Source organism: Corvus cornix, chromosome 17, assembly GCF_000738735.6.
Source record: "Corvus cornix cornix isolate S_Up_H32 chromosome 17, ASM73873v5, whole genome shotgun sequence".
NCBI classification, from domain to species: Eukaryota; Metazoa; Chordata; class Aves; order Passeriformes; family Corvidae; genus Corvus; species Corvus cornix.
In genome coordinates this window covers 2,571,823-2,819,733 of record NC_046346.1, presented here as the reverse complement: position 1 = coordinate 2,819,733, position 247,911 = coordinate 2,571,823, and the positions used below count along the sequence as shown (strand labels likewise).

The window sequence follows — 247,911 nt, the reverse complement described above, 5'->3', positions numbered from 1 at the left end:
CCTCCTGAACCTCGCACCAGGCCTGAGATGGGTGGGACCCGCCACCCTCCCGCCTCACCGGGGCACCTTTTGGCAGCTCCCACTGCAGCCACCTCTCATTCCCCCTCAAAGGGGGACACTGGGGACCCCCACAGCGCCAGGGACCTGTGCCAAGCAGGGCAGGGCTGGTGGCCATCTCCTCAAGAGGGGCCATGTTGACGTTGACCACCAGTGGAGCACCTTCTGGGGTATTTGTGACCCACTGAAATTTGGGTTACAAGACTGTGCTCAGTCAGGTTATTGTCACCCCTGTCACACCGTGCCTGTGCTGGGAAAGAGAGAGGTGCATGGTTTGGGCCACTAAACCTGCAGGACATCACCTGACAAAGGTGCTCTCTTCAGAGCCAGGCAGCAGAGAAGCGTGGAAACAATTGCCCTGGATGCCCTAATTTTCAAACCCATTCTGGTGCAAAACTGATTGGATTTCAAATTTAATCTCTGTGTGTGTGTGACCTCAGTTCTGGGCGACCAAAGCAGGAACAATACAGTTTTTAATGGGATTTTGGTACTTCAATCCAGGCTGAAAACAGAGGCATCTTGGAGCACAAGGGCTGTGGCAGTGGCAATTATTTTTCAACTCTCCAGACCCCACAGCAGCCTGTGGGTTCTGCTGGCACGGATTTAGGGCCACGTGCCACCTGGGGCTCCCCTGGAGCAGAGCCGTGTCCCCAGCTCGTGCCGGCAGCTCCTGCGCAGGCTCACGGGGAGCACGGAATTACTCCCACCCTGATTCAGCAGAGCAGTGCTCTGGGCAAATCCCCCGGGAGCTGCGAAATATTCCTGTGTTTATTTATATAAATGCATGGCTAAAGAAAGCCCCCTCTTGTTTTCCTTGGCAGAAAGGGTTTTAGAGGCTGCCCATCATCCTCCCCAGCACCAGGTGATGGTGCACCCCGTGTGTGAGCGTCCCCAGTGCGCAGGCATTCCCAGCTCAGGGAATCTGTGAGCACAGCTGTCCAGGGCAACCTCCCCGAGGCAAAAACGTGTGCCTGGGTGCTCACATGAGCTGCAGGGAGGCTCAATCTCCCCCTTTTCCTCTCAGTGGTGGGGTTTAAGCAGCAGCTCCCTGTGGAAAGGCACAGGGGTCACACAGATGGCGTGTGCCACCTGTGGGATGAGGGATCTCAGCTGCAGGGCTGAGAGCTCTCCTCACCATCAGCACACACACAGGCTCAGCCCTGCAATGCACAACAGCTCCAGAACTCTCCCCAAAACTCTGCACCCAAATTTTATCAGCCTCAACAAGCCCTGCCTGGCCCTGTGCCATCTGTCCTGGGATGGATGCAGGTCACAGGGCACAACGGGGACATCACCCGCCCGCACCTCTGGGCACACACAGAGCCAGGCACGGAGTGGGACCACAGGAGAGCCGCGGGAGTGAAATGGGATGTGTGGAAAACGCTTCCTGTTTACCCAGGGTTTGGAGCCCTGAGCAGCGGCTGCTGCAGCGGGAAGCGGTCAGCAGGGGCCAGATGAATGGAGGGGTCTAAATCTGAAATTGTGACGCTTCATTTTGTCCTCCCAGGGAAGTCGGTGCTGGGGGAAAACCTGGGAGGCAGCCAAGGCTCAGTTATGGTGCGAGAGGGAGGGAAGGAGGGAGGGAGCCAGAGGGTGTTGGTGCCACACACCCGGCCATGCCAGCTGTGCCCACACCTCTGCCTGCACCTCATGTTGTCCCCAAAACCTCCTGCTGGCATCTCCACTGAGGCTGCAGCGCCCTGGCAGCTCCCCAGCCCACCCCAAGGTGACCTCCTGTGCAGCCCATGGTGGCAGCGGGACCCCCCAGAGCAGAGCAGCCACTCTCTTTGTGTGGGTCTCTCGTTCCTCCTGGAAGTCTCCACTTCTGCAATAAAGACATTTTCCAAGGCCTCCCTAAGGCCTCCTCTCCCTCCCGTTGTTACAAATAGCTGCTCGTTAACAGCAAAAGCTAATTGCTAGCAAACTGCTAATTAGATATTTGACATCACATTGCACAAGGAGTTGGTCCTAATCCCTTTTTACAGCCGGGGATGCAGGTGTGGGTGCTTCAGCAGCGTCTTGGGGCAGCTCTGGTAGGACCCAATGTGGGCAGCTCCTGCAGGACCAAGGCGGGCAGAGTGACACACAGCCCTTGGGGGGCTTCATCTGAGCCAGACTAAGGGCTCAACCTCCCCTCTCACCCCTGACACAGAGTTCAAGGAAAGCCTGAGAAGAGAAGGGGAGAAAGTGAGGGAGACAGGGAGCAGAGATTTAATATTGTGCGAGTTGGTGTCTTGAACACGGGCAGCAAAGGCTGGGGGAGGAACTCTCCCGCTCTGCAGCACTGGGACCCCGGGGTCCCCAAGGTGGGGATGTGGCCGTGCCTTGCTGCTGCTGCTGCTGTGATTGCAGGGAGGACAGAGGTGGGAAAAAGCCCAGAGCCTCCCTTTGGCTAAGCCAGCACAGTAAAGGGCTCCGTTATCTGCCCTTTGGGGCCAGATAAGGTTTCAGTGCTGTCCTGGGGGAGCTGCTTGTATCGCTCACAGATACTCCCCTGGCTGCTGAGAGGATTCAGGCACTCAGAAAATATTTGAGCAAGGCTCAATCTTCGAGGAACCCGTGTGCAATGGAAAGACACACAGGACGGGTCAGCTCTGCACTGCAGGGGTTCGGTGTCTCAGCCTGTAGAACGGCCTGCAAAACTCTCCTGTTGCAAATCCCTGTGTAGAAAAATTATCACAGACTGAAACAGGCACCTGGGTTTGTTGCTGGGCTGGGAATCCTGCCAATTCCCCCCAATTTCCCTGAGGTGTGCGGAGATGTGGTCCTTGCACACCCCTGGTGTCGGCCTTGGAGCCAGCTCCCACCACCGCAGAAAGATGGGAAAAGGTTTTCCACTGCAAAAATTACACTCTGTTAATCCAGCTGCCCCTTTCTTGCACCAGGGACATCTCTGTGGATGCATTCACAATCATTCTTTTATTTTTACTTTGACAACAGCGTCCAAATCCTAAATGCAGAGTCTTGCTCTCAGCAAAGATCCAAAACGCGCATTTTGAATTCTCTGCCGAAAGTAACACCAAATGATCAATCAGGTAATGACTCCCACAGACCTGCCCTTTATTTCATGAAATCCCAGACTGATTTGGGTTGGAAAGGAGCTTAAAGAAAATCCAATTCCACCCTCTGCCATGGGCAGGGACACCTTCCACTGTCCCAGGTGGCTCCAAGCCCCGTCCAACCTGGCCTTGGACACTGCCAGGGATCCAGGGGCAGCCACAGCTGCTCTGGGCACCCTGTGCCAGGGCCTGCCCACCCTCACAGGGAACAATTCCTTCCCAATATCTAATCAAAATCTCCCCTTTAAAGCTTTAAAGCTTAAAGTTTAAAGCTATTTCTCCTTATCCTGTCACTCCATGTCCTTGTAAAGACGACTTCTGGGCTATTCCATCCTCAGCAGAGCCCTGAGGGCTGAGCCCTCCTCCTCCTCTTCCCTGCCTGCAGCCAGCAATCTGTCTCCCAGCAGCTCTTAACTGGTCACTGTGGACAACAAAAATGGACATTTTAAATCTTCCCAGTGGCAGGACAAAACACCTGCAACTGATTAAAATTTTCTACCTCGAAAAAAACGCTGTGCATGGGAAAAAAATGCACTCCAAGGGCTGGTTCTGATCTCGTTGCGTGGGACAACGTCCAGAGGAGGTCTCCATGGGGAAGACCTGAAGGATGGACAGGACGTTGCACTAATGGTGTTCCACAGAAATGATCCAGCCAAATAACACCCGGCTGAATAGAGCTCCGTGTCCTTTCTGTGAGATTAACAAGGCGTGTAAGAGATAAGTGTCTCCCATTAGTGGATTTAATACCTTGGCTTAAAAGTCCTACCCAGGAAACTTTCATGGCTTTTCTGCTGACTTCGCTGGATTTCAGCAGCGTAACAGAGAAGTGGAATTCAGCCTAAAAGCCAGACAGTGAATGCAGAAGTCAGGGCTTAGGAAAAAGATTCAAAAAAAAAAGAAAGAACTGTTGATATTTCTCCTCTCTGACACGTCGCAGTCTATCAAAATGGCCACTGCCTCTATTTTGTTTAATCACTTATCTCCATGGAGGGAAGAGGAAATTCCCAAGAACGCACGGTCGTTAAAAATATTAGCCAGGGCCTGGTGATTATTTTTGGTAGCTAAAAACTTCCTGGCTGAGGGGTCTGGGTTTGCATTGGACTCGAGTAAATGTTTTAGGATAACTTTCATAAATACCCATTATACTCAAACCAGTGGGCAGTTTACAATTCAACTGGGAAGGGCGGGGACATGTTTCTCTTTCTTTTGTTCTGCCGGCCGCATGCTAAAGTGCATAGATCCACACTGAATTAGCATTTAGCTATTTTCTTGTGTCCTTAAATAAAGGACCAGTTCACACAGTCCAAAATCTCTGTTTCCTTTCGGGCAGGAAAAAGGAAGTGAATGCGAGGGGCAGATTTGGAGTTTGCTTGCGAGAACAATTGAGCTCCCATCCAGAGGGGAAGGGGATCTGCGTCAAGAGGAATTCACTTTTTTCTCTCTCTTTTTTTTTTTTTTTCTTCCCCCCTCCCCTCTGGAAGGGAAGAGAAAAATGACCTTTCGTTTAAAAGCCTGAAAGAATAAAGGTCTGAGCCTTCAGAGCTGCCTGCACAAATATAGTCATAAAGGCTTTTTCCTGACAAAGGGCTCCCGGGGCCGCTCGCGCCGTCCTTCAGCCACTGCGGACGCGGCTCCGGCTGCTCCCCTCTTACTTATCCCAGGTGAAGGGCGGCACCCAAACCTGTCAGCAGTTCCTGCCCACCAGAGACAGTCCCTGGGTGTTTCTGAAAAATATCTGCCGTTTTTCTCCTGGTCCCTCCCCAGCACTGCCCAGGCTGGTGGGGCGGATGAGACTCGGTGGATGGGATTTAGAGGATCCCCTTGCCTTGCTCCCCCAAAATCTCATTTATAGCTGTGTGTGCAAGCAGGCAGGGCGTTGACTCGGCCTGTTACGTGGCCAGCACCTCACACTGGCCCCATTTTGGTCCCTTTACAAACCCTTCTCCCAGCTTCTCTGGGAAGAGGATGTGCACTGAGGTCTCAGGAGCTTGACTAAGTGTCAAAACATTATCTGTGTGGTCTCATCTGTGTGGTCTCACCCAAACCATCTCAGTCCTCAACACTACTCTCCATTTAGTGGGCCTTAAATATCCACAGAGTATTTGTCTCTGCATTTCTTTCTCCCCCCCATTCAAGCCACATTTCCAAGACAAGCTTCCAGAGCTGGAGAACACGGAGGTTGAGCCTTGTGAGGATATTTGAGCATCTCCAAGGGAGTTAAGCACTTCAGGATGAAGGTGAGTACCACAGGCTGGGACTCCCCCATGGTTCCCAGCTCTTGTCAGAGCAATCCTGGGAAAAGAGGGACTCATCACCCTTCCCTCCTTTCTACACATCAGGCAGACCTGTGCCAAACCCCAGGCACAAACCTGCCTGAGGGGTTTCTGCCCCCAGCCAGAGCCCAGGCCAGCAGCTCCCATCCTGCATCCTGCAGCCAGAGCATCACTTCCCTCCAGGCCTGCAGGTAATGCCCAGGCCCCTGAGGGAGCACAGGGGATCCAGCTCCACTTTGGGTTCCCACACACTCACACGAGCTCCTCGGAGCAGTTTTCCTCCCATCCAAGGAAAATATTTGCTCGGAGCGTGAAGCCGCGGCTGGGCAGCGTCAGCAGCAAATGTCAGCGAGTGTTGGCAGGAGAGAAACTAATCAGACAAAGTGGGCCAAATTTCTCCCGGGACGAGCTGCTCTGTGATCACTGCAGGAAGGACGGATGTGGCCTCGTGGTTAAATCGATCACTTTGTGCTCTCTCTTTGCCTCTCTCCTGGCTTTATCTCAGCAGCTTTGCCGCCTACCCAGGGGCTCAGCGGAGCTGGTGACCCTCCTGACGGCACATCACAGACACATCCCAGCTGAGCTGGGATGAAATCACCTCTCAGTGCTAAAGCTGTGGGTCTCCAAATATATTTTGGCAGGTTTCCACTTTTCTTCTCCGAAGCTGTCCGTCCTCAGTGAGTGCAGCTGGAGGGATGCCCCCACCAGCACTCGGAGGGACAAACCAGAGCCAACAGAGACCCAGAGGGACAAACACAATCGGTCCCAAAGGGGTAAGGCATCACTTCTGCTAAGGTCAGACGTCTGCAGAGCCTGGCACTGGGCAAGGGTGCATCTGGCAGCGCTGGGATGACTCAGTGTCTGAGGAAATGGTGTCACCTCCAGCCCCGTGCAGCAGCTACGCTCCCTCACCCTGTTTCCAGCTCCGCACACGGTTTTACCCTTTACTACCAAAACTTCCTGACCAACCTCCCCCCCCCAGCTGAAGCTTGAGTGAGCTTTCAGGTCCTTCTTATGGGTCTGTTACATCAAGGGAGCCCAGCTGGGAGCCCATCCCCACATCCAGCCCGGGATGGGAGCAGAATAGCAGCGGGAGAGGTGTGTGGAGAAAGGGAGGATTACACCAAACTCGTGGCAACTTGCCAGCCCCGTGGATTTCTGTCCTTATTCCTGTTCCTCTTGAGCTCCCAGCATGGAGTGTGCACAGACTGCACCTCCCACCTCGGTGCATAAAGGTAATTCATTAACCTGCAAAAATGAGGAGCCTAAACTTTCCCCCAGTCCCCGTGACAGCAGCAGCTCCCCGCGGTGCTGCCGGGCTGGGGACAGGCTCCGGGGCCGTGCCAGCCGGGCAGGACATGTGCACACAGCTCCTCAGGAATGCACCCTCCCAGCAGGAGCTGCAGAGCAGCAGTGGAAAGGCACAAAGTCCAGGAGAGCCCAGCTGGGTGTGTGGGGCTGGGTACCACGAGGGGTTTTGTTCCTCTCAGGCTTTAGCAGAGTCGCGGCGCTGGGTTTGGGATTCCAGGCCAGGCTCGGGGGACAAGCCCTGCAGTGGTGGGACCAGGCAGGCTCTTCCCGAGGTGGGACAGATTGTGACAGGGTTCTGAGTGCTTGTGCAAGGCCAGGGATAGTGGCAGAGATGGAACCCCGAGCCCCCCATCACCTGCGGGGCTGCCAAGTTCCGTGGGGGGCTGGAATAGGCTCATTCCCTCCCCAGCCCTTGATGTGCCCACCAGAAGCAGCAGAACCAGTCCCAAAAAGGGCTGAGCAGACATTGGGATTTCTGCCCCAAGTGTCCCCTGAGTGCCTCAACAAAGAGGATAAACTTGTCTAGAAGAAACCCTGGGAATGACCCAACTTTAATTTACAGCAGAAGATCACTCTCCTCCTGCTCCGGGAGGATGCAGGGCTCAGGGATGCTGCTGCAGGCTGTGCTAGCCCAGTGGGGAGCCTTCAGCTGTTTTATTCATGGAAATCCAGGCTGCAGAGCAGCCCTGGAGCTGCTGCTTCCCTGGCAGCAGCCCAGAGAGGGTCTGCGCTCCGAGGAAACGGGCAGGGCAGCACCAATGTCCCTGCAGGAGTGATAACATCTGGATCAGCCCGAGAAACGGAGCCATTGGAGCGGGACCTCATCACGTGCCCACTTCCTCCTGCTGCACAAAGGAGCAGTTCAGGTCGGATCATCTTATTTTTCATAAACACACCAGGTTCTTAATGCTGGATTTGCAGGACAGCGCTGCTGGGACACGGCTTTGAGCTCAGAGCTTAAACCTGAGCTTTGCTGAGATGAGTCCCAGATACAAAGCCAGCAGCACTCAGCAGGTTCTGTAGGAGCACAAAAATGGGTTGGATCAGGATTCCTGTGGCACCCAGTGAGCGAAATCACTGGCCTGTTTCTTCTGAATTCCTTTTCTTTTCTTTTCTTTTTTTTTTTTTTGACTCTGTTTTGATTTTGATTTATTTTTCTATCGTAGGAAGCAGCTCAGAGATTGGTTGTGACATATCCCGGGCTAATTCTCTGGAAAGCCTGTTTTCCAAAGGAAACATTTGCCATCTTACTCCCAGCTCTGATTTGCCTGTCCCTGCTTGAGCTTGTTCTGCAACGTTAACAGGAAAGTTTCTTTGCACGGAGCCAATCGTGCCCGAGTGATTTTGTTCAAGGGATAAAAAGCACATTCACTCTGTGTTGGAGATGACATTTATTTGGCGGGTGAGTTGGAGAGCTCGGTGGGCAGAGAGAAAAAACATCCTCGTGAGGAGCTCTTTCAAAAGAAAAGAAACAAGAATCCAGGAGAGATAAGAAAGCGAGCGTTTGCAGAATCTGGGAAAGCCTCGTGCAGAGGGACGGAGACAAAGCACGAGAATGCACTTTATTTGTGACAGGCTTTCCATCCTGGGCAGCCAAACAGGACATCCTGCTTCAGTTCTCCTTCCTCTCTTTAATTAGAGTTGTGTTCAGGACACTGCCATTAATGTCATCTCAGCATTTCCATGACAAAGCCCTGTTTTTGCTGGACTTTAGGAACTTGGCCCTAGAAAAGTCTGTTATTAGTGCAGAACTGTTCAGCTCAGAGGCTGGGGCAGGTCTGCAGCCAGCTGCTGTGACATTTCCATCACAGGGAGCTGCCACCAGCTCGGAGAGAGGTGGTTCCATCCAGGATGTGGGAGCAGTGAAAGAAATCAGAGCCCATCTCTGGGGCAGTGGGATTAGGGGTGTTTGTGCCCCAGGAGTGCCTCCATTTCAGATCTGAATCCTGGCACCTCTCTGGCATCTAAAAGTCACTGAAAACCCACCACCCACATTTTCAAATCTGTGAGTGGCTGTGGAAGCCTCTGTGGCTGCAAATAATCAAAAAAGAATCTGAAAAGAAAAGCGGATTCTCCAGCAATGGTGTTTTCACTGCCTGAGAACAGGGCCTGGCTACAGCCCTCCAAAAAGGAGCCCCCTGAAATCCCTGCCAAAGGAGCTCAAACACCAACCTGGCTGACAAGGGAGCTGCAAAACCCCCGTGCTTGAAAGAAGCTGAAATGCACCTTAAACACCAGGACAGCCTGGCAGAGCTCCATCAGCTCTGCTGATAAACCAGATTCCTGTCGTGCTTGTTGTGCTGTATAAACTCCTTCCTTCGGGTCTCCACGGCAGGACCTGGGGTTTGTGCACAGCTCTGAGCACATGGGCAGGAGAAATCCTCATTGCCATCCCACTGAGAGCACTGTGACACCAGACTGTGCACCCCTGAGCAGGAACAAGCCAGAGCTCAGTCCAGCCAACGCCTCTGGGGCTGGTTTTGGCTCGAGAAGTGCTAAATATTATTAGCACAAAGAAAACCACTTTTATTTTTTTTTCACGGTGGAAAATCTAGTCCTTCCAACCGAAAATATTGGTGCAATTCTTCCACCCCTGGAGGGAGGGCAAACAGATTCCTTTGTTCCTGGTGCAGTCCCAGGTGCATTGCTGGCATCCAGAGCGGGGCAGGCTCTGGAAGAAGCTGTAAAGCAACACTTCACCACAGGACACTCCAAAGCAGACAGGGTTAAGCCAAACATCCTTTCACTGCTCCTCTTTCACTTCCCATTCGAGGGGAGAGCACACAATGGCCCTGCACCCTGAGCTAGAGCTGTGCTGGGGGATCCCCTCCCTGCAGTGGGGCTGCATCTTCTCCTGGCTCCCTGCACGGCCAGGCTGCTGTGCCCCCTGCCCCAGGCTCCCACGGCCACCACGTGCAATTCCCTGCCTTTTCCCACCCCTGCTGCCACCCCACAGCTTCCCTCACTAGCTGAGGAGCCAAATCAGAGGAATTATCCGATTCAAACGGACTAACAGAGTGAGGAAATGGTGGAAAGAGGCTGGTTTGGGGTTCCCCAAGCTGTTTGAAGCTGTCTCCCCAGTTTCCCACCTGCTGGAACAAACTGGTTTGGGTACAAGGCACTGATGCCACCCCATGGGAGAAGCCCACGTGGCTGCTGGGCTTTGGCTGAGGAAATTTAGGATGTGCTGGCACAACTCTCCCTCAGCGGTGCCCGCCGATGCTGGGCACCCCCGGGGAAGAGCTCTGGGCTCCATCCCCCTGGCCGGGCCGCAGCGGGGCGGGGCAGGGCAGGAAGGGCCCGGCGGAGATGAGGAGATGAGTGTTTCCTGCCCCTCCGCAGCGACACAGAGCAGCGCTGTCACTCGGCGGCCCCCGCGAGTGCGGCAGCAAGATAACTCCAGACGCAGCCACCATCACTTCCCCCCTTTGTCCCTGGCTTTTTTCAGGCCTTCCTGAGCACAAACGTCCCATCTCCAAAGGAATGTCACTGCTGCTGGCCGCCCACGGGATGCCGAGCGGCCGCGCTGCCCACGGCGCCGCAGGATCCGCGGGGATGTGGGTGCTCCAGCGCCCCGGGGTGCGGAGCGATCGGCAGCCCTGGGCTGGGAGCTGTCATGGGAGGACATGCAAGGCATCCCGACATGGAATTGAACGGCCACGTCCCCCAGTTTCCTGGCCTGAGTCACTCCCGAGTGCAGGAGATGAAAGGCTGTCGGGATATCACGGAAAGCAACCCACTCAGGAACTCAGGGCAGCCCCAGAGCCAGCAGACCCAGTGTTCCACACGCTCCTCAGGCTGTCTGGGACGGCACAGTTCCCCTCCAGCCTCACTAGATGGCCGAGCCCATCCTGGAAGGTGCTCACAGGACATTTCATGGCTGTGACAGTCCCTGCTCCTTGCCTGTCCCTATGTGGTACCCACTGAGCCAGCCAGGGGTAACCCCCAGGCACTGCTGTCCCTGGCACAAGCCCCACAAGAACCCTTCTGATCTGACAGCAGGGAGCACTTCCACCCCTTGAATTAGGCTGTATTTTTCCCCAGGTCCCTTCTCAAAAGAGGGCTCTGGGTTTGGCTCTTTGGGTGCTGTCCCCCCGATGTTTTCACCCCCACAGCAGTGTGGGGCAAGGGGGGGGCTTGCCAGGAACAAGGGGGAGATGTGGCAGCCCCAGAGAGGGCCCTTGGACAGCACAGCACCAGTGTCCCCAAAGCCAAGGCTGGAATGCAGTGAGGCTGTTTCGTTATCTCCTCCCCTGCCTCTCAAGGACAGAATAATCTAACGGCTGTAGAAACACATTTTTCACCAAGGGATTCTTCATTAGTGCTTGTTTCCTCTCCCAGACCATTTCCTGGAAGCAGTTTGTGCTGACAGGGGTGGGCAGGAGCAGCCACGGGATGCAGGAGCTGCATGAGTGCGTGAGGGAGCACACACATTCCTGCCACGCTCCGTGGCCCAGGGTTACACCTGGACACTCTGCAGTGCTGCTGGCCACCAGCTTTCCATGCCTGGAATCACAGGCAGGCAGAGATAGGGCAAGGGGGAATGGTGTCAAACTAAAACAGGAGAGATTTGGGTTAAATATGAGGAAGAAATTCTTTCCTGTGAGGGAGGGCAGGCCCTGGCACTGGTTGCCCATCCCTGGAAGTGTCCAAGGCCAGGTTGGACGGGGTTTGGAGCAACCTGGGATAGTGGAAAGTGTCCCTGCCCATGGCAAGGGGTGGAATGGATGAGATTTAAGGTTCTTCCAACCCAAACCATTCTGGGATTCTGTGATTGTCAGCACCTTGCAGACAGGTCCTGGTGTTCCCAGCCCAGATCCCCCTGGTGTCAGCAGGACGTGGATGGCCCATGGCTCCTGCTATTAAACCTCCTGCACGGGTGTTTATGGATCAGCCATAAATATTTGCTCTGGGCTGCAGTTTTCCCAGGAAAGGTTTCAGCCCACAAGCAATTCCTCCCCAAGCCAGTCCTTCCCTGGCTGTTTACTTTTGGAGTTCCTCCGAGTTAAACACAGCTTTATTCCTAGAACAACTGGAATGCAATATCTACTACCTCCATCAATTATATCGAACCAATTATGGATCTTGCAGCAGCCAAACAACCAAAAAATGATCCTGTAACAAAAAAAAAAAAATGATCAGACACCAAACTGCAGCCAGGGAGGGAGGGAGGGAGGGAGTTGGCAGGGGGAGGAAAAGGATATGGTGCTTCTGGGAGCCGCGGCCGTTTGAAGGCTGCGAAGGGAAGCAGGCCAGAGGGTTATCCAATCTCTCGGAGCAGACATTTCCGCCTGGCACGCCCCAGCAGCACAGTCCCTCCGCTTCATTAATAAATCACCGATCCCGCCCGCTGCGGCTGCCCCGGGGAGGAAACGGGAGCCGGGGCGAGCGGGGCCGGGAGCGGGGTGCGGGTGCGTGTGCCCGTGTGTGCACATGGGGAGGGTGCAGGTCACAACCAGGAGCCCCTAAAGGTCCTGCACAGCCCTTTCCAGCTCACCTGGATCTGGCACAAGAAGCTGCAGTCCCCATGAGCCAGAACAAGCACTTGTGATACAACGTGGAGATGGACAGAACCCTTCCTTACCAACTGTCCATTCCCCCTTCCCAGCTGCCTCTCTCTCTTTACAGAAATCCCGAGTTTCCAAGGGCTCCCAGGCTCTCCAGGACACTCTTTCAGCCCCAAACACTGCAAGCAGCGTTGTTTCCCCGGGAACACAAGCGAGGTTTATTCAAGGGCCGCTCGGCATTTTTGGCGGATGTTTTTGGGCAGATTTTTGCAGGTATTTGAGCACAGGTAACACGGGCTGTCCTGCTGGATCCAGCCATCACGGCAGCATCCTAACCCATTCCCTGGTGGCATCCAGAGTGCCCTGACCCCCGTGGAGATGGATGGAGGGAAGTCAGGGGTGAGGCACACCCCGTGTCACCCTAGAGCTACAGCGGGAAGGACACGGACACGCAGCGTGTGGCTGCTCGAGCCTCCAGCAGGGTGATCCCCGGCCCCACACCTCCCTGCCACGTGAAACGCTAAATAACACGAATTCCTGCCACCAGCGCTTCCTGTTTTCCTACTACAACGGCTCACGCTTCCCCGCAGTTCTTGACCCCTGGGACTGTGCTGGAAAGGATGCGAAATCCCTCTCCCGCAGCCCGAGGCTGGGCTTGGGGCTGCCCCGGGAGCGCTGAGCCCGCGGCCGCTCTGTCTGTCTGTCCGTCCGTGTGTCCATCTGTGCAGACACAATGGTCACACGGTGCCCCCTGAGCCGGCACAGCTGCCAGCAGCCTCAGGGGACAGCATCTGATAGCTCGGGAGGGAAAGCAGAGCCACGGAACAAAGCAAAGCCCAGCAAAGCCGAGTCTTTGATTCCAACCCTTTTTTTTCCCTCTCCGAGCAAGGAAATACAGTTGTTTTCCCACTTGCACTTCCCCCAAATTGCAGGTTGATCTGTCACAGCCGGAGCCAGGTTGATCAAAGCTCGAGGGTTTTGCTTTCCCTGCACAGCTGGAAAGACACTCTCAAAATCCCTTCCTAGCACTTACTCCCCCACGGCACAGGCTGGGCTTCCCAAAACGCCAAGCAGAGGAAGGTGGGGTTTCTGTGAGAGCAGAAACTGCTGCCCCAGGCCGTGCAGACCATCACGGACACACACATTGAAGGAAATGGCCCAGCCAGGGCAAGTTGGTGCCTTTCAGAGTCACCACCTCTCATCCCTGCTGGGAAATGATGCTGCTCCAACTTTTCAGTATTCCGAAGTGTAAAGTAAATGCTGATCGACCCAGAACACGATGGGTGTTTCACTCTCCTTTTCTTGGGGTGACATGACATTTCAGCTCTTCAGTTTTGTTTCATTTTTCTGTTGTGGGAGAGTCAGGAGTCAGAAATCCCTCGACAAACAAACCCAGGTCTCCCCCAGCAGCTTCAGCACAGGAAACTCCACACACAGACATTACTGCAGTGGGGACAATAAACATGAGCAGGGCTTTGGGGAGATGGGAAAGACAAGGACAGTGGGTGCCAGTTCAGCCAGTGTCGGGCAGATCCAACATTTGTGACCTTTCTTGCAAAAAGGAGCTGTAATAACCACTTATTTTGAGGCTTTGCAAGTGGAGACCTTTTCACCCACCAGTGCTAGGCCAGACCACCCAGCAGCACCAGGCTGTCCCTCAGGGACATCATCAAAAGCTCTGCAAAAAAGGGTCAGCTCCCAGAAAACAGACGTGAGGACACAGTGCCACACAATGCTCCATCAGCCCTCTGAGCCATCCTCTGGCCACACATGGCCGAGCCCTTTGCACAGGTCAGGGAGCTCATCCCAGCCCTGCTCCCACTGTGCAATCACAGGCAGATAAAAGTCTCCCCCTCCCAGCTCAGGGCTCCAGTTTCACCGCACTTAATCCTGGAGCCAGTTTGACATTGCGGCTCCGGGCTGATTGCGTGACCCAGTTGTGAGACAGCGAGGCCCCGCTGAGCTCAGAAATGTTAAATACATTGTAATTGGACCCCTGGTGCCTCCACTTTTCCTCCGATGAAGAGGCCCTGGTAAGTGAACTTTCCAGAGCATTCCCGGCGTGGCAGCGTGGCCCCGGAGCGCAGCTGATTCTCGATCCAGCACGGACACACTGGGAAGCTCTTCCCCATCTGTGGGGTGGTCTGGGCTGGCCACATCAACTGCAAAGAGAAGGAAACCCAATCCACCCGTTCCTGGTTTATCCCAGAAGGAAACGGGAGTGGGGCTAGATAAGGAGTGAACTCCCCAGGGAAGGGAGGGGAGAGCTGTGCACTCCCTGTTCCAACTTCTGCTCTTTACTTTGCTGCACCTTTAATACCCAATCACCCCCACGACGCTGCCAGTGGGCAGGGTGAAGGGATGCCAGGGAGCCTGCAATGACACCCAGCTCTGCCCTGGTGCGGGCAGGAGCGAGCTGCCAACGTGGATCAGCTGGCTGCTCTTGCATCTCCCCACTCCTTGTCCATCCTGGGGCATTGGGGACAGCAGCAAGTTGGGAACACATCAGCCCTGATGTGCTTGAGGGGCAGCACGGGCACTTGTCCCCACTGTCACCTCTCTCTGCCGTTGCCAGGTGAGGCTGGAGGCTCCTTGAGTCCCCGTGGCCATGGGGCAATGCTACCAGGTGCTATTTTGGTATAAAAAGCAGCACTTCCCCCAGCTTTAAAACACTTCCCTTCTCTGCCAATGCAGGTGAGTGCTCCTCTCGCAGCTGCTGTCCTCTCCAGAGGGGATTTGAAGGCCATGGTCACAAAATCAGCAAACTGGGGCAAAGGGCTCTGCCAGACACACAGGCAAAGGAAACAGATGCGAGGGGAGCTCTGTGACAGCTGTACTTTGCTACCAAACACTCCGAAACCTTGTGAGGACAAACCCAGCAGGAGTGTGAAACTTCTTCTCCACCTCTTGGGGACTTTAAAAAAAAGCCACTTCGTTCTCCTGAAGTTTCCAGACTCACAGGTCACAGCCAGGGGAGAAAGTGCCAGACAGAAGCTGCTCCCTGGGGTGTTGGGGCAGAGATGGGGGCACAGCAAGTCCAGTGGGAAATGGGGAGTACCCACATGGGAAGCAGGCAAGCTCCAGTCCTGTTCCCATGGCTGTTGTGGGCTGGACCTCAGATTTAGTAGTAGGAAGAGTTTTGATGCTCCCAAAAACCCTTGGCATGGCACACAGAGGCATTTCAGGGGAGGGAGATGCTCTCTTGGTTTGCCTCCCTTTGAAGTAAAAGCCCCGGGAAAGGCAGGAACGCTTCCAAAAGCACTTAATTAATCCAACTTGTCACATTAACGACATCAAAACAGCAACTGCAGCAGAGTCTGGGGCTCATCTCACACCCACCCAGCCAAGAGGCTGCAGAGCTTCCCCAGAGCTCGGGCAGGATGCAGAGGGCTCAGGGCACCTCGATGGCACTGGTGCAGCACTGGGACAGCGGGACCAGGTCCCCACGGACCGTGCTCAGAGCCCACTTGGAGCACAGACTGAGCAGAGCCCCCGGAGTGTTCTCTGCTGTGCTGCACCCTCCAGCTGGGAGGTTTGGTCCCTGCTTCAGCGTTTCTGCATCCATGAATGTGTGTGAGCCTTTTCCCAGGTCAGGGATGAGGGTGCCTGTCATGGTAACTGTCCCACTGGGCACAGGGGTGGCTGTCCCTGAGTGGGGCTGAACCCCCTGCCCTGACACCCCAGCCCCCAAACTCTCACTGCCTTCCCCCCAGTGCCTGACCCCAGCTGATAACCTTGGGAAGCTCCCTCTGACCTGGAGGAGCTGGGAAAGGGAAAGATGTTGACTTTTAACCTCCTGCTGTGCTTCATCCTCCTCCTGAAGGGGCTGAGCTCCCCCCTGCTGCCTCCTCCCCATCCTGAACCCATCCATCTCCCTGCTGCCAGAGGGGCCACAGGAGCTGGAGGCCTCCAGGTCTTCCCACGATCCCACCTTAGAATGGGGAGGAAAGAGCTTCACTTCCAGCCACAACCTCACGTGCAGCCACAGTTCCCTCCTGTCCCTTCACCCCTCACCTCAGGGCAGCAGGACCCCGGCAGCAGCTCCCAGGCCAGGCTCAGGGGGACCTGGGGGGCAGAGAAATTTTGACAGGGCTGCTCAGTGGTTAAACCCCAGACTTTGGCCAAGTCCCCAAGTAAGACAGACCTGACCCCTTCCCCTCACAGCCTGGCTAAAAGGAGCCCCACGCCCAGCCAGGACCTGGTGATAAACTCAGGGCTTTGATGCGGAGGGGAAAGGGAGACGTCCCATGCAAGCCCTTATCTCCCTTTTCTTCTGTCCCTGCTGTGAACCAGAGGTGTGGGAAAACCCTTTCCCAAGGGCACCCCTGGAACGGAGGGGCTGGGCAGAGCCCGGGTACCCCAAGAGCCACGGGAGGAGGGGGCTGTGGGTGCAGCCCAAGGCACGATGCGACACCGAGCGCCACCCGCCTGTCACACCCGGCCAGGCACGTCCCCAGGGCCAGGCAGCAGCTCAGACACGGAGCTGGGACACACGGGCTGATCAGAGGAGACTCCGAGCGACTCTGTCCCTCTGCCTCCTTCTGCCCTCCTCTGGCGTCCGTGGGAGGTTTTCCTGGGATCATTCTCCTCGGCTGCTCCGGCTAAATCCCGTTTGCTCAGGTGGAGGCAGAGCTGTGCCGAAGCCCCCAGCGTGGCAGGGGTAACTATCTTGTGCTCCAGGAGCTGCCCTCATTATCTGTTATTAATACTGGACGGAGCATCCCCTGCCCCAAAGACAACCCAGTCCCCAGGGCTGGCACTGCCAGGACTCCTCGGGAGTTGTGCAAAAGGGTTTGGGACGAAATATACGGCATGAGGCGAGGAGGAGGAGGAGGAGGAGGAGGCCAAGAGTCGGGAAAGCGTTCCTTGGGAAGAGCCGGAGCTGCCTGTCCTCGCTCCCGGCTTAGGAAGGGGAAGCACACCCCGCTGTGGCTGCTCCTGCACTTGGAAAGGCATCCGAGAGCTCTCTGATGGGGATCTCCCATCCCAGCTCCCGGTGCTTTCCCCCAAGGGGTCACCAGGATTTCCCAGCTGGGAAACCCCGAGGAGAGGGAATGTTGGGGCTGGGAGCTGCACCTCGCACGGCACCGCTCTCCGAAGGGAGAGGCAGCAGGGAGGAAAGGGGGAGCTGCTTCTAGGAGGATTTTTTCCTCCTTCACCCTGTCCGCTTCAGAGAGGTGAAAACTCAGGAAAGGGGGAGTGCTCTTGTGCAAAAAAATCCGTACATCCCACTGCTGGATAGCGCAGGCTCTCCAGGGAATGTCCTTCTGCTGGGTCCCCACCTCGGGGGGACACACAGCAACATCTGGGATGCAGCAGGGAGAGCACTGGGGGGGCAGAAGCTTTTTTTTTTTTTTTTTTTGCCTTTTGTTTAAGCGTCAAAACCACATTTCAGGAAACTTTAGATGAGAAAATTATAATACAAAGCAAGGAGCAGCAGCATCTCCGGGCGACAGGAAGGTGGAGTGGGAGAGCCACGCTAGCGGGAGCTGAGCGGTGTAAGAGCAGAGGTTTCTTTGGTTTCACAAATCAGAGGCTCAAAGTCGGCAAATGTGTGAAGCTGTCTGCTGGCGTGGGTCAAACTGAGGCAGCAGCTTCACAGGGAAAGAGGAGGCAGGATGGATGCAATAAAAACACTGAAATGCTTTGCACCAAGGCTTGCCAGTAACAAGTTTAATTCTGGAGCTGCTAAATGTTTTGTCTCATCGTCCTCAGATCCAAAACGTGCTTTTGGTGAGCAGCATTTTCCCTGAGAAATTGCTCCCAGCCTCAAACGAAAGAGAAAAAGCCTTTAAAGGATATTGAATGGCCCCCAAGAAAGAAAGGAAGGTTTTAATTTCGTGTGGAACAGAGCATTTGCACAACGAACCAGAAAAGGAAACATGGCAGAGATTCTCCCTTTGGGTCTGAGCCTGTCTGACTTTGTCCTTGTGGTTTTCGGTTCAGCTGCAGAGCAGAAACCTCCGTTTCCCCCCGTTTTTCTCTCTGAGCCCTCAAGAATAGCCTTGCCATGGCCACGGGCGTGGGAACCGAGCCTGGCAGTGCCCGTGACTCACCCGCTTCGGGTGCTGCTGGTTGAAATCCCTCCCCAAACCCCCGCTCTCAGCCGAGGCTGCTGCTCTTCCAGGCTCAGCCATGTGTTTCTGTTTACTCGCTGTGTGTGCCAGCAGAGCCTCGGCGTCCACACACATCATGTTTGCATATAAGCTGCAAATTTGAGTTTGATTTGGTGGGCTGGAGCCCCGGGGGCCTCTTGGATGCCTTTGAAAGAGTCGCTGGGTCTGAAAGGTCTCCAGTGCGTGGGGATGTGTGGTCCAGGAGAGGTGCTGAGAGGGGGAGTGTGGGAAGAAGAGCGGGAGGAAAGAGAAAGGAAAAGGAGATGAAAAGGATGGGGATAATGGAGGGATTCCAGAGAGGAGAGGGATGGCACCCAGCACCCAGCCAGCGCCCAGGTCACAGCACACACACAGCCCCATCTTCCCGCATAATTCCCAGGGGATGTGCCGGGATCTCAGCATCCCCAGCCCGACAGCAAACCTCCCTCCCTCGAGGCAGCAGAGACAGAGCCACCTCTGGCCATGCAAGCCCCGCAGTGACCTCCTGGTCTGGTCTTCCCCTGCAATCTGGTGGTGGTTTTGCAGAGCCCATCCCTGTCCCCCCCACGCTCCCCCCACACCCGGGGGCCGCCGTGCCCTCGCATCCTCCAGCACTCCCGTCTGAAACACCCAGCAGGAGGCTGGGAACGTTTGGCTGCTCTCCCAAGGAGATTTTCCTTCATAAAACACAAGGCAGGCGGGGGCTTTTCACAAGCACTGGGCACGGCTGAATCCCTTTTCTCGGCAGCCAGCGGGAGGAAAATGGAAGGGGGACAAGAGACGGGACGGCCACTGCCTTTGTTCAGTTTTCGAGGCAGAAAGAGGATGGGATGGGGGGTTTAAAGATATAATGATGGGCCTGAATGTGCTGCAGGAGCAGCTTGGAGTGGGGAGGCTTCAGGCTGCCACGGCAGGGGACAGGCGAGGTTTGGTTGTCGTTGCCAGTGGCTCACGGGACAGGGGTGAGCCCCTCATGCTGGGCATCCAAAGGGTTTGGATCTTCCTCTGGGCTCGTCCTGTTGCACTCAGGGTGGTGTCCAGCGGGGACAGACTGCCTGGGAAGCGTCCAAAAGGGACATGGTGAACAGGGTGATGCTGGTTAACCATGCTCCTTGAGGCCTTTCCAACCTTAACAGTTCTATTATTAAATTAATTAATAACCCAACACTGGTTTGCACTTCGGGGCTTATGCACTGCCTCACCCTGAAAGAATGAGGAAAGGGGACCCCAATCCTGCACCTGCACCTGGCTCTGGCTTTGTCCCCCCAACCCTGAGGCGCTGGGGATGGTGGGGACAGGGACAAGGACCGGGCCAGGGCCACCACCGCCCTGGGGACCCGCTGGGGAAGCCCATCCGTGTGTCACTAGATGGCGGCTCCACCTCAGGAATGGCCACAGGGGCATGGCGGGGGGCAGCCCGGGGTGTCCTGTCCCCCCGTGGGGGCCCAGCACAGCCCCCCATGTCCCCCTGCCACCTGTGTCCCCACAGGACCAGTGGAAGCCACCACGGCCATGCAGGAGGGGTTTCTTACTCTGCTTGCTGCAGCCTCACCTTACAGCACCATTCCTGCTGGTCAGGGCCTCAAGTTGCACCAGAGGAGGTTTAGATTGGATCTTAGGAAAAATTTCTTCACTGGATGTGGGATTCCCTCTATCCAGCTCTTTCTCGCAGGGCTGCTCCTGAGCCACAGCTCAGCCTGACCATGGCTGAGGTCAAAGAACTGCGTCCCTCCCATTCCCCCTCAAGGAAACCCAGATGGAGACATGGAAAAGATCTCATCTCATGCCTAGACCACCCCAGGCTGGAGGCTGTGAACCTCCCGTGGTGGTCTAAAACACCCTGCAGCACAAGAGAGAAAGCCCCTGGGCCCCCAGGCCTGGGCAGATGCAGGCAGGGAGGGTGGATGTGCATCCCACTGGGGCACAGTCCGGGATCATCATCCATGCAAAATCATCGGGGATTCCCTGGGAGGTACAAAAGCCTCAAAAATGGAAAGCAAACACCTCTCCCAGCAGCACACATCCCCCCACCCAGCTCCTGTGCTGCCCCTTGGTCAGCCCCATGCCGTGGTGCTCCCATTCCCAGTATGGCCAGTTCCCTCCAGCACTGGGGCCCGTCTCTGGACAGACCTGCAGCTTTAAGGCACAGCCAGGCTGGAGCAGGTTCCCCTTCCCAGCCTCTGGTGCCCTGCCAGAGTCAACTTATCTGAGAGTAATTAGTGTGGTTATCAAGGGAAGAGGTGGATTAATGTGGGAAAGTCATTGATGAAGGCAGAGAAGGGCAGATGCTTTCCTGGAGTCCCCAATCAATACAGACCTTGGAGCATGAATGAGGGCTTCAAAGAAAAGCATCAGTGAACAACTGAATGCTTGTAGCTCCCGGATGGCTGCTCTGCCTGGAGCAAGGAGTGAAACACGGCCCAGGTCACCCGCACACTGTGCCAATTATCCCTCCTTGTGCCTCAGGAGGAGCCTCTGCCCACCGGGTGCCCGTGCAAGGGAGGAGGATGATGCTGAGGCGGGGTGGAGATGGGTACCGAGGATGTGGAGGTGGCTGGGAATCTGTTGAAATCCAAATTCCGGTCCCCTCTCGGCCCTGTGGGTCTGCCCCACACCTTCCCTTCCCGGCAGGGTGAGGGGACACCGGCAGCACTGCTGGTGACCGCCAGGGCTCTCTGGGACAGCCACAGCCTGGAACGTGTCCCATGCATGACAGTGAGCAAGAGAAAATTATCCTCACAACCCCAGGTCCTCTCTCAGAGCCGGAGCAGCTCCCAGCACCTCCGTGCCCTGCCCCGTGCCCTGCCCCGTGCCACGCAGCGGTGCCAGAGGGCCGTGCTGCCTGTCACCGTGTGCCCCTGGCCTTGCCAGCATCCGCTCCCCCTGCTCCATTCTGCTTTTGCTTCATTGTGCAATGCACAGATACAAAGTGGGTCAGGAAGAGCCGGGAGGAGCTGCTGCGAGGGGAGGGAGTGACGGAGCTGCAAGGCCACAGGCTGCGCTGCAGCCCCTCAGGGACATGCTCTGCTGACCAGTGACACCAGTCTGGTGGCCACCACGGCTCCTGAGCGCCGCCACTCCTGGATGCGAGGCACACGCGGGCATGTCCCCATGCCCAAAGCTGGTCCCCTCCAAGGCAAAGCCTTGCCAATCCCCAAGGTGCAGAGAGGTTTTGTTAGTGTTTCAGGGGAAACTGAGTCACGGAATGGGAAGCAGCTTGCCCAGAGTCACCAGCCTTGGCAGTGCCCGCCAGTGGATGGGTGCTGAGCCACATGGGCGGCTCCTGGCACATGGGCCATTTATTGCCCGTGGTCCTTAGTGCAGAAAGGTCCGGCCACACGTGGCCGGCGGAGCCGGGTCCCCGTGTCCCAGATCCCGGTCACAGGAGCATGGCTGAGGTGTGAGAGGGGACAGCAGAGCTGTCCTTGTCCCCGGTGCCAGCAGGACAGCGCTGCCCACGCAGGGCTCGCCGTGTCCCGGTTCCCTCCGTGCCACCCGCCTGCAGAGCGCCCAGGGCTTTACTCGAAAGCCAAGCGGGGCGGGACAGCTCTGCAGAGAGGGAGAAAAACCAAAACAAATCGGAGCATGTTTTTTTTTTGCGCTCCCAGCCCAGCTCCCAGCCCCTCCTCTGTCATCGCCGCTGGAATGTGTCTCCAAATTCCTCGCTGCCTCGCTGCGTGCTGCTGCCGGCTTTGCCTCTGATTGTTTGCAGCGATTGCGCTTTTCCCACACTCCAGATCATGGCTCGGGATCGCCGTGGCTCTGTGCCGGCTCCGCATCACCCCCAGCACAATGTGCGAGCGCAGGCCGGGGCGAAGCGCAGCTCCGGGAGCCGGCGGGCGCTGTGGGCGCTGCGTGACTCTGCCCTGAGTCACACCTGAGTCACACCTGAGTCACCTCGGCCCCTCCGATCCCAGCTCAGCACCTGCAGCCAGCGCAAGGTCGGCCGGCAGCCGCCTCCTGCCCCTCGGCCCCGGCTCGGGCACGGCTGCGGGGCTCGCTCGGGCTTGACCAAGCAGGGTGGGAGGTAGAGAGAAGGGGCTGCTGCCCTTTGGCGGATTCCTGATGGGATGATTCCTTCCGCCTCCGTCGCCATTTCAGCGAGGTCACAATTTTAGGTGCTCCTCTTCCCTGGTGTGCACGCTGCAAACATTGGGATTTCTTCTCTTTGGGAGCACTTTCCCGTCTGGACTTTGCTCTCTGCAGCCCTCGGAGAGGCGGGAGGGTGGGTGCAGGGGCATGTTTGCCTCCTGTGCTTTGTTTTTCCTGGCTGGGGCCGCATCCCCGTGCCCGGTGTCACTTCCCTGTTCCATGTACTCAGGGCAGCTGCCATTTCCATCGGTCTGGACACTCTCAGGAGATCCCCGAGCTCCAGTGCTGGGACATCCCAGCAGCAGGATGGCCCCAAAACGGCTGAGACCAGCTGTGCTCACACAGATCCCGTGTCCATCCCAACTCTGAATCCACCTACTCTCAGCATGGCATCAGCACCTGGCAGCCACTTCTCCTTCCAACACCCCAAAACTCCCTTATCGGCATCCTAGGCTGGGGGAGAAGTCCTGAGGAGAGGTGTTATCTCCTGCAGACACACAGGAGGAGGTCAGGAAACACCTGTCAGTCAGTGGCCAGGCCTGACAGGCTGAATCCAGGATTCCAAAGCCCAGGCAGCCTCGGTTCACTCCCATTAATGGACTGCGTTCTACAGGGACTCCATAAAGCAGTTAATCCTTATCTGCAATGTAAAAAAGGATAAACTGCACGCGATTAAGACCATATTGTGTAAGGCAGCCAGCTCCAGCAGAACGGCCTCAGAGCCCTGCAGCTCCTCTGAGGAACCCGCACGTGATCCCAGGTCCCTCGAGTCCCTCCTGGGACTTTCCAGGGGTCACCCACAGCCCTGAGCACCCTCCAGGCTTCTGTCTCCCAGCCCAGCTCTAATCTCAGCCTCAAGACTCTGAGCATGAATAAATTCACCTGTTATTTGCAAACAATTCACCCACAAGTACTCGACAAACAAAAACCTGTAATTAAGCAAATAACGAGAACCTTCTCCCCCATGATACAGCGCTGCAGACTGGCTTCTGTTTGAATTGTTTTATTGCAGAGGTTTTAAATCACTCTTTTTATTTGAGAAGAGGTAAAAGCTAAACATAAATTTAAAAAAAATCGGGGAAAGGAGCTGGATGGGCACTTGCCAGGGCTCTATCGCTGCTTTTCCCATAGGAAACCCCCCTAAATCTGCTGAGAACGGGACACCCACAGCATCGCCTCCTGCTCTGCTGCTATCGCAAACCAAACACAGGGGAAGGTGAATGTAAACAGTTTCTTCAGCCCGATCACATTAACACCCTCCGTTAAAGCTGGGCCCTAATTGCTCCTGGAGCAGGAGGTGGCACAGTCCCCGGGGGGACAAGGACTCCTGGCCGCTCCCTACCCCCCCCGGCAGCACCGCACCCTGTGGATGAGGGGTGGGGCAGGATCCCACCTGAGAGAAGCCTCCAGGGAGTGATTTCCCACCCTGCACCCCCAGTTTGGGGACAGGGAAGAGCCTCTGCAGACTTTTCCTGGAGCAGCTCTGCAGAACAGCCTCTTCCCCCTCAGTTCTCCAGTCCTGACTCTTCTCTTTTCCTTGGGCGCCTTGATTCCTTCTGGGGCACCAGCCAGTCGGGAGCCCCTCCTCTCCAGCCCCTGCTGCCATCCCAAACCACCAGGACTCCACATTCCCCTGCTGCTGAGCACGGACAAACTCACTGCATGTGCTGGCACGTGTGGCTCCAGCCCAGCGTCGCTGTCACCCCCGGGCAATCCTTATCACGTTTTCCCAGTCGCTCCCTCCTTCCCCACACAATAAAGGTCAGGGTGCAGAGAGACATTTGGGTTCTTGCCATCAAAAGAGCCTGGTTTGGGTTGTTTTTTTAAAGTTTTTCCTTCTTCCTGCCCATCAAATCCCAGCTCCCCATATCCAAGGCTGACACGGTGTGAGGATGCTGGGATGGGGCAGCCCTGAGCCAGCTCTGCCCTGCATGGATGGAATCTAGCTCACTTCCACCCAGGAGAGGTGGGAAATGACCAAACTGGGAATTTAATGTAATCAACAAACATTTGCAGCTTTGCCTAATTTTTTTTTTTTTTTTTTTACTGCCTAGACAGGGTTTTGTTTTTAAAGGCTCAGTTTTTTCCAAGGGTGGGAAAACCTGCCCCAGAGTGAACCCGCTGGGATAGCCAAGCCCAGGGGAGCAAGAGAGTTCTGGTAATTTTGAAATAAAACTATCTTCTTCTGTCAGAAAAACAAGTCCTAGGCTGGCCAAAGACAAATATTCTGAGTGTTTGCTTTTAACTCTTTCCGTGCCAGCCAGCTGGAGCTTCTCATTTTACAGCCGCTCCTCACCTTGCACCACTCCCTGGAGGGGGGTGCCAAGTTTTTGATGAATAAAATAACACATTTTAATGCCTGGCTTTGTGAAGAGAAGCTTTCTCTAGCCGTGTGGGTTTTGCAGAAGCCAAAGTAGCTTCCTCCTGTCCTCAGGGCCCCCTCAGCCACGCCAGCAGCCCTCAAACCACCCCCACCCCGTGCCCAGCACTGCTCTGCCTGTGTAGGAGAGTGAGGGGCCAAATCCTACTGTGACACAGGAGTGACAACCTCAGAGCTGTTTGCTGCCGGTTTCGTGCATGTAGGCGGTGGAATAAGAGGTCAGAGAGGCACTCTGGGTGTCACTGCTGGTGTCACCTCAGAGACACTGCGTGGGGAGCTCAGCCTTATTAGACAGCGGAGCACCCACACATGAGAAACCGTCCGAGTGATGAGTGCGGAGGAAACCAGCCGGGTTTCCTGTCTTGCCTCGGTTGCTCCTGGTGCTGCCTCGTGCCCTGAGCCCCCGTTGAGCCCCAGCTCCAGCCATGCCAGCCCCTGTGCAGTGTGGCACCGCGATCCCACAGGCCCGGGGCAGCTCTGCCATCCCACCGCGGTGCCCATGGCTCTGCAGCTCCATCAGGAATTGCTGCAGCGTCACATAAAGCTTTGCTGAGCTCTGTTTTTCCCCCTGTTGGTATAAGAATGTTTCTGGCCAGTGCCCAGGGCCAGGTTGTCTGTGAAAATGGGGATCCATCTGGCAGGCACCTGGCCTGACCTGAAGCTGCCAGGATGGAGTCACAAGATTCCCTGGGAACTGAGGGATGGGACATCTCCTTGGCTTGGGCATAACCAGAGGTGAGAAGGATCAGATTCTTAGGTCTTGTGGCCCTGGGGACACTGACCACCATGCTGTCATCACCAAAATGCTGGTGGCACATGGCCCAGGCAGGGAACAGCTGCTGGCACACAGCACTTGCCAGAGCTCAGAGGAAGGATCTCGGGAGTTTGTGCTGGAAGCCACGGGCAGCTGGAGCCGGGAGCACTGGGGCTGGGAGGATGTGGAGAAGGGTGGCTGGGCTTTCAAATCCATTGGTTCACAGAGAAGCCGGCAAGGGAGGGGCAAGGAGCAGCCTGTCTTGTAATTGTAATTGCGTTAATTACCCCGGCTGGCTCCGAGCAGGATCCCACACTGATGCAGGTGCCTCATCATCCCCTACCCAGCATCTGTGCCACCGTCCCCATCATCCCAGCAGAGCATCCCGGCAGGCCTGGGCCATGCTCTGCTCCAAAGGTGGCTCCCAACCAGCGTCCCCATCCCTGTCAGACACCCAGGGGCACATCTGGGGTCACCCTGAGCGTGCAGCCCTTGACACAATGACTTTTGGGAGAGGCGCTGAGGGGTCACCACTGGTTCCTTGCAGGCTGTTGGGAGGGCAGGGCAGGGATCCCAGTGATGCTCAGGGGTGTCACCAGGGTCCCTGGCTCCCGTCAATCATTCAGGACAGTGCTGCTGTGCTCTGCAGGAGCAGGCAGGGTGGTGTGTGTGGGATCTGGCCCTGGGGCGCTCGCTCAGCCCGTGCCCAAGTGACGCAATGGAAAGCAGCAAGCAGGAGCGTGCCTTGCCCCTACTTGCAGCTCTTCCAGCTCTAGGGCTCGATGCTGGAGATAAATGCCTCGATGGGACGGCAGGACAAGTTCCAACACTGCTTCCCAGTGTCTGCTGCCAGCTTCGGAGCGTGAGAAAATACCAGGCAGGGAGGGAAGGATCAGCATCGCACGGATGTTTGGAGATGATTGATATTTTTATGGTGAAGTTGGGATTTTTGGGTTCCTCCATCCCCTCCACGTGGCAGGTTCCTGGGCTCGGGCTTGCATGCACGTGTTGGGCACTGTGCTGCCCAGGGGCTCTCAGGGACATGCCAAGGGCTGGGCTGCACCCTGAATCCTCTCCTGGGCACCCACAGCTGGGTGCAGGCACCCGCTGAGGCCCTGCACAGCAGCCCTGTCCCCACGCCACGCCAGTGTCCCTCAGGCTGGTTAGGATGGACCCTCAAAACCAGTGAGTTTGAAAATAAATCAAGCAAGGAGACAAAAGCACAAGTCTACAGTGAGCGTCCATCCACCTCCACAGCCAGGGACCCCCTGGGTGTCTGTCCTGAGTGTCCATCCATCTCCAAAGACAGGGGTTCCCAGGAGCTCCCTGCCCATGGTGCAGCCAGCTCCAGGGACCGGCCATGGCAGAGGGCTCTGGTTAAAAAAGCAGCAGGAAGAACTTGTTGCTTCTCAAGCAGGCAGTGAAAAACCCTCTCACCTCAGCCCCCAAAGCCGTGGGGATCAGAGGGTCCCCAGGGTGGCCTCACTCCCCCCACTTGTTTTGGCTGTTTGCATTTACCCCAGCTCCAGCACTGCCTGAGAGACTGAATTCTCCTGGCCAGCTGGGAAGGACCAGACTCTTCTCAAGATGTTCTAGGACGTGGCACTCCTGTCCTTCCACCAGCGCTGCCTTTGTGGCACTGGGAAGAAGGAAAGCAGCGCAGGGAACGCAGGTTGTGGGACATGTCCGGGCATAAACCACCTCCTGCCGCAGACACGGAGCCACCGCGTGCTCCAGGGATGCTGCCTCTGTGCAGGGATCTGATGTGGGCAGGAGCTCCAGGACACATCCCCAGGAGGGCCCTGTGCCCATCTGGATCCCGCTGGAGAGGGGAGACCGCAGAAAGCAAGCTCAGCTCTCTGGGAAAGCTCCCTGCCTACATCCCTTGGGGTCGTGCAGAGGAATTCAGCCTGATTATCATTAGAATAAAGGCCAAAGGAGCCCAGCTCGCCCTGGCTCCCTGCTCTCAGGTTCCCACCATGGATCCAGCTTAGGGATCTGCTCTGGGATGCAGCTGGGAGTCCTGCCTTGTTCAGGAGCTTGCTGTGGGGCAGGCAGGGCTGGTTTGAAATAGCAGGAGATGGGCCATGCTTCCAGCAATCCCATTTTATCAGCTGCCAGGCCCTCCAAAATCAGCCACACTCCTGCTCTCTGTTACCTGCCTGATCATCAGCACATGAAATTCAGGAAGGGGGAGATGTTAAAAGGCACGTGCTCCACAAGGATGCAGTCTTGACCCTCCTGGAGCATCTTGTCAGTGCTTCCACTGGGACGTGGGTCAGGAGCAGATGAGGCTGGCTGGAGGGAGTCGCTCCTTCCCAGACCTACGTGCCTTCCCTAAGTGAGGCTGCAATTGCGAAACGGGAGTTTTTCCTGAATAAAGATGAGGCTTAGCCACAGAATTGAACTAAAAAGACATAGTCTGCTTCAAAATGAATGTCCAGAGCAGCTGCTCCGGGCAAGGAGAGCGTTTGCAAAGGCACTCCGAACCCAGCAGTGCCCCCGGCGATCCTCCCGCACCACCTGTGGACGCTCCAGAAAAGGGGGAGGCAAATCCGCCTGGGTAACTGGGTGTTCTATCAATTAACTCGGAACCTGCTCGTGGTTTCTATCATTATTTATGTCTGAGTGTGCAAAAACAACCACCACGCACCTTGGAAGCCGGGCACGGGCTTTCTGCCTCGGGCGCTCCCAGTAAACGCCGCGTTTCCGACGGCTCCCGGGGGTTTGCTCTCGCCTCCTTATCGGAGCCGGGACGCGTGTGGTTTTTTGATCCGGAATTGTGGCCCCGGGCGCTCCACCTGCCGGCTCCCCCCGGCCGCTCCCCGCGGAGGAGGAGGCTCCGCACCGTGGGATCCTCATCCTCCGGAGCAGCAGCCGGGGAAGCAGCTGTGCCCGGGCAGGTCCCCGCAGCAGGCAGAGCTTGGCTCCCCCAGGCACTGGGATGTGCTGCTCCGTGGCCATGAGCTCACCCCAGCCACTCGTCCCAGCTCACTCCTTTCCTCTTCTCCCTAAAGGAATGGGGCTCCTGCCTGCAGGTGTGGAGAGGAGCCTGAATTGGGGGGTTCAGGGTCTAGTCCCTCAAACACCTGCACAGCCACGCTTTAACCCTGCTCTGATCCCTCTCCAGCCCTTGGGCTGTTTCCTTGCAGGTCCAAAAGGTTTCCATGAGCATTATGACCCTGCAAAGACCTGCAACGGGGCTGGAGCACAAGAAGTGTTTATACCCAGCCTTTAAACCAGTGATTTTCGTGGAACTGATCTGCAGGTACAGGATTGCAGCAGCCTGTCCACATCCCCGTGTCAGTGATGCTGTCAGGGCTGGAGGGCTTGGAATGTCCCCCCTGTCCCTGTCACCGCTGAGCTGGCCCAGGTTGGGGGCATCCATCAGGCAGCACCTGATATGGGCACACCTGGAAAGTCTCAGCCAGCTGTGCCAGGACGAGCAGAGGGGATGCTGAGAGCTGCCCTCAGGTATTGCCCCTGCTCTGCTCCCTGAACAGAGCTCGATGCTGCCCCAGCTGAAACGGGGCTGGGGCTGAGGTGCCCAAGCCGGGGCGATGCCTTGGAACAAAAGGTTGGGAGTTGAATATTGCACCAGGAAAACAGCTGGCTGGAAACCTGCCACCGTTCCTAAATAAATAAGGGACGAGCCCTGACAAGTCCAGCTCACAGCTCTGATGACACAACCGTTCTTCCTCGTGCCCTTTAAAAAGCGGGAGTGCGGACAGGGAGCATCCTCCCTCCTCCAGAGCCAGGGACTGTGCCAGGCAGGCAGCTGCTGCACTGGCCAGGGACAATGGCTCTTTCCCAGGGACCATGGCTCATCCTGGCAAAGCCACAACTCTTGTGGCCCATTCCCTTGGCACTGCCCCTTTGCCCATCCCACATCCCCTATGCTGGGCACCGCAAGGTGGGAAGTAGTGGCCCTAGCCTGGGGAATACCTGTCCTAACACCATCAGGGAAGCCCAGGAGAGGAGGAAATCTGGTCTCCAGAGCATGCTTAAACCCTGTGAGTGGTGACTGGCAGCTGTCAATCAACAAATGACACAAAGGGGGTTGGGAATGGCAATTTGGGTGCATCTGGCCTCCAAGGGGAGCCCAGGCCAAACATCTGCCTGCCAGGCTACTGATAAAAAATGGTATTTTCATAAAACTGAGATTTGGGGGGAGGGTGCGTGGGGGGTGACATTTCCAATAAAACTCTTCTCTAGTGCCGGAACAGCAATCATTTTTATCACTTTTTGGCAGCCAACCAGATTTACAACGGCCTTTCACTGAAGAAACAGAGCTTCTGTTTGTTTTCAGGGCATCCACATTCCCAGGGTTTGACAGAAATGATTATTTTCCCCCCTTTTCCTCCAAATGTTGACACAAGAGTGAAACGCTGCCTTTGCTGCCAGGTCGCCAGCCAGGCTGAGAAAGGGAAATGAGCTTGGCCAGAGGAGAGTCCAGGCCATGGCCCTGGGATGCTCCACCCGGCCAAGGTTGCTCTGAGCTCAGAGCAGCTGCTCTGGCCCCGCTGTACCAGAACTCATCTCTTGGCACCTGGGCCAGGGCATGGGGGGGACGAGCCACTGGGGGCTCGTGTGACACTGTCCCCACACCAAGGCTGAGTCCAGCTGTGGGACAGGTGCTGGTGGGAGGCCACGGGCTGGCCAGACACGTCCCTGCACATCTGCCTGTGTCTGGGAGCTGCACCAGCCTCCCCATCTCCTGCCCACAGCCGGGTGTTTGCATCCCTGGGGATGGGGGAAGCAAATCCCAGTGGCCATTGGCTTCCCCTGCTCCTGCTGGTGCTGTGCATGGAGATCCCAGAGCCAGGCATGGATAAACCTGCAGTCTGGCAGTGCAGGGCTGATGGCTGGTCCCCATGGGACTGTGGGTTGCACCTCGGCTCTCGGGGATAGTGTTTGCAGACCCAGGTCCGAGCACTGGGGAGCTCCCAGCCCTCTGCCCACCATGGCAAAGCCCCGGCACTTGGGAAGCTGGAGGCACCCTTCCTCTGGGAAACACCAGTGCCAGATTCCCAGGGAACATGAAACAAAGCAAATCCAGTCCAAGACACGCATCTCCGAGCTCTGTAGCTGGAGGGCACCGGGGGGAGCTCAGGGGGGAACAGGCTGCGGGGAATCAAAACTCCTTTTTGCAGCCAAGTGCGCGTTTTCCCAAATCCTTTGCAGCGCTTGCATCAGAGGCTGCAATTACCCAGACTTGCCCTCTCCGTCTGCGCGAGGCTGCCGTGCTGGATGCTGCCCCACACTTTGAAGCCGCTCTTCTTCTTCACAGCCGGGTGAAGGTTCATTAACCCTTTGGGGATGAGCAGGGAGACCTCCACCATCTCCTGGATGGTCAGCAGTGAGAGCACCTGCAGCTCCGAGCTCGGCCTCCATCGCCACGGCCTCGAGCTGAGGTGCTGCACATCGGTGCCAAACACCGGGTCCTGCCACAGCTGTGCCTGGCAGGGCCATCCCGCCGTGCTCCTGCCCCGCTGCTGGGTGGGGACATCAGCCCAGCGAGGGCGCAGCCGGCATCCTGCAGAGCTCCTGCTCCCGCTGCAAATGGTGACCAGCGGCGCGGCCGGGGCCGGCGAGTGCGCCCGGACGTGTCAGCAGATGGCAATGTTTCTGTGCTCTGCTTATCTCTGCTGGTGGCTGCTTTTCAGCCCACAGCCCACTGCCAAACCCCGGCGGGAGCAGCAGGACCCTCCCATGGGGTCCAACCATCACCCAACCCAGAAAACCCAGAGCATCGAGGCCCAATGATGCAAACACCTCCAGCGCCCTGCTAGCAGGATCCGCCAGCCCTTCTCCTCTGTTCATGCCCAGGACGTGGTCATCTCATCCTCTCTGTCGTGGTGTTGCTGTTTCTGGTCGCAGCCCTGGCCAGGAAGGGCAGAGGCACTGACAAAAATAGCCAGCAAACTCTTCAATGAAGCTTTTTCAGATGCTTGGGTGTGGTGTGACTTTTGGGCAAGACATCAGGGGTTGGTTTTTCCCATCCAGCACTGCTCCCCTGCACTGGCTGGGCTCGGCTTGGCTGCTCCAGGAGTTTGGGAGCACTAAGGGAAGCAGGCAGAGGCTGGGAACAGAGGGGGAGGTGGAAAAAGTCTGTTCCGGTGGTTAAATGTCAGCCAAAACATCCCTGTGGGGAGCTCTGCAATGCAAGGTGTGAAGGGCAGCAGGTCACAGCTCGGGGCTCTCTGTCCTCAGCCTCCTCCGGCCACAGCCCTCCCTGCGCGGTGCCGCCGGTGCCTGACCCAGCCCAGCCCAGCCCAGCCCGCCTCGCTCGCAGCGGCAGATTTCGATTTCCCAGACTTCCTCTTTCGGGTGAGATTTATGAAGGTCTCATCACAGCAATTAGGAACCGGGAATGACCCAGCGAGGCTGCCCCAGGGGGTAAAAATAGCCCTGGGTAGTGACTCATGGGCTGCGGTGCGCGGAGCCTGGAGGCCGTGGTCACGCTCCCGGCTGGGGACTCTGCCACCGCCCTGTGTCACCCTCTGCGCCCTCCTGTCCTGCAGATGTGTTTCCCACACTGACGAGCCGTGCGGGGGCGTTCCAGAGGCATCCAGGTGTGTGGAGTGGGGACAGTTTGCATGGTGGGCTGCTCCGGGCATGACCCAGCTCCCCGGAGCTGATGTCCCACTGCAGCTCTCCATGTGCCACATCGCTGTGTCCACGTCCTGGCAGAGCCTGGCCAGGGGTGCCCATGGATGGGGGCTGCCTTCCAAGGAGCCTCACACCATGGCACCACGGCAGCAGGCATCTGGGAGAAGCCAGGTTGGACACTGGGAACATTTAGGGATTACATTTTACCTCCTGATGCGAACACCTGCACCCAGCAGCCCTGTCCCTCCCTGCCTGCAGGCTGGGACTGGAGGGGGGCCAGACCCTTCGTGTGAGCACTTCATGTCCCTGCCACATCCCCGTGCTGTTCCCTCTCCCTGTCTGATCCCATCAGGCACCAACCTCTGCTGAAGCAGAGCCCCGAGCAGCCGGGCACACTCAGCTCAGCCGAGCAGAAGTGTCTGTTGAGGGTGGGTGTTACCGCGGGGTAATTGTGCTTCCTCCCTGCCAGCTAAAAATAGGTGGCAGAGCTCAAAGAACAAGGTGCTGGGTGCACCTCAGCAAGCGCAGGGCATGGGGAAGCAGGATCTGGGTAGATGTTGCAAGAACATCTTCATTCAATGCACCTTATGTACTCTCCAGTTTCGGGACTCCCTTTTGTTTTCGCAGCAGATTTGCACTTGAAAAGCCTCTGTCAAATTTGCATGCACAAACATGTAGCCAGGCCATAAACAGGAATGGTGCCCTCTGCTTCCCAGAGCCATTCCAATGCCTGTTGCACACCCACGGAGCAGCACCAGGCTCTCGAGCTGGCCCAGAGCAGTCAGTGAGGGCTCTTTGGCACATCCGCTGCCAGCACTGTGTGCTGAACCCACATCCCATCACGGGGCAGACAGAGCTGCCCTGTCTGGTGATTAATGACCCTCTGCTGAGATTCCCCAGAAGGAAACAAGCATCTTCGCATTGGAAGGAGCTCATTTCCAACGACATGGCCCTGACAGCTCACGCCCTCCATCGCAAAAGGGGCTTTGACCATGAGCTCCCACTCTGCAGGCTGACTTTGCCTTCCCGACTTGGGAAAAGCAGCAGTGCCAGTCCCTCCAGCCCTGCGGTGCCCTGGGACTGCTCTGGAACCGGCGCACATCGTCCTGGAGCAGAGCAGAGCAGATTCCTGGCTCAGCCCTTCGCTCCTTTGATGGCAGCCGCCCTCCCGCCCAGCGAGCTGTTCCCTCGCGTGGCGACACGTCCCCAGCCGAGCCACCCAGCACACGCAGCAGCGGTGCCAACTCGTCTTTACAGCCGAATCCTCGACGGCTTAAGGGAGCTGTGTGGTCCGAGCATCACTGCAACGCTGCCCCGCAGGAGCTCGCTCCCAGCACACGAGGCTGCACGGGGCGAGCGCTGCCGTGCCAGGGCCCACGGGGAGCAGGGCTGCTTGGGCTGGAGATGCTGAAAGGAATCAGTTTTAGGGCCCTGGGCCCGGCCAGGGTGTCCCCACATGCATGGTTTGCAGCCTGGAGTTGGTTTTGCATCATCCCAGCGCCATGCCAGAGCAGGAACAGGGGAAACCACAACCGTGGCCGGACTCAAACCATCCCACTGCCTCAGCTGGCACCCTTGGGGCTGGCCACATCCATGCAAGTCCTCTTGGTCAAGCACAGAGAGCTGGCCTAAGCTGGAGAGGGTTCGTGCCAAGAGCTGATCCTCTCCCATTCACCACTGGAAGGGTTATCAGGACAGGAGTGAAATCTGGAGCGCGGCCGAGGTGGGAGAGGTGTGGGAACGCAGACAAGGCAGGGTTATTTCCCCTGCACTGCGGAGAAGAGAGGCAGGAAAGACACACAAATAGACATAATTGAGGCTAAATGTCTTAGGTTTTTGAATCAACATGCACCACTGAGAGCACAATCAAAGGCTCTTTAGTAATTTATTGACTTACCCTGAAGTAAAATTATCTGCGTGTATTTATCACACCCACACCCACCCCCACCCCTTCCTATTAGGTAACTGAGTCCTTCCAGAGCGCTCAGCTCCCCAGTGCCGCACGGCGGGGGGAGGAGGATGGGATGTGGGACAGGGAATTCTGTGCAGGAACCAGCCTCACACCAGCCAGGTGCACATCAGCACCCACGAGGTGCACGTTTGCTGCAGGTCGGTGGGCACGGCCACATCCTGCTGCTCTGGAATTCAGATCACAGCCAAACACAGCTCCAGAGACATCCCCAGCAGGGTCGGTGGTTCTCCCTGCGGGCATGGGGCACAGGGAGAGTCCTTGGCTGGCTCAGCAGCACCGTGTCATCCATCACACCTCCCTGCCCAGCTCAGCAGCACAGAGGCTCCCTCAGAGTGCAGGGAGATGGCACAAAGATGGTTTTGCACTCACCACCCCACTGCATCCCAGCTCCCTGTCCTGGTGCTTGCTCCTTGTGGGAGTGATTCACCTCCCTGTCCACACCCAGCTGAGCCCAGGCAAACTCAGGGCAGGGTTGTCCCTTCCTGCCTCCAGACCAGGCCATCTCAGCCTCGTCTTTCCAGGCAGAAAGGGGAAGGTGGCAGTGGCAGGCGCAGCCACCGGGCCCCGAGGTCAGGCTCAGTTTCAAAAGGCACGTGCAGGTTCTCTGTGCTTGCAAAACTTCCCCGTCCCTCCTCTTACGAAAGACCCTCAGCTTGCAAAAGAGCAGGGCCTTGGGAACACGCGAGAAAATAAACAAATGGTAAAGAAAAGCCACGCTTAAGGCATCTGGCTCTGACTTCCCCACCATACCAGCAGCTCAGGCAGCTCATGCCTCAGTTTCCCCTTCAGCTGGGGAAGCAGCCCGTGCCACAAGGCTCAGGCTGTGGCCATGCTCCCAGTCCTGCTCCCATTCTGGCACCCAGCCCTGGCCCAGGGGCTCAGAAAAACTCTCCCTCCCCACCCCACAGTGGAGATCCAGAACACTGATTTTGATTACTGACAAATGAGGCAGCAGACGGTGGAGGAGGAGGCCAATCCTGACCCTGCATCCCTGGAAAGCACCGATTACAGCTGTGGGACACACGCTTCCAAAATGGGTCCAGCTCCCACAGAAGGGGAGATGAATCACCAGGAGATGAGTCTTGTCCAGTGGGAAACCTCAGCGCCAGGCACAGCCCTCCCACAGGGCATCACCACACCCCGGGGTGCTTATGGGGGGGCAAAACACAACTGGGGCGGGGCAGAAGCAGTTTTATATCCCAAGGATTCATCCCTGGGCACCAGTGGGGGGTAGAGCCAAGCCAGAGGGATGCTCCAAAGGAGAAGAGGCCGTGCAGGCTCCAGCTGCTTCCAAGCACGGGGAGAGGTGCAGGGTCCAGCCTGACTCATAAATGAGGGGGGACCACACACATCAAAGCCCCCAGGCTGGGAATTGGGGCGTTTTCTCTCTGCTTTGCCCCAGCCCTATCACCCAAAACCAGCATGGGAAACTGTGAGTGTGACAAAGATAGTGCCCAAGGGGAGATATCAGCTCTGCTTCCTGCACCACGTGCAGCCCTCCACCCACCCCAGAGCCCCTCCGACCCACAGCTCACCCACCCTGGCACCAATTAGCCTGATTAATACCAGAACTTCGTGTAGTGATAGAGCCAGAGAGCCCCAGCCTGCTGGAGAAAAGTCTGGTCCGTTCATGGTTGGGGGATGCTTCTCCCAGGGCCGTGTCAGCCCCAAAAAGGAGGAGAGCTGCTACATTTTGACTGCAGGCAACCCTCGAGGCTGGCCCTGGATGGACAGGGGCTGTCAGCCAGCACCGTGACACAGCTGGGACAGGCCTCAGGCTTCTCTCCAAACCATCTTTGGATGTGCCCATGTGGCCTCAAACCTCTGCCAGACACCCAGTGCAGGTGCCTGATGTCCTGATGGGGAGAGAGTTTGACCCCAAAACCCCAAAATCTCACATTTCTGAGCAGAGGGATGCCTGAATCCCTCTGCTGTGCCCACACCCAGGAGAGAGAAGAGCCGTGTGGTGGGCGTGAGAGCGCACAGGTGAGTGTGCAAGGCCAGGTGAGCGTGCACACCTCGGGACACCACTGGCAGCAGGCAGGAGGTCAGAACCCTGGGTCAAGCCCTTCCCTGTGCAGGCTGTGAAGCTGAGGAGCCGGGAAGGGGCAGCGACGGATGCTGGGTGGTCCCCAGAGACAAACCCAGCCTTGGGAACAGCCGCCAGCAGCTCGGCTCGCGCTGCCGTGAGTTATGGACACCTCGGCACGCCGCTCCCCGCGGCAGAAGGCGCTGCTTGGGTTCAGCCCCCTCAGCTGCCTCCCCAAGCCTCCCCGGGGATGGCAGCCCTGGGAACCAGCACGGGGGGAGTTCAGCAATGCCGGGATGGGACCCTCAGCCGCTGCTCCGCCCTGGCAGCAGCACTTGCACAGCCTGAGGTGAGCACAGCACCCGGGCCGTGCTGCTGAGCCATCCCGGAGCTGCTCGTGCTCCCACCGCAGCCCTGCAGCTGGGAAAGGGCAATCTGTCCCATGAAACCATCAGCCTTTCCCTTTTTACCGGGAAAACCTCTGGGAAGATGTCATTATTGAAGTCACCAGAGTGCTGGGCTCAGCTGGGGGGAGATGTGGGGTGAGATGACAACGGAGCTGCACGAGGACTCCCAAAACTCTGGCAGCAGAAAGCCAAAACTCTGACAGAGAAAGGCACAGCCCCATCCCCACATGTGGGATTGGACCCAGAGTGAAGGATTCATCCCTACCCCAGGGCCAAGGTGTCCCATCGGGGTTTGCTCGCCCAGTCCCACAGGTCTGAGCATGGATGTCCCTGTGCTGGCTCACAGCAGGATAAATCCTGGCCCTGGAGCAGTGAGGAGCCCTGCTCGAGGCAGCTGGGGACAATCCCTGGGCGAGGAAGATGTGTGGGAGCAGGAAAACACAAGGCAGGGAAATGTGGCAGCACTGGGAAAAGTCAGCGCTTTTTTTTCTTTTTTTTTTTCTTTTATTATTGTTGGGGGTTTTTTGTTCTTCTCTCTTTTCTTTTTTTTTTTTTTTCGGAAGGTGCCTGGGAAAGGAAGCGATTGTTTGGAGCAGATCTTGATGGCTCCAGGCCCCTCGTTGCGGAGATAACCAGGCGCAGCCCCTCCGCCGTGGCGAGCCCCAGCCCAGCCCCGGTGGGAAATGTCCCTCTGCAGCTGGGCAGCTGCCGGGGGGGCAGGCGGCTCCGGCACCAAAACCCACCCCCCACACCACCCTCGGACTCGGGGAGGGGGTGCTTGGGGTCCCCCAGCAGTGCCACCCCCACAGCCGCAGCTCTGGGCCGTGTCCCCCCCTCGGTGCTGTGTGTTTGAGGCTATTTTGGGGGTAAGCAGGAATTAGGCAGCTTTAGCTCCTTTCTGATGTTGCTGCCAAAAATCTTGGCTAAGCATATGTAATTAGGGACTCCGTCATTCCTGGAGCTGTAACCCCCCTGCCCGGCGCTGATTTGCAATATCCACGTCTCAAACACCACGGGCCTGGCCCTCTCCTTCGCTTCCCACCGTCTCTCACGGCTCGAGCTGGAGATTAGGAAACAAGAGAGGGGTTTGGGGCCTCGCTGTCAGCCAGGAGATAGAGCCGGGTTTGCTCTGAGGAGGGAATTATTCTGGGTATGAATTATGTCATTTTCCTCTCCGGAAACGGCGCATGCTCCCGGGTGTCACAGCTGGCGGGGCGGAGGGGGAGGCTCCTTGCCCAGCACGTCCCAGCTCCCCGACCTCTCCGGGTCCCCAAACAGCGAGGAGAACAACGGGAGCAGCCAGAGGGGGAAGGAAAATGAGCAAAAGGGGCTCCTTTTCCCTGTCCCCTCCCATCCCAGCTGCCTGCCACCCGGCAAGGATGCGGCCGCAGTTGTGCCGGGGCCGTGCTGGCCCCCGCGGGCTCAGCTGTGCACGGAGCAGGGGAGATGTGGGGCGGATCAAAGGCCCCCGAGCCCCTCTCCCACCCCCCCCCGGGAGCCCCCGCCGGGGTCCGGGCTCTGCGGCTCGTGGGGCATCCCAAGAATCAGAGCAAATGGTGGGGGGCTGCGTCCCCCTGCCCTTGGAGGGGCGGTTAAAGATAGAAATGAGGGGAAAGAACTCCTGGATGGGACGGGAGCAAAACTGAGCTGGGCCAGGTTGGGGTGCAGCACCCCACACCCTCGGAGCACCCCACAAACCCCACTGGGCGCTGCTGAGGAGTAACCAGCAGCCCTCAGCGCCTCTCCTCATGGCAGCCCTCGGAGTTGTGGTGAAAGGGAGCATTTAGGGCCATGCTGGCACCCTTGGCAGGCGCCGGGGCGCACGGCCGGCCCAGCTGCTGCTGCTGGCGCCAGAGCCGGCGGCGCAGGCCGGGGGCAGGTGGACGGCTGGCTCGGCCCCTCGCTCCCCACAAAGGCTCCCCTTTCTTCGAGGCAGCATCGGATCTGAATGAATCCGCCTGATTTATCTGGCGTCGTTTCCTCAAACGGTTTTTCCCCCGCGAGCGTGTCCGTGCTGCCGCTCCCCCTCCTGCCGCTGGCACGGCCCTGGTGCTCCTGGAGCAGCAGTGGGTGAGGGTCCCTCCGGAGCACACGGCTCTGGGGGATCCCCCTGGGGAAGGGGACACCTGAGCATTTTTGGGAGAGGCCAAGGGGTTTGCCAGGGCCCAGGGAAGATGCCTGGGCAGCGTGTGGGCAAGGAGTGAACTGCTGGTGGGATTTGCTGCAGAGGCTCACGTTTACGCCAAAGTGCTTCAAATACACACCATGACCTCCCCACATCCCTCCTGAGCGCTGGGCAGGCAGAGGGAGAAGCACAGCAAAGCCCTGCTCCATCCCAGTGGGATGTCACCCTGCCCATCCAGCACCCTGACCCCAGCAGCACCCAGGGGCCTGGGGTTCTGCAGGAGAGAACATTCAGACATGAAAAGGGCTCTACTCTTTTCATTCCTGGTGTTATTCCAGCACAATATCAATTAAAACCCGCTCTGTCTGAGGATGCAAATGCTGCCTGGCGTGCCGGTGCAGACCAAGGGAGTCACCCCATCTCTGTTGGTGAGGGCCCAGATCTGCTCATTTCACTATCTCACCCCGTCGGAAACCTTAATTAAGCGCTGCCTTTGATGTGGGTGTGCTCCTGCACCCCGTGCAGCTCCTGCTGGGGCGTGCAAGCCTCCCCCAGCATCCACCCACTCCTCCTGCTCAGGGGAGCACCCCACACCCACAGATCCTGGGGGTGGTGGGTGGAAAAACCCCCCGGAGTCAGGGGGTCCCTGCTCCCACAGAAACACCATGACATGGCACCACACATGGGGCAGGCGTGGCAAAACTGGACCTGAGTTAGGAAAATCTTCATCAGCTGTTGAGGGCTGGGGACTGGAGGCTGGTTGGAGGTGCCTTTTCCTTCCAGGGTTTTCCACTTGAGTAGACATCCACCCAGCCAGCCACGCATGGCTGCATGTCTGTGCTTAAAAACTTTTTTAAAAAAGAGAAATATCAACCCCAAGAAGACGCCAGGGCTCGGGGTTGCTGTTTGCACACCCTGGTGACAGATAAAAGGCTATCCACGCTTATCAGAGACGCCTTCCCCCAGCATCCCCCCAGACCTGGTGACTTTTGCCGGCGCAGCCCCCTCCTCCTGCTCGGGACACGCTGCCTGCGGGGGGGTCTCCAGCCGGGGAGAGCAGCGGGGCGGGTGCCTGACAGCTCACAGATGGGGCAGAGCAGCAAAGTAGGACAGCTTGGGGAGGCAGCTCTGCCTCCCCGGCCCCATTGTCCCCTTTTCTTCGGCGAGCCCCAGCGCGGGAGGACGCTCGGGGCTCAGCATCACGCCGGCGGGTTTCCATGGCATTTCCCTGCCAACCTCAGCCAGCGCCTGCCCCATTCCCGGCCCCTCCGTGCCTGCTGCTGCCTGAGCCCCGCGTGCTCGGCACGGCCGAGCCTCCCTCCCTCCCTCCCTCCAGCCTTTTCCCCCGAGCTGGAGGATGAGCAGCCGTTGGGGATGGAAGCTGCGGGCAGGAATTCATTGACCTGGCAGCAGCTGCTCCCAAGGATGTGTTTCACCTGCCTGGTGAAATCTGGGACTTTCCTGCCTGGCTAACGTGGGCCAAGCACAGGATCAGCTCGTTTGCTGCTAATTTGCTATTTTGTTCCTGCTGCTACGGCAAATATTTGTGTGTGGTATGTGTGGAGAAGTTCCTCCTTTGTTCCGCAGCCTCTCCCTCTGCCAGTCCCTGCAGCAAAGGCAGTCTGGGCTGACTGTTGATGTAAAGTGGTTTGGCAAGGAAGATCCTGTCTCTCCCCAAAATCTCCATCGGTGATGGGCTCGGGATGGCACCAGGCTCCACTTCCCACCTCTCCCCCTCCGCACAGACCGAGGGAAGAGGGGCTGAGCAGGGAAGTGAAAAGTCTGTTCTGTAGGAATTCACAGCCAAGGAGCAGAGCCAGAGGAGCTCCTGCTTCCCAATGCATGGGAACAAACTGTTCAAAGACTCCATTCTGGAACACTTGATGACCTGAGAAACCCCCAAATCCCAGCTCAGGGCACCTGGGCTGGCTGGAAAGACTGCCCTGTCCCAAGGACCTGTCCGTCCTGCAGCCAGCGTGCTGGAGCAAAAGATTTCCTCATGGAAAATCAGGGACTTTTATTGGATGCTGAGCTGCCCCACAGCTCCTGGGATCACCCCCAGCCACAGACGGTGTCTGCTCTGGTGCAGGGAGGGGTCAGAGGGATGGCAGGGGTGGCTGGGAGCATTTACACACCCTGGTCCACCCTGTGCTCCTCACAGAGCTCAAACGAGGGCAAGCACCACGCCAAATCTAGCCCTGAAGACAGAAACCGAAATTCATTTGCTTTGTTAATTACCTAATTACCCTGGAGATAAACAACAGAGAGCATCTCGGGGGCCTTTCAGTCTGTTGGATGTGGGATCCCTCTGGCCTCCGAGCCCCCCATGGCACGGCAGATCGATTTTGGGGTGCCTTGTGCAAGGGGCACTGCTGCTGAGCTGGGCAACAGCTCAACTCCCACCCGCCAGAGCCAGGAAAGGAATTTGGCCTCCAGGGCCATGTGAATTGGGATTTCTCCTCGCTGCTGTAGCCAGGTTTCCTTCACGTCTGTGAGCTTTGCAAACACCCACATCCCCGGTGTGGGGCCGTGGGGTGTGGGACATGTGGGTCCAAGGAGTTCAGGATGAGCCGCCCCAGCTCCACAGGTGCTTCCACATCCACCTGCCACCCCATCCCGCGGTGCTGAGACAAGGGCGGCTGCTTCCCGCACCCTCCCGCTGCCGGGATGTGCCTGGGCAAATCCCCGTCGCCTCGATGCAGCCACCCAAAACTCGCTGTGCTGGAGTTCAAATGTGCAGGGATGTCCTGGGGCGCACGCAGAGGGGACTGTGCCGACACGTCGCCCACGCGTGGGGTCCTCGTGCCTCCGTCGGAGCACTACAAACCCTCTGGAGCTGGGAAGGAAGGATCCCAGCTGGGCTAATCCCAGCCACCCCTCACCCCAGCATGGCCAGGCCTCTCCATCCTGCCGAACCCCCCCGTGCTGCCCGTGGAGGTGCGTGGGCAGGGGGTGTTCGGTGCCGGAGGTCCCCGAGCCGGCCGAGCCCCGCGTTTCCGCAGCCGGGCTGGTTTCATGGAGCAGGCAGGATTCCAGCTGGGGCCCGGCCAAAACCAACCCATTCGTTACAGTCCGATCTCAGACTGGGCTTTACAGCACCCGCGGTCCCGGGGCGGAGGGGAAGGTGCCCAAACGCACAGCTCCTGCCCTCCCCAGCCTGTGTCCCTCCAGAACCGGCTCCGGGGGCCGCGGTGTCAGAGCTCTGGTGGGAGAACAGAGGGTGGGGCTGCACTGATTTAGCCATGGGAGACGATTTCCTGCTCCCAACGGCCAGGCTGCTCCCAGGAAAGCCTCGCGGTGGAGGCACAGCGGGCGTTCCTGCTCCCGTGGGGATCCTCAGGAGCCAAACTCCAGGCCGGTGTGGTGGCAGGGAGAGCGCAGGAAACGCTCAGGCTGGGACTGGGGGGGATGAGGAATAGGGAAAGACATCTCAAACCCTCGCTCCACTGGGATCCTTACGCTTAACACGAAACATCTTTGGCACAAACGTGCCGGTTGCTCAAGCGACTCCCCGGCCCTGAGGAGGCTCCGGGGGGCCGGCGGCGAGCCGGGGGCGTGCAGGAAGCCGGCTTGAATTACCCCAACGGCCTCTCCAGAGCCAACGCTTTGGAAAGACTCTCCGGAGCCTGGGAAGGGTCCCTGCCAGCTTTGACCTCACGTCGGTGACGCCTTGGAGCCCAAACCCTCTCCGCGTTTGGGGTGTCCGCGCTGCAGCCCGCCCGGCGCGGGGTGAGGATGCGGTGCCGGGAGCAGCGGAACCGGCGGCCGCGGAGGCACGAGCAGCTCCCGGCTCGCTGCCCCGGGGCTGGGATGGCTCCAGCTGGAACGCGAGCAGCCCGGCGCCCCGTGGCCCGGCCGGCGTGCGGGCAGCCAGCCCCGGGCAGGGAGCGCGCTCGGGCCGGGGGCAGCGGGCGGCACCGCCGGACACAGCGGTGGCACTGGGGACAGAGGCACCAGAGCCGCAGCTGCCGTCCCGCAGAGCGGGGCTGCTGGAACAGCTCAGCTGCCCCGGTTTTCCTTGCCGCGGCTTGGGGTTTTGTGGGTGGAAAGGCAAGAAGCGGCCCCCAAAAGTTTGATTTCCTCCGCTGCCCCCCCCCGCGCTTCTCGCAGCAGCGCGAGTTGAATTTAATGTTGTTAGTCAGGCAGTGCCTGGCTGGCTGTGCCGCTCTGCAAGCTGATGGGGAAACCAATTGAGGGCAAAATTGCTGCAAACAATTGTCCTTTTGTCCCTTTCCCTGGGGTCTGTCTGCCAAGGTTAGTGGAGCTGAATAAAACTCACTTGAGCTGCAACTCACACAACATACCAAGGGCTCCTTTCGGGGCTCGGCGGGGCGAGAGGAGGGGGACAGCCGAGCAAGGGAGGATGGGGAGCAGGAGGGAATGGAGAGGGGAGGACGCTGCGCTGGGCACTGGGATGTGGAGGTGGGACAGGGAGGATCCTCCTGGCCCCAGCAGTCCATTGCCAACCATCAGCGGTGGCTGAGCCGCTGGAACTGGGGCTGCACCGGTACCAATCCGTGACTCTGCTCACCCCTCAGCACCCCAAAACCAGCCAGTGCTGCCTGCCTGGGGAGCCGGGAGGACCACAGCTCCTCTCCCTATCCCCCCTGCCCAATGCCAACCCCAAAGCAGTTTGGCCAGTCCCTCCTCACCCCTCCGTGCCCATGGGCAAACCCCTGTAAAACACACGGAAACCGATGCCTCCTCCAAATAAATAATAGCACACTTGTTTGATTTCCTGAGCACAATAATTAAAAGCCCGGGGGCAGCAGGCATTGTCTGAGCACCCCTGGGACCCAGCTCCCTCAGCTGACTCTTTATATTTCTCCGGTTATTCTTTGCGTCCTTTTTTTTCTTTTTTAGCTTCTCCGTTGGCGAATGAAAAATAAAAGCACTTTTTTTCCATCAATCTGGCTTTGTTACTGGAAGCTGATGCCTGAAAAGAACTTCTGTGGGGTTTTTTTCATAAGTAGCGAGCACTTCTGTTCTCGCTGCCCAAACATGTATGTGTTTTCCCATGGGGATGCCCCTGGCTTCCTCTCCCCCCACTCCTCCAGGTTTGTCCCAGGAGATTTCTTGCATTATTTGTGTGATGTTTTAGAGTCGCTTTTCCCTTTCCCTGCCATGGCACTTGTCTTTAGGTATTTCCTCACCTCAGGTGGTGCAGCAAGGCCCTGGTGGGACCAGCAGGCTCGAGGTGATGGGCTGCTGAACTCCTGGGCTGGCACATCTGTCCCAGCCCCACACCAGGGAAAAGATGGCATCTCCAGGAGAAGAGGCTCAGCCTCACCAGCACCTGACACAATTCTTGGTGCTCCTCTGCTCTGATACGGAGACCTTTCAGTCAGAGGGGCTGTGGGTGATGCAGCCTGCAGCCACTGCCAGACTGTGGTGGGAAGCTGCAACGTGCAAGAAAAATAAAGCAAAACGACACCAAAGAGGGACCGGCTGCTTCCCTATTATCATTCCTGGGTTTGTTTGCAAAGCTGCACTGGGCAAAATCCAATTTCTGGGACTGTCTGGGAGCTGGTTTTCTAGGAACCAGCTGTGGGAAGGACGAGGGATGGGCAGGCTGGTGGCGGCTGTGCTGCCGTGACAGGAGCGTTTCCCTGCCAGCACAGGGCAGGTTTCAGTTCCTCCTGGGATCGTCTGCTCAGAGCAGAGCGGGGCTGCTCCCCACCTGTCTGTGCTGGCAGCCCCAGGAAGGGCACATTCCCACCCCTGGGCTGGGGTCCCACGGGGCGCAGGGGATGAGCAGGAGAGGGAAGAGGGGCTGCTCCAGCTGCTGGGATGAGCATTCCCACAGGTGACAGCACTCTGGGTAGTTTTATTCTCCCCCTGGAGGCCCCGATTTGCTGATGGATGAGAAATCTCTCGCCTGCCTGTGAACAGCAGCTGGGACAACTGCCCCCAAGTCAGTGCTTCCAGCACTCCAGCACAATCCGTGTGGACACAGCTCCGGCCCAGCCACCCCTGGGACACCCCATTTGTACTGAAACATGAGCCAGAGGAGACCAAGCCTTTGTGCCAGAACTGTGCACACCCCATTACCCCCCAAAATCCTGTGGCATCCCCAGGAGAAACCCCCAAGAGGGACATCAGGAAGGGTCCCATTGCCTGGCCACCACCTCGGAAATATTTTGCCTTTCCATTTTTAACTTTGCTGGTGAGGAAAACCAAGAAACACCCCCAAAGGAGCTGCGGGGAGGGGGAAATGCCAGAAGATGAATCAGCCAAACCCAGGCACCGCAGTTTGCAGCCAGGAGTGCTGGGAAGAGCTCAGCATGTGCTGCACCAACATGGCAATTTGGTTCATCTGCCAGGAAAACATCCTCAAACACCAGCTGAGTGATGGTTAACCAGGTACTGGGTTTGGTGCTTGGTCTGGTGAGCTGGAAACCAGAGAGGCAAAGCAATACCCAACAGAGGTCTGCCAGCACTGCCCACAGAGCTGTGCTCCCACCAGCCCAGATGCAATTCCGACCCAGAGTGGTTTTAGTTTACAGTTGTGAAAAAAAAAAAAAAAAGAAGTAAAGCCCAAACCATTCTTTTTATCCTTTTTTGGCAAGTTTTGTTCTGCAAACCCTCTGAGTTCTGTAGTATTGTTGTCTCTTTCCAACCCAGAGCCTGCCTGGTGATTCGAACCATCAATGAAAGCTGCTGCCCCGGCCACAGCAAAATGAGGCGCTTTCAGCAGCCTGAACGTGTCGTTGGGAAGTTGCCATCAAACGCTGGTTAAAAAAACACAGCAGAAAAAAACCCCCCAAAACAAAGGCAAGAGTACAAACAGACAGGGCTTGGGATCAGACCGAAGGCAGGGGAAAAAAAAGGAGTTATGAACTATATTTACTCTGCCCAAGATCCTGCGCTGCCTTCGCTTCTGTGTGTGGTTATTTATTCACCAAGGGCCAAATCGCAGGAAGCGCTCGGAGCCGGCGGCTCCTGGCAAGTCACTGGAGCTGCTGCAGCTGCCACGGCAATCCTGCCTCCCACACCCCTCAGGGACCTTCTCCCAGCAGTCCTGACTCCTGCATCCTCAGGGACCCTCTCCCAGCAACTCTCTCTCCCTCATCCCTCAGGGACCTTCTCCCGGCACTGCCCAACACCGGCATCCTGGCCAGAGCGTGCGGCATTCCCGGAGGCTGCAGTGGTTCCCCCGCTTCCAGGTGGTGGTTCCCAGCTTTTCCAGGTGGTGGTTTCCAGCTTTTCCAGGTGGTTTTTGAGCATCACAAGCTGCCACCACCAGCAGCGTCTCAGCAGAGCAGGCTGAGCATTGGTTAAGTGGAAGCTGCTCCGACACGGTACCGGGAGCCCAAATTTCACGTGTCTGACCAGAGGAGCTGGGGAGGGACTGGTTGGGCACCCAAAACTGAGTCTGGTCCACTTGAGATTTGCAAGGCAAGTGCAGACGGGCTCAGACCCATGCCAGCGTGGCCAGGCTGCTCAAAAGCAAAATGGCAGCAAAGGCTGAGGGCTGCCTCCACATCACTTTTACTTTTGTTACTTCATTTTTCCACTGAAATGCCTCCTACTGGGCCATGGGAGTTTCCTAGGGAGCCCCAGGTGGATCCCTGACCTCACTCTCACCCCTGTCAGGGGCAGCAGGTGGGGAATGACTTGAAATGCAAAATCTCCCTTGTTTTCAGACGCTTTTAACACCTCCACCAGGCCGGCAGTGAAAGCGTGGGCAGCCCTGCCGAGCAGCTCACACCCAAGTGTGCAGCCCTGTGCCAGCCCCAGCACCACCAGCAGCCCCAGATCCAGGCACTGGGACCAGTCACAGGCTGCAGGAAGGTTCCCCTTTGACTCCCTGCTGCTTTCCAGGAGCAGCAGCCTCAGTGAGGGGTTTCTGCTCCCGCGGCTGTCAGGGCTCAGCATTCCCACGTGTCTCCACGCAGGGTTATTTTTCTAACATTTTTCTTTTTTTCCACTCATCCGGTACGGTTGTTGTGACACTGCAGTCAGCAAATATCATTGAGCAGTAGGAAACGTGAGGTTTTACTGCTTCAGTGAGATTCGGCTGATTAAAAGAGGAAGAGAGAAACCCTCTCAGAGAGGGTGTGAAGCCCTCGTGTGCCACCCCGGATCTCCCAGCACCCTTTCTCTGCTCAGACCCCAAAATCTGGGTCTGCTCCAGCTGCAGCCACACTTGGGGTGGGGGGGGCTGTGGGGTCACCCACAAACATGCCAGGGCATCACTGCCTGCCTGGCACCCCAGCCCCGGGGTGGAAAGCAGGGGGGGACCCCCTCGCTGCCGCAGGACATGAGTTGGGTGCTGCTCCCAAATTCTGCATAAACCCCATGGGCTTGCTCTCGCTGGTGCTGGTGGCCATGGCCAGCACAGCTCCTTTATCTGATGGGACATTTCGAGGGAACAATGTCCCCCACGGCAGAGCTGGGGCGAACAATGGGCGCGGGGCGGCGGGGCGGCCGGGCTGAGGGACCCCGGGCGCCCCGGCCCGCAGGAAATCCTTTTATTTTTCACTTGTGCACTGAAACAAACACAAGCTCCTGTTTATTTCCTGGTCGATTGTATTTTGGAGGATGGAGGTGGCTTCCCCACGCCGGCGGTTTAACTCCTCCCGCGCCGGCTGTGACTGCCCCCCTCCCCAGCGAGGTTTTACCTTTTTGGTGGCCACGAGCGGGACCCCGCTTCCCCCGCCCCCGCTAATTTATGTTTAATTTGAAAACCTGGGGGTCATAAATAACACGTGCTGGCGTGGGAAGTCTGGGAAGCGGGAAGCCAGCCCGTCCCCTCCCCTGGCCGAGGCTGGGGAGTCTGGAGCTGCTGCTGGAGGAGTGATGCAACATCCCTGAGGCTGCTGCACACCAGCCACGATCCCATGGGATGTCCCACTCTGAAGCAGGAGGGAAACGGGGTGCCTCTGGCTCAGCTGGGCAGCTCTGTCCCTCCTCTGTCCAGCCCTCTGTACCCCTCCATGCCACCCCCCAGCCCAGACAGCCACCGTCCCTCGGGCCCGGGGCTGGCATTGCCCCTCAGCCCCGGCTGCCAAGTCCTCTCCTGCGAGGGAGAGGCTCCCACGGCGAGGCCGAAGGTTTGCCGACCTCAGGCTTTTCTCACAGCTTCCCCATCACATCCTCCCCGGCTCCCACGTCTGCCGTTCACAGGCGCTGCTCTCTTGGCTCCCGGCCCCGGGGCCTGTGCCTGGGTGGAAACAGCATCCAGATGGAGCTATTTTTTCACATTTTTGGGGGGGAGGGGAGGAAGGTTTGGGAAAAAGCTGCTGGGACCAGGAAAGCAGAGGGAAGGAGCGGATTTGAAAGGAGTCTGGTTAGCTCGGCCCCGTTTCTGCAGGGAATGGAGGGCTTGGCAGGGAAACTGAGGCACAGAGCATCCCACCAGGGCAGTGTCCTGGCTGACAGTGAACTCTTAACTCCTGCCCCAGGAATTGAACCCCTTAACTCCTGCCCTGAGTGCAATTAGGGGGACAGCACAATCCAGATCCCACTTCCATCAGCGGGAGCAGCTGCCCTGACAGGGAGTTTGGTGCCACAGGCAGAACCAGAACTCATCCCTCGCTCATCCAGAGTCTGGAGGGGGAGGAGAAGCCCCTCCAGCTTTAAATCGCATCCATAGAAAACTTTTGAAACCCCACCATTGTGCGAGAGGATAAACATTTATTGAATATTTCCTGTTTGGCACAAATTCTCTGTGAGTCCTCTGCAGCTTTTTTCTTCTCGGGTCTTTAAATGAGAATTATTTGAGTTGAATGTGAAGGAAAAGTATCCCCCGAGCACGGAGCCCCTGGGAGCAGGGAACGAAGGGAAGCCCACGTGTGTGCCATGCCTGCTTGCTGTTAGCTATTAATTTCTGTCTCCTGAGGTCTGACATGAGCAATGCATTATGCAAAGGTTGTGGGAATATTTCAGACGCTGCATCCCGGGAGAACTACAATTTCAGTTTTACAGGGTTTGGGGTATTTTTTTCCCCCCCTGTTTCTTTCAAATGTGTTATTTCACTGAGATGGAGCAGTGGTTATGGCTTATGCAGCGAAGGGAAGGACAAGCTGGGTCTGGCTGGGGTGGTCAAGGGATCACTGCCTGGCCTCGTGTGTCCACAGAGCCCTCTGAGATGGTCACCCACCGGCTGGAGGAGCAGCACTCAGATCCCACTTGCATATTTGGGTGCAGGAAAAACGTGTGGGGCTGGAGAGGGGCCAGAATTAGGGCTGGAAGTGGTGATGTGAGCCACAGGCAGCCGGTGCCGAGGCAGCAGCCAGGGTGGGAGGCTGGTGGTGTATCGGGGTTGGTAGCACCAGGGAACACACTGGGGTTTGGGCCAACACTTGGCATACCCCAGCCTGGGAAAAGCCTTGCAAAACATGAGCTTTTCCAGCAGATAATGGTCTTGCAACAGGCACCAGCCGCTGGGAATCTTCTGCTCACCACCACTTTCTTGGGATGTGCCACTACAGAGCCTCTGGGCTGGAGCTGGAGAAGGCAGGGGCACACAGAGCCACCCTATCCTGTGCCACTGGGAGCCCAGAGGCAGAGGGGAGGCTCACATTGAGATGAAGCTCAACAGGGCTTGGTCTGAAGGCAGTCTAATTCTGGCCCAGGCACAATCCAAAGGGATTTATTTTTAGGCTCTGGGCTATCGCTGCTTTGGGCAATTGACTGGAAAATGTATATTTAGCTTCTTTGGTGATATGCTTAGAAAAATAAGCTCCTGTCACTGCCGTGGGTGATTTGTGCCAGCCCTGCCCTTGCCAGTGCCGGGAGGCATCGCCCACCTCACAGCTGGAGCCTCCAGCTCCGGATCTGTTGGACAGCACAGAGTTGGGAGCTGGATTCCCGGCTTCCTTCTTTGTTTCCCAGAAAGATCTTGCCACCCATCCCGCAGACTTTGCCCTCACCGTGCAAAGGCAGATGTTGGGAGCACTCTCCGTGCCTCCCACATGCCCACGCCGTGGGTTATCCCACCCGGCATCCCAGCTGGGCCCAGCACCGTCCCCACGGCAGGGACACAGTCACGTAGGTGCCGCTGGTGGGACCGCTTTGTGCTGTGCCTGTGGGAAGTGCCAGGGCCTCTCCAGTGTGGAAGCCATGCACAAATGCACAGGAGGGAGAAGGTGTTTCCTCCCTGAAACAGGTGAGAGCCAGAAGGGCAGCACTTCCAGAGCCTCTCACACTATAAATACACCACACACACAGGAACCCAGGGCTATTATTGCCTGCAGGAAGCCGGGATGAGAAGGAGAGCATCCCTCCCTCCCCAGCACGTTGCTGGCAGCGGGACGTGCCCAGAGCCAGGACTGCCTCTGGCAGAGGGTGCAGGGTCCCTGTTCCAGGCTGCCTCAAGTGTCTCATCTGTGGGTGATGGGAATGGCTGGGACAGAGCCTGTGGTGGGTAACCCCAGAGCCACTGGGGCCCCTCATGTCCCCCTCTGGCTGGGCAGCTAATGGAATAGATGTGTTGCCTTCTCCAGGACTGAAAGCAGCTCCACATCCCACGCAGACATCCCGCTCCCCTTGCACATGGGAAACACCAGCACTGGATGAGGCCTGGGAAGCCCAGCCAGCATGGGAGGCATCGCTGGGGCTGCCTCCTCCTCTGATCAGGTCTCAGACAGCTCTCTCCATCCACACTCCTCTGTCCTGACTGCCTCTTTGCTCAGCTGTGTCTTGGCTGGCATCACTTCCCTGGAAGAAGCCAAAGGCACAAATTGCACGGAACCAGCGATGGCAAATCCCCAGCAGCAGCGTCACTAATTGCACAGATGTTATCACCCCCCCAGCAGTGCCTGTCTGTCTCTGCATCCTCCTCTCACCTCTAGAAACTGGGACCCAGAAATGTTTCTTGGTGCAGAAAAACTTAAAGCAGAGTCCTGTCTCTGCCAGATACTTGCTCTTTACCTACCTGCGTGTGTGTTGCACATCTGTGCCTGTGGGTTTGAGAGTGTTTGTGTGCATAGAAAGCACATTTTGCAACAGACAAATGGGAATGAAATATTTCAAGAATGTCTCTTAAATCAAGTAATCTTGGGGAATTTGACAGCCAAGGTCACCAATGACTTTTGGTTCTTGTTTGCTCAGTGTGGAGCCAGGGCTGGGCTCTGCCCAGGCAGGGCCCCATGACTGAGGGGGGTGTCTGGTCCCCCGCACCCTGAGGAAAAGCTGTGTGTCTTGAGATCTATGTCCAAGAGCAGGAATAGCTTCAGGACGTGGCTGGAACCCAGAGCTTCCACCTCAGGAGGAACCTGCTGGGGAGTGCCTCTCCTCCGAGTCCTGGCGTGACCTGCTGGGGCACGCTCCGGCTCCGGCATTCACCAAGAGAAAAGAAGCAGGAAGAAAAAAAAGTCAGCTCCTCGTGATGCAGCCCCATAATTACCTGTTATTCTCATATCGAGGTAATTAACAATTAGGCAGCTGTCTGAATCACATGCAGAGGAACAATCATTTCGTTATTAATGGATTCTATTTAACAGGTCCTATTTTCCCAGATGTTTTTTTTCCTTCCTTGTGCTCTCATGAATTATCCTCGCAATTAAACCTGCACCAGAAAGAGGGAGGAGTAGTCCTAATATTTACTGAACCTTGCAAAGCATCACATTTCTCAGCTTATGAACCTGTCACAAGTCATCGGGGGGCTCTGGCGGTGATGGGGAGCCCGTAACCCAACACCCTGCGCTGTCACCTGCGCAGCCCCGCTGGCTCTGCCCTGCTGCTGCTGGGAGCTCTTTCATTTCACTGCAGATAAAAGCCATTATTTACAGTCAGTTACATATTTCCGTTGGCAAACCTCCTCCCTCAAGAGCAGGTTTGAAAACATCCCGCTCAGCAAACCGAAGCCAACCCAGTCTCACACGGGGGAATGATCCCCCCGTGCCCACCCGGTGCCCCGTGGGGCTGTGCTGGGTATCACCCGTGGATGGTTGTGGTTTGGGGGGCAGGGACAGCCGGACTGGGCCCCTCACCCTCGTGTTCCCTTTGCAGGAGGAGCCCTGGGCTCTCCCCATGGAGTGCTGTGGGTGGGATGAGCTCCCCTTTCCTGAGCACCATTCAATGCTCCCACATGGCTGTGCCTGTGCAGAGAGACACATTAATGTTTTAATTTAAATAATGTTTTCATTTAAACCCCCTGAACACTTAGCACAGCCCAGGTCTGACCCTTGGAATCATCTCCCGTGGGTGCAGAGGTGGTTTTGGCCACACTGCCCAGGACTCTGCAGGGACAGGGACCCACTGGGCTGTGTGGGGGACCTTGGGTGGGCAGCAGGGATGAGGTGGAGGGCGGCAGGCACATGGGGGATAATCCCTCTCCAGGGAAAATTTAATTTTTATTTTCTCACCTTTTCAATTTGTCTCATGCCCCAAAGCAGGAGGGTTTGATTCCCTCCCAGACCCCTGAGTCTGGGGTATCTTTGGAGAGGGGATTTTTTTGAGTTGTTTCCTCGGTTTGTGACTGTGGACCAGTCCAGCTCTGGAGTTTGTGTTTTCAAAAGACAGCCAAGGCTCTGCCCTTGCAACCACCCTGCACAGGGCCAGGCACCTGCTCCGCTCCCATTTGTTTTTTCCAGGCATGGAGTTAGGGATTTCACTGAAAAACAGGAACTTTGCTGGACAGCAGCTGCTCCGAGGTGGTGAATCAGCTCGTCCCGCTGACGCCCAGCAGAGCCGTGCCAGCGCCGCACTCCCACGTCCAGTGCCCACATGGCTGGGGTCCCGATGTGGCAGCAGTGTCCCCAGCAGTGTCCAGGGAGCTGGCCAGTGGCTGTGACCACCCGCGTGGCAGCAGTGAGGGGTCTCTGGCTGCTGCCCCGGCCCCGCCACCTGCGCAGAGGTCAGCGGCCACGGCCAGGCGCGGACAGCTAATGCCTTTTGTCCCAGCCTGACTTTTCGCCTCCCAGCAGGATTAGGATGGGATGACAGGGCAACGAGGCCCCTAATCCCATTAGGGATCCTGGTGCAGCCCTGTCGGGCAGCCCTGGGAACCAGCCTCGGCACCGGGGAAGCAGCCTGCGAGGAAGCAGCCTGCAACACTCTGTGCTGCCACCATCCCACTCAGCCCCATCTCCACCAGTTTTCCCAAATCTGCTTTGCTCACAACACTTGAGCACACTGCCCTGGTATGCACGGGCAGCAAGAGGCACATGGGCATCCACAACCCCTGCAGCCCCCGCTGGCCGGGTTCAGCCCCCCACAGCATTTGGAGCAGGTGGTCCCAAGCCCTTTTGGCCCATTTGGCCCATTTGGCTCATCTGGCTCATTTCTCCACGGGGTCACAGCTGAGCGGGCAGCAAACCTTCTCCCGCCTGGAGAGAGAGTTGTTTTTCTCCCCCGACAGTTGCGAGGAGCCGTGTTTGTCTTTCTGTCCCTTCCTGTTTACTCGCTGCCATCAGGACACGCTTTGATGTGTTTATGCTGCTGGACGTCCGTGGGAGCATCGTCCTGCGGGCGCCTGCAGCTCCCTGCTCCATGGGGCAGGGCCGTGGCTCCATCCAGGCCTTGGCAGAACCCACAGGGGCACGGCTCGGCGAGGTGCTGGAGCAGGACACCACCACCCTGAGCTGCGTCTGTGCTCCAAAGTCCAGGCGACAGCACCAGCCCAGCCCAGCCGTGCCAGCAGCAGACGTGACTCCAAAGGCGCAGAATCCTGCCAGGAGCGGGGAGCTGCTGGTGCTGGAGGTCCCACCAGGCAGCATCGCATTGTCCCCGTGTGTTGGGGCAGGGGGTCGGTCCCATCCATCCGGTGGGTCCGCAGGTGTGTGTGGTTTCCCTCTTGCACTCCCCGCTTCCTCCCTGGCTGGGAGTCTCCCCGCCCTGTGCGGGAGCTGCTGCATTTGAAAGGTCACCGGGCTTTGAAGTTGGCGGCTGCGGGCGGCAGAGGAGGGATCACACCTTGCTGGCATCTCCCGGCGGGCCGGTTCCCAGCCCGGCACCCTCGCCGGCCCGTGCCGCAGGCAGAGGCGCTGCCGGGGGTGGAACGGCACACGGCCCGGCCCGTGTCACCGGCCCGTGTCACCGGCCCGTGTCACCGGCCCGTGCCCGCACCGTGCCACGGCAGCAGCGACACCGTCCTTGTACATGGGGGAGCAACCAGAGCCCCCACCCCGCTGAGAGAGGCAGCAGCCCTCGCCAAACAGGAGTGACCTCTCCCCATGAAGGGGAGACAAAGGATTGTGGCATCAGAGGGATTTGCTAAATTTATTTTTCAGCCGAAAGCTAAAGAAAAAACAGTTGATCCAGGAAAGCCAGTAGATGTAATCGTTGTGAACTTCAGCAGAGCTTTCGATAGCCACTCTCAGAGTGTGGTGTACAGGCTCGGGAACTGAACTCCACGATCCTGATGGGTCCCTTCCAACTCAGCATAGTCTGTGATTCTGTCAAAACCCACAGTGGTTTTCTGGGAAAGAAATCACTCACGTAGAACTGCCCATGAGCAGAGGTCAGGGAATGGGCTCTGGGCTCCTCCAAACCCTTTGGAACCAGCTGTGGCACCACCAAAGCCCCCAAGCGCAGCCAGTGCTGTGGGAGCCGCTGCACACAGGGCAGGGGATCCCCATGCCCCAGCACAGGGGGTGCACTGAGCACGACAAGGGGTTCCTGGAGCTCCTGGGTGCACCAAAATGGTTTTCAGGGGTCCTCCCTCCCTGCCGGGCATGGAGCCTGCTGTGATGGGACGCCCTGTGACAGCACAGGCGGCTCCGGTGCCCTGCGGCCGCTGCCCTCCGAGCGGAAACGGCATCTTTGAGCCGATTTCTCCTGGTTCCCGTCTTCGTGTGCCTGGCTTTGATTCGCGGCCGAGCCCTGTGATAATGTGGCTGCCTGGGAAGGAAGGGAGTAGAAGGAACTGGCTATTATGTTTGGCCCCTCTCCAGGAGGTGTTTTTGCTGGGAGGCACCAAGGTCAGAGCTGGGTGGGAAGCGTTCCCCAACAGCAGCTCTCACACATGTGCCCAGCCATGGCAGGGAGGGACAAAGGAGCCACCCCACCACCCCAGCGGGGGGCTGCTATCCCGGGTGCAACAGCCCAACACACCCTGCATCGGTGCAGAAGATGTGTGGTCCTCCCTGTGTGTGTTTTGGGGAGGAAAAGGCTGCTTTGGAGCTGTTCTGGAAAGTGAACCATCTCCCAGTCTTCCCGTTTCCATGTGGAAGGAAAGAGGGGGCGGTGGGTGGGAGCGCCCGTGAATGGAGCATCAGCAAAGGCTGGGGTGCAGAAAGTCCTTTTTTACTCTCTTTTTGTAATCGCTTAAGAATTTCAGCTGGCTTCATCCCGGCAGAGGAGTCCCAAATCCCAGAGCTGTGAGAACAGAGCTGGCACTGAACTGCCTCTGAAACTCCCTGCTGGTATCAGTGGCATCCCGGGACCCTGCAACCCAGCCCCTCCGGGCCAGCACAGCGAGAAGGGGCACGCCCAGATCTCCGGGAGTGATGCCTCTCAGAAAACCTGCCCGAAACCTGAGCGGGGCGAGTGTCCACACGGCATGACGTTTTTCTTGAGCGTGTGCCCTGGGAGAGGCAAATCCCAGCAGCACGGATGAAACTGTGGGGATGCCAGCGTGACTTGGACGAGGTCGGCACTGCACAGCGGTCCAGAAATCCAGTATCAGGTTCATGCCTGGGCTTGTGCACAGAGAATCACGCTTGGGTTTTCACTGCTGTGAGCGATGGTTTTCGATTATTTAATGGAGATATCAGAGGAGATTTGATCCTGGCCCCTCCACACACTCTGGTGAGCAATTTGGTTGCTGAGGTGATGAAAAGTGCCTCAGCAGGAAAAGGAGGAATGGAGAAAAAGCAAAGGAATGGATGGCTTTGAAAGAAGATACACATGAAACACAAGTATGTCCCACATGTCCCCAGGGCTGGGACAAAGCTAGGCTGGGGTCTGCACTTCCAGAGAGTCGGGGTCACTCCCTGCATCTCCTCTGTGGGTGCAGAGCTGCCCCCATCACCGAGCTGGGTGTCTGTGACACCCTGAGGAATCCCCCTGGCGAGGGACAGGAGAGGGACACGCAGGGTCTGCAGCACCAGGGTGCAGACAAAGGCACAAACAGGAATAGAGGCACCAGGGACATGCACCAAAGGAGAGGGAGAACTGCATTTCCAACTGCACTGTGGGTTGGGACGGGCCTGGAGACAAGCACATTGTCACTTGCAGCTCCATAAACCCCACCAGGCTCTGTTTACACAACAGAGAATGTTTCAGTTGTTTTATGGAGGTGGATAGGAACAGCACAGAGACCAGCAAGGCCAGGGCCGGGCCAAGTGACGCCTGTCCAGCACCTGCTCGCCCCTCACAGCCCATAAAGACATTTTATTTTAAACGTGACACAGATTTTATAGCGCAATTTCGCAGCAGCACCTTTCACCCAGGTACAAACCGCGCGGGCAAAGCTGCTCCTCGGGGACGTCTTCTGGCCTGTCACTAATCCCTGGCTGAGAGCTCCTGAGCTGACTTTACTCTCTGAGAAATGATGGCCGGGAGCAACCCTGCAATTAAAACCAGTTTCAGCAGCCCGGGAGGAGGAAAATGCCGCAGGTGCCAAGCCTGGTGCAGCAGCTGTGCCAGGGCAGGGACACACATGGCACCAACCTCTGCCCATGGCAGCGAGGGCTCACTGTCCTTTGTCCCATCCCAGCCCTGGATGTCCTGGTGGGACCAAATCCCACTGCACTGCCAGGAGGAAAGTCATCCTCCATGGGCACACGCTGCCAGAGCACCGTGGCAGAGGGATGGCACGATTGGTGTGATTTACCCTGTGACTCTCCAGGCACAATCCTCCACTCAGCTATTTAAGAAAAATAAGATTTTAAAAAAAAATCAGGATTTAGACCATTCTTGCAAATCCAGCCTCTTTTCTCTGGTGCCCCAGAGAATCGTAGCTTAATCCCATTATGGAGCAGCTTTGGGATAGTTTTACCTCGCAGACTCCATGACCAGGGCATTTTTATCTGCTCAGACTTTCCAGGATGCTCTACCTGCTTTGATTCACGCTTAATTACTAAAAATTAGCTTTTTTCAGAGCATGAGGGAGGGTGGGGGTGCATGTACCAGCATGAGGAGGGCTAACCCTCCGTGGTGCTCCCAAATCCAGGAGGCAGAGCAGTGCCAAGCCAAGCACGGTGGGGAAAGCAGGAGAGATCCAGTTTGATGTCTGCCTTATCAGTCTTATTTTTATTGCGCTGAAGGTATAAGAGCAAAATATTGATTGTGATGATAAAGAGATGAAAGTGTCAAGAAGGAATAGGCACACAAGTTACTCAGGCGATTGGAAGCCGCGTTGGTTGTATTTAACAGGCATTTGCCATTAAAAAAAAACGCCTGTTTTTATTTAAATAGCCTCGGGCAAATTTCTCACTAAACCAACTTTCCCACGCCAGCCCAGTGCTCTAACTCTGGTTTTTGGCAAATTTTTTCCTGAGCTGTCAAGGCAAAATATATATAAGAATGCTGGTCTCACTTAGGTTTTTTTCCAGCCCCTGGAGACATGAAAATAATTTACAGATGTGCATTACCTGTTTATATTTGTATTAAGTTTTGCTTAACGGACATAATTTTCTTAGCTTGCAGTAACAAAAAAATATTCCCAGAGTTTCACTCATTTAATTTTAACTTATTAAAACTTTTAAACATGTGTGGAGGTTTCATGTTTTTAAATCACTAATCACATGGACAGTTGCCAAGGTTTCTATTAAAGCCTTTTACAAACACTATTTTTAAAAGGACCTAAAATCCCATTATTTTTAACCCCTGAAGGCCACTCAAAATAAAAAGTTTCTTTGGATTTATGTCTTATTCACCTCTTATTACAAAAAGATTTATGCTGAGAGCTGCCTTCTGCCTTCCTCCCTTTTTTACTTTTGCGGGCAGGAGTCTCAGGAGGAGGCGTCTGGGAGAAGGAAACTTGAGGAGGTTCCCCACGAGGATCCTGCAGCAGATCCCCTGTACCAGGGGAAGGATGGAACCAGATTAAAGCGGGAATCTCGCAGCAGCGCCTGGCTGGAGGAGCCATCCCCGTGTCGAGACTTTCGTGGGAAACCGCAGAGGACCCTTTTAGCTCCCTCCCAGCAAAACCTTTTCCCCGAGCAGAGCCTCAGAGCTGCGGGGTCACAGAGCCCCCGGGTGACGGCAATAAATAGATGGATTTGACCTTCTGTGCTCGGGGGACGAGGCGACGCGGCTGCGCGGCCGCACGCCCGGCTCTGTCTGTGTTTATCCGCGGCCGTGTCCGCGGACACCGCACAGACCCTTCCAGCCACGGAGCAAATCCACGGCCAGGGCTCACTCCTGGCTTCCCACGTGCCCTTTCAGTCCAGCACCTCCAGCACAGCCTGGCACACGCGGTTATCTGGTGTATCCAGCAGCCGGTCCTGTCACCGCATCCCGCCACGCTGCACATCCTTCAGCATCACCACCTCTCCATCCCCAGCTGGCACAGGCGCGGCACCCTGGCAGCCCCGTGTCCCCAGGCACACCCATGATGGTCCAGAGGGGCAGGGGACTCTCCCAAGTGTCAGGGATCAAGTCCCAGAGCGCAGCTGAGCTGAACGCACGGTGCTCTCTGCACATGGAGAACAAGCCCGGGCAAAGCTTCGGCCGGTATTTCCAGGCAGGTAGAGCTGGGATGCTCCCTGCTCCATGGGCTCTGACGGTGAGGGGGAAAGGGGGCACATGGAGAAAGAGCACAAAGTCTCCATCTCCAAGGAGAACCTCAGGCTGTCCTCGTACCTCCAGATGAGGTTGGGGATGGTGACAAGGTCGTGATGGCACAGCTGGGGTCCCATCCCACTGCCCAGTTGTTTTCACCCTGTGTCTGCAGGGAGGATGGAACAGGCAGGGCCCATGTTCTGGAATTGTTCAAGGCTGGAGCTACCAGTGGCACCTGGACCCCAAGTGGCACCGTGCTCCACACAGAGCCCTGGCTCCCCAGCCCCGATCAGGGCACTGCTTTAGAGCCCAGAGTGGGGAAGGCAGGAGGAGCAGGGAAGGAGGGAGCCACGGGAGCGAGGTACCGCTGCAGGGCTCACGCCTTTGATCTGGTGAGCAGACCCTGCCCTTCAGTTTGTTTAATTGTTTCACACTTGCTCTGGAAATAGTTTACAACAGGAAGCAGTGGGATAATAGCAGGGCTGGCATGGGATGGGATGAGCCCAGGGGCTGGTGGAGAGGTACCCTGTGATGAGAGACACAGATGACCACAGTGTCACCTCCTTCCCATTAACCCATTGCTGACTCTCCTTCCTCTTCCTCTTTCCCAAGCTTGCAGCCAACGGCCGGCAGCCATCCCTCCATGTGCCCGTGTTTGGGAGCTGTAAAAGAGCCATCCAGTAGCCTCCAACAGCTCAGAGGGGCTCAGGGTGAGACACAGGAGTCCAATGGGATTTAGGTACCCATATCCCTGGGACAGTTGGTACCCCAAATTCTCCACGCTCAGAGTCTTTGCTCCCCGCTTTTGCAGGCACTGCGGCCTCGCTGAGCAGGGCTGGCCCCCCAAAACCCCATGAGGAAGCATCATTTTTAAGCACCCTCACATGGGCTGTTCCCATCAGTGGTGTTCTGTGGGTACACCCCTGAGCACCCCCCTGCAGCCACAGCTTGCAGGAGACACCCACAAACACCAGATTAAGGGCTTCAACCTGTCCTGGGCTCAGGGCCTGGATGGATTTCAGGCGGGGCATTGCCACACTCTGGGACAGCTTGGTTTTCCAGGCTTGACTGTGGCACAGTGACAGCTGGAGCAGGAGCGGGGCTCTGGTGACATGGGATGAGGGCACAGGGACCCCCTGGCATGGCTGCTCTAACGGGACACCTGTACACACGTGGGGGTTGTGGGGCTGCCTCTGGGTTTGGCTTCCTTGCTTCTCCCAGTGTGTTTGTTTATTTGTGGATGTGGTGCACGGGGCTGGCCAGGCTCTGCCTGTGAGTTCATGAGTTCACAGCACAAAACAAACAACGTCCGACCCAGCTCTGCGCATGCTGCCGGCACCGACGGGGGAGCTGGGTGGGAAACGGCTCAGTGTACCTGTGCACATCTGAGTCCTGCTGGCAGTCAGAAAGGGGATCCCACACTGAGCTTCCCTGGGCCCACTGTGACCCCCAGGGGATGGTCAGTCCCTGTCCTGGTACCCCAGTACAACCACCCCATTCCCGTGTGTCCCGTGGTTTGTGTGCCCCGGGTCCTTGCACGGACACAGCGTGAGTCAGGCTGGGCCTGGGGCCTCCTGTGGTCACTCAGTGGGCACTGTGGCCCCAGGGGCCGTGCAGGGACTGGGGGGGCTGTACTGGGGAAGCTATGCAGGAGCTGCACTGGGACCATGGGGGAGCTACACTGGGATCATGCAGGCTGTGCATGGCGGGGCTGCACTAAAGTTGGGGTGGGGGCTGAACCGAGGGTGTCTAGAGCTGCACTGGGGAAATTTGGGGCTTCTTGTGGGGGGCTGCATGGAGGTGTCCAGACCTGTGCTGGGGCTCTGCAGCGGCTGCATGTGAGAGCTGTGCTGGAGCTGCACTGGGGATGGGGGCCTGCACTGCGGGATTTGGGGGACTGCAGGGGGGAGGCTGCACCGAGGGTGTGCGATGGCTGCACGGAGAGAAGGAGCTGCACCCGCTGCATCCGTGTCTGCATGTGGGGAGCTGCACCGGGGGTGTCCGGTGGCTGCACGGAGGGAAGCGGCTGCCCCGGGGCTGCCCGTGGGTGCTGTGCGGACCCCGCAACCCCACTCGCGCCCCACTCAGGGACCCTCTGTGGCGGGAAGGGGGTTCCCGGCGGCGGCCCCCCGGGCTGGGCAGGGAGGAGCGTCTCGCCCGTCCCTTCCCATCCCCTCCCGTCCCGTGGCGCCCGGCCCGCCCCGCACCGTCCCGTCCCGCCCCCCGCCGCCCGGCCCGGCCCGCCGGGGCTGAGCAGCCGCGGGAGGCGCCGCGTTCGGAGTCGCTGCGCTCGGGCGCGCTGTGTTTGGGGCTCCCGGCGGGGCGGCGCGGACCCGCACAGGCACCGGCACCGGCTCGGCTCGGCTCGGCCGAGGCCCCGCGGATCTATGCGGCTGTGAGCGGCGGGAGCAGAGCGGGATGGAGCGGCTCCTGGCGCCCGGCCTCCTGGTGCTCCTGCTGCCCGCCCTGACGCGAGGTGAGGGCCGCCGCCGCGGGCCCCGCACCGGCCGCCCCGCAGGAAGTTTGCCGGGAGCGGGGCCGGGCGCGGCGGGCACCGGAGCCCAGCGGGGCGCGGCGGGCACTGGAGCCCAGCGCCGTCGGGGGGGTCCGGGCCGGGAGGTTCCCGTGGGAACCGGGACTCGGCTCCTGCGGCGGGACCGGAGCGCGGCGCCCTCGGGGGGGGGGGTCCGGGCGCGGAGTCCTCGTGGGAACCGGGGCTCGGTGCCGCGGGATGCGCGGGGATTGAGCTCGGCTCTTGAGGGAGGACCGGAGCTCGTCGCCGCCGGGAGAACCGGGGCCGGAACCGTGTAGGGAGAGCGGGACTGAGCCCCGCGGAGGTGGCCGGAACTCGGTGGAGCCGGGGCCGGAACGGCGCGGGGGAGCGCGGCTGAGCCCCGCGGGGGTGGCCGGGGCTCGGTGCCCCGAAGGAGGCGCTCGGGGCCGCCGGGAACCGGAGCTCGGTGCCGGGGGCTGCCGCGGGGAGCGGCGCTCGCTGCCGTCGGGGGGAGCGGAGCTCGGTGCCGGGGGAGCCGGGGCTCGGCCCGGCCGGGGGCGCGCAGGGCGGCCGCGCTCCTGCTGCTGTTCTGCGACAGCTTTTGACCGTTTTGCAAATTTTTCTCGGTTTCCTGTTTCTTGAAAGTCGGGGCCCCGCGGGGGCCCCCCTCCGGGGCGGGTCCGGGTGCTTCGGAGCAAAGCGCTGCGCGACCGTCGGGGGCAGCGGGTCGGGGCACCAGAAAAGAGCCCCAAAAGTGGCCGGGGGTGCAGGACGCAGTGGGGGGCACCCCATCCCGGGGGGTCGGGACCCTGCAATGCCCCCCTGCCCCGAGGCCGAGCTAGCAGCCTCCTCCGGAGAGCCCTGAGAGGATTTTGGGGAGCGAAGGCATGGGGGCTGCTCCCACAACAGAGCTGGGAGCCCTCCGAGGCGAAGTTTGCAGAAAGTTGTGCCCAGCCGGAGCGGTCCCCAGCACCCCACTCCATCTGCCGTGGAACAGGGAGCCCCGGCGGGGTGTCCCCGGGGTGCGTGGGCTCGGCACCCATCCAGGGCAGGATCTGGGTTGTGGCGGTGGCGGAGCGAAGCTGCAGTCGCTCGATGTGAAACTGCCCCGGCTGCACACGCGTGTCGCAGAACCAGTTACCGTGAAGAGCGAGCGGGCAGAGAAGGGGAAGAGCGAGCCGAGGTGGAAATCGGAAGCGATTCTGGTACTTTCAGCGAGTTGCTGTGGTAACTCTGCAGAATTTGGCTCTGAGGGCTAGACAATGAAACCTTTACTCATAGCAAGTTATGACGGGCGACTCATTTCGTGACCGAGCTCGTGGTAACTAATGGGCTCCGGGGTGGATGTTTTTTCCCAAATGGCGTTTGTCAATCAAGGGCCTGATCTGGGGTTTCTCTCTGTCAGTCCTCCTGCTGGAGGAGCAGGCACAGCCTACCCTCAAACCCACCCTGGGTTTATTTTTAGGTGAGCCTCTCAGCGCAGGGGCCACGCAGTCCCTGCCCCCTCCGTCACCCTGCGGGTGAGGGCTGCCGGGTGCTGCACGCCCACCTCACCAGGCCGTGCAGTCACAGGGGGTCTGGGGGTCTCAACAAGACTGTCCCCAGCGTGGGAGACACCAGGGGATGCAGCCCCCCACTGCCAGCAGGGCCCTGAGCTGTGGCTAATGCTGTCCCTCTGTTTGCAGGTTTACGGTGCTCGCAGCTTGCCGAATCCTGCCTCAACGGGGGCAAGTGTGAAACTTCTCCCAACGGGACGGAGGTGTGCCAGTAAGTATGGAGCAGCCAGAGGATTTTCATCTCCCCCGACCAAAGTTATTGACATGCATGTTGACTTTGCTTTGAAGGCTCTGGATTTAATAGGGCAAGATGCATTTTCTTTCCTTGAGTGGCAAGAATAACCTGCTTGTGTAGGAGTCACCGCGAGTTTGGCAGGATCGGGCTTTGTTCCTGGCTGGGTGGAAAAACATGGGCAAAGGGCCATGTTTTGTTGGTGTTAGCCTATGCAGACTGCCCTGCTGATGGAGCAGGAGGTAGGGCCAGCCCGCGGCGCTCCTTGGACCGTCGGGCAGGGAGGGAGGTTGTCTGTCTGTCTGTCTTCCAGCTACTCCCTCCTGGCCCCGAAGCGTTGCCTTTCAGTCCTTTGCACACTGGGGTGACCAGTACACCTCCAATAAACGCTCAGGAGAGATTCCATGGCATGGCTCTGGCTGCTGGAGCTGCCCCAGTGGTGTCCGTGGGCCGACGAGGCATCTCCAGGAGAGCAGGGCACCTCCTCCTGCAGCCCTGCCAGTGCTGGTGCCAAGCTGTGGTCTAGCCTGGCGTTCCTGGTGGGACCTGGCACCCAGGCTGGGGCTTTCTCCAAGCTGATTGTGGGGAAACGGATGTGTAAAGCATTGGGACTCTTTGAAGGACCAACCGACCCACCGCAGCGATGGCCGATTCACTCCAGGCTCCCAGGGAACAATAACCAAGAGAAATGAATAAGACTCCAGCTCCCCTTTTAAAAGTATTCCGTAAAAGAAATGTGAATGGGCAAGGCTCTGTTTTCCGGCCAGATTTCCCCTCTGCCTGTTGAACACGGCCTGAGCTGCGAGCAGGCGGGGAGACGTTCCCACCCACCCCAAATTTCCAAATAGGAAGTCCTCGGCGGAGGAACCTGAAGGCATTTCCAATCCCAACCTGTTGAATGGCAGTTTCCCTTGACAATGTGAGTTGCTTTTTTGCAAATCCGCCTGGGTGCCGTTACTCTGCCCAGTAGCCGGGCACCTCCCGCCCCCTTCTCCAAGCTGAGTCCCCCAACCCTTTGGTGCAAATAAATCAGCAAATCAATCAGGCACATGAGCAATTTAATGGACAAAGGCTGGGTCCCTTTGTGAGGCACTAATGAATGCACGCCACTTTTTTTTGCACAGAAGCCCTTACCAACGCTTGACGCTCTAAATCTTGTTTTCTTTCATTCAAAGAGCGACAGCTGGGATTCGGTCGAAATTCGGCAGCTATTGTTAAGGGAGGCAGATTAATGCTGTGTGACTAATCATGTATGGCTTCCCAGAATGCCCAACCCTCCACCCCCTCCCCAACCTTACACCCCTCCTTTTCCTTGTGGTCATTCTTTCCTTTTTTTCTTAAGTCTCTGCAACTCCTGATTTACATTTCATGTGCAGATGGTGATGGAATCTAATTAGATCTGATGTGTGCGAGCTCTATTTGGAGAAGCCTCCAAAGTAGGCTTGGGGTGGGTTGGTTTTTTTTTTTTTTTGAGAGAAAAAGTTAACTTTAAAGAACTTCTTGGTTGCTGGCTGTGAATAACCACTTCTCTCTTGGCTGCAGATGCTTCGTGAGTGTGAGTTACTTTTGCAGGAGCACAAGGTGTGTGCTCTGGGTGTGTTAAAGCTCTTGTCCCATGTGGGGCGATGGGGGCAGATATTGGAGGTACAGCCAGACTGAAGGAGGTGCAACTTCCCAAGTTACCTGATAGCAACTCGCAAGATCCTGGTTTCTCACTTTGTTTGAATATCTCTTGACAAGGAGTTTTGCTTCCAAGCTTCTTAAACAAAGCAGAGCCAAGAGCACAAGATAGCAGACGCAGAAAAGCTTGGCACTGCCCTTTGGCGCCTGCGTGAAATGCACCATTTTGGCTGCTGGCCACATCTCTGCTCGGCCTGGCACTTAACAAAGTTTGGCCATAAAGCCCCTTTGTGCTGCCCCCACAAATCCAATTAGAAAGTGGAGTGAAATAAATAGCGTACGAGGGGAACGCTGCTCCAGAGGACGAGTGTCCCGGCGCTTGTGGCGGGAGAGAGCTCGTTGGGTTACGTGGAGCCGACTCTGATAACTCCAACCCCAGGTTATCAGCCCTGTTACGGAAAGGGAACCGCCAGTGCGAGACCAGGAGCTTTCTCTGCCTTTTATTATTTTACAGAGATAGTTTGTAAAGCTCCAGGTGCCTTATCTTGCTTGTCCCTTTGCCAGGCAGTGCAGAGCACGCAGGGCTTTAATTGAATGGAGGGGACCGAGCATTGGATTGGAAGGCTTGAGACAGAAGCACCCTAATTAAGCTCCTCTGGAGCTGCTTTCCATCTTGGAAGGGTTGTCCGGGTCTTCCAGCGCAGGAGGAGCAGCAGCAGAGTTTCGTGGGTCTTGCACAGACCCCAGCTGAAGGCACTGGGTGTTTTTGTCCCAGAGCTGGAGCTTTAAGAGGTCCAGTGTGGAGCTGGTGGCTGCTGCGGGGCTTGGCTTGAGGCTCCTTGGTGCTGGGGAGCTGTGGCATTCCAGAAAAGACACTCTCCTTGGACTAAGGCATTTTCCCAGACTAAATGAGAAGGTTTTTCCAAGAGGTCGTTTTGACTTCTAGTGATAGCCCCTAATTAGACTGTTGGATAACTCTAGTTTTGACTGGCATCCCTGCAAATGAGCTGGGCTGATTTTAGCTCCCTGTGCCATGTGACATTTATTCCCAGGACCTCCCTTGCTCCGCTAGTTAAAAGCAGATGGCAATGAAAGAGGGCTGAGCTTCCAGCCCTTCTCCACCAGCCTCTCACCATTAAAGCCAGAGGAGCTGTGCCTGGGTTCTCCTCTCGCTCAGAGGAGCAGAAGAGACGGCGGAGGGAAAGAATAAGTTAAATTAATCACCGGGCTTGTGCTGAAAAGGGGGAAAAGTCGGTTTGCTAAAGTACTTCCTCTGTTTATGAATCAGCGCAGCGTTGTCGTTCAGCCAGGGCAATGGCTCCTGAGCTGGTGCCTGTTGCCACCACCAGCTTCCATGGGCAGCTGGCCAGAAACATGGGAAGAAGCATTCTGAGGGGGACCATAGCGGGAAGAGGTGATTATTTTAGCTCAAAACTCTTTCAGGAGACAACCAGGAAGGCAGAGGAGTGATGTGAGCCCCGCAAGTTTCTGTGCCCTTCAAGTTATTCAACTGCTCAGTCATTGTTATCTCATTGTAAAGGGCGGAAGTTTCCTTCTGGTTTGGTTTTTCTCATGTGCTTTAACCCAATGTTATTTCCATGAAATAATAACAAAGAAAAAATGCAGTCTCGGTGCTGGAGAGGAAGAGGGTGGAGTGTTGAACAATCAACCAGAGGAAGCTCTTAAAGAAGTAGACGAGCAGTGATTCAGCCATGTTGAGAACTCTTGTTGGCTCTTTCGAGTCTGATCTCATTCTCGGAAAGAACAAGGTGGAAATGGGTAAGAGGGGAGATTAAAAATACCAAAGTGTCACCTGTTGCGGATTCCAGTGGAAGAGAAACTGAAGCCCAGCTGCTGAGGTCATTGGGACAGCAGTGAGGGTTTTAGATCTTGTTTAAAAGGATCTATTTGTATCTTTGCTCTCTGTCTCGATGGTTGTCAGTTGTCTCAGGTGGTCCCACTCACTCCTGCTCTCTGGCCTTGGGACTGTTTCACTTGGGCTGAGGTTTTTTGCTTGGTTTTTCTCATGGCTTGGGTACCTGTGGTGGCCAGAGGGTTGTCCTGTGTGACCAGCATGGGATATGTTTGAGAGGAGATTTCTCAGTAGGTGCCTCAGCAGCACCCACAGCACAGAGGTGAGCAGGAGAGATGGGGTGATGCAGAGGGGATCAGAATTCACAGTGGTCTTCATCACCTGAGATTATGGGGCTGTTCCCCACCAGGTGCTCGAAGCTGTGTGCTCACAGAACGGTTTGGGTTGGAAAGGACCTTTAAAAGTCATGCAGGGGCATCTTCAGTTTTCACGGTCTCGTGGTGTGAAGCAGCGCACAGGGCTCTGCTCCCTGGGACTGGAGGTCACTCGCTTCGTGGTATGGGGTATGTTTAATTCCACCAAAATCTCAGCACCTGACTCGCTGTCTTCCTTCCTGCTGGCAGCCACAACACGTCCATTTGTTCCAGCTGATGCCTCACACCTGGCCTCGCCTCCCAGGCTGTAATGGTTTATTGTATGTAGCATGAGGGTGACACATATAAGTCACTGCAAGACCAGGCTATTCACCAATTAAGGGCTCGGACAACATAATCAGGAGGCAGTTAGCAAGTTTTAAAATAACATTGTTTGGAAATTAACCTGCTTTTTCCAGGCCTGGAGGTGTGGTGACCCTCGTTTTGCTCGTGTTGGTTGGTGTCCCAAGTGGTAGCGGCGTGTGTACATGAGTGGAATGTGAAATTTATAGAGCATCAGTGTGTTTAACGAGGGAGTAGCCTCGAGGTGCACTTAGGGAGAGCTGGTGAGCTCTGGATCTGGATGGAGACTTCTCTGTGGTTAACGTGCTGCCAGGTGAAGGTTTTGCACCATGTGTTGGGGCTGCAGAGTGGAAGAGCCTCTGGGGTAGAACTTAAACCCCCTTGGGAAAGCAAACCTGCGGTGGGGTCTTGGTTGAGTCCTGTCTTCTTCCCAGTAGCCAAAAAGAGTGTTCAGGGTTCCCTGCTCCACTCAGGGCTGTGTGCAGCCATCCTTGAGGACTTGCCAGGCTCCTGCTGCTGCCTGTGGTGGGGCAGCACCGAGGGGCACTTGGGCTGCCCACTCACCACTCCCCAAGCTGGGCTATTCCTGCAGCTCTTTGCTTTGTGTTCAGGGTTAGAAGGGCCAGCACTCTGGAGAAGGGATGGTTTGGGGTGCTTCCAATTTCTTCCCAAATGCTGTTTTCATCTCATGACGTGCCCATGGCACAGGGAGCTCAGCCCTGAAGGATGGTGCTGCATCCACCCATCGCAGCAGCTGTGCCCAAATCCCATCAGTCCCTGACGCTGCCTTGCTGCATGGTGCCCTCATGAGCCCGGATTTGCTGCAGCCAGAGTTCTGAAATGAGCACAGAAATGCTGCTCTGGTGTCAAGGCGGAATGTTGCAGTTTTGATCCTTGGGTATCTGAATGTGGAGGCACCCAGGAGCAGAGAGGTGTGAGGGTCAGGCTCTGCTGGCTGGACTTCATAGCACAGCTCCCGTGTGTGATGTTGGGAAGGCTTTGCAGCAGCTGCTGGTCCCACTGACACCAGACCATGGCAGCTCCCCAGGACAGTTAGAGATGCCCACCTGGGAACTCCCCAGTGTTTAACACCAGGGTCTTGCTGGTAGAGCAGCTCAGTGCTGCTTCCAGCTGAGCCTCTGGCTGGGTGTGGTGGTGCCTGTTCTCACCTGGACACCCACATCTGGACTCTGCCTTCCTCTAGTGCATGCCTGGTGGGTCACATGCTCTCCTGTCACCTCCTCGTGCTGGCAGGTGCCCCATGGGCAGGGTCTGTGGTTCAGGACAGTGTTGGGGTTTCCACATATCTCAGGCAATTTGCTGTTGGTTAATTGAGTGATCATGGAACTGTGGAATAGTTTAGGTTGGAAGGGACCTTAAAGATCTGGTGCCATGGGCAGGGACACCTTCCACTAGCCCAGGTTGCTCCAAACCCTGTCCAACCTGGCCTTGAACACTTCCAGGGATGGGGCAGCCACAGCTGCTCTGGGCAACCCGATGATGCTGGAGGTTCCCATTGGTAAATGCAGTGCTTGGTGTGAGAGATGCAGGAATAAAACCTCTGTGAGGCGTTGGGGATGGGGGAGAGGTGTTTGGCTGGGCCATATGGGGAGCTCTGCCCCCAAAAAGAATATTTTCACGTGGAAGGAACATACAATGATCACTGAGTGCAGCTAACGGGGCAGCACTCGTGCCCACCACCTCACTGCAGCGGGGCTCATGCCATGCTTAAAGCCAGCCATACCCAGAATCAGTTCTGTTGGGAATCACAGAACGCTCTGAGCTGGAAAGGACCCACAAGGATCCTTGAGTCCAACTCCTGGCCCCGCACAGAACAAGCCCAAAATCCCAGCATGTGCCATGGGAGCAGGATGCTGGTGAGAAGCGAGCTCGGGGTGTGCCTCCCTCGCACAGCAGTAATTAATGTCTGCTTTAAGCTCTCACCCGTCACGTCCTCCCCTTCCCCCCATGGCAGCCTGGAGTTAATATTGGAAAAGCCAGTTAAACAGTTAATGTTTAGGCCATGGTTATTAGGCCCTTGCACATTTCCAGCAAAGGGAGCCGAGGTGCATTTTAATGGGAAACTTTCATGCTCAGTCAAGTTGCAAAAATTTATTTGCACCCAAGTCATTTTCTCTTAACAAGTTTTCACCCTAATTCCCTTCCCCAAAACCTGAATTTAATGGTATTTATATGGGAAGTGGATTTATTAAGTTTTAATGATGCTATAACATTGCCCTTATTTAATAGAAGGGGCACCCTGCAGGCAAGGGGCCTGGTGGTGGTGGGCTGGGAGGGCTGGGTGCCAGAGGGGCACCCAGGCCTGGGGGAACCTGTTGCTTTGGGCTTGATTTGAGGTCAGTGGCTGAGAGTGGCAGTGCCAGGTTTGCTTCTACGCTCTGGGCTGAGCATGATCTGCTGTCAGGACTGAGCTTCGCATCCTGCTGCCGATTCCTCCTCATCCTCCGTGGCTCCTGGTGTGATGTGACACTACCTGTGCCTGTCACACTTGTCCCCCAGAGGAGCATGGCAAGGAGCCTTTGGCACTGTGGTATTTGGCTTTGTCAGCTGCTCTGTCCCATGTCAGTGGTGTGAGGGGGACCCCAAGGGCCACACAGTCCCTGCTGGCATCGCTGCCTGGGGATTGAGCATTTGTGAGTGTCCACGGGTTTGTTTTAAGGAATTTTCTGCTGTCAATGAGCAGCTGCGAAGATGAGCGTATCCCCAGCACTCCTGCCCCTCTGGAGCATCCCTGCTTGGGGGGAACAGGATGAGACCCTCCCAAAGGCACTCATGGGTGGCTAACCCATGGGATGGCTCCTCTGGAGCAGGTGGAGGAATGTGGCTGTCCGCTGGGATGTGCAGCACCGGTGGCTCCCGCGGCGGCCGCAGCTTTGGGGCGGGCTGGGAGAGTGACCCCGCGGGGGAGCAGCCCGGGAGGAGGGGGAGCCTGTCCTCGGCCCCCAGCCCCTATTAAAATGTTAGACACAGACCTCCAAGTCAAAAGGCAGGGCGACAGACGGCCCTTTCACAGGGCCTGCTGCTCCCCACAAAAGGGGGGTTTCCAGGGGAGGGGGGCAGGAATGCGGGCTGCGGCCGGAGGGCAGAGCCGCCACCATTGTCCCGCTCCCTCGGCGAGGGCGTCATGTTGACACAGGGATTTCTGCCGGCAAAAGGTGTCGGAGGCAGAGGCTTCCCTCCCTCTCTCGCCGTTTCCTTGGTTAAACTCAGCAGCAAGAGAAATCCCGGGATACAGATCCCGGGGAGCTGATACCCGTCTGCTCTCGGGTGTTTTACGTCCCTCAGCACATGGTTTCCAAGTGGGCAAGAGTTTTGTTGGTCTTGTAAAGGGAGACCAGCAGCTTCATGGCTGTGGGGCCGAGGGGAGCTGGAGCCATCCCTGTCTGGCCATTGCCACCTTTGGCCATTCCCCATCCCACCGAAACCTCCCCAGCAGGAATTGCTCTGGCTTTCGGTTGGCTTTGTGCCACGGGGCACCCGTGTGCTCTGCAAAACCCCCCTCTCCTCCTTGTTTATAAATATCAGGGCTAAATTTAGCTTGTTTAAACTTTTGGTGGCTGTTCAGATCCTAATCGTAGGTTTTATGTTCAGGATTAGACGAGTGGGATGGTGGGGTCACGAGTGGGAGTTTTCCATATTTGGCTCTGGGGCAGCGCGGTGTTTAGCCAAAACTTGGTTTGAGGGGGAAAGGGGAAAAAAGAAAGAGTCCATCATCACTTAGTGAGATGGTGACACTGGGGCTGTGTGTGTGCCAGAGCTCTGAGAGCACAGCAGAGTGAATTCAACCTGCATGGGCAGCAAGTGCTGGGTCCAGAGCAGGGCAAAACCGGCATTTACCCAAAAGAGGTGGGGAGGGAAGAGTGACCTCAGGCACCAGCAGTGCCGGGCTGGCGGGCAGCCTGTGGAGATAGAAACTCCTTATGTCCCCCCAGTTCTGACTTTTTCTTCTGCTGGCTTAAAGAATAAAACATTATGAAAGGGGAAAAGTCTAGAAAAGAGGAATCAGAGCAGGGAGCAGTTGCAGGGAGTGTTCTGAGATGCCACAGGGGTCGGGTGCCATTCCAGTGTCTGCTGGGCACTGTGGGTGCCTTTTGGGGGACCTGCCCAAGGAAAGTCAGGCGGGTGGGTGATGGGACCATGTGCCAGCCTCAGCCCAGGCTGTGTTCCCTGGGGATCCTCTGCTGGAAGCACATCCTTCATGGTCACCCCATAAATGGGCTCCTGCAAGAGAAGGAGCAGGGGCCGGGATGAGCGGAGTGAGCCGGGCTCCCACAAACAATGGGGCCGTGCCGCTTTACACCAGCAGAGGATATAAAAAACATCGACTGGGGAAAACAAATATTTCATAGCAGCCATTGTTGAGGGTGGGAATGAAGCGAGTTTTGTCTTGGGCTCTTCCTTCGACATCTTTCATGTTTGTTTGTGAATGAAGCTCCATTGAGAGGCAGCTCCTTCCCAGGTAGCCAGTTACCACCCGTGAATAGCCTGGCCACTCTGCCTAGTAATGGGATTATATTGTTTTTCATTACAATGGGACCTTTGATTCCCAAACCGTCCTGACTAATGTCTGCTTAAGAAACAAAGCCATTTTTTTTCCATCATAGGAGAAACAGGGCTCTAGCATGTTTTTTCCCCACTCCTGTCCACGGGTATATCCAGCTTTGGGAATTCCTTTAGTTTCTCTCCAGATGAAAGTCTGGATCTTAAAATCTCAATTAGATGACTTGGGCTAGGTCAAAAATGAAATGGAACAAGAAAAAAAAAAAACACATCAAAGACTTGGGATTGAAGTTTGCTTTTTTAATTAAACAAGAATGGAGATCTGCTCTTGCTTTATTAACCTGATGTCACTTAGAGTAACCTGCTGCTTTGCCAACCACCTCCCTGTGTGAAACTCTGCTTTTTTCCCAGGCTGGTGTCCCAGGGTGTTTAATAAAGCAGGACCTGGATGAGACTTCTTAAAAAACCACGACTTAGGTCTTGTGCTGGGTTTTGGTACTGGGAGCTCCGTCGTGGCTGCTGGAGGTTTCTGTGGGGCTGTGCTGGCGCCGGGGCAGCTTTAGGGTGCATCACCCAGTCGGGGTGCCCCACATGGGTGAGGGCAGCTGGGCAGCTCTGCCTTCACGCCTTGGCTCCCCTGGGAGCTGTGGTGAAGCCTTTGGTTTCTTAACAGCCACATGTGCCAGAAACCACCGAGTGAAGCTGCAGGTGAGGTGTGGTGAGCCCAGCCATGCCCGCTGCCAGAGGGGGCTCAAGCAGCCCCCCAGCCCATGGCTGCCAGGGAACAGGGAGCATGTGCCCCAGGGAGGTCAGGGCAGCATCCAAAAGTGTTCTTTGTCTCCCTGCACTCATTTCCTTCTGCAGGCTCCTGGTGATGCCAGGCAAGGAGGTGGGGGCAGAGAGCAGGGTGCTGAGCTCTGATTTCCCAGCTGGATCGTTTTCCAGACCCCCCTGCCTTCCCCTGGTTCCAGAGTGTGCTTCTGTGTCGGCAGGATGTTTCCAAGGCAGGAAGCCATCCTGGAGACCATATGCACCTGTTGCTCCATGCACCACGGGAGGGATTCTTGGGGAGGCAGTGGAATAAGAATGAATGGAGTAAGACGGAGTAAAGAAGCAGGTATCTTCTCTCAGCGACATGGAGACATATCCCCAAGCACCGGCCTTTTCTCTGGTCAGACGGGAGCCAGGGGAGATCAGTGTTCCCTGGGCTGGCAGTGAGCAAACGTGTCTTACGGGGAAGGGTGTGACTTCAGGAGAAAGCTGGGGTGTTGCTCCCAGGCTGTGCCAGGCAGGGAGCCACTGGCACAACTGGAAAGGTGACTCTTGTGCGTGGCTGCCTGATGGAAAGCAGGCTCCCTACTGCCCGGGCTCTGCAGCTGCTGGGGTGAGGAGAAGGTGTGGGGCAGGGGGTTGTGGTTCCTGCTGTCAGCCCGGGCATGACGGTTGCCCCCAGAGGTGTGGGGACAGCGGGGCAGGGCCGTGTCAGCACTCTGCACCTGGGAGCAGCCTGCAGTGGCTGTGGGCTGTTGTGCAGCTAAGGGAGGCTCTCCTGCGGGTTGTTTCTCCTGCCCTCAGCTGTTGCCAGCAAACATGTGAAATCTGAGTGTCCTGCTCACGTTCGGCCACTTGCTTCGCTCCAGGGGTCCCGACCACGCTGGCACAGCCATCCGCAGGTCATGCAGCACATTTGCTGCTGCACAGGGCTCTGGGGGTGTGATGGTCCCCTGGGGGGACCCTCTGCATCGCTCAAGGTCACAGCTGTGCTCCTGAACCTTCTCTGTGCTGGGATGGCTCTGCCTGAGACTCTGGGGCTCATCTGAGGTGGCTGTTCCGAGGCACAGGTACCGCAGAGCAGAGAATAGCATCCCCCAGCCCAGCCTGTTGGGGTGGGGGCTGCTCCCCATGGTGGGAGACCCTACACCCAGCACCAAGGAGTGTCCTGGTCCCATTAGTCTCAAGTGCCCCCAAAATGGTGCTCGAGTAAAGACCTGAGCCTGCCCTGCTCAGCTTTCCCACGCTGCTTGTACCTTGGGGAAAACAACCACAGCCGTTTATGCTTCCAGCAGCTGAGGGTGAGGAAGAGGTTAGGTGATAGCAGAGCAGATAAGAGGCAGCCTGGATGTGGGGCCAGGGACCGGGATGGGGCTCCCCACCAGCCCCCTGTCCCCTCCTGCTGTGTGGGGCTGCCCCCTGAACCTCCCCCTCCGTGGGATGGGCGTGGGGGACAGCCTGTGCATGTGCTCCAGTTTACACCTGGTTTCCATTTTGCTTGTTGGCTTTTTTGGTACATCTTAAGCCCAGAGTGGGTTTTACCTCCAGCCCTGCCACGACTTCGGGGTCCCTTAGGAAGACGCGCTGGGGCCAGGCAGGAGAGCAGTGGGTGGTGTGAGCTGTGGGGTGATGCAGGCTGAGCCCCCACATCCAGGGCATCCCTGTGCACCTCTGAAACCCCCTGTCCCCAGGCTGTGCTTGTGCAGGGCTGTGCATCCCAAATTTGAACAAAGCCCCCGTGCCGCCATGCGGGAGCCGTGCCGGGGCGGGCTGGGCTGCGGGAGCGCCTGGGTGTCATCTGTGCTGGCCCTGGCAGATGGCAGCTTAGTGCAGAAAGGAAAACATTAGTCTTGGGTCAGAGGTCACAGAAACATCTGCCTCGGGATGCTTTCAGTGCCCGCATTGCTGCGGAGGGACAAAACCTGTTGCTGGTGGGTTGAAGGAGAAGCCTCGCGCGCCGCGAGCGGGGACGGGGCGAACAAAGGGCTGGCAGCGCCAGAGCCACACATGGAGAGCACCCAGAGCAGAAACCACAGGCTGGGGGGGCTGGGATGGGCACCCCAACTCTGCCAGCACTGCTGGTGGGTCCAGGAGGTGCTGGAAGCTGTGGCAGCCCAGCGAGCAGAGGTGTAGAGCAGAGCTGAGGCAGCAGCGCTCGTAGGCTCTGAGGCTCCTGCAGCTCATTCATGCTTTTGATTATCTGACCTGCTGAGCTCTGCTGGAGCCTCGCTGGAGTAGCTGCAGCGTTGGGCCACTGGTTGTGACTCCTTAAGGATGTGCAGCAGACACAACAAATGCACGTGCCCGTGCTGAGCAGATCCTGATTTGGCCCAGGCTCGGTGCTGGGAGCAGAGTGGGAATTTGGGGCCGCTGTTGCTGTTCCCAGGCTGTCCCCGGGGACTGCTGTCTGACCTTGGACAAGGCCTTCTCCGTCACCCTTCACACTGGCCATGAATCATGCAGATTTATGGGCCGGCAGCTCTGTGCATTATTAATCGTGTCCCCCCTCACCACAGTTTGCACTCGGATGCTCATTCCGAGGGGGAAGACACATCCCAGCCTGGTGCTGTGGGAATCCAGCTCCCAGCCTCTGCCTGACCCCCCGAAACAAAAAAAGCCACCGGGATGGCCGGCAGCCCCAGACACCCAGGGGGTGTAAATCAGCGTGTTCACCCCTGCAAGGAGCATCCTCATCCACAGGGATGGGGACTGACTGCTGTCCCCTGTCCTGCCTGGTGCTTCGGTCACAGCCTGGTCCCTTGGTGGAGTGGAACATGCCCCAGAAGTGTAGAGGGGTGAGGTTGTCTGCTGGAATGGTGCTGAGAGAGGGAGCACTGTGTGTTGGAGCAGGGCTGGGCCATCACAGGGATCGGGACTGGGATCAGGATGGGGATGCCGTCACCCTCCCTCAGTAGCCAAAATGGAGCATTTGGTGCGTCCTCAGCAGGTTAATGAGTCAACGGAAACAATGAGGGAGACACACCGGTATTTTTAGCCATTCCTGCCTGGTTTGGGAACGGGGTGCTCCTCACGCCTGGAGCTGGGGGTGTGTCCACAGTGGCCTCTCCGGGGCTTTCACAGAGGCTCCTCAGGACCCCGGGCAGCTTGGCCACATTTCACCGCCTCAAAGCCGCTTTCTAATGGCCCTCCTGAGCTGTTTTGATCCTGCAGCACCCGCCCTGTCCTCTGCCAACACATATATCTGTAATTAAAGCCGAGCTTTCATGTCTCCTATGCTAATTTCCATGAGCTGCTTGGGGTTTGGTTTGGGTAGCCCTGGCTTGGGAAATGCCAAAGGAAAAACCACAGGGTGATCTTCACCTGGCTGAGCCTGCGGGGACGTCGCATCCTCCACGTCTGCTCACCTGGAATCCCTGATGCCACCTCATGTTTTTTATAGAAAATAAAGCTCAGCTCCCTGGGCTGAGCTTTAGGAGAGGTTTTTAGTCCCTGGAGAAATGATGAGGTTATAGGACATCTGGGAGTTAAACTTAGCTCTGCTGAATCCAGCCTTTCCAGACCTGGAAAAGTGGAACAATAACTACAACTAGGATCACCCTGATTCTTCACCTGGTTTTTGATCTCTTGCTTTGCATGCGAGACTTGTCTCCAGGCTTTCCTCTGCAGCCAGGACTCTGAATCTGCTGAGGTCACTGGGCTTTGAAATGCAGCTCCAATCTCTGTCTGTGAGTGAGCTCTGGGACCCGTGAGGGGAGGGGACGGTGGAATTCATCCCGTGGCTCCATCCACAGCCAGGAACGTGCTCTTCCCTGCTTGTCTCAGACCTGCTATTGCAGAGAGGGCAGGAACAGCCTCGTTCTGTGCGGAAGCATCTACAGAAGGTGCAGGGGCGGTGTGGAGGCTGCCAGGTGTGAGGGAGGAGGATGTCCTGGGCACTGCCTTGGGAAAAGAAACCAAGATGATTTAGAAACCATGGAAAGATTTGAGAGGCTCCCCATGCTGGGAGCTGGTGTGTGCAGCGGGTGGGTGAGGGTGAGAGTTGCTGGGCACATACAGAGGGTCTGTGCTGCACAGCCCCACGTGGCATGGTAGAAACTCCTCCATGGGTTAGAGCAGTGACTGCTGGAGTGTAAGGGTTCCTGTGCTGTATTGCTTTTTTCCCAAAGATTTGCTGGGAACACCCCTTTCTGGGAAGAGAAATGTGGAGCCTGAGCGTACTCTGGTCCCAGTGGCCCACATGTGCCCATCCCAGCCCTTCCAAGCTGAACCTTTCCCTGCCATCTGCTGCACCCTCCTCACTTCTGGAGCTGATTGTGGCCATAAATCGGCTCTTAACACAAACAAATAGAAATTAATTTTAAAATAGTCTACCAACGCTGTGAAACTTGAGGGACTTCCTGAAGCACAAGCCTGGAAAGCACCTGAGCAGCCCAGCCAGGCATGAGGCAGTCCCCAACCCAGGCACTGCCAGTGATCCCAACCCGCCCTGTGCCTTCAGGCAGGGGCTTCCCTGTCCCTCAGGCTTCTTCTTCCCATCACTAATTAACCTCCTGGCTAATAACCATGCCCAGATTCAGGCTAGGATTTGCTTTGGTTTCCCGTCTGTGTGCTCAAACCCCCACTTGCCTGCGCTGGAATTGGAAACGGTCCGAAAACTAATTGGGTGGGAGGGCGTTGGGCTGTGTGCCCCTCTCCCCGACCTCGCGGTGCAGGAACCCCAGTTCCAGAGAGTCCTACTGGCCTCCTGCCCTGGCCTTGGGATGCCGAGCATCCCCTCCTGCTCCCCCAGCACCGCGTCCCTCTCCCATGGTGGCACCAGCGCGCCGTGGCAGCTCCCACCGCGCTTCCCGGCGCTCTTTGTCCAGCACCAACTTTTTTCTTTTCTTTTTTTTCCTTTCCTCATCCCCCTTCTTTTTTTTCCGCCTTTCCCTCCCCTTGGAGCCTCCCGTGACGCTGCCCTGTCCTCCAGCCTCCGCGGGAACGCGGGGGGATTGTTTTAAGGCAAGAAAAGCGTGTGCGGTGCGGGGAGGCGCGCACGGGGGGTTTTGCCAGATGACTGCGCAGCCGAGCGGCGTGCCTGTGCCTGCGCCCGTCCCCGCGCCTGTGCCTGCGCCCGGCCCCGCACAAAGAGCCCTTCTCAGGCAGCCCCAACCTCCGCATTCCCCCGCGCAGCCACCCAGAAGCGCCGTCGCCCCGCGGCCGCGGCGCCCGGGGCTCGGAGCCGCCGGCGAGCCGGGCACCGTCCGCGGGCGCCGGCAGCTGCTGTGCCTCATTAGGATGCACACCTGCTCCCCGCCGCCCTTTGTGTGCCGAGCAGATGCCCTGATTTATTATTATACACATTTTCTTTTTCATTTGGCCTGGATAATGCCGTCTCATTAACTCAAAATGTCTCCGAATCCTGACAAATTCTCACACAATCCCCAACAATGAAATCAGAATTGGGTTAAAAAAAAAAAAAAAGAAGAAAAAAAGAAAAAAAAGAAAAAAGTAGGGGAAGAGGAGGAGAGGGGGAGCGGGGCTGAAACGTGGTCTTGCCGCCGGCAAAGCGCGGTGGCTCCGGGCTGGAGCGGCCGAGGGTGGGGTTTGTTGGTTGTGCTTCACTGGAGGAGCCCCATGATCTTGTTTCGGGGGTTGTAGGTGACTGCTGTGCTCTGCAGTATTCCCTGGGACCTCCCCTGCTCACCCCCTCGCCATGGGAGCCTTGGAGGCCGTGCAGGAGGCTCGGGAATGCAATGTCCCACCAGATCCAATGGCAACAGGTGTGAGCTCGTGGTGCCCTGAGCCCGACCTGCCACAGCACCGTGGGGACCACAGTCCCCCAGTGCCCAGGTGCCATTGCCTTCCCCACCCGTCACCTCCAGCTCCTGGCCGTGCAGGATCCCAGATTTATTTCTGCTCTCAAGGCCTCTGGTAGAAACCCGTGAGCTGAGCGTGGTGCACCCTGTGGTGGCATTGCCATCGTGGTGTGGGACAGCAGCGTGCCAGCACCACCTCACTCCTCCCATGCCCTACTCACCATGACTGCTCAGCACAGCCCAGCCAGCACAGAACATCCCCTTTGGAAGAGCTGTAATGTGAGCAGAGAGGGCTGGGGACAAAACCTGTGGTGGCATCGTGTGTTGCAGGCGGGATACAAGAGATGCCACGCGGGAGCGTTCGTGCCTCACCCCTGGGATTTTTTGGTATCAGGTGCACAGCTTTGCTCTGTCCTTACCTTGCCCCCTCTGCAAGGTCCTGCCAGCCACACATCCTGCCTGGGCCCACCAGGATGGCTGGTGGGATTTGCCCTCGGGGCATATTGCCAGCCCCAGTCCTGCTCCAGCCCAGGTGGCCAATGGTGACAGATGGTGAAGCCAGTGGTGGCATCGGGGGTTCTTTTCTCAGGGCCCCCACGCAGAGGGATGCAGCAGCCAGGGCCACTCACCCTCCTTGTGCAGGGTTTGGCTTTGGGGAAGCTCTCAGCTGACTGTGAGGAGCAGGAGCATGTCCCACCTGTTGCCAACCGATGCTGAGCCCCTGCTTAATTTGCGTTTGAGTGATTTAGGATGGAGGGAGGATAAAAATCCCCCTGGTGAAGCAGAGACCCCAGCATGGGCAGGGACGGGCAGGGAGAGGGGCTGTCCCCATGCTGCCTGGCCCCATGGATTTGGCGTGGGTATGGGGATGCTCCTCTTGTCCCCACCATGTGTCCCTTGTGCCTTGGTTTCCTCTTCAGCAGGGAGGGGAGGGAGAAGACTCTCCCTGCGATGAGACGCAGGATGTCAGCGCCGCGGCTGCGGTTGTGCAAGTCGGCGCAGGCCCCTCCATGGGGGACGCCTTTGTTCCCAGCACCTCTTTCATCTTCCTCTTCCCAGCCCGGCGCAGCCAGGGCAGAGCCTCGCCACTGCCAAACCCGACGTGCCGGGCAGCGGCGCGGGGCTGGGCCGGTCCTCGGGGCCGTCCCACTGACGGTGTGTCTCACCCCTGCCAGGTGTAGCGGTGCCTACGTGGGCGAGCGGTGCCAGCTGCCCAACCCCTGCCTGAGCTCCCCCTGCAAGAACGCCGGCACCTGCACCGCGGTGGTGCGCGGCAGCACCGTGGATTACACCTGCGCCTGCCGCCTGGGCTTCACCGACGAGCTGTGCCTGACGCCCCGCAACAACGTCTGCCTCAGCAACCCCTGCCGCAACGGCGGCACCTGCGACCTGCTGACGCTCAGCGAGTACAAGTGCCGCTGCCCGCCCGGCTGGTCAGGTGAGGGGTGGCACCTGCGGACACGGCCGGGGCGGGAAGGATGGCCTGCGACAGGGGTTAGCCCTGTGGGTGGACAGCTGCCTCTCATTTTGGGCTCAGAGAGGTGGGGAGGGTGGGCTACAAACCTGAGTTTGGGTGGGTCCCAGCTGGGGGAACTGTGATCTTCCTGCACAGTGAGGTTTGAGGTGGGGGAATTAGTTACCACCAGCCCCAGATCCAGGTCTGCACCGCGGTGTAGATCACTGCCAGCAAGAGCTGAGCTGCTGTTTGCATCCTCACCCTCCCTCCCTGCCCTCCCCAGGCAAAACCTGCCAGCAGGCCGACCCCTGCGCCTCCAACCCCTGCGCCAACGGGGGCCAGTGCGTGCCCTTCGAAGCCCACTACATCTGCCGCTGCACCGCCGGCTTCCACGGCGCCAACTGCAAGCAGGACGTCAACGAGTGCAACATCTCCCCACCCGTCTGCAAGAACGGGGGCAGCTGCACCAACGAGGTGGGCACCTACCAGTGCTCCTGCAAGCCGGCCTACACCGGGCAGAACTGCGAGCACCTCTACGTGCCCTGCAACCCCTCGCCCTGCCAGAACGGGGGCACCTGCCGCCAGATCGGAGACACCACCTACGACTGCACCTGCCTGCCAGGTAGGGAGGGAAAGGGATGGGGGGACCCTCTTGCAGCACCTTAGTCCACCCTAAATGAGTAGTGGCCGAATTTCCTGCAAGCTGCGGCTGTGGGAGGGAGAAAACCCTCTGGTTGTGGGCTCGTTGTGTCACGTGCTTTTGGGAAGATGTTGGGCAGCGATGCCCGAGGAGGAGAGTTCATCTGGGGGCTTTATATACTTTGTGCTTCACCAAAATAGCTCTTCCAAAACAAGAAGGCCCCTGTGCGGATGCTCATATTCCAGAATAAGAGTGCCTTTTTCCGCTTTAGCTTAATCTACTTCCAGAATGGAATAATTAGCCCGGAATAGCTATTTTGGAAAGTTTCCGAGTGCTAATGGAGCTGGGGAAGGAAGACCCTCTCCGTGCTCGCTGCTGCTCCCTCCGGCAGGCTCTGGAGGAGCCCAGCAGGATTGCAGTCTCTGGCATGGAGGGCTCCTTGTGGGGGCTGTCCTGGGAGCTCAGCACTCTGGAAAGGATCTTGGCACCCTGGAAAGGATCTTGGCACCCTGGAAAGGAGCTTGGCACCCTGCAAGCCCTCGAGAGGAACAGCAGCTGTGACAAGGCCCCCTGACCCCACCAAGCCCTTTCACTTCTGCCCTCGGAGAGTGGGTCTGCAGCGCAGTCAGGGCAGGGGGAGGAAGGGACTGAGCAGCTCCACGCTCCGCCCATCCCTGGGTCAGCTGGAGAAATGAAACCATGGAGTTTCAGCCCAGAGCCACACTCAGACCAGGTTGTGTTTGCTGGGATGAGCGCTGCTCCTCACCCGAGCCAGGCACACTGGCCAGCTGTGGCAGATGTGGAGGGGATGCCCCCGCCCTGTCCCTGGGAAGGAAGCTGTGGGCAGCACTGCGCTGCCTGAGGAGTCCCTTGTGGGATTGGTTTGATCCTCTGGTCACCCATAGCCCAGCAGTGGCCAGGGCAGGATGAAGGTTGGGTGGCTTCTCTGCTCTGCACCCTGGGCAGGGCTGGGCATTGCCATGGGGAGCTCCAGCCTCCCTCCCTGTAGCTCCTGCCCCATCTCTGCTGCAGACGTGGCATCAGGGTGGGGATGGGGTCTCCCAGATGGCACAGACCCCCACATCCTGCTGGCAGCCAGCCCACCTTAGGGGAAGATAAGTGATCCCTGCGAGCAGTGTGGGGGATCTTGTCTTGATGCCTGACACAGGTTCAGAGGTTCCATCCCCTTCCCAAAGCTTTTGGTTGCAGTAACTCAGGAATCCCATTAGCCATCCAGAACAGATCCCTGCAGCATCTCCTGCCTCACCTCCACCCCTGCGCACCCGGGCTGGAGCAAAGCTCCTGTCCTTAGGGACAGTGAGGTGTGGGGCTGAGCGGGCGAGCAGTGCCAGGAAGGAAGCCTTTCCTTGCAGGATGAGCTCCCGGCGGCGATGCTCCGTTGGAGCAGCTCCGAGCCCTGTCCCGCCGGAGCGGCGCTGCCGCAGGGACGGGCAGGTGGAGGTGGCAGCAGGAGCTGGGCTGGCCCTGCCCTGCCGTTCTGCTGACAAGGCACTTTCCCTGAGCAGCCCAAGCGTCAGGCACGGCGGGGTGAGGCACGGCCCTGGGGGAGATCCCTGCTCCCGGCAGGATCAGTGCTGTCACGCCCAGTTGCGGCTCCGTGGGCCGCTTCCAGGAGATTTGCATCATGCAAGAGCTGGTTCACCTCCCGTGGGGTGGCACAGCCCCTGCTCCGGGGAACAGGGGGTCCCTCAGCACCTCCTCTGTCCCACACGGTGCAGGAGCTGCACCAGCAGCAGAGGCAGAGGGACGGGGGGGCTGTTCCTCATGATAAGGGGGTGATTGATATGCTGGTATGTGGCACAGCAAACCTGGAACAATGTCCCCTTTTCATTCCCAGAGAGGCCTGGCCCTACCGGGTTTCTTCAAGTTAAACTAATCTTGGCTGTTTTATCGTGCCATCGCTGCAGAACGTAACCCTGAGTTTAAAGTAATTGCCATACTAATTACTCATTTGGATGGTTCAAAATGAGTTAATCCTGGTATCTAGGACATTGCGAGTTATTGCTGCTCAGGTTCAGCCCAGCTGCTAAAAAGTGAGGTGCAAATCAATGTTATCTGGTCTGGACTCCTACCAGCAATCATAAAAAGCTGTGGCTGCTCCCCATGTGATGGGGCTGGGGAGAGGAAAACAGGGAGAGAGCGAGGGGAAAGCTCCCAGATGGGCCAGGGTCTGGGGTCCCACAGAGGATGAGTCTGGGCACCTGGTCCTTACCTGTGGAGGTGACATTTTGAGCTATCTGTGCAGGGAACAGCCTGGTCTGGAGCTGCAGAATGCCCTGGAGAATTTGGGGGAGCTGCAGATGGACACTGGCACTGTGGGCTGGCATTGCCATCCCAAACCCCAAGCACCTGGGTCAGGAGCTTTGGGGGTTGTAGAGTAAATGCAGCTTTTAACACAAATGTCAGCCAGAGGTGGCTTGGCAGATGTCCTGAGAAGGGCCTGGCTGCTTTCTTCCTGCTGGAGAGGCTGGGGGTGGCAGGGTTTCCATGCTATCAGCTGGAGGTGATAACAAACCCAAGCAGGAGGTGGGCTGGGATGAGCCCAGCGCCCTGTGGGATGGTGGCTTGCCCTGGCAGGGACTTGGATCCCCCTCAGAGGCGAGCGCTGCTGCTGAGGCTCTTTACAAGTGAAATTAAAGCCGATGATTCAGCACTGAGTGCCACAAGCCTTTGTGGGAGCAGCCCTGCTTTGTTCCCACTGGTGTGGAGTCAGATCCTCCACTGCTTGGGGCAAGTGTCTCCAGAGCTGGAGGCTCTGGCACCAGGGACACCCTGCCCTGTGCAGAGGAAGCTGCTGCCTGCCAGGCTCCAGCAGAGGCAGAGTAGGGATGAAGATGAAACCAGGCTTCAAAGCCAGCCTGGCACACACTCAACACCTGATAGCAAACACCCTGCTGGTGGTGGGGGGTGGCAAGGGACAAGGTGGTGACACAGCCAGTGGGTGAGTTGGCATCACGGCTGATGTCTCGTCTGTGCAGGGTTCACGGGTCAGAACTGTGAGGAGAACATCAATGACTGTCCGGGCAACAACTGCAAGAATGGGGGCACCTGTGTGGATGGCGTCAACACCTACAACTGCCAGTGCCCACCGGAGTGGACAGGTAATGCCGGCAGTGAGGGTGGCACAGGGCTGGGCTGGGAGCACGGGTCCTGCCCAGGGGGATGGTGGGCACAGTGTGGGCAGAGCTGTCCTGCTTCACACCGGGAGTGGGTCAGTGCCAGTTTCATGCAGGTGCCCTGTCCCCTGGCAGGTCAGTACTGCACTGAGGACGTGGACGAGTGCCAGCTGATGCCCAACGCCTGCCAGAACGGTGGCACCTGCCACAACAACCACGGCGGCTACAACTGTGTCTGTGTCAACGGCTGGACGGGCGAGGACTGCAGCGAGAACATCGATGACTGCGCCATGGCCGCCTGCTTCCACGGGGCCACCTGCCACGACCGGGTGGCCTCCTTCTACTGCGAGTGCCCCCACGGCCGCACAGGTGAGGCCCTGTCCCACCTTGTCCCCTGCCCTGCATGTCCCCTGGCTCCTTGCTGCGGTCTTGGTCCGTAATGACTCGTGTGCCCATCGTCCTTGACATGCACCTTTTGCTGCCCAGGTCTGCTGTGCCACCTGGACGACGCCTGCATCAGCAACCCCTGCAACGAGGGCTCCAACTGCGACACCAACCCCGTCAATGGCAAAGCCATCTGCACGTGTCCTTCGGGGTACATGGGGCCAGCCTGCAACCAGGACGTGGACGAGTGTTCGCTGGGTGAGCTCACACAGAGTGACAGCAGCGCGGCTGGGGAAGGCTCTGGCACAGCCAGGAGCGAGTCCTGAGAGCTGTTCTTGTGTGTTACAGGAGCCAACCCATGTGAGCACGCAGGGAAGTGCATCAACACTCAAGGGTCCTTCCAGTGCCAGTGTCTGCAGGGCTACTCGGGCCCTCGCTGTGAGATCGATGTCAATGAGTGCCTCTCCAACCCCTGCCAGAATGATGCCACCTGCCTGGACCAGATCGGGGAGTTCCAGTGCATCTGCATGCCCGGTGCGTGGGCAGCCCTGTGGACCCAGCCTTAGAGCTGGGGGTGGGTGATGGGAGGGCTTTGGGTGCCCCTCAGCTTCAGCTCAGTGCGGGGTTGGGTGAGCAGCTCCTGTGTGCCTGGGGACAGCACCGGAAAGAGAGAATTCAGTAAAGGCTGTGTAGTGGGGGGACAAGAAGTGAGAGTTGGGCACTATCGGCCCTTCCCTGGATTCCTCCTCTTGCCAATCTTGCTGGCTTGGATCGAGCCAAAGCCTGTTGATCCAAGATGGACAACCATGGAGCATCTTGTGCATCAGATCCCACCATGTGTAGAACATCTCCTGAGCTGCCTTTTAAAGATGGGGGGACCAGCTGTAACGCACCTGTCGTGTGGTTGTGCCAGCCCTGTGCCATGGTGCTGACGGTGCTGGGTCTCTCGGCAGGGTACGAGGGGGTTTACTGCGAGATCAACACGGACGAGTGTGCCAGCAGCCCCTGCCTGCACAATGGCAATTGCCTTGACAAGATCAACGAGTTCCACTGCGAGTGCCCCACTGGTACGTGGCATCCATCCCACCACCAGCATCCATCCACTGCCACTGTGGTGGAAACAAAGCCAGGAATGGGCTCCTTAAATTTCATAGCCCTCCGGAATGGGCAGAGTGTAGCAAGCACCTCTTGGTGCTTCGGAGGAGGCTTCTCCAATTGCAATGAGGGGCTGAGCCCCGTGCAGGCATTGCTGCTCCAGCTCCGGCCCATGGGAGAGGGGAAGGAGGATTAAACCCCACGGCTTTGCACTTGAAAAGGCCCCTCTTTGGGAAGGAGGGCTGGGGGCTGGGGGGGCCGCACCAGCGGCTTTGAATGCGGTGTCAAAGTCACGGGGTGGAGCAGAGAATGGGGAGACGGTTAATCTGTGAAAGGAGGTTTTGAAGTTCAGAGACTTTGCTCCTCTAGAGATGTAAATAAGATGCTCTCAATGGTGGGTCGCAGCCCCGCATTCAGGGCCCCCAGCAGCCGTCCCCATGGAAACCCGGCGCCCCAGCCGGGATGCGGGGGGCCAGCGGGAGCGGGGCGGGGGGGCCCGGCGGGAGCTGCCCGGCAGCAGGGAGGGGAGCCTGGCGGGTCCGGCCGTGCTCAGGGACGTGACTTCTCCCTCCATTCCAGGCTTCAACGGGCACCTGTGCCAGTTTGACATTGACGAGTGTGCCAGCACCCCCTGCAAGAATGGTGCCAAGTGCGTGGATGGCCCCAACACCTACAGCTGCGAGTGCACCGAAGGTGAGGGGATCCTGCGTCCTGGCGGGCTGGGGGGGTCCTGCCCCGTGATGTGCCATAAAACCACATTGACGAATCACTTAGTGCCCACCTCTCCAAGCACCTGCTGTGGCAGGTGTCCCCAAACCGTCCGTCAGTGGGGTCGGTCCCTGCTGATGTGATTCCTATGGAGCAGAATGTCCCTTTCCCAGGTGTTGGCAGAGCAAGTCGGGCTCTGCAGCCTGCTGGTGCCGGAGCCAGGTGTATGGAGCCTGGCACTCCTTAGGTGTGGCCCCGCAGCAGCCGTCCCACCGTGCTCCCGCCTGCTGGGGCGGCAGTGAGGGGGAAGGCAGGAAGGAAGGAATAAAGCTGCCTCTATGGGGACGCAAGGTGCAGGGCCGTGGGGGCTCGCCGACCGAAACCCAAGGAGCAGTTGCACAAAATGATGACTTGAGCCCTGGTGGCAAACAGTGGCTCTTTTGTGGAGCAGCTCCCGCCAGAAATCTTCCAGCTGAATGGCCTCTAATTAGTGTCTTGCTAATGCCAAGCCCCGATGAAAAGCTGCTATGTGGGCTTGGCGGGGTCTAGTCAAAGCTGTACTTTGTCCTCGGCTCTCCACCCCCAAACCCGGCGGGGAGGGAGCCGGCCAGGAGAATAGGAGCTGCCGGGGGGGTTATTATTCGGGGGTGCTTGCGGCCGGCCCCCCCCGTGCACTCCGGGACGAGCCGCGGGCGAGCGCGGGGCCCCGCTCCAGAGCCGAGGCAGCTTTAATGCAGGTCATTGTACACCCCGGCACAAAGCCCCCGGGCTGGGGTCTGACCAGCCCCTCTGCCAGCACATCGGGGTGCTCCCTGCCTGGATCCCACTCCTGGGGGTCCCAGGGCTCACGGTGGGGCAGGTAAAGCCACCCCAGTGCAGTGCCTCACACCTGGACAGGATGGGAAGGAGTGTCCCTCATCACCACCTCGTGTCCCCCATCCCCACCTCGTGTCCCCCATCCTCACCCTGTGTCCCTCCTGCTGGTGGCAGGTTTCACGGGCACCCACTGTGAGATCGACATCGATGAGTGTGACCCTGACCCGTGCCACTACGGGACCTGCAAGGACAGCATCGCCTCCTTCACCTGCCTCTGCCAGCCCGGCTACACGGGCCACCGCTGCGACATCAACATCAACGAGTGCCAGAGCCAGCCCTGCAAAAACGGGGGGACCTGCCAGGACAGGAACAACGCCTACAACTGCATTTGCCTCAAAGGGACCACGGGTGAGCAGGAGGGAGCTCTCGGAGTTCCGTGCGGCTTGGCAGTGCCGGTGCAGTATCCTGCTCCCATCCTCATCCTGGGGCAGGTTGGCCCTGGGCCACCGCCAGCAGCTGCCCTGGTGCTGGGGCGGCCCTGGGGCATCCTGGGTGAGGGCGAGTTCTCCCGGTTTGGTGCTCAGCTCTGGCAGGAACCGCGCCCCAGCCGGGAGCTGCCCATGGCAGAGGCGCTTTGTTGTGGGGCAGCGGTGGCAGTCAGTGCCAGCGGGCTTCATTTTACTGCTTTGACGGGACTGGGGACGCCCTAACAACACCCCTCTCCTCTTGGGGACCCCCTAACAACACCCCTCTCCTCCCCAGGCCCCAACTGCGAGATCAACCTGGACGACTGTGCCAGCAACCCCTGTGACTACGGCAAGTGTATCGACAAGATCAATGGCTACGAGTGCACCTGCGAGCCGGGGTATACAGGTGAGAGCAGGGCCTCACACCCTGGGGACCTGCAGCTGCTGGTGCCTCACAAAACCAGGACGAGGGTGCAATAAGGAGGGGGGATGCTGCCATTCTGCTTGTAGGAGGTTTTACACCCTCCAGCGCTCCAGCTTGTTCAGGAGGGCGACCCTGGCTCGGTCTGAAATCAAAGGGGTGTCTGGTGCTGCGAATTCGACTCCCGCTGCACCCACTCCCATGGGTATCAGGTTGCTGCCTTGTCCAACTGGTTTGTTTGATGGCTGCTGGAAATGGTGGAGGGCTTTGATGGGAGCAGCCCCCACCGCTCGCACAGCCCCTTGTCCTTGGGCCCGCCGGGAGCCGAAATAAAGCCTGGCTTTGTCGGCCGTGGCAGGTAGGGTTACAGGCTGAAACCTCCTCCCTTCAGTATTCCCTCCTGGACCAAAGCAGCCCAGGGCACGGCCTCTTCCCAGTCACGTTTAATGAAGGCAGGCAGGCGATGCAGGGTGTGAAGTCACCCTGCCTGCAGGGCAGCCCGCTCCTCTGCAGCCGGCACACGTGTGGCCCGAGATTCGAGCCTCCAGCAGACGTTCCCTGGGTGGCTGGAGGGGGAATTGCCTGGTGGGTGCTCTCCCCATGCCATGCCGCCCATTCTTACAGGGTAACTGTTCTTGCTCCCCCTTTCCCAGGGCGCATGTGCAACATCAACATCGATGAGTGTGCCAGCAACCCCTGCCACAACGGGGGCACGTGCAAGGATGGCATCAACGGCTTCACCTGCCTCTGCCCCGAGGGCTTCCACGACCCCAAGTGCCTGTCCGAAGTGAACGAGTGCAACAGCAACCCCTGCATCCATGGGAAATGCCACGATGGATTGAATGGGTAGGCTGGAGGGTGCAGGGGCTGCTGGGGGGCTGCAGGGAACAAAGGGTCCCCAACAAAGTCTGGGTTAGAGGAGAGCGAGCATCACCCTTGAGTTGGTGCTTGTCCGTGCTCTGGGCCAGTGCCATGGGATATTCCCTGGAAGGGACAGGATTTACTGGATAAATGATGGCTGGTGTAGCCTAGAGGACCAGGTCGGACTAGATCTTTATGCCCCAATTTTTCCCCAAAGCTACAAGTGTGACTGTGACCCTGGCTGGAGTGGGACAAACTGTGACATTAACAACAATGAGTGTGAATCCAATCCCTGCATGAACGGTGGCACCTGCAAGGACATGACCAGTGGCTACATCTGCACCTGCAGGGAGGGCTTCAGCGGTAAGTGGGGGGTTAGATTGGGTGTTCTGGAAAATTTCTTCCTGGAAATGGTGGTCAGGCACTGGAAAAAGCTGCCCAGGGAAGTGGTGGAGTCACCATGACTGGAAGTGTTTGAAAGGGGTGTGGATGTGGCATTTGGGGATGTGGTTTAGTGAGGAACATGGTGATGCTGGGTTAATGGTTGGACTTGATGATCTTAGAGGGCTTTTCCAGCATCATCAAGTCTGTGATTCTGTGATTCTAAGGGTGCAGGCAGGGATGCTGCCATGTTCCCCCCATACCAAGGCCTAGGGGGGAGCTGTGGGTGGGTGCTCCCATGACGGGCTGGAGGCTTCACTTTGGGGACGGTGGAGCCCCAGGTGTGGCTGGAAGCTGTGGCAGTGCAGCCAGCCCAGAGACCTTCAGCAGAGTTCAGGGCTGGCGCTGAGTACAGGAGCCTTTCCCGGGGCGATGGGTGTGCTGTTGTCATTGTCACCATGTCCCCACTGTACCCTCAGCCCCCTTCCACCAGCACACCTCCATCACAGCCTCTTTTATTTATTTTTTCTTGACACAGGCCCCAACTGCCAGACCAATATCAATGAATGCGCTTCCAACCCCTGCCTGAACCAGGGCACGTGCATCGATGATGTCGCTGGCTACACCTGCAACTGCCTCCTGCCCTACACAGGTGAGAGGAGTGCCCTGTGCCCCACCACGGCTCTGGGGAGTTTCTTCTTCACCTGTGACACCAAACTGGTCCCCAGCACACGCAGTGAGCTGGCACTCGGCGTGAAGGCTTGCCTCACACTGCCCTGACGAGGGGCTGCCCACAGCCATGGCTCCACCTCTCCACAGCGCAGCTGGAGGAAATTTGCAGGAGCTTTGGGAAGCTGCCAGCCACAGCTTCCTCCCTTCCTCCTCTTCCTCCTCTTCCTCCTCCTCCTGGAGGGTACCAGGGCGGTGGCTCGGGGGCAGCAGCACCCAGGGCCGCCCCACTCACACCCCACCGTTCCCCAGCCATGATGCCCGTGCTGGAAAAGGCGATCCAAGGCCGAGGGGCCGGGGATTCTGCTGAGCCAATTCCTGTTTGCCGGCCCTGCGCTTCCGCTCGCGCAGCCGAGCACAATTGCAGGAAGCCATGAGCAGTTTCCTGCCCTCACCGGTGGCCATAGAAACCCCTGGGGGGACGGGGACTGGGCAGGCAGGGAGGGGAAGGCTCTGGAAAATAGCAAAGGCCAGTTCAGGAGATATTGGCTGACAGGGAAGATAAGGGTTTGGAGGGAACGTGTCCCTTGGCTGGACGTAAACAGGAAAAGCAGCGGAGAGGGAAGGGGGGAGGGAGTGCAAGGGGGGAAAGACACCCCAAGCAGCACTTCCCTGCCAAAGGAAGTGTGCAATGCTTTAATGCAGCCCAGATAGCCAGGGCTTAAAAGTTTGTGGGGATCTGGGGTCATGGGTGACCAGGAGTGGAGGAGACAGCCCCAGCTAGGCTGCCCTGGGGTGGTGGGGAAGTCCAGAGCCTTCCCCAGTCTGGCAGCAGCCCGGGGCAGGGGATAACAGGGTCTTGGGCTGCCTGTCATTTTGGAGGGTGTCAGCGGGTGCTTGTACCTGTGCAGGAGCCACCTGTGAGGACGTGCTGGCCCCCTGTGCTGGCAGCCCCTGCAAGAACGGCGGCGAGTGCCAGGAGTCAGAGGACTACAAGAGCTTCTCCTGCAGTTGCCCCCCTGGCTGGCAAGGTATGGGCATGGCCCTTTTGGGGGTTAGAACCCCCCGCTCCCCTCAGGGAGGGAAAGGCAGGGGGAGGAAGCCAGGCCTGTGAGAGGGTCCTGACCTGCCCCGTGGCTCAGCTGGGTGGACAGGATGTGACCATTGCCTGCATCCCTTGGTTCCTGCCCTGGTGCAAGCGGTGCCCAAGATGTCATTGTCACTCCCAGGGCTTTCACCAGCACCCCCAGCCCACACAATCCCTATCCTGCTCTGTCCCCAGGTCAGACCTGTGAGATCGACATCAATGAGTGTGTGAAGAGCCCCTGCCGGAATGGGGCTACGTGCCAGAACACCAACGGGAGCTACCGCTGCGCCTGCCGGACCGGCTTCTCCGGCCGCAACTGCGACACCGACATCGACGACTGCAAGCCCAGTAAGAGCAGGGGCTGCCCCCAGACTGCACCCAGCCCAGCCCTGAGCCTCGTGGCCTTTCCTGGGGCTGGGATTCTCCTCCCCATGCATGGCCCAGCCCCGGCTGCCTTTGTGGCCTGGGCAGTGCTGCAAGCCCTGTTGTGGGGATAATGTGTACCATGGGTTCTCCTTGTGTCCAGTCTCCTGGTGGGGTTGGTCTGGCTTCTGCCCAGTCCCTGGGCTCAGTCCCATTCTTCCACATGGCCAGGGAATGTGTATGGGGACAGTGCTGTGGGGCAATCCCCATCACATCTTCACATGCACGTCCCTCCTCTCCAGATCCGTGCCACAACGGTGGCTCCTGCTCTGATGGCATTGGCACGTTCTTCTGCGAGTGCCTGGCTGGTTTCCGTGGGCCCAAGTGCGAGGAGGACATCAATGAGTGCGCCAGCAACCCCTGCAAGAACGGGGCCAACTGCACCGACTGCGTCAACAGCTACACCTGCACCTGCCCCTCCGGCTTCAGCGGCATCCACTGCGAGAACAACACCCCTGACTGCACGGAGAGGTACAGTCCTGCCAGCTGGGACAAGGGGCTGAGGTCCCTGTGCTGCCCCATAGCCCTGGGTTGGTGTGTGGGGCCTTTGGCATGGAGCGCGAGCAGCGGTGACTCACTGGGGTGCGATGTCTGTGTCCCCAGCTCCTGCTTCAACGGTGGCACCTGCGTGGATGGCATCAACACCTTCACCTGCGTCTGCCTGCCCGGCTTCACAGGCAGCTACTGTGAGCACAACATCAATGAGTGTGACTCCAAGCCGTGCCTGAACGGGGGCACATGTCAGGACAGCTACGGGACGTACAAGTGCACCTGTCCCCAGGGATACACCGGGCTCAACTGCCAGGTACGGGAAGCTTGGCTGGATGCTGTTGTGGGGATCTGGGGGTCACTGCAGTCTCCACTCCTGCAGAAGCCCTGCTGTGTTCTGACCCTCATCTCTTGCTCTGCTCTCCCAGAACCTGGTGCGTTGGTGCGACTCCTCTCCCTGCAAAAATGGGGGCAAGTGCTGGCAGACCAGCAACCTGTACCACTGCGAGTGCAACAGCGGCTGGACAGGGCTCTACTGCGATGTCCCCAGTGTGTCCTGCGAGGTGGCTGCTAAGCAGCAAGGTAAGGCCCTGCCATGTGTACAGGGCCAGGCTGGGGGCCCCAGGTGTCCCCTGTGCTGTGCACTGAGCAGTGATGTAGCCAGTTCTCTTGGTGGGGATCTTTGGCACAGAGTGATCTCAGGGATTGCTCTAGCAATGCACCCCAAGGCTGTGATTGCCTGTGGGATGTGTGGTGGTCAGGACATGGCCCTGTGATGTGTGGGTGTCGCCGAGGTCCCTGCATCTCACTCTGCTCTCCCTGACAGGTATCGATGTAGCACATCTCTGCAGGAACTCAGGGCTCTGTGTAGACACTGGCAACACCCATTTCTGCCGCTGCCAAGCCGGCTACACCGGCAGCTACTGCGAGGAGCAGGTGGACGAGTGCTCCCCCAACCCCTGCCAGAATGGAGCCACCTGCACAGACTACCTGGGAGGCTACTCCTGCGAGGTGGGTGCCTGGGGGGCAGGTAAAAAAGCCCCAGTTACTGCCTTTCTGCTGCCCAAGATGCTGCCCTTGGGCATGATGCCCCTTTACCAAGTTGGAGACTGGGGTGCTGGCTGTGCTCCTGCAGCCATGTGGGAATGGAGGGAACCTCTCTGATATTTCTCCTCTTTCCTCCTTGCAGTGTGTGGCTGGTTATCATGGAGTTAACTGCTCAGAGGAGATCAATGAGTGCTTGTCCCACCCGTGCCAGAATGGAGGAACCTGCATCGATCTCATCAATACGTACAAATGCTCCTGCCCCAGAGGAACTCAAGGTAAATTAATTCCCCAGGCTGGGGCATTACTGGGCTGAGTGCAGATATCCTTGGATTCTGCTCATTAGCTGCTCGGGCTGGCAACAGCAAATGCAGCGGGCGAGGTTTGTGTTTGCTCACGGGCTTAGCCATCAAGGCCACGCGGCCTTGGCCACGTGGTGCCATGTCCCTCCTGCCCGAGAGGTGGCTCAGGCTGCCACTGACGTGGTCAGGCTCAGCCCCTTGGCAGGGAAGGCTCACACAAGGGAGCAGCGGGCCCCCCGATACTGTTTGATGAGCTGTGTGGGTTGTTCCCCCATCTCTCTAGGGGTGCACTGTGAGATCAATGTGGATGACTGCAGCCCTTTCTTTGATCCTGTCACCCTGGGGCCCAAGTGCTTTAACAATGGCAAGTGCAAGGATCGGGTAGGTGGCTACAGCTGCATCTGCCCCCCTGGCTTTGTAGGGGAGCGCTGCGAGGGAGATGTCAACGAGTGCCTGTCCAACCCCTGCGACGCCCGCGGCACCCAGAACTGCGTGCAGCGGGTCAACGACTACAAATGCGAGTGCCGACCTGGCTATGCGGGTGAGCACTGCATCCCCTCTGCTCCCAGCCTGCAGCCCCTCCAGGCATCCCTGCACGCCTTCCTCTGCTCCTCACACGCTCCTCTCCCTCGCAGGCCGTCGCTGTGACACCGTGGTGGATGGCTGCAAAGGCAAACCCTGCAGGAATGGGGGGACCTGTGCTGTTGCCAGCAACACTGGCCGTGGCTTCATCTGCAAGTGCCCCCCGGTAGGTGCCTGCTCCTCTCCAGCTCTGGGCAAGGAATGTTGCATGGGCACAAGGGGTGGTCAAGAGGCCAGTTTAGCCCCCGAGGCTTCCCAAGCTGGGATAGGCATGGATGAGAGGATGCTTTGCTGTGGGTGCATCCATAAATGTGCACCCTCCACGCTTGCAAGGATGCTGGAATAGAGTTAAGGAGAAGATGGCTCAGGCCTGAAGGTAGAACAGGCTGAATGTTATTTGCACCACACAAAGTGAAGCAGGCAGCTATGGAAAAGAGCTCCCTTCACTTTGAGGGGATGCTCTGACAGGCTTTACATTCAAGATTATTCTTGCCCATCGCCAGTTTTAGAGGGTGAGTTTTAGTTTCCCAAAACACACGTGTGTTAACGCTGCTTGTAGGACAGCATCAGCGATTCTGACTCCCTCCTTGCTGTGCCCTCCCCAGGGATTCGTGGGTGCCACCTGCGAGAACGACTCCCGCACCTGTGGGAACCTGCACTGCCTGAACGGTGGCACCTGCATCTCCATCCACAAGAGCTCCAAGTGCATGTGCACGCCGGCCTTCACGGGCCCCGAATGCCAGTACCCAGCCAGCAGCCCCTGCACCTCCAACCCCTGCTACAACGGGGGCACCTGCGAGTTCTTCAGCGACGCCTCGCCCTACTACCGCTGCAACTGCCCCGCCAACTTCAACGGCCTCAACTGCCACATCCTCGACTTCGACTTCCAGGGTGGCATCGGGCAGGACATCATCCCCCCCAAAATCGAGGAGAAGTGCGAGATCGCCGTGTGCGCGGGGTACGCCGGCAACAAGATCTGTGATGGGAAATGCAACAACCACGCCTGCGGCTGGGACGGGGGCGACTGCTCCCTCAACTTCAACGATCCCTGGAAGAACTGCTCCCAGTCTCTGCAGTGCTGGAAGTATTTCAACGATGGCAAGTGTGACTCTCAGTGCAATAATGCTGGCTGCCTCTACGATGGGTTTGACTGCCAGAAATACGAGGGGCAGTGCAAGTAAGTGGCTTCTTTAAAACCTTCTTGTTTTAAAGCCCGTGACCTCTGTGGTGACTCTCTGGTCCTTCTGATTGCATCTGGTAAAACTCCTAGACTCAGGCCTGCTGTTCACTTCCAGCATTCTGTTCTGCTGCCTGTGGGGCTGCAACTCAAGCAACCACATCTCCCTGTGGTCCTTCTGAGTTTATATCCACTTGGAAGCTCTCTGAGCTTGACGCTCTGCAGATGGCTTCCCTGTCCTTGCTTGTATCACTCCATAGAAGTGAATTCTCCAACTCACAGCAGTAACACAGTCAGTTTCAAGGCAGGGAGACCCCAGATGGAAGAGCAGCCAGGAAACATGATGATGTTAACATCCAAGCATTTCCCAAACATTGTCTTTGGCAACAGCAGGAACTTAGTCCCAGATTCCTGGACCAACTCGGGTCTTAGTAACTATTCTGTGTCCCCATGCCTTCTCTGAGTCACAGTAATTTGTCCCTTTTTCTTCTATAATTTAACAGCTGCTCTCTCTCACCTGCAGAGGTGAATGCTGCAGGAAACAGCTGCTTTCTACTTAAACTGGTTTAGTGTCTGTCAGGGTGAAGAATATTTATACAAAAGAGGGATCCCTGTGGACCCACCACTGTTTTTGTCAGCAGATAGGTGTTATTTGCAGTACTTGGTCTCATTCTTTCTTCTGCCTTTCTTCTTCCTCCTCCCTCCAGCCCTCTGTATGACCAGTACTGCAAAGATCACTTCTCGGATGGTCACTGTGACCAGGGTTGCAACAATTTTGAGTGTGAGTGGGATGGTCTGGACTGTGCAAACAACATGCCAGAGAAGCTGGCAGATGGCACGCTGGTGGTGGTGGTCCTCATCACCCCTGAGAACCTGAAGAACAACTCCTTCAACTTCCTGCGGGAGCTGAGCCGTGTCCTGCACACCAACGTGGTCTTCAAGAAGAACCCCAAGGGGGAATATATGATCTTCCCATACTATGGCAATGAGGAGGAACTGAAAAAACATTACATCAAGAGGTCCACAGAGGACTGGTCAGATATGTCCAGTGCTGTCATCAACAAAGTGAAGAGCAGTCTCTACTCCAGGGCTGGCAGGAGGCAGAAGAGGGAGCTCGATCAGATGGACATCAGAGGGTAAGAGGGTTCCATTTTCTCTGAGCAGCACTCTGAGTTTGCTTTCTGTGTTGATAATAGTAACATGCTAGGAAGGGAAGGATGTAGGCCAGATAACTGTATTTAGATGTTGCTTTCTGTGCGAACAGAAACCGGATTTTGCTCTCATGTGGGAAAATGGAGTGATCATTCAGGAATCCCGGGTACAATGCTGCGCCGACTCTCACGATTGAAGGAGTCCTGTGCATTGTTGGGAGCCGGGGCTGGGCTGGGTGGGACCTGGAAGCAGAGGTTGGCCTGACCGACTGTCTGACTTCAGGAAGTCATTAAGTTAAGCCTCATTTTCTCCCTGGGAAATGCTTTCTAGAGCTTTGTTGTAAAACTCAGTTACTGCAATCTGTGTTTGGAGATCTTCGGTGTAAACATACACATCTAACCTGCTCCCTCTCCATGGACTCAATCAAAAACCACCGAAGGCAAAGGAGTTAGAGCAGTGAAAATGATGTGAGAAGATCTGAAGGCTCCCAAGCAGCATTATTTAAGATACTGTAGTGTCTGGGTAATTTTCAAACATTGTGAAACAGAGCCTCCCATCCATTCCTGTAGATAAAGAGCTGGATTTTACTGCATTCACTGAGGCAAATCCAACAGACCATGAGTGCGAGCTGCAGGCTTTGGGCCACAGGGAAGCAAGGAAATGGGTTCCCACCTTCTAATTCCCACTGATGGGAGTTAAAGAGGGCAGGGAGACGGGGCTCACCCGTGTCCTCGGTGTGGTCATCGCTCCCTGTTCCTTATTGACTCTTCTCTCTCACAGATCCATCGTCTACTTGGAAATTGATAACCGCCAGTGCATCCAGTCATCTTCCCAGTGCTTCCAGAGTGCCACCGATGTGGCAGCATTCCTGGGAGCCTTGGCCTCCCTCGGCAACCTGAACATACCCTACAAAATAGAAGCTGTTAAAAGTACGTACAGCTGGTCAGCCGGGGAGGAGAGACAGCCAAAACTTTCCAGCCTTCCCCAAGTTTAGTTATCTGTCAATTGGCTGCATCTGAACACAGTCTGGTTTTAATAACCTCACTTTTTTTTTTTCTTCTCCCTTAAGTCTTTTCTTTAAAAAATTGGAAACACACTTTATTATTTTTGCTTATTCCAGGTTTTATTTCAAAATCATTATCACTCTAAAAGTTATTAAAAAAAGAAAAGAAAAAGAAAACCCAAGCAGCTCCAATCAATCAGTGACATGCAAGGAGTTGAAGTTTGTATCTTGAAAATCCCCCCTAAATCCTTTTGTCTTAACAGCTCAATGCAAGCGCAATGATTTGAAGTTTGCTAATCCTTTTCCTTAAAGGAGAAAAAAGTGAAGCTGTCTCCTGGTGCAGGCTGCCTTGTGCAGCCGAGAATTTGCCGATAGTTTGCAATTCTGATTAATAGCGTATAAAATGACCTTATTTTGGGGAGGGGGGGTTGGAGGGGGGGGGCTGATTTAGATCAGACTTAGGTACCTCTATTAACTAATTTTCCTTCATTTCCACTCTGTCCCTGGTTTGCTATGCAGCTTAATGTCTCAGCATCTCTTTGTGCCCCACTGTTTTGTAGGTGAAACAGCGGAGCCCACGAAGAACTCCCAGCTGTATCCTATGTACGTGGTGGTGGCTGCGCTGGTCTTGCTCGCCTTCATCGGACTGGGAGTGCTGGTGTCTCGCAAGCGGCGCAGGGAGCATGGGCAGCTTTGGTTCCCAGAGGGCTTCAAAGTGACGGAGTCGAGCAAGAAGAAGCGCCGGGAACCCCTCGGGGAGGATTCTGTTGGACTGAAGTGAGTAATTTGCTTGCTAACGCCATAAACACGGCGCAGCAGGGCTGCTCAGGGCTCTCCTGAGAGAGCCCGTCGGAGTTTTGTTCTCCAGTGCGTCGTATTGGTGTGGCAGGGAGGAGAAAAATCAGGGGTCTTAAAGTTCTGCATGGGGGAAAAAAGCGGTGTTCCATCTTTGTAATCTGTTTGCACTTGGTAAAAAATGAAATGCAGCCTGAGGGGAACCTCCTGGAAATTGGTTGATTCTTCTTTCAGTTTGTGTACGTACATGGACACAGTCCATCAAGGTTTCTGCAGAGGAGATAACTTTTTGTATGGCTTTATTTTTAAAGACCCCTCAAAAATGCTTCGGACGGCACGCTGATGGATGACAACCAGAATGAGTGGGGCGATGAGGAGACCTTGGACACCAAGAAGTTCAGGGTAAGCCCTCTGCCACATTCCCTCCCTATGCTGCAGGCAGTCACTCCTGGGTTTGTCACAAAAGGAGCAGAGGGATGCTCAGGGGCCCCTCATTGCTGCTCCCAGCTCCTTTGCAAACCTGCCTGTGACAAGCACATACCTTGGAGCCTCTCAGGGCTTCCCAGACTGGAGCTCAGCCCAAGGTGCTTTTCTGGGAGCTCATTCCCTGCTGTTTCCTCAGTTCGAGGAGCAGGCAATGCTGCCGGACACAGATGACCAGACAGATCACAGGCAGTGGACACAGCAGCACCTGGACGCCGCTGACCTGCGCATTTCCTCCATGGCTCCTACCCCTCCACAGGGGGAAATTGATGCTGACTGCATGGATGTCAACGTCAGAGGGCCGGGTAAGGACCCCTTGCACTTCTGCACTGGCTGTCAGCTCATGTCAAAGCCTCCCTCAGCCCCTGCAGGGAGCAGCCCCATGGCCCTACCTGTCCCTTGTTGGAACAGAGTCACTGCTACAAATTCTGCACCACAGGGTTGCTGTTGTGTGTGATCTAGAGAGAGACTGTCCCATTTTGCTTTCCATGAGAGCTCTTTTGTTCAGTCACTGAGATGGAAATTACAGAAGTACCTATTAAATCACCCAGGTTCTCTCTCGTGCTCCTATATTCCTCTCCTCCCACCCAACTGTACATTTCACATTCTTTTCAGGTCTTTAACAATGGTTAATAGGTTTTTAAATTCTTACAAACACTTGGTCTTCCCCATGTCTGTGGAACTGTGCTCTGAAATAATGAAGGTATTTACCACACTCGGTTTGCTTTGAGCAGCCTTCCTTACAAACTGCACCTTACGTGGTGCATGTGCAAACGAGCAGATGAAATAGGGAAAGCACTGAGTGGCAAGATACCACTAAGGAATTTCAGATCCATATCAGAGGAAGGATATTCGTGTTTGATGTTCAGAACTAGTCAGGAACTCAGTCTTGGTGCACCCAGGAGAATAAGCATCTATCACAGACAGAGCGTCTGGCTGAGCCTCCTGCATTACAGAGGGTAAAAAGCCTTTTTTCCCCGGGCTCCCCTGTGCTTTCAGACGGCTTCACCCCCCTCATGATCGCCTCGTGCAGTGGAGGAGGGCTGGAGACCGGCAACAGCGAGGAGGAGGACGATGCTCCCGCCGTCATCTCGGACTTCATCTACCAGGGCGCCAGTCTGCACAACCAGACTGACCGCACCGGCGAGACCGCCCTGCACCTGGCCGCCAGGTACTCCCGCTCGGACGCTGCCAAGCGCCTGCTGGAGGCCAGTGCTGATGCCAACATCCAGGACAACATGGGCCGGACACCCCTGCACGCCGCCGTCTCTGCCGATGCCCAAGGAGTCTTCCAGGTGATTGATGCTTTGGCCGCCAGTTTCGGGGTTTTCGGGGGGAAATAGTGGTGCCACGTGAAGAGCCTTATCACAGGGTCTCCTGCTCACCTGGGCAAGGTGTGGGGTCACAGTGTTAAAAAATGAAGCCCTTGTTGTCTTGGGGCACAGCAAAGCAGCAACCCCACGGCAGCACCCCTGGACTGGGAGCAGAACTGGAGAGATGAACCTTTGGAAAGGGCATTGCAGGTCCGGAGGCCTGGATACCTGGAGTGCCTTGCTGTCTGCCCCTCCTAACGTTTGTGTTCCCTCTGCTTTGGCCCTTCTCGTGGCAGATCCTGATTAGGAACAGGGCAACAGACCTGGATGCCCGAATGCATGACGGGACCACTCCCCTGATCCTGGCCGCTCGCTTGGCTGTGGAGGGGATGCTGGATGACCTCATCAACTGCCACGCTGACGTCAACGCCGTGGATGATTTAGGTACTGAGGCAGCTAAAACAGCCCAGACATGGGACAAAAGGGATGCTTGCTGCTTATCTTAGCACTCACCGATGTGTGTTGTATTTCATGGTTTTCCTCTCCAGGCAAGTCAGCCCTGCACTGGGCAGCTGCTGTGAATAACGTGGAAGCTGCAATGGTCCTCCTGAAGAATGGTGCCAATAAGGACATGCAGAATAATAAGGTAATATCTCCTAGGCTGAAATATGCAAGGGAAGAACCATTATGGGAGTCTGTTAAAGAGTAATTTCTGGCTAAAATACAAATGCCTGGCACTGAGTCTGATTTGATTGTTCTGCTGTGAATGAAGTTGTTGGATTTAGCTCAAAGGAGCACTGTGGGATTTGGCTGTAGGGGTGATGTTGAGGGGCTGTGCAGTGCTTGGTGGGCAGTTTGGTACAGTGTCTTTGTGGCCACCTCCAGCATGTTCTGGGTCACTTGGGGGTTCCTGGTTTGATATCAGTACAAGGAGATGACTCAGCAGGGTAGGAAAAAGCAGGAGCAAACCCTCACCAGAGGAGAGATGAGGACAGACCATCTCTGCCACCCAACAACATGAAGTTGGGCATGGAGCTCAGGGCAGTGCTAGCCAGGAGAATCCATGAACTCAACCCTAACCAAACATTGCTGGCTTTCCAGGAGGAGACTCCACTGTTCCTGGCAGCCAGAGAAGGGAGCTACGAAACCGCCAAGGTCCTGCTGGACCATTTTGCCAACCGGGACATCACGGACCACATGGACCGCCTGCCGCGGGACATCGCCCAGGAGCGCATGCACCACGACATCGTCCGGCTGCTGGACGAGTACAACCTGGTGCGGAGCCCTCCCCTGCACAACGGCCCCCTGGGGGCACCCACCCTGTCCCCCCCGCTCTGCTCCCCCAACAGCTACATCGGCAACCTCAAACCCACCGTGCAGGGCAAGAAGGCCAGGAAGCCGAGCACCAAGGGGCTGAGCTGCAATGGCAAGGATGCCAAAGACCTCAAAGCCCGGAGGAAAAAGTCCCAAGACGGAAAAGGGTGTCTGCTTGACAACTCCAGCGTGTTGTCTCCAGTGGACTCCCTGGAGTCGCCCCACGGGTACCTCTCAGACGTGGCCTCTCCCCCACTGATGACCCCTCCGTTCCAGCAGTCCCCTTCCATGCCTCTGAACCACCTGCCAGGCATGCCCGATGCCCACCTGAGCATCAACCACCTCAACATGGCGGGCAAGCAGGATATGGCCATGGGCAACTCCAGCAGGATGGGCTTCGATTCGGTGCCGCCGCGCCTGTCCCACCTGCCGGTGTCCAGCCCCAGCACGGTGATGAGCAGTGGCCCCATGAGCTTCTCGGTGGGCGGCGGAGCCGGGCTGAACGGGCAGTGTGACTGGCTCAGCAGGCTGCAGAACGGGATGGTGCAGAGCCAGTACAACCCCCTGCGAGGCAACCTGCAGCCCGGGGCGCACCAGCAGCCCCAGAACCTGCAGCACGGCATGATGACCTCCCTGCACAACGGGCTGCCCACCACCAGCTTGTCGCAGATGATGAGCTACCAGGCCATGCCCAGCACCCGGCTGGCGTCCCAGCCCCACCTGATGCAGAGCCAGCAGCTCCAGCAGATGCAGCAGCAGCAGCAGCTCCAGCAGCCCAACCTGCAGCCGCAGCAGCAGCAGCCGCAGCAGCCCCAGCAGCCGCCGCCGCAGCCGCAGCAGCAGCAGCAGCACCACAACCCCGGCTCCAACGGGAGCGGCCACATGGGCCAGAATTTCCTCGGTACGGAGCTGAGCCAGCCCGACCTGCAGCCGGTGAGCAGCAGCGCCATGGCCGTGCACACCATCCTGCCGCAGGATTCCCAGCTGCTGCCCACCTCCCTGCCGTCCTCCCTCGCCCAGCCCATGACCACCACGCAGTTCCTGACCCCACCTTCCCAGCACAGTTATTCCTCCCCCTTGGACAACACCCCCAGCCACCAGCTCCAGGTGCCCGACCACCCTTTCCTCACACCGTCTCCGGAGTCGCCGGACCAGTGGTCCAGCTCCTCTCCTCACTCCAATGTGTCCGACTGGTCCGAGGGCATCTCCAGCCCTCCCACGAGTATGCAGTCACAGATGGGACACATCCCCGAGGCCTTCAAGTGAAGGAAGGTGTTTTAGAGACTCTCACTGGGAGCCAGAAGCTCGAGGGAGATCTTTTTTTTTTAAAAGTACACTGGATGCTTTTATTAAAGGATCCTTTTTAAATATGTTTTTATAAAAAAGAAAAAAGAAAAGAAAAAGACAAATTAATTCCTTTTTTTTTTTTTTTTTTTTTAGTATTTATTTATGTACTTTTTATTTTACATGAGAACACTGCCTTTTTATTTATATGTTCTATTGTTAAGAACTCAATGTGGGACACCAGTTGTGTTTGGAGAAATCAACAAATTAGGTTTTTATAGGACGTTCTCTTTTGTTTGGGGGGGTTCATTGTGTTTGATTTGAGAGGAAATGTTTATGTAAAGCTATAAGCGACGATTTGTGATTCTGAAATGCCATTAATTTATTTTTTTTCTCTTTCAACTCAGAAAGAGAGGTGAGAAAGAAGAGGGGAAGGAAAAATTGACTAAAAATACCACTCCTTAAGGGGAAAAAAATTAAGTATGGACAAATTTTTTTAATGTACTTTAAAATGTTTCCTTTGCTATTATATGAGAGGACATTTTATGGTACCATTCACGAATCTTTGTTTAAATTTCAGTATTATATAGTTGTACATTTGCCTTGATAATAGAAATTTTTGTTCTCTCTTGTTTTTATATATATAAAAATATATATATTTAAATGATTTTTATGATCTTAAAAAAAAAAAAAAGAAAATCAGGATTATAGACCTCTAAGAACAGTTTCTAAGCTAAAAAAACCCAACTACAAAACATGAATACTGTCCCCCATCAAAAAGAAGTATATTTGCCAAACTTCCAAGAGAGCAAGCCCATAACTATGGAGTATATACACAAAGGAGACTTAATTTTACTTTGAATATCTTTACTGTTTTTTTTAATTTTGTTTTGTTTTCGTGTTTGCCTTTGAGTAACTGTTTAAGAAATAAATGCCAATATAAACTTTGTAAACCACATCCTTATTTTAAGGATGGCCTGCCTATTTTTAAAAGAAGGTGTGTCTGGTGGTGCAGACACCCTGAGTGAGATTACAAAGCATTATCACACTGCCACCCCCACGTGCTCGCCCGGCCCCAGCTCCTCTGGCAGAGCCCTCACTGGGTGCCCAGTGGGATGTGCTGCTGGTTTTGGTGGGAGGCTGGACTGGCCAAACTGGAGGGCGAAGGGCCAGCACAGCTGTGCTGTGAGACGTTAACATTTTGTTCTGTGACGTTAGCCTGGAGTGATGCATCTTTTTTTACACTGATGTGCACTCTTTCTGTGTATCATGTAAAATACAGTATAAGCCTGTGGCAGATTTAATGTTTGTAAATATCTTTTGTTTGTTTGTTTTCAAGAAAAGGTGGATTTTGTTTCAAAAATCTAAATGAGCGAGTCTTAAATATATCATAAATATATCACCTTATAGAGGTGTTGGAATATCACTCACTCGGGTGCAAAAGCAAGCAGACACCCTAAGACTAGATAATGTGTATGGGACAGGCAGATAGAGAGCAGTTAATCAAGAAAACCTAAGAAAAGGGTTCCTTTTCCTCATTCCTTTCTATTAGAACACCAAATAAAATGGATCTTTCTCAAGGCACAGCGCCTTGCTGAGCACTCATCTTAGTTAACATTTCAGACCATTGTTATCGTGACACGCCTAATATGAGTGATAAAAACATCACGTGGTGTTGAATCTTCCTATGTTTTATAAACTAGAGTGTAGTTTAAGAAAAGATATCTTCTGTAATAAAGTTATGTACATGCAAAGTTGTAGTTTGCAAAAATGATGTATTTTTTTTGGTTAACTGATTTGCAATAAATGATGCTTCTGGGCATCTAGATTTTACTAAAACTGGAACTTGGTGTTTTTCTTATGGGTCAGTTGAATTCTGGATTTGACACCTGCCGTCTTTCAGGGCTGCTTCTTGCACACAGGGCTGGAGCTTCCCCAACATCTTGTTCTCTGTGTAAAAACTCAGAGAAGAGCTTTGGACAATGAAAATTTCTCTTTAATTTCTGCTAAACTCACTGACTTGAGACACCTGAGCAAGGCAGGAGGAGCTCTGCCCAGGTAGCTCTTTACCTGCTGTGGGTGCTCTGATATCCTCAGACCATCGGGTCAAGATCTAAATGGAAAAATTGTTTTAAAGAATGTCCCTCGCATCTTCAAAAAAAACAGGAACAGCAGCACCAGAGGGACAGTTTTACTTGTGTCACTCCACCATCCAGAAATGTTTGCTGTCCTTGCTGTACAATTAAATTACCTTAAAGATTTTTAAGGTAATTTAATTTAATTTAATTTCACTGAATTCTTTCTCTACCCCACAGGGACTCTGTAGTGCAAATGCAGCTGCAAAGTCCCCAAATAACTGGATATAAATAGCGGAGCCATTGACCTCCTCCCAAATCACATAAGCCTGGAATGCTGGTATTTTCCACTCCGTGGCTGGGGAGGGAGAGAGGTTGTGTGTGCACGGGGCTGGGATCCAGCCCCAGACAGATCCAGGGCCACCAAACACTTGCTGTACGACTGGTCAGCAACTGGTGCCATGACAGTGGCATTTTATGTGCCACCCACAGCAGCAAAACTCACCTTCAGAGGTCAGGGAGGTGACATTGCAGGAAAGGGAACATCAACCCCCATGGAAAGGGGTATTTTAGCAGAGAACAAACCCCTCCCCCCCCGTAAAATGTGTCACCAGCGAGGATCTCAACACCCAGAGGGACATGCTGGAGATGGGCTTCCCAGGATGTGTCTTCCCCCGCCTGTGTCTGCTGCATCCCATCTGGGGTGCACTAAATGGAGTGTGTCTGCCTCCAGCGTGACTCACACATGAGCTGCTCATGAATCCCACACAGCCCAGACTTCCAGGCTTCTCCCACACATTCCCATCCCAGCACAAGCCCAGCATGGCTCCAGTGCTGCCAGTGGGGCTGGCAGAGGCTCATCCCAAAGCGAGGAGACATTAAAAGATCCTCTCCTGCCCGGTCCAGTGTACTACAGCCAAGTCACTCATGGGCAAGGCGGAAATTTGGCCTGGAATAGATTAAAAAAAGGGTTTACGAGGACATGGAAAACAATGTGACATTGCAAGAGGCAACACATGTGGCTCGTTTAACAAGAGGGGCTGAAAAGCATGGGATTTTCCATGAGGAATGGGCAGAGGGACAGCACAAGGAAAGAGGGGGTTAAATACCATGGAAAGAAGCAAACTAAGAGATATTAATTAATTGGCCACAAGGTCATTTGAACTAGAAGTCAGTTAAGGTTTTCTAAGTAGCAGAGGAGTAAGGATGCAAAAATTTAGGTTTTAAGTGTTTAGCCCCAAGTGATTTATGTTTATGAGGCATCCGGTGACCAACAAACTCGTGGGTACATGAGATGATTGTCGTGTCACAGATCCAGCTGGGATTGAGGCAAAGTTAAATAAGAGACAAGAGAAATTACCCTAGTTTCAAACTCTTCTTTCACACTTAAGGCTTTCCCACCAACTCCCTGTCCAGAAGGATTTGTCTTCCCACACCAACCAACCCACGTTGTCCCACCACAAGCTCATCTTCACCTCATGTGGGTAAAGGAATTTTTGAGAGCTGAATTTCAAGCTCTCCCACCACCAGAGGATGCTGAGGACTGAATAGATGATGGCAAGCACTGTTTTAGCATTCCAGGTGAAAAAGGCTGAGAAGCACTAAAATCACATCCCACGCCGAGGGAAGGGTTCAGGAGTGTTTGCGTGAAACAAGATTAGCTACTGCCATGGCAGGTATGTTGGTGCTCTGAGGAATCCCTGCACCTGAACTATTTGTTTACATGCTGGAGGGCTTGTTTTTTTTGGTTTTTTTTCACTCTTTGTTTTCATTATTCCTGCTCAATTAGATGGGACATTTAGAAACTGCTACTCTGTATTGCTTCTCCCTCCGGGCTGTTGGTGTTTGCTCAGAAAGTTGCTCGCAGCTGCTCCAGCCCTGACTGAGGAATTGTTGCTGCAGCTGAAATCAGCCCCTGAAGAATGTACAAAAGGAGCCAAATTCATCTCGGGTTTAGCCTCGCTCAAAGCACACAGGGTTAATGTGGCTGGGGTAGTCTGAATAATCACAGCAACTGAATGCGTAAATAAATAAAACTCGGCTTGTCCAGTTGGGCAACAAGATGCCAAATACGGGTAAGGGATACAGAAAATCTCTCTTAGCCATTTTCCCTGTTTCTAAACTCAAAGAATGATCCTTTTCATAGCACCCTCGCGGGGTAAGGTTGTGTTTCTGGTTGTGTGCAACCTGAAGACTGAATAAATGACCAGAAAAAGGTCAGTATGGTTTGTCTTGTGTCCCAGGTGAGCTGAGGAAGAGAGAAGCTGTGGCTGCCCCATCCCTGAGTGTCCAAGGCCAGGTTGGACAGGGCTTGGAGCAACCTGGGATAGTGGAAGGTGTTGCTGCCCATGGCAGAGGGTCAGAATTCGATGATTTTTAAGGTCCCTTCCAAACCAAACCATTCTGTGATTCTATGAAGGAGGAGAGGACACGCGCTGTCCTCACTGGCAAAGGTTTTCACTTATAATGGGTCCCTCAAGTCCAGAGCTACTGCTGAGCCCAGCAAATCAGCTAGAAAACTTCAGGGTAAAAAGGGACTGAATGCTTTAATGTGGCAATTCTTTTTAATTACTTATTTGTCAGAACAGCAAAGGTGAGATCCCATTGTTGGTGTTTGCATTGTGTACCCGTGTATGAGAGGGTTAAATAAACATAAATATCTAACTGTAGATACAGATGTGAGCTATTGATGGTATTTAGCACACAAAAAGCCAATCAGGCTAATTAAAACCATGTTTCCTCAGATTACACCTGTTGGGGGAAATACCAAGGGAGAACCAGGGCTTTATCTGCAACTCATGCCTGGGCAGGGAAATTGTATTTGACAAGCTGGTTTATAAGAATGTTCCTACAAAAGAGGGAGATGAAAGGCACTTAAAAATCACAGCGCTGCCTCTGGTTCCCACACCAGCATCAAAGTGCTGCTTCCCCTGCTTGGACGGGGGCTTTGAGGATATTCCCCTGCTTTAATGATCAAGCGTGCAGGAACAGCTCTTGCACCGATAATGACCCTTGATTAAGATGTTTGTTTAGGTCGTTGTATTTTCCTCTCCAAGGCTTGTTGTTGGGTGCAGGGTGTGACAGTATCAGCACGGGGGCCGCGCTGGTGGGTGACAGACATTCTTCTGCTGCTGGCTTAAAAAGCTTCGTGTTTGTGTAAAATAGAGCCGCACCTCAGAGAGACACGAAGCTGATGAAGGATCTGGAGCACCAGGAGTGGCTGAAGGAGCTGGGAGGGCTCAGCCCTGGAGGAAAGGAGGCTCAGGAGGGATCTTCTCCTTCTTCCCATCTCCCTGACAGGAGGATGGACACAGGTGAGGTTCAGGCTGTGCTCCCAGGGAGCAAGGGACAGGATGAGAGGAAACGGCCTCGAGTTGTGCCAGGGGAGGTTTAGATTGGCTATCTGGGAGAAGTTCATCGCGGAAACGGTGGTTAAGCGTTGGAGCAGTGCTGGAATCACCATCCCTGGAGCGGTCAAAGAGCCACGTGGAGGTGGCACTTGGGGACGGGGTTTAGTGGTGAACACGGTACTCGGTGACCTTAGAGGGCTTTTTCAGACTTAAGGATTCTGGGATTCGTTTCTGATCATGATACTTTCGGACACGTGCACCGCAGCCTCCTCTAGTTAATGTACCTTTACTAATTAAGCCCCCAGGGACGTGCAGGACAGGACCTCGCTTTGCAGCGAGTCACAGCTTGTCTCTGTGAGGCAGAATCTCATTTCCTTCTTTGTCTAGCATCACGAATTTCTCAGTTCCAGCAGCCCGAGGGAGCCCCTGACCCGCCCCGCGATGGGCAGCGGCTCCCCCGGGACCGGGCACCGGACCGGCGGAACTCTGTCCCGCCCTGGCGGCCGCCCGCGCCACTGCACCCGCACCGGGACACCCGAGGGGACCGGGACCGCAACGGGACCCGCAACGGGGACACGCTCCACCGCACCCCGGCCTAGAAGCGAGACCGTGTCGGCACCGGGACGAGGCGCCCCGACCGGGCCTCGAACCCGTGACATGGAGCCGCCCAGCCGGGCCTCGAACCCGCAACTCGTCCCGCCCCCCGTTTCTCTGCACTGAACAGCAACACAGCCGGGTGCGCGCGCCGCCGTGACGTCATCGCGCGCCGCGCCGTGACACGTCGGCGGCGGCGGAACCCCGAGCCGGATGTGCCAAGATGGGCGGGCGGCGGCCGATGCCGGGGTCGTGAGGGGCGGCGGGGGCTGCTGAGGGGCCTCGCCGGCGGGGGCTGCCAGGTACCGCGAGGCGCGCCCGGAGGGAGGGCCGCGGGTCCCGAGTGGGCTGCGTGAGGAGCGCCGGGCCTAAGGTGCGGGCCCCGGTGTCTCCGGTGCCAACCCCGCCGTGCCTCCGGGTGGGCCTCGGGGCTGTCGCAGCGCAAGGAGCCGGCGGGTCCCGCAGCCCTGGGCTCGGCGCCCCGCCCCGGTTGGAGCGGGTTGTGGTGCCGCAAAGAGGGGCGAAGGCGCTGCCGCAGTCGCGGGGCTGCGCTGCCCGGGGGTTTTCCCGCAGGATTTGGGTTGCTCTGTTTGGAGTGGGGCGGTGGGACAGGGACATTCTGCGGGGGTCCGAAGGTTATTGCGTGGGGTGCGGGAGGGAGAAAGTACCGTCTGATGTTGGCTATCACGTATTCCCTTTGACAGCAGCAGCGCTGGTCCCAGGTCAGGGCTGTTTTTCCGAGCTGTCAGGTGCCACAGGTCTCTGCAACTGGTGCTGACTCAGGAGTGCGGCTGCCTGAAAGCGTCGGGAGCTGCTGGGGTAAAGAACTGGTAGTCGGGCTCCTTTCAAAATAAACGGGAGTGCTCTGTGCTGCTTTTGTGCTTTTGATTCTCAAAGAGCTGTTTTCATGGAGTCACAGACTGGTTTGGGTTGGAAAGGACCTTCAAGATCATCTCATTCCACTGTCCCAGGTTGCTCCAAGCCCTGTCCAGCCTGACCTTGGGCACTGCCAGGGATCCAGGGGCAGCCACAGCTTCTCTGGGTACCCTGTGCCAGGGCCTGCCCACCCTCACAGAGAAGGATTTCTTCCTGAGCTCATTAAACCTGCCCTATGCCAGTTTAAAGCTGTTCCCCCTTGTCCTGTTGGCTACGTTTTAACAGAATAACATTTGTAACTCTGGTTGCTGTAGGAAAAGCCCGGTAGGAATCTGTCAGGAGCATGAATGATGCAGAACGTGTTCAATCTGTCACCCACACGTGTGCAGATGCGCAGCTGTCTGCGTAAGATAAAATTGAAAAAGTAGTTGCTGATTTTAAAGCTGCAAATCTCTTTTTCCAGCTGTTCCTGTATTTGAGATTGCAGTGGGGTTTTGTCACTTTGTTCTCATTAGGAATCTGTGTATGTGAACATGTTATTTATCATTTGGTTCATGTGTGAGGATGAGAGTTAATATTAGTCCTCTGTAACCTGCTTTGGGGGCATAGTTATTCTGTTTAAGAGTAATTTATTTAGATAGGATTAAATTAATAACTAAGTCCCATCAAAGAAATTATTTCTTTATAGATGAAGCTATAGAGCTCATTAGGTGAAATTATTTTTATGGCCTTGTCTAGAGCATTTTAATCTTTTTTTCCTCGTTGGCAATGTTTTCTTGGTATGCCTGGAAACACCTTCTGCAATTGTTACTCCTGGTGACTCATGTTTAGCAGGCTGCTCTGCTTTATTAATTAAAAAACCGGCTGAAAGTTAAGAATTTCCAAACTAGATAAAACAGAGATGGATTGCTCTTAACTTGTGTAGTTATTTCTAAATTCCTTAAAATCAGCATTTCCGTTAATCCTGGATGAGGCACAAGAGAGGGTCAGTAGCACTGAGTTATCTTCTGTTTAAATTACCTGACATGGGCACGTTCATTTTATTTGGACTCAGTTCCTCAAATCTTGCTTGCTTTTACTACTGTGTGCAGTCTGTTAATATTAACTTTGCTTCTGAGGAAGCTGATCCCTTGTGTTGAACCTCTGTTATGCACCATCAAAGATCCTGTTAGAGGAATGGCAGGTTCTGCCTTAAAGTAGGACTTTACACTTATTTTAATTAGCTAATTACTGGTACCGGCTGTTACAAAAATATGGCAAAGTATTAGGATTTTTTTAATGAGACACTGCAAGGAGTAAAGCCCACATTAGACATTTGGAAGTGGGTATTTAAGTTGGCTTTTGTGCTCAGCTGTATTTCAGAAACAACTTTTCCATGAAAAACAGAACTATTTAGTAGATACCAATATTTTGTTCAGTGAAGTTTGTGCTTTCCAGGACATAACTGCCTTGGCAGATGGTTTCATTAGCTTTTTTCCTCCCCAGTCCAAAGTACGTTGCATAAACCCAGGAGTTTATTTGGAGGGGAGAGAGGAGTTTTTAAAGTCTGCTTAATACAACAAAGAACACAATGAAAAAGGAATGGGGATGCCCAGAACAGCCAGAGGTTCCTTAAGCACGTGGAAATTGGGATGGGTGTTTAGGCAGGGTTTCCTGGAAACATGGTTGGCAGCAAGGTTGGTAAGCATGGCCAGCTGGAAAACCTTCACCTCAGGATTGTAACAGGCAAAAAGATTGCAAAGTCCTAAAACCTTTTTGTAAGCATTCCTTGATGGAATTCAGCAGCTGTGCTTTAAAAAGAATGGTGAAGGCACTTGCAAGTACTGCATGAAACTGATGGAGCTCTAATGCTTCTGTTGAAATCTGTTTTGTGTTGTCCTTCCCATCTTAATAAAACACAGGTTTATGGAGTCTTAACTGAAGATGTGGCTATGGAGTATATGGATATAGGGAAGAAATTGAGAGTCTGTATTGACTCTGAAAGAGGGACCTGGGTTATACACAGGGCTGTTGGAGAGAGTTTTCCTTAGGAGAAGTTGTACTGATGTCCAGTAAAGTCTGTGTGTTGTGGTACTGTCAGTGTGCTTTTTATTGGAATTTTTAGGTATAAATATTTATGAAATACATGTAGTATTTTTGATAACTAGAAACTAGAAGTTTGTCCTGATTACAAACATCTGACTTTTCTGGCTTCCCATTTTATTACTCGTGCTGATAAGATGCTGAATCTTAGAAGAACTCCAAATAAGAATTGTACAGCTTTTTTCTTTCATAAACAGAAGTGCATCTGGTATGGAACCATTGCTGTGGTTACTTCACTCTGCATATTATAAACAATATTTGTTGTGTACTATGAGAAAACAGGATTATCACATATTGCTAAGGCTTCACTGGGCTCCACTGGACGAGTATTGATGAATTCCTCTGGTTTTGTCAGCCTCCATCCTCCCCAGATTGTTAAGTGGTGATAAAATTGAAAAAGACACCCTGATGAATTTATTGAACTTCCTGTGTACCAGATTCCTCACTGGTATTGTTTGGAGTTGGAGTTGGATTACTTCCGAGCGTGTCCTTTCCACCCTGAAACGCAGCTGTAACCCTGATACTGTGCCAAAGTCCCGCTGGTGTTAAAGTGAGAATGGTCATTGATAGGTGGGGGTAGCTGATTGTTTTTCTATCCTTAAATTGAGTTTTGCAGTGCAGCATTCATCTAGAAGAGACGATATTTGTGATGAAGATCCAATTGTCTTTCTCAAAATAAATAACAATACTGTACCACACAGTGTTTTCTTAGTTAAACCAAAAGTGGACTGTTGAGGGTGATAACATCTGATGAATTCCTTCTTGGGATGCTTCTCATTTTACCTGTGAAAAGGTCCATTCACATGGAGTGCCAGTGCATCAGGGCTGAAAATCATCTCTAACAGAATTAGAGTTGGATAATGACTTCTCAACTCTTCGTAATTAAACTGAGCAGGACATGGTGCTGCAGGCTCTGTTCTAGGCTGGTTGCTGTCCTCTCCGTGATGCATATTTCTGGGAAATGTAACAGTGGGATACCATTGGAGGCTTTGACACTAGTACAGGTCTGAACTGTGTTTAATTAGTCTTACTTGGATATATTTGTTAGTAGAATTGTTAAATAATGTGCATCGATGCCACACAGCCTTACACTTCATTAATGCCGGACTTGGATTTAGAAATTTAATGGAGTGTGTCAGTTTCTTATGTGTTCTGAGGAGAAGGGAGATACTTTCCACTTCAAATTGTTCGACTGATTTTGTTTCTAAAATAAAAGTTGCTTAAGCGCTGCATATATGATGAGAAAGGGAACTGACTTGTACCTGTGTTGTCTCAGCAGGGCAGAAGACAATATCTCTCTACTGCCTCCAGGGCCGATTTATCACCGTGTGACCCTGCCAGAGGGCCGCCATGCAGCAGCCACCGCAGGCTGTCCCAGCGGGAGCGGCTCCTCCTCCTCCCGCCAGCGTGGCTCGGAACATGTACTGGAGGAACAGCCCGCTCAGCAAACGGGCAAACGCCGCAGCTGCCCCGGTGCAGCCCGTGACAGACCCGTTTGCCTTTGGCAGGCAAACCCCACAGGGCTTCCCTCTAGATAATCCATCCAAGGGCAACGCACTGGCGTTCCCACAGCCAGCCCTCGTGCATCCGCTGCCCTCCCGTGCCGGGGACAATCCTCATGGACCACACATGTCTCTGTCAGCTCCTGTGTCTCAAGCAGGGATAAGCACCAGTTCCTTTTCTAATGTTCCAGTTCCTTCTCCGTCCCCGGGGTATGTTATAAATAGTGCTGCAGAAGGGCATCCCAACGCCGATCTCGGACTCCGTGGGCCTGCAGTGCCGTTGCATTATAACCCAGGAGCAGCAGTGGAAAATTCTTTCAGTGTGCATCCTGGAATGGTGGCTGCAGCAAACAAACCTGGAGCTAGACAGGATGTTGGCAGAGATCCAAATGATGCACCTTCAGGACCCAATGCAGCAGCATTCTTCCCACCACCTCCCCAGCAGCCTGGGTCCCAGTGGAGGCCTGTCCCAGGGAATCTGCAGTCTCCAGTTCGGAATTTTGTGCCCTATCCTGAGCCATCTCCTCAGTCTGACGTTCATAACGTTTCTCAGCCTTCTGTCAGCACTTCTCACCCTCCTCCACACACAAATGTCCCGCAGGGTCCTGGACACCAAGGTATTCCACAAAACATCATGCAAGCGCCTTTATCCGCTGGTTGTGAAAAGAATGGGAAAAATGGCCCTGCAAACAGCAGTCATCACATGAACAGCATCCAGCCTGGAAATGTGTTTAGGCAGAACACAGAAATGACTAACCCTTGGTTAAGCCAACCTTACCAGGAACAGTTTTACCCACAGCCACCTTTGCAAGACTCTGGTTTTGTCCTTCCCACAGCTCAGGAAAACAACCCCAAAAACCAGTCTCCAGCTATGTCTGAAACATCAAATAGGTCTATTCCCACCGATCGAGATCCAGGAACTCTCTCCATGTTTTTCAAAGGGGATGAAGCAGAAAATGAAGAAATACTTTCATCTGAAAAAAATTACGTAATGGAGAAAACAGAGTTTGATGCCTGTCAGCCAAATTTGGCCTCCCTGTATCACCAGCCTGTGCATCCTCAGCAGGGGGCAACCAATGTTCTCTCTCAGGCACAGCTCAGTACAGGTTCAGCTGGTGAGATGGTACAGAAAGGAATGGATGTTCAGTACTTCCCTAAAATTGCCAGTCATCAGGAGGCACAGGCTGCTAAGCACTCTCTGTTTGCTGGTGATGACGAGGCACAGATAGGTGACACAGCTGCTGGGTCCCAGTACGAAAATGTGGAGAACCTGGAGTGCATTCAGAATCAGGAAGTGCTGCCAAGTGAACCACAGAACATCAGTGCTTCATCCCCTGCTGCTGGTCCTGATCCGTACAGGTACGGATCCTTCCCGGGTCAGATGCTTCCCAAGAACGCTGTTGTGAGCCATGCTGAAGGAGGACCAAACTTGGAGGCACCTGATTCCTTACCTCATCCTGTCCGACCAGACAGTGTCTCTTCCAACTACAGCAACATTAGCCACAGGAGCACTTCCAGCTCAGCACGGCCCCCAGAGCAAGTCGGTACATTTATCCAGCAGGAAATTGGGAAGCCTGATGAGGAATCCTCTGCCAGCTTCTTCAAACAGATTGACTCCTCTCCTCTGGGAGGTGATTCAGGTGAGCTAAACCTGAGCAAGAACTACCATGGCAATCTATCCCAGCCTCCCACTCCAAGTCCTCCTAAGCCTACAGGAGTGTTTCAGACAAGTGCAAATAGTTCTTTTGAACCTGTGAGGTCCCATGGAGTTGGTATAAAACCTGCAGAGATTGACCAAGCAAAGATGGTGGTTGAATTAAGAGAGAACCACTCAAACCAAAAGAATATCAAGAAGAACACAGCTGTGCCTGCTGCATCCCCTGGCAATCTTGAACAGCCACCAGATAATCTGGAAACAATTTACATGCCTCAGGTACACCCAGGGCCTCTTGCAGGCACTGGGGAAGCTGGAAATACGCTGCACTCTGGACCTGTTGTGGAAAATATACAATCAGTATCTGAGAGACGGTCCTCAACCAGAGCTCAGGGAGCAGTTAAGAAGTGTGATAGCCCAGCAACAACTTTATGGGCTCACAATGAGTTACCAAATTTTGGGGGAAATGTCCTTCTAGCTCCTGCTGCTCCTGCGGTGTATGTACCTGCCAAACAGACTGTGGAAGTCATTCAGCCACCAGAAGAAGGCCTGTCTAATCAGCAGCCATGCAAACCAGGGACTATTGCTGTGCAGCATTCCCAGGATGGAAATATAACTTTTGAAAATCTTGAGAATCCTCCCAAAATGGGAGAAGAGGAGGCACTTCAGTCTCAGGCAAGTTCTGGTTATGCAAGTTTATTGTCTTCTCCACCTACAGAGTCTTTGCAAAATCAACCTATTCTGATTGCTCAGCCTAATCAAAGCTATAACTTGGCTCAGCCAATTAATTTTTCTATTTCTCTATCTAATCAGCTAAGCAACAATGAAAACAATCAGCCAATGAAGGACTCTGGAGTTGGGGACAAGCCTGCAATGGGTCCCCAAACTTCACATGCTGGTGGGGAAAACGTGCCGTTACCTGTGATGCAAGTTGGATCTCTCTTAGTTAATTCACTTCCAAGTACTAATCTGTTAAAACATAATTTATTACAAAGTCCTGTTAATTCTTCTGATGCTTCTTCTAATCAGCCTGCAAACTTGCTAATGAAAACTCCTCTTAATTTGACTCCAGAAGGGCAAAAGAATGTTAATATGGAAGGCCTCGTTCCTGAATTTGCTAGCAAGCCAGGGTCTAACTCCTCTGTTTCTCCTGGGACAAATCTTCCCAGTGGAAGTGCAAGTGGACTAGTCCCCCCCGTTAATTCCATAGCACAGGCTAATAATTCTGCAAGTCAATCAAGTAGCAAAGAAGCTGCTGGAGTGCTCGACTTCACAGTGTCACGGACGTTGGAGAAAAGCAGCACAAGTAATTCTGTGCAGGTGCACAGTCAGTCACCCTCTGGTGCTCCAGTCCAACAGGCGGCCGGTGGCACTGGTCAGGTGCGTCCCGAGGTGCCTGACAAACAACATTTCTATCAACAGGTGACAAAAGATGTACAGCACCAGGCTGTATCAGACAGAGCTGCACAGGGAGCGCTGCCACCCCAACCACAAATGCAAGCAGCTCAAATGCAGCCACCAACATCTGGGCAGTCCTCAGTTCCTCCAGACTCCCAGATTTCCAAAGGGGCTAAAGCCATGCAGCAGGGGGAGAGCCAGGTGCTGGGCAATCGTCCCCAGCCTGGGGGACCACAAGAGGCAGGTTCAGCCCAGCCAAGGTACGACCAGACGAGTCCCAGGAAGCAGCCGGTGTCAGAACAGCCTCCAGGTGCTCCAGCTGCCCCAGCCCCTCCTGCCTCCACTGCTCAGTCAGTCCCACCCAATGGGCAGCAAGACCTGCAGCGTCCACCCCCACCTCAGACCCCTCAGGAAGCCTTCGGTCCACCCCAGAACCCTTACTACTACTACAGACATCCTTACGATGCTTACCAGGCTCCATATCCACCACCTTATCCTCCTGCAGACCCCAGGACTGCAGCTCACCTTTATTACATGGTAAGTTTTCATTTTGCCCTTTCCTCTCCCCTTAGTATGTAGTATTAATTTTCATTTCTGAGTTACAAATTTAAACAGTTGTGTCATGATCAATATTCAGCAGAGCATTCATGTTAAGTGTTTAAGCGTAGGGAAAATCCAGACAGCAGTAACAAAACTGACACTGCAAAGATTATGGAAGCTTAAGTAGTTCCTGATATCAGTTCCAGTTGGCACAGATGTCAGCTCATAGCAATTTGTTTGGTTCTTTGGAAGAAGTTGGCAGTTATAATGGGCTTGGCTGTCCAGGTGCTCAAATTTGGTTCCTGTCTGCTGCCTGAATTATTGATGATTTAGTAGAGAGGTTGAACTGCCTTTAGTCCCGACATAATGGTTTTTTTCTTTAAGTTGAGGATATTAATGACTGCCACAAAAAGTAATGAAAGCTAAACTATAGTTTATTAATCTGCATCTCTTCAGGTATCACCGTTGTGGTGTGAATGGTGAAATTTTTTGGGTTTAACTGTTATTTTGGAGGTGTGAAGCCTCTTCCCTTGCCTGTGCTTGCCTTTTGCAGGAGGACAGCTATGGGCAGTACGACCCCCGGTACCGACACTACGACGGCAGCGGCACTGCCTACATGGAGCCCGGGAGCTATCGCTATCCCGAGCCTGAACGGCCCAGTTCCAGGGCCAGCCACTGCTCTGACAGACCTTCCTCCAGGTGTGTAATTCCTAAATTGAGTCAAGATCTGGATACCCCAAAGCAGAGACTCTAGTGATGCCTGTTGGAGTTTTACAGCACAAACCACAGGGAGGAATTCAAAACCTCTTTGTGTGCTGCCATAGGGACGGATGGTATCGAATGCCACGTCTGGAGAGGATACAATTCCACAGCCTCTTCTCTTGCTAGAGCCTTGTTATTCCTTTCATTCAGTTCTCTGGGGGTTGTTGGTGTTTCTGCCAGACAGGAAGTCACTGCTATGGCCTCAGTGCTGATGTTTGCTGTGAAAGAGCAGTGCAGGCCATGGGTTGTTAGTCAATACTCATTTATTTTCTGCCTTGCACTTAAGCAGGGGCCCTTCATTCTGTTAATGAATGGCACTTTTGCCCATTGGTTGGGGTTTGCCTTGCAGGCACCATGGATACACAGTGGTTCAGGTGCTCAGAAGAGAGAGTGGTGAGTCAGGTGACAACATCCTGGTGCTGTGTCAGGTCCATTTGTGTGACAGTTCCCTCAGCTGTGGATAAGCTTTCCTCACAAAGCTCTCAGGCTGTGGTCTGGATGGCAGAGGTGCTGTGTGGGCCCGTCCCACCCACTCATTTCACTGCAGGTTTTGATTAGGGAAACTTAAAAGCCTTGATCTGTCTGATTAATATGAAATAAAGAAATTTGAGAGGGGAACAATGTGTTCAGATGCTCCTTGAAAATGTTAAATAAAAGTAGGATTAAATCTCTAGTATTTCTCAAGAAAGAAACAGCAAATTCCCTTGAAGAGATTGCTGCTTTCTGATGATTATTGTGTGAGTTATTTGTATGAACTTCAATTAATGGCAAAATGTTACTGTTGTTATCTGCTGAGGGGTTTTGCAGTTTCTAACAGAGAAACTCCAGTTACCTCTCTGGAAATTATTAAACCCTTTGTAGTATTTGTCCGTTGTTTGTAGTTCACTCATGGAGCAGTGATCAAATTACAAATACAACATTTTGGTTACCACCTGCAGAAGATTATAGATGTATTTCAGTCTTGAGGAGCACAAAACAGTGCCTGTAACTCCATGTGATAACTTTTACCATTTTATGAGTGAATTTAAGTGTGCTGTGAGCTCTTGAAATGAGATGATAACCTCTAGTAGCACTTGTCGTGTGTACCCTCCTGAGGTACTATTTTTAGAAGGGGTTGAAGTTTCTGTATGTGGCAGTGGGCAGATCAAAGCCTGTTAGAAGTGGCTCTGTCAGGGCTGCTGTGTGAGTGCCAGTGCAGTCAGACAGGGGCTGTGGTGAGGAGCTGCAGGGCAGCAGAGCTGTGTGTGTGTGAAACTGCCCTGAATGTGCCAATGGTGGTGATGCAGCTTTGTAAACGCTGCTTGGGGGAGGGAATGGGATCTCTCTGGGGGAGACTGGGGAGACTGGTTGGGTGGCTAAACCTGATCTGATAAGATCAGACCTCCTCTGCAGAGTGAGTGCTGTGTTAGCAGACTTCCCACACTCCTTGACTCGCTGGGCCGCTTTGGAGTTTGCACTCTCAGTTGTAGGGAAGCGTGGAAGTTGCCATCACTTCACACTGGCATTAAATATCTTCACCTGCTCTGTGTATATGCACAAGTGTGTTTGTGAGTGTGATGCACCTGTGGAGGTACAAACATCCATGGATGTATACATATATATACATTTATGTGCATACATGTAGACACTGCATTTTTCATCTAACATTCATCCTCTGGCTTTTTTCAGAAATTCTAGGATGATGACCTGAAAATGTTATCTAATAAAGGCTCATGATTTTTCGAGCAATGGCCACATCTTTCTTTTTCCATCAGAAGAATGCTAATTATTTTTTTCTGTGCGCTGACCCTTACTTTGCTGTGTTGGTTTTAGCCATGTTTTTGTGCTCCTTTGGACAATCAGCTCTGTAAATGAGTATTTTCTTCATCAGAAGCTGTATAATAAAACACCATTAAATTTGGAGTGGCCATTATTTCTTAATGAATTGTTAAATTATCGACTTCTCTGTTGAGACAGTTCAAAGGATGCTAATTATAGCAGTAGTTTTTGTGATTAATTGTCTGTAAGTAATTAAACTTATCACCAAAGCAGTTTACAATGCCACTAAATTATTGTATGCTAAGGGCTGTCAGCTTTTGATGGCACACAACAATTTAGTGCTGTATTGGGTTGTAAAGTCTTAATTTTATGATTCCCTGACTTTCTGGAAATGCATTGTTTTAACTATGAAACTATCTAATCAGTTGTGGCATAGAGTTTTTCCTACCTCCTGCTGACTTTAGAAGAGATTAAGGTGAAATAACTTTTTTATACTTGTGTGCTTTCTTTCAGGCAAGGGTATACAGAAGATTATTATGGAAAAAGTGGATGGAGTGATTATTATTCAGGCTATTACCCAAACTCCTATGATTATGGAGGTAAGGTGTCAAAAAGAACTCTGATTTTTTTGCCATAGAAAATTGCAGATTTAAACAATAATTTATGGGGAAGAGAAATTTTAAGATCAGAGAACCCACATGAATATAACTGGTGTCCTTTCAATGACCAGCAAGACTAAAATTATGCTTGCTGAAAATTGATTTTTTGCCTACTTCAGTTCTTAATACCTCTCCATCTTTCCTGTATGTTTTTTGGTCAGTAGAAGTAGTAAATAGAAAATAAAATAAGTTTTTTCCTCACCTCAGTCTGCCTTTCACTGGGGTGTGTCCTTGGTGTGTGACCTGCAGGCAAACCTGTAAAGTGAATTTTAGGTGGCTGTAAACAGAAGTTGACTCATGACTGGATTTTGGTTTTGTCCATCATTATCTGAGTGCTCACTGAGATATGCTGGCGTTGGGAGTCTGGAGGTAATTGCTTGTGTAGTGCCTGGGAGGGTTTTAAGCAACATCTGTCCACATCCTGAGATGTTTTGCTTGGCAGTCTGCAGACTGATCACAAAGATTCTGTGAATGTCATAACAGATAGCAGGATTGAGTTTTAAAGGTGTTAGAAAAGATCTGATGGCAAACACTGACCCCTCAAGAGTAACTAACTATAACAACCATCTTTTTAGAGAAAACCATGTTTTCTCTAAAAGGTGTAAAATTGATCTTTAAAGTTGTTGGTTTTTTTTTTTTTTAACTAAAAAGAAGTGGACATATTTACATAGCTTTAAGTACATTGCTTTGGTTTTGCTCTGTGCTTCAGGACCAAACCAGTTTGTAATTAAAGAGAAAGAAGTAGAAAAAGATGATAGCCAAGGCTACCAATATCTGAACCATTTATTTTTCTTTTCCAAAGATCCAAGTCGCTGGGAACGATACCCATATGACCCCAGGTACAGAGACCCTAGAAGTTATGACCAGAGGTACTGGTATGATGCTGAACACAACCCTTACCAGAAGAGAGAAGCATATCCATATGGCAGCAGGTTTGTCCAGTCAATCCACGTTCTCCCAGTGCTCTTTCCAGAGCTGGAGCAGCAGGTTCTCTGGCACAGACTGCTAAAATGCAGTGTTACACAAATTTCACAGTGCTGCTAGTCCTTTCTGTAGCTTTAACATAGGTCATTGAAGGAAACCAGATGAGCTGTCACATCACTCTGAGAGAAGGATTGGAGGTAGCAGCACTTGTTTTCAAGCTAGTTGAACATTCTGTGGGTTTTTAGAGCAGACTCTGAGTATGATGTTGGTCTTGATCTTGAATATTCAGGATGAACTCCTTGAAGGAATGTCAGTTTGTTTGCTGTAACAAGAACCTCGGTGTAGGCAGTGGTTTAAGAACCCTTCTGGAGTGAGGTCTGGTTTTCCTGACAGTCACCTCCCTGGGGGCCATGGCTGGCCGTGCTCATTCCTGCTTTGTCTGTCCATCAGGAATGACCGCTACGAGGATAACTGGAGATACGATCCCCGTTTCACCGGGAGCTTTGATGATGACTCGGAGCCCCACAGGGATCCCTACGGGGACGAGTTTGACCGGCGCAGCGTCCACAGCGAGCACTCCGGCCACAGCCTGCGCAGCTCCCGCAGCGTCCACAGCCACCAGAGCAGCTTCAGCTCTCGCTCCCAGCAAGTGAGTTCCAGCTGCACACACCAACCTGGCACTTCCTCTGTTGGGAGTGGGTGAAGCGTTAGAAAATAAGAAAATATTTTGGGTGTTAGCGCAGGGAATGTGTGTTTTGAAAATTTTTGTGAGTTAAGGCTGGTTTTTAATACCGTTTTGAACTTAATATTTGTCACAGTTGTCAAGAGAACTTTAACCAAAATCAGCACTCAGCTGTGCAAGTTGCTACACACACAGAAATGGAAAATTTCCTCTACTGAATCCATTTGCTGTTTGTGAGAACTTTGCCTTCCCTGTGCTTGGCTGTAGTGGACAGTGTGCCTGGCTTTGTGTCATGTCATTTTTCTCATCACGAGCATGACTGTGTTACTGAACTTGGGATGTGTTAAAGGACTAACTCCATATTTGTATGATGTTATTTTGACTTTAAAAGCAAAAACCAAAGCTAACTGATTACTCATCCACTTTACACCGCAACTACAGATACCTGAAAACCTCAGAGAATATTTGGCTAATTTTTGAGGTACACTTTTTGCTCATGTAATGGGTCATTTTACCTGTAGTTGGTTCCCCATGTTTCATGGAAGTTTAGGTACTTTCCCAGTCTGAATTCCAATTCATTTAGTAATATTTGAAGTAGTACTGGAAATCATTTAGGCATTAATCTTTAGGCACCTGAAGCCATTTGGCATTTGTTGGGTTTATTCTGTTGAGACTCTGTCTGTTACAGCAGAGGTGAACATTCATTCTGACTCACAGTTGCTGGTAACAGAACTCATGCTTTTCACGCAAGAACATAGAAATTCTGTTGTGAGAGAATTGAACGTGCTTGGATGTGAACAGATCAAATGATGGTAAAAACACTGGGGGAGAAGACAAAGATAAATTAATTATCTGCTGTAGCCTGTGCTACAGAAGGATCTCGCGGGGTGGCTTTCTGCAAGGCAGTGGTGCAGTAAGCCTGGTTCCCAAGGAGCATTGACAATGGAAGCTGTCAGGAGGGAATGCTCACAGTCTGCAGTGCTGCTTGTTGTGTGTAACTCCAAGCTCCCAGCTAACCCTCACTGATCTGATCTGTCTAGAGCCAGCTCTACAGGAGCAATCACGATCTAACGGGTAATGCCTATGAAACCCCTGCGCAGGCAGTGTCGCTCCATGCGGATTATCCCTATGGAGGGTATGATCCCAGCTTTGATGGACAGCAGCCTTTTACAGACTATGGCTACCCTGCTGAAACGGGCTGGTCAGCTGTGGAACAAGGTATGGACACGCTGGGGAAGGAGGGGAAGCATTGTGCTATAGAGGCAAAACACTTCTCTGGAAAATCTTTTCCAAAGTCTGTTGATGTCTGTCATTAGCTCTTTGAAGATGTGTTACACGTTTGTACAGAGATCACAGAAATGTGTCTGATACAAACAATCAAAGCCCCTGCATTGAAAAAAATAAGTGGATTTTAAAGTTCTTTAGTTTACTTTTCTAGTTATTGCAAATCTTCAGATGTGGGACTTTGGGACTATAAAGGAACTGATTAATTGTTTCTTACAAAGTTCAGCCAAATTAAATGACAGAGTGTTTTCCACTAATACTCCAGAATTATTGAATTGGGTAAATACATCAGCAAGTTTACTTAGTTACAAGACATAGTAACCTGTTCTTATTTTATCTTTTCTCCCAATTTCAGCACCTTTAAGGCCCTCAACACCTGAGAAATTTTCAGTGCCTCATATTTGTGCCAGGTTTGGGCCTGGGGGCTTCTTAATAAAAGCACTGCCAAACCTGCCTTCTGAGGGCCAGCCAGCTCTGGTTGAAATCCACAGCATGGAGGTAAAGTTTAAAAGGAAAAATGGGAAGTAATGGAATAAAGGTCCTTCTTTTGGAAGGGGAGTAGGGAACTTGAATCTATAACATCCTGATTTCTTTTTTTTTTTTTTAATGTCACTGCATGTATCTTTACCAGTTTGGGCTGTAATCATAAATAAAACAGTAAATTTAAAAGTTCTTTTCCTCTGAGAGATGACTTAGTCATGACGAGATCATCCAGCTCTTTATAATTTTGTCCAGGATGATGTACAGAGTAACTTCCATGTAAAGTAGATTTCATAATTTATCATCCTTGAGCAGGTTGCAAGTCACCCTTTGTATTTTGTTAAAGAGGCTTGATTACATGATGGGTTATGTTCAGGTCTGGGTGTTTTATTGATAAAAAGCAAAATTCATAGGTATAAGAATTTCTTACGGATTATATTTGTGTTTCAGACTATGTTACAGCATTCTCCAGAGCAAGAAGAGATGAGAGCCTTTCCTGGTCCTCTTGCTAAGTATGTTCTTGCAGTTTCCAGAAATAACTTTAAAGCATTCAGAAATAATTTCTTCATTGCCTGTAAATTACAGCATTTAAACTGACTTAAAATATTTGTGGCTTTTCGCCTGCTTAAATAATACAGGAGCTTTAAATTTATTCCTCAGACTAATCACACATAATGACCTGAATGTTTATATATGTCTCATTAAAAACTTCTTTTCTTATTTTTTTTTTTTCAGGGATGAGACCCATAAAGTGGATGTTATTAATTTTGCACAAAGTAAAGCTGCACAGTGCTTTAAGAATGAAAATTTAATTGACAAAGAATCTGCAAGTCTTCTTTGGGACTTTATTGTACTGTTGTGCAGGCAGAATGGGGTATGTCTCACTGCTCAAGTTTTTATCTGCCCTAAAGGATTTTGTTCACAAGTAGTTTTTGTGTAAAGATCAGGAATACGTGTTATAGTCATGGAATAGTTCACAGGCTGAAGGAATGTGGAAACTGGGCGCTCATCTGCAGCTGCTCAGAGGTGCTGATGTTCACATATTGCTGTTGAAGTGACAAATAAAATGCAGGCAGTGTTGACATAACAGGTTTTTCAATTTTTGTTTTCTCTCCACACACACAGACTGTTGTGGGAACAGACCTGGCTGAACTTCTGCTCCGAGATCATAAAACAGTGTGGCTTCCTGGGAAGTCCCCTAATGAGGCAAATTTGATTGATTTCACTAATGAGGCTTTGGAACAAGTGGAAGAGGAATCTGGTGAAGCCCAGCTCTCATTTCTCACTGATAATCTTCTAACCACAGTTGACAGTTTTGAGAAGGAGACTGAGAGATTCAGGGAGTTGCTGCTTTATGGCCGTAAGAAAGTGAGTGCTTGTGCTGCTACTTACTTTTGCAACATTTGTAGTGCGTATAATATTTCATGGCACTGCACTACACTGATACAGAAAATATTTTGCCCTACAGTTCATAATCTAAAGCAAAATAGTGTTTGTTTTCTAGCTTTTATCTGAACAAACATATTTTGATTTGATCACAAATTACTACTGCATAGCTGTTTTGGTGAGTAATATGTGAAGCTATTCCCAGTAAGCTAATTTGTGTCTTGATTAGGATGCTTTGGAGTCTGCCATGAAGCATGGTTTGTGGGGTCATGCTCTGCTCCTTGCCAGCAAAATGGACAGCAGGACACATGCAAGAGTGATGACCAGGTACTGAGTTGCTTTTTGATTAGTGAAATTTGGCTGCCTGTTCTGCTAGTGAGGTGGAGAATGTCAAAATCATGAGTTATCCATAGTAGTTCATGCAAGAATTATGCCTTAGTTTTACTGTGTATTTATTTGTCATTTGTTACTTTTTATTCTGGGGTCTTCTGGCTGAGAAGTTATTAAACCTGAGAAGTTATTTTCTGCCACCTGTTCCATTTAAGGGGTATTTGAACAATGTCATCTGTGGCCTTGCTTGGGAAAAACTGCAAAAACTCAATTGTCAGTTTTGTTAAAGTCAGCTGGCTTGGGGAGAATCCAGAGGTTTTTCCTAGCTTGGACTGACTGGTGTTACAGTGCCAGACCCAGTTCACTGGGAATGTTTTACTTTTGAACGTTATCCCAATTTCTTCTTCAGTGTAGTATTTTCACACAGCACTTCCTTCTCTTGAACTAGGTTAGATTCATTGCCACTGAGAGCTGAAGTACATTTTAACTGCTTACCCCATGTTTGTGTTTTGTTTTTCTCTGCAATGTCTCTGCAGATTTGCCAACAGTCTCCCAATTAATGACCCTCTGCAGACTGTTTACCAGCTCATGTCTGGAAGGATGCCAGCTGCATCCACGGTAAGATTCACTGGGAGCTGCAGGGAGGAGTGGAGTTCCCAACAGAAATCTTCCTAGAATGTCAGAGAAGTTGTTTTGGTCATTTTTAGGTTGAAACACTTAGCCATGCAGAGCTCCAGTCACTGATTTGACCTAGTAATTCTTCTAATTTTAGTGCTGTGGAGATGAGAAATGGGGAGACTGGAGGCCTCATCTAGCAATGGTGTTATCCAACTTGACCAATAATGTGGACTTGGAATCCAGGACCATTGCTACCATGGGAGACACTCTTGGTAACTCTTGGGGAATGAACAGGGTGATGACTGAAGGAAAAGCTTTGATTGCTCAGCTTATGTTTTTTGAAAACAGGCAATTTCTTCATAAAATATAAAGTGGAGCAGTTTTGTATGGGCTTGTCTCTATTGTGAAAGCATTTGAATGCAAAGCCAAACAATACAGGACAAAGGATGTGCCACTGAAATATCCTGAGCTCTGTTCTTTATTTTTCTGCAGCTTCTAAAGGCCTGCTGGATGCTGCTCATTTTTGTTACCTTATGGCCCAAGTTGGGTTTGGAGTTTACACAAGGAAGACAACAAAGCTTGTCCTAATTGGATCAAATCACAGGTCTGGCTTTCTTTTTTTTTTTTTTTTTTTTTTTTTTTTTTAAACACAACTTTTTCAATGCAAAAATGAAAGTTTGAGAGACTGAATTGCATTGCTCCCCTTGTCCTCACAAGGAGCAGCTGATTTTGAAATAACTATTTGATGTGGTGTCTTGTAGAAGTTGTTGATATTTTGTGTCTGACAGAGCTGTGTGACTGACACCGACAGATCTGTGTTTCTTGTCAACATATATAAACTCAAATAATATTTTTCTTCTCCTGTTTGAAACAGCTTGCCGTTTTTAAAGTTTGCCACCAATGAAGCCATTCAAAGAACAGAAGCCTATGAATATGCACAGTCACTAGGTAGTCAGCCTGGCTGCTTGCCCAATTTCCAGGTGAAGAGCTGTTCCTGTTTTGGTTTGGTTTCTGTTTTGGCAGATTTCATGCTTTTAATCTTTCATGTGCTGTAGTCAGTGTGGCAAATATTTTATCTGCTATGACATCAAATATCCATGGATAGCAGTGTAATATAGCTGTTTCCCTGTTTGCCACATTTCATTTTCACTTTTTTCACCTCTACATCCTGAACTTCTGAATTTTAACTTTTTTTATTGTAACTCTCTATTCCAAAAGAAAAATCCAGCAGAATTTGCTGGCACTAGCTGTAGATAAATAGACAACTTCCACTGGATGCATTAGGTGGAAGAGGAGAATTGAATGCTTGTTCCTTAAATTTTAGATGTGATAATGAGATACCTGAGCTTTCAGCTGAAATGCCAGAGTGCCTTTTATTTGTTCCCACTCAGAGTGTTGTGAACACTTGGTTTATTTGTCCTGCTTGCCTCCCCCAGGTTTTCAAGTTCATCTATGCCTGTCGGCTGGCTGAGATGGGCCTTGCTGCCCAGGCTTTCCACTACTGTGAAGTGATTTCCAGAACTGTCCTGAAAGATCCCCATTACTATTCCCCTGTGCTGATTGGCCAGCTAATCCAGGTACCAGGAGGAGGAATGAAGTGTTCGTGGCTGGATATTGTAGGTGGGAAGCTGTGGCTGATGAACTCACACTTCGCAATGGTTCTTTTCCTCAGATGTCATCCCAGCTGCGCCTGTTTGACCCTCAGATAAAAGAAAAACCAGAACAGGAATCTTTTATTGAACCCTCCTGGTTAGTAACACTTCGACATGTGGATGGACAGATCAAGGTACAGTGTGTGCTTTTCAGCATGAATTATTCTCTTTAAAGGATTAGTGTAAATCCAGTTTCCAAAATGTTTTTTTCACACTGCTAATCACAGAAACGTGGGAAGTGACCTTATACACTCATGTCATAAATTGCAAATGTTATGATGTAAACCAAGTGAATTTGCCACACTTTAGTGCTCTGAGATTCAATACAGAATAGTTAAAGTTGTATGAGACAGGTTTTTCTTAATACCATAATGCAAGGAGAATTGCAAGACTCACTAGGTTGCAGTAACTCCTGCTGTAAGCAGGGGATCTGCTTGTCATAAAATTGTGTGTGAATTAGTGTTCCTAGATTATAACAGAAAGGAAAGAATTGCCATTTATTTAAAGAGATGTGTTAGCAATTTGAACCCTGAGCCAATTAACTGTTTCAATTCAAAAACAAATAAACTCTTTAAATTATTGGTTGAACTTGGCTTATAAATGGCTGACAGTTCATTTCTTGACTAACACTAAAAACCTGTTTTCACACCTAAGATTTGCTTTGCTCTGTGTTCCCTTGGTTATGAACTGAATGTCTAGTACAGTTCAGTTAATAATATTTTGCTTTTTCATGCAGGAGGGTGCAATAGCCTATAACACAGACAGATCCACTCCCCCTCCATATGAATGCAGCACTCCCAGCTCTGAACTGGACCGTGCCAGTCAGTGTGATGGGGGAGGTGGCCGTGACGTGGGTCCAGGTGCTGAAAATGCCTTGTTGGCATCCTTGTTACCTAATATGGCTCAACAGATGCAGAGCGTGCAGCTGATGCCTTCAGGTTGGTGTTTCACGTCCTTTATGACAGAGAGAAAACAAAGGTTTCGGGTTTTTGATAGAAGAAACCACTTAAGAGGCTGGTTGGAACAGGGAGATTTCACTTCTTCATTGTATCATTCATAGGGTAAAAGGTTCACACTGGAATTTCTGTTTAATTATAGCTCTTAACTCTGGTTTTTTTTTCATGCTGCAGTACCTCAGGCTGTCCTTGATGGCTCAGCTGCCATGATTCTTCCTCCTGGTGACCAGGGAAGTGTCCCTTTCTACCCAGTGGCTCCTCAGCCTCTTGGTCCAGGATCTGGCTTTGTACCTCAAGGATTTTCAAATCCCTATGGAACTGAACCATCCCCACTGTATTTAGGGTCAACACTACCCCCAGGAGGGCCACCACAAGAAATGGAACCGCGGTCAGAAGAGCAGACAAACCTGGAAACAGGTCTGGGATCTTAATAAACAGCTTTCCTTCCTTCTAAGGGGAATAAAGTGTTTTGGGGAATAATTCAAAATATCTCAGTATTAAAAAAATAGTCAATGTTTTGGGTAATGAATTTACAAACACCATGTAATGGTATAGAAACATCTGTAGAAAGTTGTAGTATTCATCCTGCTTTTTTGGCTTACTTTAAGAGTGAGGTCAGACTCAGCAGATCATGATTTAGACCCTGACAGATCATCCCTGAGTGCACTGGGATTGGCAGTTCTGTTTCCAGGGTCTGTATCAGGGATTTCTGCCTCTGGATGTGAGCTTCTGGGACCCTGATAAGTTTCATTTCTGTGACAGCAGAGCCTGACATGTGTGGAAGGAGGCAAACCTAAGTTTGGTAGAGTTTGAGACATGAGGAACCTTTAACTGCTCCATCCTGCTGGTTGCATCCCTCAGCCTGCTCTGGCCTGTGTTTAGAACAAACATAAACCCAGACAGGAGAGGGAAAAAAATCACAGCAATTGCAGCTCTCATTCTTTAAAAGACCAGGTTCTCTCTAGCACAAAACTCATAACTGGTGAAAACTTTTGCCTTAAAACTATTGTGGGGCTTGGGGGCTTTGGTGTTTGTTGTTGGTTCTTTGGTTGGTGTGTGTCCCTGCTAACATGATCTAATTTCTTTTTTAAGGAATGCAGAGAATTGCCCCAGAGTCTCCTTCACAAAACTCCTTCCCTGAACAGAGAGAGGATGATTTCTATGGCAGAATGGCTAATATGGTATTGTTATTTCATACATTTCTTCAGCTGCATTGCAGCACCATACAAGCACAAGAGGATCTGGGGGCTCTGTGTTATTCTGCAGCAAGAATTGAAGCTTGGTTTTTAGAAGTTCCCAAATAACCAGATTAAATGTCTTTAATTGTGTGGAAATTCTTGATAAAAAATTAATGTTGTGTCAGATATTCAGCTGCTTGTTTATTGTGCATTTATGTCCTGGCTTTATATCTTAACTAGGCTCCAGGACAAAGATCCATCTTTAGGTGTATTAACTTTTAGATCAGTTCTGCTAAAGGATTTTACAAAGAAGGATTTTTTTTTAGGAAGATGAAATGTGATCCATCACTGCAGCAGTGACAACTTTGTGCTTTGCTGTGTATTTGTTACGCAGGGCTATGGGCGAAGATCCCGAACAACCTCAGAGTCCTCTGTTCATTCTGTGGGACGAGAGAGATCCAACTCTGCAGCAAAACAACCCTCTCCTCCTCCCTCTGCTCCTGCAGGGAAAGAGACTAAAAAAGAAACAAAGAAGGAGGCAGCACCTAAAAAGGTAAAATTTCTTAGAAAGGTATCTACAGCTGGAGGAGATTTGTTAGTAAATGTGGTCACCCCTAGTCCACGGTACTTAAGAGGTCCTAATTAAATTGTTTATTCCTGTTTATTAGGTGCAACTCTGGGCTCAGAGTTGAAGTCCCTAACAGAAAATGTGTTGTTGCATGAATGTTTCTTTTAACCTGCCTGTAAAGACAGTGGTGAGAGAATTAACTGAGTAGATTGAATTTCTTTTCAGACTGGTGCAACCTGGTTTCGCTGGCTGATGGGAAAAGGAAAGAATGAGGCTCACCTGCCAGATGACAAGAACAAATCAGTAAGGCCCCAAAAATCACAAAAACCTTTATACACTTGAATTTGTTCTGATGTTCTCCTGGATGACAGATGAACATTGTTTTGATGAGTAAACAAATGACTGTAAAACTTTGAAGATTATTTTTATTCTAAGACTGGGGTTTTTTTAAAAAATAGTTACAATTATTTTCAACTGTTTTAGCAGCTTGCTCTGAGCTCTTTGGTTTTGACTGTGATTTTCTTTTAGATTGTTTGGGATGAGCAGAAACAACGCTGGGTTAATCTGGATGAACCAGAAGAAGAGGTAAAAACCTGAGTCCTCATGATTTTTCCAAGTGGAAAACAAAAACTAGGCACAGAATTTTCTTTATCTGTTATTGGCTCTTAAGAACTGCTTTTTACTGATCTGGATTAAAATGTGCAACATCAGTCAACGATGTGATTGGATTTTTTTCTTTTTTGTCTCCCTGCAGAGTAAACCTCCCCCACCACCTCCAACAGGATTTCCTAAAGCTGCTCAGGCTGCTCCCCCTGGGCCTGGAGGCCCACCTGGTGCCTCTGTCAATGTGTTCTCCAGGAGAGCAGGTAACAGCCAGCACTGATATTTAAGACCTTTTCTGCATAAAATATGAAGGCAGAAGTCCTGACTTCTCCAGGGTTGTTTGGGAACAGTTGGCAGCTCAGTGGAACTGTGGCTGTTGCTGGTTTTGTTCGTGCCCAGCTCCTGCACTGCCATCACAGTATCATGACTTGGGTGTGTTACTGTTTGTGTCCCTGGAGTGTTATTTTCTGATCCTGAAAGATGCTTTAAGCAGCAAACTTCAAAGTAGACACAGGCATGACTAACACAAGGCTTATTTTTGTTCCTGGTTTAGCTGGAAACAGAGCCCGTTACGTGGATGTCCTGAATCCAGGGGGCACCAAGGCAAGTGGTGCTGTCCCTGCACCATCAGACCTGTTTGCCCCCTTGGCACCAATGCCCATTCCTGCCAACGTGTTTGTTCCAAACTCAGGTGTGTGGATACGAGTGTGGGGAGGTTGTATGGCTGTTTATGGGTTTGGTGTGTTTGGCTAAATCCTATTTCCTCTGCAGTCCCAGGGGAATCCCAGCCCGTGGAAGGGAGTGGAGCAGCAGAGCACACACCAGCTGCAAACCAAACCAACACAGACCCTGCTGCAGCTGTGGAACCAGAGGTGGGTTAGAAGGAATGTCTTGTGGATAGAACTCAAACTTCTTATTCAAACCCCCCCTCATGATTCTGAGCAGCAGTTTCACAGCCACAGTACATAAAGCATTTTATTGTTGTGGGGACTGTGGGTTAACGTTTTACTTAAAGAACAGGAGAAGGGGAATGCACGTGAAAATGGAAGTGGGAGGTTGCATTTCCTCATTTGGCAGGGCTGCAGCTTCCATGGGTGCAGCATGTGCCAGGAAAGGGCCCAAGAATACGGGAAGAGTCTTACACTGCCTGTTACACCTGCCTGATGTGTTGTAACATTGTTCTGCTTCAGTGGGATCTCTAGGGAAGTGTGAAATAGCCTCACAGTAACAGTGATAAACAGAAGTGCCTTGTTTTTCCTCAGTACTTAAACCCTGCAGCCCTTCCTCCAGGATCTGGACTTCCTGTTCCTAACCCTGATGGCTCCCAGTCAGGCGAGGTAAGGCTTGTTGCAAAGTATTTAATTAATGACTTTTACTGTTAATTGTAATGATCTTACAATGGGCCATCTAAAACAACAAGTAACTGATTCAGTGGCTGATGAGTAGCCAAGATGGGATTTGACTGCCTCCAGAATTGTACAGAAAAGACCTCTAAGCCCATATGAGAAGTTCAGCCTCCATGTCCTACATTCTGTGATCTCCTTTTCCTACATAAGTACTTTTAAAAGCCTTTTTCAGGGTAAAATATCAGTAGCAGTTTAAGGGTCTCTTCTTGCCTCCATGCATGCATATAATTTCACTAATATTAAGTGCAAGACACAAGGAAAACAAATTGCTGTGTGCCAGGCAGAGTAACATTACCTTTGTTCCTACTTAATGTTTTCTATACCTACATAGTTTCGTGCTTTAAGAAGTCCTTTTGATTTAAACTAACTTCTGGCTTTACGTTTGTTTTTGTTTTGGTTTTTTTTTAACTTGAAGTTGGTTTAACCTTTGGCAGTGAGACTTTGACAATGAAATAAAACAACTGAAAGCTTGGGGCAGTGACATGCATGACGACTTTTTTTATTTGTGTTTTTTTGTATTTGTGTGTTCTTGCTGTTTTGTAGCTTTCGCGCTCTAGTTCAATGAGTTCATTATCACGTGAAGTAAGCCAGCATTTTAATCAGGTACATGTGGCTGGCCATTCTCATTTATGTTAACTTATTTACTTCCTCTCCCCCCCCCCCCTTTATTTTGCATTTGCTCAAATACTAATGCTACTTTTAGTCATTTCCCCCTCATTTCACAGAAATATCATTAAAAGTAGATCATGATGTAGTGTTCCTTTTTACACTCAAACAGGGTCTTCAGTTTTGTGTATTTATGAGAGTGCATGTAATCCAGGCATGCTTTTTATTTATGTTCCTAAGATATTCACATAATTTCATCATCTTTTTTTTCTGGGATACTAAAGAAATCAGTTGATTTTAAACAAAATACTTCAAAAATCCTCAAACCAAACCCAACAAACCTCCTAAAAAGACTCAATACAAGCAAAACTTGGTCATTCTGCTGCTGCCAGTCTCAATTTGGTAATAAACCATCTGCAAAAGTCCCTGTAGGAATTAAAGGAATGCTTCATCTGCTGGGAGTTCCAGAGCTGTGGGGTCACCACAAAGGGGTGACACAAACCTTTCTGATATTTCTTAGTAAAGCAAAACCTGACATAGAATGTTTCTTTTGGGGCAAGTCCTGAGGTGTACTAACAAAGGCAGAAGGTACTAATTGAGTGGAGTTGCACTGGTGTCTTGTGTTGGTTTTGCATGCTTTGGATCTGCAGAGCTATTTGCAGTTGATGCATGTGACATTGTTTGGCCAATTCTTACATGAAGCCAGTCCTGTTCTGGATCTGGATGCAAACTGTACCAGCACTCTGCAGTTGTTCCAATAGGCTGCGCTCTCCATGTTGTTGGCATTATGAATATCCTGTAAATATCTGCTCTGTATAACTTAGCAGACCATGTTGGAGAGGCACTGGAGCTCTGCCCTTGTCTAATTTCAGTGTTTTCTCTTCCCAGCCTGCCACTGTTCCACCCTCAGGGGCATCTTCAGCAGGAGCGGTACCGTTCTACAACCCCTCTCAATTTGCACAAGTGAGTAAAGGCCTCATCTTTCTTTTTCCTTATTATCCAACATTTCTTAGAGCAGCTGTGGCTGCCCCATCCCTGGAAGTGTCCAAGGCCAGGCTGGACAGGGTTTGGAGCAGCCTGGGATGGTGGAAGGTGTTCCTGCCCATGGCAGGGGATGGAATGTGATGTACCTTAAAGGCCCTTCTGACCCAAACCAGCCTGATTCTATATTTTGAACGAAACATGATTTTGTGCTCTACCAACTAGGGTTGTTCCACATAGTGTTAAATGTCCGCAAAGATCAGTCTGGAACCTGCTCAATTTAACAAGTTTCCATTCAAAACTTTATTCCAAATTTTTTAAAATTTTGTCTCCAGCATGACACTTTTACAGAACATTTTGTTTATTCTTGTTCTTTTTTTCAGTCTCCTGCAGCCACTGGAAGTTCAAGACTGGGAAGAATTGGACAGAGGAAGTATCCAACATTGAAGTAGAATACAATGGCTTTGTATTTGGAATCATCACTCATGTTCTGAGTATGCAAAGAACTCTTCAGCCTTATGGCACGTGGCATCAGCTGCAGTTGACATGACAGAAATTTAATGATGGGTGATCTTCACGCTTGCACCTCATCTACTCAAACCATTACCAAACATGAAATATATGTAACTTTTCCTTTTCAAAACCTGGCTAGAAATAGCTTTGCTGTGATAAAGAATAGACACAAGAGAGGAAATAGTTGCTGTCTGTTACAAAACCTGTAAATTGCATAGGCAATTTATTCCTCAAGTTTATTTTAAACCTTACTAGTGTGACCTTCCGAGACATAGTTTCAGGGATTCCTTAATTTCTGAAGGATGCTCCCCTCCCAGCAGGGGTTAAAAAAGAAAACATGTCCACATTGTAAGATAACACTGTGGCCTTAAGAGGACCATGCACAATTGTGATGCTTTCAGCCAGAGCGTGGAGCCAGAGATGTTCCCCTGGGAGAGGCTCGCCCAGGAGATGCCTCGTGCTGGTTTGGCTTTTGGGAGGGGGGAGGGGGCCACAGCTCATCCAAATAAATCGACCTATATTGAATGAAAACTGTGACTGTAATCTAATCCTAATTTGATTTGGATCTTTCCTAGTCTGTATGTAGTTTGTGGTTTAGACTACCTGTAAAGCCAAGTGTATAGTGGGAAGGAGCTCTGTATCATAGCCGACGCTGTTCTCTTGACGAGTGAGTGTTTGTTTAAGTGCAATACGGTTACTTTGCTTTCTCTCAAACTGTTGGCACTCTGCAGCTGGGGGGTAACAGCTTGGAAGTTGTTTATTTTTTCCTTTTTGGAGTGCCAGAATCAGTGTAATAATCCGTTCTTGAATCTCCATTACTAAAATAACCAAGGTCTTAAATAGGTAGCAGCTAAATTTCGTACTAAAAGTAGGTGGATTAGACCTCTACAGATGGACTTTAAAATCTTTAGGTTTAATATAGGAAATCTTGAAAACCATGATATGTAGCGTTTATATTCACTGAAGAATCTGAATTATCTGCAAAGAGAGAAATAAACTTTTAAATATTTATTAAATCATTAGGCCATATTTTATTTAGAACTTGCCACCAAACTATTTGATTTTACTTGAATTTCTGCCCAGGAGTAGAAGTAATACGAATGTGAAATTGCCAGTATTTGTCCCCAGTTGTTTATTTTTTTTTTTCTTTTCTTGAATAACACCACTTTTCTAAGATCATGATAGCCTTATGTATGTTCCAGAAGGTTTGTATGCAGCCCAAGTAAAACACTATTTGGGGGGATTAGAAACCTTTGGGTGCTGGTCCATACTCAATTCCAGACGTGGGCAGCAGCAGTCAGTGTGGTTTACTTTTCTATAATTGAAACCTAATCAGACACTTGGCTTTCCTCTAGTCCAGCCAGGCTGCTGATTATTTTCTCCTTTCAGTAGAGACTGCCAAACAACTTCGTTCAAAGGAGGCTCCCTCTGAGCTGGGAGCAGCTGTCTTTCCTAAGTGTAAGATTTGACACTGTAAATTCTTAAATAAAATATTTTGCGCTCTGGAGCACTTTCACATTTTACTTTCTTCTTGTGGTTATTGTTTCAGTGAGCTGGGTGGAGGAACCTCTCCTGTTTGTCCGGGAATGATCTGTGTGAGGAAAGGCAGCCTGGAGTGTTGGTTGTTTGGAAGGTGCTTGTGCATCAGAGCAGGTTTAGATGGGATGGTGGGAGGCTGGCAAGGCCCTGGCACGGGGTGCCCAGAGAAGCTGTGGCTGCCCCATCCCTGGAAGTGTTCAAGGCCAGTCTGGACAGGGCTTGGAGCCTGTGGAAGGTGTCCTTACCTCTGGCAAAGGTTGGGAACTGGGTTATCTTTAAGCTCCCTACTACCCCCAACCAGTCTGCGATTCTGTGCTCATTGAACTGTTCAAAATTGAAGCTTTAGGCTTAATCTAGGCAACTTCTAAAATTTCTTTAAGTGTAAAACGTTTATTTTAAGCTGCTTTTCAAAGGCCGCCGGCATCCCGTGTCGCGACAGCCGCGGCTTTGCGCGGTCGCTGCTCTCTCGCCGCCGTGCGGGCGGGCGCTCCGCGCTCCTCCGGCCGCCGGGGGGCGCTGCGGGCGGGGCGGGCCCGGCCCAGCGCTGCCCCCGTTGCTACGGCCGGGCCGGGGCGGCCGCGCCGGGACCGTCACCGGCACCGAAACGGGCACCGGCACCGAAACGGGCACCGGCACAGAAACGGGCACCGGCACCGACGCTGCGACTCAGCGTGGAGGAGCCGTGAGGAGGAACCGGTGAGGCCCGCGGCGGCGGGGAAGGGGCGGCCCCGGCGGGCGGGAGGCGCGGCCGCTGTGAGGGCCGGGGCCGGGTCCGTCCTGCCCGGCCGGGGGATGCCGGCGGCGGCCCCTCGGTGCCAAACCCGGGCTCCGGGCTGCGGTCATCGGGTGTTGCCCTCCCAGGTGCAGCGGCCGGGGGAGGCTGGTCCGCGGTAGCCGCAGGAATGACGAGGTGCTTCCCTCGTGTAGAAATGTAGTCGAACCCCTTTTCCGTACCCTAAACCCACCCCTGGGGTGTTGTCTCGGTGTCAGCGGCAGTGAGCGGGGTTGGTGCAAGGCAGGAGAAGGCGGCAGCGATTTCCTGGCTGTGGGATCACTGGAAATTTCCTGGCCTCGGGCAGCCGGTGCTGCGGGCTGGTTGTGCTGGTGACGCCTGTGTACAGCAAGGACAACGAGCTGCGGTTTCTGTGTAGTTTAAATTTCCTTTCGTGCTAACAGGACACACAGCCTTTTCTCAAAGAAGGGTATACACAGCCGTGATGCTTGCAGCAGTGTGGAGGTCACTTCTCTGCTCTGCTTTTGGGGGAAAAACGGGAAATAACAGTGATTTTCTAACAAGGTCACGTTAAGGTTTGAGTTGTGCTAGAAAGAGGTTCTGCAAGGAGATGCTTTCTGACCAAGGAGTAGTCTGCAGCTCAATAACTTTTCATTCTTACATCTTTCTCTTGGGGGAATCCAGGTATCCCACGTCTTGGAATTTTGCAGACGATGCATCTGCCTGCACATTCACCTGCCCTTCATTCCCAGCTAAAGGCTGAGCTGTCTGCAGTTCCCATGTCTTGCTGGCTGAGTAAAGCCCTGTGATCCCACAGGGTGGTAAAGGGAAGGAAACCATGCTTTGAGGAAGTTTTCGTCTGGAGCAGCATCCATAGCTGGTACCTAGGGGACAATGAGTACTCCAAATGGATTTCCACAGCACTCAAGGGTGTGTCTTACTCGGAGCATGGAGGGTGGAGCAGTACAGGACCTGCAGGCAAAAAAAGCTGGAAAAGCAGCCAAGAAGGAGGCTGGGGGCGAGGGGGCACCTCCGAAAATAAGCACGTCCGTAAGTGAGACCTTAAAGCTTCTGCCGGAAGAGCTCAAAGCCAATATGAAAATTAAATCGATCACTCCAAGGCCCCCTCGGAAGCCCCGGCTGGAGCGTGCTGCATCCCTGGATGAGAAGAGCTGGAGGAGGTGGAGACGGTTCAGGACAAGCCAGGAAAGTCTGACTGATCCCAACGAGACGAGCTCCTCCAACGGTTCCCTGCGGGAAGCGTCCCCCAGCCCTCCCACCAGGGGCAGGGCCAGCCCCTGCAATCCCTGCTGCCAGCAGGATTCCTTGCCCAGTTCACCAGACGCCTTGGAAGCCAGTCCCGTGGGGAAGAGCAGGGGAGGCGCCTCGGACCTGGGCAAACGAGCCTCCGAGATCTCCAGTGCCTTTGGGGGGCTCCTGCGGGGGAAGGGTTTCGCGGGGGGCAAACCCCGGCTGTCCCAAATCATGCCGGCCCGCCCCCTGCCCCCCATGGAGCTCAACGTGGCCTCCCACTCCCTGAGGACAGCTAATAGGATCGACTCAGATTGTCTGGATTACCGACATTATTCTCAGCACAAGTTTGGCAGGGTGAGCAGCAGCCTCAGCGACTCCAAGCTGCAGGGCAATGGGACACTCTTTGACAATTGCTCCACAGACTCCATGAAATCCACCTTCAGCGTGCTCACTCCCATTCGAGCCAAGGATGTTCGCAGCAGGTAGGGCTCCCCCAGCTTCTCCTGGCAGAGTTTGGGGTGTTGGCAGGGAAGGAGAATCCCACTGGGCAGGGGCAGGGAACTTCTGAGCTCCTGGAAAAGCACAAAAGCCGGTCTGTGTTATTTAACCTGCTGTGGGGACTGGAAACAGTTGGAAGATGAAGAGATTGGTACATTTGCTCCTTTTAGCTGAGTATTTTCTTAAATACGAGTTTGATTTGCTGTCAGTTTGCTTGCAATGTTTACATAATCTGTTTTGAGAATTAAGAAGCAGTAGCTGTGCAAGCCAGCAGTTGGCAAAACTATTTTTTAGAAAAATCTAAAAGTACATTGGGCTTGAACTGAAATGATAAATTGCTGAAAAAATAACACCAGATATTTTAAATTGAAATTGTCATGCAGTATTATCCAAGTCCTGTGAGGTGCTGAGCAGATGTTGCACTTGTTTGGCTTCCAGCAGGATCAAATTATGTATTGGGAACTACTCTAGTATCCCACAGGAGCTCCTCTGCCCCAGCTTTTCCAGGAGGGAAAAATCTAATCATTGATCCAAAGCACGGGAGTCAGTAGTAGAGGGGAAATAATTCTGAGATCAATTAAAGTGCTACTAACTACTAAAAAAAGCCTCAAAGATAGATTGTTACTTGTTTGCCACAGGGTTTTCTTTCCCATTCCTCCCTTAAGCAGCTGGAGCCAGGTGGGCAGTGTTGGGTTGCCCAGAACTCCCTGACATTATTCTCTCTTCGTTATTTGCAGAGCTTAAGCAAGATTAAAAATGCTTATTCAACATGCAGTCCCTGTGCCAGCATCCCTCACCTCTGTAAGCGTGTCCTTCAGAGGGGCACGTGCTGTGGGATGCATCTGTCCTTCCCAAATGGGATGCTTTGAGACCTCAGGCTCAATAAATTATTTTCTTGAAGGTGATTTGATGAGCTGAATTGAAGGAAGGATGTGAGTTTGAGTTTTTGGTTAGGGGAAACTTGATGCCGGAACACTGGAAATGGTGGAGCTGTTTTTATGTTTGAAGTAAGCTGAGCTGCTTCAAGGTACTCAAATGTAATGGAAACACAGGATGGTTTGGGTGGAAGGGACCTCAAAGGTCACCCAGCCCCACCCCCTGCCATGGGCAGGGACACCTTCCACTAGCCCAGGTTGCTCCAAGCCCCGTCCAACCTGGCCTGGAACACTTCCAGGGATGGGGCAGCCACAGCTTCTCTGGGCAACCTGAGGCTATCAAACCAATTTCTTTGTTCTCTCTCTGGATGAGTATTAGTGGGGCTGAAGACTTTGATGGCTTCAGCCTTCTCATCACCCAACCTGAGCAGCATCAGCCTCGCTATCACCCTTGTGTCCTGGCTTTGGAAGGAACTTTAGGCAAGCAGAACAATATATAAATATTAAATTCCTTCTTCTTAAAGGTATATTCTTGATTACTTCAAGTTTCAAGCATTACAAATCAGTATCCCAGCTGCCATGCCCATTCCTCAGATGCTCTTTTTTGGGTCTTCTGTCTACAGGAGCTATTTGGAAGGCAGCCTTCTGGCAAGTGGTGCCTTAATGGGAGCAGAAGAACTTAGCAGGTATTTCCCTGATCGGAACATCGGAATCTTTGTGGCCACCTGGAACATGCAGGGTCAGAAGGTAAGTGCACAGAAGTCTTCACAGGTCTTTTGACAGCAGTAAAGTTAGCCCAGCTCTACTGCAAGGATTGGGGTGATGCTTTTTTGTTCATGACTATGTTCCTTGTCAACCTGAGTCATCGTCTTTGTCAAATTGCAAGGTATTTTTCTAGTAAATCTTTGCATAACTAACACTGCTTTTCTTTCTTTTTGTTTTAAATTTCTTGTGTAATAGGAACTTCCAGTGAATCTGGATGACTTCTTATTGCCAACAGATCCAGACTTTGCCCAGGACATGTATGTCATTGGGGTTCAAGAAGGCTGTCCAGACAGGTAGCAAAAACAATGTAATGAACCATCTTCTTTTATTGTTAACTAATCATTTTGCTTTGAATTAGACTAGAAATAGTCCCCATTATGTTCTTAATATTTGCAATAATCAGTCAATTTAACAAGACTTAATTCTATTGCACGAACACCAGAGGAAATGGGATTAGAGGAAAAAGTCACAGAGATCTGTGAATCATAAAATCCCAGAATGGTTTGGGTTGGAAGGGACATTAAAGCCCATCCAGTCTCACCCCCTACCGTGGGCAGGGACACCTTCCACTAGACATGGGTGCTCCAAGCCCTGTCCAGCCTGGCCTCGAGCACTGCCAGGGGATGGAACAGCTTCTCTGAGCATGCAGAATTCCATCTTGTTGTCGGGGCAGCTGATGGCAAAGCTCTACTGATTTCAGCAGCCACCCCTTAGTTCAGTGCAGGTTCTGCTTATGACTTGTAGTTCTGTATGAGAGGGATTGCTCTGTGTGCACAATGCTGATCTCCTCTCCTGGTTGTTGTCTCCTGTACTGTCTGTGTGATCCAGCTGTTGTTCTTTCCTGCAGAAGAGAGTGGGAGATCCGCCTGCAGGAGACACTGGGCCCCCACTACGTCCTGCTGCACTCGGCCGCTCACGGAGTGCTCTACATGTCCGTGTTCATCCGCAGGGACCTCATCTGGTTCTGCTCAGGTGTGTGGGGAGCTGAAGGCACTGCTGCCAGCCTGTGCCCTGCCCTTTTCTCCCTCTCCTAACCTCCCTGCTCACTCTCAGAAGCATTGCAGTGATAGCATCTTCTTTTCATCCTTCCAGAAGTGGAGTATGCCACGGTGACAACTCGAATCGTGTCTCAGATCAAAACCAAGGGAGCTCTGGGAATCTGCTTCACGTTTTTTGGGACCTCCTTTCTCTTCATCACCTCTCACTTCACATGTGAGACATTTGCAATCTTGCTATGAGTGTCCTGGCTGAGGGAGGAGGGGAGGGAGCTGTACAGAGGTGAAAAAGCAGGACAGGCTGAAGCCAAAGCTCAGGATTGCTGAGCTGAGAAGGATAAGGGAGGAGGATTGTTTGGTAACAAACTTACAAAAGAACTGTGTTTATGGAAACAGAAATGAACTCTGCACCATTGTATCCCTTTTTCCACACTTTCTGTCATTATTATTCAGTGCAGACGCTCCCAGAGTGTCACATTTTACATGTGGAAAATGGGTGATGCCCTTCGGAAGCTCCTGGTGTAACCAAAAATGGTCATTGAATGAAAATCATTCATTCCTGGCAGTAATGGGGTTTCTGTCTTGCAGCTGGGGACAGTAAAGTAAATGAGAGGAAACTGGACTACAATAAAACCATTCAAGCCCTTACACTTCCCAAGAATGTTCCGGACACAAATCCATATCGATCCAGTTCTAGTAAGTGTGAAACCATGAGCGTGTGGGAGCCCAGATCAGCAGAGTCTGTGCATTGTCTCTCAGACTGCACTGAGAAAGAGACAAGAAAAGTTATCACTTGAGACAGTGTAAAAAGAGACCACAGCTCTTTTTGTCTGAGGGTAGTTATTATTCCCATGATTTTTTTTTTTTCTTAAAAAAGGGAATTTGAGAAAAAAATTGGGAGAGAGAAAATTCAAAAGGGAATTTTTACATGATGTATTTTTTTAGCAATATGATAACTTTCATTTAATTATTATGAATATTACAGATGTGTTTCACTTTCCAAGTGTTTTCTAGAATCAGGAATTACTTTATTTCAAAGCTTAAGAGAAGAAGCCTTATGTGACTTTGAATGTACACAGGTCAGAGCATTGTTTGCCAAATTCCATTCTCATTTCCTAATACTGTGCTGACAACTTGATGCCCAGATAAATAATTAGGTCCTTTTACTAGAAAATTGAATATACTCTTTATCTGCAGTGTAGCATTAGGTTTTTGTGTAAGTTTTAACACTTCTGTTTTATCCTGGCTTTTTAATTCCCACATTCAGTGGTGATCACAGGTAGAAAACATACTCGGTGTCACATCTCCTGGTAGTGAAAAGAATGAATTTCCTCGAACACATTCAGCAGCATCCCTTGAACATTTGTGGTCTGAATTTGCAGGTGATGTCACAACTCGGTTTGATGAAGTTTTCTGGTTTGGTGACTTCAACTTCCGGCTGAATAAGGATCGGGAGACTGTGGATTCCATCCTGAACCAGAACCCGAGCACAGATGTGTCCAAGCTCCTGGTGTATGACCAGCTGACCAGTGAGATGAGTCGGGGTAAGGGGCAGCTGTTCATCTCCCTCCTCTCCAGGAACAAAGATACCTACACACAGGAGTAACGTCAGCCCAATCCCCATTTCCTGGAGACCTTTCCTGCTTTCTTTGGTTAAGTTCCCTAAAAAAGGGAGTCAGCAGTTGTGAAATACAGTGGCAGTGTGTCAAGGGACCTTTTGCCATAGCAGTTTGCTCTGTATAATGTAACCTCCCAGGCCATTTGCTGCTGTTTCATCTGACTCCTCTGTAACCTGGGCATCGTTCTGTCCCAGTGTCCAGGGAATTTAGATTTGAACAGCATCTGCAAAGCAGCACGAGCTTTCAGTGGAAGGGGAAGTGCATGGATCAGCTGTTCTTTGTTCAGTTGGCCACTGACTAAACAGCCACTGGGTATTTTTTATCCTCTCTAGTCAGGACTGGAGCTTGCTTCCTTTCTGGAGCCCAAGCCCAGGTTTTTCTGGGATGTACATGGCTGTTGTTTCTAGCCAGCATTAGTAGACACAGTGCCCAGTTGTCAGGAAGGAGCAGTTTGTTCATGCTGTTCTCCCCTTCCCTCACAGGGTCTATTTTCAAAGGATTCCAAGAGGCTGATATCCATTTTCGTCCTTCCTACAAGTTTGACATAGGAAAGGACAGCTATGACACCACTTCCAAGCAAAGGACTCCCTCCTACACGGTAAGGGATGATTTCAAAAGTCAAAGGGGATTCAGTTGTGCCGAGATTCGTTGCTTAAGGGCAACTGGGACTTGTGGAAGAAAGGACTGTTGAATTTGTGAGCACAGGGAGAGTTTGGCACAGCCTGTTAACCTTATTTTCCCTGTTTGAGTGGGCTCTCCCCTGTGCTCAGAGCTAGCACAGAAGAGCTATTGGAACCAGACACTTCATGAATGGATCCCCATCCAAGACACCTTAATTCCATTGAGTGGAGTGTGATAAATGAATGGATTTGTCTCTTGTGAGCCAGTGCTGCTTCCCAGGGTGGGTGATGTGCAGAGGGAGTCACCATCACTGTCCCCTGTCTCCCTGTCCCCAGGACCGGGTCGTGTTTCGCAGCCGCTACAAGGATGACATCCAGGCTGTCAAGTATTCCTCTTGTCCTGTCATCAAAACCTCGGACCACAGGCCTGTGTTTGCCTTGTTTCGTGTGAAGCTGAGGCCTGGCAGAGACAAGTGAGTAGCTCCTTATGCAGCTCCACTGACTGCTCATGGCTCCAGTGATCTCAAGGATATTCTGTGTCTATCCCTCGTAGTTCCCTGCAGCCTGTTGCAGTTTTACCCAGTACATGCCCATGGTCAGAGCAGTAAGAGCTTAAACCTTGCACTGACAGCTGAAATCCCTGCTGCCAGGTCCTTTAATCCTTCTGAGGGGGATAAACAGAGCCCACTGGAATTGAATATAAACCTGTGTTTTATCTGGGATGCAGCTCTTTGTTTTCCCTGTCAGCATGGGCAGATTTCCTCTTCCTCGTTCCCTCTTTGGGATCAGTTCTGTTTTCCTTCCCCAGTGGTGGCTGCATTTCAGCACAGCTGGATGTCAATGGAGTATTTTGAGATCCTCCAAGTTCTTAATGTCCTACTGTAGCCTGTTGCATTAGCAGAACTCTATAAAAAATGTGGTTAAATCACTGAAATTATTCTCTTTTTTGTGAGTAACAATGGTCAGGGTTTTCAAGACCTGAGTATCAAGAAAAGTGATTTCTCAAAGTATTTAATCAACAGTGCAATTACAAATGGGAATTTTTGTTTATGGATATTAATTACCCATTAAACAGCAGTGTGTGATGGGCTGTTCAGGTTTCCTCTGGCCTCCCTAAAACAGACCAAGGTAAGAATTGTTGAGGTGAACCACACCAGTGAGTACACCAAATTAGCAGTAACCTGGTTTAGCTTTTCAAATGAGTGGGCTTTAGTTTAGAGTCATAAAGTCAGTCCTCTATATATGAATGCAGGCCAGTTCATGCTAAAATTTAAAGTTTCCCTTTTACATTGCATTTCCCTTTTACAAACCAACATTTTAAAGTACTGTGAAAAACCTTAACTTGTTGCCATGGAAGAACAACTCTTGTTTCTCCCACAGCAGTAGCTGAATGCCTTAAGAAAGAAAAAATTAGCTTTGTGGCCTTTGTTGTATGAAGTAGTAGGGAAATGCAGGGCAAACAAGAATGCATTCATGCCCTGACCTGCTGGCTTGTGCTTCTGTTGCAGCATCCCACTGGCTGCAGGGCAGTTTGACAGAGATCTGTATTTAATCGGAATAAGGAGGCGGACTACAAGGGAACTTCAGAAACGCCTGGAACAAAAGGACCAAAGATCCAGCAGCATATGTAGCATTTCTTGAGCTGGGAGCTCTGCAATGCTCGTGGTAGAGGTGCTCTGAAAGAGGATTTCAGGCCTTGGCAAACTCTGCAGGGAATTGTCTGCTTAAGCACCTCTGGCAGTTGCTGTGGCTTGTGAAGAATGTCTTAAACCTCATCCTGGATTCATTTGCATGAGCTAATCCATGTAGCTCGAGTGCTTCTGCCGAAGAAAAGGAGTCAGTTATTTAAGACATCCATCCCAACTGGTGTAATTGATTTCTTTTTAACCAGACTATCTTAGGAAGCCACTGGGTGCAGACCCTTGGTTCCCCTCCATGCAGGGGCACAGCTGCTGGAACTGGCATCACCCAGGGCAGGGGACCTAAGAAAAGCCTGCAGAAAGGTGAATTCCGTTTGTCTCTTTGGTTTGATCAGGTTCACTTACATCCAGTGTGGGGTTGGGTTTGCTCCTTCTCTGTAGCCAAGCGTTGGTATTCTGTACAATGAGTAACAGGGACCAGTTCATGGCCTTGGGCAGTTCTGTGTCTGGATGGTGCTCCTGTGTTGGGCTTTTTGGGTCCTCTACAGCAAATTGTGTGTGAATGTACTCCTGTACATTGAAGTGTAGAAACATTGCCTTTCAATAACCATTCTCTAGGCCTTCTGTTACTAAGGGGGTAAATACCAAACTCTCAGGCCATATATTTGTCTGCTGAGACTGCTTGAAGCAATCCCTTCCTGAACTCACTTGTCCTCCCCAGGGCTGATTAAACACTACCTGCCTTCAGCAGCAGGAGCTGGAAATCATGGTCTCAGAACAGGCACTGTGTGATGCTTCACCAAAGTGATGTCAAGTGAGTGCACCAGGGAGGTTTGCAGAGCAACTGCAGCCACTCAGCTCCACACAGCTCCATTACCTCCAATCACAGTCAATTCCTTTTGGTTTTATTTTTCCAAATCAGTAAACTGTGAATAACTTGCTATTTTTGAAGTAGTGTTGTCTTAAGGCTATATATACTACAAGGACCAGTATGGCACTGGTAAAATGTTAAGTACAGCTAATAATTAAGAACTCCTCATGGGCACAGATGGGATCGTTAATCACCTTAGGACCTAAAACATCATGCAAACACCTTGGAGGAAGTGCTGCTGACTATGCAACCTGTCCAAGACAGGCTCCTGTTCTGCGGTACATTTATGGCACTGACCTGTCTGTAGCCATCAGGTATTTGGATTTCCTTTCTTTTTAAAGGAATAAAAATAAATTAATGCAATACCTTAACTGAGAACCAGCTTTTATTGTTGTCAGAACCAGAGTTCTTTGCATGGTGCATGTTTGGGTGACCTGGGCCATTTGTCTTCAGCTGGAGGAGCGGGACAGATTTCTCTGGAATTGTTTGCATTGAACAAAGTATGTTCCACCTGCCAGTTCAAGAAACCCTTGGCAGATGAATTTCAGAACTCTTACTACTTGCTTCAGTTGTTCAGAGGTCTCTTTATTTCCTCACAAACATACACAACAACTGAACAGGACTTCCACACTGTGGGCTCTGCAGGAAGCAATGCAACATGTTTTCTTTTGAGTTGCATGAGGAAAGGACGGGGTAAAGCAGGTAACAGCAGCCTCACAGTGCTCTGCTCCCAGCTGGATTGCTCCTTACCATACACATCTAGCAGTGAAGTGCTGCAACACAGCTGTCTTGTATTTTTACACCCATGTATTAGGGGATTATATAAATCCAGTGTTTTATTCCTCTTTTGAGTCTCCATTTCTTCAGTATGCCATACATGTGGCACTTGGCTTTCTGTGACATGGTGTCAGTCAAGATCACATTTCTAAATGTTGTCATTTTATCATCTTGCCTTTCAGTTGAGCCACATCTCTGCTGTGAGACTGATGATTGTGTCTTCTTTTTGCAAGGCCTTAAGTCCATCTGGGTGACACTGAGGAAATGAGGCACAAGTTTAAGGTGCAGCAGCAGCAGCAACTCATATTTTAATAACTGTATAGCAACGCTGGAGGAAAAGAACTTTTATTCTTTAGCACAGTTCATGTCCAAGTGAAAAACCTGAAGAATAGGATCATTCTCATTCTCAAGCAAGTGTCCATTATGTACAGTACCTCTGCAGAGGAACTCCACAGAAAACTGGTTCTGTCATGGGTCTGCTTCCCTCAGAGCTCTAGCAAGATGATGAAGTTATTCCCAGGTGGGTGACTCCTTGTCAGATGGTGAATTACACTGATGAAATGGATCCATGATTTGTAACAAAACCTGGATTGCAGGACATTTTTGCCAAACTTCACTGGGGACAATAACTATTATTTTCCTAATTTAGTCTGACCAAGTCTTTGTTCACCTTGGTAACAGTTATAAATATTCTTTCAATTCAGACACGTAAACCAAGCTCTTTAAGGTGCCACGCATTCCTCAGGAAGGGCACACTGGGGCCTCGTGTGACAGCCCCACTTCCACTGCTGGGGTGATGAAGAGGCAGCACAGCAGTGACTGACTGCTCAGAGATGTGCTTTCACTGTAGTGATGAATATTTTGGCTTGCTCTGTTCTCCCCAAAGCCAAGAGAAGGGTGTCAACACCATCTCCTCTTGTGACCTACTCAGAGGCTCAAACTCCTCCTCTGGAGCCAGGGCTGGCTCCTTACACGAGCTCTTCACAGTCCAGTGCTCCAAAGCAGCTTTGCTCAGCTCCATGGTTGCACAGAATGCCTGGGAGCATTGGGGGGAGGGAGGGTGGTACAGCAACATGAAAATCAAAAAAACCATTAAAAAAGAAGGGAGTCTGAGGCCGGGCAGGAGGTGCTGCTCTATCGGAAGAGGCGGTAGAGCCGCGGGAGCCGCCCATCCTTGCTGGAGAGAGCAGCCTGGATGTGCTCATACGTGGGCAGATCTGTCAGGTCACCCAGGGCAGCCACTGCTGGCTTCTTATGCAGCATCTTAGTCACCACCCTCTTGATATCCGTGGGTTTCACCTGACCTGCAGACAGAAAAAAGGCAGAGGTGTGACAACTCCACTGTGAACAGCACAAAGCAGCTTTAGGCTGATGCTCAGAAAACCAACTCCAGACCTTCTCTACCATGATTCTGGTTTTCCCTTCTGACTAAAGTAAGCCCCTGTGTTAGCTTGAAAGCAATTAAGCTCAGTCTGAAATGTATTTCTGTAGTATTTATGCCCCCAGGCTTTCAAAGGCAATTCGCCAGTGCTACAAGAATATTTTAAGTGTACCTACAGCTCCCTCAAGGCAAGGCAAAGCATTGTCTACTCACTGATGAGGGCACAGAGCTCGTGAGGTAGCTTCCTTGTGTTGGTTGCCAGAACCTGCCTCCCCACATCTTCAAAGATCACTGGCCGAGACTCCAGGTTCATCATGAGCATGGACTTGAGCTGTGTCTTTGCTCTCTCAAGTTCTACCTGTGAATGAGCAGGAAATGAAAAAAATTCTGGTTGCTGCTCTCCAATACAAGGTAACAGGGAAGAGTTCTGCAGACACCTCTCCCTTTGTGGATGCATTGCTCATGTTGCTGTATTCTTTTACAGAAATGCAACAAACTTGTCTATAAAAACCCATTGTAGCACAGTCAGTGCAATGCATTCACAGAATCCCAGACTGGTTTGGGTTGGGAAGGACCTTAAACCCCATCCAGCCCCACCCCTGCCACGGGCAGGGACATCTTCCACTATCCCAGGTTGCTCCAAGCCCCATCCAACCTGGCCTTGGACACTTCCAAGGATTATTTCAGCTCAAAGACCATCTGCAAGTTCAAATGTGCTGCTGACCTCTCCCACTGCTCCTGCCATGAGGATGAATTCCCTGGTGATGATTTCCACCATCTCCCGAACCTGGGAAAAACAGATCATGGAAAGAAGATCAGAACGATGCTTCTTGTGTCAACACCACTGCGTGGTACTGAGTGATGTGGTTACTGTTTAAGGACACCTGTCTGTGAGTACAGGACTGTACCTGTTTTGGATCTGCACTGGCATGGATACACAGGAGACCTGTGTCCTCATAGCTGTGGTGGTAAGAGGTGGCATTGTACATCCAGTGGTGCCTGTGAGTAATACAAACAGTATTTTAAAATTTAAAAACCAGAATTTACAATGCAAAAATTAAAACAAACATCATCAGTGAGCTCCCTCCTAGTGCATTTTCAGGATTCTCGGCAGTGCAATGAGAATTGTCAATCCCTGCCTCTGACAATTTATGCATGTGGCATCTACTCCCCTCTCTCCACTTGAATCCTTGAGACCAAACCCAGGACAGTACAGAGCCAATCCTGTTAATATCCCCTGATTAAAGCATGGATAGGACAAGTGGAAGAAAACAGGATTCCTGGTCACTTCTGCCCTGTACTTTCACCCTCTCAAAATGCCAACTGACAAACCAGTCCCACGTTCCAAGCAGAATAAGCTGATGTAAAACCTGGGGGGGTTGCTTTCATTTTTTTTTTCCCCATGTGAACCTGCTACAGGACTGTTTCTGCCACCCCTCAACAGCAAGACAAACCAACCTGTTGAGCACATTGAGGTACAGCCGGGTGAACATGCCCTTGCCAGGCCCTCCAGCTGAAAAAGAGCCACCACCTCCCATCATCATGTTTAGCACCGCAAAAGGAATGAAATCGTCCTCCTGGATTGCAACAAGAAACTCAGTCAGGTAATGGCAGAGTTCTCAAGGGTCTGGGGTGAGTAAAGGGGAGAAAAAAAACACAGCACAAGAGGAGTCTGAAGGTCAAGGCCTTCAGCAAAATGTCATGGAAAAAGCTGCTTGTTTTTATGTGCAGCAGCAAAAATGTTAATGTCTGTGTAATGTCAGTGTTCCTGGGATTCTCCAAGTACAGGGCATCCAAAATGCAGGACTTTAGGTTAATACTTACTAAAAATGAGCAGCTTTCTAACCCAATCATGATGTGGGTGAGCTCTGGGATAGGAGTAGGGCCCAGACTCACATCTGACATGTCTTTTTCCACCTGTGGGAAGAGCAGACAGATTATTAACACCAATTTTCCCTGTTGTACCCAGTTTGATACATTCCCAATAATTACCACATCACAATTAACAGCTGCCATGGCCAGTTTGGGCTCATACTCATGAAATGTAACTTTAGAAAAGCAAAAGCCTGCAGAGAAATGAGCAAGATGCTTGATGCCACCTGCACCATTTACCTTGACGATGCCTCCGGTGTACTGAGCCACGGACCTGTCCACGCCCCTGCTCCGCCCAGTGCCCCACACGGGCTCCACCCCCAGCAGGTATTTCCTGGCACACTCCACCAGGTGCTCGTGCTCAATCCCCACCCCGGCCAGCACCATCCTGTCTGGGGTGTAGTAACTACTCAGGTACGAGTGCAGCACGTCCCGGTCGATTTTGTCTGTGTTTTCCACGGGGCAGAACCTGTTCAGTCCCACTGTGTTGTCTCTGAAGGCTGCCTAAAAGGGAACAGAGACATTAAAGTCACAAATATCACTTCATTTTTCCCTAAACCCCCTCTCTAAACCCGTTTTTGTTTTGGAATTAAGCCCACTTCTAAGAGAGGAAAGGCTGAGCATTTTTTCGCTAATGTCAGTGCAACTCAGTAAGGTTTTGTCACCAACATCAATAAAGAGAAGTTACAGATAGATTTATTTTTTAGCTTGGGTTAGAATCTTCCACCTGTGTGGAATGCTGGATTTCAGAGTGAAGGGACAGCCAAATTCTCCCCCCCACACAAAAAAATCTGAATTTAGAACAGTCTAAAATAAACCCTGAAGCTGCCAAAAAGACCATGAGGAAGAGAATGCAGCAGGAGGCTGCACACAGGGTGGAATTTCCAGTGTGTTACCGCATGGATCATTTCTGTGAGGAGAGGCTCTGGGTCAGGTCTCATATTCAGATCCTCCAGCTCAAACCTTATGGCCATTCGGGTCATCTCAATTTCTTCATCTGCAACAAGACAAAGCAAGGGATGGCAACCCTACACAAAACACCCAGCTGCTGCAAGCTCACTTCTTCAAGAATTCTGAGCTCTTGAGAGCAAGCCATCTGTTGGAAATGTTTTTTTGAGGCAGAGAATTGTGTTCCCAGACCTGATAACCTGGGCTGGAGCGTTACATCAGCCAGCAAGTTGACCACGGTGTCCAGGCCTCTGGCATCAGCAGACACTGCGTACATGATGGTGTCCCTGCAACACAAAAAACAGGTTCTGCACTGAGAAGTCACTTCTGGGATCATTCAGTGTCACCTCAGTATCAGGAAATCACAGATGAAGCTGTTTTAATCATTAAATTATTTAATTGTTTAATCATTAAATTCAATAGATCTGAATTTTATAATCCTTTCAGGCTCACTTTTGTAGCTTCCCAGCAGCCACCGCAAATGGATTGCTGCTGCTTGGGAACAAAAAGTGGCTTTTTGTGCCCCACACCAGAAAAAAAGACTCAAAGTGTTGTCAGTGCTACAACACCAGGTAACAGCAGAAGCATCCCACCTCGATGCCTGGCAGTCACAAATGCCTCCATGCTTCTCTAAGGTGAGGAGAATTTCATCTTTGCTGCCAAACTGAGCTGTGGACTAAGAAAGAAGATACCAGTGTTATTAATTAATAAAGCAATAACTGCTTGTAACCCTTCAGCGTAGCCCAGACTATCATCTTCATCCTTTTAGTCAAATAATTTGATCACGACTTGCCAACCTTGCAGGTGAAAGCACAGAGACTTCCAAAATATAATTACAGCCGTGATAATTAACAAGAAATTAATATTCTGTGACTCTATTAACTCTGTCACCACGGTTTAAACAGCTCGAGTGCAGAGAGCCCTGAGGGTCAGGCCCTTCCTGGCTGCTCTCCCTCGCTGCCCCGTGCAGGTCTGGGAACCCCTGGGGAGTCCAGGGCAGTACTCACGGAGAAAGCCAGCTTTTCCAAGAAGTGGGAGATACCACTGAGGTATTTCGCTTCGTGTCTTGATCCCGAATTCACCAGAACTGGCATAAAGAAGAGAATAAACCAGCGTGACTTTCACACCCCCGGTCCTTACAAACAGACCCCCGGCTCGGGGGGAGCCGAGGCGACACCGCCACAGCCCTGCCCCGGCCGGCTGCCGCCAGCCCCGGCGGGTACTCACTGCCCACGGTGCAGAACTGCCCGAACTTGTTCTGGGAGGCGACGCGCAGCCCGTTCTCCAGCACCGTCACCCGCGTCTCGAAGCGCTCCCGGCTCTCGGCCGCCGCGAACACGGCCTTGGGCACGCCGGGCAGCGGGCACGTCAGCGACACGCTGGGGTACGCGCCGCCGCCGCTGTAGCTCCGGCCGGCCGCCAGCCCGCACCTGCGGGACACCGGGGACACCGTCACGGCCTGCGGGCGCACCGTGCCGGGCGCGCAGGCGGCGCCTCCGCCAAGGCCGCTACCGAGCGCTGATCCCCTCCTAGAGCGGGTCCCGAGCGCCGCCGCCCGTCCCCACCCCGTCCCCCGCGGTCCCCAGCGCCGTCCCCTCCCCGCGCGGTGCCGGGGCCGCGCTCACCGCCGGGCCGGGCCGCAGGCACCGCGCCGCAGCCACGCCATGGCCGCCGCCATCTTGCCGCCACCGGGAGCGCGGGGTCACGGGGCGGGGCGGGGCCCGCGGGGCGGGGGCGGAGCCGCGATTGGGCGAGGCCGCGGCAGCCGCGCGCTCATTGGTCCGCTCCGACGGGGGAGCCCCGCCCCGCCCTCAGGCGGCCATGGCGGCGCCGCCGCCGCTCCCGGGGGCTCCGGCCGAGCCCAACCCGTTCTCCTTCCACGAGTTCGTCCGCTCCAAGTCCCGCGACGGTGACGGGGCGGGCGGTGACACACAGGTAAGGCCCTGGGCGGTAGCGCGGTCGGGTCCCCGTCCCATCTCGTCAGGACACCCCCCTCAGCCCCGCTCTCCCCTCCGCAGGGGGCTTGGCCCGGGCCCGTCGTGCCGCCGCTCCCCGCAGTGCCCGCAGAGTCGGGGGACGAGGAGGAGGAGGAGGAATGGAGCGAGAGCTACCAGCCGCTGGCCGTAGAGGAGGCCCACCTCGTCAGTGGCGGCTCCTGCGCGGCGCCGCTCGGGGCCCCCCCGGGGCCGGGCTGTGTCCCCCTCCCGCAGCCGAGCTACGAGCAGGTGAGCGCTGCCCGCCCTCCCGGCTCCTGCCTCTGTCAGGCGAGCCCCGAGCTGCGCGCCAGGTTGTTACAGAACTCGATGTCACCGCCTGCTGCCACCAAGAGATGCTGAGGAAGAGAATTAGGTCTGGAAATGTGCTTTTCAGCATGAATCAGGTCCAGTACCTTCTCTGTCCTGCTGCCCCGCGCATGACCCAGGTGACTTCCTCGTGCTCCTGGCCCTTGAGGTCATGTTTCGAATTGGCAGCATTAATTAGCCACGTTTGCACTGGTGGTTCAGTGTCACATTCCTGTGCCCCACAGGGTTAGTGAAGTGGTTTCCAGATGGGTAAACTGAAGGTAAAATTAAGCTTGAATGTATTAGAAAGTGCAAGAATTTCCAGTGTTAAAGCTGAATGTTCTGTTGTTGATCTTGGATTGTTGGTATTGTTGCCAAAATGTACCCCAATCCTAATGAGAGGTTTTTGTTTGGGTTTTTTTTTAGCTAAAAGAAGAGAATGCTATTTTGAGAAGCAAGATCAATAAGCTTCAGATTCTGTCCGAAACTCAAGCAGACAAGTGCGTGAGCCACAGTGTGGGGGGAAATAACCATGTAAGGGGTTGGCTTAGAAGAGGTGCTCACTAGAAACAGCATCCTTAAAGAAAACAAATGGAGTTGAAATCTATCCTATTTATTAAAAACTGCATCAGCAAACCTGTCTTTTTTAATTGAAAAAGTCTTGGAAAGTTAGTAGCCAGCTGACATGTGAGTGTGTTTGTGTGTTTCTCACTCAGCTCCTATTAATGCTGGTGGATGTGGAACAGAGAAATCCCCTGAGCCACACCCCAGAACTGGAGTTCTCTGGGAAGAATTAATTTTCCTTATAACAATGAGATTCTTGATTCTTTCCTAGAATTTCCTTCCTGAAGTATTTAATGGTAAAAGTGCTTACTGGATGCCATCTATTGTTTTTTTAAGCATGAGGAAGCTTGAGAAAAAGCTTGAGGAAAACAAAATCAAAGAAGAAAAAGAAGCGCGGGATTTGGAAGCGATGGTGCAGCATGTGGAGCAGAATCTCCAGCTGATGACTGTAAGTGCTGGTCTTAGGTTTAGATCAGATGTCAGGAAGAAATTCTTCCCTGTGAGGGTGGGGAGGTTCTGCAGATGCCAGAAAGAAGCAGTGAGGAGGGAAGGAGGGGGCTGTTCCTACTTCCTAAAACATTCAGAACATGGCATGGTGTAACACAAACCATATCCCTCCAAGTTCTGTGCTGGAATCACTCATTCCCATGTAGCTCAAAGCTGCCTGGTTTAGCCTCAGCACGCTGTGGTTTCAATAATCTCTGTTCTGTTGCAGAAACGGGCTGTCAAAGCTGAGAACAGCACTGCCAAACTGAGACAGGAAAATGCACTGCTCCAGGTACAGAGCAGCATTGCTGGGGCTGCAGGGACACCTCTCGGAGTTGAGCCAGTGGAAAGGATATTGCAAGATTTTTGTAGGCTCTTGGGAAAATGCTGAGCATGTTTTCAGGTTCAGTAAAGGCTTGGGAGTTGTGGTATCCTGTCAGAAGCTGGGAGGGCCTGGATGGTGCCAGACTCTTCAGCAGTGCCCAGTGACAGGATGAGGAGCAATGGCCAGAAACTAAAAGGAGGAAGAACTTCTTTCCATGGAGGGTGTCAGAACCCTGGAGCAAACTGTCCAGGGAATGCATGGAGCCTCCCTCTCTGGAGACATCCAAACACACCTGGAAACATTCTTGTGTCACCTGCTCTAGGTGACCCTCGGCAGGGGGTTGGATTGGATATCTCTGGGGATCCCTTCCACCCCTAACGATTCTGGGAAGACACTCCCTCCAGGCAGTCTGGTTATGGGATCTAGTTGCTATTTATTACATTGTTTTATTGTATTCACTACGTCTGGATTAGTTAATTATTACCTTACACACCCATAAACTGCTGTGGGAATGTATTCATTAGTTGAGGAGTATCTGCTGGAGCTCTGTGGTTGTTTCACGTGGTTTTTGCCCGTTCCTGCCAGGCTGAGCTGAGGAATTCCAAGCTGGAGAGCGAGGCGCTGCGGGCGGGCCAGGCGGGACTGGCTGCGGCAAAGCAGAACGCGGAGGTGGCCCTGCAGCACCTGCTCCGGGTCACAGCCAGCTCCCGGGCATCCATCAGGTGAGCTGGGCTGGGACAGCTCTGCTGACACCATCCTGACACGTGGCTACATTCTGGGGTCACGAATAAACGTCCTCAGTGGGTTTTTTAGGAGTGAAACTCAGGGGTTTGTGTTGTGTGCCAGAGGAGCTATTCCGTGTTCTTACCTGCAGTGTGTTTTCCTCCAAGTGTAGGTGGTAAAAATAAGTGGAAAGTGGGAGTCTCTGAGTCTCTCCAGTCCTGATGGATCACAGAGTGTGGGCAACCCCCACCCCAGAACTGCCTGGCTGCCTGTCCCCCCATCTAACACTGCATCTCTCCCTTTCCAGGCAGCTGCTCTCCGGAGCAGAATCCCTGCAGCTCGTTGCTGATCTCCTGAAATCCATAGACAGAATCTCTGAGGTGTCAGAGGATGGACAGTGAGTGACTCACACAACACGGAGTACTTTGTTTTCATATGGAACTATTACTGAAAAGTGAATTTTTGATACTTGGCCTCATTTCGACATGCCAAACTGCACACCGGGCTTCTCCATCCCTTCCCGCGGTGCAGCCACAGCCATCGGATCGCTGACCCGCGAATGGACCAGACAATATCCCTGTCGCTGCTGGGCTGGGCCCGCGGCCTCTTCCCCCCTCGCACCTCACAATTCCCCCAGGTTTCGGCTGGGACTCTGCGAGCATCGCAGGTTTTGGCTGGGGCTCTCGTTGCTGTTCTGTGCCCTGGCTGTGGAGGGGAAGGGCCGGTGGTTGGGTGGGTGTTCGGGCCGGCGGTGCCGCGGTCCCGCTGGAGGCTCGGCCCGGGGCGGGCTCTGCGGGCCCGGGGCCGCCCCCGGCCGTGCACGTGCGCCGGCCCCCGCCCCGATTGGCTGCGCAGCGTCACGTGCTGGGGTCAGCTGACCCGAGCGCGCAGCAGCGATTGGCGGAGCGGGGGGGCGGGGCCAGCGCAGCCCCGGGAGCGGCGGTGCCGCCATGTCCCGCGGGCCGGGCCGGGCCGAGCCCCTCCGTTCCCCCGAGGGCCTCGACCTCGATGCGGAGCGGGAGAAGATCCGCCGAGAGATCGAGCAGCTGGAGCGTAGCCTGCAGCCCGGCGGGGCCGACATCCCTCTGGCCCTGTCCGACTCCAGCCTCAGCTCCGGTACGGGTTCGGGGGGCGGGCTCGGGGCGCTCCCCAGGCAGCCGCCGGCGCCGGCACTTTGCACATTCCCTTTGCACCCAAGAGCCCAACAAACACCGCCAGCAGTGAAATCGCGAGGCCTAAGCGAGCATCGCAAACTGCTGTGTGAGCTGCACCATCGCCCAGCCCTCCTGCGCCTCCTAAAGTTCATTTTCCAAAGCCGGAGGAATCGGTGACAGTTCGAGCTCTCTGTCCGGAGAGGCTTCACCCACCCGTGCTTTGATCGTGCGGCTCTGTGTAACTTAAGCCGGACGTCTGTAGCACACCCGAGTGTTGCTGAGGGGCTGCTGGTGCGAAGTTTGTGTTTCTCCTGGCTTGGAATGTTCACTTGGCTGCACACCCGGGAGCCTCTCGTGTGCAGGACCAGGATGCAGCTTGGTTGTTGCTGTAGTTATCCAGAGCTGCTCTTTTCCTTCTCCAGGACAAAAAAAAAATAACATAAGTGGATATAACCAAATACACTTTTTACTTGACAACGTTGTCAGGATCCAAACCCTCTGATGGTCATGTCACATCTCTCTGGTGCTTTTTCCTTTGTGTTTTAATTGAAAATATTTGGGTTTAAAGCTTTCCTTTTACCCCACTACAATCAGCGTTTTTGTATTTTGTCTAACAGATGATGATAATGAAGATGATGATGATGAAGATTCTCATGCTGAAATGGTAATTGTTTTCTCTTTAAGCATGTATTTCCACCTGTCTATTGAAGAGAGCAGGAGGAAGGGAAACGTCACCCTTTTCTGGGGAAATCCAGGCAATTGCCTTGGCTTTGTGCTCAGTAAGACCTGGAGTTTGGGTATTCCTGCCCAGGATTTTGTTATTCAGTGTCAGAGATTTCTTCCTGTGACAAGTGCCAGGGTCAGAGGCCTGCTGGCTCTGGTGCTGCTGCTCTGTGTCCCTGCAAACCCCACAGGCTGTGGTCACTCAGCAGGTTCAGCTGAGGAGGGGCTGAGTTACAGAACTGATTGATACAGACCTGCTTTTAAAGCAACTCTTTCTCTCTCTTTTCTCCCTAAATGCCTTATTTCCCTCAAGGAAGTGGAAAGAGAAGAAGACAGCAGTGATGATGATGATGATGATATTGAAAGCCTGCCACAGGATCCAGAAACCTGCCTGCAGATGAACTATGTGTACCAGGAAATTATCAAGGAAAAGATTGAGGAAGTGGAGCTGCTCATTGCACAAAACAAAGAACAGCAGGTGAGCAAAGCAGGAGTGAAATGTTCATTTCTGTGCTTTTCTGGGTGGCCATTTGCCATCTTTCCTTCCCCTCCAGCCCAAGACTAATGTGGGTTTATTTGGCTGACATTTCAATGCTTTCTTACAACCAAAAGTGGGTATTTTACACGTTATATTTTAGCTTGTTGTAGCAAGTTAGTATTTTATTCATCTCTTTAATCGTCTGCAGTGCACTGTGTAAACTCAGGAAGCTCCAAATCCTGCCTTTAACTCTTGCACTGATTTACAGCCTGGTGCTGCAGATGAACCCTGCTTGGAATGTTTGTGGTGGCTCAGCCACTGCTCTCTGAAATCAGGAATTCGAAGGAGACATTGATGCTGTTCAATTTATTCTTGTATTGCAGAAGGAAATCATGTGTGAGCTTGATGGTTCAAAAACAGCAAAGGCAGGAGATGGCAGAAATCTACCAGCAAATGTGTTTTTGGGTCATTTTATGAAGCCATACTTTAAGGATAAAACAACAGGAATTGTAAGTAAATATAAGCAGCTTCCAGACTGACATGTCTTCAGTGGTAGATGCACACTGTAATGTGTTTAAACTGTTCTAATTTCACTTGTGTGACTGAATGTCACCACTCAGCCTGAAACCTTTTTCCTCTCACTTGTCACTCCCCCTCTTTTGGAAATGTTTGTTCAGCCCTGTGAGTTCTGAGGGTATTGCAGCTGCCAGGGGCTTGAACATTCTTGGTTGCAACTTAACTTTATTTGTGTTCATCTCCATGACCCAGTTCCATGCTGCAGTTTAAAGCACTCATTGAAATCTGACTGTCTGTGAAACTGAGTTTTCTCTGTATCTGAAATTTTCTGTATTTTTTTAGTATTTTCTCGGGCAATTATTAGTACTTTTTTTCATGTGTTTTTAAAAAGTCATCAGTAAAAGGAGATCTTTTTGTGGTAGCCAAGATGTCACCATCTATATGTTAATATATTCAAGCAATGCCTGGTAATATTTCTGTTTAAATTATGTATATGTGAGCTCTTGCTAACAAAGCTCAACACTGAGTGTGATAGTTTGCCCAAGTTTGAGTTTCCAGTCATTTTTGTAGCAGTTCATGCTGGAGTTTTAAGAAGAAACAGTAATTTTGTCTGACTCTCCAGTGTATCTAACCTTTCTAATCCTCATCAGGGCCCTCCTTCCAATGAAGATGCCAAGGAAAAGGCAGCTCAGGGCATAAAATCCTTTGAACAACTGCATTCAGCCAAGTGTAAGTAAGTCTGTGTGCTGTTCAGTGTTCTAGAAGAGCTACAACATGTATATATCCATATAACAAACATATATATTCATGGCCAGATGAGAGAAATTCAAGGGACACCTGCAGCTCCAGATGCTCCCAGGGTGATTCCTTTATCGGGGTCTCTTTGGAGATCCCAATAAAACTGAGCCGGAGGCTGTGCCTTGCCAGAGTCTGACATGATGTTGGTGATTTGGGCAGGGAACTCTCACTGCAGAGCTGGAGGACATTCCCAGGGGTGCTGGGAGCAGAGGGTGTCTCTTGGCAGTGGTTTTGCTCTGATGTCTGGCTGCTCCTCTGTTTCATTTAGGGAAAACTAGAGAGAAGACGCTGCTGCAGAAGTCCGTGGTGAGCGACCGCCTGCAGCGCCTGCTCCAGCCAAAGCTGCTCAAGTGAGTACTGCCCAAAAATCCTCTTTTCTCCTGTTGAGAACATTGTATGGGAGAGGAGGAGAAGGTAAATGTGGAGATTCCACCTTGCTCCAGCAAGTTCCCGTGTTAGTTGTTTGTGTTTGTGGGATTTTATAGCCATCTATTTCTTCCCATTGGCACTGTGGTATAACTTAAAATACTTTGCAGGGCTTGAAGTTGAAATTGTGATATGTGGTGAGGCCTAATGGTGTGTCCAGCAAGGGATTTCTGTGCTGGAGCTGGCACAGTCTTTATTGCTGTTGCAGCAACCGTTGATTTGCTCTGTAAACACCAAAATTATTTATCTGAGACGTGTTCTGGGTCAGTGATTGCATTGAAGGGGCAAAAATAAGGTAATGAGTGTGCCTTGTGGGAAAACCTGGGAGAACAGTTTTGTGTGGAAATGAACTTGAAGGGAGGAGTGATACTGATGGGGAAACTGTCTCTGCTGTACATCTTCTGATGCCATTGACCTCATTCCCATCTGTCCTATTAAGCAGTGCTAAAAATGTCTTTGAACAGGATGAGTTACTGGAATCAGAAACTGGAGAAAGTCAAGACTGAAACAGAGAAACAGACCTTGGAAAAGCAAATCAAAGGCTTGGAGCAAGAAATAGAGTCAATTAAGTAAGAAGTTTTTCTGTGTTCTTGGTGAAAAATGCAATGTCTCAGAGTTGTGCTCTAAAAGTTCTCTCCTTCCACTTCTAGATGTGACATTTGGAGAAATGTTTATTTGTGTTGGCTTGTAAAAAATTAAGTTCTGTTGAGGCTCTGCAGCTCTCTCATCTCCACAGTTCTTTATTAAGAAATGTGTTTGGGCCTTGATACACAAAGTGTAGTGTCTGTACCCAGTAGAGAGGTGCTGCTTTAAGTGGTTCTTACTTTAGCAACAAAGGACCAGAGAGCTCTGAAACTTTTTGTACTTCTGAGCTTTTGCTCGTGAACTAATCTAGAGCAACATATTTGGATTAATTGTTTCTCCTGCTAATCTGAGTGTTCCCTTCTTGTGGAAGTCAGGAACAGGTGGGAGGAATGAGATGAGGCAGGATCAAGAAGACAAAGTGTTTAATTAACCATTTAATACAATTCTGTCTTTTTCTTTGTACCTTCTGCTTTAGCCAACTCCCAGAAAGTGACTTAATAGGAAACAGATTCGATGAGCATGACTGGGACAAGATTTCAAACATCCATGTGAGTTGGGGGATCAGCTGTTTTACTGCCTCTGATATCTGTGTCCTTTCTCTGGAGAACCACCTGACCAGTGTTTGCAGCTTGCATTTCTGCAAGCTGACCGTTAAGTGATTTCAACTTGTTAAATTTGGGGATTTAATTCTGGAAAACTTGGCAATAAGACATATCTGGAATGCAAAATACTGGTTTTCCTGTTTGTCCAGGTGTCTTAATCTCAGCTCTGAGACTAAATGTATTTTTGTTGTTTCTTTTAGTTTGATGGACAACGTAGCTCAGAAGAACTGAGGAAGTTTTGGCAAAATTGGGAGCATCCAAGCATCAACAAAAAGGAATGGACTGAGGAGGAAATAGAGAGGCTGAAGCAGATAGCTGCTAAACACAACTACCTGGACTGGCAGACCATTGCCCAGGAGCTGGGGGTAAGGTCTGAGGTGACAGGTTGGTTCATTCTGGCTGTACTTTGCCTCGTGTCAGGTTTAAAATACCATGTTAATGCTAATTCACTGTTAATTAATGCTTTCTGAGAAGTGTCCAAGAACAGTACCAAAAACGTTTGGTACTTTAGCTTTTCCCTTTTGCTTTTTGTCCTCATAAATAACCAGTTACCTGCTTCTCTCTGTTTACCTTGTGTTAAGACAAACAGGACACCTTTCCAGTGCTTGCAGAAGTACCAAATCTATAACAAAGATTTAAAAAGGAAAGAATGGACCAAGGATGAGGATCAGATGCTTTTAGAGCTTGTTCAAGAGATGAGAGTGGGAAGCCATATCCCATACAAGAAAAGTAAGTGACAAACCTTCCATTCACCTGGAATGCTTCATTCTCCCATTCTCTTTTCCTTGGTGGAAGCTTCCTGTACCTGCCTGGAAGTTTCATTATATCAGCAAGAACTTAATATCTCTTGGACCCTTTATCCATCTTGGAAATTTGGCTGAAGCTGCTTGAGCACCGTTGTTTGAGAGATTAAAGTGCTGCTTATGACAGTCACTGCTTGTAACTGTTGTCCAGATAAAGGAAGAAATATTAATTACAACAGAGTTAAATAAACCTTTTAATTTCTAGTTGCTTATTACATGGAAGGAAGAGATTCTGCTCAGCTGATTTACCGCTGGACAAAGAATGTGGACCCCAGCTTGAAGAAAGGACCCTGGACAGCAGAGGAAGATGCTGTAAGCTCCATTCTCTGGGCCTGGAATTGCAGGGTGGCAGTGTTAGACTGCTGAGGTGTGGCATGGCTCTATCTGAGCTTTAGCAGTGGCACAGAGAAGTGTAAAATAGACCAAGGTGGGCACTTTACAGCTTAAGAGGGCTTAGAAGCCTCTAAAAGTTTTGTTCAGAGATTTGCACAGGAAACAAATAGAGCTGCTGCTGTCTCAGGCCTGTTAGGATTGATACTGGTGAGGATTTCAGCTCTTGTTCTGTCTGATGCCCACAGATGCTGATGGCAGCAGTTACCAAGTACGGGGCGAAGGACTGGTACAAAATCCGCACGGAGGTGCCGGGCAGGAGCGACGCCCAGTGCCGAGACCGGTGAGTTCAGGCCCGGTACCAGCCCCTTAACCAAGGGAAAGCTCTGATTAGGAATGCTGGGTTTGTTCAGCCTTGGAGTGCAGTGATGATCTGATTTTTACAAGCAGGATTGAATGTTCCTGACTGCAATGTCTTTATTTTGAAGGTACTTAAAAGCATTGCACTGGGATGTAAAGAAAGGCAAGTGGAGCTTGGAGGAAGAGGAGCAGCTGATTGAGCTGGTTCAAAAACATGGCCTGGGTAGGTGTTTCTGTGGCTTAATCTATACAGGTTTAGAGGTGTCATTGAGGTTTTCTCCTCTTTCATTGTAAGCCCTGCAGGCTCTGCTTTGTACTGATGATTGCAACTTCTTTGTGTTGTGTGTTGTGGGTGTTAAGGATCTGAGATCCATTCATGCAGTAACTCTGTCTCTTATCCATGGAAATGTATAATATGTGTGTGATGGCTGCACTGAAAGGCCTGCTGCTGAGTTTGTGGCACAAATAAAAATGTTCTGCATCCTTTTCAGGTCACTGGAGTAAAATAGCTTCCGAGCTGCCACATCGGACTGGCTCCCAATGCCTGAGCAAGTGGAAACTCATGATTGGTGCTAAGGTATTGTGGAAATCCTGCTATGTCACAGTCCCATCTCTTCAATTAAGTTTCTCTAACCTAAAAGTAGAATCCTATAAAATCAGTTTTAAAAATGACATTGATTTCACATGATCAAGGTTTTTGTTGTGGATTTCACAGTTTAATTTTTTGATGTGGAAAGCAGCCTTTGTTCTGAAGGGCTGAAGTAAATTTGCTATATATTTGTATATTATCTAGAATTCTTTACTGCCTTGAAATGCCTGTAAGGATGGGATATATGTAGGTTTTCATGTCTGTACCTCATGAATTGCTAGTTTTAGTCCCAGTCACTTGAGAAATTCTGGCTGCTTAAGACCATATTGAAGGTGATCTTATTTCCAAAATCTTGCTTCCTTTGAAAAAGGAAGCTTACTGATTTGAGAAAGTTGCAAGGCAGGGGTGGACACTGACTAAAACTTGTCTGTGCTTGTTTAAATCAAGAAGAAAAGATCTGGGGCGACCAAACGGCGTCACGCTGAGGAGAGCTCCAGCCCTTCAGAGAGCAGCAGTGAGGAGGACATGGAGCTGAACTTGACAGACAGCTCAGAGGAGGAGGAGGTGACCAGCACCACAAGGAAGAAGGAGTATGCAGTCCCCAGCATTGACCTGTGGATCCCAACAGGGACTGACATGCAGGAGGCAACGGGAGAGAGATACCAAATCCAGTCCCTCCTCTCTGCTGCGAGGGCTGGTGCAGGGACCAGCTGCAGTGACATTCCAAGGGCAGCCAGAGATGGAGACAGAGCTGCTGATAAATCCTCTGAGCTGTACACCCTGCTGAAGGGCATTGCACAGCCCCATTCCACAGACGTGGTGGTGAAGAATGCAGCAGAAGTGATGGCCAGGGTGAGCTGGGATGGGAGCTTGGATCAGAAGTTAGAAGGGAAGTGCAGCTGCTGCAGTAAGGGGAGGATGTGGTGAGCAGATAACATCTTGCTGTTCATTCCCTTGTACTGTTAAGCCAAAAAATGTGAAGATAATTACCCAGTAGGTTCTGATTTTTGGGTTTTGGTGGATTCCTCACACAAAACTTTTATGAAATAGGCATTTGGTGTTGCAATGATGCACAAGGATTAAAAGTAAAGGTCTTCACGTCAGGGTTGATTTCATTTAATAAGATACCTTCAATAGCAGGAATGTTGAAAACTTGTACCTGCTGGGCATATCCAGTGCTAGTAATTTTCTGTGAGTTATTTTTTCTTCTGTCTTTTCTCATGTGCTTTCCCCTTCAGGCTTCCCAGAGTGGAAAACAAGTGCTGCAGGTCAGCCTGGAGGACGTGAGAACAATATTAAAGAATAACACGAGCTTCCAGAGGAGACTTGTGAGTGCCTCTTGTGTGTTGTCTGCTCTTGTGACATGAGCACTGCCAGGCTGTGCTTAGTAGGAATTTTTTTTTATATAATCATAGATCTTGCACTGTAACCCCAAGAGGAAAAGCTCACAGTTTTTTGTCCTAACTGTCCTGTGAATAGTTTGTCCTGGGACTAATGGCAGAACCTTCCTAATGGGAACTCTTAATTGTGTGTTTTTTCATGCACGGCAATTAAAGATGCTAAGACCTCCTGGCAGCCTTTTAGCCAAACCCCCAGGAGTGGGTGCAGCTGTTGGCCAGGATGTCCAGGGGCTGCAGGAGCTGCCAAAGAGAGCTCAGCGCTGGGCCAGGGAGCACTGGAAGCGGCTGAGCCTGGACAGGAAGCTGCTGATGGCAGTGACCCCCTGGGTGGGCAATGTGCTGCTGCCCCGCACCTTGCAGGCTGGGAGGATGGCTTTTCACCAGACAAAAGGTACTGGGGACCCATCCTACCTTTGTCCCTGCTTTCTGATGTCTTCTGAGTGAATTCCCAGCTGATTGTGATGTCGGATTTCTTTCCAGCTGCTGCTATTCAAGAGAAGGTTAAGTCAGTCAGTCTTACTAGCACTCCCCTGTTTGCACTGCTCATTCAGGTAAGTTCTACTGTTTTAATAGCATTACCTGCTTTCAAACAGTGCTAGTCTTTATTTTCCAGCATTTGAGGCTTAAATAAATGGTTTATCTTTGTTTCTTAAACAAATAATCTAATTAATGGATTCATCTGCCCTCATGGCTTGCGTATGAAATTTCTTAAATAAATCCTGCATCCAAAATCTGATCATGCCAGGGCTTTTTCTGTAAGTGTAAAATGCCCCCAGAATCTTGCATGGGAAGCATGTCCCATCTATCTTGTTCTGTCACTGATCCCACAAAACATTTTTGTACTCAAATGTTAATGAAGCTCTCACCTTGCAGCTCTTCCAGATTGATACCAAAGGCTGTATGAAAATTATTAAGGAGAGGAAGCTGAGGCAGTTGGAGCTGCTTAAGGCTAATGCAAGGAGTCCTCAGCAGGTATTGTGTTTTTAAGCTTTTCCCACTGAAGTATTGCCAAGTAAACACTTTAATTGTGTGGCCACACAGTTTATATGTGTGTTAGCAGTTTGGTTTGGTTCAGAGGCAGAACAACATGCTGGCTGTATGGCCAGGAGCTGGCAGATATAGGTTTGATTCACATCTGTGCTGTTTTAATCATCTTTAGATTTATCAGAAGTATAATTTAATATAATTTTTTTACAGGCTTCCCAAAATACGGAGACTTCTTCAGGTACCTATTTTTATGATGTGCAAGAACTTTCACATAATTCGTCACTGTTACATTAATGACCAGTTTAACTGAAGGAGAACTTTGGGGACAAACCCCCATTGTCATGTTCATTTTTGCTACTCTTGGATCTTTAAACATGTTCCCCTTTGGTAAGGACTGGAAAAAACCCTGGAGGGCTGGGGGACCAGTGGCACTGGACCAGTTCAGTGGGGTGTTAAGGTGCATTCCTGGCCCATCTTTGATTTCTGGGGGCAGTTACCACTTGTTCAGTTGTCAGGACATGGCTTGATTAAATCAGAACTTTGGTGTTGTAGGAATTCTCACAAACAGGAATTTTGCCACATCCCTTGATGTTTAATAGCTGAAGAATGGCTTTTGAAAATACTGTTCATTAATTGTAATTTTATTTCCTTTCCTCTGCAGGCAATTCATCCCAGCCTTGTTCCCAGAGGAATTCCCAGCGGGGCATACCAAGGAATACTGTCAGGAGACCTCTTGCCTTGAGAGCACGAGAACCTTCCACTGGTGCCTTGGAGAGCTGTGCAGCCGTGCAGGGGCAGGGGCGGAAGGCTAAAACTGTCTTGGAATTGCTGCGAGAGAAGCGTTTAAGGGAGTCCCAGGCCAAGAAGGCCATGCAGAGGACAGTGCTGGTTGCCCCACAGGTGCTGGTTTCAGGGCCTCTGATAATCCAGCACCCACCACAGCAAATCATTCCCTCTGCACAAGCAGCAAGCAAACCTGCAGCAGCTGCTGGTACAGATAGCCAAGTACGGGGTTCACCATTGCCCACAAGGACTTCTTCTGCAGGTTCTGCTTCTGCGCTCGTGCCTGAAAACCATTCCTCAGCAGTGCCAGAAACTGGGGAAAGCCCTGGTTGCTCACAAGGGACAGATCTACAGTCTAAGAAGGAGCTAAAAGAGCAAGCTCTGGAAAGCAGCCCTGAAGGAAGGGGTTTTCCAGGCAAGGATCCATCTGCAGCAGAGAAGGCCCCAGAACAGCGAGGGTGCAATGGTCAAGTCACAGCCAGTAGCTCAGCTTCAGCAGTGTTGCAAAACCAGGCTTTTGTGCCACAGCAGATCACAGTGGTGCCCCTTGGCCTGGAGTCTGGCACCAACAAATTGTCCCTTTCCACTCCAGTCACCTGTGAGCTGAAGAGTAATGGGCCACAGCAGAGGCCAGTCAGCCTGCTGCCCGCTCTTGTCACTCCACAGGCTGGTTCACCCGTGATTCCCAACAGCATCCTGCCCTTGGCGTGGGTTGTCACCCCCCAGGCTCTGCTCCCCAGTGCTGTGCAGACTGTGGTGGGTGTTCCCCAAGGAATGCCAGGTGCTGCTGGGGGAAGTCAGTGTCAGCCAGCTGTGACTTCCAATGGCAATGTCTCTGGTTTGGGAGGGACTCCAGCTGGAGCAAATCCACCTCAGCCCAGCAGTGCAGAGACAAAAGGGCCAAGTTCCCAGCTGGCAGGAGTTCCTTTGGGAAAGGATGACCAGTCCACAGTTCTCTTACCTGTGGCCTCAGTGAGTCCTGGATGCAGCACATCCAGCGTTTCTGCTGTAACCCCCTCATGTTCAGATGGCTCCTCCATGGCTCCAGACTCCTCTGCTCCTCCAGCTGCTCCTCCAGCTGACAGCCCAGCCCCGTGTGCTGTGGTGCTGCCCCAAACACAGCCCCCTGCCAGCACTCAGGGCTCTGATTCCCAGCCCGTGCCCAGTCTCACCAGCTTGGGAAAGAGCAGTGACTCTGTCACAACAAAGAGATCATCCTCCAATCCAGACAGCATCAGGAAGTGTGTTGTGCTCCAGCCAGGAGCTGCAGCTCCTCACAGCAATGTCCCAGGGAGCTCTGGTTGCTCTGGTGCCCAGGCACGGAAGAAGAGACCCATTGCCTCCAAACCACCAAGTGCTGACGTCCCTCCCCAGCCAAGCACTTCCAGTGCAGAGAAAAATCTCCTTGACTTCAGCCTGATCTCCCTGGAGGATGAGGGGCTGGTGAAGGAGTGGCTGAGTGGGAAACGAGGGGTCCAGGTGCCATCACTGCAGACCAGGCTGCCTTATTTGCCACCTTTTCTCTGCAACATAAAAACCCTCTCAAAACTCCTTGTGCAGAAAGCAGCCCTGGAAGAACAAGCAGCCTCTCTCCTGCCCTCTGAGGCCAGTGGGGATGGGGGCACTGGGGATGTCTTCCATGCTATTGGAGAACTGGTGCAGCAGAAACTGGGTGATAACCCTGCTTACCTCCTGCTGAAAGCCAGATTCCTGGCAGCCTTCACACTCCCAGCTGTCCTGGCAACTCTGCCTCCTCCCAAAGTGACAACAACTCTGTCAGCCAGCAGGAAGCAATATGAGGAGAGTGATGACGAGGAGTGGCAGAGTGAGAAAGAAGTGTCTGAGGAAGAGAGCTGTGGGAATGAATTAACAGGAGTACAGGAGGATTGGAGACTTGGGGATGAGCCTGGAGACAAAGATCTTGATTTACTAAACCAGGTAAAACAGATTCCAAGGGCTAAAAGCAGAATGTTACTGCCAGATAAATACTGCACTGGAATCCAGGGGGAAACCCCCACTGTTCTTAAGTGTAGCAGAAATTTGGTCCTTTTGAATAAACACAGTTTTACAGCTGATGCAAGGAAAAGCTCTGCAGCTCAGCTGGGAGGGTAGAAGCCCATGGTTTGTATGGCACCTTAAACTTGCCATGACAGTTCCCAGAAGTGGGTATCAAAGCTCCCTTCCCCTTTCTGTTTATAATCTGCTGCCCCGACACTTGCATTTTTGAAATCAGGCCTTTGTTCTCACTCTGAAAACTCTGATATTTTGTGCTGTCTCTTGACATTGGTAATGGAATGTTGTCCCATGCTTCATTGTGAAGGTAAATGAAAAACTGTTTTAGAAATCTTGCCAAGCTCCCTAAAATAAAAAGGTGGCTGAAGGGGTTATTTGCAGTTCTTGTGGTGTTGATCATCTACCTTGCTTCTGTTGCAGGGCATGAGGGCTGAAGAGAGCGCTGCTCAGTCTGCCTTGGGCTCCTGCACTGATGTGGCTGATGCCAGAGCTCCTCAAATCAGGAGAAGTGCCCGCTTCAGGAAGAGGAGGAGGTTATGAGAAGGAAATGTGTGAGTAGCTACTCAGTGGTTTGTACTTCTTGCTGAGAAGCTGAACCACATTTGTCTGTGGTTCAGCTCAGACAATGAATCATGACCCCAGGAAAGGACTGAAATGATCTCTGCTCTTGTTCCCTGAGGACACAGAGTTCTACACTCACCATCGTCACAGCCTAAGGCTGATAGTATTTTGGGGAGAGGGAAAGTTGATGTCTCTATGATAAAATTATACATCAGACTCGGGAAATTCAAACATTTGGCAGCCTTTTAGTTCATGCTCTGCCTACTTAATATGCACCTAGTTGGTAGCACTCTACGGGCTTGAGAGTGGAGTTTTTCTTTAATACTTCATCCTTGAACAATTTAGTGGGGTTTGGGGTTTATTTCCCCTATTTGGCTTCATTTCTCTATGGTTATAGCAGGCCACCTTCTGTAGGGTACGAATGGGTGATGTCCTAATTTCTGCTGAGGCTTTTGGAGCACTGGATGGAATGAACATGAACGGTGTTTGATTCACGTGGTTGTCAGATGAGACTGGTTGGGGTGTTTTTTTCATGGAAATTCGTTTTAGTAACTCCAAAAGGGCAACTTCCCTGTGAAAATGCTGTGAATGATAGGAGCTGTTTGTGCTTTGTTACAGGGGTCACTGGAATGAGCTCTGCCTTCCTGCATGGCGGGAAGGAGATAATCTTTGCACTGTTCACCTTTATCACTTCCAACACGCTGACTGGATGGACCTGGGGAAGAGGAAGATGCTGGATTGATTTTCCCATCCCTCAACAAAGTCTGCATCTGTAGGCAAGGTGCAAAAATGAAGGAAGCTGGCTGGAGGGAAATCTTTCAGGCACAGACTTCTGCTCTTTCAAACTCACACCTGTCATAGATGCTGGGGGGGAATATTGCTGGAAATCTGGGGAAACAAGCAATGGTGGTTATTTATTTCCTTCTTGTGTTAGCCCCTATTTATGTGAATGTTTATCCATGTTCAGAATATGTTAATTGGGTGGTTTTTAGTGCTGTGAAAGTGGCTTTGCGTGGTAACTGACTGAATACTGTGGAATAAGCAGCAGATTAATTTTGTATCAAAATGAGTCTTAAGTATTTGTTGAAATACAGATGTTTTATTTTTCTCACTTAAAAATTACTGATGTATTCTGTGTGGGTTTTTTTCGTGGTAAATAGTGCTTTTAATAATGTGTGTATGAGAGTGATTGCTAATGGGAAAAATGAAGTTTTCAGGCTGCATGAAAACCAGGGAGAACGTGGGGAATGAATATTCATGTGCCTAAAACTGCAGGATTGAATTAGGATTCTTGATTCTTCCACAGCCTGCCCTGTACAGACATCACAAATCACTTAAAAAAAACTTGTTTCTTCATTTATAACCCAGCAATTTCTGTCTCGCAGAGAGGTGCAAGGTTAGCTGAGGCAAAGCTGATAAAATCTAGAAGGAAAGTGCTGTGAAAGCTTCATTCCACTGCACTGACTGAACTTCCCTGAGTGTGGTGGGGAGCTGTGTTGCATCTTTTCTGTGAGGTCTCTTCAGGCAGAGCTGGGGGCAGAGGGTCACTGGGTGCCAATGCTGCTGTCACTTGGTGTCAAGACATTGGGGAGCAATAGGAATGATTGTGGAATGGCTTTCCTCTTGCAGTGTACTCTGTTTTCCATAAGCCAGTACAGATATCAGTTTTCCAGGAAATTCAGCTGTGGCAGGAGCTGCTGCACAGTTGTGGGTGCTGTGCCCAGGCTGTTACAGTGAGGCACTGGTGGGAAAGGTGAGCTGTGCTCTAAACGATTGTTGGCCTTTGCAAAAGCTGCTCAAAAGGTGCTCTTGTAATTTGATTGTGGGAAAACTGTATAAGCAGCAGCTGTCTTTGTCTTTTTTCAGGATTAAATTGATTTGTCACTAGAATAAAACCTCACAAGCCTAACTGGTCAATTAACAGACACTCTGATTACCTTCAACAAGGGCACAGCTGACACAGGTACTGCATCTTTTTTTAGTGTAAAGCTAATTTAATGACAAGAAACACAGGCTGAAAGGATCTCTGAGCATCTCTGCCCTACTCCTAATGATAACATGGAAAAACTCTCCATAAACTTAGAAAGCAGAACAAAGAGTGGAGTGGGAAGCTAATGGGAATATGTGTCATGCTGCCATGGCATCGGAGCCTGTGTGCTCTCCAGGCTTTTTTAAAACACACTTTCTGAGTGAGTTCTGGGTTCAGCTCCAGGGCTGTGGGAAGGTGGGGAGGCAGGCACAGGTCTCCTGGTGATGCTCAGCATCGTCACAACGCTGCTTGCTGGGCTGCTCCTCTAAGTGCTGCCAAGGCCACAGCCTGTCATTTGGGAATGATGGGTTGTGTTCCTTGCTTTGCCAAGACTTGACTCCCTTCCCCTCAAAATACCGAGTTGTCATAATTATACTGGAAGCTTGAGGACATCCAAAATTAGAGGCATCAATATAGAAAGCATCCTTCTCAGCTGAACTCCTAACCAAGAGCGAGTTCTTGCTGCCACCTGTTTTCCTGGATAAAGATGTTAACACCTGGAAAGCCTTTGAAGAGCCTCTTTCTTCTAGTTTTGTGGCTTGTTTCATCCCCTGAAGTCAGCTGCACACACCTATGGCTGTGACTTTCCTTCTTTTCAGTGTTTCTGACCACTGCACAAGGAAACTTTCTGGACCCCAGTACGTACTTGAGTAGGACAGACTAGAAAACAAAACCAGAATTAATCTAAAATCACTGCCCATGTGTCGCTGCTGACTCATGGTGCCATTACCATCTTTCTCCTCCCCCATCACCCATTCTGGCTTCCCCTTTTTTTATATATCTCTCTCTTTTCCTTCCCTTTCGTGTCTCAGGGTATAGCTGAGTAGTTTCCCCTTTTTTCTCAAACCAGTTTTGATCCTGGAATCATCTTTTCTCTAGTCAAAATATAGAGGGAGGCTGCCCCCAAGACAGGTTTTCTCAGAGCCAGGACACAGGAGGAGAATCAAGGTTTGTGACTGCAGAGGCACAGGTTGGTGATACAGAATGGCTGATATTAACAGGGAATAAAAGTTTATTTTATGGCTCTGAGGTAAAGTGTCAGCTCTCGTGGGTGTCAGATTTGGTGTCTGTGTGGTCAGACAGCACGCAGGGATCTCAAATGCTGTGAGGTGGAGAGGGAAGAGTGAACTGCTCGTGAGGCAGAGGCAACAGCTGATTAGGACACATCTGCATTCTCAGTCTGTGAACATCCTTGCTTTCACCACCACTGCCACACTGCTCTGAGAGGCTCAAGGTCCGCTTGTTTGTTTTTTGGTTCTTTTTTTCCAGACAGGACAACGCTGCTCACTGGTTCCCCTCACTGCTGACATGCTGGAAGAGGATAATGATGAGATCTGTTGGAATAACCTGGAGAACTTCCGTGTGAAGCTGATCTCTGTGATTGACCCTTCCCGGATCACCCCTTACCTGCGCCAGTGCAAAGTGCTCAGCCCGGATGATGAGGAGCAGGTTCTCAATGACCCCAGCCTGGTCATGCGCAAACGGAAGGCAGGTGGGAGCACTTCAAATACTTCTGTGTAGTTTCTAGGCCATTGGTTTGGGATTGTCTGGGGAGTTAGACATTGGAAGGACTGCCCAGGGAGGTGCTGGTGTCACCCTCCTTAGAGGTGTTTAAGCAAAGCCTGGATGTGGCACTTGGTGCCATGGTCTACACAAGGTGGTGTTCAGTCATAGGATGGACTCAGTGAGCCAAGAGGTCTTTTCCAACCTAATTGATTCTGTGATTGGATCTCAGGGACTTTTGTATGTGGAGGAAGTGAAGCCTTTTTTTTTAACGTTACAAACAGGTAAAGAGAGAAATAACTGAACAGAATCTCCTGTGGCCATTATTTCAGGTGTTCTTCTGGACATTCTTCAGCGAACAGGACACAAGGGCTTTGAGGCATTTATGGAGAGTCTGGAGCTTTATTATCCCCAGCTGTACAAGAAAATAACTGGCAAAGAGCCCAGCAGGGTTTTCTCTATGATTATAGGTAATGTTTGTGTTCTCAACAACATCTCTTCCTTTGGTGTTGCTGTGCGGAGTCGGGAGCACTCCCTGCCCTGCTCCCTGTGTGCTTCGGAGGAGGGGTTCTGGGAAGAACAGCCCTGGTGTCACTGGCTGGACTGGGGAGGGGGAGGAGGACGCAGAAGGCTGAATTCTTCCTTCCGCCCGTTGTGTCAATGATTCTGTGGTGCAGGAAGGCACAGAGCAGAGAGGCACAGTGGGGATAATTTGATCACACATCATCAGGGTTGGTTGCAGTGATCTGGAGGGGAAGCTTAGCTCAGTGTGTGCCTGGCAGCAGCCAGGACAGCAGTGAGTGACCCTTGCCCCCCAAACAGACACGGCTGGGGAGTCTGGCCTGAGCCAGGTGCTGATGAACGAGATCATGAAGCTGCAGAGCGCGGTGCAGGAGGAGCAGCGCAAGGCGCAGGAGCTGACGGTGTGGCTGCACTCCAAGGAGGACGCCCTCAGGGAGATGTGGGTCAGGGACAGCCTGCTCCGCAAGCATCAGGAGCGGGCCCAGAGGATGAAGGAGGAGAGGGACAGCCTGAGCAAGGAGCTGCGGAAGTGCAAGGACGAGAACTACAACCTGGCCCTGAGCTATGCCAAGCAGAGCGAGGAGAAGAGTGCGGCCCTCATGAAGAACAGGGACCTGCTGCTAGAGGTCAGTCACAGTTTCTCCAGCTTCCCCCTTCTTACCTGGCCCCTGGGAGGCTGGGCTGAGCACCTTGTCTTTGCCAACGATGCTCCAGTCCTGCATGAAGCACTGAGCATCTTCTCTAGCATGTGTCTTCATGGTCTCTAGCTCAGCCCTCCTGTGTTTTACAAGCTGTGCTATGAATAATGACCAGTCTTGCCCTCACACAAGGCTGCTCTCACAAAGGCAGCACAGGAACATGTATCTGTTAGCACACAGGCAGGATTCTGGTTCCCAGAGCACAACATTTCCTGAGGAAAAGAGAGCTGGGGAGAAACTTGCCCCACATTTGTCTGGGGAACAGAGTGAGAACTGCTTTTGCAGGCCAGAGCTTCCTCCTTGCTCTTGCTGAGCTCTGAACCTTCTCATAGATCGATCACCTGAAGCACAGCCTCATGAAGGCTGAGGATGACTGCAAGCTGGAGAGGAAGCACACGATGAAGCTGAAACATGCCATAGAGCAGCGCCCCAGCCACGAGGTGGTGTGGGAGATCCAGCAGGAGAAGGAGCTGCTCTTGGCCAAGAACCAGGAGCTGGAAAACACTCTCCAGGTTGGTAGGGTGGTTGGGTATGGACTCAAAGGATTGTCTGTAGCAGCCAGGGCAGCGATGCTGCAGTGAAGATGGTGGGGGTCAGCTGTTGCCCAAGTCAGATAGAGCCCTGAGGGGAGAGAATCGATACAGAGTTAGATGGTGGCCCTGTCTCACTTCTTCCTTTGTCCTGCAGGTCGCCAGGGAGCAGAATTTGGAGAAGAGCCTCTCCAAGGATATGCTGGAGAATGACTGCAGCCAGATCCTGGAAGAGCGCCGGGAGCTGGTGAACACCATTTACAGCCTGCGCAAGGAGCTGCACCGAGCCAAGGTGCTCCAAGACAAAGTAGGTGCTGCTGTTCAAGTTCCTGCTGAGGGTCATGGATAAGACAGGCAGGTGAAGCACCTGCAGTGTCTTGCCTGTGGAGCAGAGCAGCTGCTCAGGAGCAATCCCTGCTGCTCCTACTGTAGTACCTGTATTTTAACACTCTGTGTGTGGCAGGTGACAGCTCAGACACCCCAAAGAGCTCTGGCCAGAGCAATCTGTGGCACAGAGACTGCAGGAGTGGGGTCAGTCGGGCTCAGGTTCTGCCCACAAGCAGGTGCTTTTGACCTTGTCTCAGCAGTTTGCAGAGGAAAAAGAGGTGCTGGAGCTACAGTGCACATCTCTGAGGAAGGACTCCCAGATGTACAAAAAACGGATTGAAGCTGTTCTGCAGCAGATGGAGGAAGTAGCTTTGGAGAGAGATGAGGTGATAACAGATTCCTCACTGCTTATCACTGCTTTGCTGCTTGAAGTGGGCAGACAGTGCAGCCCTGCCCGTGCTGCTGTGTGAATGCCACGTGTTGTCCCTTTGCACAGGCTCTCCTGACCCGAGAGCAGTTCCACGTGCAGTATTCCAAGAACCTGGTGGAGAAGGACGCCTACCGCAAGCAGATCCGGGAGCTGGGGGAGAGATGTGACGAGATGCAGCTGCAGCTCTTCCAGAAGGATAGTCAGCTCCTGGCCACTGAGGCCAAGCTGAAAAGGTTGCAGCTGGAGCTGCCCACACCGGTATAACTCTCCTCCCCTTGATGGGATTGAGAAGCTGAGGATGGGGTCAGACTGTGGCTGTTCCCAAGCCTTTGCACCTGAGCAGCTCCAGCTCAGCAGGCAGTGACCACCTGCTTGAGCCACCATCAAAATTAATTAAAACCACTGCAGTGCAAATGCTGAGTTTAGAAAATGAAAGATAGGATGGTTTCTATGATCTCACCCTGGTTCCAGGCATGGAAAAGCTGGGCAGATGCAGGCTAAGGCCAGCTATGTTTGTATTTGGAGCATTTCCAAAGGTGATGAGGGGTTCCTCAACCACCAAAGAGTGACTCTAAATAGAGACTGGATGTGAGCCATTTTGATGAAATGGGGAGCTAAGTTTTCTGGAACTAAATTAGATATATTTTAATTAAGATGGCATCTTGTGTACTTTCTCGAGTGGCCAGACAGGAGTGTAGGAGGCAGCAAATCCACACTTCTGTGTTTTCTGGAGCTCTCAGTCTCCTGTATGTTCCCTTGCTGTCACTTCCTTGCTTATGAGGAATGATTAATCTATACTGGTTTTGTTTCAGACCTCTGACCTGGATGACACCTCCTCCAGAGATTCCCAGGAAGTGAGTAGGGTGCCTTGTTTACCTTTCACTTTCCTCTGGGATGGTTTCATATTCTTCACCTGTGCTCAGTTCCCCAAGTATCAGCAGTTTCTCACAGCTCAGGCTCATTTCAGTGACATCAAAAGGTCCAGAGGCAGCAAAACAGTGACAGAATCTCCCTGTGTCCTGAAATTTTAAGTGTAGGACACAGTTATGGCATTAGTCAGTGAGATTTGTTGAGTGTAAGCAAATCGAGGGAATTGAATTGTTTTGAATTGCTTCTAATTTTCCCTCTTGTGTGAGAACAGGCAAAAATAAGTCTTACCCTGGGGCCATCAATAGTAAAGAGTTTCACTTAGTTCATAACTTCAGTGAGGGAGTGATTGCCACATTGTCTGGAGGCCAGAAGTATAAATGAGGCCAAAGGAAGCTGGATCTACTCACGGAGGATAAATCTATGAGTAAATCTGTAACTCCTGGCTAACTCTGCTGTTTGCTGGCAGCAGCAGGGAGAGGTTGGTTCTAGCATGTCCTGGGGTTTATATTCCTTTTTTTTTTGCTCATACAGACTGAGGGACAGTTCTGATGTTCTTGCTCTGTTTCTGTCTCACAGCTTGCTCTTCACAGTCACCTGGATGAAGATACACAGACAGCTAAAAGTAAGGGTAAAACACTGAGTAGAGTTCTGGAGAGGATGGTCCATTCTGTTTTGCTCTCCTGGAAGATCTAAATGATGGGAGATTTTTCACAGAAACTGAAAGACACTGTTCCAAAAAGGCTTTTTTATTGTTCTACTTCTCTCAGTTTGAAAATGTGTATCGTGACAGCTGGTCACTACAGAAGGAGTTTCACCAAAATATGGTCTGGTGTGAAGTGCCAGGATATTCACAACTTGGGGAGCAGGGACAAATTATGGTTAAAATAATGATTAATACGTTTCTTATGGTGACCTCTGACATGAATATTATTTTTAATGCACTGAACACAGGAGCTGCTTGGCAAAGGTTTGTTTTGCTCCTGCTTAAGTAGGAAGTGGAAAGCTGTGTCCCTTCCCGAGTGTGGTGGGGAATTCCACCATCCTGGGCAAGATTCAGGGCTCAGTTAAAATGAGAAGTGACTTGTGATTTATCACAGGATGAAGTTCTGAGTGCTTTGGGCTTGGTTTCAGTTCTGCTGTGGACTCTGTGCAGTTACATCACAGCTCTTCTGTGGAAGGACTGCTGCAGGGAGAAGTTATTTTGCAATGGCAACCCTGACTAAAGCTGTGTTTTTTTCATCTTTCAGAAGATTGCCTGGAAGGAGAAAACGAAGAACTTAGCCCTCGAGAGAGCAATCTGCCCCCAAAATCACCAAGTGTAAGAGAATCTTTGTGGGCTCTTATTTACTATGGCTGGGGTTTGTGATCTTTAATGTTCTCATTAATTATGGATTTACCAGCTTAGAGAAGCGTGTCAGCAGCTCCTGCTTTATCAAACTCTGAGCACTTAGTGCAGAATCCACCCTCCAAAAAGGGTGAACTCTGAACAGCAAAACATTTACAGGGGACATTTCTCCATTTGTGCATAAAAACTTCCTCTAATTACTTTCTTCCCTTCATCTCTGGGTGGGGATGTTTTCCAGTTTAATTGTCTGCAGTATGACTTTTGGTGCAGAAAAAAGAATCCCAAATTTACAAATGTGAAGGAATAAATGTAGTAAACCCATGTGAAACAGAAGTGTTACAATCCTGCCCACACAATAAAGAACCTGCTGTACTTGACTGTGCAGATGAAGGAAGCAACCTTGTGTTAATACTGATCTGAGTTGATCTGATGAGGAATAAATTCATATTTGTTTGCATTTTTGGGGTTTTTTTTCCATTTCAAGGAGTGTGGCTTGGCCAACGAGGAACTGGCAGAAAAGGAGAGGAGAAGGATGAAGGACTGCTTTGAGCGTTACCGAAGGTCTGCGCTGCAGTAAGCAGGGCTTCCCTGGAAAATATCCATGATTTGTATTTCCCCTTTCCTGTCACCAAGCTTGATTCATGGAGGGCATAAAATGAATCGCAAAAGGGACTAATACATACCAACAGTATGAAATGCTGCTTGTTTGCAGAAGATACCTTCTAAAAATGGTATGTCTGGTCTTGTTTTCAGAAAAAGAGCAATGAGAAGGGTGCCCAAGGACCGGCACCACGAGGCAGACTGGGAGAACACCTCGGGCAGCGACAACACCGACACCGAGGGCTCCTGAGAGAGGGACAACACCAAGGTCCCTTGGGAAGGGACAACAGCGACACCAAAGGCTCCTCAGGAGCCAACCCCTGAGGGAAACACCAGCCTATGCGTAGGGTGGCTGTGCTTCTCAATTTCACTCTCGATGGACTGTTTAGATTTTAAAACCATCCAAACAACCATTTATGAAAAGTGCTAAAGTGACACTATTGTTTGGCTCTGACTTCCCCGCAGTTAATAAACACGTTTAAATATCTACGTGTGAGACAGGGCTGGGCTGAGCCGCTGGTTAATTAAGCGTTAATGAAGGGCAGGTCCCGGGCGCTGCCCGCTACCAACATGGCCGCCGCGGCCGCCTCAGGGCCTGCCCGGTGCGCATGCGCGGTGCGATGGCCGCGCTGAGGGCGCTGCTCCGCGCGCCGCCGCCATGGCGGCCCTGCCGCCCCCGCCCGGCCTGAGGGGCCCGGCCCCACCGCCCTAGCGCCTCTCTGGGGTCCGACCCGCACCGTCCCGGGGCCGCTCTGGAGCCCGGTCCGCCCGCTCTGCACCGCTCCGGGACCGCCGCCGGCCACGCACTATCGCCTAGTGTACACCTGCAAGGTGGGCCGGGGGGCTCTGAGGGCACCGGCGCTGGGGTGGCCGGGGGGTTCTTGGTGTAGCTGTTTTCCTAGTTTTAATCTTGCAAAGACTTAATTCAGAGTGGAAGAGCCCTCTGGAGGTGTCTAGTCCAAGCTCCGTGTTGGAGGAGGATGCTCGGGGTCTTTTGAGTATCTCTGAGGGTGGAGATCCCACAGCCTCTGTGGATGCTCCTCATTAGGGAGCCACAAAAAGCAGTAAAACCCTTCTCAGCCTTTGTGTCTCGGGCTGAACTCACGGCATCGTAACATGATGGAGCCGACTTGGGATAGTTAGAGGTGAGGGAGGGAAGAAGCTTTTAATGGCAAAAGTATTTTTGTCTTAAAAGTCCCTGGAGCTGCAGTTACCGTGCTCATAAAATGCACTTTGTTTTTCAGGTTTGCCAGACCCGCTCAGCCAAATCCATCTCTAAGGCCGCCTACCACCGAGGGGTGGTGATCGTGACATGTCCCGTCTGCAGAAACCACCATGTCATCGCCGATAACCTGGGCTGGTTCTCCGACCTGGAGGGAAAGAGGTGAGTGTGCCAGCAGGATCCTCCTCACACCCTGCTCCAGGGTGCAGCTTCCTGAGCTGATACCTTGTTTCAGTGATGCTTTTAAAATGCGGCTCATACTAAAAACAAAGTTTCCTCCAGGTCATTAAGACACATTGACTCGGTTTTCTGTCACTGTAATATTACTGTCACAGTCTAGGATCCCAATAAATCGGTGTGAAGCTGCAGCAGAAGCTGTGGGATACACAGGGGTCCTTAGTGGTGCCAGCAGGTGATCTGCTGTGGAATTCCAGTGATTTCTAACTTCTCGAGATACCTTTTAAGACTTCTGTTTAGCTGTAATTGCTAAATTACTGATCCTAGTGGATGAAAACAGTCCCAGAAAGTTTGGGTGGTTTTCTGTGGTGAATTTGGGTGGTGTTCGTGGTGATGTTCTTGTGATTCACTGTGTCGTGTCAGTCCTGAGAGCGGAGTGCAGCGAGCCTGTGTGTGACTGTGTTGGGCCTTTGCTGTGGTGTCACTGTTGGTTCTCAAATCGCTGTCCAGGAATATCGAGGAGATCCTGGCAGCCAAAGGGGAGAAGGTGAGACGTGTGGCTGGTGAGGAAGCCCTGGAACTGCTGCTGGAAAGCTCGGCAGAGCCCAGGCCCCAAGGTCAGCTGGTGGAAGGGGACAGCGGGGAAACCCCCTCAGAGCCTGGCAGCAAGGGACACACCTGACACAAGGGATTGTGGCCAGTGGGACAGGTGTGACACATGGGATTTGGGTCATTTGGCTCGTGGCAAGAGACTCTTCACCTTCATTCCCCAATTTCAACTGTCTGTGTTTCAAATAAACTCGGGTGTTGGGTTTTCTGTGTTGTGTGTCTTTGCCTTTGATCAAGCTGATGTCTTTAGAGATGGTGTAGATATTTTTGATGGTACTTGTTTTGCTGACTTTGAGGCAACTTTCAGTGCCCCAGCAGTGTCCCATGCCTGGCTTAGTTCCCTGCTGAGAGGGCAGTCAGAAATTCTTTGTCCATGTGTGTTTGACCTAACGAGGTGCAGCTGGAGCTGGAGGTTTTAGGGATGCCCAGGTGTGGCAACTGAGGAGATGGGTCCCAAAATTCTAAATTGATACCACCTGAGGAGATGGATCCCAAAATTCTAAAGCCAAAATGACCCTGCAGGAGGGTCAGATCACCAGCTCTTAATGCAGTCAAATGCTGCTTTTATCCTTTGACATCTTCCAGAGTTTTGTTCTGTGCCACTCATGTCAGGGCTGAAAGTTTTGTATTTTGATCCCACTCGAGCTCCAGCATGGGGGTTTTACAACTCCTTGTTGGTGAGGGGGAGTGTGGGTGTGAAGGTAAAATTAATAGTTTTGGAGCATGGTGGAGAGAATTAGAGCACATAGAAAGTTTTCTTGGCAGATATTGAGGGACTTATTAGTGCTACTGCAGTGTGTTAAGATTAGTTAGAAATTTAAAAAGTAATAAATGACAGATGTGGGAGTTTGTCAGCATGCAACTCTCGGGTAGTGGTGGATGAGGCACTGAGGTGATCATGTTCACTTAGGGCTTGTTTCCTCTGTAGGTGCTTTCTTAGGGTTTTGAACTTGCAATCAAAGACTAACTGAATTTGGAAGAGCCTTCTGGAGGATTCCAGTCCAATCTGCTTGTCAGGGGAGGATATTCAGGATCCTGTGAATATTGATAAGGGTGGAGGTCCCAAACCTCTATGGATCCCCCTCATTAGGGAGCCACAGAAAGCAGTAAAACCCTCTCAGCCTTTTTGTGTTGGGCTGAGCAAACCCAGTTCTCTCAGCCAGGCATCTCCAGGTGCTTGTGGTGCTTCATCAGCCAAGGATTCAGTGAGGGCATTGCAGGCATTAATGAGTTTCATCTGGAGTGTTCCCAACAGTTACATGTGTTGCATTATAAGTGTTGGGTCAGACCACCAGGAAAGTTGTCATGTTCCTGTGGGTGTGCCAGTGCAGAGTGATGAAACAGGGGCAGGAACTTCCATCAGCCAGCTCGTGTGTGCTCAGATCCTGGTGAGATACAGCTCTCCCTGAAACAGCCAGCTGCTGGAATGACCCAGAATTGAGAAACAGAATCTTGCAGCTCAATGCACTGCTGTGTTCTCCCCCTGAGCTGGGCTTCTGACACCTATTAGTACTGCTGGAAAAGTGCTTGTTTTATTACCTTTAATCTGAAAATCAGCGTTCTGCTTCCATGGTGCTGATGCCTTTGACGGGGTGGAACAGAGCAGCTGTTGCAGGATCCGTGTTGCCTTGGAAACAACTCATTTACAACCTGGCTTTTTTATACTGTTTATACTGTTTTCCTTACCTTTCTTACCTGTTACTGGGTCCCAGCTACAGGAAGGTGGTGCCAGCTTTTGCTGTGTTATAGTGAAAAATGCAGCAAAATCTATTTTGGCTGTTCCTAGATTTTAGTGTTTCCTTGTCCCAGTGCCCTGAGGAACCAGGTGCTCTTTGGAGGCAGGACAGAGACAGGTCCCTGTGCCCTGGGGCTGTCTCTGCAGCTCTGAGCATGGAGGGTGGCAGTTCTTTCAGGCCAACATCATGGGAGGGAATTTTCATATAAAACAAAAAGATTTACTGCTAAGAGATTGCAGATAAAAAAGGGAATTTTGCACTCCCTTTAGAACTGTGTTTTTCTGAAAAATGGTGTGTCATGGGGCAGTGGCTTTGCTCTGGAAAGGGCATACAGGTGATCACACGGGCTTGCTTTAGCCAAAGGCAGGGAGTGAGGAGAACACAGCCTTTCTCCGGGGATGCCTTTCTCCAGGACTGACAATAGCCCTGTGTTGCGAGTGCCTCTGGTTGCTTGTTAACAGCTAGGTAGGAGAGGGCAGGATCTCGTGTTTCTGCAGGATTTTTAGGGCTCTTTATGAAGAGGACCTGCCCAGCACTGGGGACAGCCCTGCTCCCAGTAACTCACACTCCACAGCTGCAGCAGCAGTTCACGGGCCGGCAATCCCGCGGCTCTCCAGCGGATGTCAGCATCAGAGAGCTCTTCACAGTGTGGGATCGAGCCTGGCAGCGTGGGAGAGAGGAGGATTCAGCACAGCAGCCACCACTGCAGGCTGCTCTGGAGACTCAATGGCAGCCAGTACCTTGTGCTCACAGGAGCTCAGAATGAGCCTGTGCTGCCTTCCCCAGCTGCTCAGGATGGAGAAACAGGAGGTGAGACCCCCATCACTCACTCCCAGGGATCACCTGTTCCTGGGAATCTAAGTCTCTACACACCTGAGGGCACAGTTCTGTCCCCAGGTCACACACAGAGCTTTCTAGCACAGAGTTGCTGTGCCCAGGCACCCAGAGGCATGAGAACAGCTGATGAGAACAAACTGGTGGCTCTTTATTAATCTTTGATCAGGGCTGGCAGGGGTCAGCACAGCTTAGCCAGGCGTGGGAAGCCCAGCTGTAACTTGGCTTTATCCTCACAGGGCTCAGGATCCCAACTCTGCTGCTCCCAGGCCACCTTCTAGCCCAGTCCAACAGCCTACTCATGCCTGCTGTGCTGGAATGAGGGAGTGCTGCTGCTTTGTGTCTTCTCTGAGGGCTGGTGCCAGGACTGTGCCCAGCACTCCTGCCCTTGTCCCCTGGCTCTGGGGAACGACCCAGCTTTGGGCCAGGCGCCGGGGCGGCACTGAGACGAGGCAGAGCCGGGCAGGGCTTGAAAGGAACAGCTCAGCCTCTCCTCAGCCTTTGCCAGTGGCCTTTTCTCAGCCGTGCAGGGCTGCTCTGTCTGCCCTGTCGTTGTGGAAACTTTTGGGCAGGGAATTCTCAGGGCTTTGTGCCTTCCCTCCACAGCCACATCCATGCTGGCAGGCAGGCAGAGCTGGGGTGGTGGTGGCTTGCCAGGAGCCCCATGTGCTCATAGCGTAAAGCGATGTGGAGGTGGGTGTACAACGCTTTTCTTAACACATGTGGTGGTGTCTGTCACCAGAGACCCCCATCCACCCCCATCCCTATTCCAAAGGGCCAGGATTAGCCCTTCTGTCAGCCAGGAAATAATGGAAATGAGTATTTGCACTGAAGCTTAGACACAAATATTTATTAAGCACAATTCCCCCCACCCCTTCCCCTTGAGCTGTATTCATTTACTAATATATTAATCCATTTGGCAGATTATTTTTTAGAAAAAAACCAAGTACCTGTGGGTTGGAAATTCCCATTAAAATGACATTAGCAAATGCACATGTAAAAAATAAATAAGCTCATACATTCAAGTATATGGCAAATAATACCTCAATAATACCTCTGAAAGCTTAATGGTCAGATTCCAGTTCACCACCTGGCTGAGAGCTGCACAGGCCTGAGCCTGCAGCTGGTCAGGTCATCATCATCAATGTTTACCTCTTTTGCAAATGCCAGCTTGGCTGGTAGATGGGGGTGGGCAAGTCCTCCTCTCCCCTCTCCAGAGCTCTGCCTAGCCCCAGGAGGGAGACCCGGCCTAGGCCAAGCAGCAGGTGAGTGCTCCCAGGTAGCAGGTAAACTGCACCTACCACTCCACATGGTCAGTGCAGGCAGGGTAAATGCCCCATGAGCAGCATCACTGGTCTAAAAATATCTCCCTGCTGGTTGGGAATGTTTCCATCAAACGCATTTTGAATCAAAAGTGCTGATTTATTCTCTGCAGGAACGGCGCTGCTTCGGCACAACTCAGTGCTGGAGTTTCTGAAGTGCAGCATAGTCTCTGGTCAAGCAAAGGAGAAATACTGCACCTCCTCAAGTCAGGTCCCTGCTCTCCTCCTCCAGCTTTTCCAGCTAGTCCAAAAGGGGAAGGGAATGACAGTAAATGTGACTTCCCAGCCAGCCCCCCAGGCTGGGGCTCTCCTGAGGCTCCAGTGACTGGAGATGGGTGGATAGAACCAGAGTGCCTCACTGGGAGCAGCTCAGTGCTGGTTTGAGGAGAAACAGGAGGAGGGCCATTGGCACGGAAGGGAGGAGGGATGTGCCATGGGCAGAAAGCTTTGCTGGCTGTTGAAGCAGGGCCCTGTCACACACAGGTTCTGTCTCAGACACCCTCACCTCAGCTGAGTGGCACCAGGAGCTGTCCCTCTTTGCCATGGGCTGAACACTTGGGCAGAGCCCTCCTTCCTCCTTCCCTCTGCCCAGGAACAGCCCCTGCCATGGGGCTGCAGTTGGGGCTGCACAGCTGCCTGGGCTCCAGAGGTAACAAATCCCACTAAAGCTCAAGGTGACCGAGGCTTTGCCCCTACTCAGCAGGTCCTGCAGGGCTGCAGCTGGAAGCAGAGAATGTCCAGGGCTCTCCAGAGAGTCCTCAGCAAACCTAAAATACACTCAGATGTGTGGGACCACAATGCAGCTGGGATGGAGTCAGGTTTAAAGGACTTGGGCTCTTTTCCTCCTGTAGAAGGAACAAAGCTGAACAAGATGTTCCAGGGAAGGATCCAGAGCCATTTTTGTCAGGGAAGAGAGGAGGACTTCAAAATGGAAAAGGTGTTCTTCCCTTTCCCTGTATAATTAAAAGACATAGAGGCTGGAGTTAACTACCCCCTGTGGGCTCCTCCAAGTTCCTGGGGTTTTAGGTGATCAGCAGAGGGGCTGCTAAAGTCTTCCAGGTGCTGCTCCCAGTGTTCTAGAAAAACCCCTTGTTTAAAAACTGTCCCCCATCTGTTGGGCTTTCCCGTAGGAACACGATGGAAGTGCAGCTCCCGGGACAAGACTGGGAGTACTGGAGTGCTCAGGCTTGAAACCACCTACTCTTTTTTTCCTTCTTAAAAAACAAAATAAAGCTGAAACAACCCCCCCAGATCAAAGCCCAGTTCTTAGCTGGAACCAGGCCTCTGCTGCTCCTCCTCGGCCGCTTCCTGGGCTGAGGCCAAATCCACACGCTGCTCATCCATGCGTTTGGCCTGGACACGCTGGATGAGGCTGAAAAAGTCTTCGTCGGGCATGGTGGGGCCACGGGGGATGGAGTCTGGGGGGGCACAGCGCTGGTCATCGATCCTGGAGGACTGTAGGGGAGAAAGGGGCCTTAGCACAGGGCAGGGCCAGGACAGCCTTGCCATGGAAGAAAGGGCTGGAGCAGAGGTGTCAGAGCTCCCCAGCCCTGTGCCCGTACCTGACACTTCATGAGCATGTTGAAGAACTCGTCCCCGGGCTCCTGGGCATCCCCCTCCACACGCAGGTGGCCCAGGTTGTTGTGGGTTATCCGCAGGCCAGGCAGGTTGCCCACATTGGCACGTTGGTCATCCAGGCGCCTGCTCTGGGAGCTGGCGATGAGGTCAAAGAACTCCTCTGTTTGTGGAGATGCCATCATGGTGGACTGTGCTGGGGAGAGAAGAGCACACAGCAGGGTCATCACTCTGCCTGAGCTGCAGAGCCCAAATCCCCCTCCCCAAACTCCTCTCCAACCCACACAAACCCAGCAGGCAGCAGAGGGGGAGTCAGGTGCCTTGATAAAGCAGAACCTCACACACCCACCTCCTATTGCTGCGTCCCCTGAGGGGCTCCCTGCTCCTGCCTACTTCTGTGCTTGGCCGGCTCCTGGAGGCCACCAAAGGTGCCACCTCAGCCCAGGAGATCCAGCGCCCGGAGCTGAACCACTGCCTGGGTGCGATCCCTGCTGTTTCCAGCACTACAGGCAGCTTCCACTGCCACTTCCACTCTGGCTTTCCACCTGGAGCCAAGAGGCACAGGCAGAGCTGGGCAATCACAGGTGAGCACAGAGTTCCTGAGGGCTCCTGTGGCTGTGACAGGCACCCACACGATCCCAACGGCCTGGAATAATTCCAGACAAGCCATCAGCAAAGCCCAGGCCTGGCTGAGCCTCTCACCTGGCAGCACCTTCCCAGACCCCCCAGAAATCCAGGCTGTTTGCTCAAGGAGAGGCACTGCCGAGGTGAGTCCGGCTGTCACGGGCTGCAGGACCTGCGTCAGCACCAGCAAAACACTCCTGGCTCTGTGTCTGCTCATCTCACGCAGCAGAGCCAGCCTGGGCTGTGCTGGTGCTGGGGGGTCCCAGTCCAGAACCAGTACATGTCATCTATCCACCACTGAGCCTTTGGAAACGCCTCTGGGCAGCGCTCCCTGGAAAGAGCCTGTTGGCTCCTGTAGCTGCCAGGTAGGGGAAGGCTCCTGAACAACAGACACTGCACTCAGATAGGGACAAGCAAAGGGAAACTGTGAGAAGTCCAGCTCAAGTGGTGTTAATTTCCCTGAGCACAAAGCACTGGAGCAGAGCTTGCTCCGAGCCTCCCGACACAAGTTCTAAGAGCCCCAGCTCATGGAGCTGCAGAAACACAAGAAAATCTCAGTGCTGACGCAGAGATGAGTTTCCTCCCCTTCAGCTCACAAAGAATCCTTGAAAATAACACGTCCAAAAGGCTCAGAGCCCAAACGTGGGGCTGCTCGTGCATTCTTTATAAAGCTCCGCATTTTCAACCCCGTCTCCTAAATTACACAGCTGTTACAGCCAAATGCACTTGTGTGTCAGAAATGCATCTCTTGACAAAGCGATGCTCATTTCCACCTTATTTTTAGACAATAAAAACCCTCTCACCTCACAGCCAACCTGCCTTCCTGCCACAGCCTGACCTTCTCTGCTTCAGCCCCTGCCCCAGCACTTGCTCCTTGTGCTGCAGCTCTGGGACCGGTGTCAGGGGTCTCCTCCTCTCCCGTTTGCACTTTGTATTCATTTGGAAACTGATGATGAACAAATCCATCAGTTTAAATAACTGGTTTGAGCCCTTTGTGCTGGTGATTAAGCGTGTGAGGGTGATCTGTGCATTTTAGAGCTTCTCCCCAGCTTGGGTTAAACAAAGGCCCTGAACACTGAAAAAGCCACAAAACCCAAGCGCAAACACAGCCCTGCCTTTCCTGCCCTGTCTATTTGTCAGACGCCTTCCTCAATTTATCCCTGTCCTTCCTAGGGCTGAACTGTTTGCCTGAGCAGCTTCCCACTGTTTATCCATCCTTCTGGCTCCTCTGTCCTCACACAGCACCTAACACCACTGCATCCAAGAACAGTACAAAATCCAGAAGTTTTTCCTCCATGGCAACGCTATTACAAAAACTGGCAATATTTTAACTTGCCTGAGAAAGCCTGACCCAGCCCCTGCATGTCCCAGACCCCAGGTTCTCACAAAGCTCCCTCAGCAATGTGACCATCATCATCTTCCTCCTGGAGGTACTGGAAGTGGCACAAGTCCTTGTGCCAACCTCCCTGTTCAGAATCCAAGACCTAAAGACCCTCACTGAAAAAAATCTAAATGTATTTTGCATTTCTCTCTCTAATTTACTCCCCAAACCTTAGCTCACATTCCGCAGCCTTTCCCTCGGCAACCATTTACATGAGAATGTTTTTTCCTTCCTTAAATAATGACGGAGATTGCCAAGGAACTGCTAAGTTCAGAGAGCTAAGGCTCAAGGAAAACATCACAGGATGCACGGCAAACCACAACAGCTGGGCACGCCGCAGGAGCAGCGTCGCTCCCACAGGGACAGGGACTTGGGAACGCATCGGTGCTCACATATCCGCTCTCCCAGGGCAGGGACCCGCGTGGCAGCTGCCTCCGCAGCCTCGGCTGGGCACTCCTCCAACGGGCAGCGCTGATCATCCATCCGGTTGCTCTGGAACTTGCTCAACAGGTCAAAGAAGCATTCCTCATCCGAAGGGGTCCGATTGATTTTCTGGGAAGAGAGAGGAGAGTCAGAACACCCCAAACAAGTCCCCGAGTCCAATCGCTCCGTCCAGCGCAGCCTCGGGAATAGCTGTGTCCTCTCCTGGTCTGTTCAGGGGCTGGCTCCTGGCTGTGCCCCAGATGTGCCAAGCCCCACAGTCTGGAGCCTGCTGGGGTCTCTGCTCTTTGGTCCCTCTGATCCCAGAGGCTCCAGGCACTACCACAGCCCAAATGCAAGCCCAGCACACGGATGAGCCCTGTGCAGAGCAGCCACTGTCACTGCAGAGCACCCAGAGCAACCTGGAGGCTGAATGGGAAAGGGGGGAGGAAAGGGGACAGCATTCACAGCATTCACCCTGGCACTGCTCCAAGGGGAGCTTCTGGGCTGGAAAGGGCTGGGCTCAGAGCAGGATGAGAGGAACCGTGCAGCCACCCTGGCTGAAGTGCTGCCGTGTGCCCAGCCAGGACTCAGCCCAAGCTCAGGGTTTGCTTTTTCCACCAGCTAAATCCAACCTTTCCAGGGCACTGCCCCTCACACCCCAACGCTTCCCCTCAGTGCCCCTGTGTCCTCAGCACAGCACTTGTAGCAGTCACCCAGCTGAAAATGCCACAAAATTACAGTTTTTCAGGACAACAGTTCTTGCACAAGAGCCCCAAATGAGCACCTTGCACTGGACAGGGATATATTTAAGTCGTGCTGCAGGAGGCTTGCGTTGGAGGCAGCCTCTCCAAGCCACTTCCAGCAGGGAGAGGGGCTGTGTGTCCTGATCTGGAGCAGACAGAGCAGCAGGAACAACAGATCTTTCCAAGGAGTCGCTTGGAATGGGAGATAAAATTAGTCAGTGATAAGAGGGGCATCTGCCAGGCTTGGGGATATTCCCTACACACCAAGCTGGTCCCACCAGTTGCTGGAAAAAATACCACAACAGACAGCAACCAAAACCTCCTAGAACTGGGTTTATCTGAGCTATTTCCTAGCTGAGGCCAGTCTGGGAAGGGGCACTGGGTCCCTCCTGGAGGGCTGCACATCCCACCAGAGAGATGGAGAGGGCACGGGGAGAGCCAGCCAGACTTTCCAGCACAGCAAGGGATTCCCTTGACTGCTGATGAAGCAAAGTCCCTCTCCCAGCTCTGCTGGTGGCCACTCTGGGCAGCCTGGGAGCCCTCTCAATCCTACCACACACGGTGCTGTTTCCACCAGAGCTGTTCCCCGGGGCAGGGGCAGGCAAAGCCCTTCATGGGAGCTCTGCAGTGGGGAGAGACTTGTGCTGACAGGGTTAAAGCCACAAGTTGGATTGGGTAAATGAAGGAAAACAATTTTCCTGTATGCTAAGCGAAGCAGATGAGATGCACTCAGCTTCTATTTAGGGCAGCGTCAAAATTAGCAGCGGGCCAGAGAGGAACATTGGCAATGTGGGAGCTGATCAGGGAGGGGAAAAACCCCTCTCACCTCCTGCCTGCCACGTGCTGATTCATTAATGGAGCCACAGCTCCAATGGACCCTCTGAGCCACCAACAGTTGCACCTCGGAAATCAAAGCTGGCTTGGGCTTGAACTGAGGGTGAACTGCATCTCTCACAGCTCTGCTATGTTGGGTTGTGTGACCCAAATTTCAGGGTAGAGGAGGAAATCGGTTCATTCACACTGAGCCTCCCTCCTGCTTTTCCACGACTGCATGGAGTAAATCAGAGCAGTCCTGGATCCACGGGAGAAGTTCCCGCTTGCAGGAGCAGCCTGGCAGTGCATGGCCAGAGCCCCCAGCTCAGGGCTGCCCCTCCACAGGGACCAGATCCCCCCACGGCACATCCTGCAGAGACCCTGCAGTTCGGGGTGTCAGGATCCTGCTCCCAACGTGCCTGGCAGAGGAAAGGATGCTCTGAATCAGTAGGAAGAGCAGCCAAGAGCATGGAGGTGTGGGACGGGGCTCGCTGTGTGCCTGGCTACCTCCCAGTGGCACCTGAGAGGCAGGAGGCTGACAGGGCTTGGGCAGCCCCAGGGCAGCACCTTCGGGCACCAGGCTCCCTCCAGCCAAACCCTGCCCCAGGCCTGAACCTCTCTAATTAAAATGCCCAAATGTGACAAGGCACGGAGTGCTCAGCTCCTTCCCTGCCAGGCTGCTCCCAGCCCTGAGGCAGGAGCTTCGAGGGCAGATGGAAGTGTGATCACACCCTGGGGCTCGCCATCTGCTCCCGAGCTGTGCTCGCTCGGGGCTTGGCACAGCCAGGGTCAGGAGGCTTCCTGAGAGCCAGGACATCCCCTCATGGGGCTGAGCAACGGCCCTGCCACAGCACAGACACACAGACACACCCCTAAATGGCTCCTCGGCACCAGCTTCGGTTTTCCAGCCCCAAGACCAATTCTCATCTCCTGGCTGGTGTCCCTGCCTGGCCTCATCCCGTTCTCTGCCTCCAGCACCGCAACTGCCCAAATTCTGCCAACTGTCACCTTCCTGTGGCAGCCAGATGCCATCACAAAGAGTAAAACCAACCCCATCTGCACGGGGCAGAGGGACCTGGGGGCTGCTGGCACTGTAGAGATCACCCCGGGGCAGATTTGGCTGCAAACATGCTCACCTTTGGCAGGGGTACAGGGACACTCCCGCCTCTGCCCACACAGGGACAAGGACAAGTGTGGAGCCTCTGCTCCTGCTCCCTAACCTCAGGCAGGACACAGATGGCACCATCCCAAGCAGGTGGAGGTCCCACTCATAGGGATTAGAGCTTTGTTCCCATTTTCTGAGTGGCTGGGAGCAGGACTCTCCCCACATGGGCCACTGGACGGCATCCAGGCTTTTGCACGCATTCCCTTGCTGGTGGAGGAACAGGCTGTTTAACCTGCCTGGGTGGATTCAGGATGTGTAAAACCACAGCTGAGGTGTTGGAAAGGCAGCAAAAAGCAGCTGCAGAGCGTGACAGGCGCCTGCTCTGCCACCCTCCCCTCTGCCTGCAGGCTGGGACCACCAGCTCCTCAGGAGCCCCAAGCCCCAGGGTAAGGTCACTACACCTGGTGGAGGAGCACAATGCCACTGATTTTCCTCTCTGATAAACTCTCACACCAAATAAAACCCGTCACAGTTTTGGGCTGAGAAGGTCCTGGGCTGCCCAGCTCTGCCCCAGAGGTGCAGCATGGGGAGCAGCATCTCCTGGGGAAATCCCTCGGTCTGACCACTCCAGATGTGCAGGTGAGGCCAAGGCTGAAGCGATCCCAGGCAAGGCAAAACAAAGTCAAAACTGACTCCTGTGCCTCAACGCCGCTGGCCATTTTCACTCAGATTCAGGAAAGCCATTAAACAAAGGCAGAAAGCCTCATTGCAAGAACTAAACCTCTCCAGCTCCCAACACCTGAAGCCACAGCCCACAGATGCCCTGCAGGGCTTCCACCTTGGACCCGCTGCCCACCTGGGACTGTGCAGAGAACTTTTTCTGACACATTCCCACTGCCCTATCCTGGGATCAGCACCCTGTCCCAATCTCTGGCACCTGAGCAACCCAGACCCCCCTTCATCCACAGCTGTGCCCCCCAGCACACCAAGATCTGCTGCCAGAGATCCCCTCAACCCAACGCTCTGGTGGTGGCTTTTCCCACAGCTTCCTGCTGCCCCCAGAACAGCTCGGGATGCAACTCTTCCCACACCACTGCTGAGCCCCACCAAAGCCTGTCAGATCTGCTCTGGGACAGTGCCCCAAAGGTCCCCAAGCATCATGGCAGGTATTTCTGTGCTGGCCAAGTCATGGCAGATCCCTCAGCGATTCCATAGTCACCCAAACACAGGTGAAACGTCCGCTCCGAAGGGAGCTTCACCCACCAAACCAAACCACAGACACTCATGAGCCACCCAAAGAGCCAAACCTTGTCCCTGTGTCAGACCAGCTTCTCTCACAGCTGGTGTCCCCAGGGCACTGACCTGCCTTTGGTTCCCCTCCTCTCCTCCAGGCTCAGCTTCTTGCAGACCTGACCCGATGCAGGACAGAGCGTCAGGCTCAAGGGCTGCTCACTCCGGCTTTGTCCAGCCCTCCAAGGGGACAGCACATTGGGACCTGCAGGCAGGACCCAGTGGTGGATGGACCCTGACGGGTCTGGTACAGCCGATCCAGCTCGGGAGCTGCTGCCTGGAAGCGTCTGGTGAGCGCCCAGGTCAGGGACGAGCGAGGATGGCGGCAGGTTCAGGGATAACACAGCAGCGCTCACTGTCACCCGCTCAGAGTGCGCTGCCTCAACATTTAAATGTGTCCACCACGATTTCACCTGATTTCAGGGAGGACACAACCTGGACATGAAGCGACCTGACCACGTCCCACAGAGACAGAGCTGTGACAGGATGCAGCAATCAGTCCCTAGGACTAAGTTCTACCCTGTGGACAGTCCTTGGCAATCTGTGCCCTTGTCTGAGCGGGCTCTTATCTGCCCCGGGCTTGGCAGTTATCCATTCCCACACATCCATGCCCACGTGCCCTGCCCTATCTGTCTCTCCCCCTGTGAACCAGACATGTCACCGCTCCTTACCTCTGCTCTTTTCAAGGCAGCCGACCTCAAAATCTCCAGGCAGGAGCAGGGCTGGTGCTGCTGGTGACCACCAGTGCCAGGAGCACCTTATCCAGGGCTGTCTGTCAGTCCCCTGCACGCGGCTTTTCTTTATCCTGCACCACCCCACACCTCACCCCGGAGAACTCACCGTGGGGGCTGCACCTCTGGCACGGCCACAACCCCAAACCCCAAAAACATCAGGCACTGAACTTCCCCACCTCACCTGGAAGAAAGGCACCAAGGGGGAGGTTTGCAGAGAAGCAAGCGGGGGTGGAGGAGAGGAGTGGAAAGAAATCCCTGGCTGAAATCCACAGCCTGTTTTACCAGGAGGTGAAATGCCTGGAGAATTGTCCCTGGGCTCCAGAGCGGGGCTGTCCCTGTCCCCAGCCACCAGCTCCTCGGCTGGAGTCGCCACTCCTCGTCAGCTTCAGAGGCAGCAGAGCGGTAAAACTCGCCTGGTCTTTGCTGAGGACACCACTTCCCTTCCCGTGCCAATCCTCGGGCGCTGCTGCCACGCTCCCCCCGCGATGCAGGGCTGGTGACAGACACCCCGTGTCCCCCTGTGGGCACGGCCGGGCTCAGGGACCCACCGCCCACCCTCGGCACGCTCTGCTATGAGACACGGCACACCCGGAGCAGCCTGAGCACCGCTGCAGCTGCAAAAATATTAATAATAAGAAGTTCACACCGGAGCTACCTGAAAACTTTAAATCCCCGAGCACACACGGCACATCCCGGCCTGAGTGAATCCTCTGCGTCTCCGTATCCACCTCCTCCTTCTGCTCCTCCCGATCCAGCCTCTCATTTCAGAGAAAGAAGGAAACACAAACAAACCCCGAGTTTGCCTCACTGACCTCAGCAGCCAGCTCTTCCCCGGCTCCGGCTCTCACATGTCCGCGGGCAGGAGCGCTGCCGGCGCTGGATGCTCCAGCTGCCCGAGGCTCTCGCAGCCCCGCCGAGCGGGATTCGTGCGGAGCGGGATTCGTGCGGAGCGGGATTCGTGCGGAGCGATGTGCAGAACGTCGCCGGCTCCAGTGACCCGCTGGGTGCGAGCTGAGGCTTAAAGCGACAGCCCCGCTGCCACCTCCTCCCAGAGCCACTCCGTGCCCTGGCACGGTGCGGGGGGGGGGGGGGCTCCGGAGAAGGCTCCTCTCTCCCTCACCTCGCTGCCACGATCCTCCTGCTATTAGATGATGCTCTTAAACACACAGTGCAGCTACGTGAATATTTAGCTTTCCTTCCACCTCCTCACCTCCCACCCGCCACACTCACTTTACCTTAAAAATAGATTGGGATCGATTCTCCCAAACTACATCTGCAAACACACTCGGCTCCGCAGGCACAGGCACCACGGCAGCAAACGCTCTGTGCACACACAGACACAATCTGAGCGTTTGGATTTAAAGCACCAAAATACTGAAGGACCATTTTTAGCTCCTGATAGTCCTCCTGCTCCTCATATTATTAGATATGTGTGGTTTTTTTGTCTTATTGCAAGAGCCGAGGCTGCTGAGCCATAAGCAATCTCTTGATTTAAATGTAACACTGCTCGACAGAGGGAAATTTCTAATTGCAAAAGGGTTTTAAACAGGGAAAGATGGAAATGCTACGCAGCAGCCAAAGAGCTGTTCTTACCTCACGTTTGTGAAATGGGGCACTGGGAAGAAAAGCACTTTTCCAAAGGGGCAAAATGGGGATAGAGCCCCGCTGGCACTCTCGGCTCTCTGTCCACACTTGTCCTTCATTCTCATTTTTCACTACGAAAGTAGGAAATTGCTTTAACCTGAACAGAAAATGCAGCTTTGGGGAACTGCCCATGCTATTCCACACCAGTAAATTCATTTCCAGGAGTCACATAGTAATTTCCAGAGAAAGATGGAAACTGTGTGGGACCTGAGACCAGGACTCCTGGCTCGGTACCTGGCCCCAACTAAAGAGGGAAAGAAGGGTTGAGGGAGGGCAGGGCACAGCCACAGCTCCTGTGAGCTCAACACCACTGCTGCAGCCCCATTCCCACTGGGGCTGAGATCAGGGGATCCATGGATAGAGAGGGGCAACAGGGGAATGAACCAGGATGGGGACTCTACCCCGATCTGAAGAGCTGGGTTGCCTTGGGAGAGCTCTGCAAGGGGGAATCTGCAGCTGGTATGGGGGGAAATGCAGAAAATGGGTGTAACAGAGGGGCAGAGCCCACACACACGAGGTCGGTGCTTGGAACAACATAAGGAAATGACATTTTCCCTCTGAGTTTAGGATGCAGCAAAGGAGAACGAGTGAGACATCTGTGATCTGCAGAGACACCACCTACAACGTCAGGTTGGAGCTCAGGGAGCTGAGCGTGTCCTGGGCACACGTGTGCCCTGCACTGTGCTGTGCCCAGCCCCTGGCACAGCCCATCCACACCCTGCCCAGGCCCAGGACGTGCACACACTTCCCTTGGAGCATGAAATTATCACCCTCACTTGGACTGTTTTCAAAGATTTTTCTCCCTTTAAACAACTCGCCCACTCATCCCTATAAACGCCAGTGCTAAAAGCTGGTTCTGTTGTTAAGATTTCAAATAACTCGGGTTTTATTGTTCCAAACAAAATCAAAATAACTCACCTACGCTCCCTCCTTCCGTAACACAGTCAGTGCTGACCTGTTGGGACCGTGCCCTGCTGCCACACACGGCTCAAACCCAGGCCTGTGGCTCAGCAGCAGGTGACAACCTCATTGCTGATTGCATTTGGAGGGAGCCTTGGGGGTGTCTGGCTCAAGTGTTACTGACACCTCTGCTGCTTGCAGTGCTGAGCTGACTGTCTGGAAGCCACTGCCACCGTGACCAGATTGGGCCACTTTGTGCCACAACCACATTAATACACTTTTTCCTCAGCTACACAACAAGCTGTCCTGAAATCACAGGTCAGTCCAGCCCTTACTGCTGAGACCAGTGGGAATTACTTCTGGTTTCTCTTCTTTGTATTCCAACGGTCCTCTGCAGTTAATGTAGCAACTTTTCCACATGGATTTTGACAGCTTTTACCATGCCAGGCTGGGTTTCCCTGTCACTGGTTAACAGAAACACACCAGCCTGGATTTAGCACCTGGAGCTTCTTTTACTAACCAAGGACACAAGGTAGAAGCATTCTCATTCCAGGTCAGTCTCTGCAATCTGTGCAGAGGATGAGTGGTTCTAGAGGTCAATCTGACCTATCAAAAACCTGGGGATTCCCTTAAACACCAAAACTGGGAGTGAACCTGAACTACTGCTTGAAATAACTCCAGTTGGAGGTGGATGACAACAAGCAGCGAGTTTGTGGGGTGTAGCTCTCACCCAGGGCTGTGGTACCTGGCTGTGCACACCAACACACACCCAAGCAGCAAAACACAGGATTTTGGCTACAACTCATTGCAGTGATTTACTCTGCACTTGGAGAGGGGTGGAACCAGGACCATGCTCAGCCGTGGAGTCTCAGCTGAGCAGCACTAATTTGCTAAACTGAAATAACTACGGTGCTTGAAAGGGTATAACCCATATTCCTGATTAATTAGCACAAGGTTAATATATAGAACACTTCCTCTATCTACCTCCCCACTCCAAGCCCCACGGAGCAGGGCAGGTGAGCTCCTCTCGGGTGATGGAGACAATCCAACTCTCCAGCTGCAGAGATGCCCTGCTCCCCCCAGCCCCTGCACCTCACACTGGAACCTCCTGACAGTTTGCTTTGAAAATGCTTTGCAAAAAAAGCCTGCTCGTCTCTGGATTGCCAAAATTGTGCTGCTTTCTTGAATCAGACTTTTATTTAGACACCTACTTGCTCTGAGCACAGTGATGTTTTACAAAGGAGCTGAGCAGATGCAGCACCTTCCCCAGGGGTGGTGGGGATGGGGGAAGTTGGTCGTGGAGCTGTGCACACCCATCCACATCAGCACCCATAACACATCCAGCCTGCACATAAACACCCCTGGCTCAGCGAACGCCCAGATCTTAATTATTATTTACTCACACGCCAGTAATGCCTGAAGGCCGCGTTCGAGATCAAGGCCTTGTTGTGCAAGGCACCCCACAAAACATGAAATCCTGGCCCTGCTGGGGCAGGGAGGCTTCCTGGGGCTGGTACCTGTGGGTTTGCCACTGCAGCGATGGTCAGACACAGCCCTGCTCAGTAGAGTTGAAACAGGCAAGACAAAAATCACATGCAAAGGCAGGAGCAGCTTCTCCTATCAGCCAAAAGCATCTCCTGCTCTGGTACCTGCTGCTGCAAAGGGCAGGATGAAACTACACCCTGTTTGGGGTTTGCGCCACATGACAGTGCCCAGAGATCACTGGGATTCAAGTGGCTTTAGGTACAGGCAAAGAATCCTGCTGGGACTTTCCTGCAGGTCCCAGGGGAGTGGCACCTCCTGCACCCAGGCACACGCAGCGCCTCGCTCTGCTGGCTCTGTTGGGGCTGCATCGACTGCTCATCAATGAGCACTGCAGGGAGCTGGAACTTCCCCTGTGGCACAGACAGCACGATCCAGGATGGAAAAGTTGGATCCCTGGGATGGTTTGGGGCCCTGCTCTAATTGCACATCTCCCCAAGGGAGCCTCTCCAGCCACCCCTGCACACGGAGCACTTCACTGGGCTCAGCTCTGCCATGGTTTCTGGGGCCACACAGGGAATGGGAAGGAGCCGGGGGCTCTGAAAAACCATTATTTGGGCTTTTTCAGATTAATTGGTGTTAACTGCCTTGGGAGGCTTAAAAATAGCTCTGCTAATGGGAAATGTGGACGCTGAAGGTGAGGTGTGAGCAGAGGCCACGTTAACCTGACACAGGCTGTGCCCAGCCTGCAGCCAGTGCCAAAACCAGGGACACCTTCTGTCCAGCTGGGAATTGCTGCTTGCACCTCTAACCCTGACCCCCCGTCAGCTGCCTTCACACTCATCTGGGGACAGGGGGAACCTTCCTGCTGCCACAGAGGTTTTATCAGGAGAGGTCCCAGGCACAGCCCTTGAACCTCCCTGTGATTTATGGATTCCCATCCTTCTCCTGCAGCCATGGAGGATCCTCAGCCAGCTCCCAGGGGGCCTCAGTTTCCCACACCCTAAGAACAGATGCAAGGACAGCTCAGAGAGACCCCAAAGCCTCTGCTCACCCCAAGGTCATCCTAAATCCAGAGGAGAGGACTGCACTGGATGGGACAGTGTCTATCCAAAAGCAGTGGGTTAAGGAACAACCTGTCCCCCGAGAGGTCAGTGCCTCCTTGAACCCTCCTCCCTGACCACAAACTCCACGGATGGAGCTGCCTGGTGCCAGCAAAGGCTGCAGGGTGGCCTCTGGGCAGGATGCCCCAGTGGCTGCTCTCTGGGGGTGATTTGGCCTCCCCAAAGCTGGGCAGTAACAGACAAAACCTAAACTTGCCCCAGGGCTGTGCTGTGTTTGTGTCCTCTGGGGGAGCCTCCAGCTCTGCCCAGCAGCTGCAAACAGCCAGGATCAAAGATAAAGCTCAGACAAAACTGGTCTGGTTATACAGCTCTGTCCTTCAGTGAAACCCAGAAAACATCACATTAGCATGCATTTCCTGGTTTGAAATACCATTTACATAAAGAGAAACACAAGTTATCGGTACAGAAAGGACTCTCTGTGTAGCCCCAGCAAGCACAGACCACGATCCTTTCCCAGCACAGGGATCCATCCATGCCAGATCCCTCCAGCCACAGCTGGGAGCTCAGGGATGGTTGTGCAGGAAAATCAAACACAGCTCTGAGAGTCACCAGAGGCCCCCTTGTCATCTGGTGCCACCCCAGCTCCAGGGATTTAAGCCCAGTTTGGCTGATTTACATCCAAAGAGAGCCTGGGCTATGATATTTTCTAAGCTCTTCTGCCATGTGAAGTTTAATAAATGCCACAGGCCGGAACTGTGAAGGTACAAAGTGCCCCAGGCACGGCAGAGACCCGAGAAAGGAATGAAAAGTTCCAGATTTTGAGAGAATCAAACATTTGGAGGTTTATTGCTCTGGGTTTGGCTTCAATTGATCGTTTTTTTTTCCAGTGCTGTTCTCTTTAAAGTGACAGTTTCTAGGAAATGGTGAGTGTAACATCTCTTTTACTGTCTCATCCCACTTGATGGCTGACAGTTTGCCGGGAGAAAAGGTTGTGCAAGGAGGAAAGCAGACCTCAATTACGGCTTCAAAGTGCCAATAACTGCAAACTCAGTTACAGTGAGCCAAGAGGAGAAGAATGGATTGGCAGAGCTTGGTTTGTCACCTCCAGCCCAGGTCACAGACCTTCAGGCCTCCAACACGAGTCTGCTGGGTGACCTTGGACAAGCAGCTCAGCTTTTACCTCCTTCCTAGAGCAGATTCCTCTGGTAAGAGGCTTTTTCTTACAGTTTTCTACCTCCAGAGCCAGCCTCCACCCGTAGCCAGTTAAGGATGGAATATGGAGTCCTTCCTACATTCCCCTGACCCTCATCCTGAGGGATCTGAGAAACATCCAGACCCTGGGTGCCCTTGGTGTCAGCCCTGCAGATCCCAGGCTGGGACACCCTCCCACACACGGCACAGCCCTTGGGTTCTTTTCCCTGCGTGTGGCTGACGCACAGGCACGGGCTTGTACAAATCCTGCCTCCATCTCCCTTCCACACGGCACAGCTTCGATCCACAGCCTGACCTCAGCCTGGGAGCAGGGAAAACACAGAAAGAGGGTGTGCAAGCAACAGAAATAGCCCAAAGACAGGGAGCTCAGGGTCACTGATCCCTGCAGCCCCTACAGACACTGCCCTGCCAATACCAGCCCTGTTCTAGGGAGCACATGGAAGTTTCCTGCCTTCTCAGGAAGGGTCATTCCTGGGTTCAATCCCTTGGATCTGCCCCTCAGGAAGGGTCATTCCCAAGTTCAATCCCCCAGGCACGACACTCACCTGCAGCAGAGGCAACTCTGCCCAGCTCTGCCCTGCCTCCCTCTCACTCACACAGGCTCATTGGATAATTACAGAGAAAACCAAGGCAAATCCCAATTTTAGTGCCATTATAAAACAGAGAGGGGGAATTCATTACCTGGCAGCTGTTAATATTCAAGGAAGAAACTGATAATTTGCCTCTGAGGCAACGAATGCAGCAGAGGCAGCACAAGCCAGAAAATGCTGCTGCCTCCCCCCACCTTCTCCGTGCAGCCACTTTTTGCAGAGGTTTTCTAGCCCCACATTCATTTCCCTGCCTCCCATGCCAGCACCGAAGTCCCAGTGAAGAATTACTGTCAGGGCTCTGCAGAACTCCCGAGAGCCTTGGCTCTGGCTCTGCTGCACCTCCAGATTTGGGAGAGCAGTTCTTACACCTCTCCTGGCTCGTGCAGCATCAGTGCAACCTGAGCTAGAGAGCAGGAGCTAAAGAAGGACTGTGCACCTCAACAAAGAGACTCAGAGAGAAAGACACGTCAGACAATTTAAGATGACTCTGAGAACACAACCAGATCCCTGACTGCTTCTCCCGACAGCCCAAATCCCTGGAAGAGCCTCCTCATACCTGTCAGGCTCGAGATCTCCAGGTTTTCCTGCACATCCTGCCTCCAGCTAGGAAACAGCACAGCCTCCCTGCCCCGAGCACTTTGGAAGGTCCCAACAGGAAGATAAAGCACTCCAAGAACAAGCCACGGCTCAGTGTTTACCTGCTCACTTCCAAGAGGACTGACACCACCACAGCAGCCTCCAGGTGTCATAGGAACAGTCTTAAATTTAGCAGCAGCTGCCTTTCCTCTCTCCCTGGCTCCGGCTGCTCCCTTCCTCTCCACTCCCCAGCTCTCAGAGCACGTTTACACCAGAAAGTCTGACCAGCACTAATGGCATAATTATACCCCTGCAGCTGAGCAAACATGGAGGCTGTGGGATAAAGGAGGGTGTGATTTGCACTGCCCTTGTGTTGTGGGAGATGAAGCAGGGACCAACCTGACGTTAAAAGAGAGGGAAGATGCACCACAGAGCAGCAAAGGCTGCCTGGTGTAAACCCCACGTTCCAGCTCCTGAGGGAATTGAGGAAGTGTCAATCTCCTCTCAAACAAGACGAGGTGACCAGGGAAATGATACTGTGGGGCCAGAAACCCCCAAGGCTGACACATCCTTGCACCCCAGCCCATTCTGCAGTTCCCAGTGAAGTCACAGGGGATGGATGGAGACACCTGACAGCCAAGAGCTGCCTGGACAGCCCCTGGTTCAGCAAGGACAGGCAGGATCCTCCAGCTCTGCTCCCTGCCACCGCCCCCAGGGCTGACCCTCAGAGGGTCAACCACGAGCATCCTGCAACCCAACAATCCCCCAGGAACTCCTGAGACACAAAACCATCAGAAGAACTCTGGCAAACTGCCTCTGGGGCGGGGTCGTATGACCTACAAAAAAATTCCCTTCTTTTACGGTTGCTTCTCACTGTAATCATAAAAAAGGCCTTATAAAAACATTTGTCCCAGGGAATGTTTGGTGATGCAGAGTGCTTGAAAATTGTGGTGTCTAAATACATCAGCAACCCTGCAAGTTGTCACTGCAATCAGACACAGCTCCTCTTTCCCTTGACTATAAATGGGCTTGGCTGAGGACAGATCTGGAGAGTGACGAATCACTCCCTGGGAAGGGGAGAGCCCAGAGGATCAGGACCATTTCCAGAGTGAAGAAGGGGCAGTCAATAACTAACTCATGTAAGCACAAGTTAACTATTGGGAGACAGCAAATGTTAGTTCAGACAGAAGACGTTAATTACAAAGCCTAAGAAGCCGAATTCACCCTAATCTTGTCAAGATAGAGGGGACAAGGATCATCTCAGAGACTGCTGAATCATTCCTCAAAGGACTACACATGCCCAGGGAGAAAGGTGAAAAGTTCATGAGAGGATGACTACTGGCCTTCATCAGAGAAGACCCCCGAGGAAGAGGAGAGGCCTTCCTCAGCGCGACCACCAGGACACACAGCGCATGCGTGGCCCATATGCTGATGACTTCCGATAAATAATTTGTATAACCACACCTGTCCCAAGGAATGTGATGAATATTCATAATTTAGCCCATCATACTGTGTTGTAGGGAGCACCAGGTGTGTGTGTTTGGAGGAGCGACCCCCACACACCGAATAAAGCAAATACCCACTTCTCTGCCTCTGTCTCTGCAGTGTCTCCTGGCCCTGCTGTGGGGTGATTCAAGAGCACAGACCTAGAGAGGAGTGGGTTTGAGCCTTACCCCCCTCCGTGAGTTTTGCTCCAGCTGTTGGACTTTGACACAATAAAGGGTTTTAGCCCTTGAACCCTGGCTCATGCTCAGTCCCATTGACCTCAAATATTTCAGCTCAGTGCTGACCTTAAACACAGAATTGGGGCAGGTCCCCAGGAAGTCTTTTCCAGAACACACAGCCCCTTTCTTCCATGGGCCTCTCCTTTTTGCACAGAGGAGGGTGAGAGACACAATCTCTCATATTTTTGAAGTGTTAGAAAAATCCCATCCTTCCAGTAACCTTCTAATAACCCCCTAAAACACATCTGCTATCAAGTCAATCCTGAGCTGGAGCGTTCTGACCTTCAGCACAGTGGAGAGAGGGGTTAAATTTATGAGCAAGCCTTTGATGTCTGCAAGTTTCATGTAGTACAAAACCTGTGCTTTGATGTTCCTTTTAAAAGAGAGGAAACTCGGAAGGTGTGCACTGCATGAGTCCCAGGGAGGGATTTGGAGGGACTTGGATCTGGCTGCCCACAACTGCAGCACAGAGATGGAGCTCTTAACACAGCCACTTTTGCTCAGGGCTCTGCTGCAACAGAGCAAAAACGTGGCCAGAAGCATCTCACCCTCACCAGCTTCTCCCAGACCAAACCCACCTTTGCTGTGGAGAGCCAGGCACTCACAGCTCCAGGGGAGCTGCACACCTGGCCTCACAGGTGAGCAGGACCCTGTCCTTGCTCATCCTCCAACCCTGGCAGGGCTGGTCCTTCTCCTCCCAGCAACCACCAGCCACGGCTGGGAAATTCCCCCATTTCAGGGGGCCCTGGGAAGGGTAAGGAAGCCCCTTTCTGCCCCAGCAGGGTCAGGAGCCTCCTGCATGAGCATCACGTTCAACACCAGCCTCTTGCACAGCAGTGGCAGGAAGGGCTGAGGCACAGGGGGGACCTGCCACGCTCTCCTACCTTCCGCAGCACCTGGGCCATGGCTTCTCCCATCCATCCCAGCATCCCCACGGCTTTTCCCGCTGGCTGAGCCCTCCTCTCAGGGCCCGACAGAGCTGCCAGAAGGGACAGGCTCCTCTCCATCCCCTGCTCGCTTCACTTTTTCCTGCCTCCCCTCCCCTCCGCCGCCTCCTCCCATGGGGAGTTTCCCAGCAGCTCGGTAATTAGCAGCATCATCACCAATGCTAATAACAACCACCACGGCTCCTGCCATCCACAGCTCAAACAACTTTACAGCCATCATCACGCCTCTGTAACCTCCCCGGGGGAGGCAGGCAAGCAGCATTACCCCATCACACGATGGGGAAGAGGGAGGTAAACAACAGGCAGGGGATGGGTGCTGAATCCAGGAGCTCTGACTCAGGCACCTTCACCTCCAGGACCTCCCCATCCCGGGAGCTGCCCGGCTGCAGAAGCCCCTTGGGATGGAGGTCAGGGGCTGTGCTGACAGCAGGACTCGTCCAGAGGTTACATCACTGGACCTGGGAGTCCTGGGATGAGTTTTTCCCCTGCACACAGCCTGGGTTCTCCTCTGCCATGGGACAGCAGAGATTGTAGCACCCCAGAAAAGCACCTCAGATCAACCTTTAGAGCTCACCTCTAATTAAGGACTCATGGTTTGCCAATGGATTAAAGACAATTTTTGCTTTTTCCCTCACAAAATGAGGGATCTGGGAGAATTGTTGTCTGAACAGCCTGACCAGGAAGAGCTTCTCTCCCATTTGGGTGGGGTTTGCTACCTTTGATTACAAAGGCTCCCACGGATGGAACTGCAGCTTTTCAACTCCCCTGCAAGAGCAGAACACAGTGGGGCTGCTTTGCTCTTGGCAAAACCCACAGGATGACGCTGACTTTAAACATTCTGAGGTCTGGCCCGTGCTGCAGAGTGAGCCTGGCAAAGCTGGGAGCACCACCACAGCAGAACTCCCCTGAAGCGACCCCGCCGTGTCCCCCACGGCCACCACAGAGCCCTCTGGCCACTCCCCAAGCCCCACACACGCTGCCAAGAGGTGACCAGTGGCTGGCAAAGCCCCACAGGGCCTTTTTTAGACCCAGTCCATGGATCCACAGCTACACTCCTAAGGAATGCTTTTCCCAGCTCTTGATGGAGCATGGCTTTTGTTTGGTCTCCAGCTGAATGTCTGAGTTAAAAATACAAGGCTATTTCTGGCAGAAGTGGGGTTTTTTTCTGCTTTTGTATTGCCTTGTGTGCCCCCATGCTGCTGTCTCCTCTCTGGCTCAGATGAGCTTTGTTTTCCTTCCCAGTGATCATGTTTGCACCGGTGAGCTGTAGGAAATGTTTTTCCCAGCAGACCATTTCCACAAGCACTGTTGGGGATGAAGAATGAGCTCAGAGAAGTCTAAAAAAAACCCCAGTCGGTGTAAAAATTCGGTCTCCAGTGGCCAGAGAACCGAAAACAGGAATGTCTGTGATAAAACAGGGATGTGTCCACACACTCATGCACACAGGTACAGCAGGATCTGTTCTCCCCATGATCCACAGACGAGGAACAAAGGACTCAGAGCTAGAAACACCTTCAAGCATCCCCACTCCACAACCAGGCTTCATCCCAAGCTCTGCAGCTCCGACTCTTTCTTACCCAGCATGAAAATATTTAATTTCGCTTTTCTTAAATGCCAAGGAAAAAAAATAGGCCTGTCTTTTCTGGCTTGGATTTATTCCATCTGGAATCACTGCATGATCACAGAACTGTGATAGTGTGTTAGAGACTTAGTGTAAAGCAAAAACCTAAATACTTCCAAGCACCCATGAGATCATTGATCCTTCCCTTACGCTTCGTCTCTCCTGGCAACAAGCTGAGGATTTGGGGCTTCTCACTTGAGATCACTGAGTTCAAACACCTTCAAGCCCCCTCCCACGATCCAGAAATGTGCCATCATTGTGGGTGTGAGCCCTGTTTCCAGGGCTTGGAACAAACCCAGCACAGCTGCAGGAAAGCTCCCCAGTATTTGTGTTTGCCATGTGTCACAACAAGCACCAACACAACCGGAAGGGAACGGCCCAAAACCAGCAGAACTGTCCGGTTAAAAACAGCAAAAGGTACCTGGGGAGCTTCCCAGGACATGGATCCTCACCATCCTCCAGAGAGCCAAGCACAGACTGATCAGAGCTCCCCAGCACAGGACCAGTAACCTGGAAATCACCGACATCAGGGCCAGCTCCTGCTCTTGAGGAAATGAGTTTCAGCTGTGCTGCTTCCAAAGAAAAGCTCCTGGAGGATGAATGCTACCATCTCTGATGAACTCTAAGAGCCCACTCTGCACATTGACCATCAGTGTGATCAGAACATGAGGTGGAACATCTACACTTGGCAAAGGCAACCAGCACTTTTGGTCACTCACCAAAGACCTGGGAAGGCTCTGGTTTTTGAAGGCACCAATCCCACTCCCCACGAACGACAGGAGTTGATCAAATCAGCTCCACAAGGCACCCAAATTGCTGTGCTTTTCTGGAATTCAAGGTATCATATCCTGACAGACCTAAACTCAGCCAAGTTCAGCTCCAGACTCCTGTCCCTCAGAGAAGGTTATAAACATCACCACTAAGGGCCAATCCCTCACCGACCAGTTTGTGATGGAGACTGGTACCCCTGCTCTGCTGGAAGGACAGTGATGCTGAGGCTCAAAGAGGCAAAAGGATTTGCCCAGAGCTGCCCCCAGAGCCAACAAACAGAGCAGAGCTACAAGCAGACTCTGTTTTCCAGCCCAAAGGCCCCACTGCCACCCACACAACAGGCTGGAAATGAGGTAAAAACAAACACGAGGAACTCAGCACTGGAGATAAAAACCATCTTCCTACCGACTGTGGCACCTGGACTCGGACTTCCCCAGCATCCAGAGGGGATGCACTGGATCCCTGGGATTTCCTCTCTGAGCTGGACTGGTGCTCCCGGTATTTCTTTGTTCTCACAGGTAACGACAAGAACTCCTTTCCTGAGATCTTCAGCTCTCGCACGTGGTGGCTGTCCCCGTTCTGGTCCTTGGGAAAGCAAGAAACAGTCACTGCAGCAAGTGCATGTCTCAGGTTTTAGTGGAGCTCTGTTGGCTCCTACCCACAGAGCAGGAGAGGCACAGCAGCACAGCTCATGTGGTGCTTGTGCTCAGTGCTCCCACAAGCACAGAAATACAGGACTGTCACCCCAGGTGTGGGGAAAGGGAGGTGACAGGGATTCCAAACAGGAATAGCGAGAATAAGGAAGGAGAGATTGGTTTCCCTGCATGCTGTTGATGGCATCAGTGCAGCCAGGCCAGTGCCCACACCTTAAAAAGCGGCCACATGAACATAAATCAGATCTAGAAAGTGCCTTGCAGTGCCTTGGTTGGAGCCCTTGCACTGCTCAGTGCAGGACAACAGGAGAGATGACTCAATTACAGGCTGTAAGCACCTTCAGGGTGAAAGCCAGCATGTGAGAAAGAGGTTTTAGTCTGGTACACAAAGGAATAAACAAGAGGCTGGGAGATAAAACCAGAGGAGCTCAGATGAAGGAGTAAGAGGCTGGAGAGAGCAGGATGAGCAGGGAGCAGCGTTCCTGAAAGGTGCTGAAGCTTCAGAACTGAGGTGGGCATTCCCTGTGCCCCAACACACAACTCTGTGCAGAGGCACTGGACAGGAGCTCCTGGAAGTGTGGTAATGGGGGCTTTGCTGGCTTTGAAGGCATTTCTGGCAGAGACAACACTGAGAGGATGCTGGAGAGATCACAGTTCACTCCACGGATTTACTCCTTACAACCTCCTCACTTGCACCACAGCACAAAGCAAAGGAGCCTCTCCCAGGGCTGTAACCCCCTGCTCCTGAGAGCCACAGCAGCACAGAGAAGAGGAATTGCATCCAGAGCACTCTCTGAAGGGGAGTGAACTCACACTCTGCCAAGGACCACTGCAGGGGGAACAGGAGTGCTCACACCTGACCCTACAGCTCCTGCTTGCTCCATCCTCCCCATGAAACCCCTGAAATCCAGAACCCTGCCTGAACTATCGAGTGGTGTTCAGCTTTTACAGCAAAGAGCAGGAAACCAACAGCATTAGCAGCAAGTCACACATCAGCAAAGCCCCTGGCCAGCCCTCGGGGCTGTGCTGCTCTGATGAGGACACACGAGCCAATGTCCCCTGACCCTGGGCACTGCTGTCCCTGCCATCGACACCCCAGAGATGGAGTCACGTTGGTGAGAGCAGGCAAGAGCCAAAACAGCCAAGGGGCACTGGGAGAATTGATAAAAATACATTAGGACATTCAGAATTTATTTTCCAAAGAGAGTTAATTCAGGGAGGAGCTTTTGCCTGGCCTTCCCAGTGTTTACTGGGATTTTTAGGCACCTAAATGGTCTCTCAAGCCTGAGGTTGTTTCCCTGTCTGCACCCACCTGCAGCTTGGGTGAGCTTTTCCTCTCTGCGACAGTTCTGGGAAATGTTCCCCAGGACTCTCAGCAGAGCTGTGCCTGGAAAGCACTGGGAGAACATGAATGATTTGTGCCAAAACCATCCCAAAAAGGCAGAATGGCTGCAGGCCTGGCCACCTCCTCTGGGAAGGGGCACGGCTGAGCCCTCGGCAGCACCAGCAGGATTTTCTGGGAGACTGAAATGATCCCTGTAGCTGGAAGGGCTCAGTGCCTCCCAGCTGCTGCCAGAACAGCCCTGGGGACATGGAGGAAACGCTGATCTGCTCGGATCTGACATTCCCAGCAGCAAAGCAATCCTTGGAGCCCCTGCAACAAACCCTCTGCCTCCTGCAGTGCTCCTTCTCCTGTGTCTGCCCTCTCTGTCACTCCACCAGGCTGACAGGACACCAGGAGCTGCCACAGCCACCCAGGGGCTGAACAGCTCACGATGATCCTTCCAATAAAGGGCTGCTTTTTCAAAAAAAGCCCAGAAGTGGCTTTTCAGCTTTGAGTGTTAAGTGCCTTTTTAGTCAGACCAGCTGTTCCTTTCCTCCAAGCTCTCTAGAAACCCTCTTTGGTTAATCCCATTGACTCCAGTGATATCTGCTAATTGCATATTTCCCTGCAAATGAAGCCAGTCAACAACAAACCAACTGGAATCTGTGTACAGATTCCCACTGACAATCTCTGAGGCCAGACATCTTTGCTTACCTTCTCAGAAGGGAACTTGAGGAGGTCTAAGCTGTCCATGCTGTTCCTCTGGAGTTTCTTTGGCCGGGCTCCTACAAAACAACACATTCACATCAAGGGGGTGTCACCAACAGCACAAATGTCACACAGAGAGAACCCAAACCACTAAAAGTCAAAGGGATGAGATGTTGGCCTTGAGATTCACTTGTGGGGTTTTTTTCCTATTGTTTTGGGTCTTTTTAAAGCACTGCCACAGGGCTGTGTGAGGCTGTGGCTATCGAGCTGCAGCCAGGTCACACCACAATCCCGACCTCAGACAAGGTCTCTGGAATTCAGGAGTTACAAACCTCACCCTAAACCACAAAAGTCATGGGACTGGCATTAAGAAAAATCGTAACAAATAGACAATTTCATGCATCTGTGGATTTGTTGCTTTATCATCGTGTTTTTAACTGAAAGAATGCTTCTGGGACTCAACTTCGAGCTTTTCTCTATAGCCACAGAGGCTGGAAAACTAAGTGAAGGAGCAGTATTTTCTAACTATCACAAGCCCAGCCTTAAGGGGAGCAAAATCTTGCCTTGAACCTGACAGAGGAATCAAAACTTGGCAGGATTTATGATATCCATTTGAGATTTCATAAGATTTTGATGTCTGATTCCAACAACAACAGAGTGGGTGAAACACAGCTCAGCTGTGACTCCTAGTTTCCAAGCCCTCTTTACCTCCACAGTCTCCCTTCAACCTGCCTCCAGCTGCTCTTGCCTTGCTGACGAACACCCAGGATGTACTAAATGGCCCTGGGATGCTTTCACCACATCTGGGAAAGCTTCTGCCCTTCCCTGATCATTCCTGAAGGCTCAGTTTAGCTGATCCCCACGTGACACCCCACTCCAGCAACACCCCGCAGGGCAGAGACCAAAACTCTCCACTCAAGGTCCTGTGACAGCTTCCAAGCTTGAGGGGAAATCCTGGGGGAGGAATGATGCCCACGCTGAGCCCTGAGAACGGAAACCACGAGCTTTGTGTGGCTCCTGCAGCAGCAAACTCCCCGAAGCCCACCATCCCCAGCTCCCACCAACCCAGCAGCACCAGTGCCCCTTACCCCTCCGGGCTCAGGGGGCCCCAGAGCTGCTCACTGCACAAACTTAACAGAGAGAAGGCACAAAATTCACAAATCCAGGCTGTCTGAAAGCAGAGCATGGGGATTAAATGGAGAAAGGCTGCAGGGATTCCTGCACCAGCACACTGCCAGCTCAGCCAGGGCTCCAGATGCCACCACAGCTGTATCCAAACTGCACCAGCTCCAAGGACAGCACCGCTTTGAAAAGCTCAGCTTCACAAGAGACAAGCTCAGATCAGCTGGGACATCACCAAAGGTCATGAACACACATCACAGCTTGGTCATAAGGAACCTGAAGTTTATGTCTGTGCCCCTCACCACCCTGAAGGGATTTACTGCTCGCAGCCATAAAGACTCAAATCAGCAAAACATTTCTGCACATTTCTGCCTCTCTACTCCAAAAGGCACACTAGCACCAGCTTCATTTTAAGGTGATTCATTACCAGGCTTTGAGTTCAGGGGACTGACATCAGGGCTGGAGGTGGAGAACAGACACTGATGTGAACACACAGGAGAGCGAGGAACGCACGTCATGAGGAGCAGTTGGCATTTCCACCAAACTCTACCCCTTCCACACAAAGCCAGGGGCCCAGCTGGCAGCAGCTCTGAACATTTACATTGGAAAAGGCCTCAAAGATCTCAAATCCAACCGATTCCCACCCTGTCAACCAGCCCAGAGCACTGAGTGCCATATCCAGTCATTCCTTGAACCCCTCCAGGGGTGGTGACTTCCTGGGCAGCCCCTTCTAATGCCCAACAACCCTATTCCTGAAGAAAATTCCTATTGCTCCACCACATTCCCACCATCCTCAGCACGGAGGAGGCGGCTGTGAGACAGGTGAAGGATTTTGGGTGCTGCCACGTCACTCAGGCAGGAGCTCAGCAAGGGGAAGGCAGCGCTGGGTTGTTCCCAGTGGCTCCCAGTTACGCCCTATGGCCACTGCTAGAGCTGCCTGTGGCTTCCCTCAGAATAACCTACAGCAGCAAGGTGGGTGTGGAGTAAAAATCACCTCCACACACCTGAGCAGAGGCACATTTGGGTCTCAGAGGCAAGGCCAGCCCCTGGAAGCGAGTGTGCGTCACGGCCCCGTTTAACAGCCACTTCCAGGAAAGCAAGAAAGCAGCAAAGTGTGCCCAGTTAGATAAACACACACCATTCCCAGCTGTCCAAAGAGTCATTAATTACACACCTCTGTCCTCAGGTGCTTTTGTGCGTTCCCAGAGCGCTGAACCGCTGGCCAGCAGCCATTAATCTCCGAGCTGAGAAAACCTGCCCGGTGCTAATTTAATAGACACAGGCAGCTGAGCCTAGCCCAGCAGAACAAGTCGTCTTTTTCTCCTGCTCTGATGCTGGTGCCTGTCTAGGACTGTGTGGGGTTTACACACAGTTGAGCTGAGAGAGGAAGGAGTTCAGAGTTACAAAAAAACTTCATCCAACTCGGCTGTTTCTTCCAGAAATCCCAGCCAGTGCTGGGGCCAAACACCGTCCTCACTCACCACCACTAAAACAAGCAGCAAGAAGAATTTAGAGGGTCCCTATCACTCAGGGCGACCAGAAACTGGATCCACACCAGCAGCAGCCCCCACCAGATGTGTGGGAGCTTCTCCCCTTCTCATCCCACACATCCTCATCCACCTTCCAGGAGAGCAGAGCTTTCCATACTCACAAGTGTCCCACGACAGGAGTCCCGCTAACTTTCTGTCTCCATTCCCTCAGATGGCTCCAGATGCAACTTTCAGCCTCCTCCAACTTATTTTTCCCAGAAATACCTGCAGCACCACTTAATGCTCAGCCAAAGTTGAACTCTGCCTCCTTCTCCCCAGTGCTGATCCACAGCAGCAGCAGCAGCAGCCGGGGCTGGGAAGGATTGAGCAGCTGAAAACCCAGGTCTGTTCCTCTGGAAGGCTTTTCCCCCTCTCTCCAGCATTTATTGGCATGTTTAACCAAGCCTGCTGCAGAGTAACGGAAAACCTCAGGGGCCTTTCTAAATGCTCTCTCTGTCTTGGAGGTTTACTGAGGTCTCGAAGAGAGCAAGCTGAAACCTTCTTGTGAACATCAGCTGAGCAACGCTCCTGACTGGCTGCATTCATGCCCTGTTTTCCTGCAGCTCCTGGGATGTTGCTCTGTTCACTGCTCAGGGGTGTTGTTCCTTTTTTAAATATTTTTTTTCAAAATCTCTTCCTCCTTCCCTCCCCACCTAGGATCTCCCCAGCAGCACCACGAACCAAGGGGATTTTTAAAAATTTTTTTTCAACTTTTTGCTTTTGCAGTTTGGTTGCTGAGGCGAGGTTAACGGTTTTCACGTTCTTGTATTTATTCTGCAGCCACAGAGAGCACAAGGAAGTTTTATCAAAGATGGGGATGGGATGATCTCATGGAAAGGAGCACGCAGGGCAAGATGGGCAGAGCTTTGCTCCTCCATGGGCAGGCTCCATCTCCAAGAGATTGCAGCTGACAAGATCGAGCTGAACATGTGTAGCAGCGACTCAGGGAGCTCTGGCAGGAGCTCTCATCAAGCTGACATGTGCTTTGATAACTCCCAGCTCTGCCCCCTCTCCCGCAGCTGCCGCCTCCCTCCCGCTTTGAGCCGGAGCAGCAGAGCAGGGCCCCCCACCCCAGACAGAGAGCCAGTTCTGGATTTGCAGCTGGGAACACACTGTATCCCTCAGGGGGGCTGTGCCAGAGCAGGCAGAATTCAACCTGACAGGGGACTCCATGGAAGACCAACAGGGAAAGGTTGTGGAGCCAACATCAGCCCCCGCTGCCTGCAGCGCTCCTGGGCGAGCTGCACACACAGCGCTCTGCTCCCCACAAAGCACAGGCTGGGCACCCCAAACAACACAACAAATCCAGCATCAGGGCTTGCTGTACTCTCACAAAAAGGTCATTTCCCCCTGTACCTGCATTAACCAAGACACTGATTTGGCTTTTCGGTGAGTTCTCGCAGCCCCGGACATCACCTCCCCCCCTCTGTACAGACCCAAACCTTGATTCTGGCAGACAACTCTAAATATTGCTCAATATCATTAAGTCAGAGCAGCCAGCCAGTTGTTTGGGGTGGAATGCTGGTCTGGAAACCCTTCCCAGCTCCGAAGTGACAGTGGAAATATGGTCCAGCGCTCCCAGTGCTCACGGAGCATCTCAAATCATGCGCTGCCGACACCTAATCAGGGAAGCTCTGTCAGGCTCGTGCTCCATTATTACAGCAAAGCTCTTAAAGAGGAAAGGGGGAGGGGGAAAGCAAGCACAGCGGCAGGAAAAGAAAGAAGGGGGAAAAAAAAAAAAGCAGCCTCCAGTAGGACAAGCATCTCATTTAAGGCTTTAATTAGTCTTCAAACACATAATGGGTTCTGGCATTATAAATCCACTTGACCTCTATTATTGTCAGCACTCGCCTGATAAATGGTGGCATTTGTTTTCCCAGTTGTTACTGGGATAGAACAATACTTTTCTCTAAACAGAGAAAGCAAATAATATCAGTTATTTACGATGACTGGGCCATAAAATGCTGGTGCCAAGCTGTTGTGTGCCCATCCATGGGAAGGAGCATCTGCTTACCCCCATCCCGCAGGCAGGAAAGGACCAGGGAATCCCAACAGCTCTGGGTCCTTCTGTGTCAGAGGGTACAGAACTGGGAACCACAAGGACAAGGAATAATCCCTGTTCTGCTGGGAGGACTGGGCTCCAGCACTGAGCTGTATCCACTGGAACACAGAGCACAAGCAAATCTCAACCTCCCAAAAGACCCCGAGCACAGCAAAACCCTGCACCAGAACAAGAATCCTGCAGTTTTCTCCTCTGTGGCAAAACCGTTCCTCTGAAAAAGCTGCACACAATATGTGGCAATAAAGAGAAGTTCCTTTTGCATCAAGGTGCTCGTCTGGCTGATTTGGCAGAAGATGCTCTGTGTTCGTGTTGCCCGAGTTCTGCATCTCCACAATCCAGCCTGACAGCTGAGCAACGGGCCGAAAATAACAGAAATAACAGCAACGCTGCACATCTACACAGCACCCAGAGCCCTGGGGCGTCTGCTGACTGCACTCAGGGTGAGCAGCTGCCACAGAGGCTCCTCAGATGGGCAGAGGGAATGAGGAGACACTGCACCACAGGCCAAAGAGCCCTCACATTCACGTGGAAGAGGTACAACCTGGAAAAGCATCCTCCTCGGAGGCAGAAATGGCACAAGGGAGCTACTTTTTTTCTGATTTCTTATTTGTTTCCCCCAGTGAGGGCAAACTCAACATAGGAAAGCTGCAGTCTTGGAGTAGAAGGTGATCTTATTTGTAGCCTTACAACTCTGAGTAATTGCTGTGGTGTTGGGCACACCTTTGATTTCAGTTTTCCCCCAAATGTGCAATAGGCATCAGCTTTCCTCTAACCAAGGCTTATTTGCAAATAAAGCATCAGCAATTTGGGTCAAAGAACGAAATATTGAGAGGGGGTATTTGCAGAAAACAGAGCACTCAGCCATGAAACACTTCACAAATACAAGCCCTGGAGGCTGTGGGAAGGTTGGGCCACATCAGGCACAGCCTCCTCTAACCACAACCCCCCCAGGCAATCATCTGCTTCAGAGAGGAACAGTTGTGGGGACAGAAGGATCTTTTGGGAGATAAACTGAACTGGGTGGAGCAGGCTGGGAGGAGGCTTATAACCTCAGGGCTGATTCGAGAGCAGGGTGATGGACTTGGCAGCAACACCTGGCCTGCTTCTAAAGGCAGGATTTTCTCTGCCAGGACACAGCAGAGTCTCATGACCTCCCACCATCCATTATCAGCCCGTGTTGAACAAGCAGAGATCAAACTCAGAGTTTAGCTAGGAAGTGACACACAATAATTAACGGGGGCCACATCTCCAGCAGCCAGACAAGCCCAAGGACGCGATTTTGTCCTCCAGACTGATTCAGAGAGGGCAGAGAAGGAGCAACCACGTGTCAGCTTAGCAGCCATCAAACACCCACAGTAAAATCCTCTGAAAAAGAGGGGGAATGTACTTGATCCCTCCCCCTGGATGCCGCTGTGATCAGCCAGCAGCTCACAGCAGCTCCTGGAATACGCTGCCCACGCTGGACTGGGATCCTGGGCTCTGCCAGGTGTTTTTGCTAAGCCAAGGTTGGCTGTCCATGGGCTTGTCCCTGCCAGGGAAGGAGGATGGTCCTGAGGTCACTCAAGAGATTACAGAGACTCTGCTGAGGGCCTGGCCTTGTCCTGCTCAGAGAAGTGCCAAAGCACACCGTGGTCATCCATACAGAAACTTCTAAAAGAGAAAAGGTTATTCTAGCTGGGCAAGAAAGAGAGCTTCCTTCTTCTCTCTTCTTGCTCTGAGCTGCATGAGAAGCACAGCAAGCAGAGGAATCTTGATCCTAATGGCAATGCTGTGCTGTTGGACAGAGCAGCATCACAGCCATGGCATTTCCTACACAGCAGCTACCAAGGGAAACTGTCTGGGGAAGGTGCACTCAGGAACCAGACAGCACAGCAGAGCTGGGAGTGCTGCTGGAGTCTGGAACTGCAGCCAAAGGGAACTTCAGGCTTCCCAGAACCACCCATTTCCAAAAAGTTCTCCCTCCCCACAACAAGAGATTGAATCTTGATTGAATGGATGGCTTTGCCACAAGCCACGTTGTGCCTTCTCTGCCACAGACTTCAAGAATTGGCCTCTTCCTCATCCTCTTTTCCAGCACTTGCCACCTCCCCCAGCATCAAGATAAAACAAATTTCAGTAGCACAACATCATCTTCTCCAGTCCTGGAGCATTTCCTCTGCTGTGAGCCAAGAACTCCTGCTGGATTTTACACAGATGCTGGGAAGGAGGCTCATGCACACAGCAAGATGAGAGAGGAACAATAAATACTTGGGAAGAGTATTTTAAAACTTCCTAAAGCCAATACTGGGGCAGTCTGAAGTGAGTACTAAATCACTGAGTTTAAAATCCAAATGACTCAGAGGTTCATCCCCCCCATCAGTGCTGGAATGATTTAACAGCTGAGGTTACTCAGGTTTAGAAAAAAACTCATTCTAAACAAGAGACATCTTTTAGAAGTCCTAAACCTTCACTCCAGGACCCCCTGTGGAAGCAGCTCTCCCGTCCTTCCTGCCCTGCTCCCTGAAGGACCACCACAGGCAGGTCTTTTGGACACCTTCCTGCAGGCACATGGGAATATTTGCCCCAGCTCTCCCTCTGAGCACCTGCTGGAGCACAACAAAGCTCCAGACCACCAACCCTACCTTCCACTTGGCCAAAAACCGCTCAGCCTCTCCAGCACCTCATCCATCACCCCCCTGTGTCAGCAGGTACAATTAACCAGCAGAGCCTCGGGCTTTCATTTTCAGAATGAAAAAAAGGCTGACCTGCAGCCCATCAGCTCCTGGGAAAAATCAAGTAGAGCTGAGGATATTTAATATTAAGCACTTGCAATTGCTGCACTTAGTGTGACTGGTAAGGACAGGGCAGGTTCCACGCTGGGGATGTGACCCCGACTCGCCTGCCCAGGGAAAGGAAAATGCTCCCCAGACAGTGAAATCACAGCCTGAGGGAGCAGGGCTGGCCCACTGTCAGCAAGATGCTGCTCTCACACGGCCACATCTCTCAGCTGACAGTTTTCTGCAGGAAGATTGAACAAACTACAGGGAAGGAACATCCCTGTCCCTGGGCAGCATCCAGGCACAGGCACAGGCTGGCATGGGGTTCAGCATCCCCAGCTCCCCACTTGCATCAGCAGAAGGATGGTCAACCCTGCCTATTTTATCAGCCCTAAACACTTTTTAGGTACTTCAAAGGTATTTAAAGCAAGCAAACAAACAAAAACAAACAGGCTGGAAAACATAAAAGCAGATTTCTTCTATTCCAGTCTTATTGATCCAAGGGTTCAAAGATTCCTGTGAAGAGATGAGCTCAAAACTGCATCGAGGATGCAAAGCCCCACAATCAAAGCCCCACAGAGCTGAGCAGTGCTCAGGAAGGAGTGGGGTTTTGTGCCCACTGCAGAACACAACCTGAAGCTGGGCTGCCTCACACAGGGACGAACATTCCCGGCACGGAGCCTCTGGAACACCAAACAAGCAGAGCAGCCTCGTGCCTACCACTTCTCAGCAGAAGATGAGCAGAGGGGGGAAGTCAGGCTCATTCTTTGACCCAAACTGCCAACGCTTTATTTGCAAAGAAGCCTTATTCCAGCCTTGGTTAGAGAAAAGCTGATGCCCATTGCATGTGTGGGGGAAAATTGAAATCAAAGACGTGCCCAACATCACAGCAATTGCTCGGAGTTGTAAGATCACCTCGTACTCCAAGATTGCAGCTTCCTACACTGGGTTTGCTCCCAGTCCCTGCCTGCCCTCAGAGCTGAGCACAGCAGGGCAGTGGTGTCTGTGTTGTGCAAAGAGCGCAGAAACCGTGCCAGGAACCAGCTCTGGCAGCATCCCCATGCCAACGCCTCCTGGAACACCTGCAGCCCTCCCCACCCACTCCCAGCTGCCAGCAGAGGTTGCTTCGTGTCTCCTGACACTGCTGCTGCCAGCGGGTGACGGCTGAAGCTGATGAGCTGCTGAAAGCAGAAGAAAAGCAGCCCGGAGTCAGTTCCCACTCTGGAGAGGTACAGAGGGTGGCCAGGGCTGCTCTCTGCCTGCTGCCCAGCACCTCCATCCTGTGGCTGCTGGGTGATTCCTGGCTCTGTGCTCCCCTCCCAGCTGGCAGGATCCCCCCCGAGGATCAAGGCAGCATCCCCAGAGACCTGATTCACCCTGCCAGGAGCAGGCACTGCCTCCAGGCTGGGACCAGGAAGGGCTCAGCTGGGTGTTCCCAATCCACATTGGGAACAGGCAGCTCCTCACTGGGCAGATGCTGCAGCCTCAGCCCACAGCAACTCATCTGGGAAAGGGCAGCCAGGGAGGGGGCACCAGTGCTGTCTGTCTGCACCCCCCGACATCTCCCAGCGCTGCTTCTGGCCCTGCTTGCCTTCACCCCTAAAAGCAACCCCACAGAGCCACAGAGAAGTCCTTCACTTCTGTCCACAGGCAAAGCCTACCAGCACTCAACTCTTAGCTTGCAGTGTGTGAAAGAGAACGAGGCTTATTCAGGGCCACATTTTTGGTTGTTTGGAGAAACAAACCCAGCCCCTGTTTATTTACTTCATGTTCCAGCTACTCTCCAACTTCCTTCAGTTTGTTGCTTTAAGCTCTCTGTGTTTGCGTTTCTCAACAAGGTCGCTGCTTTCACAAGACTTCTGCAGCACTGCCCCGCTTCCCTGGCCTTCAGCTTTGTCTTCTGACATCCAAATACTCTCAGAATATTAATTAAAATCATGAAGAGCTCAGCAAGGGAAGCCAGAACAGCAGAGGAAAACATCAGGCACTCCATCCACCCCCAGACCCCAGTGAAGGGCAATGCCCAAGACCTACAAGGAAAAATAACCTGTGAAGGACATCACAGTGAAAAAAGGGCTCAGTCTTTGCTCTGAAGCTTTACTGTACCTGCTTGGTGAAATTGATGTGTTTTATCACATGTCTGCCTTATCAGAGGATTTTAGCATCCTCAGGAATGCGCAGCCATTTTGTAACCTTAAGCAGGGAAAAGAATCTGAATGGGGAAAAAAAAATGGAAAGCTCTCCTCACCACGAGATTTGTCAACATCAAAAGGCACGGCTGGTTCAGAAGCCAACTTGAATCTCAACTCTCTCACCTGCTTCCTATTACAGAAACAGATGTTCCTCTGGCTGTAAATTGCTGCTATTAATAATATAAATAATTATACTCTTCTAATCATTTAATAGGTGCACAGGAGGGTACCAAGATTTCTGGCAGTCATTAAGTACATCTCCCTTCCCTCAAGGGCTCAGAGACACATTGTGGCCTCTCATCCTCTACTGAAGCTCAGAATAAGAGAGCTGAAGCTGGGATAAAAGCTAAGGAGAAATCAAGGAGCCAGGCTCCTCTCCACAGGCTGTGCCCTCTGCACATCTCCCTGTGCCCTGACCAGCACCTTCCCCACCTGAGCTACAGCCAGCTGGGATCTCACACTCCCTTCCTGTGGCCCCAGCCCACCAACACAGAGCTGACTTTTACCTCCCCAGCAGATTCCCAGGACCTGGAGAGGGGAAATCCTGCTCTCCAAGATCCTTCCCTCTCTGCACCGCAAATCCCAGTCATTTGCTGGTGCTCCTCCCCAGAACTCTTCGTCCTTCTCTCGACAAACAGCCCCAGCCTTGGGAATGTGAGCAAGGGCACCCCGGATTAATGAGGTCACTGCAACCTCCAGAACTCTGACTGCAGCTGCTCAGCCCTTTCCCATCCTCCAGTGATCGCACACACACAGACCTGCACGGCTCTGCCTCTGTCAGATGACAGAAACATCACTGCTGGCTCCAGATGTTAACACAGCACATGTGGATCTCTGGAGGGCAGCGAGCAGCCCATGGGCCACATCCACACGTCCCTCTGACCCAGAAACAGCACCAACATTGAGGTTCATTTCCTCTTCCCCTTTCACAACAAAGTCACTTGCCAAAGGGAAGCCCCTGAGGAAATGCCAGGAATGAGTTTTGCAGGAGTTACAAAGGGGAGATGACGTGCAAAGGGAGGTTGGGGAAGCTGTTGTGGCCCCCACAGCCTTTGAGGCAGCAGCTCAGCTCCACTGCAGCTCCAGTGGGGCACGGCAGGACACGCTGGCTCCCTCACCACAGTTCCATTTCCCAGGAAAAGCTCTGGCACTGACGTAGCAGGTTATGCCTGGGAGATCAAGATGAGAGCGCACACGCACAGCCAGCCTCTCCTTCCCCTCCCAGGGCACGGTGCCTCAGCCCCAGCACCATCCCCTCCATGTCGGTGCTACCAACAGGGAAGGGAGCACAGTGCCTGGGGAACGTGCCCGTGCCAACAAGGTCATATTTAATCAGTGGACACCTCCTGGGATGCAGTTTGTGGGAATTAATAAGTCTGCCCCAGCATGGGAGTGCCCCATGCCAGGCACCCACCTGTGTCTGCAGTGGGGAGTTCTGGGACAGACAGACAGTCCCCGAGCTGGGGACACACTGTGGTGACCCATCAGTGCTCCCCTGCTCCCTGGCAGCAGAGGCAGAGTGACCCAGGGCCAGTAAAGCCACTCTGGCTGCCGTGACCAAGCCTTGCCACATCTTGTTTCCATGTTCAGCACGGCTGAAGGTGTTCCAAGGGTGAAATGTCACCCAGTGCGTGCTGATGGTCCCAACCTGCCTCCAGCCCATGCCCTGGGCTTGTTCCTGGGTGCTAATAAGAATAAGAGCAGCCAAAAATCCCTGCCAGTCACTCCTGAAAGCCTGTGGTATCAGTCAAATCAGTGAAAAGGGCCCTGCAGAGCTTTAAAAGATACAAAAGCCGGTTTGCTGCATGGCACATGGAATTTTATTCCCAAAGCGGATTAATTCCATTAACTCATTCTGTGCCCTTTTTTGGGGATCCTTCCCTGCCTTTGCAGATCATGGAAAGCACAGAGCAAACACATCCCAGCCCCCTTTGAGGTGAAGGCACTCGACAGCCTCATCTTGCTCTGGCATTTTTATTTCCTGCCCACTTGCAAACGCCTCTCCCTCCCCACAACACACAATTCCTGAGACCTCCCAATGCCCCCAGAATCCCAGAAACTCACCTTGTGCCTCATAGCCAGAGCAGGGGTGAGCTGCACCCACGTCCTCATCGCCGGGGCCCAAGCCAAGGGCTGCCCTGAGCTGGGCCATGTTCACCTGTGCTGTCAGCTCCCCATTCCTGTCCCCGATCTGCAGAGGAGGGAAAACCAACAGGGCAGTGGTTAAAGGCACGGGGTGCTCCAAGCAAGCAGCCCCCCAGCCAAGGGTTTTGCCAGTCCCACCCCAAAATCAAACACAGAGACAGCCAGAACAGAGCTTGGAGACACCTGAGAGACCACACAGCTCTCAGCACCAAAGGAGATAATTTGGGAGAGGGTCTGTGCTTGCTGTGCTGCACCTCAAAACTCGGTGCAAGGAACTGAGAAGGCTCAGCTCGCCCACTGCCACAGAACTGAGCCTGAACGTGCACGTCTGGGCTGTCCTGTAGCCACACATGGCTTGGCAGAGAGCCCTGCAACTCCCAGCCCCCTTCCTCAAGTATTTCCATAGTTACTGAGCACCAGACAGCCACACTGCCATCAGCCACGTGGGCAGTGTCACACCAGGGCTCCCAAAGCCCTTCTCTCCTGGCTCACAGCCATACAACTTCAAGTTGTTCCTAGTGATCTACCCACACAACGCTCCGAAAAAATCCTTTAAAAGTCCACATTTTACCCAATTCCCACCTCTCGCTGGCCTGAGGCCAAGGAAGCTGATGTTACACGTTTGGGAAGAGATCTGTCCAACAGCTCCTGCTACGTAAAACGAGGAGTTGTAGGACACAACGCTGGGTCCTCCTCAAAGTTTAACCAAACCAGAGAAGGGCTGTGCTGCAACATCACCAGTGGACACGGAGAGGTCACCCAGAAACAGCCTCTGCTCTTCAGAGGAAGAGCAGCCTGCGTGACAGAGGAAGACCTTGGCTGTTCCCCTGGGCAGGCCTGATTCCTGTTAAATGCCTGGCAACAGCTCTTTTGTGTCCCCTGCCACAGACGGCAGCACGAGCCACGCTGGAACAAAACCATAAATCCCCACATTATTTATGACAAAGCCCCAAGCGCCAGTAAAGGGAGGCAGATCAAAGGGCTTATCACCAGGCATAAATCCCCCTGCCAATTACAGGAGATTTGCTGTTGACATCATCTCCAGAGAAATTACTATGTCCTGGTTAGGTCTCACAGTCCTTGATGCTCTATTAAGTGCTTCCCTGACTTCCACTCATTTCAGATCATCTCCAAAGCTCTATTAACAACCGAGGGCAGGACAACGACCCTGGGCAGGACCTGTCACGCACACCACAGCAGAGCCCTGCTTTCTGCCCTCAGCCTCCCAGGAGCTGCACTCTGAGATGACAGAAATACTCTGGAGCAGTGTCCTAGAGCTGGGTCAGCTTCCAGGATTTTAGGTATATCTCCTTTATTCCAGTGGAATTTTGTAGGTAACTTCTGATCACCCTGCAGCAGCTTCCAGTGTGGTCACCCCAGCAGGTTTCATTTGGATTCAAATGTCACCATTAGATCTTCATTGGGAAGAAGGTGATGGGAAGTGAGTTATGAACATCAGCATGAAAAGGCTGAACGCCACAAGGTTTCTCCTGGGCAAAATCCTGGTGCTTGTCAAAGGGACAGTCTCTGCACTGCTCTGTTATTCATGACGGGGGAACTTCATCAGCCACCAGCCATGAGGAACCCACTCCTGACACAGCTGGAGCCACAGCCAGCACCCTGGAATGACAACACTGGGAACCCCCACCCTGCTGGGTCTCCCTTCCTCCCCCAAAGGCCCCAGGACCACCAGTGCTCATCCTCCCATGGCCCCTCAGCCAATGTCTTGCTCTGAGGACTCAGCCACAGCCTGAGTAGACATGGGAAAGTTAATCTGTCCTAAAATGTACAGGGCCAAAGAACAGTATTTCTTCAGTGTGTCTGATCAGTATAATTAAATCTGTAATTAGGCTGCTGTGTCAGCCCTACTCAGAGATTTAGCCAACCTAACAGACAGGCAGGAGAACACCCAGCACACTTACACATGGTGATTTCAATTAGTGCTTCAAGAGGGCAATTTCTTCATCTGGGGAAGACTAAAGAGGCCACGGCCGATTTCCTCAACACACTGAAAAGAGCAAACAGTGCAATTCTGGCTTTCTGCACTTCTGAGCCACCTAAAAACAGCAGGAAAGCTGCAGAGAGCTGGGCAAGGCCAAGGTGAAACCCCAAAGGGGGTGGCAGTGGCACAGGGCTGGCTGCAGGCTGTGTGCATCCAGGGACAGCATCCATTGCATCAGGACACTGCAGGTCCAGCTCAGCTGGAATCTCCTTGTGCTCAGGAAAGCGGGATCTTACAGACTGGACACCAAGAGGTACCCGAGTGCCTTCACACCTGCTGAGTGCACAACACCTTGGCCAGCCAGTGGACAAGTCCCCAGGTCCTTTCTCGCCCAGGAACATTGGTCAAGAGCAAAGAACAGCTCACACATTTGCTGTAATTAAGGGGAAGGCTGGGAGCCTCCCATCAAAAGTGTGTTTTCCAGCCAAGCTCTGCAGTTCCTAAGGACACCACTGAAACAGCACACAGAGAAGGGCTTTCCAGAGCAGTGAGAGCAAGATAAATGCATTAACAGAACTCATTGGCATGAAATAGTCTTGCTCTCACCAGGGGTCACAGGTTCCCTCTGATTTGCACCAGCTTCTCTTACCTCTTGGGAGATTTCAAGATGTTTCCTTGCAAAGTGCAAAGCCTGCTCATGGCTCCCCAGGGAGACGTAGGCATTTCCAAGACTCCAGCAGGCTCTTCCTTCTCCCACCCTGCAGAACAGGAAACTGTCAAACCACAGAAATGCTGGGCAAAGCCCAGCAGGGCCTTCTGGAGAGCACTGCCAGCCAGGCTCCTTGCTCTGCTTCCACCTCCACAGAGGTTCTACACTGGAAAATGACGTGTGCTGGACATCTTAAACTCTTCTTACACTGAGCTCAGCAAGAGCTGGGGATAAACAACAGCTTGGAAGCAGGACTGTACCCAAAGGGACAAAATTTAAGCAGTAGAGCAAAGGCTCAGGATGGTTTGGCTTCACTGGTGAGCACCAGCCCAAGAGGAGAAGCTGGAGCTCCTGTCCAGCTTCCACCTCACACAACCAGGGCCCCTCTCCAGAGCTGCACAGAGGGAAAGTAACATCCAACAGCCCAGAGCTAAACCAGCGAGAAAATGGCACGGAGAGAACATTGCAGGCAGCAACAGCTCCAGCTGAGCCCCAGCACTGCATCACCAGGGTGAACACACAGCCTGGAACTGCATCCAGCAGAGGACAGGGACAGATCTCCACGAGGTCTCTGGGCACTGCTGCTGGTTTCCAGGAGGCAGGGAAAGCACGGGGATGTGGAGCCTGCCCTGTGCAGCCCAGACCCCCAGCCTGGCTCCCGTGTCCCTGGAGCTTCAGCAGCTGTTTGCAGGAGCAGGCAGAGCCTCCTGCTCCCCAGAGCCTGCTCAGCTCTGCAAACGAGCAGATGTGGGGGGAGAAGGGATAAAAAAAGCACCTGGGGGCGCGGGGGGAGGTTCAGCATGACTGCAACTCCCTTTTCAGAGGTTTGGGCGGGTTGATCAGCATTTCAACGTTTTTCTTGTCACCCTGTTCAATACCTTCTGCTCATAGGGTGTGTTCCCAGAAATGCAGGAGCCCACAGGCCTGCACCCCCACAGCATGATTCACCCTTGGGTGGGATTGTGCCTGCTCCGAGCAGAGACTGCCCGGGCGGTGGCACAGCTCTTCCATCCTGATGTCCCTGCTCCATCTAGTGGAGGACACCCAGCTTCCAAGGGAATTCAGCACATTCAGCTGAACGAGCTGCCTGCCAAGTCACTTCAGCTGCAAAAAAGGCTCAGGATCAGAACATCCAGGAAAAAAGAACCAACCTCTCAAAAAAAAGAAAAATTAAGTTGTTTTTTTTTTTAATTAAAAGGCCAAGCCTCCTAAATAATGAGTAGCAAGACCAAGAAACAAAATACATCATCTCCACGCCCTCTATGCAACATCATTTGTTTGCACATGGAAGTTTCCAGCATTAACCCAGAGCAACAGGGCAAAGTGGCAAATCTTGTGTGCCTTAAACACAGAGCTTTTAAGGAAAAGACAACTTCTGTGAACGTAAGGGAGCTCTCAAGAGACCCTCCTGGGATAACACAGCAGCAGCCACTGGCAAAGCCCTGAGCATGATGCATTTTCTTGAAGTACCCCTCGTTAGAAATCTCACTCAGCCCACACAGACACAGCATTGAGGGCCCAATCTCCAGGTTTGAAAGACATGAGAAAGGTGAATCATGTCATGTTTTTGACACATGACTGGACTAAGGATGGGCTGCCCAGAGATTTCAAGAACACACATCACTGGTGTTTAACCCCAGCAAGAGAGAACAGTAAGTCAGAGAGGGCTCAGTGCTCCGCACCCTCACCTGAGGCACTCCCTTACCTGTCTCCCAGCTCCTGTGCTATCACCAGGTGCCTTAGGTGGTACTCGATGGCTTTTTCATAGTCTTGAAGCAGTGTGCACGTGTTCCCCAGACTGTAGCAAGCCTGGGCTTCTACTGCTTGGTCTTTGAGCTGTCTGGAGAGCTGGAGCGTTTTCCTGCAGGGAACAGGTGGGAAAGAAGAGCCCCGGTCACTGTCAGGCCACAGGGAAGCCACCCCTCGGTGTGCCCTGTGTCGTGCTGACACCTCTAACACCCTGCATCACCCGCCACACCAGCCCTGCCACCTCAGGTCCCTTGTCACAGCCCCTGGAGCTGAGGGATTGGCTGTGACAGCTCGGGATTCCCAGGGAACAGCCCCTGGCACTTACTTGTAGTACTCGGCGGAGATGTCGAACCTGCCCAGGAAGATGTGGGCGTTGCCCAGGTTGCTGTAGGCTCTGCGCTCGGCTGCCTTGTCCCCAAACTCCTTGGCAATGGCCAGGCGCTGCAGCAGACACAGCTCAGTCAGCACAGGTGGCACCTTCCTGTCCCACAGCAGCTTCCCTGGGGATTCACCTGGAGGGCTGCAAAGCTCCCACCCGGCGAGGCCGTGCTGCACCTGCCTGTCAGGGCTGGGTGCAGCAGGAAACCTCTTCCTCCTCTGCAATTCAGCACCAGGAAAGGCCCTTGGAAACAGGGGAGTGATGTTGCTGGCCCCCCAGCATTTAAAAAGCAGAGGAGCAGTGAATGTCCAGGGTGCTGAGCACCTTCCACTGCAAGGGAACTGCTATACGCACACTGCAACAGAAGCTAAATTGCATTTGAATCAGGGCAGGAACTTTGTCACCTCACCTCCCCGTAAACCTTTGCAGGAAGTTATTATGATCTACAAGCAGCATTTATTCTTGATCAACAGCTCTTTCAGCAGCCTAATTAAATTCATGGCTTGCATTTATTAAAATCTAGACTGAGACAAATTAAGAGCAAAAAAAAAAAAAACCCTTGCTAGACCCAGCTGCAATTTGCCCTTGGATATCTCCTTTGGTTTCCAAGCCAACAGCACCCTTCCCTCAAGCTGCTCATGAGGTGCTGATGGGGACTGGAGTAAGATTTGCTCAGTGTGAACTGGTACAACAGGGCACACCCTGGGGTTCACACAGGAGGGAAGAAAACAGCTGGAGAAAACATCTCCCTATGCCTGCTGGGCTGTGGTGAGGAGGAAAGCTGCTCCCAGGCCCAGGAAGGGAGCAGAGGTGTCTCCTACCTCCTTGTGGAAGGCTATGGCCTCACTGAAGTTGCCCAGTAAGTACTGGGTGTTGCCGAGGTTGCCGTAAGCACGGCCCTGAGCAGCTCTGTCCCCCAGCTCCTTCACCAGGGACAGGTTCCTCCTGAAAGAAACCAGGGCAGAACATCCATGAGCCACAGCCCTGCAGGGGACACGGCAAGGAAACTTGCATAGAAAGGAAAGAGAAGGCATTTCCCTCCCGAAGCACTTGGGGACAGGTGACAGGCTGGTGACAGCTCTGGGAGCTCGTGCCAAGCCAGGGGTGCAGGTCCTGCTGCCCTGTCCCCTCAGGCAATGGGTGGCTCCGTGCAGGAATCACACCTGTGCCCACACACTTGGTCTGACACATCCCACATTCAATCAGAAGTGCCACCTCACTGCAGAACCGGGGGCACAGGAAGATTTCCCTGCCCTGCTCCAGGGAGAGAGGCAAGATCCACAGCCCCATGCCATGGCTCTGCTCTGGGAGCTTCCTGGCATTTCTTGACCTTTTTTTCTCCTTTTACACAGAGAGTGGTGGAACACTCACTGCTGGCACAAGTTTACCCCCCTGGCTATGCTACATGCACCGTTCATTGGAAAAAGGGTGGTGAGCTATTTATAGGCACTACCACATCCTCAGATATGAGGAGAGGGATATAACATCTTATCACTCTCTTCACTTAAAAAGCCTATTTTAAAAACCGCTTTATAAAAGCAAAACTCTGAAGTACGAGGAGAAAAACATGAGCCCAAAATTCTGGTGACAAACTCCCATGTGGCACATCACAGTGATCTTTGAAATGATTTAGGAAAAGGAAGGATGCTACAAGCAAGATGAAGTGCAGATCCTTGAGAAGAACCAGGACTTCAAAGGGACTCTTCCCTTGGGTGACAGGGATGGAGACGCACAGGGATCCATCCTCACGGAGGCCAGCAGAGAGCAGCAAGGGCTACAGGAGCTGCGAGTTCAGCTTCCCAACACAGCCCAGGCAAGCAGCAGACTGTTGCACTTCACGGCATGATCACAATTCAAACCACAGCAAGTTTTACAAAGCCAATGCCAGGATGAATTTTAGCTCAAATTTTATAAAAGACATTTTCTCACCTTCTTTGAGATTAATTTGCCAACATAGCTTGGCATCTCAGGGGAATATTCCTGATCTATTACAACCTGCAAATTCTCATTCAGTGGCCCTGTTCCCTGCAGCAGAAGAGGACGGCCAAGCCTGGATACTTACTCATAATATTCTGAAGCTTTCTGCAGCGTGTCCTTGACCTCCTGAGGCAGGTAGCCCGGGTCCTGGGCCGTGTTCCAGGATAAATGCTTTCCCTTTGCATGGTAAACATTTCCTATGTTATAGAGTGCTCTGGCTTCACCTACCTAAAGGGAAGAAGAGCAGGAAACAGCAAGATATTAACTTCACATCCCAGCGTGGTCCTTTCCATTGCTGGGCACAGATGGGCCGAACCACAAGCCCACATTTTCCTTTCCCATCTTCACCCTCACAGCAGCACGAGATGTGTGGTGGCAGCCAGAGAGGAGAGCTTCACCCTGCAGCCCCTTCCAAAGCCCACCTTCACCAGATCACATTTACTGACTTGCAGACAGATTCTTTTTAAAGCCAGGAAATATTTCCTGTTGGAACCATTACCTTGTCTCCCTGCTCCCGAGAAATGTCCAAGTGTCTCTGGCAGCAAACGACGGCTTCGTCAAACTGCCCCAGTATTTTCAGTGTATTCCCAAGGTTGCCACTTGCCTTGGCTTCTCCAATTCGGTCCCCAATGGTTCTACAAGATGAAGGTGTTAAAGAGCTCAGAGACTTTTATTCACCAGCTGCTGGAGGCAGATTCAAGCTGCAGCTTTGCAGCACACACATGTGGCTGGAGAGCTTCTCACAAGCTCCCACAATTCTGAAGGCAGATCCTTGTTCCCTACTTGCTGTCTCAGAACTGCTCTAATGACTGCAGGTCATTACAGGGAGTACCTGGGGACAGAAGTGGACCCTGTCCTGCTCTTGCTCCAAGCACCCTCCTCACATCCACATCCCTTTCTCCATCTCCCTGCTCTGAGGGCAGCTGACACATTCCCATCGTGTCCCAAGTTCTCCACAGGACAATCACCCCCAGGGCCAGTTTTGGATGTGGATTTCTGGAGCAGATCCACTCAGGCTGCTGGGCTCTGACCCCACAGAACCTGTCCTCACTCAAGGCTGTGTCTGATGAGGATGAAGCAGTGCTGACACACTCACCTGGCCAGGGTAAGGTCATGTTTGTGGTACAGCAGGGCCTTGGAATACTCCTTTAGGTAGAAATAGGCATTGCCCAGCTGGCTGTAGATGGCACTGAGAGTCTTCAGGTCCTCTGTCCCCACCTGCACTGCTGCTTCAAAGAAGGCTGCCCCAGCTTTGAAGTCCCCAGCCTTGCACAAGCGCTCTCCTTCCAGGGCCAGTTCCAGGCAGGATGCCTCCATTCTGCCAAAAACAAGGGAATTATTTCTAGAGGAGTTTGGCTGCAGTGCTCCCACTCTGCTCTGCAATGGCTACAGAGTTTGCTTCATTCATACCTTTACATTTTCCCCTGGGCTCAAAGCACAGGAGCATCCAGATTCCAGCTTCAAGTGGAAGGTGTCCCTGCCTGTGGCAGGGGTTTGGAAGGGGATGGTCTTTAAGGTCCTTTCAACCCAAACCATTCTAAGATTCTCTGATTTACAGACCATATCTTCAAGCAGCCCAAGGCAGCCCCTGGGTTCCCAGTAGGAATCTGGACAAGAAGCTCAGAGCTCCTGGCTCCAAGACATGGAATCATCACAGGAGTAACAGCTGTGCTGCAGAAGCCACATATCCAGGTATTTATACCTGAACCATTTTCCCTGGGGTAACAGAGAGGGAAGCCAAAATGTAACAGGTTTTTACTGGATACCAGAGAAAACCCTGGACAGTGCAGATTTTCTTGGCCAAGCAGCTCCCAGTGCTCAGTGTCTGCTTTTCATTAACTCTCCTGCTGTCACTTTTTCCACAGGCACTCGGCACACTGGCCTCCAGGCCAGCTTTCCCCCTGTGCACTTTCTGACACCTTTGGCACTGGCACACTCCACGCTGTCAGAGAGAGCACTGTGAGCAGTAACACTGCTTCAAGAGAGAGAAAACACCCCCCTCTGAGTGCCCCACCAAGTCCTCTCTAAGTCACAGCTGTCCCTGTTAGACCACGCAGATCCCAAGTTTTCCAAAGGGATTCCCAAGCTTTCATTGGAAATGTCTCACCTGCTGCACAGCCAGCCCCTTCCCAAGGGGGATGGATGCAGCATGTTCCCACTCCTCTATTCAGATGCTTCTCTTTGCTCTCCTTCTGCTCAATTTATTTTTAAAAGTCAAAACTATCTAGGTCAAAGGTGGACGTCTGCTGAGAAAAAAAACACAGCTCCCTTGTCCAGAAGCAGAACAGCAAGGGTCTGTCAGAAGATAATAAAATGCCCACAGGTGGTTTCTAGTCTGTTCTCAGCACTTGGAGGAAGTTTGTGGTACCCAGCCCAAGAGAACAACTTGTCCAGCAGACTCCTCCTGGAGGAGTTTCCTGCTGAGCCTTGGAAGATGCTTCCCAGGAGCCCAGGCCCAGCCCTGCAACCAGGGGCTCTGCAGAGCAAGGACAACCTGCCCTGCACACACCAGCTCCAGGACACAGCTCCTCCTGCTCCAGGCCCGTGCTCCCACATCTCCATCCCACACCAGCACTCGCCTCTCCTTCCCAAAGGGGCACAGGGAGATGCACGTAGGAAATTCCAACCCTGACACGCTTGCCCTACAAACAGGCAGAACGCTGCTTCCTCAGCTGCCTCAGCTGAAACAAAGCCAGTTCCTCCAGGAGCAGTTCATAAACCCTCTGAAATCCAAGCCCATTTCCCTGGCAATCTCCCTGCTGAGTCGGCTCCGCGTGGCTCCAAACACCCAACGCTTGGCAGCCCCACGGCATCCTCCAAAGCAGGACAGCCACAAGGACTGACCAAACTAAAGAAAAATAGCAGAAGACCTGGTTTTAAACTCTCCCCTCAAACACACCTGTGACCTCTTCTGCCTCCCTGTTCATTTGTCCCCAAAGCCACCAGGTAACAAGAGGGAGAAGGGGGTTGTGAAGCCGCTGCTGTGAGCTCCCAGCCCGAACTCCCACACAAACATTTGATTCCAAAGCAAAGCCCACATTTGAGTGGCTATTTTATTTATACAAGAAAGCTGCTTGTGGTGCCAGTGCTGCATTTGTCCCTGCCTCAGCTTCTGTTTGACAGCAGGAATAAAAATATTAAGACTAAAAATATTTAGCTTCTCTCTGCTGATCCTCTTGCTAGACCACATGAAAATTAATAAGTTTCTGCCTGGGGATCCCCCCGAAATTTCATCAGTCCCAAGGTACATCCATGGTTTGTAGATCCTGCATCATCATCAGGCATTGACAAGTCTCTGCTGATACATCCCAAAGAGCTGAAAGGAGCTTTGGGACTGAAGGAAGACAAGGAACACCCTGTACTCAAATCAGCAGGATTAACTTCAGGCAGCTTAGTGGGGATGAATCTTGAGAGGACCTGAAATGCAGGAATGAGCCACTACCACTGGAGTTAATGATTCCAGTTAGAAGGTGGCAGAGACAGAAGCAAACTAACTGGAGCTCAAATTTCAGCCCAAACAAAACTCTTCCCAATATCCAGGTTCTCTTTGAGAAACTGAGTTCACCAGCTGTAAACAGTCCAAAAAACTGAGCTGGAGACTGATTTCCCAAATTCATGGCATAGCTCACATAGAACTTCTTGGGTTATTTTAAGAGCTTGAAGGTTCCCATTCCAACAGCAGCAAAACCCAGGTACACGCTGCAAGGGTGGGACCATATCTGCCATACCCCAGTTTTGTGCCCCAGAGCCCACTTTGTGACCCACTCACACTCTCTGGGTGCTTCCCTGGTGTTCCCATAGTAACTGTCCAGGCACAAGGCAGGGACATGACCTCCCAGTGCACACAGCCCTTAATTAAAATCTGTTTGTCCTTCAACAGGCTGCTCTGCAGAGTATCTGACTTATCTAATTAACATCACTGCTCAGACTGGGACCTGAGCAAACAAGGGGAAGGGACAGGAGGCTTTTTCCCCTGCATCCTGCTCTGCCAAGCCTTCGCTGACTTGGACAACAAACAAGGACTGCAACTATTAATAGAAACAAAACCCACTTGTAAAACCCACCTGCCCTTCAGAGCTACTTTTGGGAAGCACCTTTGCATGCAGTTCAATCGCTTTAGGCTCAAAAGCACTCAGGAACACAATGCCAAGGGCAGAGGAATCAACTAAAGGCCAAGCAACAAACTCGAGCACACTAAAACTCCACTTTAAAAAGCTTCCAAAGCCCATAACTCAACTGCCCATAAAATACAACTAAAAGGACAAACCTGAACCACCCTGACAGATCAGTAAAGGGAAAAGTCCATGACAAGGTCCAAGCTCTCCCCTACCTCTTCTGCTGTCTGTGCATTTTCTGAACGTACACCCAGAGCTCCAAAGCCACTGGCAGAAGGAAGCAGTGGGGCTGAGGTCTACTTGGAACAATCTTGCAGGCAGGCAGGCCCCAGGTTTTTGCAGATGCTGATGGCATCGTCCCTCCCATACAGCACACGCTGCTCTCCAGTTTTCAGCTGGTCTCCAGTTTCTACTTCATCTGCACAGGCAGCACAACCATTAATTAAGGAGCATTGCTTTTGTTGCCAGAGGCCTACAGAGAGTAACGTCTTCTTTCCTCCAGGAAATTCAATATCCTCCATCCACTGTTGTTTCAGGTAGCAGAGAGGTGAGTCCACTGCTGAATTCCAGGAACGGGAGCGTCTTGGCTCACTCACATATTTTCAGTGTGCACAAGAAAATGAGCCCTAGAAGAGTCCGTGGGATGGTCAGAGGCAAGCAGCTCCCTCCCTTCTGGATTGCTCTTTTGCCCTGTGGTCCATCAGCTTTTCCTGTTGCTGCCTGTTTGCTCCAAGAGCAGAAGGGCTTCAAACCTGCCCTTGTCAGGTGGAGAGCTCAGAGTTCCTCCAAAAGGTCACCTTTGGGCAGAGCACTCCTTAACCTGCCAGGCTCCGAAGAGGCCACCCAGGAAGCTTTGCAAGTTCCAGAAATGATCCAAGCAGCTCTCAGACCTGGGAAAAGCAGAAGGCAGATCCCACAGAGCACATCCCTGCCCATTTAAATGGGCCCCAAACCAGCCCTGTCTGAGAAGCACATCCTGCTCCCTCCCAGCCCTCAGGTGTGAAGTTTCTGCTCTGCTGACACAAGGGAACACGCCTGAGCCTGTGTCACCCCAGCAAGCACCTGCTGCCCAGGCCTTAATGCCAGCAAAGAAGATTCCCATTGTCCTGAGTCAGCAGATTACTGGGACAGGCTGGAGGAGCTGGGCTGGGCCATCTGGTGCAGCTCAGAAGAAACTTGGCACAACACGAGCTGCTTTTCACAGCTGGGACACTGGGGCTGCTTAACACAACTCCCCCACCATGCTCAACCTTCTCTCCACCAACACATCCCAGATCTGACCATGGGAGAGGGGAAAGGTCACTTCAAGCAGCCCCTGCTCACAAGCTTTGCCCTAAATCAGTGCAAACCACTCAGATTCGTGTGTTCCTCCAGACAGGTGGGATTTCCAAATATTCACAGAATCACAGAACGGTTTGGGTTGGAAGGGAGCTTGAAGATCATCCAGTTCAATCATCCCAGACTCCAGCCTCACCACAAGCACCCAGAAAGGTCCAACAACCTCCCCCAGATCCAGTCCCAGACCAAAACATTTCCTTCTGAAAGCAGGGAGATGAGAGGCTGTGTCAAGTGTGGCCAGACAAGAATGAAGTTTTGAAGACACCATCTGTAATTTAGAAATCAGAACAGGGCTGGTGTGCCCAGCAACAAGTCCCAGCATCACTTCCCAGCTGGAGCTGGGCAAGTCCTGCAGCTCCTCCACACCTTGGATTACACAATCCCATAAAACAGCAGTGAAGGAGGAGGCTCCCAGAGCACAACAGCAAAGAGAATATTTTTTGAAAAAGCAATAAAAGGCCACATATAAATGCAGTGTTTGGCCACAAATGCACTCGGCAATCTGCCCAGAATTCTGCCAGGGGAGTGAGAGGGTGGCACAATGCTGGCAGATGACTTGGTCCCCATCAATGTGGCACCTGCCAGTCCCCAGTCCAGGAATGGGTGTTGCTTCTCACACTCATGAAGCAGAAAAGGGTGACCTTCCACTGTGCAGTGACAGGCAGGAGGAAACCTCTTCCCAATCCAACACGGGCAGGGCCTCCCTCCCTCCCTCCTTAAGTTTTTCTTTAAAGGATAACTGATGCGAAGGCAGAAAGAGCTGAGAAGAACGGGAGGAGCAGCCTTGCACAAGAATTGCCAGGGTCACCCATCACTGTCAGGCAGCAGCTAATGAGGAGCTGGAGCACAGATTGCCTTTTGCCTGCTGCAAGCTTGTTCAAAGAATTCCACAGCAAAAATGTGCCTTTGGAAAAGGTAAAATACAGAGATTCTTACATATTAAATGTTTTCAGCAATTTGGAGAAGGCAGAGACAGTCCCAGGAGTGCTGGGGAAGCCAAGGACACTGTCAAGTGAGAAATAAAGGGAGCAGCACAAGGTGTCATCAGTGCCATTATCAACCATCACCGTGACTGCTGTCAAGCACTATAATTAGGATTTTATAATTGGTGATGATAGAGGTCCCCAGAGTGGGAACACCACGCTGGAGTGTGGAGCCCACTCAGACCTCCCAACATCCTGCTCAGGGCTGCCTTGCTCACAGCAACCTGTCACTGCTGACAACAAATCCCTCAGGTTACACAGAAAATTATCGTGTCACCAGACAGAGCCTGGGGTCAGCTGTCTGCTGCCTTAAATATTACAAATACCACAGGGCAAGAGAACCTCTTCCTGCCTGCAAGGTGAAACTGCCTTTAAAAAAGGAGAAAAGGGAAAAAGAAAGGTATTTATAGAGATTTGATTCACGTTAGTGGGGGCGACTGCAAAACTCGTTCCCAATCAGACCTTGCATAGTTCAAAACTCCAAGCTTTTAGACAGAAGGCAAGGCAGAAAACAACCCATCAAAACCACCAAGAGTAGTAAAAAATTCCCCTTAGTATTTCTATTGATATGAGTTAGCGAAGCAACAGATTTTAGCATCTTGCTTGCAATCTGATTAAGTTTTGTACAAAAATAAATCTAATTCCAGAGTGCTGGTGATGAGCAATTAAACATTTTCCGAACCAAAAAAGGATCAGATTTACCAGGTGCTCAGTGTAAATGCATACTCACTGCCTTAACGAACTAAATGTGCATTTAAATAATTACTTTCTTCAAGGGCGTGCTGCCAGTCAATCAAGCTGGGAATTATTTCCCTTCAGCAATTTCCTTTCCCAGCCCTGCACGGCTCCTGTACCTGAGGACTCTGAACCTCCAGGTCCAGGTGGCTCCAGACCCTTGGGGATGTGTCCCCTCCCCTGACAGGGACACACTGGAGGAGTTCACATTTTCCCTGTGCCAAAGCCTCAGCAAAGGCTCCGACTGTTTTCCCGTGCTTCCCTAGCTGAGGAAAGCTGTTCCAGATGCTCCTGAGGCACAGCCCGAGTTTATTCACGGTGAATTTATACCCATTTAGCCTCAGGCCAGCCCTGCACTGCTCTTCTCTGCCCGGGGCACTCTCCCAAGGGGTTTTGGGCAATTTTCCATGGTTACTCTGCCCCAGGTAGGGTCCAGCACATTCACACCTGCCTCTCTCTTGCTCCCAAATGAGCTCCAATCCTTAAGAAAATCCCATTACTTGCTCCTAAATACACGTGGTTTCAACTTCCTACCCTGAAATGGCATCCCCTTGCCACAGCACTGCATCCATCCATCATTCAGTCCCTCTTATCCATACTGCTCCATATCCACACACCCAGCAGCAACCTGGCAGGAGAATAATGGAAATACTCGATTATCTCACTCCCAAAACCAGTTCAGGTGTAACGTGGCCAGCACAGCCCCTCACTCCCCACCCACAGCACATCCCCAGCCCTAATCCCCTCCTGACAAGCAGTTTTCTGTACCAAACACAGGCTGGCAGGCAGGGTGACAAACAAATCAAGATATACATGGAATTAGCCTGATTCAAAGCACTTCTGGAAGCTTGAAACCAGCACACAGGAGCTGGTTCCCCTCCAGCCAAAGGGCAGAACCCCTGGGCCACCCTGACCTACAGCTCACCTCATTAGTGAGGGGAAGGAAACAAAACCTCCCTTGAGTTTGGAGAGGCAAAGGTCAGAGATGAAACCATGAATGCTGCACCCAGTCCTCCCCAGCTTCTGAACTGGTTCCAAGCATCTGGGCCAGATCCCTTCACATCTCTGGGCCTCCAGCACATCTGGAGGGGAGGAGGTTCTCACTCCACACACTTTTGCTGGTAGGAACATTGCAGTGAGTCCTTTCAATGACCCCTGAGCTGAAAATAATAATGTACACACACACTTGCTGCTGCTGGGGAAGTGTTTGCTCAAGCTGGAGCTCCAGGGATTACCCAGACGGAGCGATTTTCACCGCAATCTTTTGCTAAGGGCATGAAACAGAAAATCCAGAGGGAAAAGCTACAGGGAGTTCTGGAAGATGCTGGGTCTGTGTGCTGGCTCCAGGTTTCCTGTCCCCTCACTGATGCAGCATGAGTGCTCCACAGTAGTCATTTCAGCTAATTGCTATCTACCATTAGCTGCAGAGTACTTACAAGGGATTCAATTCCACTGCATATTTGCTAATAAATCCCAAATGACACTGAGGAAGACAGCTGTATTTAGCTGCCTTTACCCTCTTATTAGCAGTGCTGAATAGGACCCCATTTCAATGCAGAATGGCTCCAACAAGCTGCGTCATTGTCAGAAATCCAAATTCAAACTCCCCACTGCCTGCTGGAAAGCAAAAGTCATCCAGCATTCCCCTGCTTACACAACCTCTGTGGCTTTGATCTGTGGGGATGGGAGAACAGAGGACAGATGGGAGTTATTTGCTGTTTTCAGAGCATTTTGTGAAGCAGTTTATGATGCCGAGTCAGTAGGTGCAGAAACTTCAACCTAAGGACTCCATAATATTTTGCAGAAGTGCGAGGGCAGCAATTACCCCATTTTTCAAAAAGGCAGCTGAGGCTCTGTGGGCAAATTATGCCTTGCTGTGAGTCAGCTGTAGAGAAGGGAAAGGAACCCAGGAGCCCTGGCTCCCAGAGCCTCTGCCAGGGCTCCCTCACAAGTGCCAAGGGCAGCTGCTCCATCGGGAATGAGGTGCAGCACCTTCCATCCAGGCAGGGATGCTCACACAGCTCGTGCCACCAGCTCAGCACGATGCTAAACAACCACTGAAGATGCCCAAAGAAGTGCCCCCAACTCCAGGAGCTGAAGACATTCTTGACCTCTGGAAACCTGATCCACAGCTGGAAGGTTTGGGCTCTCAGTAAATGACACATTGGCAACAATTATCGTGAATCCATGACCCAAATCCTGCCCACAAATCCAGTTGGACCCACAGAAAGAACAGACAACACAAGGAAATTTTTCTGTGTCAGCTGAGGAGTGAAATTTCTACCAGGCAGAGAGCACAAATTTAAATCATTGTGCTCCAAAATTACTCAAGTATCAAAGGACTACCATGGATGTAATTAACTTGGAGCACTTGAAAATGCTCAGACGAGATTAAGGGGCAAATGTGAATTTCATCTCATCCTGGTTAACAGTTTCACTTGATACCCAGTTTCAAAGCACTTAAATTATAGGATGCAAATACTTTGCAGGGTCTGAGGAAGTGATGATTAAGGAGATATCAATTTGAAAATTAATTCATTAAAACATGTTCTGACTCTCAAAGGAAAAAAATATTATTATGAATCCACCGAGTGTATGAACTGATCAAATTCTCTGAAGGAGAACTGTGCAGGAGAACTCACTTTCAAGAAGAGTGAGAACAAAATGAGCCTGGAACACAATCTCTTTGCACAGCTCATCACCAGGACATAAACCCAACCATCAGCAGCCATCTGAGAAAAAGAGAAATAAATGCAGAGGCCAGGAGCACCAGCTTGCCAAATACAAGTGGAGTCATGATGCTGATGCCTGAGGATGCTCTTTCCTTCCCAGGAACACAAAACCCAGCAGTTTGTCTCTTTCCTGCAGCACCTGACCCCTGAAATGTGCCCTGCAGAGCTCCAGGCAAACCAGCACCTGCAACAGGATGGGGTTTTAGACATTCCTGTTTTGTCACAGAGGAGACTTGGAATAAACTCAGCACAATGAAGGAAACTTCCTGAGTTTTCCAAGAGCATTTTGCTTTCTTGTACAACACTAGCACCTCTAATGAGGTTAATCCATCACCCTGCCATTAAACAGCACTCTGGGGATGGTTTCAGCAGCAGTGAAGTGCTATTTCCTTCAGTCACTTCCAGAAGCCAGAGAGCAGGAGAGGACATGCAGGCTGAGAGGCTTTTCATTACAAACTTCCTTTGGCAATCGGGTCAACACATCTCTCACTAAAATATACACTGTGATTTAAACAGCCACACTGCAGAATACAGCAGGTTACAATTACCATATGCATTAGAAAAACGAGTAACTGCCTGATCAACAACCACACAATGAAAACAACCAATTTATTTCTTACCCATTTCATTTATGCCATTCAGCTTCTATTACCCACCAGTACAGAGCAGCTCATTCAGGTCAAACTTAATACTGAGAATGGGCAAGTCTTGGTTTGGGGAGCTCTTTCCAAATTCAGAAGAACCACAAATGAGAGATGTACAGACATCTCTTCTCTAAAGCTGCCCCCCAGACACGCAGTGGGGGGCTCAGCCAGTTCCCATGGGAGCAGCCTGGATGCTGCTGGGATGGGAGAAGGGGCTGCCTGGGCCAGGGATGAGTCGTCATGGACCCCACTGGAGCTCCAACACAGCAGTGCCAGCACAAACCAGACACAGCAAGGGAGCAGCTTGGGACCAGAGCTGAGACAGCTTTGACTGAAAACATCACAGCCTCCCCCAATTCCTGCCCCAGGGTCCTGCCACCCCCAGCTGCTGGCAGGGTCAAGCTCAGCTCCACAAGTGCCACCAGCACAATCATCCCAGTTGTTCTGGGCAGCTGTACAGGCTGTGTGAGGTTTCCTTTCCTGCACAACCTTCTCAAGTGAAAGCAAGGCTTGTTTTCCCACAGGCCCCAGTCTATTCTCTGTTCAAGCTGCCTCAAACCCCTCCAGCTGCAGCCCCCACTTCTCCTTCCTCTCAGCCTGCCAGTTGCTCCCGCCTCGGAGCACGGGCTTGCAGCAGGAAAACAACTGTGTATGGAAAAGGTGCCGCCAAGCCCCAGGAACAGCCAAGCCCAGCCAGCCAAAGGAGCCACCTCTGCCTGTCCCAGGTTCTTGCCCATGTCCCACCCCACCCCAAACCTCCTGCAGCAGCTGGAGGCTGCACACACACCCCACGTGTTGCCTTTCCTGCCCACAGCCCCCTGCAAACCACAGACCACGCTCAGGGCAGGGCAATGGGATCGTCATCGTGATGCAGCAGAAAAGGAAACCATCACAAAGTTCACACCACAGTTTTTTCCACTGACTCCACAGCAACCTACAACCAATTTGGTTCTGTTCCCTTCCTGTCTCATCTGCTTCCATCAGCCCCAGGCCAAGTGCTTCAGTCCAAGGGAGAGAGGCCTTTGGGATCCATCAGAAAACTCACACCCTGATCCTGGGCCACGCAGGCTTTGAGCCAGGGAGGTGCTGAGCAATCCCAGCTCCCCAAGAGAACACTGAGGATGCTCTGCAGCACCAGCCCTTGCACCTGAAAACGGTTTGGATGGGACCTTAGTGACAGAGCCAGCACGAACCTGGCCCTTGTACTTCCTGCAGAACTCACTGAAGAACAAATAGCAGGAACCAGACAAATCCAATGAATCCAAACAAGCAGCAACTTCTTTTTCAAATGACCATCTGGTAAAGCCTTTGAGGAGGGTGAAATCAAGCCAGAGCACACCACTGAGAGCCTGTGACAGTCCCTCCCTCGGTGATTACAGCCCTGTGTGCCCAAACCAGAGGGATTCACAAAGGTGGCTCTCCCAGGTCACACAGGGCCGTGGGCAGAGCTGTCAGGGCTGAAGCATTGCCAGCCACCAGGACAGACTGTTGTTGGCAAAGCTGCAGCACAGCAGATTGCACTGATTTCACATTGTTTTTCTGCAGCTGTCTCCTGCTCAGAGGGCTGTTGAAAGCATTGTTGTGCTCTCCCTGAAAATTCCAGGGGTGCCAAAAATCAGGCATCAGCTCAGAGACACTCACTGGTTTATAAGGTTCCCCTGGCCAACAGAGCAAGAGCTCACATAGAACACTGCCCTTCTCCCTGGCTGTTACACAGCTGCAGGGCATCCCTCTGGATTTTGTAAAGATCATTCCACATCTGTGTGAAAAACAGGGAAAGAGGCTCCCCAGGAGCTCAAATATCAGCCAGGTGTCCACTGCAACCCTCGCCAGCATCTCTAAACCTGTTCCTGCAGCTCCTATGTGCAAACCCAGATCCAGCAGAGCAGCACCAAAAGTACTTCTGGGTGCTCTGTGGCACTGTGGAAAAATCTATGCATGCCACCAGATTAATCTGCAAGCCCACAGACCCGAGCGTGGCAGGATTCCCAGGAAGCCACGCGGTTCCGCGCAAGGTGAGAATTCCGCTCGGCTTCGCTGCTCCACAGAGAACAGCCCTGCTGTCTGGCACTGTACTGGGTGTGTGCTGCCTCTGCAGGGAACCCTCCAGCATCCTGCAAGCTGCTTCCACAGCACTGTGGGACTGAGTCCTCCACCGCATCTCCCCAGATTTTTAGCGCTTCTGTCCCAGTGTGGCTCCATGGAAAACATCCTCCCTGGAAACACTTCGCACGTCTGTGCAAATCAAGCACAGGGAGGCGAGTCCTGCTCCTCCCCACACACCACATCAGTTTGGCTCTGACACTGTGGCATTAGTGCAGTGTAATCACAGGTGTAAACAGCAGCAAATACATGTTTGATAAGAATTTGTCACGTAGATTGTGTTCTTTATGTGTGAAGCGGGCTCCAGTCCTGTTCTTGCACGGGAGGAGTTTGCATGAACATCATGTTTCTTGAAAAGTCTTCCCAAATACAGCAAGGATGCTCCTCTCCACAGGCCTATTTTAGGTTTAATTTAGATCCTTCTTGCAACCTCACAGGTATGGCAACGAGTTTACAGACCACAGGCTGCTGCTCTGGAGCACTGGGAGAATTCCCTGCTCCCCTCCTGCCTCACACTGGTGAGAGAAGGGAGGATCCAGCTTCAGGCTTACACACACGCCCAAATCCAGGGAGCCCATTTATCCTGACAACTGAATTATGCATGTCTGCAGGAAAAGAAAAACCTCTGCTCCTGCACAGAGACATCATCATCATCCAGCAGTGAAACAAACACATGGCACAGCACCAGGCTGCCTGGAAAATGTGCTCCAGGAGCAGGGACAGAGGGGAGGAGGAAACAGGTGACAAGACAGCTCTTACCTTAACCCCTAAGGGTGGTGGGCTGGGGGAGCTGCTGCCATGCAGGAACAGCTCTGTTTCCACACAGATTCCGTGTGCTGGAGGAGCCTGCCTGTTCTAATCCAGGGCATTCCGGAGCGGCTGCATTTGTGCTGCACAAACAGCCTCCACCAACCTTCCAGGAGCAGTTACATCCACCAACACACATGGCTTTAATTGGGGATGCTTTTTTTTTTTTACTTCCATTGCAGTCACACGTTCAGAACTGTTACTTTTCTCTCCTCTGTGTGTATCTGGATGGCTGCCTTCTCACTCCTCTGTCTGAGCCATGCCAGCCTCAGGCAACCAGCTCCGAGAGCGTCAGCCTCGACAAGTGACTCAGTTCTGTCTGGAGCCAGGTCTGCAAAGCATCTCCTGCCTTCCCTTCCCAAGCTGCTGCTCACACAGCTGCCCTGGCCAGGTGAGCTCTGCCCTCAGCACATGGGCTTGGAGCTCCACAAAGCAGAGCCGGAGCCTGACCCTGCTCCAGCAAACCTGAGCTGAATTCCTGAGTCACGCTGGGGACAACCTCACCCAGGGCCCTGCAGAAAGGGATTTCCACCACAGGAGAATCACTCTGCTCAGTGCAGGGAACACAGCTGTTTTCTCTACTCACTCCTCATCCTTCTGTGACACATCTGCTGCTGGTCCCCTCTGCAAAGTGGTCACTCACTGGCACAGCTGATGACCACTTTCTGCCAAAACCACTGATGCCAAAGGATGGTTTCATTGGCGAGAACATCTTGCAGAGTGAGTTCTTCTTTTCTTCAGAACAGCAGAGGAAAACGTGGGTATTTTCAGTCATTTCATTATTAACTCCTCAGACACCTGAGCACACTGTGGAGGCTCCCCATGGACCAGGATCTCCTCAGAGCCTGTGGGACCTGCTGGAACACTCCCTGCCTGCCTTCCCAGTGGGGCACACGAAAGGGATGACCACAGAGAAAACAGCAGCTTTCCTTTCTCCCCTGGCTTTACCCAGGAAGGCACCAAACCACAGAATTCCATCAACCAAGCAGTTCGTGCTCGTAGTTTCCTGGATTACTGCCCTGATGGAAGCAATTCATACAAGAGCTGGCCAAGGGCTGTGGCCTTAAAATTCTGGGCACATTGTAGTGAACTCATATGTTTTATTATTTAGACCCATGCAGGAGCTCAGACACTCGGCTGAACTCAGAGGCCAGGAAATGCCTGGAGGTACACGTGGAGTATCACAATTCCAGGACATTCAGCTGCTTTTACGGATACAAGTCTCCACTCACTCGCCATGAGATGCTGGCCCGTGGGCTTCCCAAGCTGGAAATCACAAGGGCTTGCTTGTCAGGAGGGAAAGAGAAACACCCGTGGCTTAGGAAGCTCGATATTTTCATTTGTTAGTCGCTGGTGGTTTGTATTCCTGCCTTCATGCTGCAGAAGGCTTGGCTGATAAACAAGCTGAATCTGATGGCCTCTGTGTTTTGCAGCGAGATCCAATCCCCAGAGCATTTCCTCCATACAAATCTCTGCAGACAGCTGCTAAAAAAAGGGGCTGTTGCTGCTGCAGCACCAGCTGGGATACTGTGAGTGCACAAGGACAGTAAGGACAGGACCCTCCTCAAAGCACTGGCAGCTCCTGCCCATCCCAAATCCTTCCTGCCCGACTTTAACAATAGATATGTGCTTTTTCTCTCTCCATCTCTCACCATACCCCAAAAGACAACCACCCCCAAGGCAGGGCAGCTCCACTCACTCACACAATTTAACCTGCAGGATTTTCTGACAGGGAACATTGCTCTGTGTCCCTCTCTCCCTGTTTAAATTACCTGCTCTCTTCTCAAAGCCTGCGAGACAGGGAACATGTGGAGTCACAGGTGCCTGAGCACTCAGGGCTGTTCTGCTTTCTTCAAGCCAGTCCCTGGCACTGGGCTCTTCGCAGGGACCAGACCCCAGGGCCACCCAGGCTGCTCCTTCTCCTGGGGTTTGCAGCATTCCCACCACATCACACCTTGTGAACAGGCAGAGCCTGGTATTTAATCCACCAGCTCGTAACTTCCTCCTCAACAATTTTCTGCTCCCTGTTAGAACAGCAGAGCCACTGTAATTTCGTGTGACACCAGTGCTGTACTGCCCAGCAGGGCTCGGTAAAGGACGAAGCCAAGGTCTCCAATTCACAATTGGCACAATTACCCTCACTCTGACGTGGGTGAGGAAGTGCTGAAGGAAAGGAGTGGGAGTCAGGACATTCAGCTCCCAGTTTTGCCACCTCTATTCTCTTTCACCCTGAAGACTGTACAATTTCCCACCCTTGAAAACAGGAACAATATTTCCCAGAAAGGCTGCAATAAAATACCGGTGTTTACCAACACACTCTGAAACCCTGGAACGGATGCAACCCTGCCAGGATCCACTCAGCACCATCATACAAACCATGAATAACAGTAATTAACAAATAGCCCCAGAGAGATGAATATTAATCTGCATTTCCAGCTCTCCTCAGACACGAATGGATATTCCACAGACGGAGTGCACAAAGAGCCACCTCAACTCTGCAGCGTGGATCACAGGAGAAACTTGTCCCGCAGCTAATTTGGGCTGAAGCTGCTCCAGAGCTCAGGAAAACACAGCAATTCACACCAAAGTGCCCAGGGAGGTACCACCAGGTACAGGTGAACACTCAGTTGGTACCTGCTGTGACACCCACCCCAGAGCAAATACAGCCCAGTGCTCTGCAAAATCACAGGAGTGCCAAGAAAGTCCTGGAACCAGAACTGGGAATCCATTTGGTACAACAAACCCCTCCGTTCTACCTGCAAATACACATTTGTGCAGCTCTGTTAATCAAGGCACGGAGAAACTCCAGCACCCATGGACCCACTGTCCCAGCAGCGGGGTGGAGCTTCCCCTGGGAAGCTCAGCGCAACTATTAATTATCTGTGTTGCCCTGTGGCAAAGCTGATCTCCTTGTGCTCAGTCTGCTGCACTCCTACAGCAGAAGCCAATCCTCCCAGGCTCAGCAGGGAGAGGCTGCAAATCAAGGAATCTGTCCCAGGTCCCACCGCGGATCAGCAGCCGGAGCTGCATCCACAACACCCAGGAAAGGGCTCCCTTTCTCAGGAGCCATCTCTGCTCCCTGGCAGCCAGAGAATGTGAGGGAGCCAGGATCCCCAGGGCAGGAAAGGAGCCCTGTCACACCCCGTGTGCTCAGAGGTGCCTCCAGCAGTCACCCTGCACTGCTCAGAGGCAGCTGCAGACAGAAATGACAGCTCCCAGTCCTACCCATGCATTTTTAAAAGCAGCTTCCAAGAAAAAACACCTGCTCCCAGGTGGAACATGAAATAGCTCTTACACTGACTTATGGCATTAGTGTTTCCCCCATTTAAATCCCTTTCCTTGATCTTTCTCCTGCGTTAGCCCCAAACTCCCAGTGAAGAGCCCCTCTGGCAGCTCCAGAGGGTGTAAGAGCAAAGGGTAACAGAAAAGCTTGAGGGGAGCCAAGACAATCCAATATTCCTCTTTCAAAAATCCCTCCAGGGGTAGCAGCTGCACAGAGTTACTGATTCACAGCAGAAGGTGAAGCTTCTTTAGACAGATCCTGCCTAATCTCAGAGTCGGAAAGAAAACACCTGTGGTTCCAGCGCCTGGCATTCTTGGGCAAAATCCTCTTGCTAAAAGTAAAATGGGAAGAGAAGACTTTTAAGCTGTTTACACCTACTCTGAAAATACTGAACAGACAGCAGCACTGCTTTCCAAGTCATTAATTCAGGGTTTTGTTGCTGCTCCAGGGTCCAGGGCCTTGCAGAAGGTCTTTTTATCCCTTCCACTGAAATAAGGAAGAGCAGGTATAAATGAGTGCTTCAGCAGATGCTTGTCACCCCTTTTCCAGGCTTCAGTGGGGCAGGGATCCATCAGGCACTTGCAGGACCAGGCCATTACACTGGTAATGTAAGGCTCTCAGTCCAGTGCCTCCGATTCAGTTGTAAGAAGAGCCTGTCTTTGCCCCTCGCCTGATGGGAACAGAGGTCATGGCTATTGTCCTTAAGCAGCCCTGTTAATTTTATCTCAGGAGAAGTGAGTTAAGGCACTTAAGTACAGGGCTGTGCTGCAAATTGCTCATTTAATATTGCCCTTGAAACTGCACTGTAATGATAATTTTTCACTTCCTTCCCTAGGCAGTTGCATAACATTGCTGGGCATTGTTTAGAGAGCTCCAAAGCAGAGGCAGCCGTGTCCCTTTCCCCTTCTCCTCACCAAGCACTGGCAGGGATGTTGACTTTCTGGCTGTGGGGTGTTTTTTCGGCTTTTTTATTTCAGTCTATCAGCTTATTACATTAAACAACAGATGGACATGACTCTGAATGCAAATAGCCTTCCAACAAAATTACTCCTACTTTCTTCAGCTTTCAGTGGAAAAAAAAATAAACCCCATTTATACCAGTTAAATCTAAGCCAATTAGAAAGTCAGATCTGTTGAATAACACTTAATTAAAAGTATCTTTAGGGAGGGAACAGCTCAGTCAATGAAAAGCTTTCCCACTGACAATATAAATAGCCCAGGCCCAGAATTCACTTTGTGGTTGGGATACTCAGCCTGCATGCCCAGATCAGGAGGAATTTGGGTTTCATGGCTTTGGTTGGCAAAGGATTTTATAACTGGGAAGTGGAATTCTTGAAGCTGGGCTGGCTGATCAAAGGGGCACAGAGAGCAGGACTGGGATGGGACACAGCACTGGATACACCTGAGGGCAATTTGGAGATAAAATTGCTCTTAAAGCAGAAGAGCATCCAGAGTTTAGCAAAATCCATCTCTCCACTTTCAGAAAGTTGCTGCTTGTGGCTTCTTGCAGTGTAAGACCTGACAGAGTTCAAACCTGTTCTTCTTCAAGCAAGTCTGAATGCAAGTTTGGACATCACCTTGAGAGCAAAAATATGAGACAGCAAGAAATCAACATGCCACAACAAAAATAGAGTTCATGTTCTCCAGTAACAGAAAGATTCCTGATCTGCTGGAGAGGAGGCAAGAGAGAACAGAGAGGAAAGCAGGAATGTGAGAGCTGGGGAGATGAGGCTTGAGATAGAGCAGCATTTGCTCTGTCGAGAGCTCAAAGTAAAGACAGCAGTGCCAAAGTCGTGTCCTGGGCATGCGTTAGAACAGCACAGATGAAGGGAGCCACATCTAGGAAGTCTGTGGCTGTGCAGGTGATCCAGGACACAGGCCAGGGTCACCCCAGATCCACTCAGGGCAGGATGAGCGGGGCTGGGCAGGGTGGTCCTGCAGGGCTCCCGTGCCCCACGCCAGCACTGCCACCCCCTGCCCTCGCTCCAGCTCCAAGCACAGAGAACCAGAGGTGGGAATGTCACCCCTCAGGGCACACCTGGAGAGCTCCTGCTTTAATGGGAACACACACACAGTCCACAGGTTTGAATCCAGGCAGGATCTTCCATCCTGATGAGCTTCCTTTAACAAACTAAGCCATTCTATCACTGCCAGTCCATAAAAAATCCCTTCCTATCTGCCTCCCACAGATGCTCCCTCCAAGCCTGAGGCCTGGATCAGTGAGGGGAGAAGCTGATTCCCCAGCCTTTTACCAGCACATCCAATTTTAAGCCTTTCTGCTCCTGGCTATGGCTTTGCTCATCCTCAAGGCACCACCAAGGCAAGGCTTTCCCCTGTGGTTTATGTAATACATCAGGAAAAAATCCAATGTCTGGGACACTCATCACTGAGCTGGAAGAGGCAAATGCCAACAGAGCTCTGCAGCCTGCTCCTGTCTCCTATCACCACAGTGGTCATGGTCCAGATGCATTTGGCTCAAGAGAGGAAGAGCCAAAAAGGATTTTAAAAATCACTCTTCTATAACAAATCCATTTCTCAGCTTTCATAACACGTTTTCATCCTTTGGTGTAACAGGCACTAACTTTGGAACTAAGGGGCAGCAGATCCCTAATTGGTCACATCCTCCAGGAAAACAGAAATTAATCACACACAAGATTTGCCTCTGGCATAAGCAGCTCATGCTGCAGCTATCAGCCAAAGCTCTGACAGGACCTGGAGCCAGAACAGGACCCAGCACCCATGGAGTGAACAAAATTGCTGCACCCAGTCACCATGATCCAAACACAAATCTCCTGCCTACAGGAACTCTTTCCAGTGTCCCTCCTCTCCTGCTGGCTGCGAGCTCTTGGAGACACTTTCCCAGGAGGGAAGCATCCAGTGACCAAAGCAACAGGTAGCAAAAGGCACCTCAGCAGCTGGGCACGGAGCTCTGGGTAGCACAGCTGGCTCCTGCCTCACAGCCAACATTCCAGGTGGGAAGGGTCACAGCTGCTTCCAGACCCAGCTCTGGTGTGATTATTAACTTCATCTGGCAGGGAACTGGCTTTGAGGGGCATCCTCAGGCCACACATGAGTCACAAACTGATTTGACTTCAGTTGACTCAGAGACAAACTCTGAACAACCACAAACACGTGGCCAAGGCACAACGTTCTCTTTCTTGTCTGCTTGGCACAAACACCCCCGTACAGGGCACAGGGTTTCAGGAAAAAGCATCCAGAGGGACTGCTCTCACCCCAGGAGAGGCACAACAAGCAGAACTTGAATCAGTGAAGTGCAAGTCAGCACAGGGAGAAGGCAGGGCATCACCTCAGCTCCATTTCCATGTGCACAGGCTCCAGTTAACGCCCTGAGGACAAGAACTGTTTGTATTGCAGCAGCACCTACAGGGCAGAGGCAAAGCAGGATCAGAATGGATGCCCAAAATCCTGCTGCAAAGCACCAAGTGCCAATCCCAGGTCCGCCCACAAGGATCCCTCTCCCTGCTGTGGCAGACACTCAGTGTCCTGCTTGGCTCCACACTGCAATGACCACACGACTCACCAGAGCTGAAAGTACAAGTGAGTTGTTCAAAACATCCCAAAACAGACATCTACAAAGCCAACCCTGCCTGCTAAGCTATCATATAATTTTTGCTCAGGCCACCTATTATGCAGCACAGCTATTTTAGAAATGTTTGTCCTGTTTTACACATCCTTCTGCCTGGTGGAGACTGAGTGCAGGGGCCTACAGAAGAAAAATCAGAATCTTTCAGAAACCTCTGAACCAGCATTCACAAAGGTAATAATCAAGCAATTTCAAGTTTAATCTACAGAGTAAACAGAGACCAAATGGTCATTCCCAGCTTTCTGGTAGTGCACCTGAGCCCTTTCCCAATCCCACAGAGGAAGCTGATTGGCCTTTTCCAAACCCAGCACTGCTGCTGGTGCTAATTTTCACCTCAGGCAGATACAATTAACCACCACCTCGTGGAAAGAAAATAGCTGCCAGCCTTACATAAAGTCCAGATTTAAAAGTTGTGCAAGTTTACAAGAACTAGGGAAAATATCAAAGAATTCCACGGTATTGTTACCCCCTGGATACACACAAAACAAACAGCAATGATTCCAGACACAGGTTCACCCCAGCAGCAGATTTTTCTCCCCAGTTTGCTTTGCAAACATCAGTTTACTCCGCCTCAACCACCACGCTGAGTTGTGCCCTCTCTCGCTGCCTTCTGTGTCAGAAGGCCAGCAATTTTTCCATCCCAGTTTTCCCACCAGAACAGGAAGAAGGAGCCTCCTCTCTCAGAGCTCTGTGGTGCTCAGAGCTCTAATTGCCCGATGCTCATGCAGGTCAGGTCCTCACCGTGGTGACACTAATGAGTGAGATGGGGACTGTTTGTGACACAATCAAGAAAAGTTTGTAAACATCACAAAAGCCAACAGTGCTTTGGAAAACAGAGACTGCAGGAGAACAGAGAGCAAGGGAAGGGAGAGGGGAGGAACAAGGTGTGCTTTTATCGGCGTTCTCAGGCCAGATAAATGCATTTCTGGGCTGATTGCAGCATTATCTAACGTTCTTTCTGAGATCAATAACATCTCCACGATGTCAGTGCAGTACAGTGATGGTTTCCCCAGGACATGTCCATGTCTCCCTCCCAGACCCAGACATCTCCAGAGTGGCCTTTTAAAAGCAAGGGCCCAAATCCAGGGGAGCTCTCTGGATGCTGGTGGACTTGTCCCAAGCACAAGCTTGTCACTCTCCAGAGTCCAGGGGAACCATTTGATGGATTTGATGCTTCCTACACATTCAGGATCAGCCAGCCAGCACAAAAAGGCAAGTTAGAGCACCTGCAGCAGTGGGAAAGAGCAGGACACCTGCTGCCAGCAGGTATTGCACAGCTCCTACAACCCCTATTCTGCAACAAGTCCTCAGAGGTTACACACAGCTGAACTAATGCACTTCAATTAGCACCAGCCCAAAACCTCATGGAAGGTAAAGCAGTAACTCAGGCTCACACAGAACTCAGTCAACTTGAGTTTGAGGAGCACAATCACAGAACTGGACAATTCCAACAAGCCCCCAGCAGTGACCCCATACCCAACACCAGGAGCTGACCCCCACAGACACACCAGCCCTGCAGAGTCCCAGCTTCCAAAGCCCTGGACTTCCAACAAGTTCTCCTGGATACTTGACAGTCCTGTGTAGCAAATGGCATCGGAAAGGTGAGCAGGGGAGATGTACAGAGCTGCCCAGGGACAGAAACACCCCGGTTTTGTGGCATGTGACTGCTGTAGCAAGAGATTTAACTTCAGTCTCTGTAACTAGAGATGTTTGGCCCAGTCAGCACACAGATTATTTGCTGCCAGCACAACAGAGCACGTGCCTTTGTTTAGGAGGGGTTGAATTTAGGGAACCACTAAGGGATGTAATAAAATTAATAAACACTTTCATTTTTGGCACGCTTCTCCCCACCCATCCCCGTTTCCTAGAAGGAAAATACCTCCCCCAGCTCCCCAGATAAGAGCTCTGGCACTCCCTGCCTGCACAGGTACCTTCTGCAGGTCTTACACCTCAATGAATGCTCCCAAGCAAAAAACACCAAACCCCACCTATTAAGCTTTTGGTACCAGTTACTACAGCTTTACCACCCAAACAATCGCCTGAGGTTCCACCCATCACACCAGAGAGAGGCACTGAATTCACCCTGAAGTTTCTGCACTGCAACACAAGTGAAGCTAAGGAAGAAACTAATTTACCACTTATCTCACAGAGCAGTAGGGACACAGGCTCCACCAGCACCTGCTTTCAAGGCCTATAAGGCACAGCAGAGACTTTTAAAACCACATGCCCTGCCAGAGCCATCCAGATAAGCCACAGGAGAAATGCTTCCCATTTCTCTTCTGTTCTCTCTTCACCAGCAGCTGGGAGCAGTGTTCATGTGCAGGCACACATTTGTCATAAGCAGCTTCCCATGAAAACTTCCTTTGCAAAAGTGACCAAAATTTCATCCCCAAAAAGTTTCCAAGAAAAACAAGAAGAAAGAAAGAAGAAGCCCAAGTTTGGTTAAAATCCAGCAGGTTTCTCCACAGCTCTAGCTCCCCCAGAGTAGGCAGAGCAATGATATTAACTGTGCTTCCTCCTTTTTCCCTGGAGTTGCTCTACAATACAACATAACCGAGAAACACCTGCTGCCCTAATGAACCAACACTCATTAAAGCAGACAACCCACTAGCTGCTGCACTAATTATTGCAGAGCCTGCAAAGAGAATGATGAAAAGCTACTGTATCCCATACACTTCAAGCATTCTTGGGCTCTTTCAGCCCTCTAGTCCAGCTACCGCAGCACCTCCACTTCAGACTGCTAGAGGAGAGATAAAACACAACGATGGTGAACAGCACGAACAATGCTGTAAGGCCTCAAAGTGACTCATTTAGTCTTCTTTGGGCTTAGTCTTTTCCATTTTTGATCTAAACCAAGACAATGGGCAAGATACGGCATTGCCATGAACGCCAAACAGCCTCGAGCTGTTTTTTTTCTTCCAGCCCTGTGTGAATTTCTGTAGCGCCCAGTTTTAAAGCTGAGACTCGAAGTCTCTGCAGTGCGATTAGGAGCCTCCCATGCGATTGCCCAGCGCCGTGCAGCTTTCAGCATCACCCTCCTCAGCAGAGCAGCCGCTCGCTCCCGTGCCAAAGATCCCACCGGAGCACCGCCAGCTCCCACCACCCACGAGCGGGAGCTGCCCCAAGGAGGGAGCGCCGCGTCCTTCCCGGCTCCTCTCACTCTACTCCGGCCGGATCCCCACCCGTGCAACAGCTCCTCGCTTCCCAGGGCTGAGCGCTCCCTCCCTCCGCGGCGACCCCGCTGCGCTGCCGGGGCTCGGGCACGGGCGCAGCTGCGGGGCCGGGCTGTCCCCAGGGACCGGGCTGTCCCCGGGGCTCCGCAGGCTCGCTGATGGGCAGAGCTGCGGGGCCGGGCTGTCCCCAGCGACCGGGCTGTCCCCAGCGACCGGGCTGTCCCCGGCCCCGCTCACCTGGAGTGGAAGCGTCGGGCGGCCGAGCCCGGGCTGTCCCCGCCAGGCGGGCTCGCCATGGGCGCCGGCCCCGCGGCGGGGAGCGGGCAGCGGAGTATGGCAGCGCCGGGAAGTGATGCACCGAGCAAAGAAACTCGCGGGCAGGCCCCTCCTCCGGCTGATGTCACCCGGCCGGCCTCCCTCCCTCCCTCCCGCCCGGCACGGCTCGGCTCGGCACGGCGGGTCCCGCCGCGGGACGAGGAGCGCGGCTCCGGGCACGGCAGCACCGCGGGCGGCACAGCCCCCATGCCCCCGGTAGCGCCTCAGCGCTCACCTGGGAGCGGCCCCAGACACGCAGGGAGGTGCGGGCACCACACCTGAACGGTATCGCCGAGGGAAAGCGGAGCAGCA

The 247,911-nt window shown here is 52.6% G+C and overlaps 9 protein-coding genes across 25 annotated transcripts; 7 read left to right on the top strand and 2 right to left on the bottom strand.

Annotated features, from left to right (window-relative positions):
- The first annotated feature begins 60,543 nt into the window (after positions 1 to 60,543).
- Positions 60,544 to 103,100, top strand: NOTCH1 (notch receptor 1). Of its 2 annotated transcripts, none has more exons than XM_039561537.1 (34): positions 60,544 to 60,766; positions 62,470 to 62,551; positions 78,948 to 79,210; positions 79,512 to 79,850; positions 82,868 to 82,990; positions 83,141 to 83,374; positions 83,492 to 83,647; positions 83,738 to 83,923; positions 84,343 to 84,456; positions 85,064 to 85,177; positions 86,183 to 86,416; positions 86,771 to 86,881; positions 87,550 to 87,742; positions 87,975 to 88,120; positions 88,677 to 88,790; positions 89,719 to 89,838; positions 90,090 to 90,242; positions 90,560 to 90,788; positions 90,921 to 91,122; positions 91,235 to 91,388; positions 91,633 to 91,817; positions 91,996 to 92,128; positions 92,574 to 92,693; positions 92,788 to 92,900; positions 93,340 to 93,911; positions 94,619 to 95,047; positions 95,844 to 95,992; positions 96,627 to 96,843; positions 97,173 to 97,263; positions 97,484 to 97,649; positions 98,344 to 98,639; positions 98,954 to 99,101; positions 99,206 to 99,303; positions 99,759 to 101,237. In XM_039561537.1, exons 1-34 carry the CDS (start codon positions 60,709 to 60,711, stop codon positions 101,235 to 101,237), a joined length of 7,521 nt encoding a protein of 2,506 aa, XP_039417471.1. In that variant the 5' UTR covers positions 60,544 to 60,708. The 2 variants fall into 2 exon arrangements, with proteins under 2 accessions (XP_039417471.1, XP_039417470.1); XM_039561536.1 differs by having other exon boundaries at positions 60,709 to 60,766; positions 92,436 to 92,693; positions 99,759 to 103,100.
- Positions 103,101 to 107,544: 4,444 nt separating this feature from the next.
- SEC16A (SEC16 homolog A, endoplasmic reticulum export factor) lies at positions 107,545 to 134,195 on the top strand. Of its 3 annotated transcripts, XM_039561516.1 has the most exons (32): positions 107,547 to 107,576; positions 111,512 to 114,063; positions 114,811 to 115,323; positions 115,880 to 116,025; positions 118,360 to 118,445; positions 119,308 to 119,437; positions 119,880 to 120,078; positions 121,152 to 121,329; positions 121,751 to 121,893; positions 122,326 to 122,387; positions 122,611 to 122,749; positions 123,001 to 123,243; positions 123,491 to 123,588; positions 124,128 to 124,209; positions 124,364 to 124,481; positions 124,702 to 124,813; positions 125,084 to 125,189; positions 125,646 to 125,786; positions 125,882 to 125,995; positions 126,598 to 126,799; positions 126,992 to 127,234; positions 127,910 to 127,998; positions 128,390 to 128,548; positions 128,789 to 128,866; positions 129,092 to 129,148; positions 129,318 to 129,429; positions 129,720 to 129,857; positions 129,938 to 130,038; positions 130,429 to 130,503; positions 131,116 to 131,175; positions 132,067 to 132,141; positions 132,543 to 134,195. In XM_039561516.1, the coding sequence occupies exons 2-32, from the start codon at positions 111,583 to 111,585 to the stop codon at positions 132,609 to 132,611; spliced, it is 6,549 nt and encodes a 2,182-aa protein (XP_039417450.1). In that variant the 5' UTR covers positions 107,547 to 107,576; positions 111,512 to 111,582; the 3' UTR covers positions 132,612 to 134,195. The 3 variants fall into 3 exon arrangements, with proteins under 3 accessions (XP_039417448.1, XP_039417449.1, XP_039417450.1); XM_039561514.1 differs by having other exon boundaries at positions 107,545 to 107,576; positions 111,512 to 115,323; XM_039561515.1 differs by lacking the exon at positions 131,116 to 131,175 and having other exon boundaries at positions 107,545 to 107,576; positions 111,512 to 115,323.
- A 563-nt stretch (positions 134,196 to 134,758) lies between these two features.
- Positions 134,759 to 144,447, top strand: INPP5E (inositol polyphosphate-5-phosphatase E). Its single transcript, XM_039561736.1, has 11 exons — positions 134,759 to 134,907; positions 135,629 to 136,680; positions 138,195 to 138,318; positions 138,532 to 138,629; positions 139,184 to 139,308; positions 139,429 to 139,548; positions 139,920 to 140,027; positions 140,714 to 140,875; positions 141,433 to 141,548; positions 141,907 to 142,043; positions 143,079 to 144,447. Exons 2-11 carry the CDS (start codon positions 135,839 to 135,841, stop codon positions 143,209 to 143,211), a joined length of 1,965 nt encoding a protein of 654 aa, XP_039417670.1. The 5' UTR covers positions 134,759 to 134,907; positions 135,629 to 135,838; the 3' UTR covers positions 143,212 to 144,447.
- A 198-nt stretch (positions 144,448 to 144,645) lies between these two features.
- Positions 144,646 to 150,737, bottom strand: PMPCA (peptidase, mitochondrial processing subunit alpha). Its single transcript, XM_039561738.1, has 13 exons — positions 150,685 to 150,737; positions 150,287 to 150,489; positions 150,067 to 150,146; positions 149,653 to 149,735; positions 149,252 to 149,346; positions 149,008 to 149,108; positions 148,352 to 148,615; positions 148,064 to 148,156; positions 147,698 to 147,816; positions 147,148 to 147,238; positions 146,964 to 147,026; positions 146,453 to 146,597; positions 144,646 to 146,162 (listed from the first exon to the last, which is right to left on the bottom strand). Exons 1-13 carry the CDS (start codon positions 150,735 to 150,737, stop codon positions 145,993 to 145,995), a joined length of 1,560 nt encoding a protein of 519 aa, XP_039417672.1. The 3' UTR covers positions 144,646 to 145,992.
- Positions 150,738 to 150,862: 125 nt separating this feature from the next.
- Positions 150,863 to 153,898, top strand: ENTR1 (endosome associated trafficking regulator 1). Its single transcript, XM_039561913.1, has 7 exons — positions 150,863 to 150,994; positions 151,078 to 151,284; positions 151,768 to 151,841; positions 152,242 to 152,353; positions 152,621 to 152,683; positions 153,302 to 153,438; positions 153,747 to 153,898. Exons 1-7 carry the CDS (start codon positions 150,881 to 150,883, stop codon positions 153,838 to 153,840), a joined length of 801 nt encoding a protein of 266 aa, XP_039417847.1. The 5' UTR covers positions 150,863 to 150,880; the 3' UTR covers positions 153,841 to 153,898.
- A 115-nt stretch (positions 153,899 to 154,013) lies between these two features.
- SNAPC4 (small nuclear RNA activating complex polypeptide 4) lies at positions 154,014 to 168,506 on the top strand. Of its 4 annotated transcripts, XR_005603268.1 has the most exons (25): positions 154,014 to 154,555; positions 155,211 to 155,257; positions 155,630 to 155,794; positions 156,178 to 156,303; positions 156,961 to 157,039; positions 157,377 to 157,458; positions 157,999 to 158,103; positions 158,595 to 158,667; positions 158,922 to 159,086; positions 159,303 to 159,450; positions 159,730 to 159,836; positions 160,103 to 160,197; positions 160,343 to 160,437; positions 160,706 to 160,791; positions 161,251 to 161,655; positions 162,042 to 162,131; positions 162,360 to 162,594; positions 162,684 to 162,754; positions 163,077 to 163,175; positions 163,401 to 163,428; positions 163,852 to 165,911; positions 166,407 to 166,537; positions 167,166 to 167,328; positions 168,177 to 168,300; positions 168,414 to 168,506. XR_005603268.1 is itself a non-coding variant. In XM_020584492.2 (23 exons), exons 1-22 carry the CDS (start codon positions 154,390 to 154,392, stop codon positions 166,524 to 166,526), a joined length of 4,644 nt encoding a protein of 1,547 aa, XP_020440081.2. In that variant the 5' UTR covers positions 154,014 to 154,389; the 3' UTR covers positions 166,527 to 166,537; positions 167,166 to 167,669. The 4 variants fall into 4 exon arrangements, 2 of the variants coding, with proteins under 2 accessions (XP_020440081.2, XP_010396123.3); XR_005603267.1 differs by lacking the exon at positions 168,177 to 168,300; XM_020584492.2 differs by lacking the exons at positions 168,177 to 168,300; positions 168,414 to 168,506 and having other exon boundaries at positions 161,254 to 161,655; positions 167,166 to 167,669.
- Positions 168,507 to 168,544: 38 nt separating this feature from the next.
- Positions 168,545 to 175,903, top strand: CARD9 (caspase recruitment domain family member 9). Of its 3 annotated transcripts, none has more exons than XM_010397818.4 (13): positions 168,545 to 169,524; positions 169,846 to 170,068; positions 170,412 to 170,549; positions 170,902 to 171,227; positions 171,632 to 171,811; positions 171,987 to 172,136; positions 172,414 to 172,542; positions 172,653 to 172,844; positions 173,399 to 173,440; positions 174,033 to 174,078; positions 174,704 to 174,774; positions 175,286 to 175,374; positions 175,555 to 175,903. In XM_010397818.4, exons 2-13 carry the CDS (start codon positions 169,885 to 169,887, stop codon positions 175,649 to 175,651), a joined length of 1,644 nt encoding a protein of 547 aa, XP_010396120.1. In that variant the 5' UTR covers positions 168,545 to 169,524; positions 169,846 to 169,884; the 3' UTR covers positions 175,652 to 175,903. The 3 variants fall into 3 exon arrangements, with proteins under 3 accessions (XP_010396120.1, XP_019140437.1, XP_019140439.1); XM_019284892.3 differs by having other exon boundaries at positions 168,545 to 169,546; XM_019284894.3 differs by lacking the exon at positions 168,545 to 169,524 and having other exon boundaries at positions 169,850 to 170,068; positions 172,417 to 172,542; positions 175,286 to 175,362.
- On the top strand, positions 175,741 to 177,617 carry DNLZ (DNL-type zinc finger). The gene is given in 5 exon segments (XM_010398017.3): positions 175,741 to 175,744; positions 175,942 to 176,086; positions 176,088 to 176,232; positions 176,646 to 176,785; positions 177,311 to 177,617. Coding segments are annotated over 5 exon segments (606 nt in total). The 3' UTR covers positions 177,483 to 177,617.
- Positions 177,618 to 180,808: 3,191 nt separating this feature from the next.
- Positions 180,809 to 247,634, bottom strand: GPSM1 (G protein signaling modulator 1). 9 transcript variants are annotated; one of them, XM_019284886.3, is made up of 15 exons: positions 247,522 to 247,537; positions 228,098 to 228,772; positions 224,864 to 225,085; positions 224,267 to 224,402; positions 223,853 to 223,995; positions 222,612 to 222,735; positions 221,737 to 221,852; positions 221,368 to 221,523; positions 219,603 to 219,711; positions 216,931 to 217,057; positions 205,212 to 205,282; positions 202,926 to 203,105; positions 185,274 to 185,433; positions 182,864 to 183,072; positions 180,809 to 182,756 (listed from the first exon to the last, which is right to left on the bottom strand). In XM_019284886.3, exons 2-15 carry the CDS (start codon positions 228,247 to 228,249, stop codon positions 182,568 to 182,570), a joined length of 2,094 nt encoding a protein of 697 aa, XP_019140431.2. In that variant the 5' UTR covers positions 228,250 to 228,772; positions 247,522 to 247,537; the 3' UTR covers positions 180,809 to 182,567. The 9 variants fall into 9 exon arrangements, with proteins under 9 accessions (XP_019140431.2, XP_010396126.1, XP_010396124.2 ...); XM_010397824.4 differs by lacking the exon at positions 228,098 to 228,772 and having other exon boundaries at positions 247,522 to 247,634; XM_010397822.4 differs by lacking the exon at positions 247,522 to 247,537 and having other exon boundaries at positions 228,098 to 228,906.
- Positions 247,635 to 247,911: the final 277 nt, after the last annotated feature.

Coding starts and splice junctions, on each gene's coding strand:
- INPP5E (XM_039561736.1), top strand. CDS start 135,839: ATGAGTACTCCAAATGGATTTCCACAGCACTCAAGGGTGTGTCTTACT. Junction 138,319..138,531: donor GGAACATGCAGGGTCAGAAG/GTAAGTGCACAG, acceptor CTTGTGTAATAG/GAACTTCCAGTGAATCTGGA. Junction 139,309..139,428: donor CCTCATCTGGTTCTGCTCAG/GTGTGTGGGGAG, acceptor TCATCCTTCCAG/AAGTGGAGTATGCCACGGTG.
- ENTR1 (XM_039561913.1), top strand. CDS start 150,881: ATGGCGGCGCCGCCGCCGCTCCCGGGGGCTCCGGCCGAGCCCAACCCG. Junction 150,995..151,077: donor GGGCGGGCGGTGACACACAG/GTAAGGCCCTGG, acceptor TCCCCTCCGCAG/GGGGCTTGGCCCGGGCCCGT. Junction 151,842..152,241: donor TCCGAAACTCAAGCAGACAA/GTGCGTGAGCCA, acceptor TGTTTTTTTAAG/CATGAGGAAGCTTGAGAAAA.
- SNAPC4 (XM_010397821.4), top strand. CDS start 154,390: ATGTCCCGCGGGCCGGGCCGGGCCGAGCCCCTCCGTTCCCCCGAGGGC. Junction 156,304..156,960: donor AGGATAAAACAACAGGAATT/GTAAGTAAATAT, acceptor AATCCTCATCAG/GGCCCTCCTTCCAATGAAGA. Junction 159,837..160,102: donor GGACAGCAGAGGAAGATGCT/GTAAGCTCCATT, acceptor TGATGCCCACAG/ATGCTGATGGCAGCAGTTAC.
- SEC16A (XM_039561514.1), top strand. CDS start 111,583: ATGCAGCAGCCACCGCAGGCTGTCCCAGCGGGAGCGGCTCCTCCTCCT. Junction 126,800..126,991: donor CGTGCAGCTGATGCCTTCAG/GTTGGTGTTTCA, acceptor TTCATGCTGCAG/TACCTCAGGCTGTCCTTGAT. Junction 132,142..132,542: donor ACCCCTCTCAATTTGCACAA/GTGAGTAAAGGC, acceptor TCTTTTTTTCAG/TCTCCTGCAGCCACTGGAAG.
- CARD9 (XM_010397818.4), top strand. CDS start 169,885: ATGCTGGAAGAGGATAATGATGAGATCTGTTGGAATAACCTGGAGAAC. Junction 171,228..171,631: donor ACAGGGACCTGCTGCTAGAG/GTCAGTCACAGT, acceptor ACCTTCTCATAG/ATCGATCACCTGAAGCACAG. Junction 174,079..174,703: donor AGATACACAGACAGCTAAAA/GTAAGGGTAAAA, acceptor TTCATCTTTCAG/AAGATTGCCTGGAAGGAGAA.
- PMPCA (XM_039561738.1), bottom strand. CDS start 150,737: ATGGCGGCGGCCATGGCGTGGCTGCGGCGCGGTGCCTGCGGCCCGGCC. Junction 148,157..148,351: donor ACACCGGAGGCATCGTCAAG/GTAAATGGTGCA, acceptor CTCTTCCCACAG/GTGGAAAAAGACATGTCAGA. Junction 146,598..146,963: donor TGGCAGGAGCAGTGGGAGAG/GTCAGCAGCACA, acceptor GCTCATTCACAG/GTAGAACTTGAGAGAGCAAA.
- GPSM1 (XM_019284886.3), bottom strand. CDS start 228,249: ATGGGAGGGACGATGCCATCAGCATCTGCAAAAACCTGGGGCCTGCCT. Junction 221,524..221,736: donor ATCTCCGCCGAGTACTACAA/GTAAGTGCCAGG, acceptor TGTTCCCTGCAG/GAAAACGCTCCAGCTCTCCA. Junction 203,106..205,211: donor TCAAGTTCCCTTCTGAGAAG/GTAAGCAAAGAT, acceptor TGCTTTCCCAAG/GACCAGAACGGGGACAGCCA.
- NOTCH1 (XM_039561536.1), top strand. CDS start 60,709: ATGGAGCGGCTCCTGGCGCCCGGCCTCCTGGTGCTCCTGCTGCCCGCC. Junction 86,417..86,770: donor TTGCCTCAAAGGGACCACGG/GTGAGCAGGAGG, acceptor TCTCCTCCCCAG/GCCCCAACTGCGAGATCAAC. Junction 91,123..91,234: donor ACACCGGGCTCAACTGCCAG/GTACGGGAAGCT, acceptor CTGCTCTCCCAG/AACCTGGTGCGTTGGTGCGA.